Genomic DNA, 243,793 nt, shown 5'->3' on the forward strand with positions numbered 1-243,793 from the left:
GCAATGAAATACCACCAAATGAAAGCTCTATTAGTGAGAAGAAAAGGAGGTAAAATTCATTTGGGTGGTAAGTTGCATGACCGAGCAATAAACGGTGAAAATAGTGTAGGTCAGAAGTGTAAAAAGTGGCCTGGTCTTTCAGGGTGTTTAAGCACTGGGGGCTGAGGTGGTTAAGTATGGTTTCCATTCATTTCCCCACTATTGATGTCAGGTTTACTGGCCTATAGTTGCCCGATTCCTCCCTACTACCTTTCTTGTGAATGGGCACAACATTTGCCAATTTCCAATCTTCTGGGACGACTCCTGTTGCCAGTGATTGGTTAAATAAATCTGTTAATGGTTTTGCTAGTTAACCGCTGAGCTCTTTTAATAGCTTTGGGTGTATTCCATCAGGCCCCTGTGACTTATTTGTATTAATTTTAGACAGCTGACTTAGAACCTCCTCCTCTGTAAAGACACATGCATCAAAAGATTCATTAGTCTTCTTTCCTAACTGAGGTCCTTTTCCTTCATTTTCTTTTGTAAAAACTGAACAGAAGTATTCATTGAGGCAGTCAGCTAGTTCTTTATCTTCTTCCATATACCTTCCTTCTTTTGTTTTTAATTTGGTAATTCCTTGTTTTAGTTTCCTTTTTTCATTTATGTATCTGAAGAATGTCTTATCGCCTTTTTTCACTGACTGAGCTAATTTCTCTTCTGCCTGTGCTTTAGAAGCTCTTATAACTTGTTTGGCCTCTCTCTGCCTAATCTTATAAATTTGCCTGTCATCCTCATTTTGGTTTGTTTTATACTGATAAGTTACTTAACTTACTGATAAGCCTAATGCAATTTTCTGTTGCCTTCAATAGTGCCACTTTTAAGTAGTCCCATAACAGTCCCTAACAGTCTGTCCCTGCTCCACACAGCAACCTCTCCCTACACTGGCAAAATACTGAATGTAAAATGGCGGCCAGATCAGGTTTATTTATAAGGTAGGGGGTATGTCCATGTGCTGAAACGTCTCAATTGGCTGTCCTGTACCACCTGATGGATGTGTCATGGGTCAAAGTTCTTCACAATGTAAAAGAATATGGCGGACGTGAATATTGGCATATGTTCGCATGTTTGGCGAATCGCGAACACGCAAAGTTCGCCGCGAAACGACCACCGGGCGAACCGCAAGGCCATTTCTATTCAGGATCATAATTCCTGACAAGCAGAGCAGAGGGGAGGATAAGGTAGCTCTTTACCTCAGTGCTGTGAAGTAACTTGTCCTGCTGTGTGATTAGGACAGGTTTTGTGTCTACTAATAGGAAGGCGGCCATTTTATTTCTCCTAATGATTGCTCCCTAGACAAAATGAACCATTATAGCTAATGAATGGTATTTGGGAATATATTTATAATAAGGGAATATTTAAGTATTTTTATTTTCTTAATTCCCGCAGAACCCCTTTAAGAGAGATTTATTTCTTTGCACCAACTAGCCTGGTCACTGACTCTATCACCATTCACTGGCCATTGCATCTGCATCCACACTTCAGCTTTGTACCCTGCCAAAAACACTTAACACCAAGGGTACTCCAACAATCACCAAGCAGGAACCACAATGCCAGGGTGTGCCCCAACGGGAGAAAGGGTGTGCCCTACTGTCACTGCAGGGTCCTAGGTCTATGATGGCTAACCTCCGACACTCCAGCTGTGGTAAAACTACAACTCCCAAGATGCACACTTGCTTAGCTGTTTTCAGAACTCTATAGGAATGAATAGAGCATGCTGGGAGTTGTAGTTTCACCACAGCTGGAGTGCCGGAGGTTAGCCATCACTGTCCTAGGTGGTATCAGTGTGAGGATTGCCACTGTGATCCGAGTGTTCAGTTATCATCACCAGAGCTACTACTACTTCCATCCTCCACTAGCTTCTCCTGGGCATGCTGCACAAGCATTTTTTGGCACAGCTTTTAGACTTAAAACGCAGCTCCAAATGTATGTAAGTCTATGAGAAATTTTAGACACAGAACAAAACAGACCTTTTTTTGTTGTGTTTTTTACCCTTGAGGTGTGTTTTAGGGTCAGTGTTTTTTTTTTTCAAATTGAGGTATGCCCTGGTCTGTTGTTTTTCCCTCAATGCTTGGCATTTTTCTCCCATCGACTATTTTAATGGTATATAAAAATGCCAGGTTTTAAAATACACTGAATGGGCAAAAACACATTGATCAAGTCAGACATTTTTTAAGCAACTTTTGACCACTAAATGTCAGAAATAAAACTATGTGGTATCCTTAGGCTGATTTCAGATATAGTTTTTTAATGGAACAGTTTTTCTGCACTTTTGCATTTATTCGTGTGTTTTTGCTGTAAAAACACCAGCTCCTGATGTTAGCTGAAGGTCTATGAGAAATATGAACGCCGGACACACAAGTCTTTAGTTTTTTTTTGGTACTGGAGCTTTTGTTAATGAGGTGATTTTTTTTGTCTTTCTGACGTCTTCTCAGAAACACAGCATGCTGTATCTCTTGGCAATTTTTCAGGAGTTTTGACAATACCTTCTCTATAGGGGAATACACAATGAAGAAAGAGTTATTCGCTGGACATACTGACCCAGATTTCCTGAAGTGTCTACTCCTAGAATTTATCTAAAAAGTGGCACATGCGCAGTTTGGCACAGCTAGGTCTTCTACACTTTTTTTCTGATGTGCTCAAAAGAGGGAATAGCAGAAAGGGAGGGAGCTTCACATGAAAAGGGCATGGCCTTAAGATGTGACATTTTGTGCCAAAATTGCATCACAATTCTGGTGTAAAATTCTGTCTTAAACGAAGTCAATCAGTAGTCAGTATAAAGTTAGAGAAAAGTATTTATCCCTGCACCATAGTTGTCATCCAGCCTGAGCCTCTGTGATAAATCTGGTGCAGGTCCAGACAGCCTAAGTGTATGCCATGTACTGTACGGGATTAGTAAAAAAAAAAAAAAGCCAAAAATAACTCCACTCCCAAACATGTTTCATCAATGGCTTCATCACCGATCAGGATGATAGATACATGCAACACACAGGCCACAGTGGTACAACTTGTGAGGTGAAGGTGTACCGAGGAATAGTGGCAGCTAGTTCTTTACTCACAGTTTTGACGTTCCCTGGGCCGGGCTGCAGTGAAGGGGAGAACAGCACCAAATTCTCCGGGGCACACTCTTCTACAGGGGACACCGGCCAGGTGGTGATTGAGGTGCCCTTGATGGTGACTGGATTTCAGCGTGCTTGTGCGGCTGGGCCCCTGAATTAGGTAAATTGGTGACGCCAGCACCTTAGTGGTGCAAAACGATGAGAGTGATTGTAGTATGGTAGTGGAAGAATGAGACAGGGTTCGAAATCCAACTAAGAACTTTACTGTAAACAGGGTCTTGACAGCAATTTACATCCAGATATAAACAGTCTCTCATGTATATGGGGGTTGAATGCTGTAAATCCGGGTAACAGGCTATATATGTGGCTATATCTCAGGCTATGGAAGGAGGTTGTGTACTCACTGGTATTTAGTCCTGAATCTGGTCCTTTTTCTCCAGCTTATTAATGGTGGGGCTAATGGTGGTGCTCATCCTTCACCTGGAATCCAAAGGTCCTAAACCCCTTAGTGACCACCCATATGTGTTTTTACGGCGGTCACTAAGGGGCCTTGGGCTGGAGCGCCGCCTTTTTACGGCGGCACTTCAGCCCAAGTTAGCGATAAAATCAAGCGCTGTAGCTCCGTGCCCGCAGCTACCGGAGGTAGCTGAGGGCTCGGGCAGTGATCAGAGACCGTGACAATCGGTCTCTGATCACGTGATCGCCGTGATACACTTTATCACGGCGATCACAGAAAAAGCCGGCAGCGGAGCTGCCCGCACTAAACTTTCTCCCTCCTCTTATGTAACAGAGGAGGGAAAAAGTCTCCAGTGCAGCGATCGGGTCCCCCAGCGCTTCTGGCCCTAAGCTGGGTCCCGATCCTCACCCCCATCCCCCCCCTTACCCTCAAGAAAGATGGCGGCGGCAGCCCAGCGCATGTGCAGACTGAAAGCCGGCCGCCGCTGCTCACCGCCGCTCACTGCTGCTCTCAGTAAGGTCTCTCTCCTCAGGAGAGAGAAGTTCAAATTATGCTCCGATCGGGTCCCCCAGCAGCCCGATCGGGGCAATATGGCCCCCAGATGTGTTAAATAAAGTTATTAGGGCGCCCCCCACATCTAAATTAAATAAAAAATAGTAAAAAAAAATTGTAAGTGCAGCCAAAATAAAGTAAAGATGTGGAAATATATTTCTGATAAAAATATTGAATAGTATTTATGTATGTATGTATGTATGTGAAATATTGCAGTTGAAAATAGGAAAATGTGCCAATTTTTACAAATTTTAAAGCCTGGTAAAATGGCTATTGTCCTTTGTGACTTTACCCACTCCTTCTCACTTGAGCGGACTTTCACTAACACTGCTAGCAACTGCACTGTCACCCCTGCAACTACTACTCCTCAAAACTAGGCCTGAACTGTGGTATATATAGACTATGGTGCTATCCCCATCTAGTGGTGGAATAAGTGTAGTGCACCTGACAGCCTGTTAACAGGGATTTTACTGCTAAGTCACAGAAATATGCTAATAACATAACATGGAACATGACAACTTTGCAGTGGCCCATACACACATCAAGTGGGACGCGGCATACGTACCTAAATACACTGCTCAAAAAAATAAAGGGAACACAAAAATAACACATCCTAGATCTGAATTAATTGAATATTCTTCAGAAATACTTTGTTCTTTACATAGATGAATGTGCTGACAACAAAATCACACAAAAATAAAAAAATGGAAATCAAATTTTTCAACCCATGGAGGTCTGGATTTGGAGTCACACTCAAAATTAAAGTGGAAAAACACACTACAGGCTGATCCAACTTTGATGTAATGTCCTTAAAACAAGCCAAAATGAGGCTCAGTAGTGTTTGTGGCCTCCACGTGCCTGTATGACCTCCCTACAACGCCTGTGCATGCTCCTGATGAGGTGGCGGACGGTCTCCTGAGGGATCTCCTCCCAGACCTGGACTAAAGCATCTGCCAACTCCTGGACAGTCTGTGGTGCAACGTGACGTTGGTGGATAGAGCGAGACATGATGTCCCAGATGTGCTCAATTGGATTCAGGTCTGGGGAACGGGCGGGCCAGTCCATAGCATCAATGCCTTCGTCTTGCAGGAACTGCTGACACACTCCAGCCACATGAGGTCTAGCATTGTCTTGCATTAGGAGGAACCCAGGGCCAACCGCACCAGCATATGGTCTCAAAAGGGGTCTGAGGATCTCATCTCGGTACCTAATGGCAGTCAGGCTACCTTTGGCGAGCACAGGGAGGGCTGTGCGGCCCTCCAAAGAAATGCCACCCCACACCATTACTGACCAAATGCCAAACCGGTCATGCTGGAGGATGTTGCAGGCAGCAGAACGTTCTCCACGGCGTCTCCAGACTCTGTCACGTCTGTCACATGTGCTCAGTGTGAACCTGCTTTCATCTGTGAAGAGCACAGGGCGCCAGTGGCGAATTTGCCAATCTTGGTGTTCTCTGGCAAATGCCAAACGTCCTGCACGGTGTTGGGCTGTAAGCACAACCCCCACCTGTGGACGTCGGGCCCTCATATCACCGTCATGGAGTCTGTTTCTGACCGTTTGAGCAGACACATGCACATTTGTGGCCTGCTGGAGGTCATTTTGCAGGGCTCTGGCAGTGCTCCTCCTGTTCCTCCTTGCACAAAGGTGGAGGTAGCGGTCCTGCTGCTGGGTTGTTGACCTCCTACGGCCTCCTCCACGTCTCCTGATGTACTGGCCTGTCTCCTGGTAGCGCCTCCATGCTCTGGACACTACGCTGACAGACACAGCAAACCTTCTTGCCACAGCTCGCATTGATGTGCCATCCTGGATAAGCTGCACTACCTGAGCCACTTGTGTGGGTTGTAGACTCCGTCTCATGCTACCACTAGAGTGAAAGCACCGCCAGCATTCAAAAGTGACCAAAACATCAGCCAGGAAGCATAGGAACTGAGAAGTGGTCTGTGGTTACCACCTGCAGAACCACTCCTTTATTGGGGGTGTCTTGCTAATTGCCTATAATTTCCAACTGTTGTCTATCCCATTTGCACAACAGCATGTGAAATTGATTGTCACTCAGTGTTGCTTCCTAAGTGGCCTTAAGATGTGACATTTTGTGCCAAAATTGCATCACAATTCTGGTGTAAAATTCTGTCTTAAACGAAGTCAATCAGTAGTCAGTATAAAGTTAGAGAAAAGTATTTATCCCTGCACCATAGTTGTCATCCAGCCTGAGCCTCTGTGATAAATCTGGTGCAGGTCCAGACAGCCTAAGTGTATGCCATGTACTGTACGGGATTAGTAAAAAAAAAAAAGCCAAAAATAACTCCACTCCCAAACATGTTTCATCAATGGCTTCATCACCGATCAGGATGATAGATACATGCAACACACAGGCCACAGGGGTACAACTTGTGAGGTGAAGGTGTACCGAGGAATAGTGGCAGCTAGTTCTTTACTCACAGTTTTGACGTTCCCTGGGCCGGGCTGCAGTGAAGGGGAGAACAGCACCAAATTCTCCGGGGCACACTCTTCTACAGGGGAACTGAGAAGTGGTCTGTGGTTACCACCGGCAGAACCACTCCTTTATTGGGGGTGTCTTGCTAATTGCCTATAATTTCCACCTGTTGTCTATCCCATTTGCTCAACAGCATGTGAAATTGATTGTCACTCAGTGTTGCTTCCTAAGTGGCCTTAAGATGTGACATTTTGTGAAATTGATTGTCACTCAGTGTTGCTTCCTAAGTGGACAGTTTGATTTCACAGAAGTGTGATTGACTTGGAGTTACATTGTGTTGTTTAAGTGTTCCCTTTATTTTTTTGAGCAGTGTAATATGATCATTTACAGATATTTGCTTAATAATTCTGATACCGGTCAAATATAAGTCTCCTTGCAGCATTTAGGGTTACTTACAATTTTACACTACACTGCAAAATATGTTGGAAAAGTGGAAGTATTCTTGTCTGGCTGCCAAGGTCTGCTGTAGTAAAAATGTAATTGGGGAATATCCAGACAACTGTCCGTTCAAAGTGAATTCAAGCACAGCAGCGGAAGCCCACAGCAAATACATGAATACATTATAAAGTCTTTATATACTGCATAAGCTTTTTCTACCATGAGACCGTAGAAAAATGAACAATGATTAATATAAGTATGTATTAAACGGGTTCTCCAGGATTTTACTATTGATGGGCTATCTTCAGGATATCTTATCGGCCGGAGTTTGACTCCCTGTACCCCCAATGATCAGATGTTTTGGATTAGCTCCAGTGCTAGAAGTCAGCGCTGGAACTGAACCCCATCCATTGTGCATTGACTTCAATGTGAGTAATGCTGCAGTAACCATCTCTGTTCAGAACACAATGGACTGACCAGTGTAGTTCAAGCACCGGCCTGGAACTACTGCAAAACAACTGATCAACAGGGATTCGGAGTTGTCAGACCCCTGCCAATCAGATATTGATCGCCTATCCTGAGGATAGGCCAATAGTAAAATCCTAGAGAGAACCCTTTAGTAAAGGGGAGCTAAAATGCAAAAGATAATGTGCTACATTATGAAAGATTGTGTGAGTTCACCTAAGGGTGCATTCACACGACCGTATTTTTGGCTCCGCATCCGTTCCACAATTTTGCGGAACGGGTGCGGACCCATTCATTTCAATGGAGCCGCAAAAGATGCGGACAGCACACAGTGTGCTGTCCGCATCCATAGATCAGTTCCGCGGACCCGCAAAAAAGATAGAGCATGTCCTATTCTTGTTCGCAATTGCGGACAAGAATAGGCATTTCTATCATAGGGCCGGCTACATTCACACGGCCCGTATCCGTGTTTTGTGGATCCGCAATTTGCGGACCGCAAAACACATACGGTCGTGTGAATGTAGCCTTAAGCAGATCTGCCAGTTCTTCTATGCTAGTTGAATGTTTCCAGGGCTCATAGAGAAAGCCTTTGACTGCTGTTATTCCTGCCCAGACACAGAGATGGACAACTGTTCCTCATTCACAGTGATTGGCTGAGCGGTAACATTTCCTGTATCCTGTAATATGTAAGTAGAGACTTATGGGTGACGCGGGAGGTGGCAGGGGATCTGAGAGATAACAAATTTTTTTAAACCATTCTGACCTTAAAAAAAATAATAATGGCAAAACAAGCCCATTAAAATTAATGTTCTGGAGAACCCCTTTAAACACTTTTAAAGGGGTTCTCCGGGAATAATGAGTTTTTAGCAAGTGACCGTAGCCTCCCATTCTAAACAGAAAAATCATACTTACCTGCTCCCTGCCACACTGGTCCTCCATGCTGCCTTCGGTGTGTCCATGTCCCAGTCCCAACAATATTACATCTAGCACAGCATGGGCATGCTCACAAGCTTCACTGCAGCCAATGACTGGCCTCAGCAGTGATGTGCTGACTGTGGCCATGTCACCTCTGGAGTCAGTAAAGACAGCAGTGCATGTGACCAAGCCCTTGCTGCACCGGTGTTACTGCGAGAACCAGAATATGGACACAGCAGAGGCAGCTCAGAGGTACGGAGTTGCGGGGACCAGGTACGTATGAATCTTTTGTTTAGAGAGGCAGGCTGCAGGCACTTGCTAAAAACTCATTATTCCCTTTAGTAAAGGAAGCACACATCTACAACATTTTCACACTACAAACTGCTTATCTAAGAAAAAAATAAAGGTAACAGTGCTCTCAATGCAGAACACAAGGTAATACTGATTATAATGTATTGGTATGGTACTGAAGGGACATGCAATGTCATGTAACCATGATATTGTGATCACAAAAAATTGTTGTTTTTTTTTTGTTTTGTTTTTTCATTTATTACAAATTGTGTGTCATTTACTGTGGCATGCAAAAGTTTGGACACCCCTGCTCAAAATTACTGTTACTGTGAATAGTAATGATCTCCAAAAAGGCAAAGTTAAAGATGAAACACACTTTTCCACATTTTAAACAATATTAGTGTTTGGTTTTGTACAATTTTAGAAAGTAAATGAGTACCTTGCAAATGTATGAGAACCCAAGGAGATTTGAGGGCTCAGATAACTTTGACTAAGGTCTCAGACCTTAAATAGCCTGTTAGGGTTAACGCTTGTTGACAGTCATTGTTAGGAAAGGCCAAATTATGCAAATTTCAAAGCTTTATAAACACCCAGACTCCTCTAGCCTTGTCCCAAAAAACAGCAACCATGGATTCCTCTAAGCAGCGCCTAAAACTCTGAAAATGAAAATGGTTGAGGCCCAGACAGCAGGAGAAGGCTATAAGAAGATAGCAAAATGTGTTCAGGTTGTCCTTTCCTCATGGGTAGTCAGACAAGAGATCACACCTAGTTTGAAATTTAATTAAGAAATGGCAGTTAACAGGAACAGTGAAGGTCAAGAAAAGGTCTGGAAGACCAAAATAAATCTCTGAGACAGCTGCTCATAGGATTGCTAGAAAGGCAAATCAGAACCCCCACTTCACTGCAAAAGACCTTCAGGAAGACTTAGCAGAATCTGGAGTTGTGGTACATTGCTCTACTGTTCAGTCACACCTGCACAAATATGGCATTCATGGAAAAGTCATCAGAAGAAAACCTCTTCTGCGTCCTCACTGTAAAATTCAGCGTCAGAAGTTTGCAAAAATCGGGTAAAGTCCTAGCCAAAATAATTAAGAACATGGAGGCGGTTGAGAATATCGCCGCAATTAGAGGAAAAGATGGCCTACTATATAATGATCAGGAAAAAATACGGGATATATTCAAGACCTTTTATAAAGAACTGTACTCAGTAAAAACCAAGTTACATGGAGAAGAGATGATAAAATATGTGCGAGAAATAAGAACCCCAAAACTCAATGATGATCAACAGACAGCATTAGACCGCCCTATATCCATAAACGAGATATTAGTAGCAATAAATGAAGCACCACTTGGTAAAACATCAGGCCCGGACGGTATTCCAAATGAATTATATAAAAGAGATAAAGGATTCTGGGCAAATAGACTTATGGAAGTATTTGAATACTCAAAAGGTACAGGATCCCTCCCAGAGTCTATGGGAGACGCGACGATTATTTTAATCCCAAAAAAAGATAAGGACCGATTGGATCCCATATCGTATCGCCCAATTTCACTTATGAATAATGACTGTAAAATTCTGGCTAGGATTTTGGCGAAAAGGTTGAGGAAGGTCATAGTACAGCTGATCCATGTGGACCAAAACGGATTCATTCCGGATAGGTCTACAACAATGGGCTTGCTTAGGGTCTTTGCAAATATCCAGTTTACAGAGAATAATAAAGAATTGTGCTCTATTCTATCATTAGATGCGCATAAAGCATTTGACTCTGTGAACTGGGACTTTGTATGATAAGCTATGACAAAATTTGGTATTGGCCCAGGATTTATAGACTGGATGAAGATTATATATAAAGACTCCAAAGCCAGAATATCAGTTAATGGTATATTATCTGATAGCTTCCGTATAGAACGAGGGGTGAGACAGGGTTGTCCTCTCTCCCCCTTGGTTTTTTCCCTGACAATAGAAATCCTGGCTATAAAGGTCAGGCAGGACGTGGATCTGCGGGGCTTTGGACTAAGAGGGAGTGAGGACAAAATCTCTCTATATGCAGATGATCTGCTCTTCTTCCTGGATGATACAAATAAGGATCTGCAACGTGTCATGTCGCTGGTGGAGGAGTTTGGTAGACAATCGGGTATTCTAATTAACTGGGATAAATCGATTCTGCTTCCTCTGAATGACAAGAATGTGATCTCAGAGGCAAAATTAAAGATTCTTAGCCCCCAAGACAGCTTCAAATACTTAGGCCTGGAAATATCTAAGGACCCTAATAAATTTATAGCACTGAACATTAAACCATTACTTGATAAGATGAAGGAGAAGATTAAAGTCTGGAATAAACTACCAATAAACAAAGCAGACCGAATTGGACTAATTAAAATGATACTGTTACCCCAGTTGCTCTACGTCATTAGAAACAGTCCCATTTACCTGGGGGAATCAGTTTTTCATGACATAGAGAAATTATTCAATGTATTAATCTGGTCAAACAAAAGGGTAAGGAAAAAGATGTATTGGCTTACAAGATCTTACGAACAAGGAGGACTAGAGGTCCCAGATATCAGATTGTACTATATGGTAGCTAATATTGCAACAATGATGAATTGGACACAGGTGGACTTTCTGAGCCATTTGGTATATAAGAGTGAGGGTGGCTTACAAGATATATTTACATTACTCGAATCAGGACAACTGGAAAGTATGCACCTATATAAAATCCCATTGGTAAAATCATTGGTGAAGGTATGGAGTAAAGTCAAAAAATCACTGAATTTAGAGGGGCAGATTAAAGTCACACCATTATGGTATAATAGGAGTTTAGGTAATGCTACCTTTTTGAAAAAGGCCAAATACTGGACTGATAAGGGTTTATGGTATATTTCACAATATTTTCAAAATGAAACACTGAAGGATAGGGACACATTATTAATGAATGTAAGGGAAGATAGACAAAGTTATTTTAGATATATTCAGATGGTGGATATTGTTAAAACGGTTATAAAAAAGGAAGATATAGTGATAAAATCACACAAGGTGATGAATTATATATTAGGCTGGAAAGGTAAGCACAAATTGGTGTCAAGCTTGTATAAAAAGATACGAAAAACTAGAAGTGAGGGATTTATTTGTAATAGTAAATTAAAATGGGAGAATGATATAGGGATAATAACAGACGATCAGTGGGGGAAATTTTGGTGTTTTAAACCATATCTGAGGAACCCCTCTCATAGGGTAACTCAGTTTATGATATTACACCGTTTATATATAACACCAAAATGGCTCAAGAAAGTTTCAGCTAAAACGCCCGGATTATGTCCTAGATGTATGAATGATAAAGCGGATATTATCCATATGTGGTGGAGGTGCCCAAAGATTCAACCATTCTGGTGCAGTTTGATTGAATTAATCGGGGATATTTTTAGTTTCAAGATCCAATGGACGGCTTCTGTATGTATTTTGGGTGAAACTTCCCATGAGCTATCAAAGGAGAATGAAATTATGTTATACAAATCATGTTTTATAGCTCGCTTACTGATAGCAAGAAAATGGATGCGCCCTGAGGTACCAACAATAAAAGAATGGGAAAATTTGATGAACTCCAATTGTATAATAGAAAGAGTAGGATATATTAAGAGCAACATAGGTTATAGACATGAAAAAATTTGGGCTCAGTGGTCAAAACATATAAACAAATAGATATGGATATACAGTACAGACCAAAAGTTTGGACACACCTTCTCATTTAAAGAGTTTTCTTTATTTTCATGACTATGAAAATTATAGATTCACACTGAAGGCATCAAAACTATGAATTGACACATGTGGAATTTTATACATAACAAACAAGTGTGAAACAACTGAAAATATTTCATATTCTAGGTTCTTCAAAGTAGCCATCTTTTGCTTTGATTATTGCTTTGTACACTCTTGGCATTCTCTTGATGAGCTTCAAGAGGTAGTCCCCTGAAATGGTTTTCACTTCACAGGTGTGCCCTTTCAGGTTTAATAAGTGGGATTTCTTGCCTTATAAATGGGGTTGGGACCATCAGTTGCGTTGAGGAGAAGTCAGGTGGATACACAGCTGATAGTCCTACTGAATAGCCTGTTAGAATTTGTATTATGGCAAGAAAAAAACTGCTAAGTAAAGAAAAACGAGTGGCCATCATTACTTTAAGAAATGAAGGTCAGTCAGTCAGCCGAAAAATTGGGAAAACTTTGAAAGTAAGGGCTATTTGACCATGAAGGAGAGTGATGGGGTGCTGCGCCAGATGACCTGGCCTCCACAGTCACCGGACCTGAACCCAATCGAGATGGTTTGGAGTGAGCTGGACCGCAGAGTGAAGGCAAAAGGGCCAACAAGTGCTAAGCATCTCTGGGAACTCCTTCAAGACTGTTGGAAGACCATTTCAGGGGACTACCTCTTGAAGCTCATCAAGAGAATGCCAAGAGTGTGCAAAGCAGTAATCAAAGCAAAAGGTGGCTACTTTGAAGAACCTAGAATATGACATATTTTCTGTTGTTTCACACTTGTTTGTTATGTATATAATTCCACATGTGTTAATTCATAGTTTTGATGCCTTCATAGTCATGAAAATAAAGAAAACTCTTTGAATGAGAAGGTGTGTCCAAACTTTTGGTCTGTACTGTGTGTATAAATATATATATATATATATATATATATTTTTTTTTTTACTTATTTGTTTTTTGTCGTCCCCCTCAATTTTCCCGGTGGATATAGGGTGGGGGGATATGGGTTTGGGAGGGGTGGGATGGGGGGGGGAGGGGGGAAATGAGGTTTAAAGGCAATATAAGTGGTGTGCATTTACTGTAATGTATTGGATAGGTTAAGTATCTCCATGTAGGGGATGTTTTAGTGGTAGGGGAACGAATACCCTACTACATTTTATCGGTGCAATTGTATTAAGCACGCTTACTTCCTCTTGGTTGATACCTGATGTTTTTTTGTTTTGTTTTTTATTATGTAACTGTTAAATGTACTATTATTGTTATTTTTGTACTTTATTGGATTAAATAAAAAAAAAGGAAAAAAGAAAAAGAAGTTTGCAAAAGAACATTTAAGCAAGCCTGATGCTTTTTGGAAAAAAAGTCCTGTGGACTGAAGAGGTTGAAATACAACTCTTTGGCCACCATGAGAAAAGGTATGTTTAGAGATAAAAGGGCACAGGATTTCATGGAAAGAACACCTCTCTAACCATTAAGCATGGGGGTGGATCAATCATGTTTTGGGCTTGTGTTGCAGAATGGAAGAATGGATTCAATGAAATTTCATAAAATTCTGGAAGCAAACATAACACAAACTGTAAAAAAGCTGAAGTCGAAAAAAGGATGGCTTCTACTAATGGATAATGATCCTAAACACACCTCAAAATCCACAATAGACTACCTAAATGAGGCGCAAGCTGAAGGTTTTAATATGGCCCTCACAGTCCCCTGATCTGAACATCATTGAAATTCTGTGGATAGACCTCAAAAGAGAAGTGTGTGCAAGATGGCCCAGGAATCTAACAGAACTGGAAGACTTTTGCAAGGAAGAATGTCCCTCAAACTAGAATTGAAAGACTCTTGGCTGGCTTCAAAAACCATTTACAAGCAGTGATACTTGCCAAAGTGAGTGAGTGCTACTACGTAGGTACTAACCTTGCAGAGTGTCCAAAGTTTTGCTTTGGTCTCTTTTCCTTTTTTTTTTTTAAATGTAAAAGATAGACAGGGATTACTACTACTATGTCTATAGCTATTGAGAAAAGATGACACTGTAATATACTTTGGAAATGTGCCTATTTTGTAGTATTATTATTTATTTTAAAGCGCCATTAATTCCATGGCACTGTACATCAAGAGTGGGTTACACATACATACTGTAATACAAATATACGATAAGCATGAAACTATTTACAGACTGGTACAGATGGAGAGAGACCCTACCAGCAAGAACTTACAATGTAGAATATTTCTGCTATTTGTACTACTACTACTCTAATCATGTATTTGGTAACGAGAGACTTTATTTATTGCAATGAAGTGGGCCTCGTTTTTGACTCCACTATCCACCAGCCCTTACATTTGCCCTCCTGCCTTGCACCCATCTAACTTACATTAAGGGCACACCAACTAACACCAGGCAAAAGGTCAATGGGGTGCCCCAAGGGAAGAGAAAATGTGCCCTCCATTCACTGCACAACCCCAGGGAGCATTGGAATGAGGATACTCAAGACAGCCATTGCGAACCACTATGATTCCTATGAGTGCCACAACTACCCTACTCTTCTCTCTGTGGGTTGCTTCACGTGCAGTGTTCAATTTAAAAACAAGACATCAAATTAAATATATGAGGCTATGATGTCACAACCTACAAGAAACATTCAAACTCCTAATTATTTTTGCATCCAGTATGAGCTTTGGCTAAAAACTGAAATGCAAGATAAAAAAGCATGAGTTACAATTGCAACTTTTTGGACTTTGACTCTACCACCATAGCACTATTACAAAAAGTGGGTGAAGCATGCGCATGAAGAAGCGAAGTATAGGTGGGATCTCTATGGTCATACTGATCAACAATATGTGCTGATAGACCAGAAAGCTACACCAGCTACCTTGCTGGCATAAATGTATTTTTATGTCACATTGTCTTCCCGATGATACCACGGACCATAACACAATTCCATGACGGAATGCATAACAGAATGCCTTTATAGGCATTCCGTTATTCATTCCGTCATAATAGATGTCTATGGCCTGCATAACGGATCTGTCCGGTTTACATTATGCAGGAGAGGACTCCAGCATAACGTAAACCGGATGGATCCATTATGCAGGCCATAGACTTCTATTATGATAGAATGAATAACGGAATGCCTCCCGTCATGGAAATGCGTTATGGTCCGGGTAACCGAATCCATAACGCAATTCAGTAAATACCACAACAGGAACCTGCACATGAACTTCAAAATATGAAATTCACTCATCTCTAATTATTAACCTCTCAATAATTCTGGCGCATGGTACATTAGGTGAGTGGTGTTAGCTTTTAAGAGTGACAATATATACAGCTGAAACCAGAAGTATACAAACTGTCACGGTGCCTCAGGTGACTGCTGTCAGGAAATCAAGGAGATTGGCTGAGCGTGGAGGAATCTAACAGCCTCCTTGATTTATCTTGATTCAGTGTTGATAGGGTTAATTACCACTTCCCTTTTCTCAGCTGTTGCTCAGTGGTCATCACTTCTACCCTTTATAGTCTGACCCCACCCTTCTGACTATGCGGTACATAGCTTCATTTGGGTTTGGCTGAGCTGGTGTGAGTTTGTCTCTGGTGTTCCTGCTCGTCCGTCTCTACAGAAGTTAAATGTCGCATTTGTTTGTGTTTGTTATATTCCCTGTTGTTTGTATCTGGGCCTGAGACAGAGACTTCCATTCGTCAATCTGGGGAGGAATGGGCTGTCTCTGGTCCTAACCTTTTCCAGGGTCTTATGGGGATATAAAGGTTTAGGTATCCTGCATATGAATATTCCTACCTTCAAGGTCTATTCATATTGATAGATAGTTAGGGCCTGGATTAGGGTTGTCTAGGAGGTGACTTGTTTCTTCCCTGGTTTCCAGGCCCAGTTACTGTTCCCGTTCCCTCCTGTGTTCAGTGTGGAGTTTCCCCCCACACTGATCGTGACACATACACTATATAAAAAGACACATATGCATGTTTTTCGCAATATCTGACATGAACTCAGAATAAACCTTTCCTGCTTTGGTCAATTAGGATTGCCATAATTATTATTATTTGCCAAATGCCAAAATAGTTAGATAATGTCTTAAGGCATTTTTATTACTTTGTCAAAAGTTTACATACACTAAGATTACTATGCCTTTAAACAATTCTGGACTGCCCATATGATGATGTCATGTGTTTGGAAGCTTCTGTTAAGTTTGTTGGCAACATCTGAGTTAATTAGAGACACACCTGTGGATGTATTTATATGAACATCTAAAATACACTGCTTCTTTGTGTAGCATCATGGGAAAGTCTAAAGAAATCAGCCAAGATATCAGGAAGAGAATTGTGGACTTGCATAAGTCTGGCTCAACCTTGGGTGCAATTTCAAGATACCTAAAGGTGCCTCGTTCATCTGTACAAACAATTATACGCAAGTACAAACAAGATGGGAAAGTCCAGCCATAATACCGCTCAGGAAGGAGACAGGTTGTGTGTCCCAGAGATGAACGTGCTTTGGCCCGACATGTGCATATCAACCCAAGAACAAAAGCAAAAGACCTTGTGAAGATGATGGCGGAAGCTGGTAAGATTGTGTCTACAGTGAAAAGAGTACTGTATCAACATGGGCTGAAATGCCACTCTGCCAGGAAGAAGCCATTACTGCAAAATAAACATAAAAAATCCAGATTAATGTTTGCAAATGCACACAGGAACAAAGACCTACATTTTTGGAGACATGTCCTGTGGTCTGACGCCCACCAGACCATCGTTACGTTTGGAGGAAAAAGGGAGACGCTTGGAAGCCTAAGAACACCATCCCAACTGTGAAACACAGGGCTGGCAGCATCATGTTATGGGTCTGTTTTGCTGCAGGAGGGACTGGTGCACTTCACAAAATAGACGGCACCATGAGGAAAGAAGATTATGTGGAAACACTGAAGCAACATCTCAAGACATCAGCCAGGAAGTTAAAGCTTGGACGGAAATGGGTCTTCCAAATGGACAATGGCCTGAAGCATACTGCCAAACTGGTTACAAAGTGGCTTAAGGATAACAAAGTCAATGTTTTGGAGTGGCCATCACAAAGTCCTGATCTCAACCCTATTGAAAATTTATCGGCAAAGCTGAAAAGGCATGTGCGACCAACAAACATGGCTCAGTTACACCAGTTTTGTCAGGAGGAATGGGCCCAAATTCCGACAAACTATTGTGAGAAGCTTGTGGAAGGATATCCAAAATGTTTGAAGTCATACAGTTTAAGGGCAATGGTACCAAATATTAATGAAATGTATGTAAACTTTTGACTTTGCATAAAGTAATAAAAATGACTTAAAGGGAACCTGTCATCAACTTTATGCAGCCCATACTAACGGCAGCATAGAGTAGTGACAGGTGAGTGGATTTCAGCGGTCTGTCATTTAAAAGTTTAAAGTAAGTGGTTGCTGAGAGCCAACATCACAATCATTGCAGACTGAGCCTGGAATAGAGTCACGGCCACCTGAGAAGAGTCATGGTTATTCATGAATTCCTGCTCTCCTGCCCACCTGCTGATGTCTGACAGTCTTCTACCTAGTTTTCTCCCTTTCTCTCTAGGAGAGAACTGCCAATCATCAGCAGGTAGGCAGGAGTGCAGGAGATTATGAATAACCTTGACTCTTCTCAAGTAGATTTGACTCTTTTCAAGGCCTGGGCTATAATGATTATGATGCTGGTTCTCAGCAACCACTTACTTTTAGCTCATGAGTGACACACCGCTGAAATCAGCATTTTTGTCACTATTTTATGCTGCACTCAGTGAGGTCAGCAAAAAGTTGATGACAGGTTCCCTTTAAAACATTCTCTCTCTCTCTCTCTCTCTTTTTATTCTGGCATTTGGCAAATAATAATAATTATGGTAATCCTAATTGACCAAACACAGGAAAGGTTTATTCTGATTTAATGTCAGGTATTGAGAAAAACATGCATATGTGTCTTTATATATAGTGTATGTAAACTTCTGGTTTCAACTGTACCTGTCTTAATACATTCCCCACATTGTGTCTTTAAACTCTCACATGGGAATTTTGGTTAATGGAAAAAGAGAGTCATTGTGAACACCCTAGTATAAGAAAAGAAATATTATCAAAGTCATTCACCAATTAAAACACACAGGGAAAAACCTACACCAAAATTAATTCATTGCAGTCTTGACAGAAAATGCTTGGAAGATTTGCTTTTTGATGTTTCTTTGGACTAATTTTAAGCAGAGACTTTGATAAATGACAATTTCATATCCTTTCAGTCTTATGTTAGGTCTGTTCTTGTGTTAACTGAAAATATATCTGATTGAGTTTACAGTGGAATATAGAAAAAAAAAAAGAATTAAGATGCCAGAAGCTGAACACATTAAACAGGACGTCTTAAGAGGAAACAGAGAGAACGACTATGATAGCACGTATCACACCATTTGTATTTTGTTAAAATAAAAGAACACCTGTAACTTTACATCCTTGAGTTCTTGCTTTTGATGAAGATGTTTAAAATTCCATTTGATGTTTCTTAATTACGATTATTGTATGGCCTGCTGGATGACATCCAATATGGCCTCCGTTACAGATCTCACAAGTCACCATACTTTTCCAAAACTGGGGTCATACTCTACATGCTCATACAATACTGAAATGTGGGTTTCAACAGAAGAGATTCTATATTTAAAAACAAACAAAAACACAACTAGCCTTAGAGGGATTGAGTGGGAATACCTAACTTTTAACTGATACCTCCACTAATATAATATCCCCCCCCCCCCCCTCCCCAACACACACACACACATACATTATCACACAACAGAAGGCACTACAACATTTAATACATGCCTTTATTGCTAAAGCCTAAAGAGGTTGTCTGGGAATACCTAACTTTTAACTGATGCCTGCAGCCTGCCGCCACTGTTAAAGATTCATACTTACCTGCTCCCGGCACTGAATCCTGCATGCTGCCTCCTGTGTATCCATCTTCTGGTCAGCAGCTTGTTTACTTGCTTGCATCCAACTATTGGCTTCAGCAGTTACATGTCCACAAGAGACATGTCAATGCTGAAGCCAGTGGTTGGCTGCAGTGGAGCAAGTGACCATGCCCAGGAGGAAATAAACAAGCAACAAACTGGAAGATGGACATGCAGGAGACAGCATGCAGGGCTGGAGTCGCGAGGCCCACTGGAGTGGGCATTGTCTTTGACTCTACCAGCCCCTACATTTGCCCTCCTGCCTTGCACTCATCTAGCTTACATCAAGGGCTCCTCACCTAAGTCTTTCAACAGTGGAGGCAAGCTGCAGGCATCAGTTAATAGTTAGCTATTGCCAGACAACCACTTTAAGCTTCAGCAAGAAAGTTATGTATTAAATGTTGTAGTGCCTTCTGCAGTGCGATAATGGGGCAGTCTAACATTGTCTTCATTTGGATGCAAATAACTTTTCTGTTTAAAGAACTGCTTAAAGGGGTTATGCCATGATTGATGTATAATATGAAAATCAGAGATCATATAGTAGATGACAATCTTTTTTCTAACAAAGCTAGAACCAGCCCTTTACCGCACATGGCTCCAGAGATCTCCCCGTTCATTGCTCCAATTGCTCTGCTGGATTATATTCATGTCTATTACTTGCCACTCTCTGGTCTTCTCCGGAGGCCTGCACTGCACTAAGTCCTGGCAAGCGCACAGCTTTAGGATGGGCCATAGAGTCTACTATGACCTGACACTGTGTGACGTCGAGTCACAGTGTAACGCATGCCTAGACAAAATGCTGAACGATGAGCAGAAGTGCCTGTAGGAGGAGAAGAGAGGTGAGTATTTATTCTGAGGTCTTCCTTAAGGGGATGGATTGAGGGGGCCCTTTCAAAATTTGGTGTGGGGCATAGTCAGTTTTAGTTACGCCACTGCTGAGCACGTTTGACTAACTCAGGGAGACAGACAAAAAATAAGGAAAAGAACAAACAGCAGGTGGCGCTATACAGATACATTTTATTGAATAGCTCACTGGCTATACTACATTTTTAGTTATATGCAATTAGTAAAGTATTCAGATCCAGGTGCTAGTTTGAAAAATGTAGAATATGTTTTATGACACAACACCTTTAATTAATAATTACAACCAAAAACTCCTGTTTTTGATGCCTGCTTACTTTCACACTTTGGTCAGTATTTTGCATCAGTATTTGTTAGCCAAATCCAAGAGTGGAACCTACACAGAAAGGTATAATGGAAAGATCTGCACTTATTCTATGTGTAGGTTTTACCTCTAGTTGGCTTACAAATACTGATGAAAAATACTGACATGTGAAAGAGGCCTTAGGGTCACTACACACAAATTAGTTCTAGCGTTTTTCCACTAATAAAGGTATGCCATAAAAACTGAGTTTTTTCCTATACTGTATGCAGATTTTTATGGTGCTTGTGCTAGTGGAATTGTGATCACTTTTTTTTTCTGGCGTTTTATTCTCTACAGAGAATAGATGTCAAAATGCAAGAAAAAAAAAGCTAGAGCTTCAATAGTCAATGCCAGAAACCCCCAAAACACCACCTAATTAACAAAAAATGTAAGTAGCAAAAAAAAAAAAGAAACGCTGTCCTGCATTTCACATAGACTATTAATGCAAAAAAAATAAAGCAGGGTGCTGCTACATGTGGTGTTTGTTTTCACATAGACTTTAAACTAACATCTGGAACTGTTGTTTTTACTGCAAAAAACGCACCAGCATTAAAAAGAGAAAAGTGCACAAAAAGGCCACTATAATCCAATATGTGAACCCAACCTTAGAGGCGTGACATCTTTGTGCCACACAAAAAAAGCATGTGTTACAAAGCAGGTGCGGTGGTGGCTCCTCTAAAAACCATAATCTGATTGGCTCAGGTTAATCCAGGGTATAGATACTAAGTGGGGAATTTATCATTGTAGGTACATTAGTTAGTGGAGTTGCTATGTGCACATGCGCCAAGTTTATGAAAATGACGTAGAGTAATAATAAATTTGGCTCAAGTGCAATGTGGTTGCGCTTATTTCAGTAAAAGTATGCCTGTGGGATGACTTTTTTCAGACTTTTTAAAAAGTCGCACTTCATAAAATGTGTCACAGAAGTGATCTACTTTGAAATTCTGGGAGGCACAGTGCTCAAAAAGTCATACACTTTTTCGCATGTGGCCCCCAAAAAATCATAAAGTCCCTACTTGTGACATTTTGAGGCCAGAATTCCGGCAAGCAGGGCTTTATAAATTTCCCCCTAAGGGACTATCTGTTCTTCACTCTATGTCCCCCCAGCAAGGAGGGGTGGACTTTCTCACAGTGAATTCCCAGGGTAAACGCACATGGCTCAGATTGACCGCAGCAATGCAGCAGCCCAAAACAAGCAGAAGTAGGCAACAGGAGGTCAGCAGAAATAAAAGGGGCGTAGGGAATATCAAAGTCCGAAGAAAGCTGGGGTCAGAGCTGTAGAACCACAAGTGTCTTGAACTAGCCAGATTTGCAACTGTGAAACAATAGGTCTCAACAATCCAGGAATAAAGCAGGAAAAAGGTCAAGGAAAAGTCCAAGAATTAGCAAAAATTACTTAACAGATAGAGAATAGTACTAAGCCTATAATCAGACACGGTCTATAGTCTCAGAAGTGGTTTTAAACTTGCTGCTGTAACATCCTCTTTGGGCACCGGCCTCCTTGCCAACTCAGCGCCACAGTATAGTGGAGCCAGACTGGAGTCTGCTGCAGGCAGGAGCAGCAAAAGAGCTGGCACAGACCCTGGATGGATGAGTAACAACATGCATGTTTAGGCTTCATGCACACGGCTGTGTTCTGCGGCCGAGAGCGGTCCGTGGTAACCCGGCCGGGATTCCTTCTGACAGCAGGAGCGCACTGCGTCATTGGTTGCTATGACGCCGTGCGCTTCATGCAGCCGTTGCTGTACAGTGATACACTCGTATGATCTATACCAGTGTATTACTGTACAGCAGCGGCGGCAGGAAGCGCACGGCGTCATAGCAACCAATGACACCGTGCGCTGCTGCTGTCAGAAGGAATCCCGGCCGGGTTACCACGGACTGCTCTCGGCCGCGGAATACGGCCGCGTGCATGAGGCCTTACAGTGTTTTCCCATGTTTTTTTTCCCCCACACAACTTCTAAGGTAGAATATGCAGCACACATTTTTCATGCTGTTTTTGAACCCAAAACCAGGAGTAGATTAAAACAGAAAACATGTAATATCTGTCCTTAGCACTTTTTCTCCATTCACTCCTAATTTCAGCTTTAAAAACGGCATTAAAAAAAAACTTTGGAAGAGTGGTAGCGCCTTTAGACTGTAATAACCCAAGATGACATCATGCACTTTCCTGTCTTGCCGCGGCTATGCCGGCGGTATCACTGAATTGCCGCAGCAACCATAAGCTGGGTCAATCAGGTTTGGTGCTCTCCTGTGTTTCCTGTCAGAGGGATGCTGACCACAGTTGCCTGTGATTTGTCTCATTTGCCTCTCTAGAGTATATTGTACTATTGTTTGGATTTTTGTTTTTCCGACTTTTTATTCTGACTTTGCTTCTGACTGCCGATTATCCCTCTGATATTATCTCCTGGCCCTCCCCCATCTGATATTTGACTCTGGGTTTTTTCTTAGGTTGGGTCTGACGTATCTCTCTGGTTTGGACTGTGGCTTGATTTTGACTTTTGGATTCTGATCTGGTCTTAGGGCAGTATTACACCAACAGATTATCTGACAGATTTTCTGACCAATCATTGGTCAAAAGGCTGTTCACACACACAGATCTTTGGTCTGATTGGACAAAAATTGGTCAGATAATCTGTTGGTGTAATACAGCCCTTAATTTTGCCTCTCCTATCTAGGTTTTAGCTCTTTCTCTCTGACCACTCTTTTACCTCAGTAGGTTTAGTTCCCTGCACTTAGTGAAGTTAGGGATTGTCACCAAATTGTGGGCCACCATTTAGTATGGATCATGCAAGTAGATAGGGACAGTTAGGTGGGTAAAGTACACAGCAGCTGTTTCAAAGAGATTTCACAGAAAGATTCATAGAGATGGTGAGTTGACTGCATGTTTTGTTTTCCAGGTATAGTTACAACTGAAAAAATGCTAATTTATACCTTTTTAGTCTTTTTGTTCAGACCTTCAATACATTTACCTGTATATAATAAAAAATTAAGAATTTTAATTAAAATTTCATATTTACTGGATCTTGTTTCTATGCATTTGTATAACTGAAGAAGCAGGAGTGGAAAAGAAAGGACGAGAGTACTGGAGCCAATATCTATGAGGCCTAGAGGAGTACATAGATAGGTGAGGAATACTAAACTAGATTATCATTTTTGTTGAGATGTGCATGTTCTGTACAGCTTTTACATCTTGTAATCCCTACCCATTAGCTGTTCATTTACAATAGATTATTGTGTAAAGATTATTTATTTTCCATTAAAGGGTTTGTACACGAATAGAAAAAAATAGCTAGCCAGAAACATGACAATATCTGTCCTCATAATGGGTCTGGTACCATAGCCCAGCTCCATTGAAGTGAATAGGACTGATCTGCAATATCACACCACTCTGTAACCTTCTTCATGGTCATATGCATAAAAATATGTATATAAGTACAGTTGGCATATATACTGTAAGTCAATACATTTAGACAATGCTTATCTGATATTTTCCTTGGTACTTGTTGCTTTCCAGCCTTTACTTCCACATTAGGGCTGAGCAGAGGCTACAGGGAATCTGAGGTAGTCTGAGACACACCTCCTGTTTCATCATTGGTTGAGGTTGCTGCTCTCTCCCTGCTGATCTGCCTCCTCAGATTGGATCACCATGTGGCTCAGTATCAAGCGGTTCTGCAAGCCATAGGGGCGATCATATTAACGGATTACAATCTAATTGTTTAGTCAGTGTTCATTGTAAATGGTCATACGGTTTTGTTGGTTACCACACAGACTTTAAAGTGAATGTGTCACCAAAAATGTTATCTGCCAGTTAAAACCAGACAGCTACATCTTTTTTTTTTTATCTGTCTTTATTTTCTTATTACAGATTTATTTATTCTATTTCCTTAACATGATTATGGGGGCGGCCATCTTGCCTGAGTGGTTCTTAACAGCATTTAGAAAGCATTAATAAAATTGCTTTACGACAGCCACATGGTCCATAGACACAATGGTCAGTAGGGGACCTCATTGACTTCTATGGGAGAGTATTCTAGGCATGCTGAATGATGGACCCTGTCTTATCTATACACAGAGATGATATATTACAGGCAGGATTAAAATGACAGATAAGCAGGTAACTGCAGTAAAGTGATCTGTACAGACCAAAAAGTGGTGCCTATTATTAGGCCTAGTGGCTGGTGCGAAAAACTGCAGGATGTTATGTTTATTTAACATAGATATTGACATGGAAAATTAAAAATAACATCATCAGAAATTCATTAAAAATATGTTAAACATAAAACGGTCGTTTCGCAGCGAACTTTGCTCGTTCACGATTCGCCGAACATGCGAACATATAGCGATGTTTGCATGCGCCATATTCTTTTGTATTGCGCCGAACTTTGACCCATGACACTTCCATCAGGTGGGACAGGACAGCCAATTGAGACGTTTCAGCACATGGACACACCCCCACCCTATAACAGAACCCGATCTGGCAGCCATTTTACATTCTGTGTTTTGCCAGTGTAGGGATAGGTTTCTTTGTGGAGCAGGGACAGACTGTTAGGGACACCAAACGCTAGCTAATAGGGCCACAAAAGTCATTTTAGGGACTGGTATAGGTGTGCTATCGATAGGTGTGATATACTGAGGGATGTGATATACTTATAATATACTTTCTAAAATAGAAAGTATATTATAGTGCATTTGTATTGTGCAGTAGTTGTGTGCGGCTCTGCTGCGATACCGCAGCTATATAGAGGGACAAACGCTATTGGAATAACTAATTGCAACTGGTGTGATATACCTGTTGCCCCCAAAAAAACTGATTGAGGGGAGTGATATACCTTTAACATACTTTCTAACATAGAATATAAGTATATTATAGTGCATTTGTATTGTGCAGCAGTGGTGTGCAGTTCTGCTGCGATACCGCAGGTATATAGAGGGAGTAGCATTATTGGAACAACAATTTGAAACGGGTGCGATATACCTGTTGCCCCGCAAAAAACTGATTGAGGGGTGCGATATACCTTCTTCCACAAAATACTGATTAAGGAGTTTGATATACCTGCTTCCACAAAATAGTGATTGAGGGGTGCAATATACCTGCTTCCACCAAATATTGATTAAGGGGTTCCATATACCTGTTTCCACAAAATACTGATTCAGGGGTGCAATATACCTGCTTCTACAATATACTGATTAAGGGGTTCTATATACCTGCTTCCACAAATACTGATTGAGGGGTGCAATATACCTGCTTCCACAAAATACTGATTAAGGGCTTTGATATAACTGCTTCCACAAAATACAGATTGAGGGGTGCGATATACCGGCTTTCACAAAATACTGATTAAGGGGTTTGATATTCCTGCTTCCACAAAATACAGATTGAGGGGTGCGATATACCTGCTTCTACAAAATACTGATTAAGAGGTTCTATATACCGGCTTCCACAAAATACTGATTGGGGTGCGATATACCTGCTTCTACAAAATACTGATTAACGTGTTCTAAATACCTGCTTCCACAAAATACCGATTGAGGGGTGCAATATACCTGCTTCTACAAAGTACTGATTAAGGGGTTTTATATACCTGCTTCCACAAAATACTGATTGAGGGGTGCGATATACCTGCTTCCACAAAATACTGATTGAGGGGTGCGATATACCGGCTTCCACAAAATACTGATTAAGGGGTTTGATATACCTGCTTCCACAAAATACTGAATGAGTGGTACGATACACCTGCTTCCACCAAATATTGATTGAGGCCTGCGATACACCGGCTTCCACAAAATACTGATTGAGGGGTGCGATATACCTGCTTCCACCAAATATTGATTCAGGGGTTCTATATACCTGCTTCCAAAAAACACTAATAAAGGGGTTTGATATAACTGCTTCCATAAAATACACATTGAGAGGTGCGATATACCTGCTTCCACCAAATATTGATTTAAGTTTTCTATATACCGGTTTCCACAATATACTGATTGAGAGGTGCGATATACCTGCTTCTACTAAATACTGATTAAGGGGTTCTATATACCTGCTTCTACAAAATATTGATTAAGGGGTTCTATATTCCTGCTTCCACAAAATACTGATTGAGGGGTGCGATATACCTGCTTCCACAAAATACTGATTAAGGGGTTTGATATACCTGCTTCCACAAAATACAGATTGAGGGGTGCGATATATCTGCTTCCACCAAAAATTGATTCAGATGTTCTACATATACCTGTTTCCACAAAATACAGATTGAGGGGTGCGATATACCTGCTTCCACAAAATACTGATTAAGGGGTTTGATATACCTGCTTCCACAAAAAACTGATTGAGGGGTGCGATATACCTGCTTCCACCAAATATTGATTCAGGTGTTCTATATACCCGTTTCCACAAAATACTGATTGAGGGGTGGTATATACCTGCTTCTACAAAAAACTGATTAAGGGGTTCAATATACCTGCTTCCACAAAATACTGATTGAGGGGTGTGATATACCTGCTTCCATCAAATACTGCTCTTCTCTAGGGACTTTGGCACAGGGTCATTTTGAAAATGACAGGAAGAGGCAGTCCATTCCGCAGGGGTGGTAGGGGTCGGACAGGTGCACCAGGCCGGAGCCTAAGTGGGAAGTTGGAGAAGGTGCGTGTGATTACATCAAAGGACGCACCAGAGTTGGTTGGTTGAGTGGCTCACTCAGCCTTCTGCTTCTGCACCCTCCTCATCCTCTGTATCTGCACCCTCCTCACTCTCTGCTGTGTGCACCCCCAAAGACACCACTACCACCACCATACCCCCTCCACTCGAGTCAGAGGAATTATTTTCCCATCCATTCCTAGACCTTACTGATGCGCAGCTATTCTTGGCATCTGATGAGGAAGAGGAGGTAGCAACCCAGCGGTCTCATGACAATACCCAGATCAGCCCAAGGGGGTGGTCCCCGCTGTTGCAGCCAACTCTGAGATCTCTAATGTCAGTGGTGGTGAAGGTGACGATGATGACGTGTCGATGGAAGTCACGTGGATGCCCACAAGAGAAGAAGAGGAGGGGAGTTCAGAGGGAGAGACGGAGTAGCAGATAGGGAGGAGAAGGAGGAGAAGCATGCAGAACTTGCAGTGCACAGGAGGCAAAAAGTAGGCGGCAAATGTATCTGGAGCGAACCATCCACCATGCACGATCACATCTTGCGCTCCCAGGACGCAGGCACATGGCTCTGCAATGTGGGCTTATTTTAACGTGTCAGCTGCTGAAATAGTTTTGCCATCTGCAGCCTGTGCTGTCAACGCATAATTCGCGGTAAGCCCAACACTCACCTAGGGACGATCACCTTAAGAAGGCACCTGGCCTTAAGAAGGCAACGCCTTCAGAACCGACAAAGCCACACTCCCGGCGCTCCACGTCCTGCCTCTTCTCCTTCTCCTCTCTCCTCCCATTTGTCCTCCACTCCACCTTCCACCATGTCGTCGTCGCGTTTATCTGGCAGAAGGCAGGCTTCCGTGGCCCAAATGTTCAAGCGTAAAAATTTGATGACGCCTGATAACCCTCTTGCCCAACGGCTCACCGCTGGCTTGTCAGAACTGTTAGCCCGCCAACTACTGCCAAATAAACTGGTGGACTCGGTGGCCTTTAGAAAATTAGTGGCTATTGGCACACCAAAATGGAAGGTCCCCGGAAGGAAATATTTCTCCCAGAAGGGCATCCCAGAGCAATATGGCCACTTTCAGCGGCAATTGACTATATCTCTGGCACACAATGTCGGTGCCAAGATACATCTGACCACAGACACGTGGTCTAGCAAACACAAGCACGGAAGGTACATAACATTTAATGCCCACTGGGTGAACCTTCTGACAGCCGTCAAGCATGTAACCCGTGGCACCCGTGTGGATTTGGTGTTACCGCCACCGATTGCATGCAGGCCTGCCTCTTCTTCTCCTCCTCCTACTCCATCCTCCGTCTCCTCCTTGGCTGACTCCTCCTTTTCCACTGCTACTGCCTCTTCTGCTGCACCCCCCAAGCTCCCCAGAACCTATTTGATGTGCCATGTGAGATGTTTCCATGCTGTGCAGCGGCTGTTGTGCCTGGAAGCCAAGAGCCACATCGGTCCTGCACTCCTTTCAGCTCTGCGGTCACATGCCGATCAGTGGCTAACCCCCCTCAATTTGACAGTAAAGTGGTGTGAGACAACGGTGCCAATCTGCTGAGTGCGCTGAAATAGGGCAAAATGACACACGTGCCGTGCATGGTACACGTCCTAAACTTAGTCATGCAGCGATTCGTTGCCAAATACCTCGGGTCCAGGATGTCTTGCAGCAGGCCAAGAAAATCTCTGGCCATTTTAGAAGATCTTACACGGACATGGCTCGCCTTGCTGACATTCAGCGGCAACACCACCTGCCCGTCAGACGACCGATTTGTGACAGCCCGACTCGCTGGAACTCCACCTTGTTTATGCTTGATAGGCTGCTCCAGCAGCAATGTGCCGTTAACGACTACCTGTACAAACTCTACAGTAGGACAGGTTTTGGGGAGCTGGGTTTCTTTTCACCGTGTCAGTGGCTGCTCATGTGCGATGCATGCAGACTTCTTTGGCCATTTGATGAGATCACCAAACTGGTCAGTTGCAGCCAAGGCACCATCAGTGACATCATACCTTACGCCTTCTTTCTGGACCGTGCATTGCATCGTGTCATTGATCAAGACATCGAGGAGCAGGAGCTGAAAGATGAGGAAAGAAGGAGCAAGAAGAGCAGGCCTTGAGGGGGACTTTAAACTTTTCGGGGATCCCTGGTGTTGTCCGTGGCTGGGGGGAGGAAACCGAGGACGACATTCTCCTGGACGATGAGCAGGAGTCACGGCGCTGCACCGCTTCCAATTTAGTGCAAATGGGGGCCTTCATGCTCCAGTGTTTGAAGAGGGACCCCCGTATAAAAAGCATAAAGGGCAAGGACCAGTACTGGGTGGCAACGTACTTAGACCCCCGGTACAAACACAAAATGGTGGACATGTTACCAGCATCACAGAGGACTGTCAGAATGCAGCATTTCCAGGCCTTGCTTTGAGAGATGCTGCATTCCGCTGTTGCGGGCTCTGGCAGAGGAATTTCCACCCACAGTGAAACAGGTGCAGGTACCAATCCTACCGCGCCTGCAAGAAGAGGGCGGTCTGAAGATGAGTTGGTCACTTTTGATATGAGATCATTCTTGTAGCCAACCCATCGACAGCCGTCCTCCAGATCCAGCCTCAGGGAACGCCTAGACCGATAGGTGTCCGACTATATTGGGTTAACGGCCGATGTGGACGCTCAGGGAAGCGAGGAACCCCTGGACTACTGGGTGTGCAGGCTTGACCTGTGGCCAGAGCTGGCGCAATTTGCCGTGGAACTCTTGGCTTGACCCTCGTCGAGTGTCCTGTCCGAAAGGACGTTCAGCGCAGCAGGGAGGATCGTGACCGATAAGCGCACTCGCCTAGCTCACGACAGTGTGGACTACCTCACATTTCTAAAAATGAATGAGGCATGGATCTCAGAGGAATTCAACACCTGTGACGACCACGTGTAATTATATTTCCTCATGCCAGCCCACACATATCCGCCACCACCCACAACAAAGAATGGTCCTTGTCTTATGTATATACAGCGGCATAAATAGCCATTTTTTGTCAGGTGAATGCCTAATTTTTGGGGCCTCTACTCCAGTGGCCTACAGTAAAATTGTTATCCAGTGACCGCCTAATGTACAGTCGTGGCCAAAAGTTTTGAGAATGACAAAAATATTCCTTTTCACAAAGTTTGCTGCTAAACTGCTTTTAGATCTTTGTTTCAGTTGTTTCTGTGATGTAGTGAAATATAATTACACGCACTTCATACGTTTCAAAGGCTTTTATCGTCAATTACATGACATTTATGCAAAGAGTCAGTATTTGCAGTGTTGGCCCTTCTTTTTCAGGACCTCTGCAATTCGACTGGGCATGCTCTCAATCTACTTCTGGGCCAATTCCTGACTGATAGCAACCCATTCTTTCATAATCACTTCTTGGAGTTTGTCAGAATTAGTGGGTTTTTGTTTGTCCACCCTCCTCTTGAGGATTGACCACAAGTTCTCAATGGGATTAAGATCTGGGGAGTTTCCAGGCCATGGACCCAAAATGTCAACGTTTTGGTCCCCGAGCCACTTAGTTATCACTTTTGCCTTATGGCACGGTGCTCCATCGTGCTGGAAAATGCACTGTTCTTCACCAAACTGTTGTTGGATTGTTGGAAGAAGTTGCTGTTGGAGGGTGTTTTGGTACCATTATTTATTCATGGCTGTGTTTTTGGGCAAAATTGTGAGTGAGCCCACTCCCTTGGATGAGAAGCAACCCCACACATGAATGGTCTCAGGATGCTTTACTGTTGGCATGACACAGGACTGATGGTAGCGCTCACCTTTTCTTCTCCGGACAAGCCTTTTTCCAGATGCCCCAAACAATCGGAAAGAGGCTTCATCGGAGAATATGACTTTCCCCCAGTCCTCAGCAGTCCATTCACTAAACTTTCTGCAGAAGATCAATCTGTTCCTGATGTTTTTTTTGGAGAGAAGTGGCTTCTTTGCTGCCCTTCTTGACACCAGGCCATCTTCCAAAAGTCTTCGCCTCACTGTGCGTGCAGATGCGCTCACACCTGCCTGCTGCCATTCCTGAGCAAGCTCTGCACTGGTGGCACTCCGATCCTGCAGCTGAATCCTCTTTAGGAGACGATCCTGGCGCTTGCTGGACTTTCTTGGACGCCCTGAAGCCTTCTTAACAAGAATTGAACCTCTTTCCTTGAAGTTCTTGATGATCCTAGAAATTGTTGATTGAGGTGCAATCTTAGTAGCCACAATATCCTTGCCTGTGAAGCCATTTTTATGCAACCCAATGATGGCTGCACGCGTTTCTTTGCAGGTCACCATGGTTAACAATGGAAGAACAATGATTTCAAGCATCACCCTCCTTTTAACATGTCAAGTCTGCCATTTTAACCCAATCAACCTGACATAATGATCTCCAGCCTTGTGCTCGTCAACATTCTCACCTGAGTTAACAAGACGATTACTGAAATGATCTCAGCAGGTCCTTTAATGACAGCAATGAAATGCAGTGGAAAGGTTTTTTGGGGATTAAGTTAATTTTCATGGCAAAGAAGGACTATGCAATTCATCTGATCACTCTTCATAACATTCTGGAGTATATGCAAATTGCTATTATAAAAACTTAAGCAGCAACTTTTCCAACTTCCAATATTTATGTAATTCTCAAAACTTTTGGCCACGACTGTACCTCCAGACACATAATCACTAGTTCTTTTCTGTCAGGTGAATGCCTAGTTTTTGGGGCCTGTACTGGCCTACAGTAAAATTGTTATCCACTGATCGTCTAATATACCTCCAGCTACATAATCACTTGTTCTTTTCTGTCAGGTAAATGCATAATTTTTGGGGCCTGTACTCCACTGGCCTACAGTAAAATTGTTATTCAGTGAACGCCTAATGTACCTCCAGCCACATAATCATTTGTTCTATTCTGTCCAGTGAATGCCTAATATTTGGGGCCTGTAATCCACTGGCCTGCAGTAAAATTGTTATCCACTGACCGCCTAATATACCTCTAGCCACATAATCACTTGTTCTTTTCTGTCCAGTAAATGCATAATTTTTGTGGCCTGTACTCCACTGGCCTACAGTAAAATTGTTATCCACTGACCGCCTAATATACCTCCAGACACATAATCACTTGTTCTTTTCTGTCAGGTGAATGCATAATTTTTGGGGCCTGTACTCCACTGGCCTACAGTACAATTGTTATCTACTCACTGCCAAATATACCTCCAGCCACAAAATCACTTGTTCTTTTCTGTCCAGTGAATGCCTAATGTTTGGGGCCTGTACTCCACTGGCCTGCAGTAAAATTGTCGTCCACTGACCGTCTAATAAAAATAAAAAAAATCATTTACTGCAGCACTCACCTCCTGTTTTTTAAAGGAGTCACGGACTGTACTGGTCTAGACGCAGCCAGGTGAGCAATCCAGGAATAGCAAAAAAACATCATCAAACAAACATCCCTAATCCTCTCCCTGACTCCTCAGCGTATGAGCGGACCCCGATGGTAGGACGGCTCATACTCAGGATTCCTAGAGACCCTGAGTCGCCCTGGTAATCCCTCACCAAGGAGCAGGGAAGAGACGACCTGTTCATCCCAGTCATGGAGGAACAGGAGTCTCTATCTGAGGCCAGGCTGCAAGGAGAGGGGAAACACATACAGCATATGGAGATGGCAGGTAAGCAAAACCAATAACACACTTGCCTGCCACAGACACACTGACTGGAACCCGTGCACTAGTGCTGCTGTCCACACCAACATTAAAGGACACAGCACACACCACAAACCACACAGGGACCCAGGACAGCCATAGCTGCAATAAACATGAGACAGGGGAATGTCTAGCAAACATGCTGGACAGCAAACACCACCAGACATATAACACCAAACTAGACATACAAGCACCACCAGACATGTAACACCAAACTAGACATACAAACACCCTGAACATAACCCACTCAATACAAATAGGGACAGGAAGGGAAGGAGACACCGGGATGACATTGCTGGAGACATCGATGTCCCACTAGGTGGCCCTCACACTGGAAGATGGAACATCCAGACAAGGAACATAACTCCAGCACACACCAAGGCTGGAGTTCAACTGACTCCTGGCCAAAGGCCACAGGTAAAAGAAGCACCTAGTGACCACACCCAATCAGGGGGTTAACCCTTACAGCCCCAGTCAGGGGAAGGCTACAACTTAAAGAGGAAGTGCACACACCCGCCACCACAGTTCCACAGGCAAAAGCATGCATGGCAACCATGTCCCGGCGCACACAGCCAAAGCCGAGACACTGCCACCACATGCCATAACAGCAACATGTTGCCACCGGCAACCGCAAGCATGGCACAAGTGTCACGGCGCACACAGCAAAGGCAGTGACACCATCACTACTGGTGACACATTCCTTTTAAACAATAAACACCAAATAAGCAGTAATAAATGGTTGTAATCAGTTAATGTGGTACCCCTGTAGCTTGTACAGCTCTGTGGTACTCAGCCACACAGTGGTCACATCCCAACTGCAGCACAACTGCACATGTGGTCATACATACATCCGTGTGCATGAGCCCTAAAACATACATAAAATGCACAAAAACACAATAAATAGTGCAGATTTATGTGTGGGTTTTTTATGTGGTTTTGATGCAGATTTCTTGCATATTTTCTGCACTCAAATCTGCACCATGCGCAGGTACTCTTACAGGGCAAATTGGCAAAAATGGCAGAAAAGATATCTATGGGGATAATATGTGAAATTAACTGTTGTGGGGACTTGCTCTGGTAGACAGGATTAGTGGACGTGTAGTGTACGGGAACTGTAATACCCGTCACTACCAAAGGTCACTTGGTGTGCTGTCGTCCCTCCTTAATTATGGGGAAGTTGGTATATGTCAGTTTTATAAAATGTCATGTAATGTAATGCATGTATTTCCCTGTTGCTATGAAACTTGCAAGTACAGGCCGGCTAGGGGTGTCATTCCAGCTCTTAGGCATTAGAGGGAGCTAGGGAGCCCTAGTTTATATAAGGGCCAGACAAGGAAGGGAAAGTCAGTGTAACCTGATCTAGTGTGGAGTGCAGAGGTCAGTCTAGACCACAGCTCAGAAGTTTCTAGAGCCTGAGGAAGTGTTCAGAAGCTGAGAGAGACAGAGGCAAAGATCAGGAAAGCCAGAGGTACTCAGAAAGACAGAGGAGGTACTTATAAAGCTATAGCCAAGGATATAAAGCCAGAACTAGGTTAATGGGCCTTGGTGAAGAATTGCTGTATTCCAGGATCAGACAGAATTAGAGTGCAAGCTCCTGTGCTGCAAGTCCTGTGTTCAACACTCTGTAATTACCCTGCTGTACTGAATTGCCTGCATCGACCGAATTGCAAAATCGACTGTATGCCAAGGAACTGCATTTCCTATATTGTCTCTGCTTGCAAAACTACTAAAGTTGGAGTTCTGTTTTAAGACTACGTTTCCTCAATTTATTCCTGCATCCGCAAACGGCGTGCCACCGTTTACTTGGCACTGGCGTCACGAACTATTCCCTACCTATACCTGCCCTTGCAGAGAGTCAGCTGTACCAGGTTAGTGTATATTGCACTACATCACCCAGAAACACCTACTACACACAACTTGAGTACGCTGCACCTCTCTTTTGGCGTTCCACGAACAGGATACGCACGCTTTCTAGTGCAAGAAGCGTGAACTTTGTGCCTTATACAGTTGCCCTGTGACCAAAGTGACAATTTGCCTGTTTTATTCAAGTGGACTTTGTGGACTGAAAAACATACCCAAAGTGTACCAAAAACCTCTAAAAAGCGCTGTGCAGTGTTGCGCTACCCAGAGGAAGAAAATCGCCGCATTGGAGTGTGGTTTTGTGGACTTTTTACAATCCTGCTTGCTGTCAGTGAATGGACAGCGTTTTGCTAAAGATGGCCACCGGCTGCCTGGAGTAAAGTTTCCCGCGCCGCTGAGGACATTCGTGGGCGGATCCCTGCAAAGACACAGAGAGTCCCGCCCCTCTTCATCATCGCACCGCCGCGGCCCTGCTTCTCCTGCGTCACCGCGGTCTCAGGACGTCCGGAATCTCGCGAGACTTGGCCTGCGCAAGACCAGCGATACCGGTAAGCACTTGTAACCGGAGGGAAGGGGAGTGTACCAGCCTCTTTAGTCGCCAGCGGCCACCTCTCAATAGACTACCATGTCAGAGCCAGGAGTGCCTGAGCAGCCGGCCCCAGGAGAGCTTGCGGCTCCTGATCACCCTACAGCCCCTAGCATGATGCCCTTTACCATGCCCTACTATTTCGGGGCCCCATGGTTCCCCCGCTACAGGGGAGAGACCCATACCCTACGGGACTTTGAAGAAAAGTTGCTGGCACTATTCCGATTATACCCTATAAATGCCGACCAGCAAATGGAAATCATGCTGGCGCAACTGGAGGGAGCTGCCCGCAGGGAAGTGTTATCATGGCCTGCTACTGAGCGGAGTACTCTAGAACAGATCTTCACCCGCCTCAGAGCCACTTTTGAAACTAGGACTGCCTCAGAGATAAAGATGCACTTCTTTGGCAAGAAACAGAAGTCCGGTGAGTCCCTCCGTGACTTTGCCCTATCACTTCAGGAGGCTTTAGGGGCTGTAATCCAGATAGATCCCAAAGAGGCTGATAACCGGGACCAGACCCTGAGGGAACAATTTATCAACGGGGTGTCTAGTGAACAAATAAGGACCCAGTTAAAGATGCTGTCCGCCCAGCACCCTAACAGTGCCTTTCTGGACTTTAAAGAACTGGCTATAAAAATTCTGGGGTCCACAGTATCTCCTGAGTTGAGCGCCCTATCTGAGTCATCAGCCTGCAAGCCAAAACCGCTTGTCACTAACCGAGCTGAGGCCGGCCAAGCTGTTCAAGTGTCAGCTACTGATACTATTTCCATGCTGACAGAGCAAGTAAATCACCTCACTAAAAGTTTAGAGAAAGTGTGCAGAAAAATAGAGGAATGGGAAAAACCCATAATGCTAGATGAAGAATTCCTGTCACCTCCTAGGCCGTTCCCACCTCCTTACCAAGAGACTCACCTCAGGGATCCTGGGAGGCGTAATAGAGGTCGCAAGAAGCCCGTGTGTACATACTGCAAAAAGCTGGGACACACAGAATCCACGTGCTGGCAGTTAAACGGGCAACCCCTGAGGCTGAGGACCACCCCTCGGGAGGTAGAACACTAGGTCCAGAGGATCCAAATTGGATGCCACGTTATGTAGGATCCCATCCTAAAATCAATATAGAGATCAACGGGGTCCCCTTTGAAGCCCTATTAGATACTGGGTCTCAGGTCACTACTATTCAGCTGCCTGCATTTGAAAAGTTCTGGGACACCAACCAGTTGACCCAACCGCCTGAATCCTGGGTGGAAATTATCGCCAGCAATGGCAAACCAGTAAAGGTTCATGGATACTGGGAACCCACCCTGCAGGTGGGAGAAGTAACCCTGCCTCAACAGGGAGTGATCGTAGTACAGGCCGGTGACAGAGGAGGACATCCTGTCATTCTAGGCACCAAAGTTTTCAAAAACTGTTATTCAGAAATACTTGCTGTATTACATCAGACTTTGCCCACTGCGTCCTCTGCATCCAAGAGGGTAATTCAAAAGACTATTACTGTGTTAAGTGCCCAGCAGAGGTTTGCTAATGGGAAAGGAGAAATTTGTACTGCCAGGATCCGTGATATTAAGCCTGTGACTTTGCCTCCTAATTCTCAAACTCTTTTGTGGTGTCGTGCTGTCCTGGGAGTCGAAGGCCGAGATTATCCAGCCCTGGTGGAACCACTCCAGATGGAGGATTATCCTTATGTGAGAGCTGCCAAGTGCCTGGTGAACGTCTCCCAAGGTAAAGTACCTGTCCGTCTGATTAATCTGAGTAATCATCCTGTTGCGCTTACTAAGCATTGCCCTGTTGCCCAGCTGTCCCAGGTGTCCTTCCAAGACATCATTCGTCTTCCAGTGACAGAAAAGCCGCCAGCTGCAGACAGCAGATGTTCGCCGGTGACCCAGCCACAAGTGCCCTGGTGGGAAGAGCTCCATGTAGGGGACGAGACTACCCCCCAACATCAACAAGAAGGGATTCTACAGCTTGTCAAGGAGCACCACCAGGCCTTCAGTAAGCATGCTACTGACTATGGAGAGGTTAGTGTCATACAACACACCATACCTACTGGCTCTCATCCTCCTATCAAGGAGAGATACAGACCCTTACCACCTACTTCATATCAGACTGTAAAGGAAATGATCCAAGAAATGAAAGACTCTAATGTGATCCGGGACAGCCGTAGTCCGTGGGCTGCACCCCTGGTTCTTGTAAAGAAGAAGGACGGTAGTATCCGTTTCTGTGTGGATTATAGGAAAATTAATCAAATAACCCACAAAGATGCATACCCACTGCCCCGCATTGAGGAGTCACTAACTGCTCTGGGCTCCTCTGCCTATTTCTCCACATTGGACTTGACCAGTGGCTACTGGCAAGTACCCATGGCCCCTGCAGATAGAGAAAAGACTGCCTTCACTACTCCCATGGGCCTGTTCGAATTCAATTGTATGCCGTTCGGGCTATGTAATGCCCCAGGAACTTTCCAGAGACTAATGGAACGGTGTTTGGGTCACAAAAACTTCGAAACAGTGCTGCTGTATCTAGATGACGTCATTGTGTATTCAAAAACATATGAAGACCATCTGAAACATTTGGCAGAAGTATTTGAAATCCTTATCAAATATGGCTTGAAAGTAAAGCCATCCAAGTGTCACCTGCTCAAACCTGCAGTAAGATACCTGGGGCATGTAGTAAGCGGAGAGGGAGTGCAACCTGACCCTGATAAATTAGCAGCTGTCCGTAATTGGCCGGTTCCTACTACCGTCAAAGAGGTGAGGAGTTTTCTTGGTTTTGCCGGCTACTATAGACGTTTTATCCCCCATTTTGCTCAAATAGCTGATCCTATCCAGGAACTCTTGAGGGGGCAACCCAAAAAGAGTCCTAGAACTCCTGTGCCCATTGAGTGGAATGAGAAAAGAGAGATAGCGTTCCAATTGCTAAAAAAGAAACTGACCGAGCCTCCAGTGTTAGGTTATCCAGATTATAGCAAGCCCTTCCATCTCTATACTGATGCTAGCAAGCGAGGCCTGGGAGCTGTGTTAGCCCAGATCCAAGAGGGAAAAGAGAGAGTGATAGCATATGCAAGCCGCTCCCTGAAAGGAGCTGAGAAAAATGACCAGAATTATAGTTCCTTCAAACTAGAGTTCCTGGCATTAGTGTGGGCGGTGACAGAAAAATTCAAGGATTATCTAGCCGCCACCCCGTTCATTGCATTCACTGACAATAACCCTCTGGCACATCTCAATACAGCTAGATTGGGGGCCTTGGAGCAGAGATGGGCCTCTCGCCTTGCCAACTATAATTTCTCTGTAAAGTATCGTGCTGGACGTACTAATGATAATGCTGATGCTTTATCCAGACTTCCCACAGAGACAGCTCCTGATGATGTACGAGATGCTTGGGAAGATGTAGAGATGCCGGCTTTCTATAACAAATTTCCTCAACAGGATCAGGCTCGAGCTACCAATAACAGAGCTGCAGTTCCTTCACCCTCCAGTAGGCCTGAACCTAAAGAAGAAAGGTGGGTGAAACTACAGTCTGAAAGTAGAGTGCTGGGTGAGTTGTTGGACTTCATTACTAGTGGCAGAGCCCCTGAGAGGATTCGGCGTAAGAGTGCAGATCCTGAGCTCATCAAACTGTGGAGACAGCGCCATCAACTCTTCATACAAAAGGGCCTATTGCTACGGAGAAGCCTAGACCCAGTGTCCAACGAAAGAGTACACCAGATTCTCATACCCCGACGAGATGCAGGTATGGTGTTGGAGATGTACCACAATCAATCCGGTCACTTTGGGGTCCAAAAGACTGAAGCTACTATCCGCCAGCGGTTTTACTGGGTAGGCATGAGAGAAGACATGGAGAAGTGGTGTCGAGAGTGTGTAGCCTGTGCCTTGAAACGAAGTGAGCACCATGATCAGAGGGCACCACTGAGACCCATTGTAAGTACCCGTCCTCTTGAACTTGTCGCCATCGACCATGTAAAACTGGAGCCTAGTCGCTCAGGGTATGCTTATGCCATGACCATTATTGACCATTTCACAAAGTTTGTTGTAGCAGTGCCTGTGAGAGACCAGACAGCCAAGACTACAGCCGAAATGTTCTGGAAGCACTTCCTCCTGCCCTATGGATGTCCAGAAAAGATCCTCACCGATCAAGGACCTGCTTTTGAGTCCCATCTGTTCCATGAACTGTGCCGCTTACACAACTGTAAGAAGATCCGGACGACGGCCTACCATCCTCAAGGTAACGGATTATGTGAAAAAATGAATCAGACCTTGATAGAGATGCTGAGGGCCGTGCCTCCTGAGAACAGAGGAGATTGGCCCAGTCTGTTGCCACAGCTCATGTTCACATACAATCATACCATACATTGTTCCACCGGGTATACCCCTTTTTACTTGATGTTTGGGCGCCAAGGGACATTGCCTGCTGATCATTCATTGGACATACATGTGCCTGATTGCATTAACCCATTACCTAACACCGACTGGGTTGCTGAGCACCAAAGGCGATTGGATGCAGCCAAAGCCATTGTTCAGGAACGTATGGACCTTGCTAGAGACCGACAGCAGAGAGACTATGATCAGGCAGCCCATGCAGAACCCTTGACCATAGGGGCCGTGGTATGGTTAAAGAATAACCGTCGTACCAGCAAATTGGACAGTAAGTGGGAGCGAAGTCCTTATGTTGTCACTGCAATCCCAAATGTTGGAACTCACACTTATGAGATCACCCGGGAAGACAAGGGATCCCAAATTGTACACCGAAACCGGTTGAAACTCTGCCTGACGCCAGAACCTAGTGCCGAGAGTTCTGGATCAGAATATCCGGTGTCAGAGTCAGCCATACAGCCCGAGGATCCTATGCAGGCTGTTAGTAATCTGAGGTATGACGCTGATCCCATGCATTGGCTTCTGACACCTTGGTTGAACTTGCTGGTGCCTGCTCCGGCACCTACTGTAGCTTCACCTCCAGAAGAGCCGGTTCAAGATGCTCCGGATCCAGTACCCCCTCTCGTTGATATTGTTGTTCCAGTTGTTCCTGACCGAGGTCTCACGGATGGAGACCCTCCTGTTGCTCCTCTCCCTTCTACCTCGTTGCTAAGGGAAGAGGAGACCCCTGTTTTGAGAAGGTCTACCCGGATGACCAGGGGACGCCCGCCAGTCCGTTTAGGAGACTTTGATTATTCTGGTGGTGTCTCCTCCCAAACAGTAGCCACGGGCAATACTTTACTTGACATTTGTGCGCAAGAATGGACTCCTCCACGTGAGCCCTTGCCTGTGCTACACCCACAGGAAACCCCTGGGTAGTTCCGTTATTATGCTGTCATTTTATTGTGCAACTTCATACTAAGGAAATGTGCCAAGAGATGGACTCCACCGCATGAGAGCCTCTGTGAATTAATAAGAAATAACCTGGGTACGAACTCATGTTTGTTCTTTGAGCCTCCAAGAACTTTTATACTGTTTTATCCATTTTGCTGTTCTATTATGGACTTATTCATTGTCATGGACTATCCTGGTTCTAATGTTACGCTGTGCCAGGTCAGCGCCCCCGTTCCATTCACTATCCTGAGAGAAGAGAACGACGCCCCTTGTCACCACACTTCACTTTTGCCAATTGGACCTGATGTAAATGTAAATGCAGATGAATTACATGTATGTATGCCTGCATGTCTCTATTTTCTATTTCAGGTAGAGATTCCAGTTGGGAGACCCATGATGGAGTACGAGGTCGTACTCAGCTTAAAGCAGTGGGGTATGTAGTGTACGGGAACTGTAATACCCGTCACTACCAAAGGTCACTTGGTGTGCTGTCGTCCCTCCTTAATTATGGGGAAGTTGGTATATGTCAGTTTTATAAAATGTCATGTAATGTAATGCATGTATTTCCCTGTTGCTATGAAACTTGCAAGTACAGGCCGGCTAGGGGTGTCATTCCAGCTCTTAGGCATTAGAGGGAGCTAGGGAGCCCTAGTTTATATAAGGGCCAGACAAGGAAGGGAAAGTCAGTGTAACCTGATCTAGTGTGGAGTGCAGAGGTCAGTCTAGACCACAGCTCAGAAGTTTCTAGAGCCTGAGGAAGTTTCCAGAAGCTGAGAGAGACAGAGGCAAAGATCAGGAAAGCCAGAGGTACTCAGAAAGACAGAGGAGGTACTTATAAAGCTATAGCCAAGGATATAAAGCCAGAACTAGGTTAATGGGCCTTGGTGAAGAATTGCTGTATTCCAGGATCAGACAGAATTAGAGTGCAAGCTCCTGTGCTGCAAGTCCTGTGTTCAACACTCTGTAATTACCCTGCTGTACTGAATTGCCTGCATCGACCGAATTGCAAAATCGACTGTATGCCAAGGAACTGCATTTCCTATATTGTCTCTGCTTGCAAAACTACTAAAGTTGGAGTTCTGTTTTAAGACTACGTTTCCTCAATTTATTCCTGCATCCGCAAACGGCGTGCCACCGTTTACTTGGCACTGGCGTCACGAACTATTCCCTACCTATACCTGCCCTTGCAGAGAGTCAGCTGTACCAGGTTAGTGTATATTGCACTACATCACCCAGAAACACCTACTACACACAACTTGAGTACGCTGCAGACGCAGTATAGAGGCAACAACAAGTTCTTTGGATCAAAGAGCTTAGTATTTTATTCAAACTTTAGGCAAGTGACAAAACAAGTAGTCATATTCAGACAAAAAGTAACCTTGTTGTGTTGGTGGTAATTCCCACCATGCTGCAATTCTGCCTCAAAGAGTCCTTGCTGATAGCAGCACCAACCTGTATTCACGCCAAACAGTTAGCAAGCCTTCATCCAGACACAAGGCTACAAGATCCCAACACAGAATTCAGACCTGCGGTTTGCTGCGATTTCTGCATTTTCTGATCCCCCGCGGGGATCAGAAACTTTAGTATTTCTAAAATATATCTGTATCCCCCCCCTGCACCCCTGAGTGATTTTAGCCCGGTGGGAGGTGCAGGGGGAGGGTTGCGGGCGGTGCGGGAGGCTGGTGGTGCGGCAGGCAGGATCGCGATCCTCCGCCTCCCCTTGAATAATCGTTGGCGTCTAGTGGGTATACCAGGGTGCCAGCACATTGCTGGCACCCTGGTATAAACGGCTCACATCTGTGCTGCGATGTCAGCCGTTTAACCCTTTCCATACAGCTATTTGTGGGCAGAGCTACATTTTTAGCTAGATTTATCAGTGTACTCCGATCCCCCTGTGGAATACAAGCTGACTGAACCTTGGTAATAAATAAGGCTGGGTTCATATCACCATTTAGCTTTCTGTTCTTCTGATCCGTCAGAAAAGCAGAAGAAAAAAATGGATCCATTATTTTGAGCATCAGTGTGTGTCACTTTCATCAGAGATCAGTGACACACTGATGCAAACTGATCAAAACTGATGCTCAACCGATCCCTTTTTTTTTCTATTCTTCTGATGGATCAGAAGAATGGAAAGTTAAGTGGTGATGTGAACTCACCTTCAGATGGACACAGAAATCATTATGCCATTTGTCACAAGAGCAGTAGTTGCATTTGGAGTAACTTTATAGAAAAGTTGATATAAATGGAAAAGTTTGCATTTCAGTATGGTTTAGTATATAGATAAATTGATATACTGTGGATCATAATATATATATATATATATATATATATATATAAGACAAAAATCGGACTGCACTCCAAGCATTACTTCAAAAAAAGCGTGTTTTTATTCACCCATATGGTGGCAAAAGCGACGTTTCGGCTCAAGCATGAGCCTTTCTCAAGCATTGGTGAACAGTGAATGGCAGGTATATAAAGGTGTGCCAATACATACAATCAAACAACATAATTGATGCATTAAAAGTAATACATGCATACAATGTACAGATATGTGCAAAAACCGCATAATGGTCATGATTATTAAAGTGACTAGTGCATTACATACAGTAAATCTCCAAGATACAATAAATTACATGTAAAAATACCATAGGACATATAATTGGTTACATCTGTAACTCATCAATATATCATTCATGCATCAACTGTAATAGTGCACATGTGCAAGTAGGGAAGACTAATGAATTACTACCTGGGGGAGTGATGGCGCCCATATATACAATAGCGCTGATCCGCGCGTCCTCAGGAGACCAGCGCGCATGTCCCAATCATTACACGTCATCCTGGAAGACCGACTGATGCATAACAGTGCCGCCTACTGATGACGTCAGCGGCGCACCCGATGGCATGTCACCGCCTTCTCCCATCAATGCCTCCACATCGCGGCGCATGCGCAATAGTTACAGCAGACTTGTTTGCCGCCATATTAGAAAAGGGAATCCGAGCAAAAAAAGAATAATCGTAAGATCTGTCGCTTGCTGCCCTACTCGTTCTACATATTCAGTTGTTGTGGTTGAATACCACCATAACGCAGGGTGGATGAGTAACCATCTTTTCCAAAATGGTATACCCAAATCCACTCGTCACCCCAATACCAGCGGCACGTCAGTGTCGTCAGCATTATAGGATCTTATCCTGCTTGAACATACAACTGTGAGGGTACTCCTCATTATAACCGAACGATTTAGGACAAGCGGCAGTGTATACCTACAGCAGGAAAATATAAATTGCTCATTCCCAATTTTTTGTAAACTCATCTTAGCGGGATATACGCTTGGAATCCAGAGAAAAACTATACAGTATATATCTCAACACAGTTATTTTTTCGTGGGCTCATCATCCACCAATCAGGTTCATCAGTTTTCTAAGGTGCCTTCTGTGCAGGTGTATCTGGGAAGATAATACAAAAAGTGTCAGTGTCATAAATTTGTAAAATTACCCATTACATTAAAATCAATTTGTTACTCATAACTATGTGTTTACATTTTTTCTTTTTCTTTTTTAAACCAATGAATCTGTCAACAGCCGGAGGTATTTTGGAACCCACATCAATGAAACACAGGGGCAAAATGACCTCCTCACAGACCTCCACCATATCTATAGTCAATATTTAAACCTTTGGGGTGCAGACTTTGTAGTGTCTGAATCCAATGCATTTCTCTTTTTTTGAGTAGAGATACCCGATCTCCACCCCTCCGTGGCATTGGAACTTGATCCAGGATCCAACATCTAAGATCTTTTTCTTTATGTCCCAGTAACCCAAAATGTCTGGGCACTGGCAAATCTTTGCGTCCCTTTCTGATTGTGTAACGGTGATTATTAAGCCTAGTTTTAAAATCCGTGGAAGTTTCGCCTACATATAGAAGCTGGCATGGACAGGATAGGACATAGATCACAAATGAGGAATCACACGTTAGGTGAAACTTAATGGGGTATATTTGTCCCGTGTCAGGATGTGTGAATGTCCTAGATCTACAAATCAGTCTACAGTTGACACAATGCAGGCACGGGAAACAGCCCGTGCCCGATGGTGCCAACTTGGTCTGCCTGACAATAGACCCGGGTCCCACATCCGCTCTCACCAGTTGGTCTCTTATGTTTTTACACCTACGGTAGGCACATAGGGGAGATGTTCTAAATTCTGGTACCGTTTTTAAGCAACTACCAAGTATTGGCCAGTGTCTTTTCAGGATTTTATTAATAGCGCCGCTGTATTCTGAATAGGTGGATACAAACGTGATTCTTTTCTGTACCATCCTGTTATCCTTACCCTGCAATAGGGACTCCCTATCCACAGCCAGCGCTTTTTGTCTCTGCTGCGTGAGCAGTTTCTCCGGATATCCCCATTGTTTAAATTTAACAACCATGCTGTCAACCGTATTTTCTAGGGCTTCATTGTCAGCTACAATTTGCCTAGCTCTTAGAAATTGTGAGTATGGCAGATGCTTTACCATGCTGCGTGGATGACAACTCTCGTACCTCAGCATCACATTCCTGTCAGTGGGTTTAGTGTATAGTGATGTAGATAGCACTCCATTCGTGACCACGACATTGGTATCAAGGAACTGAACTGAGGTATCAGAGTAAGTCACCGTGAACTGTAGCTCACTATCCGCACCATTAAGGTACTCATGGAAATCCAACAATTGTTGTTCAGTTCCTGTCCAGATGAGGAAGATGTCGTCTATGTATCGCCACCATCCCAAGATGTATTGGGCATGGCGGGACACATAGACGACATCTTCCTCGAACCTGCGCATAAAAATATTGGCGTACGTTGGGGCCACATTGAACCCCATCGCCACGCCACGTTTCTGGACATAGTATGTGTCTTGGAAAAGGAAATAGTTGTATTCCAATACAATAGTAAGAAGCGAGACAACAAAAGCGCAAGCCTCCGGTGTCATTGAGGACATATCCAACATACCTTGTACCGCAGCTATACCCTATTTGTGATCAATAGAGGTATACAAGGATATGACATCAAACGAAACCAGTGTGATCCTACCCACATCCTCAAAATTGACCTTACTCAATTTTGTCAAGAAATCTGACGTATCTTTGATGTAAGATAATCCCCCTGTAGAGAAACCTCGTAACACTTTGTCCAAAAAAATGGATATGTGACAAAACACTGAATCGGTGCCGGAGACAATGGGGCGCCCTGGTGGGTCCACCATTGTCTTGTGCACCTTTGGCAACACATAAATTACTGGGGTAATGGGGTGAGAAACAATCAAATATTCCTTGAGCCCCTCATCTATAATACCTGCTTGTACAGCCCTAGTCACACATTGTTCAATGATACGTATAATGTTAAATTTGGGGTCATGTGGTAACACGTTATATACTTGTACGTCATTTAATTGTCTTGTGATCTCTTTGATGTATTTGATGGTATCCATCACTACAACGGCACCGCCTTTATCGGCGGGTTTTATCATTAAGTCATTATCCTTCTTTAATTCAACTAATGCATACACCTCGGCTGCAGTGAGGTTGAGGTACCTGAAGTCCTCCGAACAAGGAAGAGCCCTCAGGGCACCAATCTCATTCTTGACAGCCGAGATGGGACGCAAAGATTTGCCAGTGCCCAGACATTTTGGGTTACTGGGACATAAAGAAAAAGATCTTAGATGTTGGATCCTGGATCAAGTTCCAATGCCACGGAGGGGTGGAGATCGGGTATCTCTACTCAAAAAAAGAGAAATGCATTGGATTCAGACACTACAAAGTCTGCACCCCAAAGGTTTAAATATTGACTATAGATATGGTGGAGGTCTGTGAGGAGGTCATTTTGCCCCTGTGTTTCATTGATGTGGGTTCCAAAATACCTCCGGCTGTTGACAGATTCATTGGTTTAAAAAAGAAAAAGAAAAAATGTAAACAAATTTATGACACTGACACTTTTTGTATTATCTTCCCAGATACACCTGCACAGAAGGCACCTTAGAAAACTGATGAACCTGATTGGTGGATGATGAGCCCACGAAAAAATAACTGTGTTGAGATATATATAGTTTTTCTCTGGATTCCAAGCGTATGTCCCGCTAAGATGAGTTTACAAAAAATTGGGAATGAGCAATTTATATTTTCCTGCTGTAGGTATACACTGCCACTTGTCCTAAATTGTTCGGTTATAATGAGGAGTACCCTCACAGTTGTATGTTCAAGCAGGATAAGATCCTATAATGCTGACGACACTGACGTGCCGCTGGTATTGGGATGACGAGTGGATTTGGGTATACCATTTTGGAAAAGATGGTTACACATCCACCCTGAATTATGGTGGTATTCAACCACAACAACTGAATATGTAGAACGAGTAGGGCAGCAAGCGACAGATCTTACGATTATTCTTTTTTTGCTCGGATTCCCTTTTCTAATATGGCGGCAAACAATCCTGCTGTAACTATTGCGCATGCGCCGCGATGTGGAGGCATCGATGGGAGAAGGCGGTGACATGCCATCGGGTGCGCCGCTGACGTCATCAGTAGGTGGCACTATTATGCATCAGTCGGTCTTCCAGGATGACGTGTAATGATTGGGACATGCGCGCTGGTCTCCTGAGGACGCGCGGATCAGCGCTATTGTATATGTGGGCGCCATCACTCCCCCAGGTAGTAATTCATTAGTCTTCCCTACTTGCACATGTGCACTATTACAGTTGATGCATGAATGATATATTGATGAGTTACAGATGTAACCAATTATATGTCCTATGGTATTTTTACATGTAATTTATTGTATCTTGGAGATTTACTGTATGTAATGCACTAGTCACTTTAATAATCATGACCATTATGCGGTTTTTGCACATATCTGTACATTGTATGCATGTATTACTTTTAATGCATCAATTATGTTGTTTGATTGTATGTATTGGCACACCTTTATATACCTGCCATTCACTGTTCACCAATGCTTGAGAAAGGCTCATGCTTGAGCCGAAACGTCGCTTTTGCCACCATATGGGTGAATAAAAACACGCTTTTTTGAAGTAATGCTTGGAGTGCAGTCCGATTTTTGTCTTCTATAAGTGGGTAAGCACCTTTTGCCGTACTTGGACATTGCACCCGTTTACTTTTCCACACTTCCTAGGGTGGTGCTGCCAGTGGTTTTTTACTCTATATATATATATATATATATATATATATATATAGTCAGGTCCATAAATATTGGGAAATCGACACAATTCTAACATTTTTGGCTCTATTCACCACCACAATGGATTTGAAATGAAACAACAAGATGTGCTTTAAAGCGAACCTTTCACCTGCATTTCACTTAATAAACTATCAAAAGTACCTTATAGATCATCCTCATTGTGTTATCATACAGTCTTGTCCCGCTTTTCTGTCATGTATATGCATGAAAAAAATCGCCTTATAAAGTACTCTTCTCCAGCTGAACAAGTCACGTTAGAAGTCAAGGGGGTAGCCCTTCCCTCACTCCAGGCTGTAACTCCCCTGCCCTAACCCCGCCTCTATGCAGTCTAATTGACACCCGGCTCAGTCGCCGGGACCGCGCTTGTACAGGCGGCGCATGTGCCGTCGGACTCAAGCGCGATCCTGTAACTGAATCGCGCATGCGCCGTCCCGGATGCCTGCCTGTCTTCTCTTCCTCACGCGCGCCCCGATCTTCACGCTCCATGCGTCCACGTGATTCAGTTACAGGATCCCGCTTGAGTCCGACGGCGCATGCGCCGTCTGTACAAGCGCGGTCCCGGCGACTGAGCCGGGTGTCAATTAGACTGCATAGAGGCGGGGTTAGGGCAGGGGAGTTACAGCCTGGAGTGAGGGAAGAGCTACCCCCTTGACTTCTAACGTGACTTGTGGAGCTGGAGAAGAGTACTTTATAAGGCGATTTTTTTCATGCATATACATGACAGAAAAGGGGACAAGACTGTATGATAACACAATGAGGATGATCTATAAGGTACTTTTGATAGTTTATTAAGTGAAATGCAGGTGAAAGGTTCGCTTTAACTGCAGACTGTCAGCTTTAATGTGAGGGTATTTACATCCAAATCAGGTGAACGGTGTAGGAATTACAACAGTTTGCATATGAGCCTCCCACTTGTTAAGGGACCAAAAGTAATGGGACAATTGGCTTCTCAGCTGTTCCATGGCCAAGTGTGTGTTATTCCCTCATTATCCCAATTATAATGAGCAGATAAAAGGTCCAGAGTTCATTTCAAGTGTGCTATTTGCATTTGGAATCTGTTGCTGTCAACTCTCAAGATGAGATCCAAAGAGCTGTCACCATCAGTGAAACAAACCATCATTAGGCTGAAAAAACAAAACAAACCCATCAGAGAGATAGCAAAAACATTAGGCCTGGCCAAAACAACTGTTTGGAACATTTTTAAAAAGAAGGAACACACCGGTAAGCTCAGCAACACCAAAAAACCCGGAAGACCACGGAAAACAACTGTGGTGGATGACCGAAGAATTCTTTCCCTGGTGAAGAAAACACCCTTCACAATAGTTGGCCAGAACAAGAACACTCTCCAGGAGGTAGGTGTATGTGTGTCAAAGTCAACAATCAAGAGAAGACTTCACCAGAGTGAATACAAAGGGTTCGCCACACGATGTAAACCATTGGTGAGCCTCAAAAACAGGAACGCAAGATTAGAGTTTGCGAAATGACATCTAAAAAAGCCTTCACAGTTCTGGAACAACATCCTAAAGACAGATGAGACCAAGATCAACTTGTACCAGAGTGATAGGAAGAGAAGAGTATGGAGAAGGAAAGGAACTGCTTATAATCCTAAGCATACCACCTCATTAGTGAAGCATGATGGTGGTAGTGTCATGGCGTGGGCATGTATGGCTGCCAAATGAACTGGTTCTCTTGTATTTATTGATGATGCGACTGCTGACAAAAGCAGCAGGATGAATTCTGAAGTGTTTCGGGCAATATTATCTGCTCATATTCACACAGTGCAGATGGACAATGACCCAAAGCATACTGCAAAAGCAACCAAAGAGTTTTTTAAGGGAAAGAAGTGGAATGTTATGCAATGGCCAAGTCCATCACCTGACCTGAATCCGATTGAGCATGCATTTCACTTGCTGAAGACAAAACTGAAGGGAAAATGCCCCAAGAACAAGCAGGAACTGAAGACAGTTGCAGTAGAGGCCTGGCAGAGCATCACCAGGGATGAAACCCAGCGTCTGGTGATGTCTATGCGTTCCAGACTTCAGGCTGTAATTGACTGCAAAGGATTTGCAACCAAGTATTAAAAAGTGAAAGTTTTATTTATGATTATTACTCTGTCCCATTACTTTTGGTCCCTTAACAAGTGGGAGGCACATATGCAAACTGTTGTAATTCCTACACCGTTCACCTGATTTGGATGTAAATACCCTCAAATTAAAGCTGACAGTCTGCAGTTAAAGCACATCTTGTTCGTTTTATTTCAAATCCATTGTGGTGGTGTATAGAGCCAAAAATGTTAGAATTGTGTCGATGTCCCAATATTTATGGACCTGACTGTATATATATATATAGATATATATAGATATATAACCAAAGAAAAGAACAGCACCTCCAGACAGAATCGCAGGAGCAAGCTACCAAGGCAACAATGTATAAAAAACACAAAAAAAGTAGCAGCACATTACTAAATGCACTAAGACTGGGTGAACAGGTGAATATGTGAACAGGGTCAAATACATGACGCCCATACTTACTATTAAGTGGGGTAGAAGCTCTTAGCACATATAATTGATCAAAAATATGTAAAATATAAGAAAAAGAACTGGATCGCACATTCTCAATACTATGCTTTTATCTAACTGCTTCTCAGCATAATTAACATCGCTTCTCAGCGCAATTTATGGTATACCCAGGGCCGTCTTTACCGCAGGGCAAAAGGGGCAGCTGCCCCGGGCCCAGTTGCTCCTGGGGGGCCCAAGCAGCCTTTTACTTGGATTTTACTTGGGCCCCCTATATTTTGTTGCCGCCGCCGCCCGCCGGCCCTGTAACAGCACGGAGGCCATGTAACAGCACGGAGTCACTGTCCGGAGTGAGGAGGGGGCGGGGCCCGCGGCCGCTCTGCGCTCCGCTCTGCTGCCTGGCCTGCCTGTCTCTTTAACAGAGCAGACCAGTGGCTGCTGGAGCGTGATGCAGCTGCCGCACAGGCAGAAAGAGGAAGGAGGCGGAGCCCCAGCCAGCAGCCACAGCCAAAGCCAAGCAACTAACAGAACTTACAGGTATTTGGTGGGGGTGGGGGGGCTCATATAGGACAGGGGGACAGTGTGTGCTTTCCTGCCTGCTACTACATCAACCCCCCCCCCCCCCAGGGATTGTGGGGGTCATTAAGGGTTGGACTTGCTGCTGATGTTGAGTGTGCCAGTGTGTGTGTCTGTCCCTTTGTGTGTGTGTGTGTGTGTGTGTGTCCGTCCCTGTGTGTGTCTGTCCCTTTGTGTGTGTGTGTCTGTCCCTTTGTGTGTGTGTGTGTCTATCCCTGTGTGTGTGTGTTTGTCCCTTTGTGTGTGTGTGTGTGTGTCCATCCCTGTGTGTGTGTGTTTGTCCCTTTGTGTGTGTGTGTCCGTCCCTGTGTGTGTCCGTCCGTGTGTGTCTGTCCCTTTGTGTGTGTCCGTCCCTTTGTGTGTGTGTGAGTGTGTCTGTCCCTTTGTGTGTGTCCCCGTCCCTGTGTGTATGTCTCTCCCTGTGTGTATCACCATGCCCACAGTGTTCCTATGTCTTGACGCAGCTGCTTCAGAACGTTCTGTGCGGGGGAAGAGGAAGAAGATGGAAGAGGAGGCAGCGCCAGCATGGAGTCCATGCGATAGACACAGGGAGGCACACTAAGGACAAAGGTAACACTTCCACATGATCTACACTAGTGTTATCTGTGGTTTTACATAGGACTGCAGGTAACACTACTACATTATTTAGCACTAGTGTTATCTGTGGTTTTACATAGGACTGCAGGTAACACTACCACAAGGTTAGCTCACACAGGGCGCCTGAACACCTAAGGCCGGCCCTGGCTGCGCACCCCAGCGCCAAGGGATGACGTCACTGATGTAATATGCCTCTTATATGTGGAGAGCGGTGATGTCATAGATGTAATATATTACTTATAAGTGATATATTACATCAGTGACATCACCACTCTCCACACATAAGTAATATATTACATCAGTGACATCACTGCTGTCCACATATACCGGTAAGTAATACATTACATCAGTGACATCACCGCTCATCACATATATGTGGAGAGCGGTGATGTCACTGATGTAATATATCGCCTATATGTGGACAGCGGTGATGTCACTGATGTAATATAACATTATATGTGGAGAGCGGTGATGTCACTGATGTAAAATATCACTTATATGTGGAGAGCGGTGATGTCACTGATGTAATATAACATTCTATGTGGAGAGTGTTCATGTCACTGATGCAATACAGCGCTCCAGATGGCGACCAAAATGGTCGCCAATGCGCCTTAAAATTTGCAGATGGCGACAAGACTTGTCATAGGCTACAGGCCTGAGGTCTATTTGGTAGTGAAATCCCAGCGCAGGCAGGCGTGATGATGTCATCACGCCCGCCTGTGCCAGGACGCGGTGAGGTGTGCGTGTCTGCGTTGCACCATCCCTCGCCGTACCAGCAGCTAGTGAGCGCCAGTGAAAGGAAACAGGTGAGTATAAGATTTTGGCTTTTTTTTAAGGTGTGGGAAGGCGGGATCCAGGGGGCCCAAGTAAATTCTTGCCCAGGGTCCAATCAATATTAAAGACGGCCCTGGGTATACCTACCCCTATGCTGCATGCTATACATGAGGCATTAGTATACAATTTGATCAAAGAGCATAGGCCCACCAACCGCGACAAGGTTGCCTCTTCGAATGGGACCCTATTCTAAATTTGGCGCAGCACTGCAGTGCCAGGGTGGCTTGGTCGGACAGCAGGGGCGCTGTTTGACTGCTGGGTCCCGCTGCCTGCCGGGGTGGTGCTGCGGCATCGGTGGTCACCGTGCAGTGCTGCGCCAAATTTAAAATAGGGTCCCATTCGAAGAGGCAACCTTGTCGCGGTGAGTGGGCCTATACTCTTTGATCAAATTGTATACTAATGCCTCATGTATAGCATGCAGCATAAGGGTATGTATACGATAAATTGCGCTGAGAAGCGATGTTAATTATGCTGAGAAGCAGTTAGATAAAAGCATAGTATTGAGGATGTGCGATCCAGTTCTTTTTCTTATATTTTACATTATTGATCAAAAATATGTTGGGCCCATCTACCAGACGTCAAAGTGGCTTCTAATCAGATGGGACCTACTCTTAGGCCTCTTTCACACTTGCGTTGTCCGGATCCGGCGTGTACTCCACTTGCCGGAATTACACTCCGGATCCGGAAAAACGCAAGTGTACTGAAAGCATTTGAAGACGGAACCGTCTTCCAAATGCTTTCAGTGTTACTATGGCACCCAGGACGCTATTAAAGTCCTGGTTGCCATAGTAGGAGCGGGGAGCGGGGAAGCGGTATACTTACAGTCCGTGCGGCTCCCGGGGCGCTCCAGAATGACGTCAGAGCGCCCCATGCGCATGGATGACGTGATCCATGCGATCACATGATCCATGCGCTTGGGGCGCCCTGACGTCACTCTGGAGCGCCCGGGGAGCCGCACGGACGGTAAGTATACTGCTCCCCCGCTCCCCGCTACACTTTACCATGGCTGCCAGGACTTTAGCGTCCCGGCAGCCATGGTAACCACTCTGAAAAAGCTAAATGTCGGCTCCGGCAATGCGCCGAAACGACGTTTAGCTTAAGGCCGGATCCGGATCAATGCCTTTCAATGGGCATTAATTCCGGATCCGGCCTTGCGGCAAGTGTTCCGGATTTTTGGCCGGAGCAAAAAGCGCAGCATGCTGCGGTATTTTCTCCGGCCAAAAAACGTTCCGTTCCGGAACTGAAGACATCCTGATGCATCCTGAACGGATTTCTCTCCATTCAGAATGCATTAGGATAATCCTGATCAGGATTCTTCCGGCATAGAGCCCCGACAACGGAACTCTATGCCGGAAGACAAGAACGCAAGTGTGAAAGAGCCCTAACACGGAGTGTCGAGCTCCATTGTTACTCTGACTAAAAGCACCATGGGGTGGGCGGGGGGGGGGGGGTGGCTAAGTTCCACAGAGGACGCCTTATTCCTCTACTATATATACAGTCGTGGCCAAAAGTTTTGAGAATTACATAAATATTGGAAATTGGAAAAGTTGCTGCTTAAGTTTTTATAATAGCAATTTGCATATACTCCAGAATGTTATGAACAGTGATCAGATGAATTGCATAGTCCTTCTTTGCCATGAAAATTAACTTAATCCCAAAAAAACCTTTCCACTGCATTTCATTGCTGTCATTAAAGGACCTGCTGAGATAATTTCAGTAATCGTCTTGTTAACTCAGGTGAGAATGTTGATGAACACAAGGCTGGAGATCATTATGTCAGGCTGATTGGGTTAAAATGGCAGACTTGACATGTTAAAAGGAGGGTGATGCTTGAAATCATTGTTCTTCCATTGTTAACCATAGTGACCTGCAAAGAAACGAGTGCAGCCATCATTGCGTTGCATAAAAATGGCTTCACAGGCAAGGATATTGTGGCTACTAAGATTGCACCTCAATCAACAATTTATAGGATCATCAAGAACTTCAAGGAAAGAGGTTCAATTCTTGTTAAAAAGGCTTCAGGGCGTCCAAGAAAGTCCAGCAAGCGCCAGGATCGTCTCCTAAAGAGGATTCAGCTGTGGGATCGGAGTGCCACCAGTGCAGAGCTTGCTCAGGAATGGCAGCAGGCAGGTTTGAGTGCATCTGCACGCACAGTGAGGCGAAGACTTTTGGAAGATGGCCTGGTGTCAAGAAGGGCAGCAAAGAAGCCACTTCTCTAAAAAAAAAACATCAGGGACAGATTGATCTTCTGCAGAAAGTATGGTGAATGGACTGCTGAGGACTGGGGCAAAGTCATATTCTCCGATGAAGCCTCTTTCCGATTGTTTGGGGCATCTGGAAAAAGGCTTGTCCGGAGAAGAAAAGGTGAGCGCTACCATCAGTCCTGTGTCATGCCAACAGTAAAGCATCCTGAGACCATTCATGTGTGGATTGCTTCTCATCCAAGGGAGTGGGCTCACTCACAATTTTGCCCAAAAACACAGCCATGAATAAAGAATGGTACCAAAACACCCTCCAACAGCAACTTCGTCCAACAATCCAACAACAGTTTGGTGAAGAACAATGCATTTTCCAGCACGATGGAGCACCATGCCATAAGGCAAAAGTAATAACTAAGTGGCTCGGGGACCAAAACGTTGACATTTTGGGTCCATGGCCTGGAAACTCCCCAGATCTTAATCCCATTGAGAACTTGTGGTCAATCCTCAAGAGGCGGGTGGACAAATAAAAACCCTCTAATTCTGACAAACTCCAAAAAGTGATTATGAAAGAATGGGTTGCTATCAGTCAGGAATTGGCCCAGAAGTTGATTGAGAGCATGCGCAGTCGAATTGCAGAGGTCCTGAAAAAGAAGGGCCAACACTGCAAATACTGACTCTTTGCATAAATGTCATGTAATTGTCGATAAAAGCCTTTGAAACGTATGAAGTGCGTGCAATTATATTTCACTACATCACAGAAACAACTGAAAAAAAGATCTAAAAGCAGTTTAGCAGCAAACTTTGTGAAAACTAATATTTGTGTCATTCTCAAAACTTTTGGCCACGACTGTACATATAACCAAAGAAAAGAACAGCACCTCCAGACAGAATCGCAGGTGCAAGCTACCAAGGCAACAATGTATAAAAACACAAAAAAAGTAGCAGCACACTACTAAATGCACTAAGGCTCAGTTCAGACCTGAGCGTTTTACAGCGCGTTCCTACGCGCTGTAAAACGCTCAACAAGGAGAAACCAATGCTTCCCTATGGGAATGGTTCTCACCTGGGCGTTTTACAGCGCGTACGATCGCGCTGTAAAACGCCCGACGCTCAAACAAGTACATGAGCGTTTTTTCGGGCGTTTGTCGCGTGTTCCCGTACATACGGGACAGCGCGACAATGTGTGTTTGCTTGTCTCTGTATGCGCGATTGTAAACGCCCGTACAATCGCGCATACAGAGCGCTCCTTTCACAACGCTCCGGTGTGAACCCAGCCTAAGACTGGGTGTAAATGCACTAAGACTAAGAGCTTCTACCCCGCTTAATAGTAAGTATGGGCATCATGTATTTGACCCTGTTCACACATTCACCTGTTCACCCAGTCTTAGTGCATTTAGTAATGTGCTGCTACTTTTTTTTGTGTGTATATACAGTATATATATATATATATATATATATATATATATAATTTTATATAAAGCTGAGTGTATGTGTGTGTATGTCCGCTAAAGGAATCCGTACATCGCATTTACAATCACGAAATTTGGCACACAGGTACATCAGGTGTCCGGGAAGGTTTTATACCAGGTCTCAGCTCTCTAGGATGTTCCTGAGATATTCCCCAAAAATGCATTAGCCAATAGAAGCTTGGTTACATGACTCTTATCAGCCAATAGAAGCTTGCAGGTCCTCCAGCCTCCACATACAGTTTTACTCCAGGTTTCTATAACGACCCAGCCATTTTCCTTCACTGCTGTAGGAGAGCTTTGAAGAAAATCTGTCACCAGGATAATTGCTATTGAAGTAAAGCCATGGCCTAATAGAACTTAGTACCTTATTTCAAGATGTGCCTTTGTTCCAGCAATAGATGTTTTTATCCTCTGAAAATCCAGTTTATTTGGTATGCAAATGAGGCAGTAAGGAGCCCAGAGGCGTGTCAATTTTGTAGGAAGGAGCCCAGACACGCCCCCTGCCACAATGTGTCCACCCTCAAAAGACTTAAAACCCCAACCCAGACCCTGCTAAGCTACCCCCCTAATCTGGTTAGGCCACACCCCTCCCACTCCTGAGCCAACGGGGATTGAAAAAATGAAGGTATAAATCAACTTCTGTCAGCTGCAGGGGTGGGAGGAGGGTGACTTACTCCCTGCAGCTTACACTCAGACAGCACAGTGCTGCTGTATTAGTCTGAGCTGTTCAAAAGTACACGCCCCTGATCTGGTTAGGCCACGTCCCCTCCCATTCCTCAGCCTACTGAGATTGAAAAAATGAAGTTAAAAATCAACTTCTAGGTCGCGCTAAACCACGCCCCGATCTGGTTTGGCCACGCCCCCTCCACTCAGCCGACAGGGATTGAAAAAATGAAGATAAAAATCAACTTCTGTCAGCTGCAGAGGTGGGAGGGAGGGTGACTTTCTTCCTGCAGCTCACACTCAGACAGTATAGGCTGCTGCTGTCTTAGAGAGCATTCACACGACCGTGTTTTTCTTCCGTGTCCGTTCCGCGTCCGTTCCGCAATTTTTGTGGACAATGCACGGACCCATTCATTTCTATGGGTCCGCAAAAATTGCGGAATGCCTTTCATTGTCATCTGTGTGCTGTCCGTTCCGTGTGCCCGTTGCTTTTATTTTAGAACATGTCCTATACTTGGCCGCAAATTGCGGTCCGTGGCCCCATAGAAAGTCATTGGGTCCGTAAAAAACGGATAGCACACGGAAATGCATCCGTATGTCATCCGTTTTTTGCGGACCCCTGGACTGAAAACATTCTAAGAAACCCCATTTCTGTTTTTTGCGGACCGTGAAAAACGGATGAGACACAATGAAGCACCACGTCCGTATTATATGGACTTACGGAACGGAAACGGAAAGATAACTGAAGACATACGGAACACACGGATCCGTGATTTGCGGACCGCAAAACCAACACAGTCGTGTGAATGCTCCCTTAGAGTGAGCTGTTCAAAAGGACACGCCCCCGATCCAGTAAAGGCCACTGTTAAGGGGGCAGGCCCCTGTGGAGGTCACTGTCAAAGGGATGGTATGCTGCGAAAGTCACTGTTAAAGGGGAAGGCTGCTGTAAAGGTCAAAGTTAAGGGGGTGGGCTGCAGTGGAGGTCCAATTTTAAGGGTCGGGGCACTGTGGGGGGGTCAGTGTTAAGGGGCAGGGTGCTGTAGATGTCACTGTTATAGTTGATAGTGTTGATATTTTTTAACGACACACACAAACATTAAATGAAATATATTAAATATACACTGCTCAAAAAAATAAAGGGAACACAAAAATAACACATCCTAGATCTGAATTAATTAAATATTCTTCTGAAATACTTTGTTCTTTACATAGTTGAATGTGCTGACAACAAAATCACACAAAAATAAAAAAATGGAAATCAAATTTTTTAACCCATGGAGGTCTGGATTTGGAGTCACACTCAAAATGAAAGTGGAAAAACTTTGATGTAATGTCCTTAAAACAAGTCAAAATGAGGCTCAGTAGTGTGTGTGGCCTCCACGTGCCTGTATGACCTCCCTACAACGCCTGTGCATGCTCCTGATGAGGTGGCGGACGGTCTCCTGAGGGATCTCCTCCCAGACCTGGACTAAAGCATCTGCCAACTCCTGGACAGTCTAGGTGCAACGTGACGTTGGTGGATAGAGCGAGACATGATGTCCCAGATGTGCTCAATTGGATTCAGGTCTGGGGAACGGGCGGGCCAGTCCATAGCATCAATGCCTTCGTCTTGCAGGAACTGCTGACACACTCCAGCCACATGAGGTCTAGCATTGTCTTGCATTAGGAGGAACCCGGGGCCAACCGCACCAGCATATGGTCTCACAAGGGGTCTGAAGATCTCATCTTGGTACCTAATGGCAGTCAGGCTACCTCTGGCGAGCACATGGAGGGCTGTGCGGTCCTCCAAAGAAATGCCACCCCACACCATAACTGACCCAATGCCAAATCGGTCATGCTGGAGGATGTTGCATGCAGCAGAACGTTCTCCACGGCGTCTCCAGACTCTGTCACGTCTGTCACATGTGCTCAGTGTGAACCTGCTTTCATCTGTGAAGAGCACAGGGCGCCAGTGGCGAATTTGCCAATCTTAGTGTTCTCTGGCAAATGGCAAACATCCTGCACGGTGTTGGGCTGTAAGCACAACCCCCACCTGTGGACTTCGGGCCCTCATATCACCCTCATGGAGTCTGTTTCTGACCGTTTGAGCAGACACATGCACATTTGTGGCCTGCTGGAGGTCATTTTGCAGGGCTCTGGCAGTGCTCCTCCTGTTCCTCCTTGCACAAAGGCGGAGGTAGCGGTCCTGCTGCTGGGTTGTTGCCCTCCTACGGCCTCCTCCACGTCTCCTGATGTACTGGCCTGTCTCCTGGTAGCGCCTCCATGCTCTGGACACTACGCTGACAGACACAGCAAACCTTCTTGCCACAGCTCGCATTGATGTGCCATCCTGGATAAGCTGCACTACCTGAGCCACTTGTGTGGGTTGTAGACTCCGTCTCATGCTACCACTAGAGTGAAAGCACCGCCAGCATTCAAAAGTGACCAAAACATCAGCCAGGAAGCATAGGAACTGAGAAGTGGTCTGTGGTTACCACCTGCAGAACCACTCCTTTATTGGGGGTGTCTTGCTAATTGCCTATAATTTCCACCTGTTGTCTATCCCATTTGCACAACAGCATGTGAAATTGATTGTCACTGAGTGTTGCTTCCTAAGTGGACAGTTTGATTTCACAGAAGTGTGATTGACTTGGAGTTACATTCTGTTGTTTTAGTGTTCCCTTTATTTTTTTGAGCAGTGTATATATATATATATATTTATATTTAATCTCTTAATTAGGCCTCATGCACACGACCGTTGTGTGCATCCGTGGCCGTTATGCCGTTTTCCGTTTTTTTTCGCGTACCCATTGACTTTCAATGGGTCCGTGGAAAAATCGGAAAATGCACCGTTTTGCAGCCGCATCCGTGATCCGTGTTTCCTGTCCGTCAAAAAAATAGGACCTGTCCTATTTTTTTGACGGACAACGGTTCGCGGGCCCATTCAAGTCAATGGGTCCGTGAAAGAACACGGATGCACACAAGATTGGCATCCGAGTCTGTGATCCGTGGCCGTAGGTTACTTTCATACAGACAGATCCAAAGATCCGTCTGCATAAAAGCTTTTTCAGAGATGAGTTTTCACTTCGTGAAAACTCATATCCGACAGTATATTCTATCACAGAGGCGTTCCCATAGTGATGGGGACGCTTCTAGTTAGAATATACTACGAACTGTGTACATGACTGCCCCCTGCTGCCTGGCAGCACCCAATCTCTTACAGGGGGCTGTGATCCGCACAATTAACCCCTCAGGTGCTGCACCTGAGGGGTTAATTGTGAATATCATAGCCCCCTATAATAGATCAGGGGCTGCCAGGCAGCAGGGGGCAGACCCCCCTCCCTCCCCAGTTTGAATATCATTGGTGGCCAGTGTGCGGCCCCCCCGCCCCCCTCCCTCTATTGTAATATCATTGGTGGCCAGTGTGCGGCCTCCGTCGGCCCCCCCCTCCCTCCCTTTATTATAATATCATTGGTGGCCAGCGTGCGGCCCCCCTTCCCTCTATTGTAATATCATTGGTGGCCACTGTGCGCCCCCCCGCCCCCCCTCTATTGTATTAATATCATTGGTGGCCAGTGTGCGGCCTCCCCTCTCCCCCCCCCCCCCCCCCCGATCATTGGTGGCAGCAGAGAATTCCGATCGGAGTCCCAGTTTAATCGCTGGGGCTCCAATCGGTAACCATGGCAACCAGGTAAGTATGATGCTTCTAATATTGTAATATTGCTAAGTAACCATGGCAACCAGGCCTGCAGTAGCATCCTGGTTGCCATGGTTACCGATCGGAGCCCCAGCGATTAAACTGGGACTCCGATCGGAACTCTCCGCTGCCACCAATTATCGGGCAGGGGGGGGGGAAGGGGAGGCCGCACACTGGCCACCAATGATATTACAATAGAGGGGGGGGGGGGGGGCGCACGCTGGCCACCAATGATATTACAATAAAGGGAGGGAGGGGGGGCCGGGGGGGCACACACTGGCCACCAATGATATTAAAATAGAGGGGGGGCCGGGGGGGGCGCACACTGGCCACCAATGATATTCAAACTGGGGAGGGAGGGGGGTCTGCCCCCTGCTGCCTGGCAGCCCCTGATCTCTTACAGGGGGCTATGATATGCACAATTAACCCCTTCAGGTGCGGCACCTAAAGGGTTAATTGTGCTGATCACAGACCCCTGTAAAAGATCGGGTGCTGCCAGGCAGCAGGGGGCAGTCATGTACACAGTTCGTAGTATATTCTAACTAGAAGCGTCCCCATCACTATGGGAACGCCTCTGTGTTAGAATATACTGTCGGATCTGAGTTTCACGATGTAACTCAAATTCGATGGTATATTCTAACATAGAGGCGTTCCCATGGTGATGGGGACGCTTCAAGTTAAAATATACCATCGGATTGGAGAAAACTCTGATCCTATGGTATATTAACTCCTGACTTTACATTGGAAGTCAATGGGGGACGGATCCGTTTGCAATTGCACCATATTGTGTCAACGTCAAACGGATCCGTCCACATTGACTTGCATTGTAAGTCAGGACGGATCCGTTTGGCTCCGCACGGCCAGGCGGACACCAAAACGTGGATCCTCCAAAAATCAAGGAAGACCCATGGACGAAAAAACGGTAACGGATCATGGAAAAACGGAACCCGTTTTTGCGGACCGCAAAAAAAAGCGGTCGTGTGCATGAGGCTTTAGAGTAATGTGCGAGCAGAGCAATAACTTGTGAAAGGGTTAAGAGTCTGACCAGGTTGTATGGTGGTTTGATTACAAATCTGACAAGAAAAGCAGCTGCTGCTGGTATTAATGTGTTCTGAGACAGCAGATGGCCTGCCTATTTATCAATAACAGCCGCACTTTCATTTGGAGACATAAACACAAGGTACAGTTTTCCCTGTTGCACTCATGTAGGTTTGTACCGTATATCATAATACATTTGTATGTAGCAGCACTGCCATCTAGTGGCTACTCTGCAAATTAATCTGCATCTTCTGTATTTAGCTATTGTCATTTGATTGGTGAAATTTTTTTAAAATTGTTTTTATGTTGATTCAGTTGCTTTCATTCATCCATTCGTCCAAATTACTTCAACTGACAAGTTTTAATTAGCAGGTACACTATAGGCCAGAGCTCTATCACAGATTGGTCTACATAATATTGGCAGATTGTTTTTCTCAATATGTGTACACCATGAAAGACAATCTGTTATCCATAACATGACTGCGGTATTGTACAATACTAACCCTATGATAAAGACACGGGGCTCTTTCTCACAGCATATTTTTTAAAATAATTTTATCATTTTCATAGCATTTCTTATTAAAAGTTTTGATGATTTTGTTGGTCAGATTTATAAAATTTGATGTTTTCTTGAGCTTTCCAGGTTCTGTAGAGAATCTTATGGAAAATAACCCATACACAGAAAATATTTGTGATCACAGAAAGAAGGAAGTCAATATAGTTGCAACCAAGTATGGCTTAAAATGTTTTGATCAAAAAACATTGGAGTAAACGAATCAAAACTTTGCATCTGGTTTTTGGACTGAAAATGTTGCAAAATTTGGTGCAAAAAACATTTTTTGCAAAATGTTGTGACTTTTTGTGTTCTCCAACACGCTCGATGCTTTTTAAAAAGTGGGTGAAGCTTAACATATGAGCGGGGCCACTTCAGCCTGACATATTTACTACAATTTACGTCAGTAAACTGGCACAAATTATAACAGAAATCTACTGTAAGGGCCCATTCACATGGCCGTATGAGCAATTTTGCGTAACGGGTGCGCACCAATTCATTTCAATGGGGCTGTAAAAGATGCGGACACAACACTGTGTGCTGTTTACATCCGTAGTTCCTTTCTGCGGCCCGCAAAAAAAGATGTCCTATTCTTGTCCGCATTTGCACACAAGAATAGGTATTTTCTATGATAATGCCAACCAAGTGCGGTCAGCAAAACACTACGGTCGTCTGAATGAGCCCAAACTCTTAGCTGGAGTAGGTTTCAGTTTCCAGCACGCAAACAGCAGAAGATGTAACAAATGTATTAAAAGATGTTGTCTGACTTGAGTAAATGTCATTCGTTATGTAGACAAAGTTAATACAAGGCACCTACTAATGTATTGTGATTGTCCGTATTACCTCTTTTGCTGGCTGGATTCATCCTTCCATCACTTTACACTCTGCTCATATCCTGCAATCCAGCAGTGGTGGCCGTGCCTGCACACTTTAGGGGAAAGCACTGGCCTTTCTGGTTACTTGGGACCATGGGAGCACATACTGCATTTAAAAAAGTAATACCTAGCCTCGTTCCCCCGATAAAGGGAGGCTATGTTATCATGCCTGCTGTGCGGGAAGCATACAGGCCAGGGAATAGGGGAGCAGTGAGCTGATGGCTCCCTGTTTCATCATTGCATCCAACTGAATCTACATCCTCAAGACACAGATACAGTTGAAAATGAGACATGCCTTGTTCTTCTTTTCCTACTCCTATATCTTAGGCCTAGTTCACACAAACGATTTTTTTGCGAGTGTACGGGCCGTTTTTTTGTGTTCCGTATACGGAACCATTCATTTCAATGGTTCCGGCATTAAAAACGGAATGTGTTCTGTATGCATTCCGTTTCCGTATTTCCGTTTTTCTGTTCCGTTGAAAGATAGAACATGTCCTTTTATTGCCCGCAAATCACGTTCTGTGGCTCCATTCAAGTCAATGGGTCCGCAAAAAAAACGGAACACATACGGAAATTCATCCGTATGTCTTCCGTTTCCTTTCCGTTTTTTGCGGAACCTTCTATTGAAAATGTTATGCCCAGCCCACTGAAGAAAGGGACACTCCAACCCCGAAACGCGTCTGGTCAGACCCCCCCATCTCTTGAAAAATAGTGCACTACACAAAGAAGGAGGAAGACCGGTGCCGAGCATTTGTTTAAAGGTCCGCGTGGAAGGCAACATTATATCGAGTCCGGAGCCAAACCGGCGGGCTCATATGCAGAGATCCACGCGGCAAACAAACAGCCTGCTGGAGACAAAGGAAACACTCTACCGAAGTCTGCAGGACGGCCGAGGTCGCACTGTCCGGGTAAGACCATTCCGACACTGAGGTCGGCGTGACTAATACAAATCTATATAGTTACCTTTAGCGGGACGCCGCTAAGTTAGGTTTACAGCGGGACGCCGCTGCACATCAGTTCAGCTTTCTCTGTGTCAACCAGTATCACAGTGTGCGATATACAGGAGTTACAAACCTTATTATTGTAATATACCCTAATAAAACGTAGTGGCCCAATAGTCTGAGGTGTGCCCAGTCCTTTATATACAGAATTTTTAGAATATGTTTAATACAATCATAGAAGTCAGATTCATGCACATTTTATAATTAGTCAGTTGATTAAAAACACACTAGTGATTAGGAGTGCGTCAAATGTTATGATTTCTAAATGTTGCATCATTTGGAGTTGCCAACTGTCCTGGTCTTGGCTGTATTGCTTATTAGAACAGAAAACAGCTGTCTTTCTAATTAAATTGAGTAATGAGCCATTCTGAACAAAACATGTACAGAAATTAGCGAGGACAGTAATGTGAGTGGAGATAAAGGGGTCAGCATGTGAGAGAGAAGTAGTGTTGTGCAGACAGCTGCACTCTATGCTACTACATATCATTAGTAATGTTGATCACGAATATTATAATTCCTAATTTTTATCGCGAATATAGGTACTTTGGAAATTCACGAACATTTAGAATACAGTGTTATATATTCGTAATTTTGAATATTCGAGATTTTTTTAAAATCAGTACACATGATCCCTCCCTGCTTCTAGAGTATGGGCCAATGAGAAGACTGCAGCATCTTTGACTTTAGGAGTAGTGTTAATTGCGAATTTTCGTAATGCGAATTTTCGTAATGCGTATTTTTATCGAAAATTTTTCAATTGCCGAGTAAAAACATGATTCCTCTGTGCTTCTTGCTTGTGGGCCAATGACTCATGCCCAATGCCCAATGCCCAAATGTTGACCAAAAAAATGATGTAGCCATCAAAAGATATCTATAATCTTCTGATAAGGAGAAGAGATTTCTGTCGCCTGGGCTCAAAGGATCTGCTGCCAATGTCCTGGTGCCACATACCTGTAGACACCTTCAGAGGTCTTGTTGAAGGGAGACTGCCACCAGGAAATTCACTTGTAAAGCAGGCACAATGCCTTGTAGAACTAGATCAGCTGAATGTAATGATGCTTTCACATAGCAATCTGTTGCTTCATTTTGGATAAAAAGTACTTCTAATCCACATGCAAATGAGCAGTTAAAAAGGTTTTCTGAAATATTTTTACTGAGGGCTTATCTTCTAGACATTTGTGTCTGATCGGCGGGGGTCCTGGGTGTTTGACACTGACAAGACACTAGCGCTCACACTAGAGCACATACCAAGCACAGCGCCGTCCATTTGATAGCAGTGTGCTTGGTATCGCAGCTCAGTCCCATTCTCTTCAACAGGGCTGAGGTGCGTCTATGCCATATGACCAACAGGGTTGCAACCAGAATTTCTTTTTTTCTTGAACAACTTATTCAGAAATCATGGACAGCCAACATTTTTTACAACCCATAATGAATAATATACAGTAGATGATAAGCAGTGCATGTCTATAGCTCAATATATTGATACCTCATTACCACCATTTACTGTGAGCTGTAAAATGATGATAATTGCCACCAAAGTAATCTAGTTATGTACCACCAGCCTCAAAAAAATCACAAAACACAATTATTTTATTTCACAGACACAGGATAAAAGTCACCTATTTTTACTCACTGTCCGGCAATTTCTGGATGGTTGGCAACCCTGGTGACCAATGAACGTGAAGTCACATCGCCTAGCGCGCTGTTGCCTTCTCAATCATCTGATCTGCGGAGGTCCGGAGTGTCGGACCACTACTGATCAGATACTGATGACCTATCCAGAGGATAGGTCATCAGTAAAAATTTCTTTGAAATACCTTTAAAGTGAACCATGGCTGGCCCCAAGCCACTCTGTGCACCCTTGCACCTCCTGCTTCCTTTGCTTGACCTCCCAGGCACCTCCCTGTCCTTCCTATATGCACCTGAACTCTGTTTAAAACACCACCCTACACAAAGACATGTGATTGTTAAACCATGTCCATTATGATGTGCCAGGAAAAACTGAGACACTATAGTAATAATGATGTATATAGTGTGCTACTTTTACAGTCTAAAAAGCAGTTTTATCACATAAATCTCAGCCTCCCATATACCCACAGTGGGAAGAGGTATGGCCTCCCACAAATCTTCACCAGATCATAACTAGTGCAGATTTAATTTCCTAGGGCATGGACAGGCCCGTGTCTCTTAAAAAAATTGTCACCTCTTAAGGCCCCTTTACATAGGCTGAGAATCCGACAGATAACAATTTTGGTCTTGTATCATCTTCAAAGTCAGATTCTTCAGGAAATATTAACCCCTTCTACCATTAGAAGCACAGACTCGGGGCTGAGGCTTACACATACAGCATGCTGCTGAGTATCCCAGTAGTCAGACATGTCACTCAGAGTAGCACTTGTATTCACCCCCTTTGCAGGGGGGAGGGGCAGAGATTGTTCACCTGCAAATAACAACAAAGGGCCAAGAAGAGAACTAGGGAAATGAGGAAATATAATTTTTTTTCCCTAAAACTTGCTTAGCTTATGTATATATTGCTGACTATCAGATTTACAGTGCAATATTTTTTTTTACATAACTCGGACAACCCCTTTGCTGCCAGCAACCAATGAGTCTGTATGGGGACAAGCTACGACATTAGTGATCGCTCTTCCCCATACTGTGGAGGAGATCAGTATATGTAAATGCAGCTGTGTCTGCCACTGACAAGCAGGCGATTGCTGGGAAGGAACGCTTACTTCCCGACAATCGCCTGCTGAATTTTCCCATCTTAAGGGACCTCTACTCCAGCACAGTTTGGACTAAGACTGGTATCAACATGTAAGGAGCTCAAGAAAAGATGAAGAACAATGGTCTGCAAGCTTTTGGAGTTCATTTCCACACTTCTTAATATAAATTCCCTGCAGTATTTATAATTTTCTATTGTGGTGTTCACTACATTATTTTAAGTGCTGTTTTTTAAATAGTTGGGGAGATTTATTGTGGGGAATTTTTTGTCAAATTTTAGACAATGTTATCAACTTTTAGACAATGTTTGATAAATGTGTTTAAGCCTGACAGTTCCATCTTGAGATGTTACTTCACTTTCTACACCACCCCTTTAAAAAGTCGCAGTTGATAATTTTTTTTATTAAATCACCTCGACAGGTTAACCGCAACCCACTTCTCAGAATTGGAGTAAATTGGCAAAAATGCAAAATTTTCAATAAGCCCAAAAAGTAATCAAGCCCTACCTGCAACTTCTTAAAGCCAGAATTCTGGAGTGCAGGTCTTGACAAATTCCCCTCAGTGTCATTAAGTACAGGAATTTTTGAATTTACAGTACAGTGATAAACCTATGGAGATCACCTGCCCAAAAAAAATCATACATTCAGCATGCAGCATTAGAAAAAAAGGGTCAGACCCCAAAAATTCCAAAAACGATTGAGTAGAAATTCTTATAATTTGCTATAAAAACTCTCCAATCACTTCTAAAGTAATCAGATTCATTACAAATTTCACAAAAATTCAGCTGCCAAACGGATCCAAAGTTTTTGCGGTTCGATTCAGACAAATCATGTAAAAACGGTGGCCAGCGCCATTTTACTGTGAAAATGGAGAGAGAAAACCATGAGAAAGGAAGAAGAATGAGAATCACATGACACTGGAAGGAATTGGAGGGGGCTTGACCTGATTGGTTCAGAGGCTGAAACACAGCCTGATCAATCAGGGGGCAGTAGGTAGGCAGGTCCTTATGCTGAGACAGAAGAATCACCATTTTATCATCAGCTTTTGATCAGGAAGGGCAGTGTGACAAAAAACTATTACAGACACAAGCCACTAATGTAGTGTGATAGGAACATTATAAGTAGAGTACAGTAAGAGAATACGATGATATATTTGGGTATATTGTAGGGAATTTGATCACGGAAAGCATATAGTGAAGGAGAGAGGCACTGGTCACCCAGTTGTGTGTTTAAAGGTAACCTGTCATCAACTTTATGCTGACCTCACTGAGGGCAGCATAAGTTAGTGACAGAAATGCTGGTCTCAGCGGTGTGTTACTAATGAGCTAAAAATAAGTGGTTGCTGAGAACCAGCATCATAATCATTGCAGCCGAGGCCTTGAAAAGAGTCAAATCTACTTGATAAAGAGTCCTGGTTATTCATAATCTCCTGCTCTCCCGCCCATCTGCTGATGATTGACAGTTCTCTCCTAGAGAGAAAGGGAGAAAACTAGGTAGAAGATCAGTCATCAGCAGGTGGGCAGAGAGAGCAGGAATTCATGAATAACCAGGACTCTTCTCAGGTGGCCGTGACTCATCTCCAGGCCTAGTCTGCAATGATTGTGATGCTGAACTCAACTCACCTGTCTCTACTTTTTCTGCCGTTAGTATGGGCAGCATAAAGTTGATGACAGGTTTCCTTGAAAGGGCTTCTGTCAGCAGATATGTACCTATGAAACTGGATGACCTGTGCTCTTGGCAGCTGAAGGCAGCTGTGTTGGTCCCATGTTCATATTTGCCTGCACCATGAGAAAACTATTCATAACCAGCAATTAGCTTGTCTATAAGCAAAACTCCCACCTGGCCAAGTTGCTGGTAGTTCAGTTGCTGTGTACCAGTTAGTTTTGGTAAATGTGGCACAGTGCCATGCCTTCCCCAAAATTTAATCATTTTCAAAAATGTAATTCTTCTCTATGTCATCAGCCTTTTTTTGCCATATCCCATCCTTTGGATTTTTTGCCAGGTGTCTGTAATGATGCAGTTCTGTGCCTTCACCAAAATATAATCCTTTTTAAAAATGTACTGTACAGTAATTATCTTGTAATTTTGGACGTGTCAGTAGTGGTGCACTTCTGCACCTTCACCAAAATGTAAAAAAAAATAATTCTTCTCTAAAACTGATTCCTTCTATATGCCACCATTGGACTTTTTGCCAGGCAGGCATATGTAAAAATTGTCTCGTCAATCACAAAAGTGTGACTGACTGACGTCACGTGCCTGCCCGGCCTACTTTATGAATGAAGCAGGCGGCGGAGGCACGTGACGTCAGTCAGTCACTCTGCCGCTCGTCTGCCCGGCCGGCCTGCATTACGATATAACAGTAGCCCTGTGAGTAGGATATATTGAATGTTATACTACAGAGGGGGCAGCATGAATCATTATTAATTTAATTACACATTTTATAACTGTACTGGAGTGGCAATGGGGGTCTGTGGATGACACTGTTAAGGGGTGGGGGGGGTCTGTGGATGGCACTGTTATGGGGTGGGGGGGTCTGTGGATGGCACTGTTATGGGGTGGGGGGTCTGTGGATGGCACTGTTATGGGGTGGGGGGGTCTGTGGATGGCACTGTTAAGGGGGGTCTGTGGATGGCACTGTTATGGGGTGGGGGGTCTGTGGGTGGCACTGTTATGGGGTGGGGGGGTCTGTGGATGGCACTGTTATGGGGTGGGGGGGTCTGTGGATGGCACTGTTATGGGGTGGGGGGGTCTGTGGATGGCACTGTTAAGGGGTGTCTGTGGATGGCACTGTTATGGGGTGGGGGGGTCTGTGGATGGCACTGTTATGGGGTGGGGGGGTCTGTGGATGGCACTGTTAAGGGGGGGTCCTGTGGATGGCACTGTTATAGGATGGGGGATCTGTGGATGCCATCCACAGATCCACCATAACAGTGCCATCAACAGATCCTCCACCCCATAACAGTGCCATCCCCAGATCCCCCATTAACAGTGCCATCCCCAGATCCCCCATTAACAGTGCCATCCCAATCTGGGGGGTTTCTTTGCTGGGCTGGACTTTTATAGCCCCCCAAATTTTACTTGCATCCCTGTTCTCTAAAGGGGCGGTTTTAGGGGGCGGTCCTAGGGGTGGGTAGGGGCGTGGCCAGGGGAGGGGGGGGGGTGAGTTCCTCTCTGAGAAAAAAAGCCCTGCTGTACATAAAATGTATGGCGGTTACACCATGCCGGACAATATAACCTCTGTGCCATACTGTACAATAAACAGTATAACCCCTACACAGTATATATTCCACATGAAAACTTACAATTACTTGGCTTGGCCCTTGGGGATCTCGGACACCACTTCAACACTTTGGCTGGGGGGCTCGGTGGAGCTAATGTTGTGCTTTATTTTAATGGGAAAGATTTCATAATAATGATTTGGAGAAGGGGCAGAGGGATAGCAGAGCAGGGAGAGGCTGGTGCTGCTACTAGGGGGTCATACCTTGGGGGAGTAATAAAGCCCACCATAATGCCCCCCTAGTAGAAATAATTCTCCTTATAATGTGCAAAACATACCCCCTTGTAATGCTCCCAGTTGTTCCCATAATGTGCCAATATAAAATACCCCTTCTCAGTGCCCCCGTAGATGACCCCCATAGTGCTCCTCTCCCCCCTTCCCCATAGTACCCACCATAATGTGTCCCAGTATAAAATGCCCCTATACAGAGCCCCCCATATAAAATACCCCTTTTTAGCCTCAATAGATGCCCCTATAGTGCCACCCAATAATATGCCAGTAAGAGGTGCCCCAATAGATGCCCCCCAATCATGTGCCAGTAAGATGCGCCCCCATAGATGCCCCATAATCATGTGCCAGTAAAATGTGCCCCATAGATGCCCCCAATTATGTGCCAGTAATAAGAGCCCCCATAGATGCCCCCCAATCATGTGCCAGTAATAAGTGCCCCCCCACCATCATGTGCCAGTAGCCAGAGTGCCCCCCTATCATGTGCCAGTAGCCCCCTTATGTGCCAGTCGCCCCCCCTATCAAGTTCCAGTAGCCCCCCTTATGTGCCAGTAGCCTCCTATCATGTGCCAGTAGCCCCCCTTATGTGCCAGTAGCCTATCATGTGCCAGTAGCCCCCCTTATGTGCCAGTAGCCTATCATGTGCCAGTAGCCCCCCTTATGTGCCAGTAGTCCCCCTTATGTGCCAGTAGCCTCCTATCATGTGCCAGTAGCCCCCCCTTATGTGCCAGTAGCCCCCCTTATGTGCCAGTAGTCCCCCTTATGTGCCAGTAGCCCCCCTTATGTGCCAGTAGCCTCCTATCATGTGCCAGTAGCCCCCCTTATGTGTCAGTAGCCCCCCTTATGTGCCAGTAGTCCCCCTTATGTGCCAGTAGTCCCCCTTATGTGCCAGTAGCCTCCTATCATGTGCCAGTAGTCACCCTTATGTGCCAGTAGTCCCCCTTATGTGCCAGTAGTCCCCCTTATGTGCCAGTAGCCCCCCCTTAGGTGCCAGTATTTATATATAAAAAAAACAACTTATACTTACCTCCTCCACCGATGCGATGCAGGCCTCTTCCGGCCTGTGTCCCTCGCTGGCTCAGGCGGTGCGTGTGGATACATTCAAATATTTAGCCTCAATAGATGCCCCTATAGTGCCACCCAATAATATGCCAGTAAGAGGTGCCCCAATAGATGCCCCCCAATCATGTGCCAGTAAGATGCGCCCCCATAGATGCCCCATAATCATGTGCCAGTAAAATGTGCCCCATAGATGCCCCCAATTATGTGCCAGTAATAAGAGCCCCCATAGATGCCCCCCAATGATGTGCCAGTAATAAGTGCCCCCCCACCATCATATGCCAGTAGCCAGAGTGCCCCCCTATCATGTGCCAGTAGCCCCCTTATGTGCCAGTCGCCCCCCCTATCAAGTGCCAGTAGCCCCCCTTATGTGCCAGTAGCCCCCCTTATGTGCCAGTAGCCTCCTATCATGTGCCAGTAGCCCCCCTTATGTGCCAGTAGTCCCCCTTATGTGCCAGTAGCCCCCTTATGTGCCAGTAGCCTCCTATCATGTGCCAGTAGCCCCCCTTATGTGCCAGTAGCCCCACTTATGTGCCAGTAGTCCCCCTTATGTGCCAGTAGTCCCCCTTATGTGCCAGTAGCCTCCTATCATGTGCCACTAGCCCCCCTTATGTGCCAGTAGCCCCCCTTATGTGCCAGTAGCCCCCCTTATGTGCCAGTAGCCCCCCTTATGTGCCAGTAGTCACCCTTATGTGCCAGTAGTCCCCCTTATGTGCCAGTAGTCCCTCTTATGTGCCAGCAGCCCCCCCTTAGGTGCCAGTATTTATATATAAAAAAAAACAACTTATACTTACCTCCTCCACCGATGCGATGCAGGCCTCTTCCGGCCTGTGTCCCTCGCTGGCTCAGGCGGTGCGTGTGGATACATTCAAATATTTCTTACTCACACAGCAGCAAGATGCTACAAGATGATTGATAATGGCGGTCCCTGGGAAAAGAAGATACTGGCTGACCCGCCTGTAAGACTTTTCAGCTACCAGATACATCTATAATAATAAACTGAGTAGTTTCTTAAATAATCTACCCATTTTTTTTATATGAATATAGGCTGGTTGAGGTGCTGTACACTGCTTATCTATATGTACTGCTGTAAGTCTACTGTGTTATGTGCCACTTGTGCAGGGAGTGGTAGACTAGGGCCCCACCTTGCTCAGGGGCCCATTGGGGGATTCACCTGTACCCCTGTGGGCAAGTCCGAGTCTACATCTACTCATTTCTTCATGCTGTCATGGTTTTTATTGTAAGTTGTTTCACTAGTTGTTTTATCCCCTAAAGAGGACTTTTTACTCCGTTTTGGGACTGCTGTACACAAATAGGAGAGGCAATGGGGCAGATTTACTATTGAAAATGGCACATTTTGCACCAAAAAAACGACATGCTTTGCACCACATTTATCAACTATTTCACAAAGTTTTTTATGCTGCCCAATAAAGGGGCGTTACTTTGTGGGAATGTGGGAAAAGGGGGGTGGTCTGATAGCGCCACAATGCACCTAAAAATGTGCCAAAATTTGGGCAGACAATTGGAATAAAACTAAGCCAACTTATAAGTGGTGTAAACTTAGACTAGACATTTGTTTGGACACTTTTGTTTGGCGCACAGACAGACAGAATTCTAGTGTAAAACTGGCGCAAGATACTCCAAATGTACAAAGGTCAATGCACCAGATTAGTAAATTTGTCTAATATTAAGACTGTGAGTTATATTCTTAGACGGTGGAAAGTGCATCGCTGTTTGCCCCAATGTTTTGCAGAATTAAAGGGAATCTGTCCCCAGCATCCTCCCTATCCAGCTGTTTACATAGACACAGAGCCATTGCCTGGCCTTGCCAATCAAAGCAGGCCATAGAAAGGAGCGAAGCTTGCATGCAAAGAGAGCAATAGTGACACTCTCATTGCACCAAGCACCTAATTTGCATATTAGAAAAAAGTATAACTCGGGAATGTAGCCTCAGATTAACAAAAGAAAAATAGCGCTTTAATCAGGTGAACCCCAGCTGGATATAGAGGTCTCTGGTAACACACTGTCTGTTTTGTCCTCCTTACGTGTGAGTAGGGCATAAGTTGACAGGCAGTTAAACTCCCTCATAGCAACTTATTGACTTAGGAGTAACATCCAACTTCAACTTTTATTGCAAGCACAGGGTGAACAAAATGGAACAAAAAGAAAGAGCTTAATATTGTTGATCAGCTTGTGGCAATAGGCTATAACACATTACTGTACAAGGCTATGAAAACACAAACACGTATGAAATAAAGCTTACACTTAGTACAGTATATCAATATGCATGAATATACAATCCTGCAAGGCTAATAACCTAAACATACCAGCGATGCCACATTAGACCTGGGTGCGGAGGATGATTAGAGATGCTTCATGTCCTTCTGTTGATCTTGGAAAAGATGACTGCTATGAGCTGGGTTGATGATGTCACCAGGGTCATAGGTGATAGATAAAGTGGCTTACATGGGACATACTAAAAATTGCTGGCTGGCTGGCTGGCTAGACACTTTTTGGACAAATGGCCACTAGATGGAGCTATAACAGCATGAATACAAGATACAGTAAATTCACACATACAGATATCTGTATGACACTCTCTATAAAGGCCAATTTACAGTTGCCAATTGTCATCATAATTCACTAATTTCTGAACAATCGTATTGATAATTAGTCAGTTTTAACAAGGGAGATCAACAATAAAGCTATCATTTATCATCAAGTTGTAATTGTAAAAAATAATTATAGGGGGCACAACTGCTAAATGTAAATAATGCTCAGGGTAACATTTACACAAGACTTTGCTTCCTAGCACACAACTAGGCCTTAGTGTTCTCTGGTTGGAATTGTGCTCCCCAAGAGTCATGTGCTCTATTGGGAAATACAAGGCACACCCTACTGCATCGGAGTCTGTATGGAACTTGTATACACAGATTAATTTGCCTTCACCCAAAATTAACAAAAACAATGGCTAACAACATGACAAAAACAACCACAGACACTGTGATTGGATATACTGAATAGAATACCACCACCTGTTTATATTATAAATAATAATACCAAAATTATTATTATAAACCCCATATTTTAAGTGAATATTACCAATATGCTGAGACTGAATTCAGTGATAATATCAGGTGGTCTGCAGACAAATTAATAAAATAGTGATCAGATGCAGTTAACGGCAGAATAAACAAATTAAGTGACTCACGTGTGATGTTTGATGATTGGAGTTGTTTGATTTCGCCATCTGGCCCAGGCAGTATCATGCTTCGATGTGGGAGGGAAACACCACACCGAGCATAGGAGGGAAGAGGGGAACAGGGAATCAGGCCTGAGAACTAGGGAAGAAAAATGGACACCTCCTAGTGAAAACCCTAACCAAAATCCTGACTGACTACCAGTATGAACAGACCCCAAAGGTAGGTGAGTTCATACGTAGGAATACCTAGAGTCCTGTCTAGCCCTATAGGACCCTGGTACTAATGGCAGGGACAAGACTACCTGTTCCTCCAAAAGGAACAATGAACAGGAGTCTCTTTCAGACTTAATACAAACAATAGGGAAATGCAACACACACAACCCAAACAAAATACAAAAGGGAAAGGAAAGACTTAACTTCAAAAGAGCAATGGAAGCAACAGGAACTCAGCCGAGATCCAACCACAATCTATCCAAAGATCCAAACAGAAGCTATAAACCGCACAGCATTGTGGGAGAAGCAATTATAGAGAAGGTTAAATGACCCTAATAGCCACACCTGGGGAAAGAAGGCGTGGCAAGCACCAGAAACAACACAGACATCATTTGATCTAAACAGAAAACATGTCAGATCAAACCACGAGTTTGGCACACATACTGTACATCTTTGGCTCCATGCTTTCCCACCAGATTTCAACTCTCTTCATTAATCCTCATCCTGCTGTGCCCTTCATAGTGTTCCCAATAATAATGTGTCCGATGTGTGGCTAAATGTCCCCAAATACTGTATTACAGAAAACAGTATTATTATTATTTATTATTAAAGCACCATTCATTCCATCATACAAATGGCGCCCTTCCAAAGCATCATACAGTATATAGCAGCATACAGCCCTCTTTAACCCCTTCTGGATCTCCACCGTACATGTATGGCAGAAGTCCAGTATTTAAAGATGGCGCCCCCTCGCGAGCACAGTGGCGCAATAACCAAACTGCTGTTTTAAAGAGAAAAGGCCCAGGCCTAAGGTCTGAAATGGCAGACATTTAACCACTCAGATACTGTAATCAAATGTGTCAAAAGAAAGAGACGCACTTCCCAGCCAAGGCTACCTTCCCCTGGCTGAGATCAGGGAAGGTGTACCATAGCAGTAATAGGCCTGAGCCGGTACAAGGCATCCAGGCTGATTAATATATTCCAATGGTGGCCTGCATGTGGCAGCGCTGCATTGGAAAATATGTAAACCTGTATTCTGTAATGGATAGATATCTATTAGAGAATACAAATGCCAATCTAATGATTACTTGTTATAGTCACGTAGGGTGATATAAAAGTAAAAAAATATATATAGAAAAATTCAAATCACTCTTTCTCTAGAATAAAAAAAAAAAATTAATAATAAACAATAAAAAAATGAAACATCATGGGCATAAACACATCCGAAAACACCTGTACTAAAATATAAAAATATTATTCCCATATGGCAAACAACGGAATGGAAAAAAAAGTGACCATTTTTTCATCACTTCACCTCTCCAAAAAATTTTATGAAAAAAGATACGTAGTCATACATACTTCAAAATGGTATCAATAAAACTACAGATTGTCCAACAGAAAATGACCCCTCATACAGCTCGATAGACACAACTATAAAAAAAGTTATGGGGGTCAGAATATGGCGATGGAAAGAAAAAATTACTTTTGTCCAAAGTTTTTATTTTTGTTCAGTGTTAAAACACAAGACAAACTATATAAATGTGGTATTGTTGTAATCATGCTGACCCAGAGAATAAAGGGAACAGGTCAGTTTTAAATTACTCTACAGTAAATAGTACATAGATAGATACCCTACAGACCATACCCCACAATGAACAGAGCCCATAGTAAAACAATGCCATAACATAGATTGCACCCCAAGAGATAAATTGTGACACATAGTGCCTGAAGAAGAAGAACGCCCCCGAACGTTGTGGCCTCTTCCCCTGGTCTTTGGTATGTGAGGATTACACTTTTTGAATAATAATGAAATAAAGAAGTTAATGTTAATATATTGCAGCAGTGTCACGGAACCATGAACCAGACGTACAACAAGAGATAAGTGAAAATAAGAAGGCTTTATTGAAAATAAAGCTGTAAAGCAAAAGTCCAAACGGATGGCGAAACCGAAGCAGAGTCTTAGCGAAGCCAGAGGTCAGGAACCAGAAGGGTAGTCAGACGAAGCCAGGATCGGGAACCAGCAGGGTAGTCAGACGAAGCCAGGATCAGGAACCAGCAGGGAAGTCGGACGAAACCAGGATCAGGAACCAGCAGGGTAGTCGGACGAAACCAGGATCAGGAACCAGAAGCAGCAGCAGACTAGAAGCATGTGAACACAAGAGGACCAAGCAAGGAACTGAAGCCACAGACCTACTATATATGTGAGCTAGGCATCCAGCTCCTCCCAGTGGGAAGGAGGAGCCGCAGGGTGGGAGGCTACAAGAAACCCAGAAACCAAGATGGCCGCCAGCACATGTCAAACGAAGGAGAACAGCAAGAAGGTAAGACCATGACAGTACCTCCCCCTCAAGGGCCCCTCCTCCGCGGAGTAAAGAACGGTTTCTGAGGGAAGCGTGCGTGGAAGGCTCGGAGCAAGGCAGGAGCATGGACATCTGCGGAGGGAACCCAGGAACGCTCCTCTGGACCATAACCACGCCAATGGACCAAAAACTGCACCCGACCGCGGACCAGGCGTGAGTCCAGGATATTGCTCACCTCATACTCCTCACGATTACCCACTTGGACCGGACGAGGCCGAGGAACCGAGGAAGTGAAACGATTACACACCAGTGGCTTCAACAGGGAGACATGAAACACGTTGGAGATCCGCATGCCAGGAGGAAGCGCAAGGGCATAGGCTACCGGGTTTACCCTGCGAAGCACTCGGAAGGGACCAACAAAGCGAGGCGCCAGCTTGGGAGTGGGCACTCGAAGGTTGAGGTTGCGGGTGGACAACCATACACGGTCTCCGACCTGGTAGGAAGGAGCAGGCGCTCGTCTGCGATCAGCCTGGAGTCTCTGGCGCTGCGCAGAGACCTCAAGGGACTTCTGGATGAGTACCCAAGAAGCACGTAGGACGGAAAGGTGATCCTCCACAGCCGGAATATCCTGGGGAGAGAATACCTCCGGTAACACGGCAGGTTGGAACCCATAATTGGCCATGAAGGGAGACGTCCCAGAGGAAGAGTTCACCGCCGTGTTCCTGGCAAACTCAGCCCAAGGCAGGAGGTCAACCCAATTGTCTTGGTGATCGGAGACATAGCAACAAAGGAATTGCTCCAAGGCCTGATTGGATCGTTCTGCGGCCCCATTGGACTGAGGGTGGTAGGCCGAGGAGAAGGAGAGATGAATCCCCAACTGGGAGCAAAAGGCGCGCCAGAACCTGGACACAAACTGACTCCCCCGATCCGACACAATCTCCTTGGGCAAACCGTGCAACCGGAAGACCTCCCTGGCAAAAATCGTGGCCAACTCTTGTGCAGAGGGTAACTTCTTGAGAGGAACACAGTGGCACATTTTGGAAAACCGATCCACAATCATGAGAATGACCGTATGGCCTCGGGATGCAGGGAGGTCCACAATGAAATCCATCCCCAGGTGTGACCATGGGCGCTCCCCGGTGGCTATGGGTTGCAGAAGGCCCAACGGAAGGTGCCAAGGGGACTTACTCTGGGCACAAACGGAGCATGCCGCTACATATGCGGCGATGTCGGAACGTAGGGAAGGCCACCAGAACAGACGTGAAACAGCCCAGGACAGCTGATTCTTTCCAGGATGCCCCGCGGTCTTGGAGTTATGGTAGGTTCGCAACAACCGAGTGCGCAACTCCTCAGGCACAAAACATCTGCCGTTGGGTCTCCCAGAGGGAGCACCAGATTGAGCCGCCAAAATCTGCTCACCCAGGGGAGAGGTCAGGCTGGTGCGAATGGCGGCCAAGATCTGATTCGGAGGTATGACCGAAGTCAGAATCGACTCCTCCCTGGACAGCTCGGAGTACTGCCGTGATAAGGCATCCGCCCTGATGTTCTTGGAACCGGGTAGGTAGGAGACCACGTAATTAAAACGTGACAAGAACAGGGCCCATCTGGCCTGACGTGGTGTCAATCTCTTGGCCTCAGAAAGGTAGGTCAGATTCTTGTGGTCCGTCAGGATGAGGACCGGAACCACCGAACCCTCGAGCAAGTGCCTCCATTCTTTAAGGGCCTGCACGATGGCCAATAACTCCCTGTCACCAATCTGATAGTTGCACTCCGCGGAAGACAGTTTCCGGGAGTAAAACCCACAAGGAAGCAGAGGACCCTCTGGTGTTCTACGCTGAGACAGAAGGGCGCCTACTCCCGTCTCAGACGCGTCCACCTCGAGGACAAAGGGCAACCCAGGGTTGGGATGCGACAGAATCGGAGCCGACACAAAGGCGGACTTTAGAGCCTCAAAAGCTCGGATGGCCTCGAGCGGCCAGACCTGGGAATTACTGCCCTTCCTGGTCAGATCCGTGAGAGGCTTGGCTAGCATGGAAAAGTCCCTGATGAACTTCCGATAATAATTGGCGAAGCCCAAAAAGCGCTGCAGGGAACGAAGACCACTGGGCTGGGGCCACTGTAAGACAGCCGAAACCTTCTCAGGATCCATGGAGAACCCCTCAGCGGAAATGATGTAACCTAAGAAGGTTACCTGGGATCGGTGAAATTCGCATTTCTCAAGCTTACCGAACAGCTTGTTCTCTCGTAACCGTTGCAACACTCGTCTGACATCCAGAATGTGGGCCTCCATGGATTCAGAATATACCAAGATGTCATCCAAATAGACCACCACACACTGCTGCAACAGGTCACGGAAAACATCGTTGATGAATTCCTGAAAGACTGCGGGCGCATTGCACAACCCAAAGGGCATAACCAAGGATTCATAATGACTGGTCCTGGTGTTAAACGCGGTCTTCCACTCATCGCCCGCCTTGATCCTTACCAGGTTATATGCCGCCCTCAGGTCGAGTTTGGTAAAGACCGTGGCCCCTTTAAGGCGATCGAACAGCTCGGAAATCAAGGGTATCGGGTAAGCGTTCTTGATCGTGATGCGATTGAGACCCCTGTAATCGATGCAAGGCCTCAACTCACCGCCCTTCTTTTTCACAAAGAAAAATCCAGCCCCTGCCGGGGACGAGGATTTGCGAATGTGTCCGCGTGAAAGCGCCTCCCTCACGTACTCCTCCATGGCCTCATTCTCCGCTACCGACAGTGGATAGACCTTGCCACGAGGAGGAACGGCACCAGATTGTAACTCTATGGCACAATCGTATGGGCGGTGCGGAGGTAGGGCAACCGCGCGCACCTTATCGAATACATCCCGGTACTCCTCGTATTCAGGAGGCAACAGAGAGTCCGAGGAAGTACACAGCAACTTGACAGACCCATGGATGCAACTAGCCCCACACTGCGGTGACCACGAGAGGATCTCGGCCGATCTCCAATCGAAAGTCGGATTATGCTTCCGGAGCCAGGGGTACCCCAAGACCACCGAGTAGTGTGGAGACGAAATAACCTGGAGGCAGACCGACTCTCTGTGAACGGCACCAATGGCTATCCCCACTGGAAGGGTCTCATGAGTCACGTGTGGCGGCAGAAGGGGTCTGCCGTCTATCGCCTCAAGAGCCAGTGGGGAACCTCGAGCCTGCAGAGGAATGGAATTGGCGGCAGCGAACACCTTATCAATGAACAAACCACCAGCACCAGAGTCCACCAACGCCTGGGTCGTCACCGAGCCCCCGACCCAGGAGAGGACAACAGTGATCAGTGGTTTGTCAACACGGGAAACCGGGGACGAGGAGACTCCACCCAAGATCTGCCCCCGACAGGATCTCAGGTGCGAGCGTTTCCCGGACGGTTCGGACATGCCAACCGAAAATGCCCACCGAGACCACAGTACATGCATCGGCCCTCGCGTCTCCGGAGTACCCTCTCCCCCTCGGACAGGCGAGCAAACCCCAGCTGCATGGGTTCACCCCCAGACAAGTCATCCCCAGGAGGCGTGGGAGGAGAGGGAGGCACGGGTGGGACAGCAAACGTAGGCGCCAATCTGTTAGAAAACCTCCGCAGGCTCTCCTTAAAGGAAGGTCTCTCCCTGAGTCTGGTGTCAATCAAAATCAGGAAAGAAATAAGAGACTCGAGCTCCACTGGTAGGTCCTTAGCTGCAACCTCATCCTTCAAGGCATCCGAGAGACCATGAGAAAAAGCAGCGACCAGAGCCTCATTATTCCAGCCCACCTCTGCTGCCAGGGTACGAAACTCAATGGCGTATTCAGCTACGGATCGTGAACCCTGTCTGATGGACATAAGGAGCTTCGCAGCAGAGGCAGCACGAGCCGGCACATCGAATACCTTCCGAAGAGAAGCAACAAAACCGGAAAACTCGGCAACCACCGGATTGTTGTTCTCCCATAAGGGGCTGGCCCAGGCCAAGGCCTTGTCTGAGAGCAGCGAGATCAAGAAGCCCACCTTTGATCTCTCAGTAGGAAAGGCATGTGGCAGCAACTCGAAATAAATGCCCACCTGGTTAAGGAAACCTCGGCACTGAGTTGGCTCTCCCCCAAAGCGCTGTGGAAGAGGGGCAGAACCGGTCATACCCCGAAACACCGCAGGTGCAACAACAGGTGTCGGGGTAGACTCTGGCGCAACAACCGGAGCGGCAGTAGGAGCGGGCCCAGGAGCGACAACCGACCCATCGGCAACGGGAGCGAAATGAGCCGTGCGTTCAAGCAGGGTTTGCAACGCCACAGCGAACCGACCCAACAGGTGATCCTGCTGATCAAGTCTGGCAACCAGCGTGGGTAGCGAGGATGGCCCTGTACCGTCAGAATTCATGGCTTGGTCCTAATGTCACGGAACCATGAACCAGACGTACAACAAGAGATAAGTGAAAATAAGAAGGCTTTATTGAAAATAAAGCTGTAAAGCAAAAGTCCAAACGGATGGCGAAACCGAAGCAGAGTCTTAGCGAAGCCAGAGGTCAGGAACCAGAAGGGTAGTCAGATGAAGCCAGGATCGGGAACCAGCAGGGTAGTCAGACGAAGCCAGGATCAGGAACCAGCAGGGTAGTCGGACGAAACCAGGATCAGGAACCAGCAGGGTAGTCGGACGAAACCAGGATCAGGAACCAGAAGCAGCAGCAGACTAGAAGCATGTGAACACAAGAGGACCAAGCAAGGAACTGAAGCCACAGACCTCCTATATATGTGAGCTAGGCATCCAGCTCCTCCCAGTGGGAAGGAGGAGCCGCAGGGTGGGAGGCTACAAGAAACCCAGAAACCAAGATGGCCGCCAGCACATGTCAAACGAAGGAGAACAGCAAGAAGGTAAGACCATGACAAGCAGGCTCTTTTGCCATTTGCTATTACATAGTGCCCCCCTCACTGCCTCACATAAAGTTTTGCCATGTAAATAAATTCCATATAGACAGTATCCCAATTACTAGTGTACAATACTCACCTACTCTCCTCTAATTGGCCTTAGTCAGGCAGTCTGAAGCCTCTTGCTGACTGTTTGGCACCATAACTGCATCGTGCCAGCTAGTGTGTGGAAACACAAGATGCTGAATAGGTTATCTCCTCAGACCAGACCCTCTATATTAGTCCAGACCTCTAAATTAATTAAGGCCCCCATACTAGACATCTAAGCTTACTTAGAACCCAGATCAAATTCCAAAATTAATTCAGACCCCGACTTCTAAATTAAATCGAACCTCTGATCAGACGAAAAATAAGTCACCTTTCTCTACTCCCGGCTTTTCTCTCTGTCAGGAGGTGGTACAGGCAAGATCCTGAGTCTGGCTCATGTACACATGACCACTGAGGCAAGTGATTGGCAGCAGCAGTCATGTGAACTATGGATGTTATGGTGATGTCATCACTGCAGGGACAGAAATGACTGGGACCAGAACGTGGTGCCGAACTGGCGGGGCATTCAAAACTTAGCATTTTTGACTTTCATTTATACCACCCTCTGCTCTGTGCCAGGCTTTTTAAAATCTCAGAAAACCCTTTAAAAAGGGAGTAGGGGTCAGTTCATAGCAATATGCGGGTAATACCATGTCATTTTAGTAGGGCATAGGAACTGAGCACAGGAACATTGAGAAACACTGGTGTATACAATATGAAGAGACTTTTATAGCCACACTGTTCCTCACAGCATCAAGCAATCAATCACACCAGTTCTGTACCTCTAAATCTCCGCAGGTATTTATTTGTGTATCTGCAGAAAGCATCACTCATATTTTCCAATGGAAAAAATGCATCTCACGTCCAGGGCAGAACATATTACAAGTTTAGCTGACACCAGGGGACTAGACTTCAGCCAGAAGATGACGCAGATCATTTCTTTTCTAATGACTCCACACATAGTGTAGCCTTAGCCTTAAAAACCTCAGCTGTCAATATCAACTGAAAGTATGTGAAGATTATCGCTTCCCTTTTCTCCTCCCATTAAAATAGGAAGCGTGACTCTCCGTCTGGTAACTAGAGGGGATTTGGAAAAGTGTTCACTCTATAGTCATCAGCGACTGGAATTTCGAACTGGTTTTATTGAGGTCTTATTGTAAGCTGTTACTGGCAATAGACTCGGAGCAGCTGGTAAAGTCACAAGGGCATGTGCTTATTTTGGACTTCACTTAATAAGTGATCGGTTTTCGGCACTCAAGGAATGTTCTATAAATACCTGTGTGCTTTAATTATCAAAATGTGCTTTCAAGGCTGGTGTCTTCATCTTCAGCCAAAGCCCAGGGGGCTTCATAGGAAAATTGGAACTCATTTATTACAGACAGTAGACAAATATCACTGTGGAATTCATGCAAATGAAACCAGTAAAATGATGGGCCAAAAAATTAATAAGGACTTTTATTGGGAAATACATACACTTAAAATGATAAGAACATTCACATTGCCATTGAAAGGTCTGCTGATGTTTTATACAGTACATACAATGGTATGTGGATATGAGGACTTATTGGTAAGGGTTAGTATCATTTGCTATATGATATCAAATTGGTAAGTTGGCTTCTTTATGGATTTAGGCTGTATTCACACACGCTGTTTTTGAAGCGATCTTTTTTTAAGTGAACCCAGCCTAGGAGTAATGCTTCTAGATAACAATTGCTCCACCTGTTATGAAATTGTAGACATATAGAGGTACAGCAGGGCCCTGTAAACGCCTAGGGGTGCTGTATTAGGGATCCATAAAGGTAATGTGTGTGAAGTTTAAAGCTAAAGTCTTGAGCACAATAACATCTCATTTAAAGAAAAAATAAATAATAAAAACTGGTATTTAAGAAGCTATGAAATGAAATGTAACAGTTGTGATATTTTCATATATAATTTACATACGTTGATGCAAAAAAATTCTCTTTTGTGGAGTCTTTTTTTAAAATTTCTTTTACTTCAGTTACTAAAATCTCTTATGCCTCACTGTACATAATATACGAATTATGTGCCTCATCACTAATACAGAAATGACTCACAAGTCAATATATAATCTATATATTATTCATCCATGCTATCTCCTCCTCGTCTCCGACATCTGAACCTACTACTCCTTGACCTCCGGTCGTGTCTGTTAGTAAAATAAAATACCGGTATTTTTATTTTTTTTGCTACTACTAACACCTGCAGAATAAATCAAGAAGAGAAAGACAGGTAGATATTTACTAAGGTGTGCCATACTAATCAAACTGTGTGGTTGTATTCTGGAGTTAAAGGGGCTTTCCACAGCATACAGTACAGACCAAAAGTTTGGACACACCTTCTCATTCAAAGAGTTTTCTTTATTTTCATGACTATGAAGGCATCAAAACTATGAATTAACACATGTGGAATTATATACATAACAAACAAGTGTGAAACAACTGAAAATATGTCATATTCTAGGTTCTTTAAAGTAGCCACCTTTTGCTTTGATTACTGCTTTGCACACTCTTGACATTCTCTTGATAAGCTTCAAGAGGTAGTCCCCTGAAATGGTCTTCCAACAGTCTTGAAGGAGTTCCCAGAGATGCTTAGCACTTGTTGGCCCTTTTGCCTTCACTCTGCGGTCCAGCTCACCCCAAACTATCTCGATTGGGTTCAGGTCCGGTGACTGTGGAGGCCAGGTCATCTGGCGCAGCACCCCATCACTCTCCTTCATGGTCAAATAGCCCTTACTTTCAAAGTTTTCCCAATTTTTCGGCTGACTGACTGACCTTCATTTCTTAAAGTAATGATGGCCACTCGTTTTTCTTTACTTAGCTGCTTTTTTCTTGCCATAATACAAATTCTAACAGTCTATTCAGTAGGACTAGCAGCTGTGTATCCACCTGACTTCTCCTCAACACCACTGATGGTCCCAACCCCATTTATAAGGCAAGAAATCCCACTTATTAAACCTGACAGGGCACACCTGTGAAGTGAAAACCATTTCAGGGGACTACCTCTTGTAGCTCATCAAGAGAATGCCAAGAGTGTGCAAAGCAGTAATCAAAGCAAAAGGTGGCTACTTTGAAGAACCTAGAATATGACATATTTTCAGTTGTTTCACACTTGTTTGTTATGTATATAATTCCACATGTGTTAATTCATAGTTTTGATGCCTTAAGTGTAAATCTACAATTTTCATAGTCATGAAAATAAAGAAAACTCTTTGAATGAGAAGGTGTGTCCAAACTTTTGGTCTGTACTGTAGGTCATAAATATATGATTGCTGGGACCCACAGCAATCATGAGACCAGGAGTCCCCTGTGTGAATGGAGCAGCAGTGTGCGTGCATGACCACTCTCCATTTACGGACTATGAGACTGACAGAGATAGCTGAGCATTGTACTCTGTAGTCATATACACAATGAATGGAGTAGTGGTCACATGTGTACAGTACAGTCCACACAGGGGACTCTGGGGCCCCCATTCTCGCTATCGCTGATCAGACCCTTGACGATAATACATTTATCACCTATCCTTTGGACAGGGAATAAATGCTATTTATGCGGGGGAAACCTTAAAGCTTTTGTTATATGGTATGAAACCTCATTATAATTGGCACCAAATGTAAAGTGGTCTTAAGTAAAACACAATCCACATTCAGGAAAAGTTGGAGTTCTGCATGATACGAGGTGTTTCCTGTCCCTCGTGTAAACATTTGATGCATTGATGTCATTCAGCCTCCATTGTAAAGAGCAGCACATTGATACAATTTAACAAAAAGTGTATTAATAAATAACAGAAAACGTACAAATCTCAAGTGCATACAGTAACTGAAATGGGAACTTTAGATGAAGGTTAGCAAATGTGTCACTTTTATGAAATAAATGCTTTCTAGACTCGTTGTTAATGTGACTCGTTGTTAATGTAAAAATGCATTTGCAGTTCTTCGTGGTTAGTATTTTTTGCTATTGCTGTTGTTTTTAATTCATGTTTTTGATCATATGTGGACATTTAGTAATTACATTTCTTCCAGTAAAAGGTATATTATTTATTTATCTAGAATGCAAACAGATTCAATTCTTGGAGTAAAAAAATTGCTGTCAATTGTAATAGGAATTTAGCAGGTACAGAATCATAGTGATGAGGAGCTCTGGGTACTAAAGATCACAGGCCCCTTACTAAACATTCAATTCATGCTACACTTCACTTGGGTTAATATAATGCATTTTTATCAGTTTCTCAAACTTTTCCAAGTGTTCTAATTGATCAAGGGGGCTGCTAGCCTAAATCCCTAAATGGCTAATCTACTCCTCCATGAGAGTATTAGAACTATGACACACTTCAACATAGTAAAAACACTATAAAAAAGCCTCACAAGTAATATACTGGTGGTGCCCTCTTAGATGTATGATTAAGGGCTGTTTCACATGAGCGGATGCCGTGCGTGACATCCGCTGCGCGAATGAGAGCCAAGACCCGCTGCAGACAGAAGAAGCACGGAGCATTAACATGATTGTGCCTCTCTGTGATCTTTTTTTTTTACAAAATCACAGTGACAATCTTATCTCACTGTGAATTTGTAGTAAAAAGATCACAGACAGGTAGAGATGTCCCGAACTATTCGCCGGTGAATATAGCTTGTTCGCGTTCGCCGCGGCGGGCGAACATATGCGATGTTTGGTCCGCCCCCTATACATCATCATTGAGCAAACTTTGACCCTGTACCTCACAGTCAGCAGACACATTCCAGCCAATCAGCAGACCCTCCCTCCCAGACCCTCCCACCTCCTATCAAAAAGCAAGGACAGCATCCATCTTAGATTCATTCTGAAGCTGCCGTGTCACAAATTTGACTAAGTTGTAATCGCAATGCGATTAATACAGGCTATATGAATCGCATTGCGAATTCAACTTAGAGCTGGGTTCCTAATGGTTGTATTGCTAGAATATAACGAAGATTGAGAATATAGGGCTATATTCGTTATATTCGTAAATTCTAGCAATACAACCATTAGGAACTTAGCTCTAAGTTGTAATCGCAATGCGATTAATGCAGGTTATATTAATCGCATTGCGAATTCAACTTACCACACTCTGCGTCAACTACGTAATTTTCCATGGGAGTTTTGCCATGGATCCCCCTCCGGCATGCCACAGTCCAGGTGTTAGTCCCCTTGAAACAACTTTTCCATCACTATTGTGGCCAGAAAGAGTCCCTAGGGGTTTTAAAATTCGCCTGTCTATTGAAGACTATGGTGGTTCGCCCGTTCGCGAACATTTGCGTAAAATCGCGTTCGCGAACGGAAAATTTTATGTTCGCGACATCTCTACAGACAGGCACGGAGCATTATCAATCATGTTAATGCTTCGTGCTTCTTCTGTCTGCAGCGGGTCTTGGCTCTCATTCACGCAGCGGATGTCACGCACAGAATTTGCTCGTGTGAAACAGCCCTAAAGCTACGAACCTAAAGCAAGCAGAAACTAAAAAAAGAGAGACATTTAATAAAAGGAGAAATTCTAATGCTTTAAAAGAATGCAAACTATTCATTAAAAGAAATATTACATTTTCCATTTCTACTATGTGTATTTAAACTGCATAGCTAAAAAAGCGGAAAAACTAAAACAGTAATTGCTACATGAAGAAGAAAAGTGTTCTGTACCTGTTACGTGTGTAAATGATCGCTCTCTTATAAGGCACTTAGATGGAGAAGAGATTTCAGAAAATATCCATAATTTATAGTTCATTTCACAGTGTGAAGGAAGGGAATTTGACAGAATATAACATTTCACCTAGTCAGAAAAGTTATAAAGTCTACTCAATATCTGGCATGTTGACCAACAGACCAGTGACCAGTTTACCAATCATTGCACAATGATTTTACAGTGTTTTTCACTTACGGCACATGTAGACGCCTCAGTACCCCAAAAAACGTTCAACTATGTAAGTGTGGAGTAACTGATACCTAGGGATCTGACTCATAGCACATGTAGATGCCTCAGTGCCCCAAAACAGAGTCAACTATGTAAGTGTGGATTAGTTGACACCTAGTTGATACCATCTCTAGTCCAGCCAGAGTTAAAGAGCTAAGAACAAATTGTCAAGAACTCTCAACATCCAGATAGTATTTGCTGTGTGCCCTGTTCCCCAGTAAAGAAGTTTCTTCTCAAAGGTGGATGTAATCACTGTCAGTCATTGCCATGTTCCTCTTATTTTAATTTGTCATCTCGTTGTTCTTTCTTCCTCATATCTCTTGTAGAAAGTCTACAGGAAAAAGTCCCACCTTTCGTCCAGTCAAGACTTTGATGTAACCATTTACTTCTTCTCCTTTCTGTACCACAATCTGAATGAAGAACACAGCAGAAAGATCAGTTGCTGAAGAAGATTAACTCATAGAATAAATTAAAATATAGCTGGCCCTGAAATTAAAGGTGATGTGTTGTCCATAATTAGAAAAAAAAGAATGTATTTCTTTCCCCTGAGGCCTATTGCACACGACCGTATGGCTTTTTCAGTGTTTTGCGGTCCGTTTTTCACGGATCCGTTGTTCCGTTTTTTGTTTCCGTTGTGTTTCCGTTTTTGTTCCGTTTTTCCGTATGGCATATACAGTATACAGTAATTACATAGATAAAATTGGGCTGGGCATAACATTTTCAATAGATGGTTCAGCAAAAAACGGAACGGAAACGGAAGACATACGGATGCATTTCCGTATGTGTTCCGTTTTTTTTGAGGACCCATTGACTTGAATGGAGCCACGGAACGTGATTTGCGGGCAATAATAGGACATGTTCTATATTAAAACGGAACGGAAAAACGGAAATACGGAAACGGAATGCATACGGAGTACATTCCGTTTTTTTTGCGGAACCATTGAAATGAATGGTTCCGTATACGGACCGTATACGAAACGCAAAAAACGGCCAGTAAACGGGGAAAAAAAACGGCCGTGTGCAGGAGGCCTGAAACAGAGCCACCTGTGTCCATGGACTGTGTCTTCTATTGGAGTTCAAATACCAGACACAACCCCTGAACAAGAGTGGAGCTCTGTTTAGAAAACCAGTGGACTGCATTTTCTAATCTGGGAAAAGCCCATTAATTCTAAACAATTAAAACCACAATAACACCAGCCATTATGATACGATGTGCATAGCTACTGTATATATTATAAAGAGTTTCTGTAATTCTGGAGCATTTATTGCAGATTTTATCCTGACCATTGAATGCGGATGTAGAGTATTTTAAATAGTCTTAGGGCTCATGCACACGAACGTATTTTCTTTCCGCTTCCATTCCGTTTTTTTTCTTTTGCAGACTGTATGCGGAACAATTCACTTCAATGGGTTCGCAAAAACAATGGAAGGTACTCCGTGTGCATTCAGTTTCTGTATTTCCGTTCCGCAAAAAAGTAGTGCATGTCCTATTATTGTCCGCAAATCACGGTCCAAGGCCCCATTCAAGTCAATGGGTCCGCAAAAAATACAGAACGCACACGGAACACATCCGTATGTCATTCGTATTTTGCGGATCCATACTGTAGAAATGCTATGCCCATCCCATATTGCTCATGTGTTTGGTGATTAATAAGTTACGGTTTCTGTTTCCGATCCGCAAAAAACGGATTGCATATGGAAACCATACGGATATGTTTTGTGGAATAACGGAACGGAAGAGGACTTAAATCAGAGAAAAAAAACCTCAGTAGACAAAGCTCAATAATATGTACCACTATAATTAGTATATATAGAAATGACTGCACTATATCTTACCTGGTCTTTTTTTAGTGTTATCTGTCCAATTTCTTTATTTCCCACGAAAGATCGGGTTACTTTGTACACTCTCTCACCAGCTCGCACACGAATTATGAAGTTAGCTGGAAAGTAGCCAGCTTTATCACCTACTTTACCCTTAGGTAAAAAAAAAAAGTTCTGATTTAGTTCTTTCATATGGAATATAAGAATATTACCTTTTTTTGGATTGTTTTTCCATGGGGCTAAGGTCAGTGTCAGGCCATTTCCCTTACACCATTAACAACACCCGCCTGCTTAAAATAGCCAGCACACCAGATCTAAGATAGCTGTACACCAACCAAGAGCCGGAATACTACCTAGATCTACCCTTCTCAGAGGCCCACCACTGAACAAACACTGATCTCTTATGCAATTAAAATAGTAGCTATTTTTTCCATCCAGTTAACTCAGAGTAAAATCACTTTCTCGGGAAGAAAGTAATCTACTGCACACATGCAAGTCAGCTAGTTTAGCCCAATACACTTGCCTGAGCCTTCTGTGCTACCAGTATTCTTCATAATAAAATGGTCAGAAATGGAGGACATACAGTCAGGTTCATAAATATTGGGACATCAACACAATATCAACATTTTTGGCTCAATACACCACCACAATGGATTTGAAATAAAACAAACAAGATGTGCTTTAACTGCAGACTGTCAGCTTTAATTTGAGGGTATTTACAGCCAAATCAGGTGAATGGTATAGGAATTACAACAGTTTCCATATGTGCCTCCCACTTGTTAAGGAACCAAAAGTAATGGGACAATTGGCTTCTCAGCTGTTCCATGGCCAAATGTGTGTTATTCCCTCATTATCCCAATTATAATGAGCAGATAAAAGGTCCAGAGTTCATTTCAAGTGTGCTATTTGCATTTGGAATCTGTTGCTGTCAACTCTCAAGATGAGATCCAAATTGCTGTCACTATCAGTGAAGCAAGCCATCAATAGGCTGAAAAAAACAAAACAAACCCATCAGAGAGATAGCAAAAAAATTAGGCGTGGCCAAAACAACTGTTTGGAACATTTTTAAAAAGAAGGAAATGCACCGGTGAGCTCAGCAACAACAAAAGACCCGGAAGACCACAGAAAACAACTGTGGTGGATGACCGAAGAATTCTTTCCCTGGTGAAGAAAACACCCTTCACAACAGTTGGCCAGATCAAGAACACTCTCCAGGAGGTAGGTGTATGTGTGTCAAAGTCAACAATCAAGAGAAGACTTCATCAGAATGAATACAGAGGGTTCTGCACAAGATGTAAACTTCTGGTGAGCCTAAAAAACAGGAAGGCTAGATTAGAGTTTGCCAAACAACATCTAAAAAAGCCTTCACAGTTCTGGAACAACATCCTATGGACAGATGAGACCAAGATCAACTTGTACCAGAGTGATGGGAAGAAAAGAGTATGGAGAAGGAAAGGAACAGCTCATGATCCAGCATACCACCTTACCAGTGAAGCATGGTGGTGGTAGAGTCATGGCGTGGGCATTTATGGTTGCCAATGGAACTGGTTCTCTTGTATTTATTGATGATGTGACTGCTGACAAAAGCAGCAGGATGAATTCTGAAGTGTTTCGGGCAATATTATCTGATCATATTCAGCCAAATGTTTCAGAACTCATTGGACGGCGCTTTACAGTGCAGATGGACAATGACCCAAATCATACTGCAAAAGCAACCAAAGAGTTTTTTAAGGGAAAGAAGTGGAATGTTATGCAATGGCCAAGTCAATCACCTGACCTGAATCCAATTGAGCATGCATTTCACTTGCTGAAGACAAAACTGAAGGGAAAATGCCCCAGGAACAAGCAGGAACTGAAGACAGTTGCTGTAGAGGCCTGGCAAAGCATCACCAGGGATGAAACTCAGCGTCTGGTGATGTCTATGCGTTCCAGACTTCAGGCTGTAATTGACTGCAAAGGATTTGCAACCAAGTATTAAAAAGTGAAAGTTTGATTTATGATTATTATTTTGTCCTATTACTTTTGGTCCCTTAACAAGTGGGAGGCACATATGCAAACTGTTGTAATTCCTACACCGTTCACCTGATTTGGATGTAAATACCCTCAAATTAAAGCTGACAGTCTGCAGTTAAAGCACATCTTGTTTGTTTCATTTCAAAGTGTATAGAGCCAAAAATGTTAGAATTGTGTCAATGTCCCAATATTTATGGACCTGACTGTAAGACTCATGATCACTCCACTCTACAGAAAACCTATACTCAAAGCAACTTGGATAACTTTGTAAAGAATCACAGTGGTGTAACCTAAGGCTGAACTTCAAAATGGCCTCTAGTTCACAAGAAGTGATAGAAAAAAACAGATAAAGGCCATCTCTGTTTCAGATTAAGACACTCAACATTTATATAACTGTATAGATTACATATTTATCTCTAAGAGACACTTACAAAGTAGTACAATATAAATAGGCTATATAACTGCCTCTGACCATGCCCTGACTTCTATAACGGTATTCTTCGGCTTTCTCTCTTGGACAACTTGGACTTGGGTCCTGAAAGAAACACCATTTTCTGACACTAAACAGAGTGGGCAGTTTTCCAAGCCATTGCTGAATTTTATTCAACTGAATTACATTCCAGAGTGTCTAAAAAAATATTTTATTCATACAATAAAAACATAAATGAATTCCAAAGTCACCAAAAAGACATTTGTCCATCCAGTTCAGTCTGGATCAACTTGCAGGATAACAGGCCGAACTGGATGGACAAATGTCTTTTTTCGGCCTTATATACTATATTACTATGTTACCAACAATTCAAATATAGCTAATGTATTTACTGTAAAATGTTTTATGAAAACACGTGCAATCTAAATTGATCTGAACATCTTAATCTCCTCACTTAAACTAGAATGAATAAATATGTTCCTAGACTCTATACACTTGCCAAAACTTCCTCGAAAAGCACACATTAGTCTCACTTCTCCTTTTACTCTTCAAGTGATCCTTGAAATGCTCCCATCTATCCCCTGGCCCAGATGGTTTCCCATATTTTACTATAAAAAGTTCACAGAATTCCTCACTCCACAATTCCTCACAGTGTGCAACTAAATTCTTGTTGGGGACAAATTCCCACAATAGTCACTGGAACCATTAATCACGGTTAGCCTCAAGACAGGCAAGGATGAAGAACCGCGTGTGATCTATAGACCTATCTCCTTGTCACGTGCTGGGGGCTCAAGGCAGAGCTCCAGGACATCTTGCAAACAGGAAACAGGCAGAAACAGACCAGGGACCAACAGAGTACTTTATTACACATGTAATAAAAGAACATTAACAGTAACAATATGTAGGTTAGGCAATAGTGGTAGAACTACTACAGAACCAAGTGCACCGAAGACCAGAGACAAAACCGAGAGGGCGGAGAGCCAGTGAGCCCAGTTCTTCACAGAGCCCCTGGTGGTGGGGATGAACTGGGTTGAGGGCTTACTGGTCACACCTCCAGGAAGGTCCCCGTACACTTGGCTGCTACCTGCGGAGAACCACGGACAACAGGACTGGAACCCAAACAAAACACTGGACATCCAACAGACAAAAAACAGGGAACCAGCACAGAAGCAGATTTCTGAACCCCAAGCGGAATGGAAGCATGTTGGTCTCAGGCAGAGCTGCACACAGACAAGAGATCCTCCCTCCAGAAAACCCTGGAGCCCTCTCACAATGGCAGGACAAACACAGGAATAGAAACAGTAAGGCACTGCAGGACAGACAAGGAATGGACTAGATCAGAAGCAGTAGGCACTGCCAGGCTGGACATAGAAAAGGATCAGAAGCAGTTTAGCACTGCCAAGCTATCAGACGCAGTTAGAGCACTGCTAGGCTAAACATGAAACAGACAGGATCAGGACACAGAAGAGGTACAGAAGAACAGGCAAGGCATGGACAAGGATAACATCATCACAGGACACGTACAGAAGATCAGACAAAGCAACAACAATGCATTACCAGGCAACGCCACACAGAAGGGCAGATCGCAAAACCCCCTGGGTCAGCAGCAAGAGGCTACACCCAGCAAGACAAAAGACAGACTGACCCCAAGCCCCACAGCTCACAGATAGATTTAGCTAGATTAACGAGGGCACCTGATAAGACACACCCAGGAACAGACCAGGGAAACTTAACCCCATCAAAACCAGGATAACCAGAACCATAGAACAAACAATACAGGCCACAGTTCACACACGAGGCTGCAGCCAGCATGCATCGCAGAGCCAGCATACATGGGAACACCCACAGACAGTACACAAAGCGCATGCAGCCATCCTGCACGGCACTGGTGACAAGAACCACAGAGATACAGACAGGGAAGCCACAAACACAGGCTACACACAAACCCGCAGCCAGCACGCAGCCCCAAGCAACCAGCATACACAGGAGTCAGCCTGCAACCAGTACCCGAGAGGGCATGCAGCCAGCCTACACGGCCACATGTCACAGTGAACTGCACCGTGACACTTCTTCCTTAACACTGATTTATAATGGTAGGTCAAAATACCAGCATATCAAGTGTCCAAATTATTTGAATAATTAATAGTACCTGATTAGGTTGAGTGACTACTTGAGAGGGAAGGAAATTTTAACACTGCAAGAATCATCAACTCTATCCACAAACCAACACAATATTCCCCTTATCCTTCTGGGAACTGATGCCAATGTAATTTGCCGGATTAGGTCTTTCAGTAGTATATATGAGAATCTTCCAAAACATTTATCACCACAGTTTTTCATTCTATCAAACACCACAGGTTAGAATTATAGTTAATGACACCCTTTCTGATCTATTCCAGATCAAAAATGTTACAAGCCAGGGTTGGCCTCCTTCACCTTTTATATTTATTATAGGTTTGAAGATTGTCATCAAGAAAATTAGAAAACCCCAACATTGTAGGAATGAGATCATTCAATGAGGTTCATTTACACTAACCACAGTAGCATTTGAGGAGAACTTGCTAATTCTCATGAATAATTCATCTCAAGCAACCCATATATACTACAGTTATTCAAAGGTTTTGAGGAAGCTTCACATTTTAAAATCAATGTGAGTAAAGCGGAAGTTTTAAATATCTCATAAAGAATTATCTAGTTTTTTAAACGGGTTGGCCACTTTCTGGTTACTGCTGACCAGTGTGTTTGTAAGATGACAATATGGCACCAATATATCCTTTGGAATTCTGTGCTATTTTCTATATTTCAAAAGGTATGTCCCCTTATTTTTTCAGGTCTGTGCTTTCCCTACAGAGGTCTGCTGATAAAATGGCTGCCGATTTACAGTCATGTGACAAGGCAAACCAGTTCCATGAGATGTCTTCTCCATTAAAATATACTGCACCGGCCATCTGTACTTGTTAGGAGTGCAGTGTTCTAGAATAGAGGAGGCTGAGTGATGTGTCTGGTCACATGACCATCCATCAGCCGGCATCTTATGGACAGGACCTCTATGTGGACAGAGCAGAATATTTTCCTAATAAGGAGATATGATTTAGAAAAAATATAGAAAATGACACAGATATCACCAATGACTATATTAATTAGTGCCATATAGTCATCTCATATACAAGTTGGTTACAAGTATCCAGAAAGTAGCCAACTTTAAAACTAATTCTTCTTTTAGGCTACTTTCACACTCACGTTTGGTGTGGATCCGTCATGGATCTGCACAAACGCTTCCATTCAGATAATACAACCGCATGCATCCGTTCAGAACGGATCGGTTTGTATTATTTTTAACATAGCCAAAACGGTTTTCTATTGTGCCATATTGTGTCAGTGAAAACGGATCCGTCCCCATTGACTTACATTGTGTGTCAGGACGGATCCATTTGCCTCCGCATCGTCAGGCGGATACCAAAACGCTGCAAGCAGCATTTTGGTGTCCGCCTCAAGAGCGGAATGGAGACGGAACAGAGGCAAACTGATGCATTCTGAGCGGATCCTTTTCCATTCAGAATACATTAGGGCAAAACTGATCCGTTTTTCGAACACTTGTGATAGCCCTGAAATGGATCTCACAAACGGAAAGCCAAAACGTGAAGCCAGTGTGAAAGTAGCCTTAGCTGGCCAGTCTCTGCAATAAAATGCTATGGTATCCATAGTATGCCCGATCCTGCCTTCCCATCACATCAATCTTTTCCCCCTTGTTATCCAAAATCAGAAAACTCCATAATATCTTTCCCAAGCTTTTTATGTACTGCAGACAGTCCCAATCCACAAAAATTATCCACAACTTGTTTATAAAATTTCTTTGGAATAACAAGCACTCATGTTTGGCTTATTCACAATTAATTGAATTAAAACAAAAGGTGGGTTCGCACTTCCTGACATACCCACGTGCTACAAGGCCAACCATCCTTCAGTTAGTATCTCATTTAACACACCATTTAGATATACAATAGAAGACAATTTAAAGGACAAAACAACCTTCTCTATTTGTGGGCACCATGTATTAAATCCATCAAGGAACAAATCTATAGCACCATCACAAGACGCTAGTGTAGCAGTCCTTTCAAGCCCAACATGTTTCTTGATCCTCCCTATTCCATCTGATGCCCTAACACCTATTTCCCTTCTGCTCGGAAATCCAGTGGATGTTATACTTCCCTGGAGTACCTTTACAGAAACTGCCCTAAGATCAGTCTTCAGAAGATACCAGCTTAGTGATGTTGTAAAAACCCTCTCCAGCTCCAAACTCACCACTTTTCCTTAATACAGAAATTGTCCTCTAGACAGCACTGTAGATTTCTGAGTAGAAAGATCAATCTCCCCGTACACGAGCATAACTGGTTGCAAAACTTCTTACTTCTTCCTAAACTTCCCTCAAAGCTGCTCTCTAGATTTTGCCTTGCAGGGCTACACAATATACCTTAAAACCTAGAAAACAGAACTAAATCATCAATTTACTAACCCAGTGGTATAACACACCTGTATTCTTTAAAAGACCTCTGCTGGCTCCTATGGATGTTTGTTGCAGTTGTCACTCAGTCCCTGTTTCAGTGTCTCATATTTGGTTTTTTGTATACAGATTTGATTGTTTTTTGGGGCAAGATGGAGCAGAAAATTAGGGAATCAGCTCCTTAGAAATACAGTTCTTTCCAGAGCTGATTTTATCCTGGGTGCAAGCACCATACAACAGGTCTGACTTTCTCACATGACTAATCTCTGCAGCTAAACTTTTAATCCAAGTCTTATTTCCACTGCTCAAGACAATAAATATACCAAGTAAATGTTTTGTATATTCTCAGATATATGACTTTAGTCAGACACAGGGCCTGTTTTTGAGGCTCACCAATGGTTTACATCTTATGGTGAACTCTCTGTATTCACTCTGGTAAAGTCTTCTCTTCATTGTTGACTTTGACACACATACACCTACCTCCTGGAGAGTGTTCTTGATCTGGCCAACTGTTGTGAAGGGTGTTTTCTTCACCAGGGAAAAAATTCTTCAGTCATTCACTACAGTTGTTTTCCGTGGTCTTCCGGGTCTTTTGGTGTTGCTAAGCTCACCGATGCGTTCCTCCTTTTTAAGAATGTTCCAAACAGTTGTTTTAGCCACGCCTAATGTTTTTGTTATCTCTCTGATGGGTTTGGTTTGTTTTTTCAGCCTAATGATGGCTTGCTTCACTGATGGTGACAGCTCTTTGGATCTCATCTTGAGAGTTGACAGCAACAGATTCCAAATGCAAATAGCACACTTGAAATGAACTCTGGACCTTTTATCTGCTCATTGTAATTGGGATAATGAGGGAATAACACACACCTAGCCATGGAACAGCTGAGAAGCCAGTTGTCCTATTACTTTTGGTTCCTTAGCAAGTGGGAGGCACATATGCAAACTGTTGTTATTCCTACACCGTTGTCATGGTCTTACCTGCTTGCTGCTCTCCTTCGTTTGACATGTGCTGGCGGCCATCTTGGGTCCTGGGTTTCTTGTAGCCTTCCACCCTGCGGCTCCTCCTTCCCCTGGGAGGAGCTGGATGCCTAGCTCATATATATAGGAGGTCTGTGGCTTCAGTTCCTTGCTTGGTCCTCTTGTGTTCACATGCTTCTAAGACTGCTGCTGCTTCTGGTTCCTGATCCTGGCTTCGTCTGACTACCCTGCTGGTTCCTGATCCTGGCTTCGTCTGACTACCCTGCTGGTTCCTGATCCTGGCTTCGTCTGACTACCCTGCTGGTTCCTGATCCTGGCTTCGTCTGACTACCCTGCTGGTTCCTGATCCTGGCTTCGTCTGACTACCCTGCTGGTTCTTGATCCTGGCTTCGTCTGACTACCCTTCTGGTTCCTGACCTCTGGCTTCGCAAAGACTCTGCTCGGTTTCACCATCCGTTTGGACTTTTGCTTTACAGCTTTATTTTCAATAAAGCCTTCTTATTTTCACTTATCTCTTGTTGTACGTCTGGTTCATGGTTCCGTGACATTAGGACCAAGCCATGAATTCTGACGGTACAGGGCCATCCTCGCTACCCACGCTGGTTGCCAGACTTGATCAGCAGGATCACCTGTTGGGTCGGTTCGCTGTGGCGTTGCAAACCCTGCTTGAACGCACGGCTCATTTCGCTCCCGTTGCCGATGGGTCGGTTGTCGCTCCTGGGCTCGCTCCTACTGCCGCTCCGGTTGTTGCGCCAGAGTCTACCCCGACACCTGTTGTTGCGCCTGCGGTGTTTCGGGGTATGACCGGTTCTGCCCCTCTTCCACAGCGCTTTGGGGGAGAGCCAACTCAGTGCCGAGGTTTCCTTAACCAGGTGGGCATTTATTTCGAGTTGCTGCCACATGCCTTTCCTACTGAGAGATCAAAGGTGGGCTTCTTGATCTCGCTGCTCTCGGACAAAGCCTTGGCCTGGGCCAGCCCTTTATGGGAGAACAACAATTCGGTGGTTGCCGAGTTTTCCGGTTTTGTTGCTTCTCTTCGGAAGGTATTCGATGTGCCGGCTCGTGCTGCCTCTGCTGCGAAGCTCCTTATGTCCATCAGACAGGGTTCACGATCCGTAGCTGAATACGCCATTGAGTTTCGTACCCTGGCAGCAGAGGTGGGCTGGAATAATGAGGCTCTGGTCGCTGCTTTCTCTCATGGTCTCTCGGATGCCTTGAAGGATGAGGTTGCAGCTAAGGACCTACCAGTTGAGCTTGAGTCTCTTATTTCTTTCCTGATTTTGATTGACACCAGACTCAGGGAGAGACCTTCCTTTAAGGAGAACCTGCGGAGGTCTTCTAACAGATTGGTGCCTACGTTTGCTGTCCCACCCGTGCCTCCCTCTCCTCCCACGCCTCCTGGGGATGACTTGTCTGGGGGTGAACCCATGCAGCTGGGGTTTGCTCGCCTGTCCGAGGGGGAGAGGGCACTCCGGAGACGTGAGGGCCGATGCATGTACTGTGGTCTCGGTGGGCATTTTCGGTTGGCATGTCCGAACCGTCCGGGAAACGCTCGTACCCTGAGATCCTGTCGGGGGCAGATCTTGGGTGGAGTCTCCTCGTCCCCGGTTTCCCGTGTTGACAAACCACTGATCACTGTTGTCCTCTCCTGGGTCGGGGGCTCGGTGACGACCCAGGCGTTGGTGGACTCTGGTGCTGGTGGTTTGTTCATTGATAGTGTGTTCGCTGCCGCCAATTCCATTCCTCTGCAGGCTCGAGGTTCCCCACTGGCTCTTGAGGCGATAGACGGCAGACCCCTTCTGCCGCCACACGTGACTCATGAGACCCTTCCAGTGGGGATAGCCATTGGTGCCGTTCACAGAGAGTCGGTCTGCCTCCAGGTTATTTCGTCTCCACACTACTCGGTGGTCTTGGGGTACCCCTGGCTCCAGAAGCATAATCCGACTTTCGATTGGAGATCGGTCGAGATCCTCTCGTGGTCACCGCAGTGTGGGGCTAGTTGCATCCATGGGTCTGTCAAGTTGCTGTGTACTTCCTCGGACTCTCTGTTGCCTCCTGAATACGAGGAGTACCGGGATGTATTCGATAAGGTGCGCGCGGTTGCCCTACCTCCGCACCGCCCAAACGATTGTGCCATAGAGTTACAATCTGGTGCCGTTCCTCCTCGTGGCAAAGTCTATCCACTGTCGGTAGCGGAGAATGAGGCCATGGAGGAGTACGTGAGGGAGGCGCTTTCACGCGGACACATTCGCAAATCTTCGTCCCCGGCAGGGGCTGGATTTTTCTTTGTGAAAAAGAAGGGCGGTGAGTTGAGGCCTTGCATCGATTACAGGGGTCTCAATCGCATCACGATCAAGAACGCTTACCCGATACCCTTGATTTCCGAGCTGTTCGATCGCCTTAAAGGGGCCACGGTCTTTACCAAACTCGACCTGAGGGCGGCATATAACCTGGTAAGGATCAAGGCGGGCGATGAGTGGAAGACCGCGTTTAACACCAGGACCGGTCATTACGAATCCTTGGTTATGCCCTTTGGGTTGTGCAATGCGCCCGCAGTCTTTCAGGAATTCATCAACGATGTTTTCCGTGACCTGTTGCAGCAGTGTGTGGTAGTCTATTTGGATGACATCTTGGTATATTCTGAATCCATGGAGGCCCACATTCTGGATGTCAGACGAGTGTTGCAACGGTTACGAGAGAACAAGCTGTTCGGTAAGCTTGAGAAATGCGAATTTCACCGATCCCAGGTAACCTTCTTAGGTTACATCATTTCCGCTGAGGGGTTCTCCATGGATCCTGAGAAGGTTTCGGCTGTCTTACAGTGGCCCCAGCCCAGTGGTCTTCGTTCCCTGCAGCGCTTTTTGGGCTTCGCCAATTATTATCGGAAGTTCATCAGGGACTTTTCCATGCTGGCCAAGCCTCTCACGGATCTGACCAGGAAGGGCAGTAATTCCCAGGTCTGGCCGCTCGAGGCCATCCGAGCTTTTGAGGCCCTAAAGTCCGCCTTTGTGTCGGCTCCGATTCTGTCGCATCCCAACCCTGGGTTGCCCTTTGTCCTCGAGGTGGACGCGTCTGAGACGGGAGTAGGCGCCCTTCTGTCTCAGCGTAGAACACCAGAGGGTCCTCTGCTTCCTTGTGGGTTTTACTCCCGGAAACTGTCTTCCGCGGAGTGCAACTATCAGATTGGTGACAGGGAGTTATTGGCCATCGTGCAGGCCCTTAAAGAATGGAGGCACTTGCTCGAGGGTTCGGTGGTTCCGGTTCTCATCCTGACGGACCACAAGAATCTGACCTACCTTTCTGAGGCCAAGAGATTGACACCACGTCAGGCCAGATGGGCTCTGTTCTTGTCACGTTTTAATTACGGGTCTCCTACCTACCCGGTTCCAAGAACATCAGGGCGGATGCCTTATCACGGCAGTACTCCGAGCTGTCCAGGGAGGAGTCGATTCCGACTTCGGTCATACCTCCGAATCAGATCCTGGCCGCCATTCGCACCAGCCTGACCTCTCCCCTGGGTGAGCAGATTTTGGCGGCTCAATCTGGTGCTCCCTCTGGGAGACCCAACGGCAGATGTTTTGTGCCTGAGGAGTTGCGCACTCGGTTGTTGCGAACCTACCATAACTCCAAGACCGCGGGGCATCCTGGAAAGAATCAGCTGTCCTGGGCTGTTTCACGTCTGTTCTGGTGGCCTTCCCTACGTTCCGACATCGCCGCATATGTAGCGGCATGCTCCGTTTGTGCCCAGAGTAAGTCCCCTCGGCACCTTCCGTTGGGCCTTCTGCAACCCATAGCCACCGGGGAGCGCCCATGGTCACACCTGGGGATGGATTTCATTGTGGACCTCCCTGCATCCCGAGGCCATACGGTCATTCTCATGATTGTGGATCGGTTTTCCAAAATGTGCCACTGTGTTCCTCTCAAGAAGTTACCCTCTGCACAAGAGTTGGCCACGATTTTTGCCAGGGAGGTCTTCCGGTTGCACGGTTTGCCTAAGGAGATTGTGTCGGATCGGGGGAGTCAGTTTGTGTCCAGGTTCTGGCGCGCCTTTTGCTCCCAGTTGGGGATTCATCTCTCCTTCTCCTCGGCCTACCACCCTCAGTCCAATGGGGCCGCAGAACGATCCAATCAGGCCTTGGAGCAATTCCTTCGTTGCTATGTCTCCGATCACCAAGACAATTGGGTTGACCTCCTGCCTTGGGCTGAGTTTGCCAGGAACACGGCGGTGAACTCTTCCTCTGGGACGTCTCCCTTCATGGCCAATTATGGGTTCCAACCTGCCGTGTTACCGGAGGTATTCTCTCCCCAGGATATTCCGGCTGTGGAGGATCACCTTTCCGTCCTACGTGCTTCTTGGGTACAGATCCAGAAGTCCCTTGAGGTCTCTGCGCAGCGCCAGAGATTCCAGGCTGATCGCAGACGAGCGCCTGCTCCTTCCTACCAGGTCGGAGACCGTGTATGGTTGTCCACCCGCAACCTCAACCTTCGAGTGCCCACTCCCAAGCTGGCGCCTCGCTTTGTTGGTCCCTTCCGAGTGCTTCGCAGGGTAAACCCGGTAGCCTATGCCCTTGCGCTTCCTCCTGGCATGCGGATCTCCAACGTGTTTCATGTCTCCCTGTTGAAGCCACTGGTGTGTAATTGTTTCACTTCCTCGGTTCCTCGGCCTCGTCCGGTCCAAGTGGGCAATCGTGAGGAATATGAGGTGAGCAATATCCTGGACTCACGCCTGGTCCGCGGTCGGTTGCAGTTTTTGGTCCATTGGCGTGGTTATGGTCCAGAGGAGCGTTCCTGGGTTCCCTCCGCAGATGTCCATGCTCCTGCCTTGCTCCGAGCCTTCCACGCACGCTTCCCTCAGAAACCGTTTTGTGCTCCGCGGAGGAGGGGCCCTTGAGGGGGAGGTACTGTCATGGTCTTACCTGCTTGCTGCTCTCCTTCGTTTGACATGTGCTGGCGGCCATCTTGGGTCCTGGGTTTCTTGTAGCCTTCCACCCTGCGGCTCCTCCTTCCCCTGGGAGGAGCTGGATGCCTAGCTCATATATATAGGAGGTCTGTGGCTTCAGTTCCTTGCTTGGTCCTCTTGTGTTCACATGCTTCTAAGACTGCTGCTGCTTCTGGTTCCTGATCCTGGCTTCGTCTGACTACCCTGCTGGTTCCTGATCCTGGCTTCGTCTGACTACCCTGCTGGTTCCTGATCCTGGCTTCGTCTGACTACCCTGCTGGTTCCTGATCCTGGCTTCGTCTGACTACCCTGCTGGTTCCTGATCCTGGCTTCGTCTGACTACCCTGCTGGTTCTTGATCCTGGCTTCGTCTGACTACCCTTCTGGTTCCTGACCTCTGGCTTCGCAAAGACTCTGCTCGGTTTCACCATCCGTTTGGACTTTTGCTTTACAGCTTTATTTTCAATAAAGCCTTCTTATTTTCACTTATCTCTTGTTGTACGTCTGGTTCATGGTTCCGTGACAACCGTTCACCTGATTTGGATGTAAATACCCTCAAATTAAAGCTGACAGCCTGCAGTTAAAGTACATCTTGTTTGTTTCATTTCAAATCCATTGTGGTGGTGTATAGAGCCAAAAATGTTACAATTGTGTAGATGTCCCAATATTTATGGACCTGACTGTATAAGAGATTATACAAAATACTTTATTAATAGGGTCGACATCTTGAGTAGTGGAAAAAAGACTGGTATTTGGCTTGAGAAAGTCAAGTAAATCTTTAGAGTTGAAGAATCACTGGTTTGGGAAAATAATTCCATACCCAAATTCCTAGCCACATAGAATCAATGGTTTAACTACAGGAGAGACCACCACTTCAGCAACTAATGCTAGACACTGCCCAATTGTAAAGCCAATTTTCAGGAACCAACATTAATACGAATGATTGTTCCCTCCCAGTAATTGGACAGTGTAACTGTTCCTCTTATTGCTCAATGAACAAGCAATTAAACACATTAAAGCTTCATTTCCTGGCAGCAGATTGTGCTGTGTGAACAGTAATCTGCTACCTAGAAACAATTAATCTGTATGAGAAAGAGCAAAGGCACTAGCGACCACTCATTCTCATACAGTGGAGGTAATCACTACATGTAAATGTAGCTTTTCACTTCCTCTGATGAGCAGGCAGTTATTGAGAAGGAAAGGTTCCTTCCCGATAATTGCCTTCCAGGTCAGGTAGTGGAAATCCACCATAAACCCCATGACTTGTGTGTACCTTTCAGATTACATATAATCACTCCCATCATCCCCCACATTCTCTTTACTATAAAACCCATTATAGGAGTGTTGTCCTATTCATTGTTCTTGTTTGTTTCTGTTTTATGATCTACTATAGTAGGTGGATGCGCTGCCTCATGATTTGCATTTTTTTATTTTTACATTTCAGATGGATTTACTTATTGTTTCTAGATTGCCTTTATTTTCACCTGCTAAAGTGATTTAAAAACTCTCAATAAAAAGTGAATAAATTTAAAAATGAACGCATCTCCCACACAGACCTTGCACTTGAATCATATCAAATGCTATAATAAAAATAAATGTGCTGCAGTACGGACGTTAGAAAGATGAGTGAGCTCTCTACTGCACCTTTATATATCTCCAATTTCATACTAAAGGAGTTATACAGACTACTTTCCAGTGTGTATGAGCCCTTAAAGGAGTTGTGTCACTTCAGCCTCCGTAGCATCGCGGGTGACGCTAGGGAGGTTTATCCCCGTCCCCGCCTGCCATTGTCTGCTCTCCCCCAACACCAGATGTTTTCATCCATGTACAGGGAGAAGCAGCAGTTGGGGAAGGTGGGCTAGGTGCCTAAGCAACCGGGACGCCAGGAACAAACCTGGCGCCCCCAAAGCTGCGAACGGGCATAAATAAAGAATGCCCAAGTCCTAAAAAAGTAAAAGGAGCTTGTTTGGCGGTGGATTGACCGTATTGTACAAAGACAATTGGGGGAGCAAGGAAAATATAATATAGATGTATTAAATAAAAAATATATGATACAGGAGATGTAAACAAATATAGGACACTATATTTGCTTCGGGGTCACCAGGTTTGTTCCTGGTGTTCTGGTTGCTTAGGCATCTAGCCCGCCTTCCCCACTGTCGAGGCCCGCCCCACGTGACTGGCGCTGCATTCCACAGGGCGATGCGCTTTCGGGCCCCGCGTCCCATGTGACGCCGTGCGCCACTCACGTGATCCACTCACATGACTGGAAGGACGGACTCAGGGTTCAGGCGCGCAGGACGCAGCCTTACCAGACGCCAGCATTGGCGTGCAGACATACGGTTCCATCCCACTAGCAGGCATGTATGTATTGTGTTTACTAGGAGCCTGTTCCCACTGTGGGACACCAGTATAGGGCAACTTTATTTATTATTTGATTTGTGGTCCACTGACCCTAGGGGAGTCTTTGAGGGATGTTAATTTTCTCCCTCCCACTTTAGCCCATTAGTAAAAACTTTTTGACGCTTGAATTTTCACCCTATCCAGTTCTATATTAGCTTTAGGGTCAGGTATCTGGACGGGGTTGCCCCTTTCGGGGCAAGTGCTCTGTATAGACAGGCAGGGCATTCCTAGCACCTTCCCCCTTATTAGGGATTTCTAGGGCTAGTTGTTCCCGGTGTTTTAGCTATACCAGAATTAAAGAGCCACCCGGCTGCATCCATTGAAGCATACGATGACGCTACAAGGACCTTGGGAAACCTTCTGACAGTTATTGGAATGTGCGCCGGCTTCTCGCCTATGGAATATATCACGGCGGCCTCAATATTGGTGAGATCATTCCATTTGTTTCCTTTTTATTCTCAGATTGCGTTTAATGGTCCTTTTGCCTTGGTATTGCCACATCCAGGTGGCTCTGTAGTATGCTGTCACATTTATGTTTGTATATCTTTTTGGTGTAGTGCACTTTTTTATCTACATTTATTAGTAAAAGTTAAGTTTTACCTCCCTTTCCCTCCCTCGGGGGGTTTCGTTAGTGCCTATTTACATCCTAATTGGAGGAATTTTTAGGAATTACATCTCTTTAATATGTAGCTGCCTCTTTTTTAAGGGACCAAAGGTAATCAGAGAATTATCTCAAAAGCTATTTAATGGGCTGCATGGGCTATTCCTTCATTAATCCATCATCAATTAAGTAGGTAAAAGTTCTGGAGTTGATTCCAGGTGTGACATTTGCATTTTGCATTTGGAAGCAGTTGCTGTCAAACCACAACATGCAGTTAAAGGAGCACTCAATGAAAGTGTAAAAGACCATCAATAGGCTGAATATAAAGAAGAAGGAAAGTTGTCAGAAATATTAGGGGTGGCCAAATAAACAGTTTGGTACATTCTGGTAAAAAAATTAAAAAAGCTCAGTGGTGAGCTCGGGAACTCAAAAAAGGCCTGGATGTCCACAGAAGACAACAGTGGTGGATCATCGCAGAATTCTTTCCATGGTGAAGAAAAAAAACCTTCACAACATCCACCCAAGTGAATTACACTCTCCAGAAAGTAGGTGTATCAGTATCTAAGTCTACCATAAAGAGAAGACTTCATGAGAGCAAATACAGAGGGTTCATCACAAGGTGCAAACCATTAATCAGCCTCAAAAATAGAAATGCCAGATTAGACTTTGCAAAAAAAAAAAAGATATAGAGAAGCCAACCCAGTTCTGGAACAGCATTCTTTGGACAGATAAAGCTAAGATCAACCTGTAACAGAATAATGGGAAGAAAAAAGTATGGCGAAGCCTTGGAACAGCTCATGATCCAAAGCACACCAAAGCTTGGCAATGTATCACAAAGGAGGAAACCAGCATTTGGTGATGTCAATGGTTTCCAGACTTCAGGCAGTCATTGCCTTCAAAGGATTCTCTACAAAGTATTAAAAATGAACATTTTATTTATGGTAATGTTAATTGGTCCAATTACTTTTGACCTGAAAAGAAGAGGCTTTGTAGAAAAATGGTTGCAATTCCTAAATCTTTCACCGGATATTTTCGTTCCACCCCATTAATTAAACCCGAAAGTCTACACTACAATTACATCTCAGTTGTTTCATTTCAAATCATAAAGATTGTGTCACTGTCCAAATATTTTTGGACCTAACTGGGTACATGTTAAACAGATGGCAAAAACAGGATGTGAACCCAGCCTAAGACTACCATGTAACTAAACTGAAGTCACTGTTAATAGCAGTGCTTTAATGGAATAACAACTGGAGAAAATACATGGCAGAGCAAGTTTTCTCATTTATCATTTGACAGATTTATATTTATATTTCGTAAGTTCCTTGAAAATGTGTCCAAGTACATTTAAAGGGCTTATCCAGGTCGAGAAACACACGTCTTCCAGAAACAGTGCCACATTTCTACAGGTAGTATGTGGTATTGCAGCATAGCTCCATTGGGGCTGAGCTGCAGTGACACATATAGCCTGAGGACAGGAGTTCCACTCTTTCTAGAAAAAACAGACATGTTTTCTCAGCCTAGACAACCCTTTTAAATTTGGCTCTCAAATCTGAAAAACTGGAATCCCTTCTGCTCCAGAAGTGCAGTTGGCCAGTAACAGGGTGAATATGTATTTGGCATGCGTAACCTCATGCTATATAACTTCTGGTACTTATGGTACACATACCCGCCACCACTCTTCATTGGAGTCATCAATGACTGTGATCCTATCTCCAGCTCTGCAATGAAATACAGTATATGACATATTTTGGCAGACATTACATATGTACCACTGCATTTATTAGTTTCATGTATGTAAAACAAAACATGCAATGCAACAGCTCTCTGCAAACCAAATAAAGAACAAAAATGCTTAATAATCGCTAGTGCTATACTTATAAATTAGAGATGTTTGGCAAATCATTTTGTACAAAATTATTTGAGCCCGTCTGCCGCACGTCAAGGCGATCTCTGTAAGACGGGTTCCTAACACAAAATTCTACCTGTTATGTGCCATGACGGCTACCATATAATTCAGGGAGATCGCCTTGACGTGCGGCAGACGGGCTCAAATAATTTTGTACAAAAAGATTTGCCAAATATCTCTAATTTATAAGTATAGCACTAGCAATTATTATGCATTTTTGTACTTTATTTGGTTTGCAGAGAGCTGTTGCATTGCATGATTTGTTTTACAGTGTTGTTTTCAGCCATAGCAACGTGCCCCTGCGCATTGGGATGTGCTGACTGACCCCCTTTTTCTTTGCAGTTTGTGCTGGAGGTGTGGCTGACACCTCAGTCATGCACTCCTGACCAGCTCGTCTGCCCCATAGGCTGATTTTAATTAGTGTGAGTATATAGCTTGGCCTGCTCTCCCTCATTCACTGAAAACCATTTGGCACCAGGAGAGATATAGTTGTGGACTCTCATTGCATTCTTTGGTGGCCATTTGGCACCAGGAGTGGTGTGGAGTGGGCCCGGCATGCATGTTGGTACCTGCATTCCTTGGATATAATGGAGGCCATTTTGGCACCAAAAATTACAGAAATTTAAGCAGGCCAAGCATGCATGTGGGACCTACACTCCCTGAATTGTATGGTAGCCGTCATGGCACATAACAGGTAGAATTTGGTGTTAGGACCCGTCTTACAGAGATCGCCTTGACGTGCGGCAGACGTAGCAACGTGCCCCTGCGCATTGGGATGTGCTGACTGACCCCCTTTTTCTTTGCATTAGTTTCATGTAAGTTCATTATTTTAGAAGTCCTACATAAAATTTAACATAGATGTTACCAAAATATTTTGCATAAATATTACAGAGATAGATAGATAGATAGATAGATAGATAGATAGATAGATAGATAGATAGATAGGCAGAAGCTAATACTTACTGGAAATCCAGGTCATCCTTCTCCAGTGCTTTGAAACGGTAAAGAGCAACAAAATAGTGAGACTGCATGAAGCCTCCCCGCACTCCAGGTTGTGCCTTCTTATTCTTATATGGGCAGAAATATAACATATCATGTAGTGTCAAGAAACAGATGAATTTCAGTAACCAAGACTGACTCATTCATGCACTGAGAAAGACGTAAAATAAAAGGCAGGGGCCAGTATCGGAATTCATGGAGGCCCTGACTGGCAGTGGGTTCTGAGCAATTGCTTGGCTGATGAACTCAAGTATGACATCAATTAATATTGAAACCAAAACCTACTACATTGACATTTACAGTTTCTCTAGAATGAGTAGTAAGCAATTGTTTGGTATAATTAGTACCACATGAACACTAGGCTATGGTCACACAAAAGCAGCAGCAAAAAACCCTAGCAAAATCAGCAGCTGAAAACAGTTCATTTTCTGACGGAGCTAAAACAGAAGTAACATGTCACTTCTTAAAGGGATTCTCCGGGAATTCACAAAATAAAATTATGTTACTACAGCAAATGGCATGTATTATGTAGAGAAAGTTAATACTAGGCACTTACTAATGTATTGTTATTGTCCATATTGCTTCCTTTGCTGGCTGGATTCATTTTTCCATCACATTATACACTGCTCGTTTTCATGGTTACCACCACCCTGCAATCCATCAGTGGTGGTCATGCTGTATTTGGCATGCATGACCCCCTGCTGTCATGCTATATAACTTGTGGTACTTGTGGTACACATACCCGGAAACTATACACTATCGGAAAAAGTGCCAGCCTATCTGGTGGCCCGAGACCGTGTGAGCACACATAGGCTGGTGTTTTTTTTCTGTAGTGTGCAAACACAGCCACCGATTGTGGATTGCAGGATGGTCTTAACCCCTGGAAACGAGCAGTGCATTATGTGATGGAAAAATGAATCCAGACAGAAAATTGAGGCAATATGGATAAGAACAATACATTAGTTTGTGCCTTGTATCAACTTGCTGAAGTGACACAACTTTAAATATTACTTTATTATAAATATTTTCCCAAATACATTTCATTAGTAATAATGGCTAATTTTGTCTAGGGAGCAATCATTAGGAGAAATAAAATGCCCGCTGTCCTATTAGAACACACAAAACCTGTCCTAATCACACAGCAGGACAAGTTACTTCACAACATTGAGCTAAAGAGCTGCCTCATCCTCCTCTCAGCTCTGCTTGGTGCTCCACTTGCCTCCTTTTCTTGCATATCCACTGTTATTGCGACCCGCTTGTCGGGCCGCCTTGGACTATCAGTCCAACTCAGTGTGAGCAGCCTTACTCATTCCCATCATCCACTTGGTCTTTTTCTCGTGGGCATCCCTTGGCGCCTCCATTCCCCTCCCCCTACCCGTCATCCTTCCTCACAATTACCCCCTCCTTTTCTCCATCCTTTTGTTTTGTTTTCTTTCCCCACCAGTGGTCCTGTCTGTCACCCTTCTTCCCCTTTCCAATAATCCCCATTTACGCTCCTCTTTTTCTATTCTCTGTTCTGCTTGTCAGGAATTATGATCCTGAATATAGTTTAATAAGATCTTCAGCTGAATCTCTGTAGGAATGGAGTCCATGAGGAGACATGAAGTACAGAGAGGAGGGTGGGGATAATGAGCAGCAGAACTTGTATGTAGTCGGCTTCATTACCACAGCTCCACATTACCACAGTCTGTCCTGTACTTCAAGTCTCCTCATGAACTCCATTCCTACAGAGATTCAGCTGTATTCATCTGGATCATGATCCCTGAGAAGCAGAGCAGAGAGGAGGATGAGGCAGCTCTTTAGCTCAGTGTTGTGAAGTAACTTCTCCTGCTTTTACAGGTTGTGTGTGTACAAATAGGACAGCGGCCATTTCCCCTGATGATTGCTCCCTAGACAAAACAAGCCATTATAACTAATGAACGGTTTTTGGGAATATATTTATGATACAGTAATATTTAAATATTTTCAGTAATTATATTTTATGAATTCCTGGAGAACCCCTTTAAGCAAATTTTAAATCAGTGTTGGAAAAAAAACACAAAAAACAATGTGCACTTTTTGTTTACATTGAGGCCAATGAGAGGTTGTTTGTGGCATTTTTAAAGTGGATTCCATGGCAGCAAACTTCGGCAGATTTTAGCAGTGTGAACCTTGGCAATTTCTGGTCTGTCTACATAGTTTATGAACAGAAATTCTGATCAGTGTAATAAAGGCTGAGGACACCCAAGAATGTTTAAAGGGGTATTCCAATCTCCGCCATTCAATACTGAGATTGAATATGCATCCTATCCAGTTGCCAGGAGTATCCAGAATTACGGAAACAGCTGAGCAGGCTGTGCTATACTGTTTTCGCAAATCCCATAGAAGTGAATGGGAGGTATAGAAACAGTGCTCCACAGCAAGGTGCATGGTCCTTCTCGTATTGTACTACCACAATAGACGCTCCTTTTACACTCATCTTTACATTTAGAAGAATTTGCTCATTCACCTCTTAGAGGAAGGTGACCCGTTTTGAAAAACAGCAATTACCTTTGCATCCTGCGCATTTTTATCTCCTTTTTTATCACCATCAGGAGAATCTAGGATAAAGCAAGGCAAACATTGGTAGGAATGACACTTGTGTAGCGCATTTTATTTCGAGACCTCAAAGCTCTTTTCAGAAACAATTAAAACATGGGATTTGCAATTATGATTACTCATTTATAATTGGTGCTCATTATCTCCCTGGAGAGGATAAAAGGCTGAACTGACCTTCTGTGGAATCATAAGTCTGACCTTCACGTCAGGGAGGATATTACTGAGAGGAACCATTACTGCATATACCCTTCTTTTGACATACTGTATAAATCTGCAAGCTGTAAGGTGAGCCGTAGATAATAACACTTATTCCAAACCTATTTTGGACACAATTGGAGGCTAATGGGGTATGGTAAATCCACAATGTCTGAAGCCTATTAGAAGTCCACCATCAAGGAACCTTACCTCCTTCCTGCTTCCCTTCCTCTTGTTTTGGGGGCTCTGGTTCCTCATCAATCATAGTGGCAGGCTGGGAGGAAACAACACAGACATGTATTTGCAGAGAGAGGAAACAAGGGCAATTCTAATCAGAATATTTGGCTTTTATCCCTACACTTCATTGCATATAACAGCACAATTATCATATCAGTGCCGGGCTCATTTTCCAGTCAAGCGCTGTACTCATTTGCACAGGAATGAAAGTCGGAAAAAGACCTTGGAAAAGTTCAAACTTTATTTCCCAGGAGACTTTGTGAAAAAAACATGTGGATAAAACACAAATTCTCTGCAGAATGATGACACAGCTAAAAAGGAACAAAATGGGGTAAGAGGAGGACATAATGGCAAAATGTATATGTATTGAAACTGAAGTAGAACCAAGATGGTCATAGGTCTAAGCAGCGGTGGTTAAAGGGGTTATCCGAGAAACAATATTGATGACCTATCCACGGTATAGGTCATTAATATCACATTGGCAGGGGTCTGAGTCCCAGCACCCCCACTGATTATCCATTTTGGGAAGCTATGGCGCTCACCAGAGCTCTGGTGAGCACGGCCGGCTCCCAGCAGCTTACCAAGTACAGCTACTGTGCTTGGTATTACAGCTTGAATGGGGCTGTGCTGCAACTTGGCCATGTGACCGATGTACTGTACAGTGACGTAACATGGCTAAGGAGGAATGCTTAAGAGCGCCTGGCCTCTTCAAACAGTTGATCGGCGGGGGGGTCCAAGGTATCAGACCCAACCGATCTGAAACTGATGACCTATCCTGAGGATAGGTCATCAATATTAATTGATAAAGGGATTACCCCTTTAAGTCCACAAATGAGCGGCACTCCACTTTTAAACTAAAAGCTATAGCTCATTATAGAAAGTAAAAGAGATCCCAGAAGCATAGCACTTGCAGATACTTTGCATCTGTTATCCAGTCTCGCATATAGCCTGTACAACTATGTAGGGTGCGTTTCGGTACATCCAATGACTTTTTCAACTGCTCTAAGCAGTTTCATCTAAGCAGGGGTACATGAGCTTCAGGAGGTGTGTGCCAAGAACCACTCATTTGAAAAGTAGGGACGGCCCTTGCAAATTCAGCACTGTTGACAACTATGAAAATGCATCACAAGACGTGTGTAGGTTTGCCATGTGAAACACTGTCAGTGCCATATGACACATGCATCATCAAACTAAAAGTATAAGTACAAGAATATCACAGGTTACTCACATTTTTCTTGTCATCTTGCCCTTTTTTTCTTTCTTTGTTTGCCATGATGACTCCAGTTCTCAGAGTATCAAACACAGGATCTGTGCGATTGGCAGCAGCTGTGACAGATAAAATGATGTAAGTACCGTATATTATTTATTCTCAGGGACATGATTACTGCTGCCCATGCCCACAATCCATATGCTTCTGATGAGAAAAAGAAATATACATACAGTTGCAAGAAAAAGTATGTGAACCCTTCGGAATGATGCGGATTTCTACACAAATTGGTCATAAAATGTGATCTGATCTTCATCTAAGTCACAACAATAGACAATCACAGTCTGCTTAAACTAATAACACACAAAGAATTAAATGTTACCATGTTTTTATTGAACACACCATGTAAACATTCACAGTGCAGGTGGAAAAAGTATGTGAACCCTTGGATTTAATAACTGGTTGAACCTCCTATAGCAGCAATAACTTCAACCAAACGTTTCCTGTAGTTGCAGATCAGACGTGCACAACGGTCAGTAGTAATTCTTGACCATTCCTTGGGATGTCTGGTGTGAATCGCTTTCTTGAGGTCATGCCACAGCATCTCAATCGGGTTGAGGTCAGGACTCTGACTGGGCCACTCCAGAAGGTGTATTTTCTTCTGTTTAAGCCATTCTGTTGTTGATTTACTTCTATGCTTTGGGTCGTTGACCTGTTGCAACACCCACCTTCTGTTGAGCTTCAGCTGGTGGACAGATGGCCTTAAGTTCTCCTGAAAAATGTCTTGATAAACTTGGGAATTAATTTTTCCTTTGATGATAGCAATCCATCCAGGCCCTGATGCAGCAAACCAAGATGCCCCCACCACCATACTTCACAGTTGGGATGAGGTTTTGATGTTGGTGTGTTGTGCCTCTTTTTCTCCACACATAGTGTTGTGTGTTTCTTCCAAACAACTCAACTTTGGTTTCATCTGTCCACAGAATATTTTGCCAGTACTGCTGTGGAACATCCAGGTGCTCTTGTGCAAACTGTAAACGTGCAGCAATGTTTTTTTTGGACAGCAGTGGCTTCCTCTGTGGTATCCTCCCATGAAATCCATTCTCTTTTAGTGTTTTACGTATTGTAGATTCTCTAACAGGGATGTTAGCATATGCCATAGACCTTTGTAAGTCTTTAGCTGACACTCTAGGATTCTTCTTCACCTCATTGAGCAGTCTGCGCTGTGCTCTTGCAGTCATCTTTACAGGACGGCCACTCCTAGGGAGAGTAGCAGCAGTGCTGAACTTTCTCCATTTATAGACAATTTGTCTTACCGTGGACTGATGAACAGCAAGGCTTTTGGAGATCCTTTTATAACCCTTTTCCAGCTTTATGCAAGTCAACAATTCTTAATCATAGGTCTTCTGAGAGCTCTTTTGTGCGAGGCATCATTCACATCAGGCAATGATTCTTGTGAAGAGCAAACCCAGAACTGGTGTGTGTTTTTTATAGGGCAGGCCAGCTGTAACCAACACCTCCAATCTCATCTCATTTATTGGACTCCAGTTGGCTGACACCTCACTCCAATTAGCTCTTGGAGATGTCATTAGTCTAGGGTTTCACATACTTTTTCTACCTGCACTGTGAATGTTTACATGGTGTGTTCAATAAAAACATGGTAACATTTAATTCTTTGTGTGTTATTAGTTTAAGCAGACTGTGATTGTCTATTGTTGTGACTTAGATGAAGATCAGATCACATTTTATGACCAATTTGTGCAGAAATCTATATAATTCCAAAGGGTTCACATACTTTTTCTTGCAACTGTATATACAAAGGCCAGGCCATGGGGAAGATAAGTTCATAAACTTCAGACCGCCGCTCCATTTCTTCTTACACCTGCGTATATATATTGTGCATTTATATGTGTGTATCTATATATAAGTTTTATGTGTAACTGTATTTACAGTTCATGTTCCCTCCATATGTATTCTAAAACATCAAGAACTAAGCCCAAAACTGACTTTTAGCTGAAAAAATAAAAAATGCAGCTGTGTAGGCGAATTGTGTGTACATGCCCTAGCTGAAAGTGATATGAGGCTCTTTGATTGAGTTTGGAGTGCATTTAAATATTTAAAAAAAAAAATCTTAATATTGCCGGCCACCAGTGGGGGTCTGACTTGGCATGTGCAAGCACTGCAGCCTCTTCAGTGTTTATTTTGGCCCGTACACCAGAAGCACAAAAATCCAGTGTCTAATTTGGCCACTGCTAATGGTTAAAGTAGGAATATTCTATAGGAATTTGTGTGACGTGATATATTTCTGAAGTTTTGCACTGGGATATGTCAGTTGCATGGAAAATAACTGTGTTATTATTTTAAATATAGATTGTAAGTGCAGTGTCCCAGAGGGAGAGTGCGGGGGGGGGGGGGGAGGGGGGAGTGGTAGGGGTGACAGGAGTAGTGGTTCACAATGGCTATCCTCACTCTGGTTCTAACTGGGCTGTGCAGTGAAAGAAGGTTGCATCCTTTCTTCCTTTGGGCACTGCCTGATGTTAGTTGGGGTGTCCTTGATAGTGGAGCAGGGGCCGACGGATGGTGGAGACAAAGACCAGGCCCAGATTAGTTGACACAGATAACAGTCTCTTTACTGAGCATGATAGGTGTTGTAGTACAAGCATATAAAGTAGTTGCAGTACCCACTGAGGAATTTTACATGCACTTGAAAGGTAAGTTCAGTTTTTCCAGGTACACACACAATCTTTCCAAGGCTGTTTATGGGAAAGCAGGCTATATGGTATCTCTAAGTCTGTCACTATTAAATCCAGACAACTCAAATTTACCAAAAGCATGTAATTATGTTTTCATTAACACAGCAATTCGCACTGCAGGGTGCAGATCTTAGATCGTATGAACGTGTGCTACCTTTGCCATCATGCACTCCCCCTTATGGTCCTAAACAGTCTATAGATTCATTGCTTTTTACTCCCGGAGGTCTGGCACTTGTCTTCAGCATAAAAGGAAGGAGGGTCCTTGTAGTAGGTCTCACATTGCACAGCACCATGCAGCTCCTCACACATCGGCTGACTATGCCAGACTCACTAAGCTGATGCAATCAGACTATAGAGTAGAGCACAATAACTGAGTTGTGCTACCTACTGTATATACAGCTCTTGGAATCACATTTAAAGCATAGAAAATATATTATCACAAAATAGTAAACATTACTTCTTTTTTAGTAATAATTAACCCTTTTGCAGTAGTCTTCTGGGGCACTGCATAAGCTAACCATGGGTTACTTCAGCTCCTGAGATACTTTCTACATGGAAGGTGAAGTCTGAGTCAGTCTGAGGGTGCTAAACAAAGGCTATTGAAGGAGCAACCTCTAGTCCTGTCAGTCAGCCTCAGTCTATTTTGACCCCAAATGACTTCAGGGAACCCCTTAGAGCAGTCGTGGCGAATCTATGGCACGCGTTCCAGAGGCGGCATTCGGAGCCCTCTCTGTGGGCACCTCTGCCCTGGAAAAAGTCTAAGGCGTACCAATGTGCCTTAGGCTTTTCCTGCCATTGATCAGCGGAGGGCGCACTATGGACAGCACAGGCCGCACATTGAATGTAAGCAGGCTATTATAGCTAAATGATAAGTAGAAGATATACTATACTGGACTGCAGTATTCAGGTTAAATTGCCATGTTGGCACTTTGTGATAAATAGGTGGATTTTGGGTTGCAGTTTGGGCACTCCGTCTCTAAACGGTTCACCATCACTGCCTAAGGCCTCATGCAAAACGACCGTTCCGTTTTTGGCATTCTGCAAACCACGGATCCGCAAAATACGGAAGCCGCCCCTGTGCCTTCTGCAATTTGTGGAACGGAACGGGCGGCCCATTGTAGAAATGCCTATTCTTGTCCACAAAACGGGCCACGGAACGGAGCAACGGATGCGGACAGCAAACGGAGTGCTGTCCGCATCTTTTGCGGCCATATTGAAGTGAATGGGTCCGCACCAGAGCCGCAAAAAAAGCAGCTCGGATGCGGACCACAACAACGGTTGTGTGCATGAGGCCTTAGAGTGTGCAGCTGAGATTGTTTGTAAGATTGTGAGTTGCTAGAAGAGAGAGTGCAAGGTTTCAACTGTGAGGGTAATACATGTCTACAGCTAAGGCCTCATGCACACGGGCTTTAGATGGCCGTGGCCATATTGCGGCCCGCAAATGGCGGGTCGGCAATCCAAGTCCGCCGGCCGTGTGCAACCCGGATGCGGACCCATTCAATTGCCGTCCCCAATGCACGTAACGGCCGCACAACGGCTGTGCGCATGAGGCCTAATAGACATCATAGCATTTGACTATGTTTAAAAGCTTCTGGCTCGAATTCATATCGGTTTGCACTGCAGCTTGTAGTGCTGCTTTGTAGAATCTGCACCTTGTTGTCATAAATTGCAGAGAAATTTTGGTTTTTACAGTGCCTTGCAAAAGTATTCACCCCCTTGACTTTTTTTGTGTTTTGGTGCCTCACAACCTGGAATTAACATGGATTGTTTGAGGATTTGCATTATTTAATTTACAGAACATGCCCACAACTTTGAAGATTTTTTTTATTTTTTATTGTGAAGCAAACAACAAAATAACATAAAAATAACATAAAAGTCAATATGCATAACTATTCACCCCCCTAAAGTCATTACTTTGTAGAGCCACCTTTTGCAGCAATCACAGCTCCAAGTCACTTTGGATAAGTCTCTATGAGCTTGCCACATCTTACCACTGGGATTCTTGTCCATCCCTTCTTGCAAAACTGCTCCAGCTCCTTCAAGTCTGATGGTTTGCGCTTGTGAACAGCAATATTTAAAGAGGACCTTTTGCAGCGTCCCACATCAGTATGTAAAAGGGACACTTTTACATCTGAATATACACTGCCTGTCCAAAAAAAAAGTCGACAGCTGGATTTAACTAAGCAAATAGTTATGAGCCTCCTATTGGATAATTACTGCATGGGCGATTATCTTTCAGTTGGCAACAAGTTATTTAACCCCAACTGGTGCAATGATTTGCTTCGCATTTCTTAAACAACCATGTTGAAAGAAACATCTCGTGGTCGTGGAAAAGATGTTAGTCTGTTTGAGAAAGGTTAAATTATTGGCATGCATCAAGCAGAGAAAACATCTAAGGAGATTGCAGAAACTACAAAAATTGGGTTAAGAACTGTCTAACGCATTATTAAAAACTGGAAGGATAGTGGGGACTCATCGTATTCGAGGACGAAATGTGGCGGGGAAAAAAATCACGAATGATCGTGATCAGTGATCACTTAAACGTTTGGTGAAATGAAATCAAAGAAAAACAACAGTAGAACTCAGGGCTATGTTTAAAGTGAAAGTAAGAGCATTTCCACACTCACATTGTGAAGGGTACTCAAGGGATTGGGACTGAACAGCTGTGTAGCCATAAGAAAACCACTAATCAATGAGGCAAACCAGAAAAAAAAGGCTTAAATTTGCTAGGAAGCATAAGATCTGGAGCAATGGAAGAAGGTCATGTGGTCTGGTGAGTCCAGATTTACCCTGTTCCAGAGTGATGGGCGCATCAGGGTAAGAAGAGAGGCAGATGAAGTGATGCACCCATCATGCCTAGTGCCTACTGTACAAGCCTGTGGGGGCAGTGCTGTGATCTGGGGTTGCTGCAGTTGGTCAGGTCTAGGTTCAGCAACAGTATGTGCTCCAAGAATGAGGTCAGCTGACTACCTGAACATACTGAATGACCAGGTTATTCCATCAATGGATTTTTTCTTCCCTGATGGCACGGGAATATTCCAAGATGACAATGCCAGGATTCATCGGGCTCAAATTGTGAAACAGTGGTTCAGGGAGCATGAGACATCATTTTCACACATGGATTGGCCCCACAGTGTCCAGACCTTAACCCCATTGAGAATCTTTGGGATGTGCTGGAGAAGGCTTTGTGCAGTAGTCAGACTCTACCATCATCAATGCAAGATCTTGGTGAAACATTAATGCAACACTGGATGGAAATACATCTTGTGACATTGCAGAAGCTTATTGAAACAATACCACAGCGAATGGGTGCCGTAATCAAAGCTAAAGGTGGTCCAACAAAATATTTTGGTGGTGACTTTTTTTTGGGATGGGCAGTGTATATGTGTGTTTATTTGCAATGTATGGTATTTCCTATTATCTGGCTGCAATGTCATTACACCCACTCGCCCCTAAGTGGGGTTGGCACCACATAATACATATAGCTTGGGTGTGTCTAGATAGGAAGTTAGTTGAAGTTGGAGAGTGAGAGTAGAAGAAGCAAGTTCATGGAGGAGAGAAACTGGCTAAAGTCATCATGTAGCTGTTTTCCTTTCCTCTGGGCCCTGATCAAGCCAGGAGAAGACAACCACAGCAACCAAGCACCAGACAGTGAGTCTATGTACAAAGATGCAGAGAGCCTAGTGAGGGTAACAGCTAAACTTAGCTTATGGACCTCATTAGCACAAGTGACCAGGAGTAGCTTTCCAAGTGCCTGGGCAAAAATGGACAGTTAGTGCGCAAAATTGTCCTTATCCACTACACAAGCCTCCCGGGCCATATTGGAAAAATCTAAATCTATTTGGAAGAGTATCCTACAAATAATGAAACAGATGTGTTTTCCTGCCGTGAGGCGAACGCCCTTAAAAGATAGCTTATAGTAACCAGATATATCAGCATACTTTAGTACCAGAGTGCTATAGAGTGAACTTGGGATTACCACCAGGATCCTTGCCTGTAGAGTATCAGCATTAGAAGAATCCCTCCATTGACAACTGCCACTACCTGATAATAGGATTACATGCAAACTTATTATTATTTGTGCTATACAAAAAGCTTTCCATTGATGAACTGTACAAACTGTCCAGAGACTATTGATCTTCAGTAAATGTCCAACAACCGACTCCTCGTACTTACTACTACTACTCTCAACCATTGCACCTTGCGGTGCTGGCGTCACGAACCAGGGGCCCAGCCGCAAAAGCACCTAACACCAATTACCATCAAGGGCACCTCAACTTCCATCTGGCTGGTGTTCTCTGCAACTGAGAGTGCCCTGGAGGATTTCGTGCTGTCTTCCCATCCACTGTACGCCGGCCCAGGGAGGCATCTGTCAATCGTGAGTACATTAACTATTTGCACCCATCGGCCCACCACAAGCCTCACGTGTTTCCCCTGTGGTTTGGTATGCTCCCCTTTCACCATTCCTGACATGTCTGTTTAAATAGCTTCATGTGCAGCGAACCGAACCGCAGGGGCAATCCGTAAGCGCACGGTGGGCTGATGGGGGTAGTACTCACGATTTTTGTAGCTCCCTGGGCCGGCGTGCAGTGATAGGGAAGACAGCACTAAATCCTCTGGGGCACTCTAGTACATGGATCATCAGCCACTGTTACCCTTACTGAAGGATGATAGCAATTCATAACTTATAGTGAAAATAATAAAGGAATGGCACAACATACGGCTATAAGAATAGATGCTCCAGAATTGTTGTTACATGGGGAATGCATGAAGCTATTAAAACAGGCAGGTCAGGAGAGGTGAAAGGTCCTCTTTAACCACCTCAGCCCCCAGTGCTTAAACACCCTGAAAGACCAGGCCACTTTTTACACTTCTGACCTACACTACTTTCACCGTTTATTGCTCGGTCATGCAACTTACCACCCAAATGAATTTTACCTCCTTTTCTTCTCACTAATAGAGCTTTCATTTGGTGGTATTTCATTGCTGCTGACATTTTTACTTTTTTTGTTATTAATCGAAATTTAACGATTTTTTTGCAAAAAAATGACATTTTTCACTTTCAGTTGTAAAATTTTGCAAAAAAAAACGACATCCATATATAAATTTTGCTCTAAATTTATTGTTCTACATGTCTTTGATTAAAAAAAAATGTTTGGGTAAAAAAAAAATGGTTTTGGTAAAAGTTATAGCGTTTACAAACTATGGTACAAAAATGTGAATTTCCGCTTTTTGAAGCAGCTCTGACTTTCTGAGCACCTGTCATGTTTCCTGAGGTTCTACAATGGCCAGACAGTACAAACACCCCACAAATGACCCCATTTCGGAAAATACACACCCTAAGGTATTCGCTGATGGGCATAGTGAGTTCATAGAACTTTTTATTTTTTGTCACAAGTTAGCGGAAAATGATGATTTTTTTCTTTTTTTTTTTTTTTCTTACAAAGTCTCATATTCCACTAACTTGTGACAAAAAATAAAAACTTCCATGAACTCACTATGCCCATCACAAAATACCTTGGGGTCTCTTCTTTCCAAAATGGGGTCACTTGTGGGGTAGTTATACTGCCCTGGCATTCTAGGGGCCCAAATGTGTGGTAAGGAGTTTGAAATCAAATTCTGTAAAAAATGACGAGTGAAATCCGAAAGGTGCTCTTTGGAATATGGGCCCCTTTGCCCACCTAGGCTGCAAAAAAGTGTCACACATCTGGTATCTCCGTATTCAGTAGAAGTTGGGGAATGTGTTTTGGGGTGTCTTTTTACATATACCCATGCTGGGTGAGATAAATATCTTGGTCAAATGCCAACTTTGTATAAAAAAATGGGAAAAGTTGTCTTTTGCCAAGATATTTCTCTCACCCAGCATGGGTATATGTAAAATGACACCCCAAAACACATTCCCCACCTTCTCCTGAGTACGGAGATACCAGATGTGTGACACTTTTTTGCAGCCTAGGTGGGCAAAGGGGCCCATATTCCAAAGAGCACCTTTCGGATTTCACTCGTCATTTTTTACAGAATTTGATTTCAAACTCCTTACCACACATTTGGGCCCCTAGAATGCCAGGGCAGTATAACTACCCCACAAGTGACCCCATTTTGGAAAGAAGAGACCCCAGGGTATTCGCTGATGGGCATAGTGAGTTCATGGAAGTTTTTATTTTTTGTCACAAGTTAGTGGAATATGAGACTTTGTATGAAAAAAAAAAAAAAAAAAAAAAAAAATCATCATTTTCCACTAACTTGTGACAAAAAATAAAAAATTCTAGGAACTCGCCATGCCCCTCACGGAATACCTTGGGGTGTCTTCTTTCCAAAATGGGGTCACTTGTGGGGTAGTTATACTGCCCTGGCATTTTCCAGGGGCCCTAATGTGTGGTAAGTAGGTAAATGACCAGTGAAATCCGAAAGGTGCTCTTTGGAATGTGGGCCCCTTTGCCCACCTAGGCTGCAAAAAAGTGTCACACATCTGGTATCGCCGTATTCAGGAGACGTTGGGGAATGTGTTTTGGGGTGTCTTTTTACATATACCCATGCTGGGTGAGATAAATATCTTGGTCAAATGCCAACTTTGTATAAAAAAATGGGAAAAGTTGTCTTTTGCCAAGATATTTCTCTCACCCAGCATGGGTATATGTAAAATGACACCCCAAAACACATTCCCCACCTTCTCCTGAGTACGGAGATACCAGATGTGTGACACTTTTTTGCAGCCTAGGTGGGCAAAGGGGCCCATATTCCAAAGAGCACCTTTCGGATTTCACTGGTCATTTTTTACAGAATTTGATTTCAAACTCCTTACCACACATTTGGGCCCCTAGAATGCCAGGGCAGTATAACTACCCCACAAGTGACCCCATTTTGGAAAGAAGAGACCCCAGGGTATTCGCTGATGGGCATAGTGAGTTCATGGAAGTTTTTATTTTTTGTCACAAGTTAGTGGAATATGAGACTTTGTATGAAAAAAAAAAAAAATCATCATTTTCCACTAACTTGTGACAAAAAATAAAAAATTCTAGGAACTCGCCATGCCCCTCACGGAATACCTTGGGGTGTCTTCTTTCCAAAATGGGGTCACTTGTGGGGTAGTTATACTGCCCTGGCATTTTCCAGGGGCCCTAATGTGTGGTAAGTAGGTAAATGACCAGTGAAATCCGAAAGGTGCTCTTTGGAATGTGGGCCCCTTTGCCCACCTAGGCTGCAAAAAAGTGTCACACATCTGGTATCGCCGTATTCAGGAAACGTTGGGGAATGTGTTTTGGGGTGTCTTTTTACATATACCCATGCTGGGTGAGAGAAATATCTTGGCAAAAGACAACTTTTTCCATTTTTTTATACAAAGTTGGCATTTGACCAAGATATTTATCTCACCCAGCATGGGTATATGTAAAATGACACCCCAAAACACATTGCCCAACTTCTCCTGAATACGGCGATACCAGATGTGTGACACTTTTTTGCAGCCTAGATGCGCAAAGGGGCCCAAATTCCTTTTAGGAGGGCATTTTTAGACATTTGGATACCAGACTTCTTCTCACGCTTTGGGGCCCCTAGAATGCCAGGGCAGTATAAATACCCCACATGTGACCCCATTTTGGAAAGAAGACACCCCAAGGTATTCAATGAGGGGCATGGCGAGTTCATAGAAATTTTTTTTTTTTGGCACAAGTTAGCGGAAATTGATATTTTTTATTTTTTTCTCACAAAGTCTCCCGTTCCGCTAACTTGGGACAAAAATTTCAATCTTTCATGGACTCAATATGCCCCTCACGGAATACCTGGGGGTGTCTTCTTTCCGAAATGGGGTCACATGTGGGGTATTTATACTGCCCTGGCATTCTAGGGGCCCTAAAGCGTGAGAAGAAGTCTGGAATATAAATGTCTAAAAAATTTTACGCATTTGGATTCCGTGAGGGGTATGGTGAGTTCATGTGAGATTTTATTTTTTGTCACAAGTTAGTGGAATATGTGACTTTGTAAGAAAAAAAAAAAAATTCCGCTAACTTGGGCCAAAAAAAAGACTGAATGCAGCCTTACAGAGGGGGGGGGATCAATGACAGGGGGGTGATTAATGACAGGGGGGGTGATCAATGACAGGGGGGTGATCAGGGAGTCTATATGGGGTGATCACCCAACTGTCATTGATCACCCCCCTGTAAGGCTGCATTCAGACGTCCGTATGATTTTTACGGATCCGATCAGTCTATCAGTGGATCCGTAAAAATCATGCGGACATCTGAATGGAGCTTTACAGGGGGGTGATCAATGACAGAGGGGTAATCAATGACAGGGGGGTGATCAGGGAGTCTATATGGGGTGATCACCACAGTCATTGATCACTCCCCTGTAAGGCTGCATTCAGACGTCCGTATGATTTTTACGGATCCGATCAGTCTATCAGTGGATCCGTAAAAATGATGCGGACATCTGAATGGAGCTTTACAGGGGGGTGATCAATGACAGGGGGGTGATCAGGGAGTCTATATGGGGTGATCACCTCCGTCATTTATCACTCCCCTGTAAGGCTGCATTCAGACGTCCGTATGATTTTTACGGATCCGATCAGTCTATCAGTGGATCCGTAAAAATCATGCGGACATCTGAATGGAGCTTTACAGGGGGGTGATCAATGACAGAGGGGTAATCAATGACAGGGGGGTGATCAGGGAGTCTATATGGGGTGATCACCACAGTCATTGATCACTCCCCTGTAAGGCTGCATTCAGACGTCCGTATGATTTTTACGGATCCGATCAGTCTATCAGTGGATCCGTAAAAATCATGCGGACATCTGAATGGAGCTTTACAGGGGGGTGATCAATGACAGGGGGGTAATCAATGACAGGGGGGTGATCAGGGAGTCTATATGGGGTGATCAGGGGTGATCAAGGGCTAATAAGGGGTTAATAAGTGACGGGGGGGGGGGGGTGTAGTGTAGTGGTGCTTGGTGCAACATATTACTGAGCTGCCTGTGTCCTCTGGTGGTCGATCCAAACAAAGGGGACCACCAGAGGACCAGGTAGCAGGTATATTAGACGCTGTTATCAAAACAGCGTCTAATATACCTGTTAGGGGTTAAAAAAAATCACATCTCCAGCCTGCCAGCGAACGATCGCCGCTGGCAGGCTGGAGATCCACTCGCTTACCTTCCGATCCTGTGAACGCGCGCGCCTGTGTGCGCGCGTTCACAGGAAATCTCGCGTCTCGCAAGAGGACGCACCGGCGCGTCCACCCAGAACAACAGGACCGCCGCAAAGACGCAATCCTGCGTACGGCGGTCCTGAGGAGGTTAATAGTGTTGGGCAAGCATGCTCGGCCGAACACTAGTTAGGCTCTAGCATCATGATGCTCGGAACATTGCGGTGTTCGGCCGAATACCGCATGTGCTTGAGCGCAATGCTCGAGTCTCCTCCCCACACGTTTGTTGGCTACTATGCAGCCAATAAACGTGCAGGTGGGTACTGCCATTTACTGTAATGCCGTAGCCATGTTGGCTGCTGGCATTACAGTGATTGGCTGGCCGGAACGCATCATCGGGTGCTATAGCACCTGATGACACGTGTTCAGCTCAGTATTAGTCAGGGAGAGCTGGAGAGCAGAAGGGAGAGATAGTGTAGGGATTGAAATAGCAATATTTTAGTTTTTATACTTGTTATAGACCCAAAAGACCCAAAAGTACTATTGTGTGTGGCAGCAATATATATTTTTAGCACAATCTGCGCTAAATTGCTAAAACTTGTTAGAGACCCAAAAGTTCTTTTAAGGACTGTAGTTTTATCTGGCAGCAATATATATTTTTAGCTCAACCTGCGCTAAATAGCTTGCAATTATTTGGCCACTGCAGACAGCAACATTATCTGCGCTGCATCTCCTGTCTAATGTGTGCGTAGCCTAAAAATATCTGTGACATCCAGTGTACGTTTTCAGTAGACGGTGTCCGCTGCGGACAGTTACATTATCTGCGCTACATCTCTGTATAACGTTAGCGCATCCGAAATATTAGTGACATTCAGTGTAATCTTTTTCGCTGCTGGTGACAGCGACATTATCTGCGCTATACCTCCTGTATAACGTTTGTGCATCCTAAATATCAGTGACATTCATTCAGATACATTTTTTATTAGCCGTGGTGACAGCGACATTACTTGCGCTATACCTCCTGTTTAACGTGTGTGTATCCTAAAAATATCTGTGACATTCTGTGTACTTTATTTGCGCATACACTTACAAAACCTGCGCTACTGTACGTGTGACATACTTGCAAGCATATATACCATTCAATATGCGCAAGGCGAGCAGTAAGGGACAGGGAAGTGGCCATGCTGCTGATGGTGCACGCAGAGGCCATGGCCCTGGGCGCGGTGAAACTGTGCCTGCTGCCAGAGCACAAGAAACACACTCATTCACGATACCTAGCTTCATGTCCCAGTTTGCAGGGCGGCGCAGGACACCACCCTCGAAGTCAGACCAGTGCGACCAGGTGGTCAGTTGGATTGCAGCAGATAATGCTTCCAGTTGGTTAAGCACCACCCTGTCTTCAACAAAGTCCAGTCTCAGTAACTAAGAGTCTGGTCAACAGAATCCACACCCTGATACTCCTTCCACCCACCATGGAGAGACTTGGCAAACAAGTGATCCCAAACTCGGATATTCCGAGGAGCTGTTTTCATCGCCATTCCTTAATTTGGACCTCTCGCCAAGCCCGCTTGAAAAGGGACATGAGGAGATCTTGTGCCCTGATTCCCAAACTCTGGAGCATCCACAGTCAGAAGAAGATGACGGTGGGGAACGGCAATTAGTGTTTTACAAGGTGGATAATGATGATGAGACACAGTTGCCAATAAGTCAACAACAATTAGTGTCTCAAGAGGTTCATGATGAGGATGAGACACAGTTATTAATAACTGAGGTTGTTAGGTAAACAAGTCAAGAGGATGACCAGAGTGAGGAAGTGGAAGAGGAGGTGCTGGACGATGAAGTCACTGACCCAACCTGGGAAGGTGGCAAGCCGAGCGAGGACAGCAGTACAGCGGGGGAGGGATCCACAGCACCGCAACAGTCTAGAAGAGGCAGTGGGGTGGCAAAAGGGAGAAGGCGGGCCACACCAAACAGGCTCACAACTGTTCCCCGGAGAAACCCCTTGCTTGCGGCAATCTCCCTTGCCAAGGGGTAGGTGTTCCGCAGACTGGCACTTTTTTGTGGAAAGCGCCATTTGCAACCTGTGCCGTACCAAAATGAGCAGGGGCATGAACACTAGCAACCTCACCACCTCCAGCATGATGCGCCACATGGCATCAAAGCACCCTAATATGTTGGCCGAACGCCTGGGTCCACAACCAGTGTCTGCGGGTCACACCACTGCCTCCTCTGGTGGTGAAGGAATACGTAGCAGACCGTGTCACCTTCCTCAGTGATCCCTCTGTGACTTACAACTATTGGGTGTCCAAGCTGGACACATGGCACGAATTGGCGCTCTACGCCTTGGAGGTGCTGGCCTGCCCTGCCACCAGCATTTTGTTAGATCGTGTATTTAGTGCAGCTGGGGGCATAATAACTGATTAGCGTATCCGCCTGTCAACTGAAAATGCTGACCGGATGACTCTTATAAAAATAAACAAGGCCTGGATTGTCCCCGACTTCTCTAATCCACCAGAAGAAAGCGGCTGAACATAAAGGCACTCTAAATGTGGCTTTTATGGTGTATTGAATACACTGAATTCCCATGCACCACTAAAAAGGGTATATGGTTCAATCTCCCTTTTCTCATCCTCCTCCATTATATCAACATGCCTATTAGGCTGCCCTCAATCCTAATGTTTTAGAGGGTCAGCTCAGCAGCGGGAGCTCACCCATAATGTTTTAGAGGGTCACCAGCAGGCCCTCACCCATAATGTTTTAGAGGGTCACCAGCAGGCCCTCACTTATAATGTTTTAGAGGGTTACCAGCAAGCCCTCAACCATAATGTTTTAGAGGGTCAGCTCAGCAGCAGACCATCACCCCTAAATTTTTAGATGGTCAGCTCGGCAGCAGGCCCTCACCCATAAAATGTTTTAGATGGTCAGCTCGGCAGCAGGCCCTCACCCACAAAAATTTTTAGATGGTCAGCTCGGCAGCAGACCCTCGCCCACAATTTCTTTTAGATGGTCAGCTCGGCAGCATGCCCTCACCACTAAGGTTTTAGATGGTCAGATCAGCAGCAGGCCCTCGTCCCTAATGTTTTAGAGGGTCACCAGCAGTCCTTTGCTCCTAATTTTTTTGAGGGTCACCAGCAGGGTATCAATCATAATTTTTCAAGGGTGTGTATGATGACCTCATTTATGTGTAATAAAGGGTGTATTGGAGTGCCGTTCTTTGAATTTTTTGGCAGCACTTGCACTTTATATACAAGTAAATGTACAGGAAAGAATGTTTCCTAACAATTTTTCCTCTAAAATCGATTTTATCTTTGGTTTGGTGCGTATTATTTTCATTCTGTAAAAGTGGCGTACTACTCGGACAACAACAGCGACCTGGGAGTCCAAGATGCATCCCCATGCTGTTGCTGAACCATTTTAGTGGTGTTTCCATCAATTTCTGACCTTTTACTATGAACCAGACACCCTCCCCTCTTCAGAGCAGGGGGTGCCTGGTTTAATGCTCGAGTTCTCCCATTGACTTCCATTGTGCTCGGGTGCTCGGTAGAGCACCCGAGCATCCAGAGGTGTTCTACTCGAGCACCAGAGCAATTTGGTGCTCGACCAACACTACTCTAAGTCTGACCACAGATTTTCTATTGGATTGAGATTTGGGCTTTGATTAGGCCATTCCAACACATTTACATGTTTCCCCTTAAAACACTCAAGTGTTGCTTTAGCAGTGTGTTTGGGGTCATTATCCTGCTGAAAGGTGAACCTCCGTCCTAGCCTCAAATCACGCACAGGGTGGTACAGGTTTTGCTCAAGAATATCCCTGTATTTAGCACCATCCATCTTTCCCTCAACTCCGACCAGTTTCCCAATCCTGGCTGCTGAAAAACATCCCCCCAGCATGATGCTGCCACCACCATGTTTCACTGTGGGCATGGTTGTCACGATCCCTCGGGTGACTGACGTCAGGAAATCAAGGAGATTGGCTGAGCGTGGAGGAATCTAACAGCCTCCTTGATATCTCTTGATTCAGTGTTGATAGGGTTAATGACCACTTCCCTTTTCTCAGCTGTTGCTCAGTAGTCATCACTTCTACCCTTTATAGTTTTACCCCACCCTTCTGACTATGCGGTATATAGCTTCATTTGGGTTTGGTTGAGCTGGAGTGAGTTTGTCTCTGGTGTTCCTGCTCGTCAGTCTCGACAGAAGTTAAGTGTCGTGTTTGTTTGTGTTTGTTATATTCCCTGTTGTTTGTATCTGGGCATGAGACAGAGACTTCTATTAATCCATCTGGGGAGGAATGGGTTGTCTCTGGTCCTAACCCTTTCCAGGGCCTAATAGGGATATAAAGGCCTAGGTATCCTGCATATGAATATTCCTACTTTCAGGGTCTATTCATATTGATAGATAGTTAGGGCCCGGATTAGGGTTGTCTAGGAGGTGACCTGTTTCTTCCCTAGTTTCCAGGCCCAGTTACTGCTCTCCTACCTTCTTGTGTTCAGTGTGGAGTTCCCCCCCACACTGATCGTGAAAATGGTGTTTTTTGGGTGATGTGATGTGTTGGGTTTGCACCAGACATAGAATTTTCTTTGAGCGCCGAAAAATTACATTTTAGTCTCATCAGACCAGATCACCTCCCTGCATACATTTTGGGAGTCTCATACATGCCATTTTGAAAACTCACAACGTGCCTTTTTGTTTTTAGCTGAAAGTAATGGCTTTCTTCTGGCCACTCTGCCATAAAGCCCAACTCTATGGAGCGTACTGCTTATTGTCGTCCTATGTACAGATACTCCAGTCTCTGCTGTGGAACTCTTCCAGGGTTACCTTAGGTTTCTGTGCTGCCTCTCTGATTAATGCAATCCTTGACCGGTCCGTGAGTTTTGGTGGGCGGCCGACTCTTGGCAGGTTTGCTGTTGTGCCATGTTCTTTCCATTTTGTTATGATAGATTTGATGGTGCTCCTGGGGATCATCAAAGATATGGATATTTTTTTATAACCTAACCCTGACTTATACTTCTCAACAACATTGTCCCTTACTTGTTTGGAGATTCCCTTGGTCTTCATGGCTGTGTTTGGTTAGTGATGCCTCTTGCTTAGGTGTTGCAGCCTTTGGGGCCTTTCAAAAAAGGTGTGTATATGTAATGACAGATCGTGTCAAACTTAGATTGCACACAGGTGGACATCATTTCACTAATTATGTGACTTCTTAAGGTAATTGGTTGCACCAGAACTTTTTATGGGCTTCCTAACAAAGAGGGTGAATACATACGCACATGCCAATTTTCTGTTTTATATTTCTAAACAATTGTTTTTTTTAATATATTTTTCTCATTTCACTTCACCAACTTAGACTATTGTGTTCTGATCCATCACATAAAATTCAGATTACCAAAACATTCAACTTAAGGCTCTAAAGTAACAAAACACTAAAACAGTCAAGGGGGTGAATACTTTTGCAAGGCACTGTATGTGCACCCCTCAGCTGGCACCATAAGTAACTTATTGCTATGTTAGGAATTACATCTCCAGGAGCTCTGGAGGCAACCCATGCTTTAGTCAGAATTTGTTGAAACTGTTGTACCTCTCTCTTGCCTGGAAGTGATTTTCTCAAGTAAAAACTGGTCAGTTAACCTTGTTCAACTCCACTCAGGTCTCCTGCCTTTCATTCCGCACCTCAACATCAAGGGTATCCCACCTTCCATGTGCCAGGAGACTCCAACCAGGGTATGACACAGGAAAAAAACACTACTACTCCTGTTATGCTGCAGACCACCTCATGACTGTGTCAGCCCAGAGACTGAGGGAGGAGAACCCAGCCACCGTGAGTGCAGTGACCACTACCACCCTCCTCCGTGCTACCGCCAGGTTTCTGCACATGCATTGAAGTGAATGGGACAACAAAGCATGACATTCTGATGCAATACATACAAAAAAAATGGACAAATGGAATGCAGTCAGATATGATACTCATTCTACATGAATGGAAAATCATCAGTTTTAAGCAAATGATGAGCAAATGAACACAGATAAGTGTTACAACATCCATCTGAATAAGCTCTTAAAATGGTTTTTCGGGAGCACAACATTGATAGCCTATTCTCTTCAAACTTCTGATCAGTAGGAGTTCAGGAGTCAGACCCCCACTGATCACATATTGATGTCCTCTCCAGACGATAGGTCATATACACTCACCTAAAGAATTATTAGGAACACCATACTAATACGGTGTTGGACCCCCTTTTGCCTTCAGAACTGCCTTAATTCTACGTGTCATTGATTAGACAAGGTGCTGATAGCATTCTTTAGAAATGTTGGCCCATATTGATAGGATAGCATCTTGCAGTTGATGGAGATTTGAGGGATGCACATCCAGGGCACCATGCTCCCGTTCCACCACATCCCAAAGATGCTCTATTGGGTTGAGATCTGGTGACTGTGGGGGCCATTTTAGTACAGTGAACTCATTGTCATGTTCAAGAAACCAATTTGAAATTATTCGAGCTTTGTTACATGGTGCATTATCCTGCTGGAAGTAGCCATCAGAGGATGGGTACATGGTGGTCATGAAGGGATGGACATGGTCAGAAACAATGCTCAGGTACCCCGTGGCATTTAAACTATGCCCAATTGGCACTAAGGGGCCTAAAGTGTGCCCAGAATACATCCCCACACCATTACACCACCACCACCAGCCTGCACAGTGGTAACAAGGCATGATGGATACATGTTCTCATTCTGTTTACGCCAAATTCAGACTCTACCATTTGAATGTCTCAACAGAAATCGAGACTCCTCAGACCAGGCAACATTTTTCCAGTCTTCAACAGTCCAATTTTGGTGAGCTTGTGCAAATTGTAGCCTCTTTTTCCTATTTGTAGTGGAGATGAGTGGTACCCGGTGGGGTCTTCTGCTGTTGTAGCCCATCCGCCTCAAGGTTGTGCGTGTTGTGGCTTCACAAATGCTTTGCTGCATACCTCGGTTGTAACGAGTGGTTATTTCAGTCAACGTTGCTCTTCTATCAGCTTGAATCAGTCAGCCCATTCTCCTCTGACCTCTAGCTGTCACGGCCACGGTTATGGTCGTGACTCCTTGGGAGCCGCATACAGTTGCCCGCGGTTTTGATTGTTGTGTCAACCGCAGCTGAGGCATTATGTAGTTGGCCTCGGTGCGGTTGCCGCGGACAACAGCCTTGTGTGCGGTTCCCGGGGAGTTGTGTGTGGATGCACGTTTGTATGTCTGGTGTGCACTGTGTTTTATGTTTGTGTGCGCACGGACATCATTCCCCGCACTGTGGTTACCCGTGGCAACCTTAGGTGGTATTATGTACATGTGGTGGCAGTGTCCCGGCCTTCGGGCTGACTCCCTGGACACGTGTGCCACCCATGTCGTTGCTTGCGGCAACGGCCACAGTGTGATCTGTTGGACACTTTTCCTTTTTGTGAGTTTCCCTTCTGTGGTGTGTGTAGGGTTAACTCCCTTCCCAGTGTGTGTGTGATGTCACTGGGTGTGTCCTTCCTTTGGGTGTGGCCACTTTCGGCCTATATAACCTCTCTCTGTGGCAGGGCTCAGGAGGTTGCTTCAGCATGCTTGCTGATAGCAGCCTCCTGTGTTTTTCCATCTGCCTGTGAGAGCCACCACTGTGGTCATAGATTTAAGTTAAGGTTTTATGTATGCCTATTTTTTGTATGCCTATCTCTTTATGTGTGTGTTGTAGCAAGTTTGTCTGTTGGGATTTTCATATGTCTTTGTGCAGCATAACGGTTCTGGATCCCTGCCTGTTTAGGGATCCAGTCAGCAGGGCTGTGGCAGGTTGCTGAATGTCTGTTCACCTGCCATTTCCGTATTGCTGTTTCTGTTCCCCTTTTCCCAACAGCTTGGCCGTTGAGGCTCCTGCTCCTCCGTGTCAAGGAGGAGTAGGTTGCCTTACCCAGCTCCTAGCTCAGGGATCTGCGGAGGGTAAGATAGGGCTCCGAGGTTCCGGCGCATGGGCCCTCCTACCTTAAAGGTCGGCCCATGCAGGTTAGGAGTTAGGGTCAGGGTAGGGACGCTGTAGGAGGTGACCTGCTCCCTGTCCTGTGGCTTCATGGCCGAGTAGCTACTTCAACACCTGGCACCTCACGGCTGAGGGTTTCCCCCATCCTCAGCCGTGACACTAGCATCCACAAGGCATTTTCGCCCACAGGACTGCCGCATACTGGATGTTTTTCCCTTTTCACACCATTCTTTGTAAACCCTAGAAATGGTTGTGCGTGAAAATCCCAGTAACTGAGCAGATTGTGAAATACTCAGACCGGCCCGTCTGGCACCAACAACCATGCCACGCTCAAAATTTCTTAAATCACCTTTCTTTCCCATTCTGACATTCAGTTTGGAGTTCAGGAGATTGTCTTGACCAGGACCACATCCCTAAATGCATTGAAGCAACTGCCATGTGATTGGTTGACTAGATAATTGCATTAATGAGAAATAGAACAGGTGTTCCTAATAATTCTTTAGGTGAGTGTATATTGAACTTCTGGAAAACGCCTTTACTGGGAGATAACCATCTCAGTCATTCATGACAGAGATTGGAATACCGATGAAATGCAGGGGTCGCCTGCTGATCATACACGTATCTCCTATCCTGTAGATTAGATCTGTTTTTCAATGGATCTTAATGCATCTGTATGGATCCCATAATGCTATGCATGAGGTTACAGTAGTGTTTTCTGGTATTTTTGACAATATTACTGCAGACTACACTATTTTAGCCATGAAATGTACCAGAACATATATTGAAATAGTTGGACTGGACATATACCCTACATGGAAATTTCCTGGTGCACCGATGCCCAGGGGGCCACCCGTGCTCTCCTCATGGTTGCCAGGTGGGTACATAATGATCTCATGCTCTCGGCACCAGGTTTTTATGCACCTGTCCAGCGGCCGCAGGTGCCCTCCTGAACTCAACTGTATCATCGTCCTCAGGGTAGTGATAGAGCTGAGTTCACTTTTAGGTTTGGGACACTTTTAGGTTTTTTCCAGGGCCTTTAAGCTCTGAATCCACCTCTGGCAAAAAATGATAGCAGGAATATAGCCACGAGGTGATGTAACATGCATTTACAAACTACAAGTGCCAATTTGGTTCTTTTTTTGTTACCCAGCTAAAGTACTTTTTGGGTACATTCACACATGGCAGATTTGCTGCAAATATTTCTACAACTGGAAATCAGTTTCATACATTTGAATGGGGTTGTTTATGCAGCTTGTGCATAGGTTTTTGCAAGTCCCATATAGATAAATGGAGTATTTCTGCAACAAAATTACCAATCGTGGTAGAGGAAGCTCACCAGTTACCATGGAGCCCAGCCGACTGACCACCCCTCAGAATTGCTATAACCAAGATAATAGTAATAATAATGGCTGGCTCACAGTATTGTGCACACAATTCCACTATTTAATATATAACACAATGCATTAAAAACTATCCCTACATTTGCATATACATAATGTCTAAAAAACACAATTCATAACATTCATTTCATGAACAAGGTCCGTTTAAATGCGGAGCTCACGCATATATCAAAAAATAAAAAGTATAAATAAAATACGGTTTCCTTTTTTGTTTCTCCACTCTGGGCTTGTGGTTAGTAATATTAGTTGTTATTTAATTGCATTCACCCAGTTCACTTAATTAATTGTAGACTTGCAAAGCGTCCTCACGATCTGTTATATTGTTTAAATGTGCAGTGCCAGTTCTCGATTAGCTCATTCCTTATGTACATATATTAATAGCATATTATTATTGGTCCACAGTTGTTTTCCACAGCATTTGCTGTATATATTACTCACGATCTTGTTACAGTCTGCGCTGCTTTACCTCCACCCAGCTTGGATTGTGATGGTTTGATTGTATCGCTCCTTGCTGCGCGTCTTCTCACGCATGCGTGTTGGACTTGTCGGGACGCCAAGCAGCTAACTGGAGTTGCGCTATGCCAACATTTTTAATCGATGAAAATCCACACTATCCATTCAGAAACCGCCACCAGACGCGTTTCGGAACTAGTAGTTTCTTCCACAGTAGTAAAAAAGCAATGAAAGCTGTTAGCTGCTTGGCGTCCCGACAAGTCCAATTTCATAGTGGCGATTTCATAGTGGGATGTAGCGGTTATTTTTCTTTTATATCAAGTATTAATCTCTGAGAAATATCTCTGAGTTTCTAATACAAATGTTATTCACCCTGTGCTATAAAATAAACTGACAATTTCTCGCAAGCATAAAGCTGTTCCTGCTGCCTACAGCACAATATCTCAATTCGCGTACAACAAGCCACAGGACATTTCTCACCCAAACAGCAAGCTGAATGTTCTAATTAATAAAACAATTAAATGAGAGCGCAGAAATAACTCGCCTCTCTTAACACTCTTGGACAATTAGAAGAAATCTTCACCAAAGCCACTTTCCAGTCCTTTTATTATGGATAACCTCTTCTATGTGCAGAGAAAACTGATAGGATTCATTTAATCTGCATCTGAGAAATGTAGACAATGGAACATACTTAGCTTAGAAGAACGGGAATCAGTTTATTTCATTACAATAGCAATATATAAGAGAGAAGAAGAGGAAGACAGTGGCGAAGATTTATCAAGACTGGCGTTTGTAATGCCAGTCTTGATGTAGCTTCTGATGGCATGACATGTGCCAAAATTATCTAGAGGCACACACATCTCAGCAGGTTCGTGAGACCAGGCTTGGACTGGCCCACAGTGGTACAGGTGAATCCCCCGGTGGGCCCCTGAGTAAGGTGGACCCCTAGTCTCCCACCCCCTGCACAAGTAGCACATAACACAGTAGACTTACTGCACTACATACATATATTCAATGTACAGCACCTCAACCAGCCTATATTCATATAAAAAACTTGATAGATTACACATGTAATTTATACTAAAATGAGCACGCTGATTCCAAATATGAACTCGGAATTTGCCTGACACGTCTAGATTTTAAGTTATACATGCAAAGCCTATTCAGTTATAATATTAATGCATTACATTGGAAATATTCCAATGGACATGTTCAGACCTGTCCGGACGCACTCAGGCTGATGTCAGCAGTAATTATGTAAGGCTTCGTTCACATCACCGTTCAGCCTTTCCGTTCTCCTGCCCCGTTTAGGGGCAGGAAAACAGAAAGGACCGATTTGGCACATAACTGAGCCGAACGGAGCCCAAGGGCCCCAAAGACTATAATGGGGTCCGTTAGGTTTCCTCTCAGAAGAAGATTTCTGCATGAACAACTTTTGTTTCCGCTCCAAAATCTTCTTCTGAGCGGAAACCTAACGGACCCCATTATAGTCTATGGGGTCCGTGGGCTCCGTTCGGCTCAGTTATGTGCCAAATCCGTCCTTTCCGTTTTCCTGCTCCTAAATAGGGCAGGAGAACGGAAAGGCTGAACGGTGATGTGAACGAACCCTAAGGCAAGCTGGACAGATTTTGATAAAGTGATCTGTTATAATGCTATCAGTTTTGAAACTTAAGATGGATAAACGCAAATGTGTTAACGATCCAGACAATTTCTGCTACATATGTGGCAAATACACTACCTATGATCAGCACAAGAATCTGACAAAGCGAGTGCGTCTTGCTTACAAGCATTACTTTGACTGTAAAATTGTAGATCAAGATAAAAGCTGGGCACCTCATGTTTGTTGCACTGTGTGTTACTCTGGGCTAACATAGTGCTTGAATGGTAAAAGGAAAGGAATGGCTTTTGCAGTGCCTATAGTTTGGCGTGAGCAGAAAAATCACCATTCAGACTGTTACTCTTGCATGACTAAAATCGCTGTATAATTATACAGAGGGCCCATTAATAATGGCCGCTCTGTATAATAATGGCCCCTCTGTATAATATATAATGGTCCCCCTGTATAATTATTATATATAATGGCCCCTCTGTAATATTAGGATATATAATGGCCCCCTCTGTATTATTATTACATATATATAATGACCTCTCTGTATAATTATTATATACACTCACCTAAAGAATTATTAGGAACACCATACTAATACGGTGTTGGACCCCCTTTTGCCTTCAGAACTGCCTTAATTCTACGTGGCATTGATTTAACAAGGTGCTGATAGCATTCTTTAGAAATGTTGGCCCATATTGATAGGATAGCATCTTGCAGTTGATGGAGATTTGAGAGATGCACATCCAGGGCACGAAGCTCCCGTTCCACCACATCCCAAAGATGCTCTATTGGGTTGAGATCTGGTGACTGTGGGGACCATTTTAGTACAGTGAACTCATTGTCATGTTCAAGAACCAATTTGAAATGATTCGAGCTTTGTGACATGGTGCATTATCCTGCTGGAAGTAGCCATCAGAGGATGGATACATGTTCTCATTCTGTTTACGCCAAATTCGGACTCTACCATTTGAATGTCTCAACAGAAATCGAGACTCATCAGACCAGGCAACATTTTTCCAGTCTTCAACAGTCCAATGTTGGTGAGCTCGTGCAAATTGTAGCCTCTTTTTCCTATTTGTAGTGGAGATGAGTGGTACCCGGTGGGGTCTTCTGCTGTTGTAGCCCATCCGCCTCAAGGTTGTGCGTGTTGTGGCTTCACAAATGCTTTGCTGCATACCTCGGTTGTAACAAGTGGTTATTTCAGTCAACGTTGCTCTTCTATCAGCTTGAATCAGTCGGCCCATTCTCCTCTGACCTCTAGCATCCACAAGGCATTTTTGCCCACAGGACTGCCGCATACTGGATGTTTTTCCCTTTTCACACCGTTCTTTGTAAACCCTAGAAATGGTTGTGCGTGAAAATCCCAGTAACTGAGCAGATTGTGAAATACTCAGACCGGCCCGTCTGGCACCAACAACCATGCCACGCTCAAAATTGCTTAAATCGCCTTTCTTTCCCATTCTGACATTCAGTTTGGAGTTCAGGAGATTGTCTTGACCAGGACCACACCCCTAAATGCATTGAAGCAACTGCCATGTGATTGGTTGACTAGATAATTGCATTAATGAGAAATAGAACAGGTGTTCCTAATAATTCTTTAGGTGAGTGTATAATGACCCCCCGTTATTATTATAATATATAATGGCCCCTCCGTATTATTAGGATATATAATGGCTCATTATAAAGCATAAAATTACAGAGGGGCCATTATATAAAATAATAATGACTAATAATAATAAAACTCTGCAGAGATGAGACGCAGCTGAAAGAAAGTATCATGGCTGTCTTATCTCCGAATGAAGACATTGAGGAAAGTCTACATCACAGGAGATGTCACTGGATGGATGAGGTATCTGGGGGCTCACACCCATCTACTACATTATCTGTACTCATAGAATTATCACTGTGTTATCTGTTGTTACATAGGACTAATACATTATCTGTAAAAAGGGGCCACAGGTTGGGGGAAGGGGGGTGCAATACATGGCTTGCCCTGGGTGCTGGCAACCCACGCTACGCCACTGGGAGCAGGCATTGGTTTCGGGCATTATTTTTGTCTAGAAACAGACTGGCCCACAGGGCAGCAGGTGAATCCCCTGGTAAGCCGATGAGTCAGGTGCATGAGTGACGTATGGCACAGTACAATGACTGCCATACATACTGATAGGCCACATAAAGCATCTCAACTTGCTTATGCATCCATATAAAACATCTAGGAGGTAGGCCGGCCAGTATCTTGATGGATCTGCCTTCTTGATGTCACTTCAGGGATCCCATCATCCATCAGCTTGCACCATTTGCTGCTGTCTGACCATGTGTTCTTGGCTCACAAAGCTAAGAGGTCCTTAGTCCAAGGCAAGGGCCAGTCAGCAGGATAGGGCCTCCCGGACAGAACAGGCTGAGACACAACCTAGGCAGTGAGCTACTACTGAAAATAGTTTTAGGGATTTACAGACAGGGGTGCATGTAGCTGTACAGCAGGACCCCAGAATTAGTTTTAGGGTCCATTCACATGTTGGCTACTGTGTTGCGGTCCGCAAATTGCGGACACGGCATATGAGCGTTCAGCATTTTGCGGACCACAAATGGCCGGCACTATGATAGAAATGCCTTTTCTTGTCCATGGCTGCGGACAAGAATAAGACATGTTCTATTTTTGCTGGGCTGCGGAACATAAGTGCGGATGCGGACAGCACACGGTGTGCTGTCCACATATTTTGCGGCCCCATTGAAAATGAATGGATCTGCACCCATAACACAAAATTGCGGAACAGATGTTGACCCATTTTGCAGACCCTTACTGATAGGCCCAGGGCACTACAGTCTGACACTGTTTGAGCCAAAAAATTGGTATAAGTAATGGTGAATGTGTCGGGTCACTTAGACCATGCTCCCACCCACCCATGTCTCATTCTCCGCCACGCTCATCACAAAAGTGGTGAATGTGGCAAAGATTGGCAAAAAGTTGCTAATTTTTGCCAAAACAGGGCTTGTGCAAATATGCGCAACTTTTTGGTGCCACAGTTCAGGAGCTGGAGGCTTGATAAATATTGATCAATATTTCCCATGTTTCTAGCTTTTCTAAAGACTGATGAGCATTACAAGAGGCAAACCATAAAAGCCCCGATTTATTTTAGACCCTGCACCTTCAATAAGGGGGAGTGGTTTAGTGGAAAATGAGGTGTGGCCTAAATATGTGCTCATTGCACCAAAATTCTCTCATAATTTTTTTTTACTAAAATAGACACCTAAGGTTAAATGCACACGTTCATGATTTATGTGCGGACAATCGGCACTGAAATCCGCAGGTGTTCTCAGGGAAATCCGTGCGGTCAATCCACATCAATTGGTGCGTATTTATATGTGGATTTGCTTGCCGATTTGATGCAGATTTTCCTCTTCCCATTGAAGTGAATGGAGAAGATCCGGTTAGGAAAAATAAAATAAATTGACATGCTGCGGATTTTAAAATTTGCATCGTAGGTCGAAGCCCTTACCTGTGCCTGTGCCTGCAGCTGGTCTGAAATCAAATGCGGTCACCGGGAGCAGGCAGTTCCGAGAACATCCGCCGGGGGCCTTCATCGGGCTGTTCTCAGAACTGCCTGCTCCCGGTGACCGCATTTGTTTCAGACCGGCTCCCGACACAGGCACAGGTAAAGGCTTACCTGTGCATCGCCGGACTTCTGAGTCTAGATGGCAGCCCGCATGTGTTCGCGGGCGAACACTGCAAACTGCCCATCACTGTTCCTGAGTACTTTCTTCTAATATGCAAACTAGACATTTAGTGCACAAAAGTCATCACCGTTGCTCTCACTGCACCCAAGCTCCACTCCATTTCTGTCGCCAGCACCTGCCTGGCTGTTTTGCCACTGCCTGGCTCTATCAATCAAAGCAGTGAGAAGGGGGAGACTGGCCACAGAAATGGCCCTTGTTACACTAAATGGAATGAGTGGAGTGAAAAATGAAGTAGCATGGTTCATATTATGACCTTTGCACCTACTTTTCACTTCCAGGGCATTGCTATAAATTGGCAATGATGTCAGTATTCTTTGGCCTAAAGAAGAAGGAGGCATACCAAACCGCCATACCTCCAAAAACGTGCCTCCTTCTGTTTGTCCATTTTAATTGCCATAATTGTTTTTCATGATTTATGTGCAATAAATTACAGTGTTTGTGTCCATTTCCCCAGAAGACCATTTTTACATTTTTTGTTTTCACTCATCTATATCGGGTTTTGGCAATGATATACCGCTTGGTTGAGAGTAGCAATGATTTCATTTGTCTGTATGCAGTCGCAGAATTGTGTCTGAAGTAGCACAACTAGTTCTGGTAAGCGCAATTACATTGACAGCCATCAGTGTTATTTACCCGGGCCCTCTGTTCGTTTTGTTGAAGTAAAAGGTAACAGGGACACTGTACTCAGTGGAGACCCACACACCTTCAGTCGGCTGATAAGTGGGGGTGCATTAGATGGGAACCCACTGATCAATTATTAATAGCCTATTTTAAGAATTGGCCATTCATTTTGTGTTCCAGATAATACCTTTAATGGTCTATGCCTGCTTCATGTAGTATGTGCAACCTATTAAAACGGCCTTTTAGGCTACTTTCACATCTGCGTTTTTTATTCAGGCTTTGAGAACCGGCAGAAGATCTCAAAGTGTGAATACAACACTATGCATCCGTTCCGTTTGTATGTGGTTGTATTAAATCGAAACAGAACAAATAGGATCCAGCATTAAAATAATTATAAGTCAATGGGTGATGGATCCGTTTTTTTTTTTAGTAACGAAAAAAACTGATCCGGCACCAATGACTTACATTCATTTTGATGCCAGATTGGTTTGTTCCATTTCGCAGATCGAACACAAAACGCAGATCCTCTGCTGGACCTCAAAACCAGAAAGCCAAAACACTGATGTGAAAGTAGCAGTTGGTCAGGGAACCAATGCTTTTTGACTACTTTTTTATTGTTTATTGCATTTTTATATTTGTGTAACCCCGTCTGGATGTACAGTGCCATGGAATTAATGGCGCTTTAAAATAAATAATAATAATACTTATCCTGTAAAATAGAAATACAATATTTTATCAGTTCATGCAGTGTAAAATATTGTAAAGATACATCCACTCTACAAATACACAGAAGGTAGGTGGTATTTACAGATACACACAAAAGGTAGGCAGTTTCTCTGACATCACAAGTATTTAATTCAGTTATTGTGACATTACGTGTGGGGATCAGTCAGATAAGCAACTGTGACATTGTGAATGGAATTTCACCAGATGAGCTGCTGTGACATCACAAGTGGGTATCAGTCAGGTGAGCTGTTGTGACATCACAAGTGGGGATCAGTCAGCTAAGCTACTGTGACATCACAAGCAGGGATCAGTGAGGTGAGCTGCTATGACATCACAAGTAGGGATTAGTCAGATGAGCAGCTGTGAAATCACAAATGGGGATTAGTCAGGTGAAGTGCTGTGACATCACAATTGGGTATCAATTAGGTGAGCTGCTATGACATCACAAGTGGGGATCCATCAGGTGAGCTGCTGTGACATCACAAGTAGAGATCAGTCAGCTAAGCTACTGTGACATCACAAGTGGGGATCAGTCAGGTGAGCCGCTGTGACATCACACGTGGGCATCAGTCAGGTGAGCTGCTGTGACATCACACGTGGGTATCAGTCAGGTGAGCTGCTGTGACATCACAAGTGGGGATCCATCAGGTGAGCTGCTGTGACATCACAAGTAGAGATCAGTCAGCTAAGCTACTGTGACATCACAAGTGGTGATCAGTCAGATGAGCTGCTGTGACATCACACGTTGGCATCAGTCAGGTGAGCAGCTGTGACATCACACGTGGGTATCAGTCAGGTGAGTTGCCATGACATCACAAGTGGGGATCAGTCAGGTGAGCTGCTGTGACATCACAAGTTGGGATCAGTCAGGTGAGCTGCTGTGACATCACACGTGGGTATCAGTCAGGTGAGCTGTTGTGACATCACAAGTGGGGATCAGTCAGGTGAGCCGCTGTGACATCACACGTGGGTATCAGTCAGGTGAGCTGCTGTGACATCACAAGTTGGGATCAGTCTGGTTAGCTGCTGTGACATCACAAGTGGTGATTAATCAGGTGAGCTACAGTGACATCACAAGTGGGTATCAGTCAAGTGAGCTGCTGTGACATCACAAGCTGGGATCAGTCTGGTTAGCTGCTGTGACATAACAAGTGGGGATTAGTCACCTGTAGGTGTTCATTTTAGCACATGGTCAGATATCATAGTCACATATCAGAATAATGTCAGTGTGAGGAAAAATACTCACCCTCATACCTGACCCCGACACCTGACCCCCTCAGTGTGGTGAAGCTATAGCATGCTGTGTGCATGATATACATACAGTATGTACTGTATATATGTGTAAGCCAGGACACAGCTCTGCATATAGTGACTACTCAACTTTTTCAGGAGTCCCAGAAAAAGTAGTTTTCTTGCTAAGTAGATTGTTGCTAATAGGGTTAATTACTCTTACTGGTAATTGGATTTTCCATTAGCCTCCCCAACAGCACTGACAGGAGGGTATCCCCGCCCCCTGGACAGGAAACAACACTGGAGCTCCAGATTTAAAAGGCCTCCTCTCCTTACCTAAGCCAGTTAATAACAAAGGACATGGAAAATGATGCAAGAAAAATTATTATTAATTCAAATAATACAATCCACCAAGGTAATTATACTCTTATCAAAACAAATAAGGGTGGGAAAACTCCCAGTGCCATTGGGGAGGCTAATTGAAAATCCAATTTCTGGTAAGAGTAATTAACCCTTTTCCCTGGCGCCTCCCCAACAGCACTGACAGGAGGATTAACAGAGAAGAACATATCTTAGGGAGGGACTACTGCAGAAAGAATTCTACGCTCAAAGGACAAGTCCTGATTATGGGTCACATCCAACCTGTAGTAGTGCTTAAAAAAGGTAATAGGATTAGCCCAGGCAGCCGCTTTGCAGATTTTTTCAATTGATATAGCGGCGTTTTCTGCCCAGGACGCTGACTTTGCCCGATTCGAGTGGGCCTTGAGTCCTGCTGGGGGAACAAGTTTCCTGTTGGTATAACACAGAGATATAGCGTCTCTTATCCACTGAGCGATCGTAGGCTTCCTGGTCGCTAGACCCTTATTTGGACCCTGGAACTGGATAAAGAGGTTCTCCGACTGTCTGAACTGCTTTGTTTTCTCCAGATAACATAGTAGGCAACGTCTTATATCCAGATTGTGGAACTTCCTCTCTTGGACTGTGGTAGGAGAATCACAGAAGGACGGCAGAACAACTTCCAGATTACAATGGAATTTTGAAACTACTTTCGGAAGTAACACTGGGCAATGCTAAGGGATTATGCGGTCATCTAACATTTTTAGATACGGTGGATGACAAGAGAATGCCTGGATCCCACCCACCCTTCTAGCAGTTGTTATAGCTAGAAGAAAGGCGGCCTTAAGTGATAAAAGCTTTATGGAGATGCTATCAATTGGTTCGAATGGCGACTCCATTAAGACTCTAAGAACTAAATTTAAGTCCCATGTTGGAAGGGTAGAGCGTACAGTTGGTGAGATTCTGACAGCACCTTAAAAAAATTGCTTGACTAAAGGTTGTTCTGCCAATTTTGCGTCTATAAAAATACTCAAGGCCGATATCTGCACTTTGAGGGTAGAGGGCTTGAGACCTCCATCAATCTGAGTGTTAAAAGACTCTGGGGTGGTGCATCAGACCCTGGAATAAAAGATCTAGCAGTGCCGGGAGAGTCCAGTATTCCCCTCCCGACAGGTTGAGAAGCAAGGAAAACCAGGCTCTTCTTGGCCAATAAGGAGCGATCATGATTACCTGCACCCGTTTTTCCGCTACCTTCATTAGGGTCCTCGGAATTAAGCTGAAGGGGGGGAAACGCATATAGAAGCCCCTTTGACCAAGGGCGAGATAGGGCATCTAGAAATTCTGTCTGGTCCTGTGGGGGGAGAGAGAACTGAATTTTTGTACCGTCCTGTTGCTCCGGTTTGCAAATAAGTCCAGGATTGGAACACCCCACTTTGCTGTAATCAATTGAAATACTTCAGGATTCAAGGCCCAATCGCCTTCTCTTATCTTCTGCCTGCTCAAGAAATCGGCCACGAGATTCTTGCTTCCTTTTAAATGGACCGCTGACAAGGAAGTCAGATGTCTCTCTGCCCATAGAAAAATCTTTGCGATTGCAGCTAGAACCCTGTTCCAAGTGCCACCTTGTCTGTTTATGTATGCAACTGTGGTTGTGTTGTCGGATAAGATCTTTACATGGCGTAGCGGTATCGACCTTGAAAACTTTGATTTGATGAGGCAGTTGTCATGGAGTTGTTCCAAACTTCTTGAACCATCAGGTCTGCCACATAACCATCCCAGCCTCTGCTGCTGGCATTTGTAGTGACTATTAACAGATCTTCCTGATGCCAACAGACTTCAGTCTGCAATTTTTTTCTTATTTTCCACCAGGCTAGGGATTGTAATACTCTTGATGTAAGGCCTACCTTCATTTCTAAGGAGGTTTGAGTACCGTCCCAGGAGTCTAGAAGAAAGGATCGTAGAACCCTTGTATGGCTCTGTGCCCATTTATCTGGGGGTATCGAGGATGTTAGGTACCCTAAAACCGTCATGATGTTTCTGACGGAGGAAGCTTTTAACTTGCAGAATTGAGAGATCTTCTGATATATGGTCAACTGCTTCTCTTCTGGGAGGAAGGAGATCTGGAGACATGAATCCAGTAGAACTCCTAGGAAGATCTTTCGTTGACTTGGGACAAAATCAGATTTTTTTGTGATTTACAGTCGATCCTAAAGAAAAGAAGACTTCCTGTACTTTGTCTAGATGAAACAGCAGCTCGTTTTCTGTTTTGGCTGCAATCAGGAAGTCGTCCATATTATAAGATTACCCTTTAGATGGAGGTAACCTGTTACTTCGGATATTATCTTTGAGAAGATCCTCGGAGCAGAGGATAGCTCAAAGGGAAGGGCCTGGAATTGAAAAGGACACAGGCGGGTTCCTATATGGACAGCAATTCTCAGATATTTCTGGTGATTTTTGAGAATTGGCACGTGATAATAGGCATCTTATAAATTCATAGTTGCCATATAACAATTCTGAAGAAGGAGGTTTATTGTCGACCTGATGGTTTTCATTTTGAATTTTTTATGAGTTCGAAATCTGTTCAACTTCCCTAGATTTATAATAAGTCTGAAAGAACCCTCTGGTTTCTTGATTATAAATATCGGAGAATAGAATCCCCTTTTTTGTTGGTGGTCTGGAACCTGAATCAATACTTGTTTCTGGAGAAGGTTAGATATTTCCGCCTCCAGAGATTGTTTTTCTCTCAGAGGCAGTGGCTTGTTGATTACATAGTAATCTTCTGGCCAAATATCGAACTCTAAGCTGAATCCTTCTTGGATAGAATTTTGAATCCAAGGGGAGGTGCCTATTCTTTCCCACTGTGGACCAAAAGTTTTGGATTAAGGAGGAATCCTCTTCCTTTCCCTCTTGAGGACTGCCAATTTCCTGAGTAATCCTTCCTTCTCTGATCAGTTTTTTGTTTGTTTTTCTGGTTTCGAAAAGACCGTCTTTGCTGAAAGAATCTACTCTCTGTAGGGAATCCTTTTTTCCTATCAGAGGCCTTTTCATGGATGTTGTCAAGGACTGATCCAAAAAGACAGTCTCCTTCACCGGGGATAGAACATAGGTGATTTTTTGATACCGTATTCCCTGACCATCGAAGGAGCCAGATGGCTCTTCTTGTCGCATTGGAGACGGCGGCTGATCTAGCCGATGGTCTCACTAAATCAGCTGAAGCGTCGGCTAAAAAGTTTGTTGCCTGTTTCAACTTTGGTATAGATGCTAAGATCTCCTTTCTAGGAGCTCCCGCTGCCAGGTGATCTTCTAATTTTCCTAGCCATACCGACAATTATCTATCGCCGTGCAGGGGAAAGAAATACTGGGGCTAAGTAGCGCAGTATTGATCTCCCATGATTTTTTAAGCAGGCTTTTACATTTTTTATCCATGGGGTCACGTAGTAAGCCCATATCCTCAAAGGGTGGATTTTTTTTGACATACGGGCCACCGGGGCGTCAATCCTGGGAGTTTTAACCCAAAAATTTGCATCAGAATCCGCAAAAGGATACTTCCTTTTAAAAGAGCTTGTAACTGGGGTTCTTTTTTCTGGATCTCTCCATTCCCTAGAGATTAGATCCTTAATACTATTATGTACTGGAAATACACGTCTTCTTCTTTCCCCCAGACCCTGGAACATTTCATCCTGTACCGACTTGCTCTCTTTAGGGTCTTCTATATCCATAGTAGCCCTGATTGTTTTTAAAAGACTCTGCGATTCCTCTGGAAAGAATAACGGTCTCCCATAGCCGTCTTCTGAGGAAACAGACCTGTCATCAAGGATCTCCCCTTCATCCTCAAATTCGTATAATTGGGAACTCTGGGATTTCTGAGAAGTGGAAGCTTGTGGAGATAAGGGAGGTAGCCTTGATTCCACCGCCACATTTACTTCCTCGCAAATTGTATCCCTCATTGAATTCAAAAGGGAGGGAGATTCTTCATATACTATGTTCTCTGTGCACTTTGCACTTTTTTGGATTTTGAGACAAAGGACTTACTGCATATAGCACACTTCTTGCGTCCTGAGTCCCCGCTCTGTGTCCTGGTAGTGGAGGTTTCTCTGCCCTAAAAAATCTGATTTTAAAAAAGGTGGCTTGTAAATTATATCTATATTAACCTTCGCCACCAGGCACCCATCAGTGCACTTGTAAAAGAGAGGAGCGCTCCACATCCCAAAATTTATCTACACAGGTATACAGGAGAGGAGGCTTACCGGGCTGAGGGCACATCCTTCTGAGGAGAAGACATGCTGGAGCAGGGAAACACACTATCCTCCAGGTAGTTCTCAGAATATTTAAAATTCCCACCCCCAGCGCGCCCTGGATGCAGCGACGTCCGCGCGAGAACGTGACGTGACGACGCTACGTCCTGACGTCATCTCCGCTCTTGGACCTCTTCCTGCCCTGGAGAAGGCCCCGCCTGCATGGACGCCCGTCGCGTCGGATCCACAACCCCGGAGAAGGGGTAAGAAGCCCGGGGCTGCTTTCCACCAAAGGGCTTATGCCTAAGGTCGGAGAAGGGAGCCAATGCATCCCCGGAGCCCCCGATCTCTGCAGCGGCCCTCCCATACAGGGGAAAACAAGGCCGTGCAAATCTTCACCATACTGGCAGGAGCATCCGCGCTGTCCGTGGACAGGAAACAACACTGGCTTAGGTAAGGAGAGGAGGCCTTTTTAATCTGGAGCTCAAGTGTTGTTTCCTGTCCAGGGGGCAGGAATACTCTCCTGTCAGTGCCATTGGGGAGGCGCCGGGGAAAAACTGCACACACACTTGAGAGAGGTGAATCAATGTAACAGCCTTACCACTTAGCTAAAGAATTGCCTAATATTAGACTGGGATTTTCTTTATCTATGTGATTTAGCATATAAAAATACAGTAAACCTAAATGTCATTGTGACACTGACGCTGACTAGTCAGGAAAGTCAGACACCAGCGTCGCACATCACTTGAATTTGTCTCTTATCTAATGTTTAAAAACATTAACTTGTTGTTTTAAGGTTGCTAATTGGTTTTGAACCCAAAAACTCCAGTGTACAAACCAGTAACCTAACCACTGAGCTATACACTCATAACACTGTAACATGTTAGCTTACATCATTTCAGACACATAGCCAGAAGCTCAGCTATAGACTTTCTTTGGTTGTGTGATTTACCATAGAAATACACAGTAGATCTATAACTCATTCTGACTTTGACCCTGACCTATGAAGAACATAAATCAAACTCAGGTGTCAGGGTCAGGTTTCAGGGTGAGTATTTTGCTTCACACTGACATTATTCTGATATGTGACTATGATATCTGACCATGTCCTAAAATGAACACTGTACAGGTGAGCAGCTGTGAAATCACAAGTGGGTATCAGTCAGGTGAGCTGCTGTGACATCACAAATGGGAATCAGTCAGGTGAGCTGTTGTGACATCACAAGAAGGGAACCATCAGGTGAGGTGCTGTGACATCACAAGTAGGGATCAGTCAGCCAAGCTACTGTGACATCACAAGTGGGGATCAGTCAGGTGAGCTGTTGTGACATCACAAGAAGGGAACCATCAGGTGAGGTGCTGTGACATCACAAGTAGGGATCAGTCAGCCAAGCTACTGTGACATCACACGTGGGGATCAGTCAGGTGAGCTGCTGTGGCATCACAAGTGGGGATCAGTCAGATGAGCTGCTGTGACATCACAAATGGGGATCAGTCAGGTGAGCTGTTGTGACATCACAAGAAGGGAACCATCCGGTGAGGTGCTGTGACATCACAAGTAGGGATCAGTCAGCTAAGCTACTGTGACATCACACGTGGGGATCAGTCAGGCGAGCTGCTGTGGCATCACAAGTGGGGATCAGTCAGGTGAGCTGCTGTGACATCACAAGTAGGGATCAGTCAGATCACAAGTCAGGTGAGCTATTGTGACATCACAAGTGTGGAACTATCAGGTGAGGTGCTGTGACATTACACGTAGGGATCAGTCAGCTATGCTACTGTGACATCACAAGCAGGGATCAGTCAGCTAAACTACTGTGACATTACAAGTGGGGATCAGTCAAGTGAGCTGCTGTGATATCACAAGTAGGAATCAGTCAGGTGAGCTGTTGTGACATCACAAGTGGGGATCAGTCAGCTAAGCTACTGTGACATCACAAGCAGAGATCAATCAAGGGAGCTGCTGTGACATCACAAGTGGGGATCAGTCAGGTGAGCTGCTGTGACATCACAAGTAGGGATCAGTCAGATCACAAGTCAGGTGAGCTATTGTGACATCACAAGTGTGGAACTATCAGGTGAGGTGCTGTGACATCACAAGCAGGGATCAGTCAGCTAAACTACTGTGACATCACAAGTGGGGATCAGTCAGGTGAGCTGCTGTGACATCACAAGTGGGGATTAGTCAGCTGAGCTGCTGTGACATCACAAGTGGGGATCAGTCAGATCACAAGTCAGGTGAGCTATTGTGACATCACAAGTGTGGAACTATCAGGTGAGGTGCTGTGACATCACAAGCAGGGATCAGTCAACTAAACTACTGTGACATCACAAGTGGGGATCAGTCAGGTGAGCTGCTGTGACATCACAAGTGGGGATTAGTCAGCTGAGCTGCTCTGACATCACAAGTAGGGGTCAGTCAGGGGATCTGTTGTGATATCACAAGTGGATAACAGGCAAGGTTGTGTGGAATTATACAAACTGTAGTAAAATTGTTCCCCACTGGAAAGAAAATTCCCATGTGGCACTATTCAAGTGGCGTCACAACTGTGATCTCATCGTGATTCGGTGTGGCTTCATGTTGTGTAGACATCATCAGATATTTCCATGAGTAAAAAAAAAAAAAAGTCCCTGTGTACCCTCAGCCTGGTAAGTTTTATCTGTGATTATCTTTTTAAACTAAAAAAAACAACAACTTTCAATTCTGGGCGCAGCACACCTCCATAATCCTCTCTCATGCTGGCTACCCACAGAATGACATCATCCAAACACTCAGAAATCCTAGTTGCAGTGTAATGGTGCCACCTTGTGGTCAAGAGTTGAGGGACAGACTCATTAAACCATATGTTATTCATTATTCTATTCTTTCAATGGTGTAATTTGTAAATGATCAATATCTTAGGGCTGCTGTGGGGACATTGTCTTACCCCTGTCATTCAGTACTTAAATCTTATATCTTTTGTATCTTCTATACTTGTAGATATAAGGAAGGAGAGAACGATTCAACCACCTGGCAGCACTATACCGTATACCAATAAGTTATCTTCAGCATTTTATGATGGCTGAAAGGAGATATTGTGGAGGGTGGCAGCAGAGATGTAGCGACAGATCATTATAAGTGATTGTTCACATGTGGCCATTTTTTTATCGAAATTTCTGCGACTGCCCCATTGATTTTAATAGAGTTTGCAGAAATCCATGCACATGCTGCAGAAAAAGGCACCTTCAGATTTATGGAACATATTCTCAGTCATGGAAATTTCTGTAACAAGTGTGTGAGCATACCTTTAGGCCACTCGCACACGTTGCGGAATATGTGCGGTTTTTCCACGCAGATTCCCATGTGGAAAAAACGTAGCGTAGTACCAGCAAGGTGTATGAGATTACACTGGTTTTTCTCCGTGCTGAAATTGACCTGCATTGTGTTTTTCTAATTTAATAGCCTGTCAATTATGTTTGCGGTTTTAGCTGCATTTGACCCTTTTCAATTGAAGAGTGAGATCTGTGGCAAAACCGCATCAAATCCGCACAAAAAAAAACTATGGATTTTGGTGCAGATATGCTGCAGAAAACGCACATAAATCCACATGGAAATTTTTGCGGATCTTATGTGCGTTCACCAGTAACTGTGTGTGGGTGGTCTTAAAATCAGTTCCATTCAGGAATCCGCATGCTTGCCTCCCCTTTCAAATGAATGGAACTGATTTTCAGTCGCGGAAAATTCTGCAACAAAATCTGCGTTGTGTGAAGGCAGCCTTATATGCGGCAAACGTGTACAGACTGAGCTAACATCCCATTCATCTTTCTCTGCTCAGATGATTGGCGTACAGTTACCATGTTAGAATAAATCGTGAAGAGTAACTCACAGAAAGGCAGCAGTTCCTTCACACAGGCGTACTGCTGATTGCTGTACAGAGGGGAGCTGTATGCCCGGCGGAAACCAGGGGGCTGAAAGAAAAAGTCAAATATTATTAGATACATTTTTCTTCTATATGGTAGTTTTCTGGTCTTTTGAAAATAAATGGGGTCATTTATTAAACTGGTGTAAAGTAGAACTGGCTTAGTTTCCCATAGCAACCAATCAGATTCCTCCTTTCACTTTGACAGCTCCTTTGGAAAGTGAAAGGAGGAATCTGATTGGTTGCTATGGGCAACTAGGCCAGTTCTACTTTGCACCAGTTTGATAAATGACCCTAAAAGTTTCATCACTGAATAATGAAAAGCTCTAAAACCTTGTAATGGACTTTGGGGGTCATTTACTATCCAGAAATATCTGGTGAAGATTTTGGCGCAAAGGTTATTTTTGCCACAATCTGTGACTTTTCACCTGTTGTTCACGCCAGGTGTAAAAAAAGTGTGTGTGTGTGGAGCGGGCAGGCCGGCAGGCCCATCTCATTCTCCATATTCTATGCTTGTTTTAGGCGTAGAAGCTGGCTTAGATGTAGAACTGGCGCTGGATGTGCTGAAGTTATGGAGAGGCCTGCACCACTTCATAACTTCGGTAGATCCACCGCCAGCTAAAGGGGCTATTAAGACCGGCGTCTAAAACGCCAGTCTTAATAAATGACCCCATTTGTTTTTCAGCTCCTCACACTTGAATGATCTTCTTGCTTTTAGTAAATGGGTTTTTACTGGCTGTAAAAGGGCTATTTACAGTCAGAGGTTTGACTGAGGTAGCATATTACCAAGCCGGGATTTCCCAACTGACCGCGGATTGTATTGTATTGTGTATCAATTGGTTTTTATTATAGATTTTTTATTATAGATTTTTAAGGGAAATAACGTGATTTTATGAATAAAATGCGTGTTCAGAGTGATCCCAGATGTTGAGTGCCTATCTTTTGAAACAAGACGTTTGAAACCTGCCTTCACTGTCACTTGAAGATCATCAGGACACATTTTCAGGTCATGATGAAAACGGTTTACCATAATTTGTGGCAGGAGAAGAACATGATTTATATGTGCTTCACTGCAAATTAGGTCTTAAGTGCGCTGAGGGTAGGCCCTAGCCACTCAGTGCACCTTGGCTCTTCCGCCCTGCTTCCCTGAACATTCCCAAGCATCCAGAAGAGAGCACAGTAGCTAAGGTGCAACAGATTGCTAGGGCCTACCCACGGTGCAATAAAGACCTATGTTGCATTTTTTTTTTAAAACCCTTATTTCTCCTGAATGTATCAACAGATCAAGGAAAGAAAGGTATGGTCTTAATCAGCGGGCTAAGCCTTACCAGGCATTATGGCTGGATTAATAGAGTTCATCCCACTTAGGCCTCCTGCACACGGAACGTGTGCGGCCCGTTGCCGTATTGCGGACCGCATTTGCGGATCCGCAATACACGGGCGCCGTTCCGTGGCCATTCCGCATCACGGATGTGGACCCATTCACTTCAATGGGTCCCCAAATCCGGAGATGCGGAATGGTGCGGAACAGAAGCAAGGAACGGAACCCTACGGGAGCACTACGGAGTGCTTCCGTGGGGTTTCGTCCCGTACTTCCGTTCCGCAAAAAGATAGAACATGTTTTTATTGCGGAACAGCCAGATCGCGGACCATTAAAATGAATGGATCCGCGATCCGCTGCGGCTGCCCCACGGACGGTGATCTTGATAATAGTGAGATATTAATTAGTACACAAAGTATATCTGAAAATGTTATCACTTTTTATCACACAGTGACTGAATAATGATTTCTTTACAACCAAAGCATCCCTTTAATATCACAAGTGTGAAATCCATATTCCATGATTTTACATTAAAGTGCCGTTCGTTTTCATATCAGTAGCATTACCCCATAGCAAGAGTTATTAAGTTAAAAGAAATATCGTTTTTCTAAATACGTTGGATAGAAGGACGACCGTCAAAAGCTCTTCCTCCGGAATGCACAATGAATCAGAGTGTTAGGACACTGTTCATAATGACTGCAAGTTGTGATACTGATTGGGTGTGAGTAGGATGATTTTTCTGGGCACAGAAATGTGTAATCTGTGCTGTAGTAATAATTTGTATGTAACATAAATTGTGGAGGCAGCACGTATATATTCATGGCCTTAAAGAGGTTGTCCGAAACAAGAAAAGGATGAAGGTGCTGTTGAAACATAAAAAAGCAGAGTTCCCGACAACTCTCTGATTCCTGGTCTAGGTATGACTTTCAGAGGCATAGGCATGTGACTGCTACAGCCAATCACTGCCTCAACGTTGACCCGCTACTGCGGTAATTGGCTGCAGCAGATACTGTACATGCCCCTGTGTCAGGAAAGTCATCACTGGACAAGGAAGCCATAAGATGAGAACTGCTGCTTATGTTTGATCAGCACTGTCAGCAGTTTAGACCGTTATTTTTTTATGCTGGATACACTGCAAATAATATAGGGCCCAACAGCAACCCTTACCACACAGAAATATGCCCTTCAGTGCAAGGCAGCTATAATATAATGAAAATAATTAGAGATGACCAAAGGTATGAAATTCACAGAGAAATTGGATTAATCATGAATTACTTCGTCACAAAGCACAGTATGTAGAGGCTACAATTTAGGCCTTTCAGGGGTTAATCAGGGTAAAAATAAAAATACTCACCGTATCCATTTGCTCGCGTAGAGGTTGTTGCGGCCATCTTAATTGAAGACACTGCACAAAATCTTGCGGTGACATGATAACGTGGTGACGTCATACGTCTCCCCTCGCAAGTTTTTTGCACAGTTTCTGCAATCAAAAAGGCCATGAAAACCTCTTCACGTGCAAAGGGATGAGGGGAGTGTATTTTTTCTTTTTTTTTTTTACCGCCATTTCAGGGAAACTTCCTGACTTTGCGGTGGATCGAATTTTTCCTGAAATTCGGATCGAAATCAGTTCATTTGACTTCAATTCACACAACACTAATAATGATATTAAAGCTTAGTGTTGATCACAACTATTCGAATTTTTATCGCGAATATCGGCACTTTGAGAATTCGCGAATATTTTGAATATAGTGATATACAGTTGCAAGAAAAAGTATGTGAACCCTTTGGAATGATATGGATTTCTGCACAAATAAAATGTGATCTGATCTTCATCTAAGTCACAATAATAGACAATCACAGTCTGCTTAAACTAATAACACACAAAGAAATAAATGTTACCATGTTCTTATTGAACACACCATGTAAACATTCACAGTGCAGGTGGAAAAAGTATGTGAACCCTTGGATTTAATAACTGGTTGAACCTCTTTTGGCGGCAATAACTTCAACCAAACGTTTCCTGTAGTTGCAGATCAGACGTGCACAACGGTCAGGAGTAATTCTTGACCATTCCTCTTTACAGAACTGTTTCAGTTCAGCAATATTCTTGGGATGTCTGGTGTGAATCGCTTTCTTGAGGTCATGCCACAGCATCTCAATCGGGTTGAGGTCAGGACTCTGACTGGGCCACTCCAGAAGGCGTATTTTCTTCTGTTTAAGCCATTCTGTTGTTCATGTACTTCTATGCTTTGGGTTGTTGTCCTGTTGCAACACCCATCTTCTGTTGAGCTTCAGCTGGTGGACAGATGGCCTTAAGTTCTCCTGCAAAATGTCTTGATAAACTTGGGAAATCATTTTTCCTTCGATGATAGCAATCCATCCAGGCCCTGATGCAGCAAAGCAGCCCCAAACCATGATGCCCCCACCACCATACTTCACAGTTGGTATGAGGTTTTGATGTTGGTGTGCTGTGACTCTTTTTCTCCACACATAGTGTTGTGTGTTTGTTCCAAACAACTCAACATTGGTTTCATTTGTCCACAGAATATTTTGCCAGTACTGCTGTGGAACATGCAGGTGCTCTTGTGCAAACTGTAAATGTGCAGCAATGTTTTTTTTTGGACAGCAGTGGCTTCCTCTGTGGTATCCTCCCATGAAATCCATTCTTGTTTAGTGTTTTACGTATCGTAGATTCGCTATCTGGGATGTTAACATATGCCAGAGACCTTTGTAAGTCTTTAGCTGACACTCTAGGATTCTTCTTCACCTCATTGAGCAGTCTGTGCTGTGCTCTTGCAGTCATCTTTACAAGACGGCCACTCCTAGGGAGAGTAGCAGCAGTGCAGAAGTTTCTCCATTTATAGACAATTTGTCTTACCGTGTGCTAATGAACAGCAAGGCTTTTTGAGATACTTTTATAACCCTTTCCAGCTTTTTGCAAGTCAACAATTCTTAATCGTAAGTCTTCAGAGAGCTCTTTTGTGCGAGGCATCATTCACATAAGGCAATGCTTCTTGTGAAAAGCAAACCCAGAACTGGTGTGTGTTTTTTATAGGGCAGGCTAGCTGTAACCAACACTTCCAATCTCATCTCATTGATTGGACTCCAGTTGGCTGACACCTCACTGCAATTAGCTCTTCGAGATGTCATTAGTCTAGGGGTTCACATACTTTTTCCACCTGCACTGTAAATGTTTACATGGTGTGTTAAAAATAAACATGGCAACATTTAATTATTTGTGTGTTATTAGTTTAAGCAGACTGTGATTATCTATTGTTGTGACTTAGATGAAGATCAGATCACATTTTATGACTAATTTGTGCAGAAATCCATATCATTCCAAAGGGTTCACATACTTTTTCTTGCAATTGTATATTCGTGATTTCGAATATTCGAGATTTTTTTTTAAACAGTACACATGATCCCTCCCTGCTTCTACCTTGTGGGCCAATGAGAAGGCTGCAATATCTTTGACTTTAAGAGTAGTGTTGATTGCGAATTTTCGTAATGCAAATTTTTATCGCCAATTTTTCAATTGCCGATTTCTGCAATCAAGAAACTAATGACTGAGATAATTCTCGAATTTGCGAAATATCAGGAATTCGAATATTGCCCCTGACACTCATCACTATTAAAGAAGTACTCCAGCAGCATTTTTTGTCTATGCAGTGCAGCGGAGGCCATTATTAATTAAGCCCCTCCTGACACAGCCGGTTTTTATTCTTTATGTTTTCCCTCATCTTCCATAGCTAAATAAGGGTTTGCTTTTTTGCAGGATGAGATGTATTATTTATGGCACCGTTTCACTTACCAAGTTAACGTTTTGAAGATCTTTGAAAACATTTTCTGTGGGGTAAAATCAGGGAAAAACACAATTCCACCATTGTTTTATGGGTTTCCTTTTTAAATGAGTTGTCCAGGATTTTGACATTAATGGCCTATCCTCAGGACTTCAGTGGGAGCAGCGCTGTAGTAATAAGATCCCTCCACTATAAGGTTGACAGGGCTGTGTAGTTCCAAAACCGACTTCCCTGACCAACAGGGGTGCAGGGTGTGGAACCCCTGCAGATTAGCTTGTGGTGGCCTATCCTTAGTAAAGGCTAGACAACCTCTTTAATAACATAGAGCTGGGTCTGAAAGGCATGGAAAAAAAAACTCTCTCATAGAGAAACAGTCCAAAAAAATCATTTTATGATGGTATCTTACCCTAGCCAGAATTTCCTAAATTGCATCAATAATACCTAACTCATTCTGAGGGAAGAGGGGGGGGGGGGGGGGGCAGAAAGGCACCTATTTCCATATGTGGTTTTTTTTTTCCTACTGCTTATTTATTTTAGCAAGACATTTTTGTACTACACCTGACACCTCAATCAAACCCAAGCCTGCTTTGGTTTCCTCAACATTTGGTCAATCCCTAAACATTACAAAATTGTCATCAGTCTTATAATTTTAGCTGCTACTATACTAGCATTGGCAAGAAACTGGAAACTTCAAACTCTCCTGGGATGAGTATCACACACTCTTATAACAGATGCTCAATGCTCAATCTCACAATCACACATCATCCCATTTTTTAAAAGATTGCTTCCTTGATCCATTTTTTAACTTTAACTTGTTGTGAGTGTAAAAAGTACAAATGTTTTCCTTAATTGTATTTCTCCTCTTTGCAGCTTCCATAGAAGCAGAAATACTATACATATTCTAATATACATTATTATACTGTAATATGTGATTCATTTGGACCCTTATTCCCTATTCTCCATCATTTATAAAAATAAAAAATAAATTGAATAAAAGTCAGGTTCTGGGGCACTAGTCTCAACAGTAAACTTCATTTAAGAAAAATGGGGCCATGTGCCACATTTCAATGGAGGGTCCCTCCTTTGTTGATCTATAAAGATCAAATCTTATGATACTGTAGATGCCCACACAAAAACATGAATGGGTTTCTTTCTGTTTTAGTCTCCATAATGCAATGTAACTCTGGATTGTTTCTTTATTGTATCATTGATTTCTTCTTTACAAAAGGCAATTCAATGAAAAGTATTAAAAAGAAAACTGCTCTTAAAGGAAATCTGTCGCCAGGATAATCGCTATTGAAGTAAAGCCATGGCCTAATAGCACTTAGTAACTTATTTCTTTGTTTCAGCAATAGATGTTTCTATCTTCTGATAATCCAGTTTATTTGGTATGCAAATGAGCCAGTAAGGTGCCCAGAGGGGCGCCCTCGTGCTGGGAGCAGGGAAAAGGGGGCAGAGTTATGGCTTGAATGTGATGTCGGAGGGGTGAGTGGACACATTGTGGCAGAGGGTAGACACGGCTGGCGGGAGAAGAGCAGCGCTGCCCTGGCCATGTCAATCAAGAGAAGGGCGTGAAAAGAGGTGGGCAAACGGAGCCTCTAAGAGCAGGTGCAACGTCCACCCCCCACCCCCGAAGCTAATTAGCATATTATAAGAATTTGTTTTTCTCAATAAAGGCCTCAGGCAGTGAGATGGCACTAATATAGTTATGTTCAGCTGACATTAGCACATCGCTAATGTCAGCCAGATTAATACCCATTTTTCAGGTGACAGAAACCCTTTAATGTGTTGTTACATTGGTAGGGTTGGTAGCAAGTGAATAAGATTGTGTGAAAAACTTCGAGAACTTACTATTTTCCCAAAACATTTCTGGAACTCCACATAGGACTGACAATGGTGATGAATGTTAGTCTTGCAGTCTTTACATCTCAGTCCAAATTTGTTGTTTACTGCAAACAAAATAAAGGCAAATAATAAAAAACGTAAGTTAATGTTTTTTTTCTGCATGGTTTCTACATAAAATGTCATCAACTACTGTACATCTACCATGCTTTTCTGTTAAAATCATTCTGGAATGGCAAACTTTTTTTTTTAACAAATACTGTATTATCTCATTGACATGAACCACCAGTAGAAGCGGGTGACATTAAAGAGGTTGTCTCACCTCAGACATTGGTGGTATATTGCTAGTATATTCACCCAATGTCTGATAGGTGCGGGTCCCACCTCTGAAACTTGCACCTTTACTTAGAATAACATGATGTCCATGGTCACACAATGTTTTTTTTTTTTCCGTGGTAGTATTCTCTGGTGGTTATAAAGGTGTCATTTTCTCCAGATGCTTCTTTAGTCCAACATCACAACAACTGCAGTGGGACTCTTCAGACATTGGTGGTATATCGCTAGGACCTGGTATGCCACCGTGCATGCGTGGCCATCCTCCATTCATTCCTATGGAAGCGCTGAAAATAGCTGAGCACTAGATCGGCTATTTCTGCCAGCCCCATGGAAATTAATGGAGTGGTGGCCGTCCTTGCGCAGTGCCCTTCCCATTCTTTTCAATTAGACTGCCGAAAATAGCTGAGTGAATGAATGGAGGGCGGCTGCGCATGTGCAGTGCGCCCTCTGGCACTTTTCAGGCTCCATTCTGGGACCTGCACCTATCAGACACTAGGAGCATGTCCTAGCGATATGCCACCAATCTCTGAGAGTCCCACTGTAGTTGTTGTTATGTTGGACTAAAGAAACATCTGGAGAAAATGACAACTGTATAAGGCCATAATCACCAGAGAATACTACCACAAAAAAACATTGTGTGACCATGGACATAATGCTCTGTTCTTTACAGATCACTGTCAGGGTTGTCAGCAGCAATAGGCAAACCTGGTTAGATGCCAGGGCTCACAATTATCTGGGTAAATATGCTCTATACTTGTCAAGTCAAGGGTGGGATAGTCTACTTTAAGCCATGAGCCCACATGCACCTGGAACTGAGCCTAATAACAGTGTACATTAGTAGGCACCATTGTTATGATTGGAATTATACATACAACCGAGAAACAACAGTGTGAAGTGCCCCAATATTATATTGTAACAGAACGATAAGAACTTTAAAATTAGTGGAGGCCTTTTTTTGTAATGTCACTCAAAAACTCAGCAATTCGTTGACCCAATAATTCAGTTGAACACAAACTGCTTGCATAGACACATAGCTGGGGTTATCCTGATTAAAATTATGTTTTTCTTTTGTTGATCCAAGGCTTCTTCCCAAGTAAATATGCAGATTAGGCCTTTGGTGCAATGTGGGCATCACCATTGCTCTTGTTGCACCCAAGCGCTACTCATTTCTGTGAGTAGTGGCTGCGCTTGGTACTGCAACGCACTATTGACATTCAAGTGAATGGGACTCAGCTGTGGTACTAGTCCCAGTAGGACTTGAGAAATACCATGATTTGGTATCTTTTCGAGAACATCCATAAACGTCTCCTATACTATATAGTTTCTTCAAAGGGAATCTGTCAACAGTGACCTCCCTATCTAACTGTTTGCACAGAGACAAAGCATTGATTCACCTTATTAAGATGCTGTTTTTCTTTTGTTGATCAGAGGCTCCATTCTCATGTTATGATGCTTTTTCTTAATATGCAGATTAGGCATTTGGTGCAATGTGGGCTTCACCACTGCTCCTGTTGCACCCAATCACCAATCATTTCTGTGGCAAGTCCCTCTATCGCTGTTTTGCCACTGTCGGGCCCTATCAATCAAAGCAGCCAGGGAGGGTCTGGCCCCAGAAAGGAGCTGACTTGGGAGCAACAAGAGCAATGGTGACACGCGGCTCTTATTTACTTCAATGGGAGCATCACTGCAGTTACCAGTTCCATCCATTACGCACTGCCAGTCATTGGCTGAAGCAGTGCATGTAACTATGGAGCGGATTGGTGCAGGTACGTATTAATCTTCTATTTCAGGGGGCAGGGTGTGGACACTTGCTTAAAAATCAATATTACTAGAAAACTCCTCTAAAGAGAACCATTCACTATGAAAATGCAGTGCAGTCTACTGGCAGTATGTTATAGAGCAGGAGAAGCTGAGCAGACTGATGGGGAAATATTCAATAAAACTTGTAATTTATTAATCTAAACCTCTGTTCTTTTTATGCTTAGGAGTCATGTGGGAGGTCCTACTCAATAACATAGTTTGTAAGGCTGAACAAAGACACATGCCCATCCAGTTCCACCTGTTATCCTGCAAAGTTGATCCAAAAGAAAGTAAAAAAAAAACTGTGAGGTAGAAGCCAATTTTCCTCATTTTAGGGGGAAAAGTTCCTTCCCGACTCCAATCAGGCAATCAGAATAACTCCCTGGATCAATGACCCCTCTCTAGTAGTTACAACCTGTAATATTATTACTCTCCAGAAATACATCCAGGCCCCTCTTGAACTCTTTTAGTGAACTCACCATCACCACCTCCTCAGGCAGAGAGTTCCATAGTCTCACTGCTCTTACCATAAAGAATCCCCTTCTATGTTGGTGTAGAAACCTTCTTTCCTGTAGACGAAGTGGATGTCCCCCTGTCACGGTCACAGTGGCTGACAACTATCTCTGTATGCTTAGTCATACAGAGAGAATTGTCAATCACTTATAGGACCACCCACATGACTCCTAAGCATAGATAGAAGAGAGGTTAAGATGAAAAAATTACAGATTTTACTGAATCTTTTCTCTTAAAACTATATATCAAGCTGCTCAGCTCCTCCTGCTCTATAACATGCTGCCTGCAGAGCGCACTGCATTTCATGGTGACAGGTTCTCTTTAAAGAAGATAAAAGGAACATTTTATGCTATTTTACTGCTAGTCCCAGCTGTGACTACAACCTTTCTGAAACTAAAAAAGTATTAAGGATAACTTACAGACAATCATTCTAGCACACACGTCACAGAATTTAGGCTTCTTCAGGTAGTGATCCTTGAATTTATGAGGTTTGTCATTGACCGGCTTAGGGGGCTCTGGAGGAGGTTCGTCTTTCTTATCATCTTCATCGTCCTCTTCTTCTGACTCATAGATATAATAAATAATAGGGCCTGAGTTTGGGATCTCACCATTTGGCTGATTGTCTGGGCTTGGGGACTGGGGTTCATTTACTTCGTCCTCCTTCTTCTTCTTCTTTTTAAACATTTCCTTGAACTTTTGAACCTGAAAGGAAAATTTAGATAGCATTTACATACAACTTATGTTACATAGTGAAATGCGTTAAAGGAGTTGTGCAGCCAGTACATATTGATGATCTATCCTCAGGATAGGTCATCAGTATCTGATCGGGCTCCCGACAACCCACAGCTGCTGATTGAAGAGGAGGAGGCGCTTGTGCGAGGACTACTTACTCTTCAAGAGTACCCTCCGCGTTGTCTCCAAAGTGTAATTACAAGTACTCACCCCATTCACTTAAATGGGATTAGCACTTTTAATTACACTATGCCGCCGCTACAAATGAGATGACGTGCAGTGTAAGGAGGCAGTGCTGATATGGGTGCCACTTACTCTTTAAACAGATGATTGGTGGGGAGCCAGGATTCAGAACCCCCCACCGATCAGATACTGATGCCCTATCCTGAGGACAGGTCATCAATATGTACTGGCTGCAGAACTCCTTTAACTGTGCCTGTCTTCCAAATCCAAGGCTATTCCAGTATATACTGTACTTGACAAATGAAGCAAAGTTAAAGATATCCCACAAATAAATATTAATTTACTCTAATACATCACATAAAACATAAGAAGTTTTGCCAAGTTTTCCACTTGAATAATTTTTTATAAAAGTATTCTCGTGTCTGGATTTTGCTGTTAATAACTTGCTATGGCTGACCCTGCTGTTTTGTTTTTGTTTTTTAAAGGGGTTGTCCGGGTTCAGAGCTGAACCCGAACACACCCAGAATATCAACCAGGCAGCAACCTTACAAGAACATCGGAGCAGTTCATGCTCCGATGCTCTCCTTTGCCCTGCGCTGAATCGCGCAGGGCAAAGGCATTTTATGGAGTTCCGGTGATGAACCAGGCTCTCCTTAGGGCTGCCAGGCGGAGGCTTCCTCCCAGCAGTGAGCCCGGTGACGTCGCCAGCACTAATAGGTAGGCTTTAGCACTGCCCTAGCCTGTAAAACGGCTAGGCCATCGCTAAAGCCAGCCCATCAGAGCCGGTGACGTCACAGAACGCACTGCTGGGCGGAAGCTTCCACCCAGCAGTGTGTTATTGTAAATAAAAGAGCCCTTGCCCTGCGCGTTCCAGCGCAGGGCAAGGAAGAGCACTGGAGCATGAAATGCTCCAATGCTAACATCAGGGGGTGCTGCCTGGGTGAAATTATAGCTATGTCCGGGTTCAGCTCTGAACTTGGACAACCCCTTTAATAATAATTATATGAAAGTTATATGAGCAATTTAGAAAAATTGTCAAAATTTTTCTCACCAGCACAGGGCACACTAGATAGACTTTCTGACAGTCAACTGTCTGTCAGAAAGTCCATCTAATGTGTCCTGTGCTGGTGAGAAAAAGACACTTATTGGCTGGTCTACATACTAGCAGGAATTACTCCACCACCCGGCTGCAAGATTAAGAGCTCTGACTGGGCTACTGAGAATGTGTCTCTACCGACACTGGATGCATTCTGTGGATGTTCTGATGGGGAATAAAAAAAAGCAAGGGAGCACTGTATCAGTAACACCAATATCTAGAAACAGGAGCCTTTTAAAGCTTCCAAGTGAAAACTTAATGTTTTGTGTAATCCAACAGAGAAATTTAATTTGCCCTTTAATTGTTCTCATTGTTGTATATTTCACACCTTCACACCTTAATCTAATAAAATGGGATCTCTGCTGAAATCTCAAGAATGTTTGAGATGATAGATTAATAGAGCAATTTTTACTAGTTTTCTATTTCATACATTTACACAAGAATAACAGCGATCAGCATCGAAAGATCATCCTCCAAACATACAGGCCCACATTTACTAATACTGCCTAAAAGTAATGCCTCATTCACACGTCAGTGTTCAGTCAGCAGTGATTTTGAGCCAAAACCAGGGGCGGCTCTAAACACAGAACAGGTGCAGATCTTTCCTTTACACCTTATGTCTCTGGAGGCTCCACTCTTGGTTTGGGCTCACAATCATTGATGGAAATTAGAGATGAGCGAATTTCTCAAAAATTCTATTCCGCCGGTTCGCCGAATGTTCCGAAAAGATTTGATCCGAATTTATTTGTGGTGAATCACGTTAAAAATGCAGAGAGCCTTTATAGTGGTGTAGAACATTGTGCCTTGCAGTAACATGCATAGGGAGTCTGCTGTGGTAGTGAAATAATACTGTGAGTCAGTATGACATGCAGATGACAGGCGTCGCTCTTAGAATCACTGCACACTTCACTTATTTGGGCAGTCGCGGAGCCAAAACTGACCAAATAACTCAAGTGTGAACTCAGCCTTACAGGTTAATGTTAACGTCAAGAAGAAGCACACTCCTTTTACACGGTCGTTAGCTGATTCCACATAGATGTCTACAGAACCTGTTCTATTAAACGCTTATACAAGTAGAGCCCCCCGACAAAGTGGAGAGGGTGTCCGCAGTAAAGCCTCATTCACACGTCGATGTCCGTGCTCAAATCAGTGAGCAGGTGGTCAGTGATGCATCCGTAAAGCTGTCAGTGAAGGATCCATGTTGGGTTTGTGTGTCCGTTTTTTGCTGTCCGTGTAGCATCCGTGTTTCACTGACACTGAACAGCTGAAAAATAATTTTCTGAGAATCTCTTCTTAATGATCTATGAAACACGAATGCAACGCGGATGGCATCTGTGGTTTTCAGAGACCCATAGACCATTTTCATGAACACGGACAAAATAGAGCATGCATCCGTGCTAAAAAACACAAATCCAACGACCGTGCTAAAACACTGATGTGTGAATACACACATTAAAATGAATGGGGACGTGTGCTGTCCGTGGAGAACACGTACAGCACACGTCCGTGAATGACGTGTGAATGAGGCTTAAGTTTGTGTTGATGTCACTGATTATTTTGCCCTTCCTCTGATATCTCAGAAAATAACCCCCAAAAACAGATTCTGTCTGTGGAGCATCCGCCTTCACTCCGACAGCATTTGGTCAGTAATCCATCAGTATTGCTAAAGCCAAAAAAAACAGGAGTGGATCCAAAAAAGAGATGACACGTGAATTGAATATCTGGATGTCTTCTGTGTTTTGTACCCACTACTGCTTTTGGCTACCAAATTATAAGCCAATTCTGATGGGACCATACAAGCCTTACAGCTGCTACATCGACAGGATCCATTTTGCTTCTAATTTTTCCTTCCTTCTGACAGATCAGAAGAGGGGTCAAATAAATGATGATGTCAACAAGGGCAAACAGGGACTCTAGTGGCCAAGTCACAGAGTGGGAAGGGCGGGAACAGCCTGTGAAGTCCACAGAGTGGCCCAATGACATAGTGGTGAGGTGGCAGCAGCATGAGGAGACCACAGAGTGGTCCAGAGACATAGTATTGAAGGTAGCAGCAGCATGAAGAGACCACAGTGTGGCCCAGTGACATAGTCGTGAGGTGGCAGCAGCATGAGGAGACCACAGAGTGGCACAATGACAGAGTGTGGAGGTGCAGCAGCAGCATGAGGAGGCCAAAGACTGGCAAGGTGACAGTGTGGAGGTGGCAGCAGCATGAGAAGGCCACAGAGTGGCAGAATGACAGAGTGTGGAGCAGCAGCATGAAGAGACCACAGAGTGGCACAATGACATTGTGTGGAGGTAGCAACAGCAGCATGAGGAGACCTGAGTGGTGAAGAGGCAACAGCATCAGGAGACCACACAGTGACCCGGTGACAGAGAGGGGATGTGGGTGGCAATAACCGTACCCCCTGACGATGGTGGATGTAAGAAGGAGCACTTGGCATCAGATGTGTAACATCAGGCGGGTGGCAACATCAGAATAGTAGCTGAGGCACGTAGCCAGAAGAAACCGGTCTCTTTTGTCAAAGATTGGGTGAGGCAGCATGGATGATCTAATCTGATGCATCAGGCATTAGGGGGTGGTAATCCTGGCTGATCCAAGCCTGATTCATCTTGACAAAGGTCAGGCTCTCCACATTTTAGGTGGACAGGCGAGTTCTCCTTGGGGTAACTATGCCCCTCGTCGCACTAAACACCCGCTGTGATGCCACACTACTGGCCGGGCAGGACAGCATTTCCAGAGCAAACTCGGCCAGTTGCGGCCACAAATACAGTTTGACTGCCAAGTAGTTCAGCGGATCTTCAATGTGGGGTGGGAGGGTGCTGTCCAAGTATGCCACCACCTGCTAGTTCAGGTTCTGCTCCAGGTCTAGCTGCTGCTGCTGGTGAATAGTTTCTTCACTAGGCGGGTTAAGAAAGCTGCTCATCATCGACTCAGACTCAAGCTGCTGCTGATGGAGCTGGTACTGCTCCTAACCATCTATCCCGCCACAGCAGCCATGGCAGTGAAACAAGAGCGCAGAGGACCCCCCGGTCAGACCTGGATGGATGAGAGAGGATGAACGATGGCGCAGATAGGCAGCGGCCAACTGACTACATAGGATGTCTCTATAGTAGTTCAGTTTGTCCTTTTTCTCGGCGGTTGTAAAAAGCCATCCCTCTTGTGCAAGTGACTCGGAGGGACTCCCTGCCTCCATCTCCACTGCATACTGCCACGGTGTGTCTGGGTCATCTGCCTTGTCTTCCTCATCTCCCTCTTGCTCCTCCAGCTGCTCCTGCTCCTCCTCTCCTGTCACCTGTGTGTAAAAACCACCCATTTCACTACACATCGCTTGTGCTCCAATCTCCTTCTCCAGTTCAGCCCCCACAGGGCTCATGTGGCCGTGAGATGTACATGCCACGTCTCCAGTCCCCTGACCAGGCAGATTTAACAGCATATGTTCCAGGGTATGAAGCAGTGGAATGATGCTCTTCATCCCATAGTCCTGGCGAAAAATAACGTGGCATGCTCAAAAGGTCCTGAGCAAACGGCAGGTGTTAAGCATGAGCTGCCACTGGCTGACATCGAAGTTACACAGGGGAGTACTGCTGTCCGCTTGGATCATCAAGAAATCATTTATGGCCTTTCCCTGTTCATATAGTCAGTCCAACATATAGAGGGTGGAATTCCAAAGGGTAAAAACTTTGCATATCAGCCTATGTTGGGGGATGTGCACGAGTGGCTGAAGTGCATGCAAAGTTTCTTGGCCATTTTTAGGATGTCTTGCAGATGGGTGGAAGACTTCTGGAACCAGCAGGGCGCATGGCTCAGCCCTCCTTGATGCAGCGCCGACACCATGTTTTTCCCGTTGTCGGTCACCATAGTTCTGATTTTGAGTTGTCGTGGAGAAAGACAGGATTCGATTTCTTGATGAAAGACATGGAGCAGTTCCTTCCCTGTGTGACTCCGTTCGCCCAGGCAAATGAGGTGCAGAACAGCATGATACCACCGTGCCATGCACATGTGGTATGCTGGAGGGGCACTGTGAATTGTCCCTGCAGTGGAGGCTGAGGACACGGTGGAGGATGAGGAGACAGAGGCGGACATTGTCACAGGACCAATGGCATGAGAACGTGGAGGCGGAAGCGGTGTCACCTGGCCAAGTTGCTGGTGTGGGTGTGCAGGAACCACATTCACCCAGTGGGCTGTAAAGGACATGTAGTGTCCCTGTCCGTAATTACAGCTCCACACGTCGGTGCTGCCGTTCACTTTGGCAGACACCGACAAGCTCAAGGACTGGCCCACCTTCTGTTCTACATACGTGTGCAGGACTGGTACTGCCTTTTTGGCAAAGAAATGACAGCTTGGGACTCTCCACCTCGGCTCGACACAATCCATTAGTTCTCTGAAAGGTGCAGAGTCCACCACTTGGAAAGGGAGGGACTTCAGCACCAGCAACTTGGCCAGAAGCAAATTCAGCTTCTGCGCCGTTGGATGAGTGCACCCATACTGTTGTCTCTTGGCAATCGCTTCGGTGATTGATTGCTGATGGAATGATTGACAAGCAGGAGCATCAGGATCAGCAGATGATGGAAAGGACAGACAGCTCCCTTCAGCTGAGATGGTGGATTCTTGACTGCCTTAAAATCGGATGCGTGCGACTGGGTGATGCAGCGGTGGCTGCGGCAGGCTGGACCACCACATTGGAGCCACGGTTCTCCCAGGCCACTTTATGGTGACGTTGCATATGTTGATGCAGGGCCGTGGGGCCAACATTGGCATCCTGGCCACGCTTCACCTTCTGCCCACAGATTTGGCAAATGGCCATGTTCACCTCCTCCGGTGGCTTAACAAAAAACTGTCACACCGCCGAGTAAGTGATTTTACCCCCAACACTCCACACTGACTGACTGCTACAGTCGCTGCCTCCGTGAACCCCTGCACCACTACTTTCCAGGCAGGTAGACTCCTGCGAAGCGGGTGGTCTACCCCGGGCACGTTTGGCTCCCACTGCTGCCACCCTGCTGACTCCCAGCCACGCTACTGACTTCCTGGCTCCGCCACTGCCTCACACGCAAGCTGCCACCCTCTTCTCCCGATGATGATGATGAAGTCCCTTAGTCACCCGGCTCCCAATTGCGATCAGCTACATCATCGAGTACTGTCTGCACGTCACTGATGTCCTTCTCAGCAGTCTCTGAGCCAGGAGCCTGACCGCTCGTAACACCAGCTCGCACACCACTCTCCTGATCACCACTTGCCAGCCTACCGGAGGAAGTGGCGGATGTCTCCTCCAGATCTTGGCTGGGCAGTAACTGCTGACTGTCCTCTAGTAGCTCGTCCTCGCTGTAAAGTGGAACTGAGCCCACAGCATATAATACTTGTCTGGCTGAGGGAACAGAAAAGGACAGAGGCAGGTTGAGGACAGGTGAGGGAACAGGGCCTGCTCCCGGGCCATGCCAACTAAGGATTGTGTCTGATGAACCCACTAACTCTTGGCTGGGGGTGTCTGATGTCACTTGGGACGAAGTGGATGACCGAGTTAACCATTCAAGCACTGCTGGGTTGCTGGTCAAGACAGGACCGCTATATGACACCGGGAGCTCAGGCCTCTTGAAGTGACTCCTGCTGCCACACCCCCTTACTCTGCTGTGACCTGTGCCTGCGTCAGAAACATTTATGACTCTGTGCAGGGCCTAGAGAAGATACAAGCGGCACTTCTGCTTTCAGCGGTGCGGTGCGCGCGTCCCGGGAGGAAGATCCACAGATAATGGTATAGTAAGGACCAGCACTCGCTTCAGTAATAATTTCAAATAGATTTAATGGTCACATACAAATGATAAGTGACGCGTGCGTTTCGGCTACTGTGAGCCTTTGTCAAAACATGTTTTGACAAAGGCTCACAGTAGCCGAAACGCACGCGTCACTTATCATTTGTATGTGACCATTAAATCTATTTGAAATTATTACTGAAGCGAGTGCTGGTCCTTACTATACCATTATCTGTGCAGGGCCTGTCACTTCTCGGTCTGACATATTGTTAGATCAAATAAATTAATAAAAAGGAAATTAATACACCCCAAAAAAATAATTTTGTCACTTCACAGCACAACGGCTAATAAGCCCTTTTTTCCACTAATACTCCCTAAAAAAGGCTTTAGAACATATAACTGTACTGCTTAACAGCTAACAAGCCCTTTTTTTCCCCACTAATACACCCCAAAAAAGGCTGCAATTGTCATGGTCCCTTAGGTGACTGATGTCAGGAAATCAAGGAGATTGGCTGAGCGTGGAGGAATCTAACAGCCTCCATGATTTCTCTTGATTCAGTGTTGATAGGGTTAATGACCACTTCCCTTTTCTCAGCTGTTGCTCAGTGGTCATCACTTCTACACTTTATAGTCTGACCTCACCCCTCTGACTATGCGGTAGATAGCTTCATTTGGGTTTTGCTGAGCTAGTGCGAGTTTGTCTCTGGTGTTCCTGCTCGTCCGTCTCTACAGAAGTTAAGTGTTGCGTTTGTTTGTGTTTGTTATATTCCCTGTTGTTTGTATCTGAGCCTGAGACAGAGACTTCCATTCGTCCATCTGAGGAGGAATGGGTTGTCTCTGGTCCAAACCTTTTCCAGGGCCTTATAGGGATATAAAGGCCTAGGTATCCTGCATATGAATATTCCTATCTTCAAGGTCTATTCATATTGATAGATAGTTAGGGCCCGGATTAGAGTTGTCTAGCAGGTGATCTGTTTCTTCCCTAGTTTCCAGGCCCAGTTACTATTCCCCTTCCCTCCGGTGTTCAGCCTTTTTTTCCACTAATACACAAAAAAAAAGGCTTTAGAACATATAACTGCACCGCTGAATGGCAAATAAGCCCTTTTTTCCACTAATACACCACAAAAAAGGGTCCGAACATATAACTGCACCGCTGAACGGCTAGTAATACTTTTTTTTCCACTAATGCACCCCAAAAAAGTCTGTAATTTTCTCACTTCACCACACAACAGCAAATAAGCCCTTTTTTCCACTAATACACCCCAAAAAATGCTTTAGAACATATAACTGCACCGTACAAGGGCTAATAAGACATACAAATATTTCCTAGTAATACACCCTGTTAATGGCTGTATCACACAGCACTTGCACCCCAATAACAAGCAAGGTTTGCTGGAATTACCGAGGTATCATCTATTGCAAACCTAAAAGCAGCAGTACAGTGCCTTGCAAAAGTATTCACCCCCTTGACTTTTTTCGTATTTTGGTGCCTCACAAACTGGAATTAACATGGGTTGTTTGAGGATTTGCATCATTTAATTTACAGAACATGCCCACAGCTTTGAAGATGTTTTTTTATTGTGAAGCAAGCAACAAATACGACAAAATAACAGAAAAGGTCAATGTGCATAACTATTCACCCCCCTAAAGTCAATACTTTGTAGAGCCACCTTTTGCGGCAATCACAGCTCCAAGTCGCTTGGGATAAGTCTCTATGAGCTTGCCACATCTTACCACTGAAATTTTTGCCTATTCCTCCTTGCAAAACTGCTCCAGCTCCTTCAAGTTGGATGGTTTGTGCTTGTGAACAGCAATCTTTAATTCTGACCACAGATTTTCTATTGGATTGAGATCTGGGCTTTGATTAGGCCATTCCAACACATTTACATGTTTCCCCTAAAACCACTCAAGTGTTGCTTTAGCAGTCTTTATACAAAAGGTGGTCGCGCTGCCAGGTTTACGTCTCAATTCACAAGCTCAAGAGAAGCAGCAATCTTCTTTGACACAACCAACACACTTGAGTCCCGCTGGATGGTAGCCTTTCCTCAAAGCAACCTTCCTTCAAAATCAAAGTTTCGGGTACATAGTGAAGGGCCGCAAAGTCGAGCTAACGAAACTCTTTTATTATACTTACAATAAAATCGTGAATAACACGCCTTAAATGATCATGTACCCAAAACTTTGATTCCGTAGGAAGGTTGCTTTGAGGAAAGGCTACTGTCCAGCGGGACTCAAGTGTGTTGGTTGTGTCAAAGAAGATTGCTGCTTCTCTTGAGCTCGTGAATTGAGATGTATACCTGGCAGCGCGACCACCTTTTGTATAAAGACGGATTCATTGTGATTTTATTTGCATCACACGGAGGTCAGCGAATCCGATCCGACATCAAGAAACGCAGTGGTGAACTTTATTTGGTTCATTTTATTTTTATTATTATATTTAACTTCTGAAAGGCTTTAGCAGTGTGTTTGGGGTCATTGTCCTGCTGGAAGGTGAACCTCTGGAACCTCCGTCCTAGCCTCAAATCATGCACAGAGTGGTACAGGTTTTGCTCAAGAATATCCCTGTATTTAGCACCATCCATCTTTCCCTCAACTCTGACCTTTCCCAGTCCCGGCTGCTGAAAAACATCCCCACAGCATGATGCTGCCACCACCATGTTTCATGGGGATGGTGTTCTTTGGGTGATGTGATGTGTTGGGTTTGCGCCAGACATAGTATTTTCTTTAGTGGCCGAAAAGTTCAATTTTAGCTTCATCAGACCAGAGCACCTTCCGCCATACATTTTGGGAGTCTCCCACATGCCTTTTCGCAAACTAACAACATGCCTTTTTGTTTTTTGCTGAAAGTAATGGCTTTCTTCTGGCCACTCTGCCATAAAGCCCAACTCTATGGAGCATACGGCTTATTGTCGTCCTATGTACAAATACTCCAGTCTCTGCTGTGGAACTCTGCAGCTCCTCCAGGGTTACCTTAGGTCTCTGTGCTGCCACTCTGATTAATGCCCTCCTTGCCCGGTCCGTGAGTTTTGGTGGGCGGACGTCTCTTGGCAGGTTTGCTGTTGTGCCATGTTTTTTCCATTTGGTTATGATAGATTTGATAGTGCTCCTGGGCATGGGAGTGTTTGGTTAGTGATGCCTTTTGCTTAGATGTTTCAGCCTCTGGAGCCTTTCAAAAAGGAGTGTATATGTAATGACAGATCATGTGACACTTAGATTGCACACAGATGGACATCATTTTACTAATTATGTGGTCTTCTGAAGGTAATAGGTTGCACCAGAGCTTTTTATGGGCTTCCTAACAAAGGGGGTGAATACATACGCACAGGACAATTTTCTGTTTTCTATTTCTAATAGTTTTATTTATATATTTTTCTCATTTCACTTCACCAATTTAGATTATTGTGTTCTGATCCATCACATAAAATTCAGATTAACAAAACATTGAACTTAAGGCTGTAATGTAACAAAATACAAAAAAGTCAAGGGGGTGAATACTTTTGCAAGGCTCTGTATAATGGCAATTTGAATTCCCAGTCAGTGCAGCAAAGTGTAATAGGATTGCTCCTATTACACAGGCTGTATACTCCCCTATTGGACCCTGCTCGCCTTTTATAGTGTGGAATAATTCCTCTCTATCCTTTCCCTACACTTGAAATTATCTTTCCCTGAACTTCTATTCAGCCCAAAAAAAAGTTTTAAAGTCTTTTCTACCACTGTCCCTAGCACCTGCTGACGTCTCTGCCTGCACTAAGTACACTGGAAAATGGCTGAATCCAAGATGGCTGAGGGTATTTATAGGGCTGTGACATCACAGGGCTGGCTGGCTGCTAATTGGCTGCATGCATGGCATTGTGGGTAATCCCTCTTTCCCAGAAATCTTTGCTCCATGTCCTAATACGTGCAGCAGCCATTTTAGGAAAAAAGGCAATTCGTTACCACGAAGAGTCAGGAAATTCGGATTCGGTGCGAATTCTACTTCGTCAACTTCGATTCGCTCATCTCTAATAGAAATCACTGACCAAATCACTGATGTGTGAATGAGGCTTAAGACAGTGTATTCAATTTCAATTCCCTCAAAAGACAAGGGGCCACTGCCTCCATATGGGGAAGAAAAAGCGCAGTCTCCAAAGACAACAAGGCTTCTTCACCTTAAATACTGTGAATCTGTATAATTCACATCCTCTCCCATGTCCTGGGTGAACTTGATGGACTTGTGAGTTTTTACCTATACTAACTAGGGATGAGCGAATCGACTTCGGATGAAACATCCGAAGTCGATTCCCATAAAACTTCGTTCTAATACTGTACGGAGCGAGCGCTGTATAAGGACTCATGCACACAAACGTATTTTCATTCCATGTCTGTATACGGAACTATTCATTTCAATGGGTCCGCAAAGAAAAAAAAACTAAAAGTACTCCATGTGCATTCTGTTTTCCTATGTCCGTTTTTCCGTCCTGCAAAAAAATGGAACATGTCCTATTATTGTCCGCATTACGGACAAGGATAGTACTGTTCTATTAGGGGCCAGCTGTTCCGTTCCACAAAATACGGAATGCACACGGATGTCATCCATATTTTTTGCAGATCCATTTTTTGCTGACTGCAAAATTCATACGGTCGTGTGCATGAGCCCTTAGAATGTATTGGCTCCTGTGAGCCGAAGTTATTACTTCGCCAAGTCTCGCGAGACTTCGCATAATAGCTTCATAAATAAACTTCTACTGTAAAAAAACAATTCCCGAACTCTGGTTCGGTTCCAAGTGGTACCTTGCAACCGAACCCGTTCGGGAAATGTTTTTTTTACAGTAGAAATAGATTTATGAAGTTATTATGCGAAGACTTTGCGAAGTAATAACTTCGGCTCATAGGAGCCAGTACATTCTAATACTGTATGGAGCGCTTGCAAGCAGCGTTTTGGTGTCCACCTCCAGAGCGGAATAGTGACAGAACAGAGGCAAACTGATGCATTCTGAGCGGATCCTTTTCCATTCAGAATGCATTAGGGCAAAACTAATCTGTTTTGGACCGCTTGTGAGAGCCCTGAACGGATCTCACAGACGGAAAGCCAAAACGCCAGTGTGAAAGCAGCCTTAAAGGGGTTGTGCAGCAATCTAAATTAATGACTTATCCTCAGGACTGATCATCATCGTCAATATCGGATCGTCGGCATCCCCACCAATCAGCTGTTTGCGTGCGCTGCTTCCGAGTCATCTCCGTTGCAGCAGCGGCAAAGTGTAATTACACAGCATTTCAGCATTTTCAAGACAACGGGCAGTGTAATAAAGAGGAATTAGCGCTCGTATGGAGCCCTGCCTCTTCTTTAAAGAGCTGATCAGCAGGGGTGCTTGGTGTCAGACCCCCACTGATCAGCTATGGATGACCTATCCTGAGGTATATTGCTGTACAAACTCTTTAAAACATTTTATTTATTTTTTTAACTAAAAGATAGAGGGTAAGAAAATAATTCTTATAGATATTCTCTTTTGTATGCCCCACTTGAATGACAAATTATTTTCTGATGTTTAGTTATGCTCCAACCATTGGTAAGTACAGTATTTCTTTAGGCCCTCAGTTATTCTCTTTCTTTAGGAATAATTAGGAAGAATACTGGTTTTATTTAAATTTTTTAAATTTTAAACCTTGAAAAAAAAACTGGATTGGTCTAAGATTTCCCAAACTTTAGAAACATCTCTATCAACATTCTATAGAAACCAGAGGTAGATTGTCTGCAAACATTGCCAGGTTCACTTCACAGTCATTGAGCTCAATACCCTTAATATCTGGACTATGGATTTATGCCAAGGACATAAATAACAAACACAGATTATGGTAAATAATAGAGGAGACAGCATGCATCCCTGCCTCATATCTCTAAACAAATTCAGCTGATATGCAACCTGGTATATTAACATGCTTGACCCTGGGCCTACTGTTTCTCACTCCATTTTGCTCCTAAACAAATCCATTCTGATATTCTTCTGTCAAATCTAGTATAAATCTGACCAATCACATAGTCATCATTTTTGTATAAATTATGGTATCACCACTGATAAACGATATTGGTTCAGAAGAACTTTGATTTGTGAGGTCTCCATTTTTATAATAATCATTTTATATATGCAAATTTCCCTTTTTCGAAACAGCATCTCTTATCATAGATAAACTTCTATAATGTTAAGATTGTATATTTATTGCCCCTAAATGGAACCTCATAAAATGTATTAGTGAAATCATCCAGTCCTAGACTTCTCAACTAGGACTTTTGTTGTTTCTGGTAATTATTCAGAAGATAGTTTTTTTTTACGTTATGAAATTAATTCCAGTTTCAGTTTAAGCATATTTAGTTGATCTTAAAATTTACTAGCAAAGGATAGGTTCACATATGCAGTAACCAATTCTGCTATTCTGTCCCAGCAGAGGCTATTGGAGTTAACGTATCCAGCATAACCAAATACTGGGAAACCAGCAGTGTGAGGTCTTTCTGAGGGTCTGTATTAATTCCAGGGTCTGGTCTGGGAGTCTGCATTGAGTTTGGGGTCTCACGTGGGGTCTGAGAGGGTTGTCCAGCCATGTGATTTTTTTTTTTTCTTGAAAACTGATTAGAATGTCACAAAAAAGTAGTGACATCGGTCTCACCCCAGTGTTTCCACCATTAAGGGAGCTGTTGGCATCATTCCCTGGTGTGGCCGTCTGAGGTGAAGCTCAGGGGGGATGAGTACATGTAATATATGCAGATATTACACATCTGTAACACAGAAGAGCGGGCATCCTGTGTGGGCTGTGAATTCTGCACTTCACTGCTGTGTATACACCTGTATTGCATCGTATTTGAAAAGAATGTGCAGACCATATATCCAGCAAGTTTGACACCACTAATTTAAATGGCTACTATTATTTCTAAAATAATTATCCCAAAATATTTTAAGCATTTCCTAGACTGTTTCATAATTTAATTTAAAAAAGGGGGGAATTGCTGGTTATAGAAATTTTAGATGGTGATTTTTTATTTATAGTTAACACTATGGACGCTTGATCTACTTTTATGTCATCAAGTTTATGTCGTACGCTTTTGGATATCAGCATATTATCTATTCTAGAAACTGAGCTGGACTGTTATGAGAATTAGGCAGGCTCAGAGTGGGCCACAGTTGAATCCCCCGGTGGGCCCCTGAGAAAGTTGGGCCCCTAGCCCCCCACCCTCTGCAGAAGTAGCACATGGCACAGTAGACTTATCTGTATGTAGTGCAGTCAAGTAGCATACAGCACTTCCACCAGCTTATGTTCATATAAAAAACTGGATAGATGATTAAACAAACTACCAGTGTTTAAGACGCATCTTGTGGCTGAGAGGACTTCTAGTTACAGAGCCATCTCAGCCAGTATCCTCTCTCCCAGGAACCTGCCCTTAATCATCTTGAGGGTCTTGCTGCTGCCCCAGTGTGTGTGGTAGTATTTGCTTATAGCTTTAGACTGAGACCCCAGAATGAATTTTACTGGTGGGCCCTAGGGAACCCAGTCCGATACTTGAATTAGTCATTAATACAAATGACCATAGGTGTCCCTAGTGCCAAGATTATAATATGTCAACAAGTGTTGTGGCAGAATAAAAGGGAACCCTGAAGCAATAATAATGGTAAAGCTCCCAAATGCATACAAATGAAACAAACAAAAACATGGAGCTCATAGGATACCTATAAAAATATATCTTTAATAACGTATCAATAAATTACAAACATATTGCCATCCTGGCTCTCACAGTCTCGCTTGGTTAGGTGAGTCGGATTCATCTTTCATTGCATATGCCATTATGCTCTTACTTTGATAGGGCTTATTTGCACAGAGCTGAGGTTGGTTCTAGGTGACTGTAATTATTGTTCCATGACCCATCGTGATATTGTCCCACTATTTAGATTAGTTGTTATTATTGTATTTATTAATGTATGCAGTCTGTGTAAAGCTGGGATGGTGTCTTTTCTCTGTCATCTTCATTTTTTTAACGGTAATATGTTTGTAATTTATTGATACGTTATTAAAGATTTATTTTTATGGGTATCCTATGAGCTCCATGTTTTTTGTTTGTTTAATTTTAACTGGAATTGGTATACTCTCTCTGAACCTGGGTTTAAAATTTGCCATATATCACTTAGGGTGGGTTCACACTAGCGTTAGGGATTCTGGTATGGCTTTCCGTTATAACATGGTTATAACGGAAAATAACAGAATCCATAAGACGGAAGGACAGATCGGTTCTTCTGCCCATAGACTTGCGTTATGATGGAATGCAAAATGGAAGCCTTTAAAAAGGCATTCCGTTTGCTTTCCGTCCTAATAGAAGTCTATGGAAATCAAAAAGGATCCGTCTGGGTCCCGTTATGCAGGACGAAAAACAAAGTCCTGTCGAGCTATGGAGACTGGATATTGCACATGTGCTAGCGGCCATCTAGCAACCCATGTCCTCAGCTCTATACACAAAATCCCAGGGACAGGATCCATTTAACCATTAATGCGTTAACCATCAAGTTTAGCTCAGCTGCATCTGTATGCTGGATACAGTGACCAGAACAGAGTGCCAAAGTTTACAATGCAGATATGAATTCGGCTTTAGATAGACAAATTATGAAAGAGCTAAATAGATTACTAATCTATATAAATATTAGAGACGAGGGAACGTCTGTTTTCAAGTTCGGCGTACAATGTTCGGGTTATCTAAGAATTCAGGTATGGATTCCGCCACCACGGACCATAAGTTGTGGTCCGTGGTAGCAGAATCCATAAATGGAATTCTTAGACAACCCGAACCTTGTACACCGAACTTGAAAACAGAAGTTTGCGCAACACTAATAAATATTAAATAAAAACTAAAGAATCCACTTAATGAATGAAACTATATTTGGATGTACACACAGAAGAATGGCAGGTTCAGCCAACAGTCTAATATATATGTTGTGGGAGAGACGGATCGGGCGAAGTGAATGGTGAATGTTTTTGTATGATTCCTTTGTTCTGCCAGTAGTGTCTTGGCAGCAGCTTTCTCCCCTCTCCCCATTGAGTACATATACAGGCTAGGCTAAGCTATATGTGTATGTGGAAGTCAAAAAAGATACAGTAGCTGTCGGCCAAACAATCATTTGGCCGATTGCTATTGAATGTGTATGGACAGCTTTGATACTGAAATGAAATTTCAAGTTTTATAGAGACAAGATAGTTTGGATGTAGGAATGCATCACAAAATTTGATATTTCCAGGACAGTAATACACTCACCTAAAGAATTATTAGGAACACCATACTAATACGGTGTTGGACCCCCTTTTGCCTTCAGAACTGCCTTAATTCCACGTGGCATTGATTCAACAAGGTGCTGATAGCATTCTTTAGAAATGTTGGCCCATATTGATAGGATAGCGTCTTGCAGTTGATGGAGATTTGAGGGATGCACATCCAGGGCACGAAGCTCCCGTTCCACCACATCCCAAAGATGCTCTATTGGGTTGAGATCTGGTCACTGTGGGGGCCATTTTAGTACAGTGAACTCATTGTCATGTTCAAGAAACCAATTTGAAATGATTCGAGCTTTGTGACATGGTGCATTATCCTGCTGGAAGTAGCCATCAGAGGATGGATACATGTTCTCATTCTGTTTATGCCAAATTCGGACTCTACCATTTGAATGTCTCAACAGAAATCGAGACTCATCAGACCAGGCAACATTTTTCCAGTGTTCAACAGTCCAATTTTGGTGAGCTCGTGCAAATTGTAGCCTCTTTTTCCTATTTGTAGTGGAGATGAGTGGTACCCGGTGGGGTCTTCTGCTGTTGTAGCCCATCCGCCTCAAGGTTGCTCATGTTGTGGCTTCACAAATGCTTTGCTGCATACCTCGGTTGTAACGAGTGGTTATTTCAGTCAACGTTGCTCTTCTATCAGCTTGAATCAGTCGGCCAATTCTCCTCTGACCTCTAGCATCCACAAGGCATTTGTGCCCACAGGACTGCCGCATACTGGATGTTTTTCCCTTTTCACACCATTCTTTGTAAACCCTAGAAATGGTTGTGCGTGAAAATCCCAGTAACTGAGCAGATTGTGAAATACTCAGACCGGCCCGTCTGGCACCAACAACCATGCCACGCTCAAAATTGCTTAAATCACCTTTCTTTCCCATTCTGACATTCAGTTTGGAGTTCAGGAGATTGTCTTGACCAGGACCACCCCCCTAAATGCATTGAAGCAACTGCCATGTGATTGGTTGACTAGATAATTGCATTAATGAGAAATAGAACAGGTGTTCCTAATAATTCTTTAGGTGAGTGTATATGTGTTGAATGGATTTAAGTAATGCTACATCACTTAAAGGGAACATTTTAAGATATTTACAGCTCAAAAAAGTTAGAACAGCATAAACCTAGTGACAGATACCCCTCAAGAGACATCCTCTAGACATCCTCTTATAAAACAAAGTTGCATAGAAACCGCTTTAAAACAAGAATGTTAATGTCCCAGGGTGGCAAAGTCCAAGATATAGCTCATAAGCAGCTTTGAAAACATTTTGCGGGAAAAATAAAATAAAAAATCAAGTAATATGTCCACAAAAATGACAAAACCCAAAGATATAAACTATAAGATATAAACTACTGACAAACAGAACTATTCTAAATGATTATGTTTTAAAGGAATATTATGTTGTAATACATGATGTAAGGCAAATCCTAGAGAGCGTAGAAACTTTGCATCATCTTTGAAAATACACATTTAGACTGAAAGGCTTTATACATACTTCACGATAGTGCAGCAATGTGGATGGGAGGCAAGAGGGGAAGATGAAAGAGATAGTGGTATTTGGGGTACCCATAGGCCTTACAGTGGCGATGTCCTTCTCCCTCGCCCCACCCCCTGAAGGCTGTGCAGTGAAGTGAGTCGCACCTGGTGTTGTTATTCTCCCAAGGCATCCCGCAATAATACTCCTTGCTTTTGGAAGGTGGAGTGCCCTTAGTGTTGCTAGTCGCAAGGATAGGAAACTTGCACAAAAATGGGACCAGTAGAACTCACGTGGCTTGATTTATTATAGACCAGCATTTTATGAGGCGTATGCTTTTGGTTGCTCGTTCACCTGAACTGGAATGTATGTCAGCCCCTAGCTGTCATAGATTTCTGTCTTCTTCTATGTCAGAAAACTGGCTTGAAAGAAGATAAATGTGGTGTGGATACTGGCTCCACACCCTTCCCACCCTTATCATGCATTTTTGGGTAAAGTAACAAAGGCAGTGGATAAATGACACTTGCTCAAAAATGTTTGTGAAAGTATTGTTTAAAAAGTTGTTTTTTACGTCAGAAAACTGGTGAAAAATAATGATAAATCAGGCCCACAGTTTAAGTTCCTCTGAGATGTCTGAGATATGTAATCTTACACAGAAAACTCCTTACAGCTCACTATGAGGAGTACACTAGTGGGACACTGCACTAGAGCAGTTAGTTATCTGAACAAAACTGATGCACTTACATTCTCTTTAAGGTCGTGTTCAGTGATCGGAGAATTAAATAAAACTATTTTTAATGCAATAAAAATACAATTTAAATTTGTACATTTTGTTATATGACCACTTGTTGCATTACAGGCACAACAACAGAAAGAAAAGTTCCAAAAAGACAGAAGCAATGGTGTACTGGTCTGGCATACAAAGCTCATGCTAGAAATGAAAAGAGTTACAATTTTTTTTAATAGTATTAATAACATTAAAAAATATAAACTTTTACAGTGTGCCCACATGAAACTGAACCATTGCAGATTTACAGGCAGCAAACCTGCAGTGTATAATAGTGCCTGCAAAGTGGATGAGATTTTAAGAAATCTCATGGACACAATACAAAAATAAGTTTGCAGAAAGTCAATTTGTGTTTAGAGATTATGGATGAGCGAACCCGTGGAAGTTCGGGTTTGCTGGTTCGGACGAACTTTAGGTCAAAGTTCGGGTTCGGAACCCAAACTTGACCCCGAACCCCATTAAAGTCAATGGGGACCCAAACTTCACTTTTTTATTTTTTGTTACAACATGGTTATAACGGAAAATAGCATTCTTAAGACAGAATGCTAAATAAAATAGCCATTGAGTGGTTAAAAATAATAAAAAAAAACTTACCTCATCCACTTGATCGCACAGCCAGTATCCTCTTCTTTCTGCAGGACATGCAAAAGAACCTGCGATGAAGTCACCGCACTCACCACGTGGTGACGTCATCGCAGGTCCTGTTGAATGAAGATAGAAGGACCTTCCATCTTCATTCAGCAGGACCTGCGATGACAACACTGCGCTCACCACGTGGTGAGTACGGTGACGTCATTGCAGGTCTTTTTGCAGGTCCTGCAGAAAGAAGAAAGAAGAGGATACCGGCTGCACGATCAAGTGGCTGAGGGGAGTTTTTTTTTAAATTATTTTTTACCCCTCCATGGCCATTTTATTTAGCATTCTGTCTTAAGACCATGTTATAATGGAAAATAATGAAATCACCTGAACACCGAACCAGAACTTCTGTGAAAACGTCCGGGGTCGGGTCCGTGTACCCGAGCTCGCAAAGTTCGGTACGAACCCGAACTTTGCAGTTCGGGTTCGCTTAACCCTAGTAGGGATTTCTCTATTTGCGATGCACAGATTGAAATCTGCAGAATATACCCAGCAAAACTCACATGTAACTCATGTGAATAACATATTACCACAAATTAAACCCTTATGTGGATGTTATCTTAGTACTCATAAGATTTTGAAAGCATTAAACTCAAGTTAAAAAGAGATTAATGTATGAGTTTGTATGGATGAAAAAAAAGACATCTGTCCATCCAGTTCAGCCTGTTAACCTGCAAGTTGATCCAGAGGAAGGTAAAAATATAAAAATAAAGTAAAAAGGGAAAAAGTGCTCCCCAACTCCAATCTGAATAACTCGCTGGATCTACGACCCTTGACCAGAATTCTAATACCTACAACCTGTAATATTATTACACTCCAGAAATACATCCAGGCCCCTCTTGAACTCTTTTAGTGAATTCACCATCACCACCTCCTCAGGCAGAGAGCTCCAGAGTCTCACTGCTCTTACCTTAAATAGCCCTTTTATGTTGACGTACAAACCTTTTTTCCTATAGATGTAGAAGATGTCTCCTTGACATGGTCATAGTCCTGGGTATAAATAGGTGACGAGAGAGATCTCTGTCCTGACTCTTAATATGTTTATACATGGTTATTAGATCTCTCAGCCATCTTTTTTCTAAACTAAATAACCCTAATAGGAACATTAAGTATTGGCCTATTACATATGACATTACAAATTACCTTATAGTATGTTCACATGCAGCAGATTTGTTGGAGAACTTTCTGCAACTACTAATCTCTTTCACACATCTAAATTAGGTTGTTTCTGCATCATGTGCATGGATTTCTGCAAACCCCATTCAGACTACAGGGACAGTTGCAAACATTTCTGCAACAAAACTTTCACACTTGAACCTACCCTTAAACTGCTTCATAGTACTTCACACCAGGGTTCACTATGTGACAACATCTGTAGTTTAGCTTGGAACAAACTCATCTCTTCGGAGTAGCTGCATCACTAAATCTAGCACTCATAAAATTCAGACACCTCCATAACTGTGGCTTCTACAATATGCCCAAACACAAAAATATCAAAGTTGCACAAACTTTTAAGTACCTTCTGCATGACTAAAACTTTGTTTTTCCTTCTTGGTTGTACTCTGCATAGCAATTGTTTCCACTTAACCCAGCTACAACCTCCATGAAAAGCGCACGCGAGAGAGAAGAGGACCTATGTAACCAACAAGGATCTGAATGGATTGTTCTATTAATTGGGGAGGGCGTGGAGAACATATCCTGAGTATATTACATAATTGTTGACATTGTTCTAATTTAACTGCCGTCATATCTATATTTAAATAGCTGGAGTTGTATGGCAGTCAGCTGATCGCTTAATGCTTCTAGGCAGTAAAGAATTTGGCTTTGGTCAGTCTCTGTGCTGAATATAACAGAATGAGATGACTGAACAGAAATATATTTAAAGGGTAGGTCCATCCTTGGACATTTTATAGTTTGTATAGAGTTTATCTACATAGAAAGTTGAATAACTGTATATATGCACTGAATGACCACCTTCACTTTCACAACCGGAGCTTCTCTGGACAAAAATTAGACAGTTGACCCTGGAGTGCAGCATAAAATCAGGTGAGCAAGTTTTCTGTGGATCAGCTTCCATGTGAATTGACAATAAAAATTGAAAATCAAAACAATCTGAGCGACCTTGAACAAGGCATGGTCAGTAGCCACGGTGTATATACCAAAGACTGCCAACCCTGAGGGGTTTTCTCATGCAATGGTGTTGAGAGTATTCAGAGAATGGTATGACTGGGTAAAACATCCATCAAAAGGGGATCCTGTGGTTGATGTAAACAACTGATCAATGAAAGGTGCCAGAGGGAAATGTCAAGAATCGATCTGATGAACAGGTGTTGCTTAGTCCAGCAAATTGCAAACTCATCATTCATTAGCACGGATAGGCTATAACAGACAACCAATTTTATTGCCTTTGTTGTCCAAGGAAAACAGAAATGCAAGACTCCAGTGGGCAAAGGTGCTCAATAGTGGATGACTGGGGTAGTGTAAAGAGATTGCCCGGTCAGATGAATCCAGATGTCTGCTGCAACATACTGATGGGAGGGTCAGAATTTGAAGCAAGTAACATGAATCGATGAACCCTTTGTGTCAGGCATCAGTTCTTGCCGATAACCGTGGAATAATACTGTGGGGAATATTTTCTTGGCACACCCTGGATCTTCAGATACCTGTGGATTGATGTTTGGGCAGTAGGGCTTACCCAAGAATTGTGCCCAACCGAGTTCATCCCTTCATGGCAGCCGTTTACCCTATGACAGAAGGACACTTTCAGCAGGACAATACATCATGCCATTTGAGCCGTATAGTTATGGATTGGAAGACCATGACAGCAAATTTTTCTTGCTTAAGTTCCCAGACCTTAATCCTATACAGTATCTCTGGGACAAGGTAGGACAGGCTTTTCAGAGCACATCTAATTTGCTTCAGCTGGAAGAAGCCATCTTGTCTGCATAAACCAATATTTCTGCAGAATACTTTCGACACCTAGTGGAATCTATGCCATATGTTACAAGATGGGTGCTTCTATTAAAGTGGCCATTCTTATCTTGTACGGCTCCTGAGTCATCACTGGTATAACAGAATAGAACTTGTATTCTAGTTAGTGTAATCTGTACACCAGACACTGTACAGTAATCTGATGCTATAATGAAATATTTGCCGTCTGTTTCCAATGATATATAGGCTGTAACATTGTTGCAACGAAAAATACTGGCCAAGGTTACACAAGTAAAAACGGAGTGTTATTCTAGGATGTGGCTTAACACAAGGTGTTATTTGACACCAATAGTTTAGTCATTGTTAAAGTAGTTGTCCTACCATAAGCACTTATCCCCCATGAACAGGATAGGGCATAAGTATCTAATAGGTGGTGATTTGACCACCCGAACCACCATCAATAACCAGAATGACATGATGATGCCCCCAGAGTAAAGAGTGGGAATTCAAATACAGAACTCGACTATCTTCAGCAGTCACACAGAGTTGAATGGAGCAGCAGCGTGCAAGCATGACAACATCACCATTCACTCAAGGGTTTCCGGCTCCTCATTCTTATGGTCAGAGGGGATCCCTGCAATCAGACCCATAACCATTAGATACTTATTCTGTGGATATGGGATAAGTTCTTATAGTGGAACAACCCCTTTAACGTTTGCTAAGAAGTATGCAAAGGCATCATGTGTGAACGAGCTCTCATGAGGAATAACCACAAAACCAGAAAAAAAATACATCCCCTACACCTATTTCAGAGTTGCTTCCTGAACCATGCAGTCCTATGCAGAAACCCAATTTTCACTTGTTAATCATACTATTTTGTGTTTTTTTTTAATTTTTGTAAAATTAATTGAAAACAATTGTTTAGGGTGAGAAAATCATGAATGAGAAGTTAGAAACCTTTTCTATCTGTTAGAAATATATGACATATTCCTATAGCATGTAATGTGTTTTACTAGAGAAGCAGACTGGGACAGAGACAGTTAAAAAGGAAGCATTATTTATGTTTGTGGTACAATTGTTTGGTGCAAATTATTGCAATCAAGATGCTAAACTATTTATTGATGCCATGACACCAAAATTTACTAAGGGCAAAGGGGTGACTAGATGATTAAGACTTATCTTGTTTCTTTTATGGAAAAAATGTGACTAATGGGGGGTGTGATAACATGCACATTAGTCCATGTTATCCTTCCCCCTTGGGTCATGTACAGCTATACCAGGGCAGGAGGATCAATACATTTGCTCCTCTCCCTGCAGTCTGTGAGAAAATTCTTCACTGCCCCCCTCCAGTCTAGCTGAGGTCATACTCGGCTAAAAGGGAACGGGGTTACGTCAAGCTGGGATCACAAACCTAGTTGTGATACAGCTGGAGATACAGTAGAACCTTTCCAAATCAGGTTGGGAATGAGATCAATGTAAACCTGCCCACAAACAATGATTTTAGGTGCCACATGAAAGATGCCATCTTCCAGCAAATGATCATTTTTCATTCCTCAGGTGATCAGCAGCATCTTATGAAGGATAATTATGGGAAATGAGCGTTCCTAAAAATGTTCACCCCCAATAATTGTACCAATCCTCAGTCCATGTCAAAGGGCTCTTAGTCCCTTATTCAAATTATCTGTTACAGAACTGTTGCTTATTAGTTTGCCTGGAGATGTCCACTCCAATAATCATTTTACCCCCCACAATCATTGCACTTCATTTATCACAACTATCTAAGGCTAGGTTCACATCTGCAGGGCTATTTAGCTTTTCTGTTCCAGCCTAGAAATGTACTGCCAAACTGTAATGGCAAATCAGGCACATGCCAGACACCAACGGTGCTCACTGGATCCCAGTCATGATCATGGGATCTACTGAGTTTCCATTATGGATGCCACATTCTGCTGGAGAAAATACAGATGCATGCAGCATTTCTTTGGTCCAGTATTTGTGCCGGACTCTCTGCCACAGATGTGAACCTAGTGGATAGGTTTAAAAAAGTAAACCTTCTAAAAAGCGGCGCTGCTGCAGAAGACAGGACTCAGGTAGATAAAATAAAGTGGGTCTTTATTTATATTGGTCTACGCGTTTCAGGGGCGGACTGCCCCCTTCATCAGGACAATATGTCAGTACATTGTGGGTGTGATCATTATGGCTTTTTATTCTGTTTGTTTGGGCGCGATAATTCCGGCCTCTGGAATTATCGCGCCCAAACAGAATAAAAAGCCATAATGATCACACCCACAATGTACTGACATATTGTCCTGATGAAGGGGGCAGTCCGCCCCTGAAACGCGTAGACCAATATAAATAAAGACCCACTTTATTTTATCTACCTGAGTCCTGTCTTCTGCAGCAGCGCCGCTTTTTATAAGGTTCACTCTTTTAAACCTATCCACTATTCTCCATACCCCGGATATCGTGTTCCACGAAAATGGGTAAGAACCTGGGCAGCAGCAGCAGTCATCCCCGCAAGCTGGACAAGCTTTTACCAGCACAAGCGATTCAAGGAGTTGTGACCCATCACAACCCAATACGGTAAGCACAATCAGTGCATTGTTGTTTTTTATTATCATACAGTTCTACACACGAGGCGCTGCCTCCTGTCTCTCTCCTTTTTTTACAGATGTGAACCTAGCCACATAGTAAAAGTGTCCTTTTTGTCCATAGAAAGCAGAGCTCAGCTTTCATTTCCTAAACAGCTATAGCTGATTGTTTTCTATGGAAACTGTGTCCAAACATGGTACCGTTATTGGGTTTCTGTGGGGAGATATGTATATCTCCCTTCCCTGGTATCCGACCACCAAAATAAGACCATGGGCATGTTCATCGTGGCCACTGGGACACAAATATATATCCGGTTTGCACCTGTGATGGCCGGGCGATTTATAATTCCTTATAAATCACCGGTTCCATGCCATCTGCTAGATTTGATTGAACTGGAGAATGGCTTAGACCCCCTTCAGGGAGGTTTTTCTGCAGGATCCGTGATGTTTGAATGGAGGTGTGAAATTTAACCAAATGTGGCCTGCTAGGAGTTTTATACTATCTGGCTGGGGCTTTGAAGCAGGACCCTCCTGTGGAGTTCACCACCTCTGCTATCTTTCAGCAAATGGTGGGTGTGAGGACATGGCTGACAGTAAATATTAATCCATATTCCTGACAAAACCAAGACAGTCTTACTGTTAGATTTGATGCAATCAGTTTTGATGCGTTTTTTACACGAGTGAAAAAAAACCTGAAGGTTTACAAACAACATCTCCTAGCCCTCCCATTCACTTCTATGTGGCCAGGGCTGCATGAAAAATGCAGAATATAGAACATGCTGCAATTCTCACACAACGCAGAACTGATGCATGAAAAAAATGCTCATGTACTGTATACAGACCCATTGAAATGAATGGGTCAGGATTCAGTGCGGATGCCATGTGTTCACTTCACACATCACACCTGCGTAGAAAACTCACTTAAAGGGCCCCAATAGTCCCACAAGGGGACTATAACAGGCAATATTTGAATCTCTTGTAAAAAAAATAAAAAATAAAATACACTATTTCTCTAGTGCATTGTATTTTAATGTCAGTGCTATACTGACATTCACCAGCAGGCTGTACAGAGAGGTGCAGCCTGCTGGAAAATGCAGAAGACAGGCCAGGGGCTTACGCTAGACCACTGCCTGACTGCACAGACATCGGCACACCGTAATCTCATTTGAAATGTGCCAATGGGAGTCCTCTATCTTTGTAACCACTTACATGCAGCGGGCTCCATTTCCCGCGACATTCAAGGGGTTCAAAAGCCCAGATCGGCGCTCCTGCAGGTCCAGGCTGTTAGAGCAGGAGTGTGGCTCACACAAAACAGCTGTGCTTCTGGTAAAAAGGTGATGACCCAGCCTTAGGCTCCTTAGTGACTACCGTGAAAAGGTGTATTGGTGGTCACTAAGGGGTTAAGATACTGCAGAAATAGGGGCTCTGTTTACGATTCTATTTCAAGGCCCAGAAAGTTTATTTTCCCTTATCACAATTTTCCTGTTCTCACACCACATTAGTCAGCATATCAGCACAGCAGGGGTGTGATAAAGAATTGTATAATATGCTTCTATTTTTTCTTATTAGTAAATCCTTGGTATAATATTGTGTGCTTCATAGCTGCCAATTCACAGACCAGTTATCAGCTTAATAGTTTTTATTTTTTATTTAAATGTTTTGTGGCATGCAATAATGCATTTGAGAGAGAATGCTGTGACTCTTGGAGTGCCTATAGGTCCATAATATGCACCCATAGGAACTCATTGTAAAGCTGCACAGGGCCCATGCTCTCTGCCAGGGGCTGATTGGCCATAGACCTTACAGGAAAGTTTCCCGGTGGGCCAATGCCTCAAGGCGCCACCCAAGCCTCCCTCTTTGCCAATGGCCCAAGACATGGGATTCGTGTCCCCACCTTTCCCTTGGTTAAACTTGATGGACTTATGTGTTTTTTCAACCGTATTAACTATGTAACTATTCAACATAATGAGCTCTCAGCGGTAATTAAGGCTGTGAGAATCAGGTACTCATGTACCCGGCCAGTGACCGCTCATGCCCTCCTGAATTCAACTGCTGTGACCCACATCTCACCTCCTGAGCCCCCTGCTCCATATCTTAATAAGAAACAACTGGAGGAAGAGGGCAGAAAATGGTAGCTATTGATGGCCACCACAGAGGGACAGCTTTTTTGGCAATATATCATGCTGCACTGTGGTATATGATTTTTATCGGATACTATTTTGCGCTACTGTATTGCTGACCCGGCCACTTTAAGTTCTCTGCCATGTGTATTGACCCTTAATCTCACACTAAAAGGCAGATTTACTATTCTGAATGTGCCAAAAATGAATCCTCAAGCAAGAAGCTATACTTATTGTAAGATTTAGACATCTTTTGCACATCTTTCAAATTGTCTAGAAAAAGGATATTTTGACTTTGTTGCATCAAATAATGTAAAGTAAGATATATTAGACTAACCTCTTTCAAAATCTATCACACAATGTGCACCACTGTGATAAATTTGTCACATATAGACCGCCTGTTCAAAGTTTATGCTGTCTAAATATTAGGCATTAATAAATCTGCTGTAAGTGTAATGAAGAGTATTGGTTTTCGGTGCATGCCTTGGCTCGTGCTATAATCCTTACATTCTGCATCTGTACTCCAAGTTCCTTAAACTGTCCTTCACTGACCCAGCAAGCTGCTGCTAGAAGAATGTCTCTACAAAATGATTGCTAAACAGCTAATAGAGACAGTCATGAAAGACTGTACTCAGGGCTGGCGTTAGGGGAGGGTAAACTGGGCAATTGACCAGGGCCCCCATCCCAGAAAGGGCCCCCTGCTCATTCCACAGTCATCACCACACAACTGTGCCATTCAGCTGCTAGCCCAGCCACCAGATATGGAAGAGAACTGGCGGGCTGCAGCTGAGTAGGGCACAATGATAGGTAGCAAGTGGAGCGGTGGCAGAGCGAAGAGTACGGCACCAGCATCCTCTCAGAGAATCCAGTAGAGGTGGAGCAGAGGCACTGCAGGACAGGATCACCTCAGCCCAGCCATTTCTGGCTGGGACTGCACTCCTGGACACACTGGCAGCATCACCTACCTGACCAGGCTGGCAGCATTAGGTCAGGAGAAGTTGAGAAACAGAAGTGAAGTAAGGATAAGTCAAGTGCTGAGAAGCAGTGCAGGAGGAACGGAGGGGTAAGAATGTGCACTGAAGCACTGTGGGGCAGGTATCAATTGTATTTAAATAAATCAATATATACAATAGTCTAGCGGCCCTAAAAAGAACATATATATGTAGTTGCCCTTAACCCCATATGTACCGCAGTTAGGCTGGCCATTCAGGCCAGCCTGAAAAGACGGACTGTAAAACCCCACCTCCGACTCCGCTAAGCCACGCCCCTGATCCAGTTAGGCCATGCTCCTCCCACTCCACAGCAGACATGGTAAAATTAACCTCAGGTCAGCGGCAGGGGTGGGAGGAAGGGTGACTTTCTCCCTGCAGCTCACGTTTGGACAGCTCAGTGCTGCTGTCTGAGTGTAAGCTGTTCAAAAGGACATTCCTGTGTCCGTCCAGGCCCTGCGCCGGACGGAGGACAGGAAGTCTGAAAAATGAGACTGCCTAGCCTAAAACCTGGCCACCGTAACGGCAGTTGTCAGTTCTCTGAAAATGGCACCCACTCAGGAGCTGAGCCGGCGTCATAACCACCGAGCACCTGCTGTTTTATACAACAAACACCTGGTGGCAGAGTCTGTTCACAGACCGTTAACCCCTTAGATACTGTGGTCATCTAAGCAGCCAAATTCTGAGAGCGCTGCAGTCTGGTGATCAAATGGCTCTCCACGATGGGATCACAGGAGCTGCTAGATTGCTATGGCAACCTCAGCCTTCTGTCTCTGGCAGGAACATGGGGGGTCATTTACTAACCAGAAATATGCCTACAGTAGGTGTATTCCAGGCACAGATTGCGGCGCAAAGGTCCTTTGCACCGCAATCTGTGACTTTTCCCTGCTCACGCCAGGTCTAAAATAGTGGAGAAGCTGTCTTACATTTAGAAGCAGCGGTGGATTCGCCGAAATTATGTGGAGACCGGCGTCTACATAACTCTAGAAGATCCACCGCCAGATATAGGAGATATTATGGTCGGCGTCTAAAACACCAGCATTAATAAATGACCCCCATAGTGAATCTCCCATAGGCTACCATGGTAAATTATTGCAGTCTATGGGAGAAGCTTTTAGACAAATTGCATGAGCAAAACCACTAAAAATAAATATTAAAAAAAAGTTTTCTTCAAAATATAATAAACAAGAATACAATAAAAAATTAAGATCATTAGTATCACACGTCCCATAATGCCTGAACTATTAATATATAAAATAATTTATTCTGTACCATGAATGACATAATAAAAAAAAAACTAAATGGGCGATTTGCTGTTTTTTGGTCACTTCACCTCCCCAAAAATAGAATAAAAAGTGATCAAAAAGGCATACACACTCTCAAATGGTATACAAAAAAAACTATACATCACTGCACAAAAAATTAGCTCTAAGGCCCCTTTCAAACAAACAATACGGATTGTGTCCAGATCTGTTCAGGAAAAAGCTGATGGTTTTGCACACAAGTACAGCCAGTTTTGTCTGCAATTGCATTCAGTGGTTCAGTTTTTTTTCACACGGACGAAATCAGTTGTGATGAATTTTTCAGGTGTGTGAAAAAAAACCTGAAGAAAAACAATCTAATATACATCTAGCAACTATATTTTTCGGAATCGACTGAATGTGATGGATAGTGCAATACTCCAGAATTTGGGGCCCCACTTGTACTTTTGCCCAAGGCCACATTTTGTCTAAAACCGTCCCTGACTGTACTACAGGACAATTAGTAACAATATCCATGCCTGCTTTGATTTCCAAAAGGATAGCTAAGGTTAACCATATGGAAGCCTGAAATTATCATATGGAAATATGATATGATGGTATACATTCACATGGGCATGTATCAAACCAGTGGGAACGCAAGGAAGGCAGACATTACATTGGAGAACAAATAAGAAGGAAGAAGAGCACTTCAAAAAATTGTGCACTAGCAGATTGGACAAAGTTTAAGATCGAAAGATGTCAATGGACAAATAAATTTAAAGTAATGAAGAGACTGAGACAATGAAAGCCAGTATAGTACACATGACACCTAAAGAACAGAATGGATAGACAGGACTTCAGGAAATAAAAGCTGCAACATCAGAAAGTACACAAACTTTAACAATCAAGAAGAAAACCTGGATGAGTAGCTCTATTTTTTTTTTTTAGGGTAATGGGAAGCGGGGGGGAAAATCCAAATGGGGTGGAATTATAAAAAAAAGAAAAAAAAAAAAAACACACAACTCCTCCAGAGTTTTATTGGTTTTGTTTTTGCTGACCTGTTACTTTCATTCTGTGGGTCAGTACGATTACAATGATACCCCACATGTATTTTTTTATGTTTTAAAACTGGAAAACAAAAAACAAAAAAACACTGAATGTTTTCTTTGCATCATTATATACGGTACTTATCCCCATAACTTTCAAATTTTTAAGTGTACTGAGCTGTGTGAGGGTTTATTTTTTGCAGGACAATCTGTGCTTTTCATTGATACCATTTTGGGGTGTTTTTATTCAATTTTTTTGTGGGAGCTGAAGCAACTGCAAATCTGCCATTTTGACTTTTTTTTCCATTTGCTGTCGGAGATACCAATGATGTTTCTATTTTTTTCTACATACTTTTATTTTAATTTTGTGGACATGGGAATGATTTGAATTTTTATATTTTTTTAAAAACTTTTTTTTATATTTTTTTTTAGTTCTCCTAGGGATCTATAGCAAGCAATTCTTAGATTGCTTTTCTCAGACTCCAATGCATTGGGATTTGAGTTTATGAGAATTATACTATGGGGGTCATTTATTAAGACCAGCCCCATTTTTAGCGGGGAAAAGTCGCAGATTGCAGTGCATATAACCTTTGCCACACAGGAGGACAGGGGCTGCTGCACACACACACGCTCCTGGGTTTTTGCATCTCCATATGCCGTGGTCACAGCTATACTGACAAGTTTGTTTCAATAACTAACTGTATAATATAAACAATTCTGGAGTATCTTCTCTTATAATTGTTTGTGCTGTTCCTTTGTTACTGAATACCTACAAGGAATTTATGAATAATTTGACAACTGGGAGTTACTACTACAGTTGTTTTCAAAATTATTCAACCCCCTCTGAAATTGAGTGTTTTGGCCAGTTTGACATTGATTTTGATCATTTCAGTCATCTTGTTTACAATTAAATCAAAGAGGCACTTGTAAGGCTACTTTCACACTAGCGTTCGGGGCTCCGCTTGTGAGCTCCGTTTGAAGGGGCTCACAAGCGGCCCCGAACGCATCCGTACTGCCCTAATGCATTCTGAGTGGATGCGGATCCGCTCAGAATGCATCAGTCTGGCAGCGTTCAGCCTCCGCTCCGCTCAGCAAGCGGACACCTGAACGCTGCTTGCAGCGTTCGGGTGTCCGCCTGGCCGTGCGGAGGCAAACGGATCCGTCCAGACTTACAATGTAAGTCAATGGGGACGGATCCGTTTGAATTTGACACTATATGGCTCAATTTTCAAATGGATCCGTCCCCCATTGACTTTCAATATAAAGTCTGGACTGATCCGTCTGAAGCTACTTTCACACTTAGAATTTTTTCTACAATATAATGCAGAAGGATCCGTTCTGAACGGATCCCAAGTCTGCATTATATGATCGGATCCGTCTGTGCAGACATCAGACGGATCCTCTCTGAACGGTAGTGTGAAAGTAGCCTAAGTCAGACAAATATAACATGACATTTATAATGAAATAACCACAAATGTCTTTTCTGTGCTCACATCATTATCAGTTTTATTCAACCCCCAAGTGACATTCAATCTTAGTACTTAGTACAACATCCTTTTCCAGTTATAACAGCTTTTAAACGTGAAGCATAGCTTGACACAAGTGTCTTGCAGCGATCTACGGGTATCTTCGCCCATTCTTCATGGGCAAAAGCCTCCAGTTCAGTCACATTCTTAGGCTTGCGCGCTGCAACTGCTTTCTTTAAGTCCCACCAGAGGTTCTCAATCGGATTTAAGTCTGGTGACTGCGATGGCCACTTCAAAATGTTCCAGCTTTTAATCTGCAACCATGCTCTAGTGGACTTGGAGGTATGCTTGGGATCATTGTCCTGTTGAAAGGTCCAACGTCTCCCAAGCCTCAGGTTTGTGATGGACTGCATCACATTTTCATCCAATATCTCCTGGTACTGAAGAGAATTCATGGTACCTTGCACACGCTGAAGCTTCCCTGTACCTGTAGAAGCAAAACAGCCCCAAAGCATGATTGACCCCCCCACCATGCTTCACAGTAGGCAAGGTGTTCTTCTCTTCATAGGCCTTGTTCTTCCTCCTCCAAACATAGCGTTGATCCATGGGCCCAAACAGTTCTAATTTTGTTTCATCAGTCCACAGAACACTATCCCAAAACTTTTGTGGTTTGTCCACATGACTTTTGGCATATTGCAGTCGACTCTTCTTATTCTTTGGAGACAGCAAGGGGGTGCGCCTGGGAGTTCTGGCATGGAGGCCTTCATTACGCAGTGTGCGCCTTATTGTCTGAGCTGAAACTTCAGTACCCACATCTGACAAATCTTTTTTCAGTTCCTCAGCAGTCACACGGGGACTTTTTTCCACTTTGCGCTTCAGGTAGCGCACAGCAGCCGAAGCCAGCATCTTCTTTCTGCCACGACCAGGTAGCGTTTCAACAGTTCCCTTTGCCTTGAATTTGCGAATGATGCTTCCTATGGTGTCTCTTGGTATGTTTAACATCTTTGCAATCTTCTTATAGCCATTGCCCTTCCTGTGAAGAGAAATCACCTCTTCTCTTGTCTTCCTGGACCATTCTCTTGACTTCACCATGTTTGTAAACACACCAGTAAATGTCTAGAAGGAGCTGAGTATCACAGTCCTTTTAAATCTGCCTAATTGGTGCTTATTATGCTTGATTGCTGCTCCTTGACATCCACAGGTGTTTTCAATACCTGATCGAAAACACTTGAATGAACCTCTGTTCTTAAGAGTGGTAGTCTTTAAGGGGTTGAATAATTGTGTCAAAAAAAATCACAAAAAAAAAACATTTAATACTGTATTACAAAAACAATTGATGTCATTTTAGTTGCATTTGGTTCTTTAAAAAGTCCTTGTAAGATTTCATTCTGAACACAATTACAAATGTACACTAAATTCCCTAAAACCCTTTACAGCATTGGGGGTTGAATAATTTGGAACACAACTGTAATGTCTTTGCACTCTATCCAATCAGTGCCGCCAAAGCCATGTGGACAGATATATGCCCTTTGACAAAAAAAAATTCCAACTCGGGCGTAAAACTCTGTCTCAAAGTGAGCCAACCAATAGTTGGTGTAGAGCAGGGATGCACAACCTTTTTTGGTCTGGGGGGCGGCATTGTCACATAGAAACATAGAATGTGTCGGCAGATAAGAACCAATTGGCCCATCTAGTCTGCCCAATATACTGAATACTCTATCGCTCTATTTCAGGGGGGGCCGCAAATAAAAAAAATGTTGATCGGCGCTCATTTGCCTCTTACACAAGTCAGTGCAAAGTGACTGGGGAGGAGTGATCGCTGCCACTGTCATTCCGCCTTGATTTAGATTACACAGGGAGATGTGCTGCAGATAATCGTACATCTTCATCCTGGTAAAATATACAAATCAGCCGACAAATGAGCAATTCCTTGTTTATCAACTGATCAGCTGCACGATTATACTGGCCAGCTATAAGATATGAGCCTTCCTATGAACACTTTTTTCCAGTAATTGTCCCAAATATCACGCTGCAGCATAGATCCTGAAACCAAAGAGTTAGATTTACCTGCTCCCCACCGCTCCGGTCCTTCGCACTGCCCCCACCGTTTACTCCAGCCAATGACTGGCTTACGCGGTGATGTGGCCACAAGCAGCATGTCACTTCTGAAGCAAGTCTTTGACTTGAGCTGTGCAAGTGACCATTACCATGCACTTCCAGGTGTAAACAGAGCAGGAACCGGAAGGCGGGGGCAGCGCAGAGGACCAGAGCGGCGTGGAGCAGGTAAGTATGAATCTTCTATTTCAGGGGCCATGCTGCAGGAACTTGTTAAAAATCATTTTTACCAGAAAAGTGGCGACATTTCCATCCATCCTGCCTCTTATTCCTAAATCAGTGCTTTCTTTCACTGCAGAGGCTGGCGCTCATTGGTTATTACCATCTCCTGCCAATCCCGTTATAGGCGCCCTGCAGTAACCAGTAAGCACTTTACCTTGCTAGTGGGAAAGGAGCTTATTGGTTAACGCTTTGGGCGTTAATGACCAGACACTTTTTTGTGATTTAGCGTGCGTGGTGGTTCAAACGGTTGTAACTAACTATTATCTATTATTTGTAGGACTACCAAAATATGTTTTGCAATAATTTCTATTTGGGGAAAACTGTACAAAAAGTTTTTTGTTTTTTTTCAAACTATAGCTCTTTATTCTTTAAATATGCAAACTGAATACCAAAATGTATTATTATAATTAGTTCCCTTTTTGTGTAGGCCGTTTTGTTATATAATATGTATAGTTTCACATGAATGGGGCGGTAATGGTGATGGTTTTGGTTGGTGTGGGTGTTTTTTCTTTTAAGTATTAAAAAATGTTTTTATCTTTTTTTAACTTAAATTTTTAATATATTTCTGCTACATAATATGTCCCCCAAGAGGTCATAAAAAGACTTTGGGGGCACCATCACTTTTAAAAATTTTGCACTTATTCCTTTTTATTTTTTACTTTTAATTGTATTTTATAGTATTTTTTTATAATTGGTTTATTACTTTTTTTTTATATATATTTTTGCCACACAATATGTCCCACAAGAGGTCATAAAAAAAACTGTTTTAGAATTTTCTACTATTTTAAAATACACTGCTCAAAAAAATAAAGGGAACACTTAAACAACACAATGTAACTCCAAGTCAATCACACTTCTGTGAAATCAAACTGTCCACTTAGGAAGCAACACTGAGTGACAATCAATTTCACATGCTGTTGTGCAAATGGGATAGACAACAGGTGGAAATTATAGACAATTAGCAAGACACCCCCAATAAAGGAGTAGTTCTGCAGGTGGTGACCACAGACCACTTCTTAGTTCCTATGCTTCCTGGCTGATGTTTTGGTCACTTTTGAATGCTGGCGGTGCTTTCACTCTAGTGGTAGCATGAGACGGAGTCTACAACCCACACAAGTGGCTCAGGTAGTGCAGCTTATCCAGGATGGCACATCAATGCGAGCTGTGGCAAGAAGGTTTGCTGTGTCTGTCAGCGTAGTGTCCAGAGCATGGAGGCGCTACCAGGAGACAGGCCAGTACATCAGGTGACGTGGAGGAGGCCAACAACCCAGCAGCAGGACCGCTACCTCCGCCTTTGTGCAAGGAGGAACAGGAGGAGCACTGCCAGAGCCCTGCAAAATGACCTCCAGCAGGCCACAAATGTGCATGTGTCTGCTCAAACGGTCAGAAACAGACTCCATGAGGGTGATATGAGGGCCCGACGTCCACAGGTGGGGGTTGTGCTTACAGCCCAACACCGTGCAGGACGTTTGGCATTTGCCAGAAAACACCAAGATTGGCAAATTTGCCACTGGCGCCCTGTGCTCTTCACAGATGAAAGCAGGTTCACACTGAGCACATGTGACAGACGTGACAGAGTCTTGAGACGCCGTGGAAAACGTTCTGCTGCCTGCAACATCCTCCAGCATGACCGGTTTGGCATTGGGTCAGTAATGGTGTGGGGTGGCATTTCTTTGGAGGGCCGCACAGCCCTCCATGTGCTTGCCAGAGGTAGCATGACTGCCATTAGGTACCGAGATGAGATCCTCAGATCCCTTGTGAGACCATATGCTGGTGCGGTTGGCCCTGGGTTCCTCCTAATGCAAGACAATGCTAGACCTCATGTGGCTGGAGTGTGTCAGCAGTTCCTGCAAGACGAAGGCATTGATGCTATGGACTGGCCCGCCCGTTCCCCAGACCTGAATCCAATTGAGCACATCTGGGAATTCATGTCTCGCTCTATCCACCAACGTCACGTTGCACCACAGACTGTCCAGGAGTTGGCAGATGCTTTAGTCCAGGTCTGGGAGGAGATCCCTCAGGAGACCGTCCGCCACCTCATCAGGAGCATGCACAGGCGTTGTAGGGAGGTCATACAGGCACGTGGAGGCCACACACACTACTGAGCCTCATTTTGACTTGTTTTAAGGACATTACATCAAAGTTGGATCAGCCTGTAGTGTGTTTTTCCACTTTAATTTTGAGTGTGACTCCAAATCCAGACCTCCATGGGTTGAAAAATTTAATTTCCATTTATTTTTTTTTGTGTGATTTTGTTGTCAGCACATTCAACTATGTAAAGAACAAAGTATTTCAGAAGAATATTTAATTAATTCAGATCTAGGATGTGTTATTTTTGTGTTCCCTTTATTTTTTTGAGCAGTGTATATTTTTGACACATAATATGTCCCCCAAGGGGTCATAAAAAGACTGTTGCGGAACAGTGAACACCCTTATTTAGCACTTTTTCCTTTTTATAGTATTTTATTTTTTTATAATTTTAAATTTTTTTGTGCCACATATTAGATTTTTTATTTAGTTTTCAAAATTTTTTTTCATAATTTTTTAACTTATTTATATATACACTCACCTAAAGAATTATTAGGAACACCATACTAATACGGTGTTGGACCCCCTTTTGCCTTCAGAACTGCCTTAATTCTACATGGCATTGATTCAACAAGGTGCTGATAGCATTCTTTAGAAATGTTGGCCCATATTGATAGGATAGCATCTTGCAGTTGATGGAGATTTGAGGGATGCACATCCAGGGCACGAAGCTCCCGTTCCACCACATCCCAAAGATGCTCTATTGGCAGTGGCGTAGGGATCGCCATAGCAACCATAGCAGTGGCTATGGGGCCCTACGCCACTGGGGGCCCGTCCGGACCGCATAAATTTTTTTTTTTTTTTTTTTTTTTTTTTTTTTTTTTTTACACACTAAGGCACTGGCAGCCAGGCCCGCCCGCCCGCCTGGTGTAGTGGGCGGGGCGTGGGCGGGCGGTCCGCGGCTCGGGCCTGGCTGGGGATTGGGAAGCCAAGGAGTAGTCAGGTCATGTGCTCCGCCTCCTTGTCTCCCGACGTCACTCACCTCTCCCGACGTCACTCGCCTGCTCCGCCTGCTTCTAAAGTGGGAGGAGCATGTGCGTGCGGCGTGACGGAGTGAGTGACGTCACGCTGCCGCCCGCTGCCTATTTTGAATGTGAAGAGCGGGAGCCTGCCTGCCCACCCGTGCCCAGTGTGCCTAACTGCCCATGCCCAGTAGGCCAGAAGTGAATGGATTCTTTTCTGCACTGCCAGCAGTCTGCCACAGTAAAAAGAAAAAGTCTGGAGTGGAGAGGAGTCCTGACTGTCCCCGACTCCCCAGTAAGTTAGTGAAGTGTCAAGTGATAGATAAGGATTATTAGATAGTAGTATACATACTAGTACATACTTTGCACAAGTTTATTATTTACAACTTAAAGGGAACCTGTCACCAAAGAAATCGCTTATTAAGCTGTTAAAAATATTAACAGCTTAATAAGCGATTTTTTTGGTGACAGGTTCCCTTTAAGTTGTAAATAATAAACTTGTGCAAAGTATGTACTAGTATGTAGTACCTTATAGTGCTGCATAGTAGTTTCCTAATGCACTTTTTCTTCGTTTAGCCGCATTTAGCCTCCTTGAGAAATCAATGTTTTATTCAGTCGCTGCCCCGTGCTTCAAGTCAGGTTTGAAGTCAAGGGGGCAGCGGCCTAGGTGTCTCCAATGCTGCTCTCCCCGCCTCCCGCCGCCTTTATTGACAAGCCGGATCTCAGTGCCGGGACCGCGCTCCCAGCCCGCATGCGCAGTAAAGGGCTGCTGTAGCCTGTAGCGCGATCCCGGCTCCGGCTCGTACACTCAGCCGGCTTCAGTTTCGCTACTGCGCATGCGCCCGGCATCTTCTGTAACTGCGCTAGTATGTAAGGCTGGCGGGTGCATGCGTAGCCGGGATCGCGCTACAGGCTACAGCAGCCCTTTATTGCGCATGCGGGCTGGGAGCGCGGTCCCGGGACTGAGATCCGGTGTGTCAATAAAGGCGGCGGGAGGCGGGGAGAGCAGCATTGGAGACACCTAGGCCGCTGCCCCCTTGACTTCAAACCTGACTTGAAGCACGGGGCAGCGACTGAATAAAACATTGATTTCTCAAGGAGGCTAAATGCGGCTAAACGAAGAAAAAGTGCATTAGGAAACTACTATGCAGCACTATAAGGTACTATTAACAGCTTAATAAGCGATTTTTTGGTGACAGATTCCCTTTAAGCTCACTTACATAAGGAACGCGGCGTCCGTCTTACAATAGTTGCCGGCCTCCACCCCCTGTTGGGGGTCAGTCACTGTCAGGGACACTGTTATGGGGGGGGGGGGGGCCATACATTTTTTTTGCTATGGGGCCCATGCATTTCTAGCTACGCCCCTGTCTATTGGGTTGAGATCTGGTGACTGTGGGGGCCATTTTAGTACAGTGAACGCATTGTCATGCTCAAGAAACCAATTTGAAATTATTCAAGCTTTGTGACATGGTGCATTATCCTGCTGGAAGTAGCCATCAGAGGATGGATACATGTTCTCATTCTGTTTATGCCAAATTCGGACTCTACCATTTGAATGTCTCAACAGAAATCGAGACTCATCAGACCAGGCAACATTTTTCCAGTCTTCAACAGTCCAATTTTGGTGAGCTCGTGCAAATTGTAGCCTCTTTTTCCTATTTGCAGTGGAGATGAGTGGTACCCGGTGGGGTCTTCTGCTGTTGTAGCCCATCCGCCTCAAGGTTGTGCGTGTTGTGGCTTCACAAATGCTTTGCTGCATACCTCGGTTGTAACGAGTGGTTATTTCAGTCAACGTTGCTCTTCTATCAGCTTGAATCAGTCGGCCCATTCTCCTCTGATCTCTAGCATCCACAAGGCATTTTTGCCCACAGGACTGCCGCATACTGGATGTTTTTCCCTTTTCACACCATTCTTTGTAAATCCTAGAAATGGTTGTGCGTGAAAATCCCAGTAACTGAGCAGATTGTGAAATACTCAGACCGGCCCGTCTGGCACCAACAACCATGCCACGCTCAAAATTGCTTAAATCACCTTTCTTTCCCATTCTGACATTCAGTTTGGAGTTCAGGAGATTGTCTTGACCAGGACCACACCCCTAAATGCATTGAAGCAACTGCCATGTGATTGGCTGACTAGATAATTGCATTAATGAGAAATAGAACAGGTGTTCCTAATAATTCTTTAGGTGAGTGTATATATATATATATATATATATATATAAATATATAAAAAAAGGAAAATGATGGCAGCACTGGAACAACAAGCAATAATGGGTGCTAGGTCCAGGGATGTAGCTGCATACCCCGTATGGATAGAGATGAAAAACGGACAGCACTCAAGATAAAAAGCAATGGTGCTTATTCACCCATGTGGAAGGCAACGTTTCAGCTCATACAAGAGCCTTTTTCAAGCAATGAACACAGTGCATGGTGGGGTATATATAGTCCAACCCCTAATACATCACAATACAATCAATTAACAACAAATTACAAAAATAAAGTGCAAATAGTGCATAGACAATGTATAAATACATGAAAGATGTGCATTACTCATCTGCGGCAACCCGCACCATTATTATATCACGTGTACAATATAAGGCATATATGTTATATCATAAAGTGCAATAATTAATAAGTGAATATAGGTGCACATAATCATCATGTGGGAGGAGAGATGAAAGATGATGCTACAAGGGGGGAGCTGTGACATACCCAGCGTTGTTCCCTGTGCCACACACGCCACACTCCGCCGAATCCGGCATTCCGAAGGAAGCACTGCGCAGGCGCCAAGTTGCGTCAAAACCACGGCATGACATCATCACATGTCGTTGCGGGAGCATGCGCATTAGTGCCAGGCCGCTCAGTCGGCCATTTTACAATAGGTAAAAGCCTCACAATACTCTGTGTGCGCATGTCCATGTAGAAAATAGACAGGACAGCGCAGCACGGAGAATATTCCGTGTTCAATGGTGTGGATCTATTGGAGAGACAGGGGAGAGGCTGCAACTCATTAGAGACACAGACCCTCACCCCATATGGGCATAACATAACGGCGATCACGACGGGCTACGCCGCGGTCACCATATGTAGAGCCCACTTAAGTTAACACAAGCTTCTTTGACTACACTGATTGTAAATATATGGGTAAAGGTAGGACATTTGTCCATCCTACTACTGGAGTTTCGTACTCGATCCGTTTCCACCTCACATGCAACTCCAATTTCGTCATCTATGTTTTGATCTGTCCATGTAAGTTACTATATGTGGGGGAAATGTCGACTGATCTCAAGGCGCGGTTAAACAACCACAGATTATCCATACGTAAAAAAAGAAAGGATCTCCCTGTTCCCAAACATTTCACTGAGTTTAAAAACTCCGAAAAAGACCTGAAATGTTGGGCTATTGATCATGTCCCCATGCCTAGACGTGGGGGCAACAGAGTATTGATCCTGAAAAAGAAAGAGCTTTTTTGGATCTACACCTTGAACAGTCTGAAACCTAATAGGCTCAATATGGATTATAATCCAGGGGTGTATTCTTAGCTAGGCAGTTTGCCCTACATTGTTATATATGTGATATGCGATTTACCTTTGGTGGTACATAGTGTATTATGAACACCATTAAGCCAATTTTTCTCATTTTTCTTTTTCTTTTATTTTCACAGATGAGATGGATGCTGCGGGATTGAGAAGTGGGACATACCCTGTGTATGAACACTGGGCCTACATGCCTTCATTTAGTTTATATGATTGTTATTATCTCTGCTTGATCTCCAAGTTGTGCCAGAAATACATTTGTTTTGTTGATTAGCCCTTGTAGCTCTATATTGTGTGTCTTAGATTGGTGGTGGCTCCTGGGGGGATTTGGTGGGCTCTACATATTGTGACTGCGGCGTAGCCCGTCGTGATCGCCGTTATGTTATGCCCATATGGGGTGAGGGTCTGTGTCTCTAATGAGTTGCAGCCTCTCCCCTGTCTCTCCAATAGATCCACACCATTGAACACGGAATATTCTCCGTGCTGCGCTGTCCTGTCTATTTTCTACATGGACATGCGCACACACAGTATTGTGAGGCTTTTACCTATTGTAAAATGGCCGACTGAGCGGCCTGGCACTAGTGCGCATGCTCCCGCAACGACATGTGATGATGTCATGCCGTGGTTTTGACGCAACTTGGCGCCTGCACAGTGCTTCCCTCGGAACGCCGGATTCGGCGGAGTGAGGCATGTGTGGCACAGGGAACAACGCTGGGTATGTCACCACTCCCCCCTTGTAGCATCATCTTTCATCTCTCCTCCCACATGATGATTATGTGCACCTATATTCACTTATTAATTATTGCACTTTATGATATAACATATATGCCTCATATTGTACACGTGATATAATAATGGTGCGGGTTGCCGCAGATGAGTAATGCACATCTTTCATGTATTTATACATTGTCTATGCACTATTTGCACTTTATTTTTGTACTTTGTTGTTAATTGATTGTATTGTGATGTATTAGGGGTTGGACTATATATACCCCACCATGCACTGTGTTCATTGCTTGAAAAAGGCTCTTGTATGAGCTGAAACGTTGCCTTCCACATGGGTGAATAAGCACCATTGCTTTTTATCTGGAGTGCTGTCCGTTTTTCATCTCTATATAAATATATATATATTTTTTTTACCACATAATTTGTCCCCAAGAGGTCACTGAAAGACATTTGGGAGACAATAAGACTTTTTTGTACTATTTCCACTGTAACTGGAGCATCCAAAGGAGCCCCAGTTACAGGTAAACCAGCCTGCTGGGGGGGGGGGGGGGGCTTTGTACCAGCAGCTCTGCTCTCCTCTGCCCCAGAGACACCCATCGTTCTTGCGATCGCCGGGCCCACACTGCAGAGCGCTCATAGAGAAGAAGGTAGAAGCGCTGATAAAGCTCTTCCGTCTCCTCCTCAGCTTCCCCAGCTCTCATTAATAGCCGGGGACCCTTCTCTGCTCCTGCTACAGGGGCCGCAAACCATGGCTCTGGGGGTCGCAGGTTGTGCACCCCTGGTATAGAGTAGGAGAAAAGTGTCTATCCTTGCACCACATTTATCATCCAGCCTGAGTCACTGTGTTAAATCTGGTGCAGACAGCCTAGGTGTATGCCATCTACAGCACTAGTCAATCTAGGCAAATATTCATAGAAAACATTTTTTGAGAAGGTTGGCCGTTTTTCTTTTATATTTCAGCAGTACTATGCCATTGGAAATTAAGTACAAAATATTTTCCTTCTGTAGCAGTCAGCACAGAGAGATAAAACTTAAAGATAGGTAACCAATTCTCAGTTTAATGCTGCTTTGAGGGGAAGATGTTATCCAATAGTATAATAGTTAGTGCAAAATTGGGATAACAATATGACAGCTACAGTATATTCTTCTCTCGATAGTCCAGAGAAGAGCACTGCACTTATCAGTGTAATGTGTGATGCTCTAATTGAGGTGCTCTTCCACTTCCCTCTCTGGTCAGAATGAATGGTCTGACTGTAAAAGTCAAGTAAGGTTGTTTGTTGTGTTAAAAGTCCAAAAAAAGGAGGAAGCTTAAGAGCCAGGGCATGAAGGAGAATACAGTTGCAAGAAAAAGTATGTGAACCCTTTGGAATAATATGGATTTCTGCACAAATTGGTCATAAAATGTGATCTGATCTTCATCTAAGTCACAACAATCGACAATCACAGTCTGCTTAAACTAATAACACACAAATAATTAAATATTACCATGTTTTTATTGAACACACCATGTAAACATTCACAGTGCAGGTGGAAAAAGTATGTGAACCCCTAGACTAATGACATCTCCAAGAGCTAATTGGAGTGAGGTGTCAGCCAACTGGAGTCCAATCAATGGGATGAGATTGGAGGTGTTGGTTACAGCTGCCCTGCCCTATAAAAAACACACACCAGTTCTGGGTTTGCTTTTCACAAGAAGCATTGCCTGATGTGAATGATGCTTCGCACGAAAGAGCTCTCAGAAGACATACAATTAAGAATTGTTGACCTGCATAAAGCTGGAAATGGTAATAAAAGTATCTCCAAAAGCCTTGCTGTCATCAGTCCACGGTAAGACAAATTGTCTATAAATGGAGAAAGTTCAGCACTGCTGCTACTCTCCCTAGGAGAGGCCGTCCTGTAAAGATGACTGCAAGAGCACAGCGCAGACTGCTCAATGAGGTGAAGAAGAATCCTATAGTGTCAGCTAAAGACTTCCAAAAGTCTCTGGCATATGCTAACATCCCTGCTAGTGAATCTACGATATGTAAAACACTGAACAAGAATGGATTTCATGGGAGGATACCACAGAGGAAGCCACTGCTGTCCAAAAAAAACATTGCTGCACGTTTACAGTTTGCACAAGAGCACCTGGATGTTCCACAGCAGTACTGGCAAAATATTCTGTGGACAAATGAAACCAAAGTTGAGTTGTATGGAAGAAACACACAACACTATGTGTGGAGAAAAAGAGGCACAGCACACCAACATCAAAACCTCATCCCAACTGTGAAGTATGGTGGTGGGGGCATCATGGTTTGGGGCTGCTTTGCTGCGTCAGGGCCTAGACGGATTGCTATACTCGAAGGAAAAACGAATTCCCAAATTTATCAAGACATTTTGCAGGAGAACTTAAGGCCATCTGTCCACCAGCTGAAGTTCAACAGAAGATGGGTGTTGCAACAGGACAACGACCCAAAGCATAGAAGTAAATCAACAACAGAATGGCTTAAACAGAAGAAAATACGCCTTCTAGAGTGGCCCAGTCAGAGTCCTGACCTCAACCCGATTGAGATGCTGTGGCATGACCTCAAGAATGCGATTCACACCAGACATCCCAAGAATATTGCTGAACTGAAACAGTTCTGTAAAGAGGAATGGTCAAGAATTACTCCTGACCGTTGTGCACGTCTGATCTGCAAATACAACCAAACGTTTCCTGAAGTTATTGCTGCCAAAGGAGGTTCAACCAGTTATTAAATCCAAGGGTTCACATACTTTTTCCACCTGCACTGTGAACGTTTACATGGTGTGTTCAATAAAAACATGGTAACATTTATTTTTTTGTGTATTATTAGTTTAAGCAGACTGTGATTGTCTATTGTTGTGACTTAGATGAAGATCAGATCACATTTTATGACCAATTTGTGCAGAAATCCATATCATTCCAAAGGGTTCACATACTTTTTCTTGCAACTGTATATGAAATGACTTCATAATATTATGGGTATATCCGGAAAACCATCCCCCCATTTTTATAAGACAAAATGGCATCAAATATTCACATATCGGCTGTCAATGTTATGATCATTTTTTTTTTGTAAGTGCCTCTTTCATGAAGTGCCATTTACATTTCCTGTGACAAATGTCCACAGACTGCACCAGTGGTGGAAGCCAAGTCTCTACTGTCACAGAAAACCATGTTGATTCTCAAGTGCTAAATAAAGTATGAGACCTTTAAAACATCCTATATAATAAAAGCGCTGTGCGAGTGCGCTGTGTCCGTGTGTGTGTGTACCCAGTTTTGAACTGGGCATGCGCGGCGGGGCGACGAATCAGGACACAAGGCTCCACACAAACCCCGTCCAGCACCTCTGCCATGGCACTCAGTCCAGCAGCTTCCATTCCCCGTGGGCTCTGTAAGGAGAAGACTGGCAGCTGTGGGTGGCTCTGTGGTCCGGCTCTCAGCGCTGGTGTGGCTGCATGGTGCTGACTGTAAGACACGATGGGCTCCTGTCTTCCTCTCCGCTCCCTACCTTGGTCAGAGCTGCAGACTGTAAAGCGGAGATGCAGGTGCTCCGCTGCAGCAGCTCTGCTAGCCGGCGACAAGGGAAGGAAAGCCGGTGTCTTCCAGCTCCATCATCCCTTCCACCTGACACCCCGCTCCTCCCACATCACTCCAACAATGGGCTGCACAGAAAATCACCCCTATTACCAGCCCAGCAGCAGCACCTCCCTGGCACCCAGGCACCATCCTCTGAGATTTGATAGACAGCTGACGCAGCCAATTACCGCCTCCATAGAGACCAGACGCTGCCTCAAACACCTATAGAGGCGTGGCTACGTGGTTTTAATGACATAGACCTGGACCAATCTTAGCCTCTAGAGGGAGCTGTTTCATTGATAAAGCTCTATACACAGACATCAATGAAACAGCTCCCTCTGGAGGTTAAGATGACATGAAAATAGGATAGGATTCATTTTTCTCTGAATAATCCCTTTGTCTGCCCGGCATCACCCCCCACCCACTGATACACCTTCCCTTTAAGCAACCTCACCACGCTCAGGATGACATCATCCCTTAAATTTCAGGGACCATGACCATGTTACATTTCATTTTAGAGGAAAGGATGGCTGAGACCTCGCCATGTGATGACTGGTCGGCGCGCTGGTGTGGAGGGCAGTAATTGGGTGGCGCACTGATGTGGGTGCTGTGTGGAGCGCCGTGTGCCAATTGGTCAGTGCTCCGCGCATGCGCAGTTTGATTGTCAGCACACGGACAAGGAACACGCACACAGGGCTTTTATTATTATAGATTGTGTTCGAGGGAATCAATGGTACAAGCTATCTCTTATAATAAAAACCCTGTGCGTGCTCAGGGCTGCATGACTGTGCTGATAATTTAACTGCTAATTTATCAGCTACAACATCAACTACAGCTGATCTACCAACTCCAAATCCAACAAGTAGTAATTTAAGCTAGTAGTTTTATGTAATTTGTCAATAGCTATCCATATAAATTCTGGTAACATGGATTTTTTCAAAAACAGTTCCTATTTTCCCATGTCTACCGGTAACACTGTGTTTGGATCTTTCAAGATTTTTTATCATTACTGATGGTATCTCTGTGTTTCTCAAATTACAAAATCGAAGTGCTAAACTTACCGTACCATCTTGATACCAGATAACGTGCTATTAATATAGTGGGGCAGATTTACTAATATTGTCTAAAAGAAAAACAGCATAAATTTAGACTAGACAGTCCTGAACTGTGCGAGAATAATCACAGTGACTGATGCTGGATGATAAATTGGTCATATATTTCGACAACCTAGTCTAGATTGGCAATTTATAAATTGCCTTAGTTTTACTTGAAATTTTTCCAAAAATGTTGACACATGAAGGCACATTTAAGCCATGCCCCTCTGTCAGGCAAAGCATACAAAAATTAAAACTGGTCTACAAAACCCACTTAGATGTCGCAGTCTGGTTTGGCATAAAATAGCCCTTCCATAAAATGCTCTTCCTGCACAGGAGACTTGTGCAACACTTATTAGACCGCCATAGAAAATTGCTGCTGCAGCAGCATTGTCTAAAGCCCTTAACCACCTAAGCCCCCATAGCTTAAACACCCTGAAAGACCAGGCCACTTTTTACACTTCTGACCTACACTAATTTCACCGTTTATTGCGCGGTCATGCAACTTACCACCCAAATGAATTTTACCTCCTTTTCTTCTCACTAATAGAGCTTTCATTTGGTGGTATTTCATTGCTGCTGACATTTTTACTTTTTTTGTTATTAATCGAAATTTAACGATTTTTTTGCAAAAAAATGACATTTTTCACTTTCAGTTGTAAAATTTTGCAAAAAAAACGAGATCCATATATAAATTTTGCTCTAAATTTATTGTTCTACATGTCTTTGATAAAAAAAAATGGTTTGGGTAAAAGTTATAGCGTTTACAAACTATGGTACAAAAATGTGAATTTCCGCTTTTTGAAGCAGCTCTGACTTTCTGAGCACCTGTCATGTTTCCTGAGGTTCTACAATGGCCAGACAGTACAACCACCCCACAAATGACCCCATTTCGGAAAGTAGACACCCTAAGGTATTCGCTGATGGGCATAGTGAGTTCATAGAACTTTTTATTTTTTGTCACAAGTTAGCGGAAAATGATGATTTTTTTTTTTTTCTTACAAAGTCTCATATTCCACTAACTTGTGACAAAAAATAAAAACTTCTATGAACTCACTATGACCATCAGCGAATACCTTGGGGTGTCTTCTTTCCAAAATGGGGTCACTTGTGGGGTAGTTATACTGCCCTGGCATTCTAGGGGCCCAAATGTGTGGTAAGGAGTTTGAAATCAAATTCTGTAATAAATGGCCGGTGAAATCCGAAAGGTGCTCTTTGGAATGTGGGCCCCTTTGCCCACCTAGGCTGCAAAAAAGTGTCACACATGTGGTATCTCCGTATTCAGGAGAAGTTGGGGAATGTGTTTTGGGGTGTCATTTTACATATACCCATGCTGGGTGAGATAAATATCTTGGTCAAATGCCAACTTTGTATAAAAAAAAATGGGAAAATTTGTCTTTTGCCAAGATATTTCTCTCACCCAGCATGGGTATATGTAAAATGACACCCCAAAACACATTCCCCAACGTCTCCTGAATACGGAGATACCACATGTGTGACACTTTTTTGCAGCCTAGGTGGGCAAACGGGCCCATATTCCAAAGAGCACCTTTCGGATTTCACTGGTCATTTTTTACAGAATTTGATTTCAAACTCCTTACCACACATTTGGGCCCCTAGAATGCCAGGGCAGTATAACTACCCCACAAGTGACCCCATTTTGGAAAGAAGACACCCCAAGGTATTCGCTGATGGGCATAGTGAGTTCATGGAAGTTTTTATTTTTTGTCACAAGTTAGTGGAATATGAGACTTTGTAAGGGAAAAAAATAAAAATAAAATAAATCATCATTTTCCACTAACTTGTGACAAAAAATATAAAATTCTAGGAACTCGCCATGCCCCTCACGGAATACATTGGGGTGTCTTCTTTCCAAAATGGGGTCACTTGTGGGGTAGTTATACTGCCCTGGCATTTTCCAGGGGCCCTAATGTGTGGTAAGTAGGTAAATGACCTGTGAAATCCTAAAGGTGCTCTTTGGAATGTGGGCCCCTTTGCCCACCTAGGCTGCAAAAAAGTGTCACACATGTGGTATCGCCGTATTCAGGAGAAGTTGGGCAATGTGTTTTGGGGTGTCTTTTTACATATACTCATGCTGGGTGAGAGAAATTTCTCGGCAAAAGACAACTTTTCCCATTTTTTTATACAAAGTTGGCATTTGACCAAGATATTTATCTCACCCAGCATGGGTATATGTAAAATGACACCCCAAAACACATTGCCCAACTTCTCCTGAGTACGGCGATACCACATGTGTGACACTTTTTTGCAGCCTAGATGCGCAAAGGGGCCCACATTCATTTTATGAGGGCATTTTTAGACATGGTATTTAGACAAGGTATTCAATGAGGGGCATGGCGAGTTCATAGAAATTTATTTTTTTTGGCACAAGTTAGCAGAAATTGATTTTTTTTTTTTCTCACAAAGTCTCCCTTTCCGCTAACTTGGGACAAAAATTTCAATTTTTCATGGACTCAATATGCCCCTCACGGAATACCTTGGGGTGTCATCTTTCCGAAATGGGGTCACATGTGGGGTATTTATACTGCCCTGGCATTCTAGGGGCCCTAAAGCGTGAGAAGAAGTCTGGAATATAAGTGTCTAAAAATTTTTACGCATTTGGATTCCGTGAGGGGTATGGTGAGTTCATGTGAGATTTTATTTTATGACACAAGTTAGTGGAATATGAGACTTTGTAAGAAAAAAATAATAATTTCCGCTAACTTGGGCCAAAAAAATGTCTGAATGGAGCCTTGCAGAGGGGTGATCAATGACAGGGGGGTGATCAATGACAGGGGGGTGATCAGAGAGTCTATATGGGGTTATCACCCCCCTGTCAGGCTCCATTCAGATGTCCGTATGTGTTTTGCGGATCCGATCCATGTATCCGTGGATCCGTAAAAATCATACGGATATCTGAATGCAGCCTGACAGGGGGGTGATCAATGACAGGGGGGGTGATCAATGACAGGGGGGTGATCAGGGAGTCTATATGGGGTGATCACCCCCCCTGGAAGGCTCCAGGGAGACGCCTGTATGTGTTTTGCGGATCCGATCCATCTATCAGTGGATCCGTAAAAATCATGCGGACGTCTGAATGGAGCTTTACAGGGGGGTGATCAATGACAGGGGGGTGATCAATGACAGGGGGTGATCAGGGAGTCTATATGGGGTGATCACCACAGTCATTGATCACGCCCCTGTAAGGCTCCATTCAGTTGTCCATATGCGTTTTGCGGATCCAATCCATCTATCAGTGGATCCGTAAAAATCATGCAGACGTCTGAATGGAGCTTTACAGGGGGGTGATCAATGACAGGGGGGTAATCAATGACAGGGGGGTAATCAGGGAGTCTATATGGGGTGATCACCACAGTCATTGATCACGCCCCTGTAAGGCTCCATTCAGACGTCCGTATGCGTTTTGCGGATCCGATCCATCTATCAGTGGATCCGTAAAAATCATGCGGACATCTGAATGGAGCTTTACAGGGGGGTGATCAATGACAGGGGGGTAATCAATGACAGGGGGGTGATCAGGGAGTCTATATGGGGTGATCACCACAGTCATTGATCACGCCCCTGTAAGGCTCCATTCAGACGTCCGTATGCGTTTTGCGGATCCGATCCATCTATCAGTGGATCCGTAAAAATCATGCGGACATCTGAATGGAGCTTTACAGGGGGTTATCAGTGACAGGGGGGTAATCAATGACAGGGGGGTGATCAGGGAGTCTATATGGAGTGATCACCACAGTCATTGATCACGCCCCTGTAAGGCTCCATTCAGACGTCCGTATGCGTTTTGCGGATCCGATCCATCTATCAGTGGATCCGTAAAAATCATGCGGACATCTGAATGGAGCTTTACAGGGGGGTGATCAATGACAGGGGGGTAATCAATGACAGGGGGGTGATCAGGGAGTCTATATGGGGTGATCACCACAGTCATTGATCACGCCCCTGTAAGGCTCCATTCAGACGTCCGTATGCGTTTTGCGGATCCGATCCATCTATCAGTGGATCCGTAAAAATCATGCGGACATCTGAATGGAGCTTTACAGGGGGTTATCAATGACAGGGGGGTAATCAATGACAGGGGGGTGATCAGGGAGTCTATATGGAGTGATCACCACAGTCATTGATCACTCCCCTGTAAGGCTCCATTCAAACGTCCGTATGCATTTTGCGGATCCGATCCATCTATCAGTGGATCCGTAAAAATCATGCGGACATCTGAATGGAGCTTTACAGGGGGGTGATCAATGACAGGGGGGTAATCAATGACAGGGGGGTGATCAGGGAGTCTATATGGGGTGATCAGGGGTGATCAAGGGTGAATAAGGGGTTAATAAGTGACAGGGGGGGGTGTAGTGTAGTGGTGCTTGGTGCAACATATTACTGAGCTACCTGTGTCCTCTGGTGGTCGATCCAAACAAATGGGACCACCAGAGGACCAGGTAGCAGGTATATTAGACGCTGTTATCAAAACAGCGTCTAATATACCTGTTAGGGGTTAAAAAAATCACATCTCCAGCCTGCCAGCGAACGATCGCCGCTGGCAGGCTGGAGATCCACTCGCTTACATTCCGATCCTGTGAACGCGCGCGCCTGTGTGCGCGCTTTCACAGGAAATCTCGCGTCTCGCGAGAGGACGCACCGGCGCGTCCACCCAGAAGAGCAGGGCCGCCGCAAAGACGCAATCCTGCGTACGGCGGTCCTGAGGAGGTTAATTGTTTGCCGTAAAAAGGCATACTGGTGGTCACTAAGGTTTTAAAGAATCTAATTTGCAACATACAGTGCTGCCCATAATTATCATACCCCTGCCAAATTTTGACTTAGTTACTTTTATTCAACCAGCAAGTAATTTTTTCACGGGAAATGACATAGGTGTCTCCCAAAAGATAATAAGACGATGTACAAGAGGCATTATTTGGAAAAAAAATACATTTTTCAGCTTTTATTTACATTTGAGCAAACTTGCTGGTTGAATAAAAGTAACTTTAAGTCAAAATTTGCCAGGGGTATGAATAATTATGGGCAGCACTGTAGCTGCAAGGAGCAACACGATTGAAACCTTAAATTACATAGTTACATAGTTGTTAAGGTTGGAAAAAGACAAAAGTCCATCAAGTCCAATCTGTAATCCTGCTATATACACTCACCTAAAGAATTATTAGGAACACCTGTTCTATTTCTCATTAATGCGATTATCTAGTCAACCAATCACATGGCAGTTGCTTCAATGCATGTAGGGTTGTGGTCCTGGTCAAGACAATCTCCTGAACTCCAAACTGAATGTCAGAATGGGAAAGAAAGGTGATTTAAGCAATTTTAAGCGTGGCATGGTTGTTGGTGCCAGACGGGCCGGTCTGAGTATTTCACAATCTGCTCAGTTACTGGGATTTTCACGCACAACCATTTCTAGGGTTTACAAAGAATGGTGTGAAAAGGAAAAAACATCCAGTATGCGGCAGTCCTGTGGGCAAAAATGCCTTGTGGATGCTAGAGGTCAGAGGAGAATGGGCCGACTGATTCAAGCTGATAGAAGAGCAACGTTGACTGAAATAACCACTCGTTACAACCGAGGTATGCAGCAAAGCATTTGTGAAGCCACAACACGCACAACCTTGAGGCGGATGGGCTACAACAGCAGAAGACCCCACCGGGTACCACTCATCTCCACTACAAATAGGAAAAAGAGGCTACAATTTGCACGAGCTCACCAAAATTGGACTGTTGAAAACTGTAAAAATGGTTTCTTGAACATGACAATGAGTTCACTGTACTAAAATGGCCCCCACAGTCACCAGATCTCAACCCAATAGAGCATCTTTGGGATGTGGTGGAACGGGAGCTTTGTGCCCTGGATGTGCATCCCTCAAATCTCCATCAACTGCAAGCTGCTATCCTATCAATATGGGCCAACATTTCTAAAGAATGCTATCAGCACCTTGTTGAATCAATGTCACGTAGAATTAAGGCAGTTCTGAAGGCAAAAGGGGGTCCAACACCGTATTAGTATGGTGTTCCTAATAATTCTTTAGGTGAGTGTAGATCAACGGAACAAATCCCTGAATCAATGTCCATCTTCCTTTTAAAAAGGGCTTGGGCCAAAAGGAAAAGGGTGTGTAGAACAAGATTTATATACACAGTCATAAGCCTCAATGTCTTTTTGAATTAAAAAGTCATCTAAACCTTTTTTGAAGCCATCTACTGTATTTGCTGTGACCAGCATCTGCAGCAGGCTATTCCAGAGATTCACAACCCTTACAGTAAAGAATGCTTGTCGCCTCTTATGACTGAATCTTTTTTTCTCCAGGCGTAGGGAGTGGCCCCTTGTTTTTTGAGGGGGTTTAACACAGAATAGCTTCCCTTGATATTTTTTGTATGGTCTGTTTCTATATTTGTACAGGCTAATTATGTCCCCCCCCCTTAGATGTCTTTTTTCAAGGCTAAACAAATTCAGTTCATTTAATCTTTGCTCATAACCAAGATCTTCCAGGCCCTTTATGAGTTTAGTTGCTCTCCTCTGTACTTTTCTAACTCCAGGGCATCCTGGATTAGAGGAGTTTTTATTTTTTATTTGTTTTTTAAAAAACAGAACATGAGAACAAAAGGGCCACAATCTGAAATGATAGGAGGGAAGATCAGACGCAATGTCAGAAAATATTATTTTACTGAGAGTAGCAGAGGAGACTTGGAACAAACTTCCTGCAGATGTGATTGGAAAATTGACAGTAAGTGAATGTAAACCTGCCTAAGATAAACATGTCTATGTCCCAACAGAAAAATCAAGACTAGATGGCTGTTAATAATCACCCTCTATTTTCTATCACTGAGCCAGTTACTTACCCACATACACACATTTTCCCCCAGCCAAAGGATTCTCATTTTATGGACTAACCTTTTTTGTGGGACAGTATCCAATACTTTGGAGAAGTCAAGATATATTACATCTATTGATTCGCTACGGTCAAGTCTAGAAGTTACTTCCTCAGAGAAACTGATTAAATTAGTTTGACAAGACCGATTCCTTATGAAGCTGTGTCGATATGGCGCTATTTGCTTATTTTCATTGATACAGTATATTACAGAATAGCATCTCTTAGAACACCTTCAAAGAGTGTACCCACAACAGATCTTATCGTTAAACTTTTTACCATTTACCGTATTTTTCGCCCTATAAGACGCACCGGCCCATAAGACGCACCTAGGTTTTTGGGTAGGAAGATAAGAAAAAATATATTTTTAACCAAAAGGTGAGCTTTTGGTGGGTTTGGAACTAATGGTGGTCTCTGGATGGCACTATTACTGGAGATCTGTGGATGGCACTGTTATGGGGGGGATCTGTGAAGGACACTGTTATGGGGGGGATCTGGGGATGGCACTGTTATGGGGGGGATCTGTGGATGACACTGTTATGGGGGGATCTGTGGATGACACTTATGGGGGGATCTGTGGATGACACTTATGGGGGGGTCTGTGGATGACGCACTGTTATGGGGGCATCTGTGGATGACGCACTGTTATGGGGGGATCTGTGACGGACACTGTTAAAGGGGGGATCTGTGGCTGACACTTACAGGGGGGATCTGTGGCTGGCACTGTTACAGGGGGGATCTGTGGCTGGCACTGTTACAGGGGGGATCTGTGGATGGCACTGTTACAGGGGGGATCTGTGGGTGGCACTGTTACAGGGGGGATCTGTGGGTGGCACTGTTACAGGGGGGATCTGTGGGTGGCACTGTTACAGGGGGGATCTGTGGGTGGCACTGTTACAGGGGGCTCTGTGGGTGGCACTGTTATAGGGGGCTCTGTGGGTGGCACTGTTACAGGGGGCTCTGTGGGTGGCACTGTTACAGGGGGCTCTGTGGGTGGCACTGTTACAGGGGGGATCTGTGGGTGGCACTGTTATATATGTGCCATCCACAGACCCCCCACCCCTTAACAGTGCCATCCACAGACCCCCCACCCCTTAACAGTGCCATCCACAGATGTTCCCCATAAAACTGTCATCCACAGATCCCCCCCCCCCCCCCCGCCGCTTCAGTGCTGCAGTATACAAATATAAAATGTCTCATTCAATTAAAAGTGATTACACATGCCCCCTCACTCCTAATATTACCATACATCCTAACAGCTTCTGTACAACCCAGGCAGGCAGGCCGGGCGGCCGGCGCATCACTCGCTGACGTCACTTGCCTGCGCCGCCTGCTTCATTCATAAAGTAGGCGGTGCAGGCACGTGACATCAGGGAGTTACGCTGCCGCTCGCCCGGCCTGCCTGCCTGCATTCTACAGAAGCTGTTAGGATGTACGGTAATATTAGGAGTGGGGGGACATGTGTAATCACTTTTAATTGAATGAGACATTTTATATTTGTATAGTGCAGCACTGGAGTGGCGGGGCCGGACTATAGTGACTGCACCGCCCCGCCGCAATTGCCGGCCCCCAGCTCCTCTTCCCAGTCCCTCCCCGCTCTCGCATACATCGCAGCCAGCGATGTAAAAATGTCAGCATTCGCCCCATAAGACACAGGGGCATTTTTCCCCCATTTTGGGGGGGGGGAGGGAGTGCTTCTTATGCGGCAAAAAATACGATATATAAGTGAAGAATATTTTAGGGTTAATTTTACTCTCTTTGGCAATTAATCTCTGTCTCCAGACTGGCTGCTTTTATCTGTCTTTTACAGATTCTATGTTTTTCCTTATAGTTTTTCAGTATCGTCCTGTTTTAGCAATTTAAATGCTTTCTTTTTGGCATTCATTGCTCCCTTCACATTTCTTTATTTATCCACATTGATTTTTTTTTTTGTTTCTCACCTTTTTATTCCAATAAAGTATTTTGTGGCTAGATTCCCATTCCCAAGGACATGGTCTCAGTTAGTGAGGCTAATTAGCTGGTCAAATTGTGCTTTTTGGAAGTTTAGCATTTTTGTGCCTCCCTGAAAAAACACTCTTTTGACTGAAAATTGGAAGGTTATTATTTTATGATCACTGTTTCCCAGGTGTCCCCCAACCTACACACCTGTTGCTCTGTCTGGTCTATTTGATATTAGTAAGTCCAGTATGGCTGTCCCTCTAGTCGAATCCTGAAGCAGATGGGAAAGGCAATTGTATTTGGTTATTGCCAAGAACCTGTTTTCTTAAGTCGATATCTGGGTAGTTGAAGTCCGCCATTATAATGACTTGGAAGGAAGACGAGACAGAAGGGATATGATAGAAACTTTTAAATACATAAAGGGAATCAACAAGGTAAAAGAGGAGAGAATATTTAAAAGAAGAAAAACTGCTACAAGAGGACATAGTTTTAAATTAGAGGGGCAAAGGTTTAAAAGTAATATCAGGAAGTATTACTTTACTGAGAGAGTAGTGGATGCATGGAATAGCCTTCCTGCAGAAGTGGTAGCTGCAAATACAGTGAAGGAGTTTAAGCATGCATGGGATAGGCATAAGGCCATCCTTCATATAAGATAGGGCCAGGGGCTATCCATAGTATTTAGTATATTGGGCAGACTAGATGGGCCAAATGGTTCTTATCTGCCGACACATTCTATGTTTCTATTTGACGCCTCATCTGTTTCCCTTAGTAGTAGATTTTCTGTGGACTCTGTTATACACTGACGAGCAAGAGAGTAACAATGTTTTGAACTTTTGACTTTCAGGCTCCATATTTTACCATCCATTACAGCTTTGAACGCTTTGCAAGTCCACCAACATTGGGAATGTGTAGAAGAGACCTGGGAACAGATTTCAGTTGAGACATGCTTGAATCTAATCAAGAGCATGCCCAAAAGGATTGAGGCAGTGTTGAAAGCCAAAAGGTGGATTTGCAAAATACTAACAAAATAATAAAACTCAAATGACAAGAATCTGCATAACTAATCATATGCTAAATGGTTGCAAGTCCAATTTATGTACGAGATAGCAAAGATGATTGTCTATAAAATGATGGTAATCTTACGTTCAAAGCTGTAGTGGATGGCGAGATATGAAACCTGAAATTTAAAAGTTTAAAACATTGTTACGCGTTTGCTCATCAGTGTATTAGGCGGCTTATAACAAAACCCTACCAGTATTTTTTTTATTGTTTTTGCCTCCATGTATTTCTACTCACAGTGACCTTGCATGTTTATTTGTCACTTCATCCCGGACTATGGGCTTTAGACAGGACTTTACATAATGGCAAACCCCTCCCCCTCTCTGGTTTTTATGATCCTTTCTAAACAGACTGTAACTCTGTACATTAACCGCCCAGTCATAGCTATCATCCAGCCATGTCTCAGTTACTCCCACTATGTCATAGTCCTCCTCAAACATTACTAATTCCAGTAAACCAGTTTTATTCGTCAGGCTTCTGGCATTAGTATACATACATTTAAGAGGTTTTTGGATATTTTTAACTTACACCTTTCCTTATGAGCTGTTTTAGTCCCTCACTCTAAGCCACCCCGAGTCGCATTACCTCGCTCCAGGTCTCTATCTGCACTAGCTTACCCTGCTATAATGTAATTACCCTCCCCCACAGTCCCAAGTTTAAACACTCCTCCAACCTTCTAGCCATCTCCTCCCCAACAAAGCTGCACCTTCCCCATTGAGGTATAGCCCATCCCTATCATAGGGCCTGTAGCCGACAGAGAAATCAACACAATTCGCTATGAACCCAAAACCCTCCTTCCTACTGTTGTGGTAAATATTAATAGTTGCAATCAGCTCGCATCAAAGTTTGTGTAAGGAAAAAGGTGAGTCCCCCTTCCCTCAACCCCAGTCAGAGAGCCACACATCTGTTACCATCTTGGTTGAAAATCCTGAGAGACTCCCCCGCCCTTCTGAGTCTGCTCACCTTTTATTTACTAACAAAAGGTGTAAAAGGGGCTGGCCCAAGACAAGGATACAGGAAGTTATAACATGCAGGAAGTGATGTCAAAGGACAGGGCGGGGCAATCAATGTGGCTAGGCAGACAATGCACACGCCCCATCCCTGTATAAGGAAGGATGAGTCATGCCCATTGTCCGATCAGCCAGGTGGCCGCCCACCCCCCATCACTGTCAGCATGGACCTCATTCAACACTGCTCAAAGGTGATCAGTGTCTAATAAAGATCATTCTACTGGTTCCCATAGGTTTGAAATTATCTGCGAGGCATTGCTACGGCTATTGTCAGTATACGGTACTAGTATACCGACAAGGCAGATATGCATGTCTTAAAGGCAGATATGTCTCCAAGCCAATGAGAAGGTTTTCATACTGACGGTTTTGCCACTGGTCCCGATTTAGCCAAAGTGCCCTCTGCTAGAGCGCTCCCTGGCCAAATCAGACACAGGGAGACAGATGACAAACTATAAAAACACACACACATCATAATAAAATTTCCACAACACTACAACAGTTTTTGAGCCACTTGTTAACCTCTCTAATCTCCCACTGCCTTGGTGTGGCTTGTGGTACTAGTAGTATTTCAGAAAATACTACCTTTGTGTTCGTTGCCTTAAGCTTGCAACCAAAGTCCCTGAAATCATTTTTAAGGACACTCCACCTACCTCTAACTTTGTAATTGGTTTCAATGTGGACCATGACTGCTGGGGTTTCACTAGCCCAACCCAGTAATCTATCAACCCAATCCGGGATATGAAGAACTTGAGCGCCAGGAAGACAACACATGATCCTGGTCTTTGCGACATATTGCCCTGTCTGTACCCCTAATAATTGAGTCTCCCACTACCAGGTCCTGTCTGACCTGTCCTGCTTTCCTGCTTACTGGAGTTGACACTCCTCTGACAGGCAGAGGAAGGGTCCGGCTGCAGCAATGCTCTCCCTAAACTGACATCCCCCTCATCTGCCAACCTTGTAAATTTGTTGGGGTGTTTCAGATCAGGGTTAACCTCCCTAGCACTCTTCCCTCTACCCTGCTTTCAAACTGTAATCCAGCTAGGTACCTCACTTTACTGTTCCTCCATGCTACCACCTTCACCCGCATCCCCGATAATGTGTCTGCTCAGTTAGCAGCAAACTCTTTTCCATATTGCCAAGGTATCTCAATGTTGAAATTCACTAGTTTAGATACAGGATGTGTGATTCCAAACATGCAATTTGCTTACATTTTTTGCAAAGATATGCATCCTCAAACAGCTGTTCCAAGACTGCATACATTTGACAAGATGTGCACTGCCTTTGCTAATGAGGATTGCACAAAAGAGAAAGAAAAAATACAATAATACAACGCAATGAAAAACAACTGACTTACTCTAGTCACATCCTAAAATCCCTGAATCTAAAGTCACTCAATCTTAAAGGGCTTCTGTCACCCCCCAACCCCCAATTTTCAGTTTTTGACTTATTATATTTGTTAATGTAAGCAGATTCTATATATGCCCCTCTTACCTCGGGCTGTGCAGTAATTACAGCAAAAAATGTACTTTTATTATATGTAAATTTCTTCACTACCAGCAAGTTGGGCGGACTTGCTGGTAGCCGCCGCATCCTCTGTTTGAAAAAACGCCCCCTCCTCCACTTGATTGACAGGGCCAGCGAGCGCTCTCCTCCTCTCGCTGGCCCTGCCTGCAGCCTCAAATCCCGCGCCTGCGCCGTACCGGTCGTCATTCAGCACAGGCGCTCTGAGAGAAGGACGGCCGCTCCTTCCTCAGTGCGCCTGCGCCGATGATGTCAGCCCTACACCCGGAAGAAAAGACCTCTCTTCCGGGTGTAAGGCTGACGTCATCGGCGCAGGTGCACTGAGGAAGGAGCGGCCAAGCGAGCGTCCTTCTCTCAGAGCGCCTGCGCCGAATGACGACAGGCGCGGGATTTGAGGCTGCAGGCAGGGCCAGCGAGAGGAGGAGAGCGCTCGCTAGCCCTGTCAATCAAGTAGAGAAGGGGCCGTTTTTTTCAAACAGAGGATGCGGCGGCTACCAGCAAGTCCGCCCAACTTGCTGGTAGTGAAGAAATTTACATATAATAAAAGTATGTTTTTTACTGTAATTACTGCACAGCTCTAGGGAAGAGGGACATATATGGAATCTGCTTACATTAACAAATATAATTAGTCAAAAACTGAAAATTGGGGGTTGGGGGTGACAGAAGCCCACTTGAAATCACTCACAAACTCGCGTTCTCAGTCGCGAAGCCACAGAACTATGCCACTATGGAAACCTGGCCAAAAGTCCAACAGATGGCATAGAGGAGAAGAAATACATTTTAGAGAAGAATTCTATTTTGTTTAAGCCACATTACTGTGCCACTACGGACACCTGGCAAAAGTCTGATGGATGGCATATAGAAGAATTAAACTTTGCGATGGTGCGGAACTGTGCCACCATGACACATTGCCAAAAATCAGACGGATGGCACATGGCAAAAACTGCAGCTGATGGCATAGAGAAGACTTCTATTTTGGGGAATGTGTGGAACTATACCACAATTATCACAACTTAGTGGTACAAGCAACAACTGCACCGCCAGAAAACTTGGCCAGGTTAGAGTTTAGCTTGCTCATAACCAGACTGCCGAGCAAGTAGAGTTGTTTTCTGGCCACACATTCCATTGATGACTGACAATAGAGCGGAGGAGGAGTCTGAATGGGAGACCAAGTGACTGATGTGGACAACGACAAGGACACTTATTGGTTGTGAATGCGGCCTGGCTGCCACAAAGAAGACCGAGAGAAAGAGAACAGACTCCCACTCGATCTGATGATGCCGCCTCATGTGCACAGAACTGCACATTTTAAAAATGAGACGATTTTTGAGGAGAGCTGGCAAGTAGTAATACTATAGAATACAATTAAATTTAGGTGAAGGTGTGGAACTGGGCCACATTTACCACAACTTAGTGATCCAGCAGCAAATGCATCATCAAAACTAGGCCAGTTGGGAGTTCCGCTTTCACACAAGCTAATTGCTGGTTGCAAATAGTTTTCTCGTGGCCACACATTCCGTTATGGATGTGTCACAATTGTGCAAAGAACAAGGAGGAGGAGTCTGAGCAGCAGAAGCAGCAGTTGAAGACGACAAAGACTTTTCTGCTTGGAGATGTGGCCTGGTTGCCACGAAAAAGACTGGGAGGAGGACAGACTTGTTCCGATTTGAAATGCTGGTATAAGTGGAATCACCAGTTCTCAAGCTGACTACAATATAAGCAGATCTGGCCCCACCAGTTCTTTTGGAGGTTTTGTCCGTACTTTGCCTCTGCTCTTTATTGCTGCCGTGGCCACCACCCTTCGCGTCTGATGTCTCCTCCTCAGCACCCTGATCTGGCTCCCAGGTCCTATCATACAATTATCATCATTGTTCTCATCTTCCCCACCACTTTTATCAGACTGTGATATAGTATTGCGGGCTCCTTCATTCCCACCCACTTTCCTGCTGTGTATTTGCCCCAAGTGCCACCCGGCTACAAAGTGCCACTACTACTACTACCACCACCACTACACTACTACTACTACCACCGCCACTACAAGAGGTCCCCTGCCTCCACCTGAACCTCCTCCTCATGGCAGTACAAATGCTGACACTTTTTACACAAGTTATCAACAGGAAGACTATTTTGATTATCTTTCATAGCAAGTGGGTTTTTTTGTCTCTTAGAGAAAAAAGAAGGCGTCCCACTTGGAGGAGGCATTAAGACAGAGATGAAACAACTAAAAGGCTTATCTGGAACCACAAGGAGAAGAAGGAGCAAGAGGAATGCTCCGACCCTTGGCTCCAAGGGATGTTGTCAGACGCAGGGGTAGCTTGAAGTAATAAAGCACATTTCCTAATACGTAGGAATAATTAATTGCATATGGGGGATGCATCTCTGGGGGTAGTTTTTGCAGTAAGACGTGTAACACCAGAGAGTAACGCAGTTTTTGTAGTAAAATTACTTTACTGTAACTGAACGGTATTTTGAAGTAATACAATAACATGTTCACTAACATAGGTATATTGATGCACTTCAGTGCACTGAAAATGCTGAATTAGAAACAATAAGTTGAGGTTTTTGGAAAAACAAGGGGCAATAGCTCATTGTTTGAAGCGGAATGTATGCTACCCGGGTGCTGGCAATAAGCTTATGAGCTGTAGAAACTTATATTTACAGATGCAAGAAAAAGTATGTGAACCCTTTGGAATTATATGGATTTCTGCACAAATTGGTCATAAAATGTGATCTGATCTTCATCTAAGTCACAACAATAGACAATCGCAGTCTGCTTAAACTAATAACACACAAAGAATTAAATGTTACCATGTTTTTATTGAACACACCATATAAACATTCAAAGTGCAGGTGGAAAAAGTATGTGAACCCTTGGATTTAATAACTGGTTGAACCTCCTTTGGCAGCAATAACTTCAACCAAACGTCTCCTGTAGTTGCAGATCAGCCGTGCACAACGGTCAGGAGTAATTCTTGACCATTCCTCTTTACAGAACTGTTTCAGTTCAGCAATATTCTTGGGATGTCTGGTGTGAATCGCTTTTTTGAGGTCATGCCACAGCATCTCAATCGGGTTGAGGTCAGGACTCTGGGCCACTCCAGAAGGCGTATTTTCTTCTGTTTAAGCCATTCTGTTGTTGATTTACTTCTATGCTTTGGGTCGTTGTACTGTTGCAACACCCTTCGGTGGACAGATGGCCTTAAGTTCTCCTGCAAAATGTCTTGATAAACTTGGGAATTCATTTTTCCTTCGATAATAGCAATCCGTCCAGGCCCTGACGCAGCAAAGCAGCCCCAAACCATGATGCCCCCACCACCATACTTCACAGTTGGGATGAGGTTTTGATGTTGGTGTGCTGTGCCTCTTTTTCTCCACACATAGTGTTGTGTGTTTTTTCCAAACAACTCAACATTGGTTTAATCTGTCCACAGAATATTTTGCCACTACTTCTGTGGAACATCCAGGTGCTCTTGTGCAAACTGTAAACGTGCAGCAATGTTTTTTTTTTGGACAGCAGTGGCTTCCTCTGTGGTATCCTCCCATGAAATCCATTCTTGTTTAGTGTTTTACGTATCGTAGATTCGCTAACAGGGATGTTAGCATATGCCAGAGACTTTTGTAAGTCTTTAGCTGACACTCTAGGATTCTTCTTCACCTCATTGAGCAGTCTGCACTGTGCTCTTGCAGTCATCTTTACAGGACGGCCACTCCTAGGGAGAGTAGCAGCAGTGCTGAACTTTCTCCATTTATAGACAATTTGTCTTACCGTGGACTTGTGAACAGCAAGGCTTTTGGAGATACTTTTATAACCCTTTCCAGCTTTATGCAAGTCAACAATTCTTAATCGTAAGTCTTCTGAGAGCTCTTTTGTGCGAGGCATCATTCACATCAGGCAATGCTTCTTGTGAAAAGCAAACCCAGAACTGGTGTGTGTTTTTTATAGGGCAGGGCAGCTGTAACCAACACCTCCAATCTCATCTCATTGATTGGACTCCAGTTGGCTGACACCTCACTCCAATTAGCTCTTGGAGATGTCATTAGTCTAGGGGTTCACATACTTTTCCCACCTGCACTGTGAATGTTTACATGGTGTGTTCAATAAAAACATGGTAACATTTAATTCTTTGTGCGTTATTAGTTTAAGCAGACTGATTGTCTATTGTTGTGACTTAGATGAAGATCAGATCACATTTTATGACCAATTTGTGCAGAAATCCATATCATTCCAAAGGGTTCACATACTTTTTCTTGCAACTGTATATTAGTTTTACAAATAAAAAAGATGACTGGCTGTCCATATACAGAAAAATGAGTTTTTGGTATGATAGAACTTGCCAGTAAGGCTACTTTCACACTAGCGTTCGGGGCTCCGCTTGTGAGTTCCGTTTGAAGGGGCTCACAAGCGGCCCCGAACGGATCCGTCCAGCCCTAATGCATTCTGAATGGATGCGGATCCGCTCAGAATGCATCAGTCTGGCTCCGTTTGTCCTCCGCTCCGCAGGCGGACACCTGAACGCAGCTTGCAGCGTTCAGGTGTCCGCCTGGCCGTGCGGAGGCAAACGGATCCGTCCAGACTTACAATGTAAGTCAATGGGGACGGATCCGTTTGAAGTTGACACAGTATGGCTCAATTTTCAAACGGATCCGTCTCCCATTGACTTTCAATGTAAAGTCAAAACGGATCCGTTTGCATTATCATGAACAAAATCCGTTTTTTTGTTCATGGTAATGCAAACGGATCCGTTCTGAACGGATCTAAACGTTTGCATTGTAGGTGCGGATCCGTCTGGGCACATACCAGACGGATCCGACCTAAACGCAGGTGTGAAAGTAGCCTAACATTGTAAGTCTGGACGGATCCGTTTGCCTCCGCACGGCCAGGCGGACACCTGAACGCTGCAAGCTGCGTTCAGGTGTCCGCCTGCTGAGCGGAGCGGAGGACAAACGGAGCCAGACTGATGCATTCTGAGCGGATCCGCATCCATTCAGAATGCATTAGGGCTGGACGGATCCGTTCGGGGCCGCTTGTGAGCCCCTTCAAACGGAACTCACAAGCGGAGCCCCGAACGCTAGTGTGAAAGTAGCCTAAGTCAATGGGGACGGATCCGTTTGAAGTTGACACAGTATGGCTCAATTTTCAAACGGATCCGTCTCCCATTGACTTTCAATGTAAAGTCAAAACGGATCCGTTTGCATTATCATGAACAAAAAAAAAAAAAAAAAAATTTTTTTTTTTTTGTTCATGGTAATGCAAACGGATCCGTTCTGAACGGATCTAAACGTTTGCATTATAGGTGCGGATCCGTCTGGGCACATACCAGACGGATCCGACCTAAACGCAGGTGTGAAAGTAGCCTAAGGCTACTTTCACACTAGCGTTCGGAGCGGATCCGTCTGATGTTTCATCAGACGGATCCGCTCCGATAATGCAGACGTTCGCATCCGTTCAGAACGGATCCGTCTGCATTAAAACTTAGAAAATTTTCTAAGTATGAAAGTAGCCTGAGCGGATCCGTTCAGACTTTACATTGTAAGTCAATGCAAGCAGCGTTCAGGTGTACGCTCACTGAGCGGAGGCTGAGCGCTGGCAGGTGGATGCATTCTCAGTGGATCCGCCTCCACTGAGAATGCATTGGGGCCAGACGGATGCGTTCGGGGCCGCTCGTGAGCCCCTTCAAACGGAGCGCACGAGCGGACACCCGAACGCTAGTGTGAAAGTAGCATAAGCTGCATGAACTATGAAACAACTCACAACTCAGAGTGACCAGTCCTTCACTCTCTATGCTAAGCTTTCCTTGATAAAAATCCTAAAATGTACCTACTGTAATTATATCTCCCGGTTCTCTCCTTATAGTCTGTCCCTAGTACAGCTTGATTACTGACTTGTATCTTCTCTGCAATTGCTTTTTGGCAGACACAGCCACAAGACATGCTCTGAGGTCTAAAGTTGAATACAGGATGGCATTCTATTGCGTTCTCAGCAGCAGAACCTCCCAGAATTCTGCCCCTGATTGGCTGATCAGTCTGTATGCCTCTGAGCCAATCAAGCCAAGCCCTCCACCCATCAGTTTAAACAAAGTGCAGAACCCCTTTAAATCAAACACTTTTGTCTAGAACTGCCACTCCAGTTTTCTACGCTATATCCCTATTGGAGCGAGTTTGCAACTTTTTAAACAGTCGCATTGGTATATTAGGAGTGAAACTAATTAACATAGCTATCCATATCCACCTTACAACCTACTTTTCAAAAGTGGTATAAAAATGCAAAAAGTCTCAGTATCCTTAGTAGGTAACCCCAAAAAGCCAGAATTCTGGCGTGCAGGGCGTTGTAGATCCCCTAATATATTTACATGTATGTCATACATAAATATCGACAACACTAGATGATGATATAAAGCAGCTTATGGCTTCTCAATATCAGCTCCTTCCCAAAAGCGACACAAACGTCAAGTATTTAATTAAAAAAACCTTACATTTAAAAAAAATCTGTTCTGAGTTATGCATGTAATGTCCTGATTAATACGCAGTCTTGTACACAATGGAACAAGTCCAGCATAAATCATACTAGAGGTGAAAATCAGGCACAGATATCATTAACTCCACACACTGCTCCCACTCAGGATTATAGGGACAGACTATTTTGGATGTCTGTGTAACAGGAGACCCAGAGATATTAAAAACCATGTTTGATGACTGATAACAGCTGTACAGTGCCTACACCATTTACACAGCGCCATTAACCCACTGCAGCTCTGCAGTAGAGCTTCAGGTTATTTATCCACAGCATATAGAAACAATTTAAAAACAGACAATTCCTTTAAGTTAATGTAGTCTTTATTAACCCATCACACATACACAGCATACACCACTTTATGCTTTTGTAGAGGAAGAAGCTACATTTTCTGCAGACAAATATATAGCAATTTCATAATCTGACTGTAAAATGACACAATAAACAGAAAGCTTGCACTGTTAGGGTGCCTTCACATGGTAAACTATGCCATAAAATACACAGTGTGAAGCCTTCCCCCTGTACCTGCATATTTTCTGGTAGATTTTTCCACCACATTTAAAGGCAACCCTTACTGAACTTAGGCTACTTTCACACTAGCGTTAAAGTTTTCCGGTATCGAGTTCCGTCATAGGGGCTCAATACCGGAAAAAAACGCATTCTGAATGGAAAGCAATCCGTTCAGTATGCATCAGGGTGTCTTCAGTTCAGTCCCTTTTACGGTATTTGACATGAGAAAATACCACAGCATGCTGCGGTATTTTCTCCGGCCAAAATTCCGGAACACTTACCGGCATTAATTTCCATTGACATGTATTAATGCCAGATCCGATACCAAGTGTTCCAGAAAAACGGATCCTGTTTCCCGGTCTGCACATGCGCAGACCTTTAAATTTGTGAAAAAGATAAATACTGGATCCGTTTTTTCCAGATGACACCGGATAGATGGATCCGGTATTGCAATGCATTTGTCAGACGGATCCGCAAACAAATGATATCCGTTTGCATATGGATTTCCGGATCTGGCAGACAGTTCCGGCAACGGAACTGCCTGCCGGATTCTTCTAACGCTAGTGTGAAAGTACCCTTAACAGATGACAATCCAATGTGATAGATAACTAAGGGACTTTGTATTAATTCATATCACAACCAGCATTGCTGATGACGATTGCAAGCTCTCACCATCGACACACAAGAAAAGACCATCCTATGGCCTTCACCCTGGGTCTAAGGTCTGTTTTTGAAACCTACTTTTCAAAGACCGTATTTAGGGCATTTTGAATTGATAGTTGGGGATTCTTTAATTCTGGAACTGAATAAACTAGCAAGAACAGAGCACGGCTACAAAGTGAACTTCTCTTTTTGGAGGACCTGTCAAGTCTTGCACAACAAAGTCCATGGATTTCAATGGACACCATGTCATGTTTCATTTAGTCTGCAGTTGTGTTGCATGGAAGGATGATCAATGCTGCCCCGTTCCTCCATAGCTTACAGCTGATGATCCCTAGGAGTCTCAACAGTGGGGCACACTGATCAGCTTTTATGAGGACCCTTCTAATAAAAAAATAAAAAAAAATTATTGTACACAGTGAACACAGTGGCATTGCAGTCTGCAATGCACAGGCACCGACAGTGTGCCCACCATCTGCGGACCAACTCATCTGAATGGGGTTTGCACTGCAAAAAAATAGTGCAGAGGCACAAACAGAAAACCCAGGGAAGCACTCCGTAGTGCTTCAGATCCGTGCCTCCGTTCCACACTGTACCGTATTAGAGATGAGCTGATTTTTTTAAAATTTGATTCGGCCGGTTCGCCGAATTTTTGGAAAAAATTTGGTTCGATCCGAATTTATTCGCGGCAAATCACATTAAAAAACGGCTATTTCCGGGCTGCAGAGAGCCTTTATAGGGGTGTAGAACACTGTGCCTTGCAGTAACACGCATAGGGAGTCTGCTGTGGTAGTGAAATAATTCTGTGAGTCAGTATGACATGCAGATGACAGGCGTCGCACTTAGAATCACTGTACACTTCACTTATTTGGGCAGTCATGGGGCCAAAACTGACCAAATAACTCAAGCGTGAACTCAGCCTTACAGGTCGATGTTAGCACCAAGAAGAACAGCACTCTTTTTACACCGTCGTCAGCCGATTCCACATAGATGTCTACAGAACCTGTTCTATTAAACGCTTATACAAGTAGAGCCCCCCCGACAAAGTGGAGAGGGTGTCAGCAGTAGGTTTGTGTTGACGTCACTGATTATTTTGCCCTTCCTCTGATCCGTCAGAATAACCCCCAAGAAACGGATCCCGTCTGTTGAGCATCCGCCTTCACTCGGTCAGTAATCCATCAGTATTGCTAATGCCCAAAAAAAACTGTAGTGGATCCAAAACAGAGATGACCGAGTTAACCATTCAAGAACTGCTGGGTTGCTGGTCAAGACACGACCGCTAGATGACACCGGGAGCTCAGGCCTCTCGATGTGACTCCTGCTGACACAGCCCCTTACTCTGCTGTGACCTGTGCCTGCACCAGAAACATTTAGGCCTCTGCCACTCCCATGTGCAGGGCCTGTCACTTCTCTGTCTGACATACTGTTAGATCAAATAAATAGAGGAAATTAAAACACCCCAAAAAAGTCTGCAATTTTCTCACTTCACCACACAACGGCAAATACTTTTTTTGTGCCACTAATACACACCAAAAAGGGCTTTAGAACATATAACTGCATCATTAAACAGCAAATAGGCCCTTATTTTTTTCCACTTATACACGCAAAAAAGGGGCTTTAGAACGTATAACTGCCAGTAATACACACCAAAAAAAGGCTATAATTTTCGCACTTCACCACACAACGGCTAATAAGCCCTTTCCCCCCCTCTAATACAAGCAAAAAAATGCTTTAGAACATATAACTGCACAGCACAAGGGCAAATAAGAGGTAGAAATATTTCCTTGTAATAAACCCTGTTAATGGCTGTATCAAACAGCACTTGCGCCCTAATAACAAGAACGGTTTGCTGGAATTACAGAGCTGTATAATGGCAATTTGGATCCCCAGTCAGTGCAGCAAGGTGGAATAGGATTGTTCCTATTACCCAGGCTGTAACCTCCACTACTGAACCCTGTTCAACATAAATGCTGTGGAATGATTCCTCCCTATCCTTTCCCTACACCTTGAATAATCTTTCCCTGAACTTGTAAATCGTTTTTTCGCACAATTAAGTTTTTTCTAGCACTGTCCCTAGCGCCGGCTGATGTCTCTCCCTGCACTAAGTACACTGGTAAATGGCAGAATCCAAGATGGCTGAGCCTATTTATAGGGCTGTGACATCACAGGGCTGGCTGGCTGCTGATTGGCTGCATGCATGGCATTATGGGTGATCCCGCCTTCCCAGAGTTCCTTGCTCCATGTCCTGACACGTGCATCAGCCATTTTAGGAAAAAATTTGATTCATTTCCCACGAAGCGTGAGGAAATTCAGATTCGGTGCGAATCAAATTTTTCCTGAAATTTGGATCGATTTCCACTTCGTCAACTTCACTCATCTTTATACTGTATCTTCCAGATTGCAAATCCATTCAAGTGACCCATTCGTGTGCATCAGGCCTTAAGAAAGATAAGTGCTATGGAAAATGGTCTGTAAAATGTAACACGTGAGCATAGGTAAGCAATACTTTTGGATAGACATGGCCAATTCAACAATCAAGAGGAAACTGGGTCATGGATAGGATAACAAATGATTCCTCATAGAAAGGAGGGTGTTCACACAATCCACACAATCTTTTCTTAATATGGATTGCAGTTTATACTTTTGATTTAAGTAGTAATGTGATGGAGAACCACGTTATATAAAACAATGCAGTACATCTGTATTGTGAAAGCACTTGAGTTAATACATACCTCAAACATCCCATTCTGTTATTGCCATCCACTACCACTTCATCACAACGCTTCCAATACTAGGCTGACTGGAGAATTGAAAAACTTCTGACTTGAGGGTGGATTAACACATAAGTTTTTAGTGATGTTTTTCTGCACTTCTGCATTTTTAGGTGCATTTTTCTGCGGTAAAAATGTCAGCTCCAGAGGTTAGCTGAAGGTCTTTGAGAAATATGAAAGTCAGGAGTTTTTGTTGTTTAGGAGATGCTTTTCAAAAAAATGCAGCATGTTGAATTTTTCTTGTGTTTGGAAAATGAAAGGATCAATCCGATTGGTTGCTATGGGCAGCTAAGCTAATTTGGCCAACTATTTTAGGCCGAGAGCTGGACACAACTGTTATAGATGTCCTACAGTTTCCGTGCAGTATAGCCTCACAGAACCTGGTTCAAAAAAAAGTCCATGCTGCAAATTTCTCTGTATGCATGGTCCGCGATGAAAACTTCTCACATGAATTGGCCCCCTGACTTTAAAGTGCCAGTGTTCAGTCCGTGTGCTCAGACAACATACAGATGTGAACTTCTCTCATCTGAATGAGCCTTTAAGTTGGTTTTGTCAGATGCGTCTCGAACAACGAACACAGTATCTATACTAGCACTGCAAATTTTGTATTTACAGCTCAGAGGAGCTGCAGGTTGGATATAAAAAGTGTTAGCTGGTAACATTAGTCCTCTGCAACTAAAATCGTACACCAAACCTCGTTTTGATTTTCCAGCATATATCACTGGCCATATTTTAACGTAAGGAAAAAGTAGTGAAAATCAGCTCATCAGACTTTAAAGAAGACCGGTCAACATGAAATGCAGTGCAATCTGAGCCATACATAGGGCTGTCTTAGCAGTGACTGACCACTCTTTCTGAATACAGAATTAAAGTGGCTGTGTCACCGAATTTTTTTCTGCCGGTTTAAACGTTTTTTCTAATCTATTTTTATTCTCTAATTGCAGACTTATTTATTCTGTTTCCTGAACATGATTATGGAGGCTACCCTCTACAGCAGCCACATGGGCCAGATACAAAGGACAGTAATAGACCTCAATGACTTCCATGGAAGAGTTTTCTACTCATGCTCTGTGATCTGTACAGAGGTCAGGAGTAAGTAGATAAGCTATAAAAATTTGAGGCACTCAGTCTGGAAGTTTTGCAATTCAAATGTATTTTTTATTTTTTCATGTTTTCTGCATCATCCATATGCCCGTGGTAAATTAAGGAATAACAGATTATTTCTGACCAGACGTTTCAGTCACGGTGGACGTTCATCAGTGGTCATATTATCTGGAACAGTATTAAATACATATTTAAAGTGTTTTTATATGGATGGCAGAGCATGAAGTCACAAAAATAATAATATAACATAACAAGACAATAAATAATTTACAAGCAAAATTTTATAAAGTTATAGCAGCAGAGTGGATAGGCGTCCAGGGGTTGGTAGAGACGTATACGTATAAATTCATGGAAAAATTCATATATTCATAGTAGTCGAATGTAGTTTGTCAAACATGATTATTTGGATGTGAACCAGAGGAATTATAATGGGGGGCAAATGATGAAAGAGGGGAAAAAAAACATGATTCTATGGGAATTTGAAACATGATTATACAGATCGTTGTTGTATCATCTATGTTAATTGCACTAAAAAGCATCTCATCTGTGTCAGATGTGGCAATATTCGTGGAGATTTGCTTGCTCAAACTGCGTATATTTAGTTCCAAGCCCATGGATGCTTGTGCAATTTGCATAGACGGTTAATCGAACATAGTATTTATATCCAATGTGGAGAAGCATGTTGGGAGGATGTCCCAGAAAAAACAACATACTGAAAAAACATACTGAAAAAATAGGCTATCATTTGCCCCCCATTATAATTCCTCTGGTTCACATCCAAATAATCATGTTTGACAAACTACATTCGACTACTATGAATATATGAATTTTTCCATGAATTTATACGTATACGTCTCTACCAACCCCTGGACGCCTATCCACTCTGCTGCTATAACTTTATAAAATTTTGCTTGTAAATTATTTGTCTTGTTATGTTATATTATTATTTATGTGACTTAATGCTCTGCCATCCATATAAAAACACTTTAAATATGAATTTAATACTGTTCCAGATAATATGACCACTGATGAAGGTCCACCGTGACCGAAACGTCTGGTCAGAAATAATCTGTTTTTCCTTAATTTACCACGGGCATATGGATGATGCAGAAAAATGAAAAAATAAAAATTACATTTGAATTGCAAAACTTCCAGACTGAGTGCCTCAAATTTTTATCACTTGGATACGGCCTAATAAGCCCTTGATCGGCACCGGTGATACTACTTGAACAGAGTGCGGTTCCTCACTTCTCTACAGACTAAGTAGATAAGCTGTGATATCACCTATTGTGAATGGTGGATCCTGTGTTATCTGCATATAGAGGTGATATCTCTCATTCTAATCCTGCCTGTAATGATAAGATGATAACTGCAGTAAAGTGATACGCACAGACCAAGAAGTGGGACCTATTATTAGACTTCGTGGCCAGCACGAAAACGGTAGGATTTTATGGTTTTTGTTTAAATATACATATTGACATGGAAAATGAAAAATAACCACCCAAAATTCTTAAAAAATATGGTGAACATAAAATATTGATTTGAACAATTAATTTTCCCTTTAAGAGCCCATTAGACAGCACAATTGTCACTTGTATTCTAATATCAGAAAGTCGCATGTAATAGCGTGCAGGAAGCAAATGACACATGATAAATAATTTGTTTTTGTGGCTTGGACAAATCTGCCTGACTGAAAGACTATAGTTCGTCGCCACCACACGCCCTTGTCTAATGAGAGATCTGCCAGTCGTTAGCATTGTGAATGCTCTAGGGGGCGAACGAGCAACAATTGTAAATGACGGGCAAACTGTACAAAATATTTAGTGATTATTTCTTGTAACTGAACGACTTCTGAACACAAATGACTTGCAAAATTGGCAATCACTGCTCGTTAGTGAGAAAATATCTGCCTGTCTAATAAGATCCTTACACTGAGAGTGCTATCAGTCACTGCTGATACTTGAATGGGCCATCCTGAGCTCAGAAAGAGCAGAGAATTAAACGTATAAAATGACGAGTTTTACTGGATCTACATATGAATCTGTTCGGCTCCTCCTGCTGTACTGCATCTCATGGTGACAGGTTCTCTTTAGCCACATATACAGTTCGTGGTGGAACAAACTGCATTGTACAAACATATTTTAATGTACCAACTTACACACATATAGGATAAAATAGGAAGATGATATTTATACTACAAACTTACATCACACCTCAACATGTGGCCCCAGACTTCAGGGTATCAGGAAACTTAATGTAAATTGCACAAAAGCAACATTTACAACATTTTGTAAGAGCTCCAAAAAATGTTTATTCAGTGACCCTGCACAAATATATTGAATAGTGTTTGTTTGGAAAACTTGTGGTTTGTATTGGATGTGTCCAATATGTAAACTGCCACCTATGATGACTGTAACTATACCCTTAATTTCTAAAATCATTAAGGAATACATAATCACACCAATTTAAAAGGTTTATTGAAAAATATATACATGTTATATGATGTGTCGTATCAGTGGGGGGTTTGGATGCTGGGACCACCACTAAATCCAAGCTACTGCTGGGGCTGCAGTTGACCGTTAATGCAAAATGGCAATGTAAGTGCTAGGGAAAAAAGCGAAACTAAAATCTGCTCCGTTGCAGATGGAAGCATCTATTATTGTAGAGATGCTTGTCTTACTCTGAAATAACAGGTGCATCTGAGCATTCAAACCATGGGAAGAATTCCCAAAAGTTCCTTTTTTAGCCTTTGAGGCGTGTTCTAATACATTCCTCATCATCGGTATTCACATGTGTTAGAACTGAACCAAGAATTTACAAACATTTTTGCATCAATAACTCAAAAATAAAGTTTAGGCATTAAAAAAGAAAAAATTTATATATATGAAAAGAAATTGGAACATGTCATATAATGGAGGTATTGTACCCTAGAAGTATAGATTCCAGTGAAAGAACACTGCCTACATAGTATAGAATTACAGGGATTTTGTGTGTGTCCATGCATTCTTTGTGCAAAAAGGGAGTAGACTTATCAAGACTGGCATGTGCTACCCCAAGTCTTGATGTCCCCTCGCATGGCTCATCATAAATTAGGTGCATACTCCAGCAGGCTGTGCACCTGAGTGGTCTTAGATCTCAGTTGTAATGCTAATGAAATAATAAAGCCAAACTGACGGCCAGCTAACAAGGTGTACCGGACACACTTTGCGCAAGCCGTCACACTCTGGACTCCCTTGAGGGCCGGGGTACTCTTCATCCGCCTCCAGCAGGAAGGGGAACTTTGGCAGAGCCTTTCCCAGGTGTCAAATGGCAGGACAACTGGTGGCTGGGCACACCGGCCGCATTTGGGGGAAAAAAAACGTGACACTATGCACTGGTGAATAGGCAAACACGAGAATGGTCAGTAAACGTAAGCCAGGGCACAAGAACCAGAAGACAACCAAAACCAAAGCCAGAGTCAATAACCAGAGAAACCACTTACCAGATAGCTTCAGAGCCAGAGCCTGGGAAGTAACTGAATAATCAGCAGTGAGTGGGGAAAAAGACCAGGTTTAAATATCCCTCCACAGATCACCTGACACTGCTGAGGTCACACCCAATCTCCACCCTCAGCCCAGGTAAGCACAGGTGAGGGCTCAGTGTGCGCAGAGGAGGGAACCTCCCACCACATGTCTAAGTCAGGAGACATGACAACAGAGGTTCCCTGGCAACAGCTGATGCTAGGGGTTCCGGTGTCCTGGGACCCCTGACCAGCACCAGGAGTGACGGCATCCCGTCTCCCAGCAGCAGCAAGTAACGCGCACGCGTAAAGCACGAACCTTTACTAGTTTCGCTCTCCGGAAGCGACACCCCGCCCCTCATGGCCAGCAAGGAGTGAGGGATGTCCCGCCGGAGGGCCAGAGACCCCATGGGAGAATAAGAGACACGTCTTCGCGTGGTGACATGCTTCCGATGATAATGCGTCTGTCTCCCTGGCTGCCTGACATCATTTAAACCAAAAAAAAGGCGAAAAAGAAGATAAATGTGACAGCCTTGCTGGCCCTGCCCTCGACATGCCCCCTTCTCAGAAAGTGGCGGGGGTGGTGTAAAAACACCACTTGTGACCAAATTTTGTCACAATTGGGTTTAAAAAGTCCCAAACACGGGTTTTGTGCCTATTTTCCACAAGAAAACGGGCATAGGGAGATTACAAATCCCCCAAAGCTCTGCCATGAGCACAGAGCCTTGAGCTGGATTTACACATAACATTTTTATGTAGTTTTTTTTAGCCTCGTTTTATTTGTTGACTTGTTTGTTGCTGTGTAATGTATGATTTTGCTTGTATATCACTCCTCTAGTTGTAAAGTGCTGCAGAATATGTTGCTGATATGTAAATAAAGCCGTGCTGTAATACCATAAACAATCTGTCTAAAGCTATGGATCTAGTTTTTACTTTTAAAAAAAAAAAAAAAAGATTTTATCCTGGAAAACCTTTTCAAAATATACCATTATGCTCGCTGTTCTTTGCTCTGTTCGTTTCTTCACATATTTTCAAAAGTAACGTCACAATCAAAAAATTAGAAAAAACAATAACTAATGGTCTATCTGCCCTCATAACACTGAAACCTGTAAAGTTATTCATTTCTCTCATAAAAATAGTATAGACGTGCAGAGCGAGGGGAAGTGGTGACAGATCATAAAAGTAAAAGTTGCCTAAGCCCAATCAGCACTTCCTAACCATCGCACCCTCTTAATGGGCAGGGCTAACATTGGATCATACCGCTATTCCAGGCCACTCACTGCATGTGCAATGAAAAAAACTGCTTTTCAATGGTAGACAATGTGGCCTGTGTCCAAAATGCAAACACGAAGTACTTATCCATAGCTTAGGAACAGTATTATTTTCTTAAGTTCTTCCTACATTTTCCTACTAACGAATCCGTCATGTCTACCCATATCTCACAATGCAGGTCTTTGATGTCATAAGAAAACCTCAAAAGGATTTTCTATTTCTTTATTTTCTATTTCAAAAGGAATGAATACCCGGCAAACGCCTCCCAATATACAGTTCAAAACATATTATTTTACCTAAAATATCATGCACTTTCCATGTGACAATATAATTTCGTGGAAACATTACAATCAGTAGTTGTCCGGTATTGGGGACTCTTTCATTTATGGGTCTTCATACACCAAGCTAACACACTGAGCAGCACATACCAAGGCACTAAAGTCACTCAACCACATAGGTATGCGACAGCACTTAGAGTAAATGAGGATATATAATACAATTTAAAACTAATTTTCCTGCAGTATCGATCCAGAGAAAGACAAAACCCTCAGAAAGGCAGAAGTCAATTCTACTGACTCCAAATATGACACTTAGGATACATCCCTTACATTAACATTGACTTATTCACCAGATAACTCATACATCTGCAGATCTGATGTCCATATTTCCATGTGGGAGGGTGATAACAGAGACAGGCAATCCTAACACCACTTGTTATCTAGGGGAAGCAAAATATTGGCCAGGTTAATATTTAACCCGTCTGTCCTTTGTTTTCCTGATGGGACATCTTGGATCAGTCAACCTGTTCCAAAAATACCTTATTCTGTAAAGATTCACACCAAATCAATGGAATCCATCAATATTAGCTAGCAATCGGAACAAAAACGTGTGTGTGTGTGTGTATATATATATATATATATGTATGTATATATATATATATATATATATATATATACACACACACACACATTTAACAAATCTATATTAGAGATCCCCGAAGACTACCTGAAGTATAGAAGTGAAACCATTTCAGTGGAGTCTAGAATACACTTCTGTAATGTTTCTTACCTGAGGCTCTTAGGTATAAATCCACTAAATAGCTTAATCTTCAGAAGAACTCAGGCAAAGATCTGGGACAGAGATCACTAGTTCATTCCTCACTGATGGCATAACGATAAACTGCTCCTTGAATGAGGAGGAGTGACAAGTGTAGAGGTGACAGGACAGCTGAGATGTTAAGGCTGACACAGAGAAATCGGAAACTTCATAAGCTACCAGTAATATGGCTGCGGTAGGCCCAAGCAAGAATTACACTGATGGAGGAGACAGCTAGAAAGTGTTCTACGTCACTCTAGATCATTTCATTGCCCTGGGCTACTGAGAACTAACAGTTAATGAAAGCTTATACAGTGTCTGAATAAAAAAAAAATATAAAAATTGTATTCTGGTTGTTTTAGGATACATTCCATGCATTCCATTGGAAGCTAAGAGGATTCCAAAAATTGCTGTAAGCATTCTGTCTTCTAAGATGACACTCTACATGGCATGCAGAAAGGAGGCATTCTTTATGTGTCGTCTTTCATCACAGGCTTAAAAACAGGCCCCTAAAATTCACAGGCAACTTTAAGAAATGCAAGTTACTATAAGATATATATATATATATATATATATATATATACTAGCAGAAGGACCCGGCTTCACACGGGTATATTTCATTTAATGTTTGTGTGTGTCGTTAAAAGATATCGACAGTATCCCCCATAACAGTGACCTCTATACAGCACCCTGCCCCCTTAAGGCTCCATTCACACGTCCGCAATTCTGTTTCGCATTTTGTGGAACGGAATTGCGGACCCATTCATTTCTATGGGGCCACACGATGTGCTGCCCGGATCCTGAAATGCGCATCCGCACTTCTGGGTCCGCAATTCCGTTCCCGAAAAAAATAGAACATGTCATATTCTTGTCCGCAAGACAAGATTAGGCATTTTCTATTATAGTGCCGGCAATGTGCGGTCCGCAAAATGCGGAACGCACATTGCCGGTGTCCGTGTTTTGCGTATCCGTGGATCCGCAAAACACACACGGATGTGTGAATGGACTCTAACAGTGAACTCAACAGCCCCCACCCCTTAACACTGACCCCCCCCCCCACAGTGCCACACCTGCTTAAAATGGGACCTTCACAGCAGCCTGCCCCTTTAACAGTGAGTTTCACAGCCCCCCACTCCCTTGACAGTGACCTCCTCAGGGGCCTGCCCCCTTAACAGTGACCTCCACAGCAGCTGCCCCTTTAATAGTGGCCCCTGCCCCCTTAACAGTGACCTCCACAGCTCCCTGCCCCTTTAAGGCTAGGGCTACAGGACGACATGTGTCGCACGACAATTTTTATAATGATAGTCTATGGTGTTGCACTGCGACAAGACAGTCGCAAAAAATCCATTCAACATGGATTTTTCTGCGACTGTCGCGTCGCAGCATGTCGCAGTGCAACACCATAGACTATCATTATAAAAAATGTTGCGCGACATTGGTGCAGTGCAGTTGTGCGGTATGTTAAATAACTTAATGTCGCGCAACACATGTCGTGTAGCCCTAGCTTAAAGCTGACCTACAGCAGTGAAGAAAAATGGCTGGGTTGTTATGGAAACCTGGAGTAAAACTGTGTGTATGTGACCATGTGTATAGCAGTTGGGATATGAGTGAAAGACTTGCAGGCTTCTGTTGGCTAATCCAGGTAATTTTTTGGGGAATAGCTCTGGAATGGTACGTAATGGTACACATGTACCTGTGTGCCAAATTTGGTGACGATTGGTCTAGTTGTTTGGTCGCGCATAAAAAACAGACATATATAAAAATGAGTTTGTGTCTGTCTGGACGTTCTTTATGCGCGACCAAACGACTGGACCGATCTTCACCAAATTTGGCACACAGGTACATCAGGTGTCCGGGCAGGTTTTAGACTGGGTCTCAGCTCTCTAGGACATACAGTTCCTGAGATATTCCCCAAAAATGACCTGCATTAGCCAATAGAAGCCAGCAAGCCTTTCACTTAAAGAGGACCTTTCACCGATTATTACACTATGAACTAACTATACAGACATGTAGAGCGGCGCCCGGGGATCTCCCTGCACTTACTATTATCCCCGGGCGCTGCTCCGTTCTCCTGCTATGTCCTCTGGTATCTCCGTTCACTAAGTTATGGTAGGCGGAGTCTGCCTTTGTTCTTCTGTAGCGCTGGCCAATCGCATTGCAGAGCTCACAGCCTGGGAGAAAATAACCTCCCAGGCTGTGAGCTCTGCGCTGCGATTGGCCAGCGCTAGAGCAGAACAAGGGCAGACTCCGCCTACCATAACTTAGTGACTGGAATCTCCGCCTACCATAACTTAGTGAGCGGAGATACCAGAGGACATAACGGGAGAACGGAGCGGCTCTACATGTCTGTATAGTTAGTTCATAGTGTAATAATCGGTGAATAGTCCTCTTTAAATCTGAACTGCCAATTACACGGCCACATGTCCCTTATTAGCCAATAGAAGCTCGCAGGTCCTACTCCAGGTTGAGATAGCAACTGATCACAGGTTGTAGCAGTTTGCAGGTCCTTAAATATTCAGTCATATGACGTATGACAGCACAACTACACTGCTACATGCATGGGGGGCTGGGGCCACTAATAAACGGACAGGTGCTGTGGAGTTCACTGTTAAAGGGGCGGGCAATGCAGAGGTCACTGTTAAAAGGGGCAGGCACTGGGGAGGTCATTGTTAAAGGGGCGGAAACTGTGGAAGTCACTGTTAAAGGGGCGGCCACTATGAAGGTCACTGTTAAAGGGGTGGTCAATGTTAAAGTGGTGGACACTGTCGAGGTCACTGGTAAAAGGGCGGGCACTGTTGAGATCACTGTTAAAGGGGCAGGCACTGTGCAGGTCACTGTTAAAGATGCGGGCAATGTGCAGGTCACTGTTAAAGATGCGGTCACTGTTAAAGGAGCAGCTGCTGTGGAGGTCACTGTTAAAGGGGTGGGCACTGTGGAGGTCACTGATAAAGGGGCGGTCACTTTTAAAGGGGCGGAAGTCATTGTTAAAGGGGCGGAAGTCATTGTTAAAGGGGAGGGTACTGTGGAGGTCACTGTTAAAGGGGCGGGCACTGTGGAGGTCACTGTTAAAGGGGCGAGCACTGTAAAGGTCACTGTTAAAGGGGTGGTCAATGGTAAAGGGGCGGGCACTGTGGAGGTCACTGTTAAAGGGGCGGCCACTATGAAGGTCACTGTTAAAGGGTTGGTCAATGTTAAAGGGGCGGGCACTGTGGAAGTCACTGTTAAAGGGGCAGCCACTATGAAGGTTACTGTTAAAGGGGTGGTCAATATTAAAGGGTCGGGCACTGTGGAGGTTACTGTTAAAGGGGCAGGCACTGTGCAGGTCACTGTTAAAGAGGTGGACATTGTTAAAAGGGGCAGGCACTGTGCAGTTCACTGTTAAAGATGCGGTCACTGTTAAAGGGGCATCTGCTGTGGAAGTCACTGTTGAAGGGGTGGTCAATGTTAAAGGGGCGGGCACTGTGGAAGTCACTGTTAAAGGGGTGGTCAATGTTAAAGGAGAGGGCACTGTGGAGGTCACTGTTAAAGGGGCGGGCACTGTGGAAGTCACTGTTAAAGGGGCGGGCACTGTGAAGGTCACTGTTAAAGGGGCAGCCACTATGAAGGTCACTGTTAAAGGGGTGGTCAATATTAAAAGGATGGGCACTGTGGAGGTCACTGTTAAAGGGGCACGCACTGTTAAAGGGGCGGTCACTGTGGAGGTCACTGTTAAAGGGGCAGGCACGGTGGAGGTCACTGTTAAAGGGGCAGGCACGGTGGAGGTCACTGTTAAAGGGGCGGGCACTGTGGAGTTCAATGTTAAAGGGGCTGGCACTGTGGAGGTCAATGTTAAAGTGGTGGCCACTGTGGAGGTCACTGTTAAAGGGGCTGGCACTGTGGAAATCATTATTAAAGGGGCTGGCACTGCGGAGGTCATTGTTAAAGGGGTGGGTACTGTAGAAGTCATGGGGGAAACTGTTGATATCTTTTTACGACACACGGAATGTCACGGATGGTGTACAGGAAACAAGACAATGCAAAATAATCTATGACTCACTGGATCCACAACTAAGGAACAAAAGGGAGACCCCTGCATGAGACCTGGCACACTCTCCCTGACTGCTCAGCCTATGCGAACACCCCAAAGGTGGATGGTCGCATATCCACGTACCTCGACTATCTAACGCCTGAAGACCCTACAATAGTGAGGGGACATGACCACCGGCTCCCTACACTAGACACGGAGGGAGTCAGGGTCTCCTAAGATCCAGCAAACAGAAAATCACTAATAAATATACAGCACTTATCTTGCAGAAGACTGGGATATAGGAACAGCATGCACACACGCTCCAGGAAGTTGTATAAGCCGCACACTACTGCATTATGGGGAGGAATTTAAAGGGAAGCAATCAGTCCAACTGCATGACAGCTGAGAGAGGCTAATGAGATGAGGAACTGAAACCAAAACAAAGAAAACTCAAGGAGGAGGTTCTGAAAGGCTTCTGTCAGAGCTTCTCACCTGTCTGGTTGTGACAGTACCCCTCCCTCTACGAGTGGACTCTGGACACTCAGAGCCCACCTTCTCAGGATGGGACCTATGGAAAGCCCTGATGAGACGAGTGGCCTTAATGTCCGTCACTGGGACCCACATCCTCTCCTCAGGACCATAACCCTCCCAATGAACGAGGTACTGGAGAGAACAAGACGAGAATCCACAATCCTAGAGACCTGAAATTCAAGATTCCCATCAACCATAATCGGAGGAGGAGGCAAAGGCGAGGGTACAATGGGTTGAACATAAGGTTTCAATAAGGACTTATGAAAAACATTATGGATCTTCCAAGTCTGAGGAAGATCAAGACGGTAGGCAACAGGATTGATGACAGACAGGATCTTGTAAGGCCCAATAAACCTAGGACCCAACTTCCAGGAGGGAACCTTCAATTTGATATTCTTGGTAGACAACCACACCAGATCACCAACATTCAGGTCCAGACCAGGCACACGTCTCTTATCTGCCACACGCTTATATCTCTCACTCATGCTCTTTAGATTATCCTGAATCTTTTGCCAAATAGATGACAAAGACGAGGAGAATCTGTCCTCATCAGGTAAACCAGAAGACCCCTCTCCCGAGAAAGTCCCAAACTGCGGATGAAACCCATATGCACCAAAAAATGGTGACTTATCAGAGGACTCCTGACGACGGTTATTTAAAGCAAACTCAGCAAGGGACAAAAAAGAACACCAATCCTCCTGATTCTCCGCCACAAAACAGCGCAGATATGTCTCCAGATTCTGATTGACACGCTCCGTCTGGCCATTCTACTGTGGGTGGAAAGCAGAAGAGAATGACAACTGAACCCCCAAGCGAGAACAGAAAGCCTTCCAGAATCTGGAAACAAACTGCGTGCCCCTATCAGAGACTATGTCTGAAGGAATACCATGCAATTTGACAATGTGGTCAATTAATGCCTGCGCCAGCGTCTTAGCATTGGGCAAACCCGGAAAAGGGATGAAATGCACCATTTTGCTAAAACGGTCCACCACCACCAGAATCACAGTCTTCCCCGAGGAACGAGGCAGGTCCGTTATGAAGTCCATGGGTAAGGGAAGGAGAGGACCTGATGGCCGTGAATGAGGGACTTTGGCACGAGCGCAAGTCTCGCAGGCTGCCACAAAACCCTCAACCAACTTACAAAGCGCAGGCCACCAGAATCTCCGAGCGATGAGATCCAGTGTGGCTCTTGCCCCCGGGTGCCCAGCAAGGACCGTATCGTGGTGTTCCTTAAAAATCTTGTGTCTCAAAGCGAGAGGCACAAACAACCTCCCAGGAGGACAAAGATCAGGAGCCTCTGACTGGGCTGCCTGCACCTCTGCCTCCAATTCAGGAAAAAGAGCAGAGACCTCCACACCTTCAGCCAAAATGGGACCCGGGTCTTCAAAATTCCCACCTCCCGGAAAACAACGTGACAGGGCATCTGCCTTCACATTCTTAACCCCAGGGCGAAACGTAACAACAAAATCAAACCTTGAAAAGAACAAAGACCATCTGGCCTGTCTCGGGTTCAGACGCTTGGCTGACTCCAAGTAGGCCAGATTTTTATGGTCAGTAAACACGGTAATAGGGTGTCTGGCTCCCTCTAGCCAATGGCGCCATTCCTCAAAAGCCAACTTGATGGCCAACAATTCCCTATCTCCCACATCGTAATTTCTCTCTGCGGAGGAGAGTTTCTTCGAGAAAAAGGCACACGGTCGCCATTTGGCAGGAGAGGAACCCTGAGACAAGACCGCACCCACACCTACCTCAGAAGCATCAACCTCAACTATGAAGGGTAAAGAAATATCAGGTTGTACCAGGATGGGAGCGGAAGCAAAACTCTCCTTGATATTAGAAAAAGCCTTACGCGCCTCTACCGACCAGGAAGAAAAATCTACCCCCTTTCTGGTCATATCAGTGAGTGGTTTAACAACAGAGGAATAATTCAAAATAAACTTCCTGTAATAATTGGCAAAGCCCAAAAAACGCATCAGCGCCTTCTGATTCTCAGGAAGCTCCCACTCAAGCACAGCGCGGACCTTCTCGGGGTCCATGCGAAAACCAGAAGCGGAGAGAAGAAACCCCAGAAATTGAATTTCTGGAACCGCAAACACACATTTTTCCAGTTTCGCGTATAATTTATTCTCCCGCAGGATGAGCAAGACCTGACGTAAGTGTTCCTTATGAGTTTTGAAATCAGGAGAAAAAATCAAAATGTCATCCAAATACACTAATACAAATTTTCCCATTAAATGATAAAAAATGCTGTTCACGAAATGCTGAAAAACGGCTGGGGCATTCATCAAACCAAAAGGCATAACCAAATTCTCAAAATGGCCCTCAGGGGTATTGAAGGCCGTCTTCCATTCGTCTCCTTCTCTGACCCTGACCAGGTTGTATGCCCCTCTTAGGTCTAATTTGGAAAAGACTTTAGCCCCAACAACCTGGTTAAACAGGTCCGGGATCAGAGGAAGCGGATAAGGGTCACGAATAGTGATACTGTTCAGCTCCCTGAAATCC

The 243,793-nt window shown here is 44.0% G+C and overlaps 1 protein-coding gene across 1 annotated transcript; it reads right to left on the reverse strand.

Annotated features, from left to right (window-relative positions):
- Positions 1-87,190: 87,190 nt before the first annotated feature.
- On the reverse strand, positions 87,191-236,855 carry STAC3 (SH3 and cysteine rich domain 3). Its single transcript, XM_040425721.1, has 11 exons — positions 236,728-236,855; positions 160,701-160,983; positions 157,642-157,739; positions 150,637-150,718; positions 112,572-112,669; positions 111,317-111,380; positions 110,864-110,913; positions 108,299-108,402; positions 107,096-107,147; positions 89,584-89,721; positions 87,191-88,157 (listed from the first exon to the last, which is right to left on the reverse strand). The coding sequence occupies exons 2-11, from the start codon at positions 160,963-160,965 to the stop codon at positions 88,059-88,061; spliced, it is 1,050 nt and encodes a 349-aa protein (XP_040281655.1). The 5' UTR covers positions 160,966-160,983; positions 236,728-236,855; the 3' UTR covers positions 87,191-88,058.
- Positions 236,856-243,793: the final 6,938 nt, after the last annotated feature.

This window comes from Bufo bufo, chromosome 3, assembly GCF_905171765.1.
Source record: "Bufo bufo chromosome 3, aBufBuf1.1, whole genome shotgun sequence".
NCBI classification, from domain to species: Eukaryota; Metazoa; Chordata; class Amphibia; order Anura; family Bufonidae; genus Bufo; species Bufo bufo.

What these genes read in the sequence shown, in the direction of transcription:
- STAC3 (XM_040425721.1), bottom strand. Translation starts at nt 160,965, where the DNA reads ATGTTTAAAAAGAAGAAGAAGAAGGAGGACGAAGTAAATGAACCCCAG. An exon ending in AGAAATGTTTTGGGAAAATA is followed by an intron (nt 150,719 to 157,641) that starts GTAAGTTCTCGA and finishes TTTTTCTTTCAG; the next exon opens with CCCCCTGGTTTCCGCCGGGC. An exon ending in GGAAGGGAAGCAGGAAGGAG is followed by an intron (nt 110,914 to 111,316) that starts GTAAGGTTCCTT and finishes GCTTTATCCTAG; the next exon opens with ATTCTCCTGATGGTGATAAA.